The sequence below is a fragment of the Mauremys mutica genome, chromosome 2 (assembly GCF_020497125.1).
Source record: "Mauremys mutica isolate MM-2020 ecotype Southern chromosome 2, ASM2049712v1, whole genome shotgun sequence".
Taxonomy (NCBI): Eukaryota; Metazoa; Chordata; order Testudines; family Geoemydidae; genus Mauremys; species Mauremys mutica.
In genome coordinates, this window is record NC_059073.1 from 213,465,150 (window position 1) to 213,746,637 (window position 281,488).

At 42.9% G+C, this 281,488-nt stretch overlaps 2 protein-coding genes across 4 annotated transcripts; one reads left to right on the forward strand and one right to left on the reverse strand.

The window, feature by feature from the left end:
• Positions 1–25,705: 25,705 nt before the first annotated feature.
• TMEM158 (transmembrane protein 158) lies at positions 25,706–29,481 on the reverse strand. The gene has a single exon (XM_045003128.1). The coding sequence runs from the start codon at positions 29,209–29,211 to the stop codon at positions 28,381–28,383; it is 831 nt and encodes a 276-aa protein (XP_044859063.1). The 5' UTR covers positions 29,212–29,481; the 3' UTR covers positions 25,706–28,380.
• Positions 29,482–128,886: 99,405 nt separating this feature from the next.
• LARS2 (leucyl-tRNA synthetase 2, mitochondrial) lies at positions 128,887–243,011 on the forward strand. 3 transcript variants are annotated; one of them, XM_045002996.1, is made up of 22 exons: positions 130,327–130,608; positions 132,147–132,393; positions 136,944–137,072; positions 153,274–153,365; positions 158,475–158,535; positions 171,404–171,493; positions 175,255–175,398; positions 185,253–185,360; positions 188,992–189,151; positions 192,665–192,769; positions 196,830–196,945; positions 197,862–198,145; positions 201,732–201,830; positions 205,817–205,954; positions 207,871–207,974; positions 209,059–209,241; positions 215,160–215,329; positions 215,952–216,029; positions 218,084–218,195; positions 220,492–220,535; positions 229,655–229,782; positions 240,695–240,831. In XM_045002996.1, exons 2-21 carry the CDS (start codon positions 132,169–132,171, stop codon positions 229,766–229,768), a joined length of 2,556 nt encoding a protein of 851 aa, XP_044858931.1. In that variant the 5' UTR covers positions 130,327–130,608; positions 132,147–132,168; the 3' UTR covers positions 229,769–229,782; positions 240,695–240,831. The 3 variants fall into 3 exon arrangements, with proteins under 3 accessions (XP_044858930.1, XP_044858931.1, XP_044858929.1); XM_045002995.1 differs by lacking the exons at positions 130,327–130,608; positions 220,492–220,535 and adding an exon at positions 128,887–128,976 and having other exon boundaries at positions 240,695–243,011; XM_045002994.1 differs by lacking the exon at positions 220,492–220,535 and having other exon boundaries at positions 240,695–243,011.
• The last annotated feature ends 38,477 nt before the right edge of the window (positions 243,012–281,488 follow it).

The window sequence follows — 281,488 nt, forward strand, 5'->3', positions numbered from 1 at the left end:
CGGTACATCTACACTGCATATATCTTTCATTGGCATGTAGGCAGGGCCAGCTTTAGGCCTATTCCAGGTACTTCGCTCGCTCCGGGTCTTCGGCAGCGGGTCCTTCAGTGCCGCCGAAGACTCGGAGCATCGCCCGGTGAGTACAAGCCCCACGTGTTTTTTTTACATGTGTTTTTTTGTCATCCCTGCCAGGGCCCCATCGAAACTGTTCGAATTGAGCCCCGCACTTCCTAAAGCTGGCCCTGCATGTAGGCTACATACCCATGTAGCTCCCCCAGCACAGGTATAAATAGCAATATAGCTGGTGATACAGCTTAGGCAAGTAGAGGACAGACGCACCTGAAGTACATACCCTACATGGCTCTCTGTTTGCCCAAGCCACAGCTCCCTGGCTATACTGCTATTTCTAGTACTGTAGTGTCCTGCTGCATCCCTGCAGCTGGAGATTTCTCCACCACAAGGAAAGACCCTGGCCGGGGGCGGGGGGGAGAGTTTCCCTGCTGCCTCCCCACTGCCAGAGCATTTCTTGCTGCAGTGAAGGGCTCCGGCAGTGGGGAGTTGCTAAATGTTTTTCCTCCTGCTGGAGTGTTTAACTGACCTATAGCCACACACTGCAGTGTGGGCACAGCTGGCTTTTCACTGTGGCATGTAGCTACATGTACCCTACACAGCACTGCCAGTGGTGTGCAGTGTAGATGTAGCCTAAATGGAAAAAGATATAGGGGCTGATCCTCAGTTCAGGCAAATCAGTACAGCTTCGTTCAAGTGAATGGCCCATAATTCTTCATTGCTGCTTATGTGTGGCTTGGTTCTTAACTATTTTTGGGTCAATCTATTTTCCCCTTTGAGACTAGAGTCCTGATACATTAGAAATGTTTCCTGTAAACCAATGGGCTACCACACTGGCTTATGCACCAAAGAACACTTTCCAGCTTCAGGATTTCAGTACCTTTTCTTCCATTTTATTTCTTCAAAATCAAACAGTTTCACACAAGTTCAACATCCCAGTCGTGTTCTTTCCCCCAAACTTGGGCTCCTGAAAAACCACATTGAATCCCTGCAACTCTTCCTTTTACACTCCTTCCTAGTCTGCTGCCTGCATGATTACACTCTGTAGGCCTCTAAATTCTTTCCCTCAATCCACGGGCTCCTGAAGACTTAATCTAAGGATTTGCTACTCCCTACACCTCTCATTAGCTTGTATGAGGAGCAGATGATCTTCCAGGTATCACCTTATCCCTGGCCTCCAACATGAACTGAGTAGCAACTGATTAGTTACAGCTGAGGTTATGACTCGCTTCCCCTTAAAGGAACAGCCACCATGTGGTATTTCTGAACTTTGATTAAAGGAGAAAAGATACCTATGGTATTGGAGGTGAAAAGGTTAAGAACTGTTGCAGTGGGACTGGGCACACCACCATGTGAGTTTCAGAGTAACAGCCATGTTAGTCTGTATCCGCAAAAACGAACAGGAATACTTGTGGCACCTTAGAGACTAACACATTTATTTTAGCATAAGCTTTCATAGGCTACAGCCCACTTCTTCGGATGCATAGAATGGAACACACAGACAGAAGATATTTATACATACAGAGAACATGAAAAGATGGAAGTATGCATACCAACTGGAAGAGTCATTGTGAGCCTGTTCTAATGCTGAGTGACATTTCTAGCATAGAGCACTTTCCATCTAATGTCCTCAAAGCATGCTTCACCAACTATGGAAATGCTTCTAAAATATTGAAACTGTTCCTGTTTTCCCACACCTATATACTAAAGTTATGCATCATTGCACAGATCTGCAACATTCATAGTATTAAGATTCAGGACCTACAGCTCCAACACACAATTTCCCTTGTCTGAGCAACTAAAACAGCAGCTCCGCTCAGAGAATTAATTCCTATATTGATCTGGCAAAAATTTTCAGACATGGTTATTTTGCCAAAAAAAAAAAATGCAGTTTCAGGGTCACCTGAAGCTATTTGCAAATTCAACACAAATTTGCCCAATAGTTTTGTACAGAAACATTTGTGGGCCTAGATTCACCCATGGAGTTAGGTGCCATTCACAAAACCAGTGGTGGAGTAGTGCTGTCACTGCCCTTCTACTCAGTAGTCCAGTGCTTAGGGCACTTATAAGGGAAGCACACAGGTATTTGATACTTTTTGTGGATACAGGGTCAGCCTTAAGTAGCAGTGCATAATGGTTTAATTGATGAGGCAGATGGTGGCACCTCCAAGCATGATCACCTCTATTGAAACAGGGCACAAAAACAAATAGATATTTGCTTAGAATACCTCAGCTTTGTGGAAACTGGAGCTTGCTGTTGATGTCACAAGTGGTTCAAAGATCAATTCCACAAACAAGACTACGTGTAGATTAGCTGTTGATCACTTACAACTTCCTCCTTTTTTTAAATCTGACAGTTACTCATATCCCCTTTGTTTGAAACATTTCCAAGCACATATTGCAATAACCAGATTTTCCATACGAAAATGCGGTTAGAATGTTTTTGCAGATAAAAACAATTGCTTTGATAAACAGGATATTACATGAAGCAACTAAACTTTCAATTCTTAGTACTAATATTAAAGATCAACATTTTAATTTCATCATGCTGCATTGTTATTACAAATTATTCTCAGAGCTTGCTAGGGCTTGGTTCACTTAACAATAGGCCTTTACTTGGCAACAAGCCCATTAGCCTAATAGTCAACGTGGGAGAGGGGAAGACCTGGATTCAAGTCCCTGCTCCAGAAGGGAAATTCAAACCCGAGTCTCTAATATCCCATGTGAGTGCTGTAACCATTGGGCTAGCGAGCATAAGGGGATCACTTTCTCCTTCTCTGGTTTTATGAATCTCACCCTTTATTTCCTTTGATTTTCTTAAAATGCCCCCAAAATGTAACATTTTATTTTGGGGTCACACAAAATGTTTCATTTGACTTGAAACAAACATTTTCCAACTTTTGCCAAAAATTAAAAAAGTTTTCTATTTGACCTGAACTGAAATCTTTTTTTTGGTGGGGGGGGGGGGGGGGGGGTTGAGCTACAGACCTGAGAAAGCAGTTATTCCTTTAACCTCTGTTCCTGGACCCAAATAGGACTATGATCCTGTAGATATGCAGACTCACCCCTGCGGCACCTCCTGCTGGTCACTTCCAGGAATTAGCTCATTCCAGCTCTGGAGCACCCTCTGCAGGTCAGTGATCTGCCTGTCCTCTGGCACCGCCATGTCCCTCCCTGGACCCCAGTGCCCCATTTACCTCAGGTGCTGCCCCCTGGCAGTAACCCCTCCAATCTGGGTCCCTGGGGAACTCCCAACCCACTATCCCCACCTCGCCTCAGTATCAGGCTACTGCAAGGCATCATCTAGCCCCCACACCTTGGGGCAGACTGCAGTATCAGCCTACTCATCACTGGCAAGGTTGGGTAATAGGTAATAATAGGAGATATACCAATCTCCTAGAACTGGAAAGGACCTTGAAAGGTCATTGAGTCGAGCCCCCTGCCTTCACTAGCAGGACCAATTTTTGCCCCAGATCCCTAAGTGGCCTCCTCAAGGTTTGGACCTGCTGCATTTGCCTATCCCTGGGCTGCCCTCTTCAACCCCCAGTACCTGTTGGCCTTATCCTAGGCCACAGCCTGGGGCTTTCCAGGCTAGAGCTCCCCAGCTCCACTCAGGTACCTGGTCTCTAGCTCACTGCAGCCAGGCCCTTCTCCCTATAGAGGTAAACTGTTGTTTACAGCCTGGCTTTTCTGCCTTTATAGGGCCAGCTGAGTCTATTTGGGGCATGGCCTCAGCTGCAGCCACTTCCGCCAATCAGCCCAGCCTTTTAGAGCTGCTGTCTCCACCACAGCCCCCTCCCAGGGCTGGTTTAAGCCCTTTAGGGCAGGAGCAGGGTAACCACCCTGCTACAGATCCTTTCTTTGAAAATTGCAGCACATTACACAGGTTCATTTATATGAACACTGACATTTGCTTTAGAGAAGATGCAAATTTACAAGGACTCTAATTCCCCATACTTTAGGACAAAAGACATTAACTAATAGGAGTTAGGTAGGAACTTCCTCTGAAGCACCTGATTGCAATAAAGGATTGGATGGACCACTGATGTGATCCAGTTTGGTTAGTCGTATGGTTCATCATAATAATCCTGTGACAATGCTATGGGACAAATGCTCTCCCTACCCCAGATGGATTTTTTAATTAATTGTGCAGATTCATTTAGTTCTTATTAAAGTGGATGCCTAATAGCACTTGCTCAACCAAGCATCAAGTAGTGCGCAAACTTTCCCACATGGAGCTACGCTAAATCATCTCAATCCTGATGCTCTGGGGCCTCTTTGAACAGAGACTGTCAGTGTCAGATTGCATGCTGATGTTTGATGTGCACAAATGGGGAACTTGTGTGTGACTACCAGACCAACCTTCCAAGTCCAAATGTTTAGCTTGGGTTGCCAAATGTCAAAGGCTAATATACTAATCTACTGTAGCATTTACAGTAGCACTTCCTCTGCTCATTATAGACTTCCATGGTGAGGACTATCAACATACATTCCTGCTTTTACCCTTTGTGTAATTCTTCACTTTTGCCCTGTTAATATCAGTGTGAAAGATCTGCAGCAAAATCATCTAGCCTGCAATGAATTTTAGACAGATTATGTTTTTCTTTCTCTTGTGTATCCTCCATAGTCAAAGTAAAAGAACACTTGCTGCGGCTGTTGGCAAACACAGTTTGTACATCATTACTGTTTGGGAAGAAAAAAGGGGAAATGTAATGATAGTACTGCTGGAAAAAAATTCTCTAAGCACAGCAAATAGTAATTACTGTACTGTGCAAATCTTTGCTCTAATTGATGGAACTCAAAGAGACTAACAGTCAGTTTTAACAATCTCTCAGTGAAGTTTAATGAGGGATACTTTGACTGGCTATGGAAGTTCCATTTCTTGTCATTCTTTATTGTATCTGAACTTTGTGGCTTTAGGAACCCACTGTACATATATCAGACACAGTAAATAAATACAAGGAACTGAAAAATAACAAATGGGGAGCAGGCCCTGTACAAAAAAAACCAGTTCAGCACATTGGCACTGGCAAAATACCACAAACCTCTATTACGTTACCAGCCTGGACAATAAATCAATAGCTCACAAGCTAGTCAATTAGATATATTCTGATTTAACTGTATTCACATAGATGTAGATGTCAATAGTGATGAGTATATATGTCATCCCAGAGCTTTAAGTGAAGCAATTCCCTCCAATAATGATAAATTACTTAACATTTAAACAGCACTTTGGAAATGTAAAGTGTTACATAAATGCTATAGTAAGTTATCTCAAAACACTCCTGTGAGGCAAGTAAATATTCTCTGTATCCATCCTACTGGTGATTTACTTATAAACTGGCACTAATACTACATGTAGGCAAGTTACTCTGGCAGAATGCCAGGGGACAATTTACAGCTCAGTTAGGACAAGTGACTGGGTATGATTGTGTCTTGGGTTAATTATATACTGTTACATAAGCTATGGCTACATTAATAGCTAGGGGTGTGACTCCCAGCTTGTGTAGACATACTCCTGCTATTCTCATCAAGCTAGCATCCTAACCAGAGTGTAGCTGCAGTAGCATGGGCAGCAGCAGCACAGGTGAGCTGCCCTGAATACAAACCAGCCTGGACCCTGTGGGTATTGACTCGGGGTGGCTAGTCCATGCCGCCACTCACGGCTGCCCTTGTTACCAGAGCTACTACACGAGTATTTTTAGTGAGCTAGCTTAATAAAAGCTAGTGCAAGTATGTCTACGCAAACTGGGAATCAAACCCCTAGGGCCAAGTACAGATGTAGCCGTAGTCGCTCTTAGGCATGAGGTTGGAAGTCTCAGTTGATCCCATGGTGGGTGGATGATGGACCATTATCAATGGGATCCAGTGGCTCTTCCATTATTTGTGTTTGTTGGGCAGGGCTGGATCCAGCTTGCGCCTGGGGTATTGGCTTCTCAGGTCGAGCACATCAGGAAAGCCTGTTTCCTGGCTTCTCAGGAATTGTGAGAAGATCTTTGTGCTGTTTGGCTGAGATACAAAGAGCCTGGTTCTGATCTCATTTACACCAATGTAATTCAGGAGTAACTCTGTTGAAGTTAACGGAGTTATATACCCCAGGATAAAACTGGTGTGAGAAGAGAATCAAGCCTTTACTAATTATTGGTCACATTTCATATTAAGGTTCCATTTCTAAATGGTCTATGAAGAGTTAATAAATAATTAATACATGTTTTAATAAATGGTTACTCAATTGTTGTGGATTGTTATAGAACCCAACAGATCCAGGGTTGCTCATAACCGTGTATAACACATACTACACATACCTATAACATGCTTAGAACATGTATCATTTATTAACCCATTATAAGCCATTTATAAATAGAACTTTTTTTTAATATAAAGGTGAAATCTATTCATTTTCCACTGGATTGTTAATATCATTGTTCCAGCCTTCATTGGGGACTGATCAGACAAGTAGGTGCATTAGGCCAGGCAATGCAAAGTGACAGTGCAAATGTAAGTGGCATGATGCCAGAAGAAACGTCCAGGAGGTGCATTTACCTGTGAAACAAAAAGCTTTTGGAGGGCCATCACAGGCACAGGCTCCAACTCTAGTGACGGAAAGAGCCACATCTGTGCTTCGATGTTCAGACAAAAGCATGTAGACACTGAGGCAATGAAAGTGATTTTGGTAAGTTCTGTTTAGGTTGTGTGCACACAGCGGTTAGTGACGCATCATGACACTATGAATTATTGATAGTTGGTTGATGTGCATTTTCATTATGGATCTGCTACCTCACTTGCCATGAATCATTCTCTTTCACCTGACAGGCTAGTATTTGATAGCAAATCATTACTTAGGCTGATTACAGCATAAATCATGCCGCTGGTAAAGCAAGTCTGTGTCTCCATAGAACAAATGAGGATGTGCCATATAAATATTTCTGGCTGGCTGGCTGTCTCTTTGCTCCCACTATGTATAGGTTCATTCTTTATAACAACTCTCATACCTCTTAACTGTACCTCATTTTGAGAGAGAAATAATTTATGTCCCTCCTTTATGGTCTTTGATATGTTGCATCACACAGTTGGGTATTGGCAGGTTGAGAGTTCTGGCTAGTTTATATTCATTAGCAGAAGATGTGTGGTAAATCAGTCAGAGTGTTACAAAGTATCTATTATTATAAAGGTAGTAGAGGCCATATCATGCAACCTGCCACAGGCTCTGGCTTCTAATTTTCCCTGAGGGAGCTCAGCCCCTGCCGCCACTCCACCCCTACCCCCAAACCTCCACCCCACCCTGCCTCTTCTGCCCTCACTCTGCTCCCTCCCCACCTCTTCCCCACGTCTTCCCGAGCGTGCCCTGTTCCCACTCTTCCCGCTCCCTCCCAGCGCCTCCTGCATGCCGTGGAACAGCTGATCGGCAGCAAGCAGGAAGAACTGGGAGGGAGGGGAAGGAGTTGATTGGCGGGGCTGCCTGCAAGTGAGAGTGGGTGGAGATTTGGGGGGGAGCTTGGGTGCCAGTGGGTGCTAAGCACCTGCTAATTTTTTTCTGTGTGTGCTCCAGGGCTGGAGTACCCATGGAGTCAGCGCCTGCATGTGCTGGAAAATAGATTCCCACCTCCCCCCCCCACCACCCCGCTTTATAAAATCAGAGGTGAATTCAGTTTCAGGATGATGCACTATGTGGTCCTTAGAATGTGGGCTAATTACTGTTGGTGAAAACATGCACTGTACATGGGAACAACACACTGCACCTGTTATGTGAAACCTGCCAGGGTTAAATAATATAAGAGTTCTCCCTCATTGTCCTCACAGGTGTATTGCTGATCACACAAGTCTTTTTCAATCACTGTTATGTCTGATTAATGTGATTGTTCCACTGTCCATGTCAACAGACGGCCTGTTGGGATATATGGAGCTGCGTGTGTGCTCTCCAATTGTCATGTATTAGTCACTTGTTTTCTGACACATTTAACAGCACTGAGGAAGATGGAGAGAAATGCTCCAAAGGATGTTCCTGAAAAATCATAGAGGAGTGAACAGTGTCTCCAGACATGATCCCTTCGCTGCAGGGAATGCGAAACAATGAGGCCTATCTGTCAAATGATGAAGTGAGCACACACCCCATTAACAACAAAGCAACAAAAAAAGGCCACACAGGAAACATTTAGGAACGGTTTAAGGACATCACTTCCCTCTGCACTGTCTGTTGTTCTAGGACTTGTGATCATCTATTCAATTTTGTCAAGCTACTGGAGCTACTGAAGGGAGTTGTCTGCCCAGCTTTCTGACTAATTTACAATATTTTCCTGATCCATGGAGACGTTACTAGCACAACAAATGACCCCAATCCTAGAAGTTACATGCCAGCAATATTGTTGTGATGGGTGCAAGAGATGCCCAATGCCAGAGAAATGATCACTGTTGTGGAAATAAGGAAACTAACACCTGAGCATTTGTCACCTATATGATTTGTAGAGGTTTTTATAGAAATGTGAGCAATGCAAAACTAGTATTATACATTAGAACTGTTGTACATAATTCCAGGGTCCCTTTTGAAGTTATAACCACCGGACTGTGGGGTGGGCAGGAGTGCCAGAGTTGAATTTGCAGTGCGCTTGACACAGAGCTCAGACCTGTGCAGAGTGCTAGTATTTTTTTCAGACATCCAGGCACTGTGGAGAAACTGAAGTCTCTAATCATGCCACAAAGATGTTACAGGCTCACATGGTGCCAAAACACCGACCATGTGTATGCTCTGTCGTAATATGCCTGCACAGGAAAACATTGTCATGAGGGAGTGCTTTGGAAATCAGTCGATGCCCTTTTCCAAATGTGGAATATTGTTTGACACCCAGTATGTTAGTGATGTGTGGGCTGGCATATTAATTGCTATGGCCTCCACAAACATTTTGATAGCTATTGATTGGCATAGACTACATTTAATATATGAAATCAGCAGAAGGTCTAACTCACCCAAAGAGGGGTGGCGAAAGTAGCATTTGCAAAGTCTATTTGTGGTCTTGATGGGGTTTTTTGCACACAATATCGCTTTCTCAGTAACCTTTTTAGAGTATCAGCAGGGAACAATTCTGTTAGTAAATATTGTTGCCATTTCCAGCTTCTGTATAATTAATCACAGAGATCCAGTTTGTATTAAAATGCCTCAATCAATTATTCATACCTATGCTTTTAATATTTCTCTCTCACCCATTTTTGCATTTGTTCTGAGCAATTGTTGAGATGCAGCTGGTAATCTGATTGCAACTTTGACCTTTAAGACAAATGGTGTGTGGGGTTTGGTGGTATTTTGTAGATGCCATATTCTGTAGATGGTACATGTACAAACTCATTATTGATTATGAATAATGTGAGGTATAAGTATCCCTGTACACAGATTATGACAAAATGTATCTCTGAATTGAAACACCAGGCATGTTAAATGTAATCACTGGGAGCTTTAAGATATAGCTGAGCCTCACACAACAGTGTTGCATCCACTGTTTAGTTGGAGCTCAGTTCTGGCCAAAGATGATTGAGAAAATTGAATCCCTTTTGTGAAAAGAACAGTGGCAGTTTTTGTCTGAGGGCTCAGGAAAGAAAAAGCCGAAATACAATAGAAATAAATGGCATGTGATTTTACACTGATCATTTAAAACCCCAGCATGTAGGGTGTTCTGAAGTGCTGGCTGGTGAGAACAGGAAGCCTTTGGAGTTGTTGTGAAATTTAGAAACCAAACATCCACCAGTGAAAGATAAACTTGAGGATATTTTCCTTAGAAAACTTGAACCCCTGAACAATCAAGAAGACTGGATTACTCAAACTGGCAATGGCAACACAAATGCCCTTCAGCCATCATATCTGGTATCTCTATGAATCATGCAACACTGTAAGGTGCAAACCTTTGCAGAAAGTACTATTCTTTCCAGCACAGTAGATGTTGTTTTGAAATTATAAGGCCTGGTGCAGTAACCTACCATATTGAAGGCAGCACCTTTTTCAGATAACATGGTTTCACACTGTATTGGTTGAAACGGCTAAGGAGGTCCAAAAACAACTGCTTTCAAAATTCAGGAAAGTGATTTCTCAGTAATTCAACTTGCAGTAATTCATCCAAAGTCTTTGGCATGCACGGCTTAGTGTTTATGAGGTTAGTTTCTGAAGGTCTGCAGAAGACCTGGGCTTTTGTGAAGTTGTGCCAATATTCACAACAGGAGAATGATTGAGACACTGCAGGAAGCAGTCACAGATCTCCACATTCACTAGGGAAAGTGAAATGCAGTTTACACAGGTGGTGACAAGGCAATGACTGTTAAGAATAAAGGCCTGGTCACACATATGAAACACATTGTGCTTCATGGTTTAACTCTTTCCTATGCCACCAAGCTGTTGTTCCTTTGACAATGCTAAAGACCTGCTCTTGGTTCCTGAGTAAGCTGTTAAAGTAATTTACTCCATAAAGGCCATCTTACTCACTCTTGGTTCTTTGCATTGCCCTGGGATGACATGGGTTATCTTTGCCAGCAACTCCTCTTTCAAACTGAGAGGTCGCTCTCATGCAACTCTTGGTCCTGGCTCTGGCTCTGCTGCAAAGCTCATCCTCCCCACAGCTGGTAAATCCCAGTGTGGGATGGAAGATCAGGCTAGAGCCATGTTGGTGCAGTGACTCCAGGCCTGTCTCTGTCTCTACAAGCTGGTAAGATGTTCAGACATAGAAAGTCCTCACTCCACAAGAGCACATGCTTATCAGCATAAAGCTATCTGCATCCCCACCCTCATAGAATATCAGGGTTAGAAGGAACCTCAGGAGGTCATCTAGTCCAACCCCCTGCTCAAAGCAGGACTAACCCCTTAACAGATTTTTGCCCCAGATCCCTAAATGTTCACCTCAAGGATTAAACTCACAACCCTGGGTTTAGCAGGCCAATGCTCAAACCAGTGAGCTATCCCTCCCCTCATGTAAACACACCATTCAGGAGTGCCCTAATGATAGCCTATTCTCTGACATATTCCACTTACTTTCCCACAAAGGCAGGAGTATTTCCCTCCCTGCCCTTATGATGGCTGCTGCCCACCAATGACTTAGACCCTGGGTTCACAAAGCACTTAAACATTTGCTTAAGTCACTGCAAAATCCACCTGTGCTGAATCAGTGTCATTGTGAGGAGGATCTGACTTGTGAGCAAGCCTGCCCTTGTCCATCGTCCCTTGGTGCCTACAATATGGCACTGTTTCAGAACAGTCACGTAGTGAGTAAGGTTGTTGGTTATGTGCTGATGGAAGTCTGGAGATGGGTAAGCAGGAGGGTTTCCATGATTAGACTACCTAAGTGTCTGCTGAGAGTCTTAGCTGTCTTATTCAGGGATTTACATTTAATGTAACCTCTGAGCACCTGAGAGAAGTTTAAGGTGCTAATTAAAGTTGGACTTCACTGGATATTTATGGAAAGAGAGTCAGCTTTGTTATCTTACAAGATAGACACACTTCATGCAATGTCCCTCCCTTCAGCTCCATGAAGTAATCCTGTCCTCCAAGCTAATGTAGAAATGTATAGCCTGCTAGCTTTGTGTATTGAATTCACCAAATCTGAACTCTTTTTAAAGGAATGGCAGAAGCATCATTTAAAAACTATGAGGGGTAAACACAGAGGCAAACCCTGATACATCTTCCCCCTTACACATACTCATGACTGGCTGCTCAGTGCCTCATGACTGAATGAATAAAGGTCAGTTTCTTAAAATCATGCCAAAGGGTACTGATTTAATTCTTTGCTGAAGTCATGTGTTCCAAGCTGTGACAATATAGCAGCAAAATGAAATCTCAAACATGCGCAATCCATGTGCTGCCTCTGGGCCCGGAGAAATTGTGTTTAGTAGTAGCCTGTAGCAAGTTCTATCTGACGAGATCAGTATTTCCTAAATAACCACAACTGTGTGGGCAGTTGTTGGGGTGGGGGGCAGAAAATGAAAATGACCCATGGAGAAAACAATAGCTACGTTTTGTGTTCTCTGTGACGCTAATCCTCAAGCTATGCTAACAGAAATGTAAATGATGCTGTTCCAATACTGAACTGGGAACAGTACTTCTAAAGATATTTTGTGTGTGCTGTGATGGGTAATTGGCTTCACTGCAGAGCCCAAGATCAGAGAAATCTGGAAATAGCTGCAGCCCAGCTATGATTTACACCAACTAATGACAGACACACTCTTAAGCTGTGAAGCTGCCATGAAAGCTTGAGGCTTACAGTCGACCTAACCCTTTTGCACTCTGTATTTTGATGTTTTAAAGTTTCTACAGAAATATATTAATATTTTCATGTTTCCCAACTGTAAGTCTGATTTACCCAGGATTTAAAACACTCTCAGTTACTGGGCCAGCAATGTCTTCCTATATTATTTTTGTGAATGATTTGGTATTGCATATTCTTTTTTAAGGCTGAAAACAGAAGGCCATGGAGACACTGTCTGATAGCCCTGTAAATTATGGAAAATCGTACAGGATCAACTGAACACAAGCAAAAGGATAACCTGAGGCACACTAGGATATGTCAAAAGAGTCATGCATAATTGGTTGAGAATAAATAGACTATGCTGAAGGTGCCATCAAATATTCAGTATTTACTACAGGACTCATTTCCACCCTCAGTTAGAGCGGGGCAGTTTCCATTGGAGTCAATGGGAGTTACATATACAGAAATGGGCTCTTTGTTTTCTATGAACTAATTTATCGAGGGTTGCTTAGAGCCCAAGCCTTGCATCCCTTTACTCACCTTTGTAGTGCCATTGAAATCCACTTTGGTTTGCTCCCCTAGACATATGTGGAGAACAGAGTATCCAATGTCCTGTTCTTCCTGTATTTTGTGTGTGGCGGGGGGGAAATCTACGTCTTCAGTTCCAGTCACAGTAACTTTGGCTACCACCGGACTCTGCAGAAAAAGGAAGTGTGTTTGTCATTCCCACTGCCAGAACTGCTGGAGCTGGAACTTGTCACAGGAATGACTTCCTTCTACAGCTAAAATCCTTCAGAGTTATACTTCTCTTGCCTCACTCCATGTAGGCTGATGGCCAGAACTGTTCTGATGACAGTCTGCTGGTGGGAGGCTGCGAGTTCCACTGCCTGGATTGGAAATAGGTAGTGACATTTTGGAGAGAGATGTTTGACATGGGACACAACTGTGGCTCCAGAATCATAGATGCTGGAACTAGGGGTGCAGGGGACGCTGCCGCACACCCTGGCTTGAAGTGGTTTCCATCATATACAGGGTTTACCATTTGGTTCAATGGTTTTCAGCGCCCTCACTACACAAATTATTTCACTAGCACAACTCCCTGCGGTAAGGGCCATCAGCTTCTTCAGAATGAATCCAAGCTTTAATTTAAAACAAAAAATAATTTTCTCTCACCCATATGGCTGCAAATGTGAACGGAGTATAAATTGATGCAGTACTGTCTTCCGAAGTGTGAAGACAGACAGCTCCAGTGCCTCTGCAGCTGTGCAGAGCTTCTCCAAACTGCAACTGACCATGGCTGTTCAGAATCGATCTGATGATAAACACACATCCCAGGGCTGGGGGAAAGGTAGAGGAACAGAATCCCCACCACTCACCCAGGAGGCTGTTGGAAGGGAGGGGGAACAGAGAGTGGGAAAGCCCTTCCTCCATTCCCAAAAACTAGAGGGGATTGGCAGGGAGGGACAGCTTCAAATGTATTAGATTCTCACAAGTCAAAGGATCATACAAAAGTTGGAGGCCCTGAACACTGTCCAGGGACAGTACCCAGATAGGAATCCCAACAGCTTCTCTTTTCCCATTAGCTGATGAGGGAGGAGAATTAGCTTCCCACTGGGGTTTTGCCCCTGGACGATGGGACCTTCTTCTTTCATGTTGGTTTTGGCTAGTAGATGTCTGTTAATCCTCTGGTTATTAGGTGTTGGGTAACATTTCCAAGTCCTGCGCCTGACAAGGTATGGTTGTGTGGAAGGATGGGTGGGGGAATGGGTGGAAAAGCAGGAGACACTGATGGGGTAAGTTATTAAAAATATATATGTTATTGAGAGAGAAATCTGTGGGGAAGATGTGTAAGAAAAATGAAGAGAGAAAATATGGGGGAGGAGATAAAGAAGACAAGGAAAAGAGAGGGGAGATGGAGAGAGAAAGAAAAAACAAACACTTCTAACATTATAGAAAAGGAAAAGAAGAGTTAGGCAAGGGAGGAAATGATATATTAACAAGCAATTGGCATAAAATAAGTAACATTAAAAATATATTAAATAATAGGTTGATTGGCAATATGGTGCAATACATAAAAAACAGAACATACCTGTTCAATCTTTTAAATTGCAGCGGTCTGGCTTGGGAGGCATGGTCCCCTAGATATTTTTTCCTCCAGGCTAGCAGGCTTACTCTTTGGGCTAGTAGGCGTCTAAAATCAATGTTCCAAGCCCAGCACTAGATAATGAGAAAAATGCACATCTGGCATGGAGCAGATCATGTCATGGGGCAGTAGACTGATGGCTGTGGGCCAAGGGCACCAGGGCAAACTCTTACTCTTAGAGAAAGGGCAGTGGGTTCTTCAAGGCCCGCTCAGAGTACTCAGAACTTGGTTAAGAAGGTCTCTTCCAAAGACCTATCTATAGTCAACTATTTGAGAGTAAGAGACAATTCAGACTTTCTGCTATACTAAGCTGAATGCAGAGTGACACAATTGCTATTTTTATAACATTCCATAACAGCAACATCCTTCTTTGATTAACCAAATCTCAGCATTAATTTTAGCACCAATCATCATCAAATCAGTTCTAAGAGCAATAGCAAGAAAATGATATAATTTGTGAAATCTCATTCATCTGTGAAAACTATATTACAGTCTTTGGGTCCAACCTTGATGTTAATAGAAGTCTTGCTGGAGTAAAGGATAGGACTCTTTATCTCTCACTTAGATCTGCAATTGCAGGAACATTCACTAGCAATATTACTTTATATAAAAAAACGGTTGTAGCCTGGTTTCCTTATAACCCTGAAGATGTCAAAAATAGAGTTAGAATGGATAATACAGTGCAGTCCCTTTACCAGTTATATGGGTTATTTTATTTCCAAGAATTTGCAGAATGCTTCTTCTTCATTTGTTACATTGATTAAAAATATATACATTTTTATATTATTAGTCTGCCTTATTCTCTGTCCATCCATTGCTTTTCCAGCTCTTATTTTTCTGTCTGTCTGTCCATGAGTTTCTACCGATAGTTTGTTGGCCTGATCCTGCAGTCCTTCTTTGGGCTAACCTCAATGAAGGCAATGGAAGTTTAGCTTGAGTAAGAAACACAGAATAAGGCCCCTTAATTTTAACCCCTGTCTCTTACCTGTATACTTTTTTTATTTCTCTGTGATCTTAATTTGTCTCTTCCACAGTCTATATTTTTTTCTAAACTGCTTAGTAGACACAAATTGATACATAAACTGTCTTTCTCCTGTTCTTTTTGTTTCTTTGCTTCCTTTTATTCTTCATTTTTCTTCTTTCCTATCTTTCCATTTTAACAGCTTCATGTTGCTTAGCAACACCAGCAGGTACATCAGATAGATAAAAGTCCCAATACTTCCAGGGGATCTCATCTTACAGTGAACAAAAATGCAATTTAACTTACAGAGAGAAATCCTTCCTACAACAAGGTATGATGTATTTATGGTTCACTGAGTACCTAACGAAAGAGGAATTATAGATCAAAGCTGCTTGGAAGTAGTGAATTCATAGGGAGTCTAAGTGCATGTCAAGTATAGAAATACCCAAGGCACTGGATATCCCAAACCAGACGCAGAATTTGGGGGGAAAGTCAGCCATTCCAGCTTTACCCCTTAAATCAATACCCTATTGAGATAATACAAAGACTAAAACTAGAAGTATGGATTTGAATTCAGACTTTCCAAACATTCAATAGTGTTCTAAACTTTATCAGAGTTTGAGGGTATTTGGATCAGTTTTGTTTGGACATAGTTCTAATCAAACTGAATCTGATTATATCTAGTAAACATTTCTGGCATCCTAGATTTTTCCCCAGGCTTCTCCCTTGAGATAGTTTATTCTGCTTATTTTAACTAACGTAACTATGTTAATATTTAAAATTTCAAAACTGACATTGAGCAACTTATCAGCCAGAGCCATCCTTAGCTTTTTCTAAGCAGGCCTGTGAAAAAATGTTCACCCTTCAAAATGTAACTGACTCCAAATCACTGACGAAAACCTTGCATTCAGAATATTGCTAAATGACATACAAGAAATATGAGAAATGGAATTAGTCAAAAATATTTTGCTGAAATATCTTTTTGACAAAAAAAAAATGGCATTTTGACCAAAAAAATTTTTTCAAAGGAAGTTTTTCATCTGGGTCAAAATTTTCCAAACTGATTTTGTTTTACCAAAAATGGTTTCTAAAAACCACAAGGTTTTATTTTTTCTGTTGAAAAACCAAAAAATTATCTTGGGAAATTTTGAAAAAGAAATCAATTTAAAAATTCCATTGCCATTTTTCTACCAGTTTGAGAAACAGAAGAAATCACAGCACAGATTTGTCAGCCCCAACACTGGACTGAGGAATGCTGGCCATTGTGTTATGAGCTACTCGTAGTACATAAAAAATAAAAATGAATAACAGTAAACTTCAGGCAAAACTACTCTGCTAAACTATATGTTATGCAGTGTTGTTGTAGCCTTGTCAATCCCAGGATATTAAGAGAGACAAGGTGGGTGAGGTAATAGCTTTAATTGGACCAACTTCTGTTGGTGAGAGAGACAAGCTTTTGAGCTTCACCTTGAGTGGTTCCTTAGAGTATGTGCTAACTACTTATGCTAAACTATCTCTTTGATCTTGTATTTAGTTGTGACACTCTAAATACCTTCCCCAGACATGAAGAAGAGCTCTATGCAGCTCAAAAGCTTGTCTCTGTCACCAACAAAAGTTGCTATTATAACTAGAAAGAAGTCCATTTACAGAACCAGATTCTGAACCAGAATCACAGAACCAGATTTTGAACCAGAATCATATAACCAGCTTCTGTGGTCTTCAATGGAGCAAAACTCCCATTGACTTCATTGCTTGATTAAGGCTTGATCCAAAGCCCACTGAAATCAATAGAAAGACTCTATCTGACTTCGGCCACATAAGGACCTCTAAGGACCACATAACTTTGCCCATATGGAGGGCTGGATTCTGCAGCCTGTAGTGATGCTGAGTAGTCTAACTGAACTAAGTTCATTCAGCGCCTTGTTCAGCAACCCTTACTCATGCTGAGCAGTATTTACCGTCACAAATAGTCCTATTGAGCTCAGTGGGGCTACTGTAGTTACTAATTAATGTTAGAGTTGCTGAACTGGATTCTGAATAAATAACACCTGTATATTTATCTGAGTACAGCAATTCTGTCCCAACACGTACGTACTTATGCGTGTATTAAAAAAGACTACACTGACTATTGTTGACCTATTCATATATAATAATAATGCTCCAAATAACCCTATACATTCTTGTATAATAATAGTGCCCCAGTTACCCATGTATATTCTTATCATGTTGAAATACTCTGCACTAAGTAACAAAGTCTATAATAATGTCATTTCTAAAAACTGTGTACCTACCTGCTACTATGCTTATAAAGCATAAATATTTTTTTAAATATATATAAAACCAATCCTTTATGCTAGACCTGAACCAACAATTTACTAGTCTAGCACTAAGCATATAACCTAAATAAGTATACTAACCCCTAATGCTAAATCTTTTTAGGGAAAGAATTTGTTTGTTCTTGGAACCAAAAAGCAAAAGATAATAAACTTGCAACAAATATAAAGAAACAAAGATTTGCCTCCATTCCAATGCTCCAACATTAATCTTTGCTTTCCAGCAAACAAATGCTAGAATAAACAAAGTATAATTTATAAGAGAACCAGATTTACAAAATATTTGACAGAGAAAAAATAATTGATTTTTTGGTCTTTTCATCATCCTTCCCTGCCTCATACCTCCCCTCCCACCCCACTTTAATTCTTATTACACAAAACAAGGCCTCATATAGGAACCACTGAGAATAAGAATAATTATATTTGGGCTATTAATCCTCCTCTTGTGCAGTCACTGATAACAACTGGTTTTAAAAACAAATCCAGGTGGGAATATGGCTTAGACTCATCCCTTTAAAATAAATTATAAAAATTACACTGCTAGTGAAAGAGAAAAAAGCATAGACACCAAATCTGTATATAGTTAAAATCCAAAACTAGCTGATGATCCAGATTATCAAAGACATGCATCAGTTTATTTGGGTCTGTTTCTTCCATATTTAGACAGCTGCAGCGGCACAGGAGCCAGCAAATAGAGCTGTAAACCGGAGTTTGAGTGAGAGTTTTGATGGAGGAGAAGGCATTTGTAGAGGCAGGTAGGGGCAGTGTGCTGGGAGAGAAGCTGAGCCCTGATTACGGTGCGGGGCTTCTCTGATTACAGGGCTGGCTCCAGGTTTTCTGCCGCCACAAGTGGCAACAAAAAAAAAAAAAAGGCCATGGCTGAACGATCACGCCGCTCCACTCTTCGGTGGCAATTTGGCAGCAGGTCCTTCGTTCCAACAGGGACTGAGGGACCTGCCGCCAAATTGGCCGAAGACCCGGACATGCCACCCCAGTAGTGGCCAGAGTGCTGCCCCTTGATATTGGCCGCCCCAAGCACCTGCTTCCTTAGCTGGTGCCTGGAGCCAGCCCTGCTGATTAGGGGTCCTGTAAAGGTAGCCAGTCAGACAGGCAGTGGCACAGGAGCCAGCAAACAGAGCGGTAAACAGGAGAGTTTGAGGGGGAGTTTGTAAGGGGAGTTTGTGGGGAAGACTAGGAGAACCAGGCAGAGGAACAGACAGGCTAGTGAAGGGAGTGTGTGGTGTTCTGGCAGTGTTGTGGTGCTTGTTGGGGGTTTGTTTTGCTGTGGGTGGTGGCGTTTTGGTTTGGTTTGTGTTTCCGGGACTAACAGGATTTAGGTGGGAAGGCTATGACAGATACAGAGGCAGCAATGGTAGTGACCCAAGCAGTGGAAGACACAATGAAGATGACTGGATGTGGAAGCTGCGGCATGTACATGATCCTGGACGGGGTACCTGAAAAGAGTTTAATCTGCATGAAGTGCCGCCTGATAGAGCTGATGGAAGAAAAGATCCAAGGATTGGAGATGCAGGTGGAAACTCTGGCTGAGTTTAGACGAGGGTTCGAGCACATGATGGAGCAAAGACATGAGGAGGCGAAGGGAAAAGCTCAGACTTGCAGATGGAAGCAGGACCAGAGAACTCTGAGGGGAGACTGCTGGGTGAGGAAAGTGGACAGTGGAAGCATGTGACTAAGGGCAGGTCTATACTTACCTGCCGGGTCGATGCATAGTGTTCGACTTCTCGGAGTTCGAACTATCGCGTCTAATCTAGACGCAATAGTTCGAACTCCGAACGCGCTCCCGTCGACTCCGGAACTCCACCACCGCGAACGGCGGTGGTGGAGTCGACGGGGGAGCCGCGGACTTCGATCCCGCAGCGTCTGGACGGGTGAGTACTTCGAACTAAGGTAGTTCGACTTCAGCTACGCTATTCGCGTAGCTGAAGTCGCGTACCTTAGTTCGACCTCCCACCCTAGTGTAGACCAGGCCTAAGAGAACCAGACAGAAGAAAAAAAGGGCTAGTGAAGGAGAAATAGAGCTCAGGAACAGATTTGCGGAGTTGGAAAATGAATAAGGGGCAAAGCTGATGGTCACTGAAGGTGGGAGGGCAAGGAAGAAGAGAAGAGCAGCTAGTCCTATAGGAAGAGGGGAAGAGTCAATGGAGATGACACCAAACATGAGCCCCAGGAGGATATGGGATGGGTTGCAGAGGATTGCAAGGGAGAATAGGAATTGAGAGGACTTGCAGCCAGTGGGAGCAGGGGATAGACTGGAGAATCGCACCATCACCAGGAAAAGGCAGGTCTACATGATTGGGGACTTCTTACTGAGAAGAATAGACAGGCCTGTAACCAGAGCTGATCCAGAGAACAGAAGGGTGTGCTATCTGCTGGGTGCTAAAATACAGGATGTGGACCTGAGGCTGAAGAAGATCCTAATGGGAGTGGGAAAGAATCCACTGATTGTCCTTCATGTGGGAACAAATGATACGGCTAGATTCTCACTGGAACATATCAAGGGAGACTATGCCAGGCAGGGGAAGATGCTTAAGGAAATCAAGGCTCAGGTGATCTTCAGTGGGATTCTGCCTGTTCCTAGAGAAGGGCAACAAAGGTGTGACAAGATTATAATGATCAAGAGATGGCTCAGGCAGTGGTGCTATAAGGAGGGCTTTGGGATGTATGTCCACTGGGAGGCATTCATGGACAGAGGATTGTTCTCTTGGGATGGACTTCACCTGAGCAGGGAGGAAAATAGACTTCTAAGATGGAGGCTGGCACAAACGATTAAGAGAGCTTTAAACTAGTAATTTGGGGAAAATGGTTGGGAGTTGTCCAGGTAATCTCCACGCTGGACTTTAACATTGAGAGGAAAGAAAATGAAGTAAGCAATGATACAGTCATGGGTAGGAGAATGGACATAAGGAGGAAGGGTAGTGTAGCTACCAGTCTAATAGGTGATACTGGTGGTAGAATGTCTGGGCCTAATCGGGTAAAGAATGTGAGTGAATCCAAACAGCAAAAATTAAGATGTTTGTACACCAATTAAGATGTTAAGGAGCCTAGGTAACAAAATGGAGGAACTAGAGTTATTGGTGCAGGAAATGAAACCAGATATTATAGGGATAACAGAAGCATGGTGGAATAGTAGTCATGACTGGGGTACAGGTATTGAAGGGTATGTGCTGTTTAAGAAAGACAGAAATAAAGGCAAAGGCGGTGGAGTAGCATTGCATATCCATGATGAGGTAGACTGTAAAGAAATAAGAAGTGATGGAATGGATAAGACAGAGTCTGTCTGAGCAAAAATCACACTGGGGAAGAAAGCTATTAGGGCCTCTCCTGGAATAGTGCTTGGGGTGTGCTATAGACCACCTGGGTCTGATTTCGATATGATAGAGACCTCTTTAATGTTTTTAATTAAGTAAATATTAAGGGGAATTGTGTGATCATGGGAGACTTTAACTTCTCAATAGACTGGAGGATAAGTGCTAATAATAATAATAATAGGGCTCAGATTTTCCTGGATGCGATAGCTGATGGATTCCTTCACCAAGTAGTTGCTGAACCAACAAGAGGGGATGACATTTTAGATTTGGTTTTAGTGAGTAGTGAAGACCTCATAGAAGAAATGGTTGTAGGGGACAACCTTGGTTCAAGTGATCATGAGCTAATTCAGTTCAAACTAAATGGAAGGATAAACAAAAATAGATCTGTGACTAGGGTTTTTTATTTCAAAAGGGCTAACTTAAAAAAATTAAGGAAATTAGTTAAGGAAGTGGTTTGGACTGAAGAACTTGTGGATCTAAACATGGAGGAGGCCTGGAATTACTTCAAGTCAAAGTTGCATAAACTATCAGAAGCCTGCATCCCAAGAAAGGGGAAAAAATCCATAGGCAAGAGTTGTAGACCAAGCTGGATGAGCAAGCATGGGGGATTAATAATAAGAATTTTTGTTATAAGCTGGGGACTCATCAGTTAGAAGTAACAGAGGAGGAGAAGGACTTCGGAGTATTGGTTGATCACAGGATGACTATGAGCCACCAATGTGATATGGCCATTAAAAAAGCTAATGTGGCCTTGGGATGCATCAGGCGAGGTATTTCCAGTAGAGATAAGGAGGTGTTAGTACTGTTATACAAGGCACTGGTGAGACCTCATCTGGAATACTGTGTGCAGTTCTGGTCTCCCATGTTTAAGAAGGATGAATTCAAACGGGAACAGCCACAGAGAAGGGCTACTAGGATGATCTGAGGAATGGAAAACCTGTCTTATGAAAGGAGACTCAAAGAGCTCGGCTTGTTTAGCCTAACCAAAAGAAGGCTGAGGGGAGATATGATTGGTCTCTATAAATATATCAGAGGGATAAATACCAGGGAGGGAGAGGAATTATTTAAGCTCAGTAAGCTTCAAATCTAGAGGTTTCAGGAGGAAGATAAAACGTTTGGAAGAAATAAACAAGAAGTTGGCCCTCGAACTGGAACATGAACGGGGGAAGCTCACTGGTCTTGGTCAGTCTAACATTGCTTTGCGAGAGCACAGCAACATCCCCGAAACAGTACTAGCAGAGAGAGAGGCAGACCTGGTGCAGCTGAATTTCCGGGTTCAAGCAGTCCTAAAGCACAAAGAGGAGGAGGATCAGCAAATGAGGCAACTTATTCAAGCCTTACAGAGAGAAAAGTCAAAAGTTAATGACCTTAAAAAGCAGGTTACGGCAGCCAAAGTAGATGCAGCACATAACCGTCGTCATTATAGAGCTGCTGTTCTTGAGCTGAGTGAAATTAAGAAGGAGCTACAAGCCAAAGAACTGCTTGTCCAAACCCTTCAGGCTGAAGCAGACAAACTACAAGCTATTTCTTAAAACAGAAAGGGGGATTTGCAGTGAGCGGGCAGACGCCTTGGATAAGACGCCTGCCGCTCGGTTGCTGAAAGCTCTTTACGTGCTTAATTGGTTACATCTTGGTAAAAACAGCCAGATGCCCCCGCGATTAAACATGTCAGCGGGATGACTGGAGCAGGGTGCGGCCCCCCGACCCTCGGTCAAATGGTTTGATTATCAGCAGCAAATATGGAAAGGACCAGTTGACTTACTAACGTGGGGCAGGGGTTATGCGTGTGTTGCCACTGATGCGGGTCCCAGGTGGATGCCAGCGAGGTGGGTCCGGCCTTGGTTGCGTCCTCCAGAGTGACGGCAGGCAGATGCGGAGGAGCCTCACGAGACGCGCTCAGATGTCGCGGAACCAGAGCCCCCGGAGGAGAGCTGTTTGTTAGCTCTGCCAGGACTTTTTCTGTCTGATCCTCCGTGAATGAATTACTCGCTTGAGATGATTTTTTGTGTTTGAAAGAAAATCTGTGTGGTACCATGCAATTATTATTTAGAACTAAGATTTATGTTTTATGTTCCTTGTTATGTTTTGTGTTGTCTGTTTTCTGGCCAGAATTGTTGTTGTGTTGTCATGTGGTTTGATGTTTTTTCCTTAAGACCCCCCCCCCACCCTCAGTGTCAGTTTGATCACCTGACAGCTGAGGGATGTTTCAAAAAAAAAAAAAAGGGGGGGGGTCCTGCAGAGGTTACATCATTTGTTTATTGTGTTTTGTTTTGTTCGTTTGATGTTTTTGAAATTATATGTTAAGGATTGAATGGTCATATAGGTTGATCTTATAAAGTTTTAATTTTTGGTTTATGATAGGTTATAATGTTATGCTGTTATGAGTTGCAAATGTTTTATGAATAACATAATATTTGATTAAGATAGATTGTGGTGTTATGCTGTTATAAGTTGAAAATGTTTGGTGAATGTTTTTATCTTGCTTTCCTTTTCCCTTTTCTTTTGATTGTAAATAAAGGGGGGAGATGTGGGATTGAATGTGAGATGCTGAAGGCTTCTGGGTTGGGAATTGTGTGTGAAGGGCTGGCCTTGGGCTTGTTCTCATTGGCCAGCTAATTGTGAATAGGTAGACAGGTGTGTAGAATGATAATTACCCTATGAGTTACAGCTGCGGCTGTGTGGGTTTAATTAACTAATTAGCAATTGTGATTGCTTATCATGTTATATATAAGAGCATGCTGGGAATGAATAAACGGAGATGCATACACACACACACTCTCTCTCTGCTTGGACTTCGTTCCTGCTCTTGCGATGCAACAAGTACCAATATGGACACAAGAACAAATGGATATAAACTGGCCATCAGAAAGTTTAGACTTGAAATTAGACTAAGGTTTCTAATCATCAGAGGAGTGAAGTTCTGGAACAGCCTTCCAAGGGGAGCAGTAGGAGGAAAAGACATATCTGGCTTCAAGACTAAGCTTGATAAGTTTATGGAGGGGATGGTATGATGGGATAGCCTAATTTTGGCAATTAATTGATCTTTGACTATTAGCGGTAAATATGCCCAATGGCCTGTGATGTTATGTTAGATGGGGTGGGATCTGAGTTACTACAGAGAATTATTTCCTGGGTGTCTGGCTGGTGAGTCTTGGCCACATGCTCAGGATTGAGCTGATTGCCATATTTGGGGTTGGGAAGGAATTTTCCTCCAGGGCAGATTGGCAGAGCCCCTGAGGGATTTTCACCTTCCTCTACAGCGTGGGGCATGGGTCACTTGCTGGAGGATTCGCTGCACCTTGAAGTCTTTAAAACATTATTTGACTACTTCAATAGCTCAGATATAGGTTAGGGGGTTATTGCAGGGGTGAGTGGGTGGAATTCTCTGGTCTGCATTGTGCAGGAGGTCAGACTAGACCAGGGGTAGGCAACCTATGGCACGTGTGCCGAAGGCGGCACGCGAGCTGATTTTCAGTGGCACTCATACTGCCTGGGTCCTGGCCACTGGTCTGGGGAGCTCTGCATTTTAATTTAATTTTAAATGAAGCTTCTTAAACATTTTAAAAACCTTATTTACTTTACATACAACAATAGTTTAGTTATATATTATAGACTTATAGAAAGAGACCTTCTAAGAACATTAAAATGTATTACTGGCAGGCAAAACCTTAAATTAGAATGAATAAATGAAGACTCGGCACACCACTTCTGAAAGGTTGCGGATCCCTGGACTAGACAATCATAATGGTCCCTTCTGACCTTAAAGTCTATGAATCTATTTACTTAGACAAAATTCCCATCAACATTGATGAAAGCAATGCCTGAATGAGAACTAAAGGACTGCATCCTTAGTTATTGAGAACCATAGTAGTGTCTTGAACCAAGTTAGAAGAGAGCATTATCATTGCTACTATTGGGATAGATGCATGAATCACTGGGTGAAGTTCTATTGCTGTTATGTAGGAAGCTATCTCATCATAATGATCACTACTGTCTTAAAATCCAAAAATCAATTATTTTACTATTGACTTGGGACCAAAGATGACAGAGAATCTTGGGTATTGCTCGGACCATACCAAGCTTTGAAATTTTATTCTTCAGGGGACAAATCTTGTCTCCATTTCTATGGACATGGAAGGCCCTTTGGGGAAAATTATTCTGGCAGTCTGTACAATAGATATATATCTTCTGTGCCCCATGCAACTTGGCTCTCGAGAAAGTCCCTGCATCCCAGGGGAGTTATAGGGTCCAGAGACAATGCTGATGGATCTCCCACAATGCAGTTCCACTAGCTATTCCCCCTCTGTGAATGGAGTATGCTTAGCCACAGAAGTTACTGCAAGCCAAAGAGAAGCCCACACTGTCTGGGAAGAGCTCTTTGTCTCCTTGATCTGAGGCAGATCTCTCTAGAGCACAACAAATTCATTGGTGCTGAAGATAGGAATTGTCCTTTTCTGATTTTACATGATCCATCCATTCTAACATCTCATACTATAACAAAAGTTATTTTAACAAGTGCCCTACTTACGTTGAGGTGTATAGATAGATTGAAAACAAATTCTTCTCCTTCTCCATTTTCTCACTTGTTTATTGATGCAGCAAAACATACAATAATTAGAGCTGCATTTATATAAAATTTGCATTCAAGTAGATTATGGTATGAGCTAGGGAACTCACCCTTAACTATATAGTCTGTATATCTATTTTGTATTAACTTTTTAGTCATTCTTGATGTTTCTGTAGGCATCAGTTAAAAGAAGAATTGTTAAAAATGGTAATTTTATAAGGCCCAATTTGCCTTTTGCTTAAGTTAGTGAAATTCAGATGAAATCTATGGAGCTTTGCTGGTGAAACTGGTGTGAGAAGAGAATTAGGCCCATAAAGATCATAAATTTAAACATATGCTCAAGCACTTTCCTGGATCAGGAAAAGAATGCTCAGTATTTTGCAGAATCAACCTATTAGTTCCACCCAAAGTTATTATCCCTCTCTGCCTACGTGTGTGCTGTTGTTAACAATAATGCCTTGCTGGCACTGTAAATCGTCACTAGATATTTTATTATATATGTACAGGCTCTATAGCACTTAGACGCATTTGGGAGGATGTTGACATGGCTTCAATTGTAACTGGATGCTATATTCTCCTGGGGCCCCTGTGTTATTATTTTAGGAGGTTTGAGTCACCCAGGGTATCTAAGATACATAAGGCAAATATTTACTTGTGTGTGCATTTCTCATTTCTGAAAAAAATAATCCGTACAAAATGGAAATGTATTTCTCACATCAAGAACAGAAAGGTAGGATTCAGTAAACTAACTACACAGGAGAAAAGGCCACAGATCAATAAGTAACATGAACATTTTTCATGGTGAATGGAGCCTATATTTGTTAAAATAAGGTTCCATTGACCTCAATGGACCTATTATCTGAGTAAGAGCTGCAGGATAAACCCCTAAAATATAAGATTTTATTTGTTATCTATTTCATCCAGAATGCTCAGCACTTTACCTCTGCAGTCTCTTTCATCAAATTTCATATGGTATAAAATATTGCATATATTTATTTTATTAATGTTGTCCTTTACTTGTTTAAAAATAGTAAAATAAATACAAAAACAGAATTCTAACAGGATTTAACCCATTCAAACTTTTCATGCCAATATGAGTTGCCTTATCTCATCTACATAAACCCTAGAAGAATTAAACAAAAATGCTCATGTCGTGTTAAATTAGCCATTAGAGTAAGCTCAGATGTGCCTAGAAATCAAAGATGCTGACACTGGCAAAAAAGTTAGAAATCTTATCACAAGCCTTGTTCTCTTTATTCCCACAACTGGTCTCACTGACTTCAGCTGGACGATTCATTTGGGTAAGGCAAACAGGATATGGTCCCTTATAGCACTAAAAAGTTCAAACAAAATCATTCCTTAATTTACACTGAGCTTTTCAGGCATGTGAAATTTCAGAGACATCAGTTGCGGCTGGCCCCTGTGTAGGGGACACAAGAAAGAAGGTTTTTTACAGCCTCTCTCTCCCTTTACACAGAGGGCCAGTCAAAATCTGATTCTAGGTTTATAATTCCTTCCCTACCCAACCCCTAAATTTGGAGTCTAAACAACCTGACCGTACCCCTTTAAGACTAATAGTCATAAAGAAGTACTATATTACAATTCCTTCTGTAAGTGTATTTGAGCTTGCTTTGAGCCATGCACTTTGTCGGAGTCACAGAGAGTTGTTTTCCAGCTGTTTTGAATACAGTACAAATAGTGGTCCAGATCCTCGGATGGTATGTACTTGTCTAGCTCTGTTGAAGTCAACAGACCCCAAGGAACGCGTAAATGGGCACAGCTCCATACAAGTTAATGGAACTATGCTGATGAACTCCACTTAAGGATCTAGACCCGTGATTCTTATCCTGAAGTGAGTGGAAGTTTTGAAGATTAATTCCAATGGAAGCAGGATCCCATTATTTGTATTCTGAAAGAAGGGCAAACACTGTGTACAAAAAGCTTTTGGGTGACCATCAATTAACTTCCTCTAATAATACATGTAACATACCCTCATTTCTATTGATGGTCTTCATGATCAGCTAGGAGAACTGGGAATTTTGCAGAACCCTTCTTTCCCATCATGGGAGAAACAGAGCAACAGCAGGCTAAGCATGACTTCCAGAAAGAAAATCTCTGTATTAAAAGCCAAGTAACGCAGAACTACAATATTAAATACACATTATCTGAAATGGGAAATACACTGTAAAAGTTTCATTAAAGTTCAGTTTCAGCAATAACAATATATCAGTTTTAAATCCTGCCAGAAAAGATTCTTCTGATGTAAATAAAACTGCTAAGACAAATTTGTTCATATACAAATAGCTACTCTGACTAAAACAACTGCAATTGAACAGGGTTTTTTTTTGTTTGTTTGTTTGTTTTTTTACTAAAACGTCCATTTAAAACGGCTATTAAATATAGAAAACAAATACACAGGATTTGGTCGTTTTCTGCTATGAATCTTGGGCACATGAAAATAAAATACAATCCCTCTGACTACTTGGGAGGGAGCAATGCTCCGCGAAGGATTCATTGCAGAGAAACCGTCAGGTCCCAGACCGTCACACTCGCCTGCACTGGACACCAAGAAACTTGGGCCAGGCTTTAAAGTGCTCCACACACACACACACACACACCACAACAAAGACAATCACCACCACCCAGGGTTAAGCGTTTACAAAGAGCGCGCGGGGAGGGGATGCGATTCCACCAGCGTCCGCCCCAGTGTCGGGAGCCCCGCGGGAGCGGATCGCGCAGCAAACGGAGGAGGTGGGAGGGGGGTTATTTGCCGGCGGCGGCGGTGGCGCCCGCAGCCACCGCGGTGCTTCTCCTCTGCTCCATGCCGTTGGGCAGGAAGCCGGCGATGATGGGCACCGGCCAGATGAGGGCGGCCACGCTCCACACGATGATGACGAGAGTCATGAAACAAGCCACCAGGGTGGACTCGATGGGCTTGCGGTTCAGCCGCCAGCCCGGCTCCCCCTTCAGCTCCTCCAGGCTGAAATCCAGGCAGCAGAAATTCAGCGGCTCCCCCTGCAGCCAGTACTGGCCGGGCTCGGACAGCGAGGAGGAGGAGGCGGCGGCCGCCGCCCGGAGCCGCCCGACCCTGCGCCCCCGCACCCAGCTGCAGCCCACGCAGAGGCGCAGGTCCTGCTGGGCTCCCGCCGCCGCCAGCCCCAGGTGCTCGATGACCAGCGGCGGCCCCACGCGGTGGAAGGCGGCGGAGAAGGCGGCCCGCCCGTGGCCGTTGGTGGAGAAGAGCAGCAGGTCGCACGGGATGCCCAGCGGGCGGCTCCAGCGCACCAGCAGCGAGCTCAGCATCTGCCGCTGCACGCTGATGTTGCAGGGCGCCTCCTCGGGGGGCTGGGGCGGCTGCTGGCCGGCGGCGGCTGCGGCGGGAGGCGGCTCCCGGCTGGGGCTGCCCGCCTCAGCCTGCCCGCCCACCCCACGCAGCTCCCGCTCCAGGCTGGCCAGGGAGCGCGAGGAGGAGTTGATGGGGGGCAGCAAGAGCTCCGGCTCCTCCTGCCCCCCGCCGGCCGCGGCGGGGCTCCAGCCCTGGCAGGGGGGCAGGCAGGCGGCCAGCAGCGCCGGCAGGAGCGGCGGCAGCAGCATGGCATGGACTCAGCGCCAGCGAGGAGGAGGAGGAGGTGGAGGCTGCATGGCGCTGCCGCCCGCCACCCGGCTGGGGAGGGCGTGGGAGCCGGGCTGGGGCCGCCGCTGCTGCTCGGCGAAGGGCTGAGGGAAAAGGCGCGCGTGACGGCAGCAGCTCGGCAGCCCGCCTCCGCCCCCTGCTCAGCCCCGACGGGCGGGAGCCCTGCTCGGCTCAGGCGCTCCGCGGGGCTCCCCCCCGCATCACAGGCACCCCTCGGGCGGGACCGCCCAGGAGCGGGCTCCTCCGAACGGGACCCTGCTCCCTCCCCGCGCCCAGCGCCCGCCCTGCTCTGGGGGCGGGGCGGGGCGCCCTCCCGCCACACCCCCGCCCCAGGACACCTGCCCCCCAGGGCGATTCTCTCGCTCCAGCCCGCACAGCGCCTGCCGGCCGGGCGTGACTTCCACTGTGCGCTCCGGAGGCTGAGATCGCGGGTTGGGGTCCCCCTACCTCCGTAATCCGGATCCCCGCGTTTAAAGCTTCTTGCACAGGTATATTTCTTCTGTCCCTGATTCGGATTCCTATACGTGCACATTTGGGCCGATCTGCTCCCTTAGAAGGGGGCACCTGAATGTCATGCGGTGTCACCCTGGTTTGAAGACTTTCTCAGTACCCCCAACAGCAGCATCTGCACTTCCAGTGACAACTGGGAGCCATTGCGCTCCCTCTTCCTGTGGCCGGAGGAAAGCGGGATCGCACAGAGCAATGTGCGTGAGGCAGAAAAGGGTGTGAATTCTCCACTGGCTCCAGCGACCCTGGACGTTGCCTTTTTCTCCAAATATCCCCACTGATGTTACTACAATGAGAAATACCCATATGGGCAGCAAGACAGAAGTAACGTGTAGGGCACTAGGGGCAGGGGCCACCTCCCACTCCACAGCCCGCTATTCTGTCCGATTTAGTTTCTTCTACTGTAGTCCTCACGGCGGGGAGGGGGGAGGTATTGAGGAGTTGTGTTTTGCCAGCACAAAGGACGTTCATCTGAGAACTGACTTTTACAGATGCTCCTTTCTTATGGGTTTATAGAAGGGAAAGTAAAAAATAAAAAACACTATAGGAAGTGCTGTGAAACTGCCAAGCCTGATCCCCTGGCTATTTTTTTTAATCCATTTCTTTAACTTTGTTCTGAAAGAGGGAAGTCATAGTTTGTTCACAAGAGGGAGTTCCAGCAGCCTGGAAAGAAAAAATCACCCGTCCTAGCCCTTGCCCGGCAGTTCGAGGTTCACAGCTCTGATTTAGAGAGAGAGAGAATGTACTTTCATAAATGATTAATCCACTGTCATATGCTGGAGGACAATTATTTCCTATATAAAAGATTTGAGTAAGAAAACAATTACAAGAAACATAAAACTGCCAATTATATTAAGTTAATGTGAGATTTATATTTTTAAAAGACAGCTTTATAATAATTTCGGTGTCATTTTGTACTTCAGGCTGTTTTATAATTTGACAGTTACCATAGTTTTACTTTTGACACTCTGCCTTAACATTCCCAGGCTAACAGAGCCTTAGAAATGGATAGTGGTATAACAGGAAGAATAATAGGAAGAATAGATCTAAGAAGTGGACAAGGAACATAACAATCGGGACTCAGTTGTGGCATAAATAGGGAGATTTATTTATTTGTATTACAATAGTGCCTGTGATCCTTAGTCATTGACTAGGACCCTACTGTGCTAGGTGCTGTACAAACATAGAACAAAATGATGGATCTCTGCCCTAAAGATCTTACAGTCTAATAGGAGAGGTTGATACTACTCCCATTTTACAGACAAAGGGCATAACAATGACTTCAACCCCTCACTCACATCAAGTAGCTTACTCTGGAAGTAGTCTCAGCTGAGTAAGGTACAATGCAACATGAATAAGGCTAGTGATCCAGGCTAATCATTGCCTAAGCTTATCAAGACAAAAACAATATTTTCTTGATTTTAATTTGAGATGGACCTGAGTGCCAAAGTCAGGGCCGACTCCAGACCCCAGCGCGCCAAGCACGCGCGTGGGGCAGCATTTTAACGGGAGGGCGGCAGGCGGGTCCGGCGGACCTTCCGCAGTCATGCCTGCGGGAAGTCCAACGGAGCCGCGGGACGACCGGACCTCCTGCAGGCATGACTGCGGCGGGTGCGCTGGTCCCGTGGCTCGTGTGCACCTCCCGCAGGTGTGCCTGCAGAAGCTCCACCGTAGGCGTGGGACCAGCAGCACATCTGCGGGAGGTCCCGCGAAGGCGCGGGACCGGTGCCCAGCAGCGCGAGCGGCGCAGTGCGCCGTCCTGCTTGGGGCGGCGGAATTCGTAGAGCCACCCCTGGCCAAAGTGGACTTGTGTCCTGACCTGAATTTGTCCAAAGTAAATGGTGTGTTTAGGTCTAGTGTTTTGGTTTGGCTCATTGTAGAGATCTATGTCAGGCATGAAGTTCAGATCCAGGTCTAGCTCTGAGATGCCACAAAATTCACATCTGGTTTAGATTCTCTAGTTTTAATAAGTTTTTCAATCCATATATATCCATATCTCCTATTTTCAGTATATTTTGATATATTTTAGATACACTTTGTAACAGGTTGGATCACAGAAATCCCCGTGGGAACTGCCAACTGATGTGCCAAGACTACTTCTGCCCCTGTTTTCCCTGCCAGCCTGGGACCCCAGCACCTTATCTTGCTGAGCCAGACATCCAACACAGACCCAGGGTCTGAATTACTTGCCCCAAACAGCTGCAAGCTTAACTGAAGGCAGCTTACAGAAATGTTCCTGCCTTTAACACTCAGATGCCCAACTTCCAATGGGGTCCAAACCCTAAATAAATCTGTTCCCCGCCCCAGGTATTAATACATACTCTGGGTTAATTAATAGGTAAAAAGATTTTATTGAATACAGAAAGTAGGACTTAAGTGGTTCCAAGTAGTAACAGACAGAACAAAGTGAATTGCCAAGTAAAATAAAATAAAACACGCAAGTCTATGTCTAATACAATAAGAAACTGAATACAGATAAGATCTCACTCTCAGAGATGTTTCAATACATTTCTTTCACAGACTGGATGCCTTCCTAGTCTGGGCACAATCCTTTCCTCTGGTATAGCCCTTGTTCCAGCTCAGATGGTAGCTAGGGGATGCCTCATGATGGCTGCCTTCTCTGTTCTGTTCCACCCATTTATATATCTTTTGTATAAGGCGGGAATCCTTTGTCCCTCTGGATCCCCCCCCCCAATGGAAAAGCACCAGGTTAAAGATGGATTCCATTTCATTACTCACTTGCCAGCACACATGTATACAGGGAGACTTACAGGTAAAACAGCCATCTACAGTCAATTGTCCTGGGTAATGGGAGTCATCAAGATTCCAAACCACCATTAATGGCCCACACGTTGCATAATTACAATAGGCCCTCAGAGTTATATTTCATATTTCTAGTTTCCGATACAAGAGTGGTACATTTGTACAAATAGGATGAGCACACTCAGTAGATTCCAAGCTTTGTAATGATACCTTACAAGAGACCTTTTGCATGAAGCATATTCCAGTTACATTAGCATATTTTCATAAAATCATATAGAGTACAACAGCACACACTTATACAGGTTTCTGTGTAAACATTTGCATAGCACATCTTGCACTTCTTGGTCACATCTACAGCCTCGTAGACCTGTATTAATAGGAGTTTCACTGCTGTACTTTATCAGTGAGCAGCAACAAATAGGCAAGGAGAAAGCTGTGATGTAATCAATAATAGACAAAATAACTTAATGCCAAAATGGTTTGACCAGTGATGAGAACAAATTATATTACATCAGGATTTTGGCATAAGGGATTGGGGACAAGGCTGAATTTTTAAGAAAGGTTATCTTCTGAAAAGGGTGGCAGATGTTCTCAGGCAGTGCTCCAGTTTCTTTCTGAGCTACTAGAAACGAGTTTACTAGGTTTAGAGAAATTTGTGTAGGGGGGAAAGGGGAAGCTGAGTGAATTTTTTCGAAGGGAGGATAACTTGACAAAGGAATTTTAAATTATATTTACCTATCACAGTAAAGAACTAAGAGATGACATCTTGTCTGAGGCTGGGAATGCAGGAGGGTATTATATGTGTTGCTGTTTATAGAAAGACAACACGTGAGGACAAAGATGGGAAAAGGTATGGCAAATCACTTATTAACCAATAATGTCCTATGTTGATAGGGGCCATAAGAACCTAGATAGATAGATAGATACAATTAATATCTGTATCCAGTCAATCATACAAAGAGTATCACAGCACACTTAAAAACTACTGTTGTTATTATTACTAATTATTGCATAATACCTAGCTCTTATATAGTGTTTTTCATCCATTGATCTCCAGGCACTCTACAAAAGAGATTTCATGACCCTCATTTTATAAAGGAGAGAGTTGAGACACAGAGAAATGAAGGGACATGCTCAGCTTCTGCATATATTAGACTATACAGATACAAATAAAATTAATATATGCACTATAGATCATTGTATCTCAGATAGGTAGCATCTGTTGATGTGCTAGGGAAGGTATGAAGTGGAATGTAATGGCCAAGTTGTAGGGAAAGTAATGAAGCAGTGGGAAACTAGGAGCCTCATTGAGTAAAAAGAGGGTTTATTAGGATGAAGGTAAAGGGTGACAGACAACAATTAAAATCTTGGAGTGAGATTTGAATAAACTTTTTGTTACTGTAAATGTAGTACTCATGGAAGGTGCTGGATTGTCAGGTGTGAGGAAACAAGTTCTCTCTCTAGCTATGTACCGGGTACAACATGGGCAACAGAAGTGCAGGGTTCCCTCTGCTATCCTGCAACATTTCTCAACTCTGATCTGGATGAGCCTTGCTAGGAGTAAGGTTTTTCAGTCTCTGGGGCTTTGCAGTACTTCGCCTCTGCTGAGACTGATGGTGCCAGTGATATTTTGTGATGTGGACACATGTTCACTAGGAACTGGTTGGACACCACTGAACTCATTCCACCAAATGGTAACAACTTTCTCTTATTACCATTTTGAGCTACATTTGAAATAGTAATTTACAGGTGAAAGGTTCTTTCACCCATTACCAGCACCATGAACCATCTAGGTCTCACTTAAAGGATTTGAAAAGACAAATACAAGGAGGTGTATTTTATATTGGACTCTGAAATGGACTGGCAGTCCGTGAAGATATCTGAGTTGGGGTTTAGGAAAACCTCAGAAGAAGGAAGTTCAAATAAGATGGATCCAGGAATATGGGCTTCAGCAGAGAACCAGTGAAGATTGTTTTTCATGCATTTGCTCTTTTGGTCTCCCATTATGGCTAATGGAGAGACTCCGACTGACCACAGGCAGATTCACATAGGAGATGCTAGAAGCAAATACATAGTTTGGTTCAAGTCAAAATCCTAGGAGTCAATCTGAGGGGATTCACAGGTAGCGTTGTTCAACATAACTCCATTGCCTTCAGTAAAGCTGTGCTGATTTACACCAGCCAACAATCTGACTTGAGATTTGCACCGAGGAGGGAGATGGAGAGGGTTCATCTCCTTGGTTAAGGGTTCCTTTTCTGTAGTAGGATGTCATTTCTGAATATATTGAGTAGAAAGTAGTTGGCAATGGGAAATAAGATAGGAAAGTAGGTCCTGGGCCATATCATAATGGAGAGGTTTAGCTGTGGAAAGTTGTTTATTGTCAATCACAGGAAAAGGATGTAGGAGCAAATCAGGACACCAAATTGTTCCTGATCTCCACTGAACTACCAAATAAACAAGAAAGATGTTACAGTCAACAGTGTCACTTGTTGCTTCGTGGCTAAGAAGGAGGCAGGTTCAGGTGAAAGAAGTGAGTAGTTGACTCTAAGAGCAGGTTCAATACTGTGAAAGGAGTGAGAGCCAGGCAGGAAATAAGCTTTGGTATTGTTTTGAGAGAACTGGTTATTTCTAGTTGAGAAAACATAGTTTTCCAAGATGTTGCTAAGAAAGGTTTGATTGGCTAGTGGGTGAGAAAGCGTCATAGAGAGTTATTTTAGAGATGGATTTAATAAGATGAAATGAATGGACAGTGGTTCATTATCAATATTTTGTTGATTAACCAGAAAACTGCATTATTTTTTACACTGCCCATTGAAATGCCAAACAATAACATTTCTTTAATGCTAATTACATCAAAGCCTTTACTTATTTTTTCATCTGCCACCTCTATGGATTTGACAGAAATTATTCGATTAAAATGCTTTTGACAACTTTTCTTGGAGGAAAAGAGATTAAATATGATGACTATATCAATAATTGTTTAGTGTGGCAGGACTGTTACTGTGAACTACTAGAATTAGAGAACATTTAATTTAATTATCTGTTACATTGTTCTGTAAATATTTGAACATAAACTTGCATTTCCTAATGATTGTTTTATTAGTATGTCATTGGAAAATCTAAGCATTTACTGTAACAATGTACTGGAAAAAAGCTTCTTATAAAGTATTCAGTTTTGCAGATCCATTATGTCTTTCCTAATCTGCTCTGAAACAAAGTCTTAGGGCTTGGCTTTATTATTATTAATATTTATTATCTCTAGTAGAGTGGAAGGATGGCCATGTAGCTAGGCGGCTATCCTGGGACTCAGGAAACCTTCATTGGCTGTTCTCCCTCAGGCTTCCTATGTGACTAAGTTACTTAGTCTTTCTGAGCCTTGGATCTCCATCTTTAATATGTGCATGATTGCATGTCCCTTCCTAAGGCTGCTGTGTGGAAAATACATTAAAGATTGTGAGGTACAATATGGTAACACCCTGTTAAATAGAAAGCTCTGGTGTGCACATTACTGTATAATGTTACTGTAAACTAAAGCTCACTGTTGTAATGGTTATTGATATTTACATGACAGTGATTTGTAACCCAGTTCAAACTCAATAAATACATAGATAAAAAAATTTAAGATTGTGAGATGCTCAGATACTGTGGTAATGGGGGGCCATACAAATACCATAGAGGAATGAACATTTATATTGCAGTAGCACAAGAAAGGCATTACCAGATTGGACCCCACTGTACAAACCATACCAACATATAATAAATGACAGTCCCTGCTCCAAAGAGCTTACAGTCCAAAAGACAAGACATAAGTAGATGAGATGAACAGGAAGTCAGAGTTTGAAGGGGAGAGGTACAGGAGCCAGGGCAATGTGTGCAATTCTTAGGCCAGGGGTAATCAACAGGGAAACCACGGGCCAAATCTGGACTGCGAGATGCTTTTGAACAGACCCTGAAATATTTTTATTTACTTATTATTATCATTATTGTTGTTTTTTATTATTTTCTCTGGAGTCTGGACCTTGACTATACCTTGATGAAGAAATTTGGATCTTGACCAAAATTGATTATCCCTGTCTTAGGTAGATCAGCAGTGGCAATCAAAGCTCTTCACCTGCCTATCTGTTGTATTTTGCTGTATACATTACAGCAGAGGAGAATTTTGAGGAGGAACTTGGAGGATGAAGTAGTGGCTTTACAGATTTGACTGGGAGCTTTCCCCACCCATAAGTTGCAGCATGGGTGAAAGTGCAAAAATTCTTATTAGAGAAGCAAGAGATTGAGGTTGATACCATTGTCACAGCAAAGACCTTGCAATAAGATAAGAGATCAGACAGGTAGAGTGTAGATAAATTGTGAGGACAAGAAGTTTATGTTTGATATGGTGGAAGACGGAATCCAAAGGAGGAACATAAAGAGGGGAGTGACATAGCATGACAAGCCACAATGATCTTAGCAACAGCATGGTGAATGAACTTGAGTGGGGGTAGGTTGCAGACATCAAGGCCAGAGAGAAGATTACAGTAATCAAGGTGCAATATGATTAGGCTTGGACAAGAATTTTGGCAATGTGGACAGAGAGGGAAGGTCACATCAGAAACAGCAAGATTTAGACACCACATGGATATAGGGTCTAAGGATGGGGCAGAGTATTATTACCAAAGAAATTAGCAACAATATACCACAGAGATTAGCTCTGAGCTTCTCAAGCTTGGCTGCTCATTGGGTTCCCCTTCAGGACTGTCCATCCCACAACCTAGACCCTTCCTTTGTAGAGGCACTCCTACCTCCCTTATCCATGTGAGGTGGGAATCCATCTGCCGCCGTAAGACAGCAGAGCCTACTTATCCTTTCCCAGTGGTAACAGCACCTGCTAGCAGGGATGGGTGGTTCACAGAATCATAGAAACAAAGGGCTGGAAGGGAACTCAGATAGGCAAACCTACCACCCTGTTCTACCCACTCATTTGGAACATTAATGAATTAAACAAGGAGGCACATTCTGGTAGGTCAAAGAAAAGGTGACTGCATTTTCCACTCCATTGATTAATCCAGCATCATAAATATTTGCAAAACATCTTTAGTAAACAACATTTTTTTAAAGATACAGAATAAATTAATTGGCAAAAAATTTACTGAAGTCTGGCTTAGATATAGTCCAGGGGTAAGAGAAAGCAAAATGTCCAATCTGTATACACTGTGCATAAAATCCCTTTAGAACTCTATATGTGCTTCCATTGGATAATATAGATCACTGTGAGCTAGGTGGTGCTAACTGCACAGAGCTCCCCCAACACTGAAGGGTGGTGCAGAGCAGCACTGCCCTGGGAGGAGTATGGGAAGCAGCATACCTCAGACAGAAGGTGTCCTGAAGTGCGTGGGGACTTTGCAAAGTGCCACATCCCTTTAAGTGCTACAGTATACTACCCATCCCACCCTGCACAGATGATCAGTTGTGGCCATGTCTCTGCCTACTATCCCTTCCTCCCTTCCCCAGAGTGATTAGGGAGCAGCCCCTCAGTACAGGGATTGCAATTCTGCTCAGCCATTACACAGACCACATGAGATGGGTGATTTTCTGGATCCTCCACACATCGTGCCCCTGCGTAAGACTCTATACTTGGTAGCTTGTGGAAAACTGGAAACTATTCTAGTTATAAAGAGTTCCACTTAATGTATCGTTCTTCCTTGGCTTATATTTCTAGGGGCATCATATGAAAACAGGATCTTCTTTTCTGAGGAACTTATCTGCTCCTGTTGCTAATTTCCCCAGCAACCATCACATCCGTGTGACATCACAACTGGCTCCTGTGCAAAATTTTATGTCACAAACCCAGGAGAAAGGTCACATTCTGCTCTCTGTTACACCAGAGTAAATCTGGAATACCTCCAGTGAAGTCAATGGGGGTCAGATTTCACCTTGAAAGGTGCTGTGCACTCCTGCCCTGATCCAGCAAAGCATTTTATATGTGCTTAAGTTTAAGTGCATGAACAGTCCCATTGACCAGCTTCAGCCTGACTGCTTTCATTCTTCAGTGCTTTGCTTTACACCATTGTAACTGAGAGCAGAATTTGGCCATGTGACCTGAAGTGAGGAATGAGTGGCAGCAGCACAATCTCTTCAGAAACGTACATCATTCTATTTTCATGCAAATATCCCTAGTGATAAAAGCAGACAAAAAGATGTACAGAAAATACATGCTGTACCAATCGATTTCTCTCTAAATACATTGTTTTCCACACGGCATCAGCTGCCCTTTAAATGAATGGGAGGGTAACCTGCAATGCTGTTCATAGTTCATCGTTGAAACTGACCACATTTAAATATGGTTGTTTAGCATTGTGAAGCCAACTTTACTACCACATGGCTTGGTTTTGCCGGTGTGAATGTAATTTATATGCAAGTAAAAGGAAGGCTAGAGCTCAATAATTACAGCCCTCAGTTGTTTATTTTAACCACCAGTCTTTGGGATTTATTTCATTGGTCAGCAAATCAAATGTTAATGTTTCAAATATTACATATTAATTCACTGCCTAGAACCCTAGATTATTACATTGTTCCTGTGGTAATGTGGAGCACACACTGATGGCAATTCCTTTACCTGCCTTTTTACAGCAATACACCTCTCTTCCCCTTCAGCAGTTAGTGACTATCTCATAAACACATTCACACTCAGGTCTTTTCACTTTGCTATGGCTGCAGGCCCTGATTCTCCTCTCACATATGCCATGGTAAATCTAGACTAACTTCACTGCAGTCAATGAGTACACAAGACCCTACTTTCCCAACTCCAACAGACATTCTCCACTCTACATAATATCTCTACAAGGCAAGTCTCAATTATGAGCAGGGGGATATACAACAAGTCTACATTTTTAGGGCACAGTTTATCCATTGTACTTAGGCAAAGCCAGGAGGTAAAAATAGGGCTTAAAAATAATTCCCCGTATTTTTACTGCAAGTCAGAAAAAAATAATTAGTCTCTAAGGGATTCTCACTGCACAATGACATCTGGGGATATTGACAACAATGGCCAGCTAGAATAGCAAAGAGGATAATCTGATAGAAAGATTAGGGTATTTCAGTTGGCCTAATGCTTTACAAAATTATTTCAATTTTTTTTTCTGCATATTAAAATTTTGAATTAGCCATGTTAGCTCTTTCGTCGTAGAGCATATTTCACATCCTGAAGCCAGATCAATAGTTTGCAAGCAACAGTATTGACTAGAATCATGTTTTCTTGACTTTATTAAATATGTAGGGGAACTGATCCTGGGCGGTGCTTAGTACCCTTGTCTATCATTGCACAGTACCTCTCAGAAGGTGCTCAGCACCTCACAGGATTAGCTGCAAGAGCCTAATTTAGTATTTCTTTATTTTCTTTTGTTACTTTTGTTCATTTTTTATTTTCCTCTCTCTCAGCACTAATATCAGCTTACTATATGGAGCTCTTTCTTGTCTAAAATAAGTCAGAGAGAAGTGTGATGGGGTATACAAATCCCACATGCAGCAGGAAAGGGTTAATGGGATGCTGGGGAACCTATCAGCCCTGCCCCATGGGCACAGGCTAAGAGGGGAGAGTCTGGCTCAGCTAGTGGCTGACTGGGAGGGAGAGTAGAACTTCAGTTCTCACTCTGAGAGAGAAGAGAACCAAGAAAGACTGCTACCTCTCAAAGCCTCCTTGAGGGAAGGTAGGCTTGGCCCAGGATCATAGAATCAGAGAAGATTAGGGTTGGGAGAGACCTCAGGAGGTCATCTAGTCCAACCCCCTGCTCAAAGCAGGACCAACCCCAACTAAATCATCCCAGCCAGGGCTTTGTCAAGCCCGGCCTTAAAAACCCCTAAGGATGGAGATTCCATCACCTCCCTAGGTAACCCATTCCACCCACCTAGTGAAATACCTTTTTCTAATATCCAACCTAGACCTCCCTCACTGCAACTTGAGACCATTGCTTCTTGTTCTGTCATCTTTCACCACTGAGAACAGCCTAGCTTCATCCTCTTTGGAACTCCCCTTCAGGGAGTTGAAGGCTGCTATCAAATCCCATCTCACTCTTCTCTTCTGCAGACTAAATAAGCCCAATTCCCTCAACCTCTCCTCATAAGTCATGTGCCACAGCCCCCTAATAATTTTTGTTGCTCTCTGCTGGACTTTCTTCAATTTGTCCACATCCTTTCTGTAGTGGGGGGGCTCAAAACTGGATGCAATACTCCAGATGTGGCCTCACCAGTGCCGAACAGAGGGAGATAATCACTTCCCTCGATCTGCTGGCAATGCTCCTACTAATGCAACCCAATATGCCTTTAACCTTCTTGGCTACAAGGGCACACTGCTGACTCATATACAGCTTCTTGTCCACTGTAATCCCCAGGTCCTTTTCTGCAGAACTGCCGCTTAGCCAGTCAGTCCCCAGCCTGTAGCAGTGCATGGGATTCTTCTGTCCTAAGTGCAGGACTCTGCACTTGTCCTTGCTGAGCCTCATCAGATTTCTTTTGGCCCAGTCCTCCAATTTGTCTAGGTCACTCTGGACCCTATCCCTACCCTCCAGTATATCTCTCTCTCCCCCCAGCTTAGTGGCATCCGCGAACTTGCTGAGGGTGCAATCTATCCCATCATCCAGATCATTATAGAAGATGTTGAACAAAACACTCCGCTTGATACTGGCTGCCAACTAGACATCGAGCTGTTGATCACTACCCATTGAGCTCAACAATCTATCCAGTGTGGAAGTGGAAAAAGGGATAAAGGGAATTTGGATGCAGAAATCTTAGTTTTCAACAGAATAGAGTCAAGCTAACTCTAACTCTAATAACGCGAGACTTTAAGGCAGGGCCTGGGTGAGTGGGAAGTGAGCAGGAAAACTGTAAGAGATGCTGTTTGACCTTATGTTAGATAAGAATGGAATGCAGACAGTAGCAGGAACTATTGAGAAAAGTAAGATATCAGGAAGGAATATGTATAAACAAGATGCGGCTGTTGATCATTATTGTATGCAACAAAAGGTATAAATGCTTGCCCTAATTGTTTACCTGGCAGAGACCTGCCTAGGAACGGGGAATCCATGTCCACGCGCACTTTCCCTCTTGCAATTGCTTGAGAATAAACTGTCTCTGACATGTTGCAAACAACCTAAGAGTGAAGACTGCATTTTCTTCCACACCACCTTATAGTCCATTCATCCAATCCATACTTTTTTAACTTGCTGGCAAGAATACTGTGGGATAGCGTATCAAAGCTTTGCTAAAGTCAAGCTATATCATATTCACTGCTTTCCCCATATCCACAGAGCCAGTTATCATAGAAGGCAATCAGGTTGGTCAGGCATGACTTGTCCCTGGTGAATCCATGTTGACTGTTCCTGATCACCTTCCTCTCCTCCAAGTGCTTCAAAATGGATTCCTTGAGGACCTGCTCCATGATTTTTCCAGGGACTAAGGTGAGGCTGACCAGTCTGTAGTTCCCCGGATTCTCCTTCTTCTATACTTGCCTTTTTCCAATCGTCCAGGACCTCTCCCGATCTCCATGAGTTTTCAAAGATAATGGCCAATGACACTGCAATCACATCAGCCAACCTCCTCAGCACCCTCAATGCATTAGATTCGGACCCATGGACTTGTTCATGTCCAGCTTTTCTAAATAGTCCTTAACCTGTTCTTTCACCACTGAGGGCTACTCATCTCTTCCCCACACTGTGCTGCCCAGTGCAGCAGTCTGGGAGCTAACCGTGTCTGTGAAGACTGAGGCAAAAAAAGCATTGAATACTTCAGCTTTTTCCACATGGTCTGTCACTAGGTTGCCTCCCCCATTCAATAAGGGTCCCACACTTTCCCTGACCTTCTTCTTGTTGCTAACATACCTGTAGAAACACTTCTTGTTACCCTTCACATCCCTTGCTAGCTGCAACTCCAATTGTGCTTTGGCCTTCCTGATTACACCCCTGCATGCTCAAGCAATATTTTTATACTCCTCCCTAGTAATTTGTGCAAGTTTCCACTTCTTGTAAGCTTCCTTTTTGTGTTTAAACTCACCAAAGATTTCTCTGTTAAGCCAAGCTGGTCACCTGCCATATTTGCTATTCTTTCTGCACATAGGGATGGTTTGTTTCAGTCCCCTCAATAAGGCTTCTTTAAAATACAGCCAGCTCTCCTGGACTCCTTTCCCCCTCATATTAGCCTCCCAGGGGATCCTGCCCATCAGTTCCCTGAGGGAGTCAAAGTCTGCTTTTCTGAAATCCAGGGTCCGCATTCTGCTGCTCTCCTTTCCTCCTTTTGCCAGGATCATGAACTCAACCATCTCATGGTCGCTGCAGCTCAGGTTGCCACCCACCTCTACTTCCACTACCAATTCTTCCCTGTTTGTGAGTAGCAGGTCAAGAGAAGCACGGTCCCTAGTTGGTTCCTCCAGCACTTGCACCAGGAAGCTGTTCCCAACACTCTCCAAAAACTTCCTGGATTGCTTTGTTTGGCTGCCAACGGCTGACGTAGGTCTGCATGATCCCAGGAAGGGAGGAAGTGTTTGTTTTCTTGGGACACTGCAGAACCTGAGAAAGGTGAAGAGTCTGTAAAGCACTGAGCCCAGGACGGGTGGAAGAGTTTGTTTCTTTGTGTTTATGTTGGATACTGGGTACCCTGAAAGGGGTGGGCTTTTATGTGACCTAGCTGGAGGGCAAGTCATCTCCTCCTGGGAGGTGCTGGAGGCTGAGGGATCAGTGGAAGATCTGGAGGGAGATAGAGGCAGAGCCACTGTTGAACCATGCCACTCCACAAGGGGGTGTGCAGAGAAGGTGCATGGCCACAGATAGCTTCTAAGGGTATGTCTACACTGCAGCTGGGAGTGTGCTTCCCCGCACAGGAAACATACCTCCTCATTCTGCCTCAGCTATCTTGCTAAAAATAGCAGCATAGCCCAGGGTAGCACAGGCAGCAGCTCGGTCTAGCCTCCTGAGTAAAAACCCACCTGGATTTGGGCAGCTAACCTGAGCTGCCACCTGTGCTGTTCCTGGCTAAACTGCTGATTTTAGCATGCTAGCTCAAGGTGAGCTAGCACACATCTGTCATACCTGCGTTGGGAAGCAAGCTTCCAGCTGCAGTGTAGACATACCCTAAGTGCTAACTAGTGCTAAACCCTAATCCAAGGGTTCCGAAACTGTGGTATGCCTATCCTTGGGGGGTACGCGAGACATCTCTGGGGGGTACCTGGGAGAAATTGTGTAATGGTGGATTTATTTATTTACTTTATTTATTGTAGTTTCATAATATGCTACTCAGACAAAGCTTTAAAACTGTGGGAATTTGTTATATAAAATACAGTACAGTAGTTAATTTTCTTCAAGATGTACCAATGAGAACACAGATACGCAGAGACAGTGACATACGGAGCCCTCACCTCCAATCACCATGGGTTCAGTTGCTCAGCAACTGTCCAGTCTAACTCAGGGTTGTTTTTTTTTCCAGTTGTATATGTCACACTATAACTATATCTGTACGTAACAGTGAAATATGGACCGATGGCTAAAGACAGTCAGTGTTAAGAAGAACACACAAAGTATCAGTGATGAGAAGGGAAGGGGTATATGCAGTGATGAGCTGCCAATTTTTTAACAACGGGTTCCCTCCTCCCTCCAAAATTTTAACAACGGGTTCCCTCCTTCCCCCCCCTCCGTGGGGGGGGGGGTCGTGCCCCATCCAACCCCTCATGTTCCTTAACACACACACTCCGAGACCCCTGACCCATCCCCCCCTTCCCTGTCCCCTGACTGCCCCTTGCCGCCCCATCCAACCCCTCCTCTCATTCTCAATGGCCCCCCAGAACCCCTACCCCATACAACTACCCCTTCTCTCTGTCCCTGAGTGCCCCCACCACCTCATCCAACCCTGCTCTTTCCTGACTGCTCCCCGGGACCCTTGCCCCCATTCAATCCCCCTGTTCCCTGCCCTGACTGCCCTGACCCCTATCCACCCCCCCACAACCCACCCCCTCCCTGCCCCCTTACCACACTGCCTGGGGACCGGGTCCACTCTGCCAGAACCACGACCGGCGCCGCTCGGCCCGACTCCCCGGGCCGGCGCCGGGGCCCGGCCGGTCGGCGGCAGCCGCGGGGCCCGACTCCCCGGGCCGGCGCTGGGCTGGAGGGAGCCGCGGTCTGGGACTGGGAGCTGCTGAGCCAGCCGCACCTCCCCTCCCCCTCCGTGCCCCAGCTTACCTGCTGGCTGCCTCCATGCTGCTTGTTCAGGCTTCCCGCGAACATCTGATTCGCGGGAAGCAGGGGAGGGGGAGGAGAAGGGGGCGGAGCAGGAGAGGAGTGGGCGGGAACTTTTGTTAAATTTAGCAGCCCTTAACAAGCGGTTCTAAAATGGCTGCTAAATTTAACAATGGGTTCCCGCGAACCCGTGCGAACCCGCTGCAGCTCACCCCTGGGTATATGGGTAGCTGGTAGATCTGGAAGGGGGTGTGCAATAGGAAACGTTTGGGAACCTCTGCCCTAATCCATTGATTTTGGTCTGCTGTATGGTACTGTAACAGAGTGCTGGGCAAAAGCAGCTGATCCAGCATTCTGCTTAATTACAGCAGAGCAGACCATGTTAAGAATTGTTGTGCCTAAGTGGTGGGCTGAGGAGAACTAAGAAGCTAGTTAGGCCATTAGGCAGATGGTACAAATAGCAGAGGAAGGGAGGAAGCAGAGAGCGAGAGATGTTCTTCCCAGCTTGCCTCAGGACCTAAGGGCTCCATAAGACTGCAGGTGTAAGGCTGAATAGTGTACAAGGGTTGTGGGAACCAACATTGTAAATAAGCTGCACCGGGTGTTTTAACAGCATAAATGTCTCTGAGCTGCTTGTGGACTTGAGCAGAGGTGTGAGTGGGCCCTGCCACAGGCTCCCTTTTACTTCCATACATTTCTATATGTTACCCTAATAATAGACATTTCCAAGATCCCTTCAGCTTGTTGATTAATCTTGAACTTTTATCATGACATTTCTAATTCCATGTCATTACTTTATCTTTTATTTTCTCTCTTCTCCATTAAACTGAAAGCTGAACCCTTAGTCAGTTGGGCTCAACTCTCACTTGTTTAAACACTCTGATACTTTCTGGAAACATATTGGACATTGTACTTATAGGACCCAATTTATCACTGTGTTATTCCAGCTTTACCCTGGGGTAGCTCCAGTGATTCCAGACAATTAGGGTTAAGATTTTGTCATGGCTATTTTTAGTAAAAGTCACCATAGGCGCTGGCTTCCTCATTTCTCCAGGGGTGTTCGACCCCCACTCCACCTCAGGCCTCACCCTCCCCTCCTCTTCCCCCAAGGCCCCACCCCTGCCCCGCTTCTTCCCACCCCTGTTCTGCACCCTTCCCCGCAGCACCTCGTGCACGCTGCTGAATAGCTGATCTGCAGTGGGCGGGAGGCCCTGGGGGTGGACGGGGAGGAGCTGATTTGTGGGGCTGCTGGGGGGTGCTGAGCACCCACTATTTTTTTTCTGTGGGTACTGCACTCCTGGAGCACCCCCAGAGTCTGTGCCTATGAAAGTCATGGACAATGAACAAAAATTCGCAGAAGCCCGCGACCTGTCCATAACTTTTACTAAAAAGAACTGGGGGTAGGAGGCTGACCACCATGGGGGCTGAAGCCTGAGCCCCACAGGTGGTGGGGGAATGGGGACTGACAGTTGCAGCTGTGGGGGCTGAAACCAAAGGAGTCACAGAGGTTCGTTAAAGTCATGTAATTCATGACTAAATCATATCCTTACAGATAATGTAATGATAACTACAATAACCGTGTAAACAGGCATATTTCTTGTCTTCATTTAATGCCAGCAAATTAGCCAAACCCATTGGAAATACCCCATCAGGTCTGAGAATATAGGTAGTGCAAAAGTAGTTTAAAGTCAACTTTGCCCCCACCTTTAGGTTCTCCATTTCTGTGCTAAGTATAGAAACAGAGAGAAACAGAGAATCAGGGCCTAGCCTGTGACGAGAAGGAAGTGTTATATCTACCCTTGTGAAATGCAATGCTCTTGTGACATGCAGTGCTCTTGTGAAATCTTGTGACATGCAGTGCTTGTTATATTAGTGCTTTCATTAAGAAATGAAAGGCTTAGTGTTGCACATTCACTGATCTAACAATGTACCAAGTTTCTGGGAATATGCTGCATATAGTATAGGGAAAATCATAAGACTAATTTCTAGTGACAAAGTTAAAGGACAGTGTCATATGATACCTACGTACCCTCTTGCTCTTCCAAAAGCTTTGTCTTCCTCTATGATTGGGGAGAAGGTGGATTGAAGAAGCTGCAGCTGTCATTTCTGTTTCTGTTGTTAATTACTCCAATAGCTGATTGTACACTAGGGATTTTACAAATATTAATGCTATTTATGTCTTGTAATATACCCTTTAGCACATACATATGGAACAAATGTGAGTTTAATAAAATGATCAGTGAAGTAAATGGACACTGTTAATTATTTTATTCAAAATGATGTATTAGCACTAAACATTTATATGTTTCAGAGTGGTAACTGTGTTGTTAGTCTGTATCAGCAAAAGAACGAGGAGTACTTGTGGCACTTTAGAGACTAACAAATTTATTTGGGCATAAGTGGGTTTTAGCCCACGAAAGCTTATGCCCAAATAAATGTGTTAGTCTCTAAGGTCCCACAAGTACTCCTCATTCTTTTTGCAAACATTTATATGGTAATTTTGCAAATATTCTAAAAAAAAAAAATCTTATAATCCAGCATAGGCAAAGCCCCACATAGCTCCTGTTAGAGGTTTAAATGGCACAGGAGGCCTTTTGCCAGTCCTCTACACTCAGAATAAACTTGCCCACAAGAGAAGAGTTGTGCTTTTTTGTGAGACTGTTGACAATAAACATAAGAAGAGGGCAGTGTAGCTCAGCAGCTTCTCTCTTTCACAAACAAAATTTGTCCATCAAAATATATGATCTCACCCACATTATCTCTCTACATTTCTGAGGTGTTTTTAGGCATGCTTGAAAAATTGTAGCCCTCCAAAGACTGTCAACACCTGTACTAAAGATCATAATAAAGTTTTTAATTACTATAATTAGAGCTGGTCAGGAACTGGAATTTTTGTTGCATGGGAAATTTTGATGCTTTTTTGGAGGTGGGGCGGGGAGATGGGGAAATGTTCCAAATCAGGACCAAAAAGCTGACATCATAATTTCCCACAAAACAAAAATTCCAAAACATTTTTATTTAGGGTTATCTAAATATTTTGTTAATGTTAATTTATGTGTTCAGATAAAAACATGTAATTTTAATAAGGTAAAATATTTAATTTTGATTTTTGTCATTTAAGTTCATTTTGTTTGAATGTTGATAGTCAATTAAAATATTCATTTTAATATCATACATATATTTAATAGCTAATAATTTAATACAGTCAAAATGAATTGAAACAAAGTTGAAACAAAATATTTGTATTATCAAAACAACATTTTTATTTTATTGAAACAAAACAAACGTTTAAACATATTCCCATTTAAAGTTTCATCAAAATCAACAGTTTTCTACAAAATGTTTCAATTTTGATGAAACTGCTTTTTTCAGGAGAAAACTGCACCTCTGAACATTTTCCAACAAAACTCTAACTATAATATTTAGAGCTTTGGCTCCTTTGCATACACCCTACAGCTCTGATTCAAGGAAGTATTATTAGAACAACCCTCTGAAGAGAACTTGCTCAGTCAGTCAGAAATTTACCAGATATTTCTAGAATGTGCCTGTAGTGAGGTGGAGTGGCCTCTCACTGAGTTAGAGGGGGAGAAACCACTCTCTGAGCCCAGGTGGGCGGAACCAGGCCATGCCCACCTACAGTGACCAGATGTCCCGATTTTGGTTTTTTTTTTCTTATATAGGCTCCTATTATCTTCCATCCCGATTCTGATTTTTCACATTTGCTGTCTGGTAACCCTATGCCCACCCTTCCCATCGGAGACAGGACTGGAGGTGAGACAGGAAGTATAAAGGGCAGGTCCTGGAGCTCAGATGTGCTGCAGCCACTAGAGGAGACAGATACCTTCTGCCCACTCACGAGCCTGGAGACTGAGGGAAGCCCTGCCAAGCTGAGGACTGGCCAGAGCTGCTGGAGCTGCCAGCTGACCCAGACATTGAGGAGTCTCTGGGACTGCTGCTAGCTACCTATCCCAGGGAGAAGGAGGACATCCACAGACCCACGTACACCCCAAGGGAAGGGTAGGAAGTGGCCCAGGGAATCTGACTCCAGTCTGGATGCATTGCTGCCTGAAACCAGGTCAGCATATTGTGGCTGGATTCCCCACTGACCCAATGGCAGAACACTCCCCCACTGTTAGGCCCCTAGGCTGGGACCCGGTGGAATTGGGTGGGCCCGGGTCCCCCTATCTCCCGCCACCCTGCTTGTGGGGTGGCAGCTTCACACTGTAGGCCAGGAGGCCTGTGTTAGCCTACCATCCACCAGAACTAGGTCACTAGACTATCCACTGCTCTGCCCTTCCTGAGGGCTGAGCCTAGACTGCTTACTGCGCTGCACTGCCAGGGGCTGGAATACACACACTGTTTATAGCCTACCTGGCCTGAGAGCCAGAGCCCCTTAAGACCGTGAATCCACTCCACTCTGCCGCTTGGGCCCCATATCCTCACGCCAGACTATGCTAATTCCCTGACAGTGGGTGACACACACTGACGTAGTGAGCCAGGGTGACCTCCCACTGAGTCAGAGCGGGAGGAACCACCACTAACCAACTTCAGTGCCATAAAAGAAAAACTGACCTAGACACTTCTGATGCTGGTTCCAATGTACATGGCATACAAAGGAAATTATATATGAACGCTCAACCATTGATTCAATGGGCTGGATTTTCCTCTTACACCAGTCTTATACCGATGTAATTAATTGACTTTAATAGAGTTGCTTCAGATTTAACTCCCATGTGAGAGGAGAATCAGGCTTCATATGTTGTGACCTTAAGGAATTTCAGTTTTAACATGCTTAGTCACCTGCTTGAAATATAAATGTACTTTGTTCCAGTGATTTCAGTAGCAACTCACTGCTCCAGATTCTCAGTTGGTGTAAATGGATGTAGCTCCTTTTACCCACTAACTACATCCCCAGTGGGTAAATGGAGCTACACTGTTGGAGTTTCACAAAGACAGTAAGCACTTGATGGGCTAACTCAGAAGTTAGCATTGACTGCGACTTTGTGGTCTGAGTCCTGTCAGCCCATCTGCTATAAGTGGTAGCATGCCAGATAAAGACATTGGAGCTAGGGACATATGGACTTTAGATTTCAGACCAGTTCACCTACAAGAAGTCTGTGGAGTCATTTCTTTGGATTATTGTCCATGGAAGTCTTCAATAAAAGCCAAGCTTAGTCAGTGAAGATCTACACATAACTCCATCTCCTTGTTCATAACCATTGTGAAGGTGTAACTGAAAACATGGAGGCAATTACAGGGGCTCCTTATTCAATCCCCAGTATGTTCTAGTGACGAGGGCACTTGAGCGGGAGTCAGGAAACCTGGGTTTTAAGGCAGAATCTGCTGTTAACCTGCCATGTAATCATGAGACAAATCACTTCATCTCTCTGTGCCTTTGTTCCCCCATCCCTAACTTTTGTCTGTCTTGTCTATGTAGACAGTAATATCTTTGGGGATCTCTCTTATTAGGTGTGTACAGCCCCTAGCAAAAGGGGTCCTGATCTCAGTTGGTCTGTAGGTGCTGGTCTGTAATAGCATACAAACGTATAATGGTAATAGCAAGAGTTATTTAGGAACCTCCACCCATCTGGAATTCCCTACAGCTCTCAATTCCCTTTGAAATAGGTGTAACATGCCACTTATCACTGCAGGTAAATAAAAAGGCTGGTGGATGTAAGAGATAATAGAGTCCTGAGATGGGTCTGATGGTGCCCTGCTGCTGTGTGGACGCATGAGGGATGGTGGGGAGAATACTGCCCCTTTTACATCACTCTACCGCAGTAGGGATCAGTGGAGGTCCTTTTGGTCCCTGGAGCAGAGGAACTGCTCCTGCCATGCACCTAGAGGGTGAGGAGGGCAGAGGAAAAGGTGAGGCCATGCACGTGCTGGTGGAGTTAGCCAGGTGTGCAGGGGAGCATGATGCCTTTTGAAGGGGTCTAGCAGCATGTATGCTCTCTTCCTGAGTCAGGGAGGTCCTGCTTGAGTAGAGTGGCTCAACCGTGCCTCCAGAGCTGAGACTGTACCATAACGGTAAAATTGAGTCCTATCTGTCAAGAGTAGGTAAAATGAGCCCTGTCACTAGCAAAGTGCTTTAGGATCCTTTGGGAGGAAAAGTGCTATAGAAATGTAAAATGGGATTCCTACAGTTTATTAATAGACATTTCTATAAGAATAATGTGCAAACTATAAAGGGAAGCTCATTCTGAATTAAATTACCATAATTTTTTAATACTGTCTCTCTTCTGGAGACCTGGATAATGCTGCTAACAGTGATAGGTTGAGTAAGAGACAGTGTTTGTGTGGGTCAGAGGTGGGAGAACAGAGAAAGACTAATTATATCTCTAACCTTTGCATATATCTGTGCAGGATAGAAATGAATTATGCAACCTGCAACTGAGCTATTATCCCACAGGATGCTGTGAAAATGTGTTCAGCTCCCCCAGAAACATATTTAAGCAAATCCCACCTTTCCCAGTTCTGTGTACTCTTCCCATGAGTTAAAATGGATATTTTCTGCACCCTTCACCTTACGTTTATCGGACAAACGAAAACAGGCTCCCTCAGACCTACTCAGGAGATCACATGCATCTTTATACTCCAAAACCACAAAAGAAAGTGTAGCAAGCACTGGTGCTATATCTGAGAGCTAGGAATAGCATTTTTAATGTCTGTTTATAAATGCAGGCTATAAAAATCAGGCAAAACAATGCCAAAGCAGTTCTGGGTGGGCTGGGTGAAAAAATCTGTTTAAAGTGTTTGAGTTTAGTCAGTTAAAGAAGATGGAATTGCTTTTTGCAATCACTTACATTTATGACTAGAACAATTTGACATATGGCATCAGTTTCTCGTTCAATGCCTGTTCTGCCATGCTGCTTTGTTCAAGGGCCTTGGCATGACAGGACAGAGAGAAGAGGCATTCTGTACTGCTAATCAGAGTGGCCAGGATTTGCAGAGGTTCCTTGTCTGAGAAGAGGAAACAGTTTCTTTACAGGAATATCAGTAAGGCTGTGCAATTGAAGTAGAGGTCAGATCTGACCTGGTAAGGTATTTTATCTTTGGCCTGGTGCTGAGTGAGTTTAACCCTAAAAATACTTTCCCTAGTTCATTCAGTACCGCATGTTTTTCTGTATATGAGGAGTGGATGAAACAGTTTGCATCAAACAAGAATTTACTTCCCTCCAGAACCTTTCCCTCAAATTTAAATTACAATTGCTAAGATATGAAAACTAAGGATTCTTTCTTATTTTCACAACACTGCTCTGGCAGTCTTTAGGGGCCATAATGTAAATGAAAATCAGGCCCTGAGAGAAGAACTTGGGCCCTAAATCTGGAACTTCTCCAGACTCTAGTCTATATCCCCAACAACTTGTGTGCTCATTTGAGACCTAAACCAAATCAAAAGCTAGTGGGGGGGGGGGCTGATCCAAAGCCCATTGAATCCAATGTATTTTTGCATCAGGCCCTAAAGTGACTATGTTCTTTAGTCCCCTTTCAAGGGCACAGGATGTTAAACAGAGATGTGTGTTGGACAGAGATGGACTGAAACCAAAAGCTTCCAATTCTGCAGAGGGAATGAGCTGTTCAAATTCCAAAAACCTAGATCCTGATCCAAATGTTCCAGCTGTTCCCTATCTCTCTATAGGGCCAACCCAAAACTCACTAGCAGAACACTGGAAGAGTAACAGGGTGTCTGCCCCTCCAAGGGCTGGGGCAGCCTGTTCTGAAGTAGAGCCCCTTTAAGAACAGGTGTTTGGGCCTCATAGAGGGGAATTATCATACCCAGCTATGAAGGGGTCAGGTGATAGCGTTGTCAGTTGTGGTTAGATTTATTCCTGGAGGTTTCATCACATGACGATCTTTTAATTAAAGAGTAATCTTTAGTTCCTGGAGACTCCAGGACAATCCTGGAGAGTTGGCAACCCTAGGGTGATTGCCTGAGGTGCACTTGATTCATATAAAGGCTGACAGAGCTCAGCTGAGGAGGAGAGCTATAGGAAACATGTTGCAGAGGAAGAAAAGAGACTGCCAGGAAGATGACCTAATGAGGACTGAGGAAGAGCTGTCAGGAGCAGGGAGGCTCTGGCAAGGAAGTTCCTGGGACAGGGAAAAGGTAACTGTTAGTGTTGAACAACAAACCCCAAAATAAGAACAGATGATTGTCAATACAACCAATAAATAAGGCCCCGAGGAAAGGGCCTGGACAGACTGTGGGTGTGGCATTAATCCTCCTTGGGCTGAGGTGACAGGCCAGCAACCTATAAGAAAGTTCAAAATCCAGCTGTGCTTTTCCAGGCTGAACCTAGCTTTAATTTAAACAAGTTCTTCTGTTCTTGCTTAGTTGCCTCAAGGGAATAATGTGAATCATCTCAACATATTGGAAGTCATACAGGAGAGCAGAGAATATGTTGTTTATAGTTGCTGAATTTTTTTGGCAGGGAAAGAAGTGTATTATAGAATAGGAAAGAGCAGCATTTCACTAGAATACCTCTGGCTCGTTGAAGACAAAAAAAATCTCTGAAGTCAGATCACCTTGTGGACAACCTGACATAGTGAAGATGAGACAATGCCATTTCTTTTTTTATTCGGTATTTTATTTTAAAATCAAGGCTAAAATAATCTACTCTTGGCTGTTCATCTTTATTGTATCTTTTCCTCCCTGGATCATTAGATGGCAACTTCTTCTTTTAACACCTACTTAAGATAAGGTTAAATGCTATGTAAGCTGTTAGCACCACAGTGACTGAATCCATCCTCATAATGCCCCAGTTAAGCAGAAGTCTGTACCATTCTCCAGGTCAGGATTAGGTTGAATTGGTTCCCTGGGAGACATCCCAATAAAGCAGCTCTCTGGATAACTGGTGTCTACTGCACTAAAATACTACAACTTGCTTACCTATCATAACATCACCCTTCACTGAGGGTAGCTGCTCTCTGCTTGTTATGATGGGGTTCCTTCTGGACTTTTCACTGCTACTGGAGAGCCAAATACACTTCTACCTCGATATAACGCTGTCCTCGGGAGCCAAAAAATCTTATTGTGTTATAGGTGAAACCACATTATATCAACCTTGATTTGATCCACCAGAGTGCGCAGCCCCCCCTCCCCCCCCGGAGTGCTGCTTTACTGCATTATATCCGAATTCGTGTTATATCTGGTGGCGTTATAATGGGGTAGAGGTGTAGTTACAACCAGGAGCAATGGCCTCTACACCCTGAGTTTGGCCAGAAGATTGTGTCTCATCTTATCAGACTTGTATTTGGCCATAGTGATCTACATATCTGCATCCTCCTGGCTTGATTACCACAGTGCACTATACCTAGAAATGAAATTGCTGAGCTTAGTAAAGCTTCAGTTAATTCAAAATTTAACAGCTCACCTATCATACTCAACAATACAACCTGTACATCACACCGGTACTCACTCAGTGCATTGGCTCCTCAATGAGTACGGAGGCAAGTTCAAGGTTTTAATCCTTATCACAGGACTAGCTCAACTTATCCAAGAGACTGCCTCATTCTCTGAGGCCTTGTCTACACTGCAGGAGAAATTCAGTCTAAGCTACATAATTTGAGTTACGTGAATAGTGTAACTCAAATCAACGTAGCTTAGACCTGCTTACCGCAGAGTCCACACTCCGCGACGTCAATGGGAGATGCTTTCCTGTCCACCCCCCCTACTCTTCTCAATCCAGTAGAGTACAGGAGTCGACAGGAGAGCAATCTACGGTCAATTTAGCGGGTCTTCACTAGACCTGCTAAATCGACCACCGATGCATCGATCGTCACTCTCCTGGTAAGTGTAGACAAGCCCTGAGGTTGTGACCTTCCACAACAGCTGTGATCCACTGGAACAATATAATTGCCATTCTCAAGAGTGAGATTCACAAGTTCAAGAGACAGAATTCTCTAAGGATGGCCACAACAAAAAAAGATTAGAGGAATCAGGAATCTCAGCACCTCCTGACTGAATTGCAAAACACGTTTCTTCAACCTAGCCTTCCCAAATCAATAAAACAATAATTAAAAAACAAAAATAACCTCCAAAGCAGTAGAGAGAGATGGGAGATAATCCTCTCCACCATTACTGCTTGAAAATTGTATAATGCTAAAATGCAGTGTTCGGTTGGGGTGGGTGGGGGTTTTTTTTGCTTTTGGAGTGGGTTTTTTTGTAAAATGATAGGTACCCTAGATTTTCAAATGGCTACAGCTTTCAAAAGTCCCAGGCTCCTTGCTTGGGGGTGCAATTTGTGCACACACTTTGTACCCACAAAAAACTAATTGTGGGCACAAGTCAGAATATTTGCTGCTTCAAATACCTCCCACTATGCACTACTTGGTGCTCAGTTATGATGGTAGGTAGGTAGGTTTGAACCTGTCAGTAGGTAGGGAGAGGCACAATTATTTTGATGTAAACTCCCCATTGAATTGTGAGTGCAAAATGTGTGGTTGCAAATTGCAACCATGCACAGGGAGAATGGGTTTGTGTGTGTGTACATGCACAAATCCATGTAACTAGTCATGTTCAAGCAGGGACTTGCAGACATTCATCCAGTAATTTCACATGCAAAATGGGTAAACACATAAATGCACTTGTATTGAAAACATGTCTGCATAGAGCCTGTAGCATATTTTGTGAGGTACAGTATATGTAATGGGAATTAGGCTGTGAGGTTTTTACATCTTAATTGCTATGGAACATTACAGGCAGCTATGCCGTTAGAATGCCTGGCTGAGCTGTTGAATGTATGGGCTACCTATGATTATGGCAGCATAGCAGGTGCAGTGGGGAAATCACAACAGACTGTTTAAGCAATTGATAAGGTTAAAATACATTAGCCACTGCTAATTTGGAGATATTGCCTCATTCATATACAATATTTCTTTAAATGTCTTTTCTGTAACATTATTTCTCAGCATAGGTTAATGGCAGGGCTCAGAATGAGCAGGGGCCAAATTACAACTCTTTCTTTTCCAGCAGGAATTAAGTACCAGCACTTCGTTTCAGTGTAAAATTTTGTACTGTTTCAATAAAGCTAGAAAACAAAATGATACCAGAATTGGAAAAAATGTAAAGATTAAGAAAATAAATGTTCAGAGTGGGGAGAGAAAAGGAAGCCTCAGTCTTGTATAGATTTGAAGACAAATAGTTAATATGCTGTCTTGTTTAGACTGGCTCTGTATTGCTCACTTTCAATATTCTCTCACAATGGGTGAAGCTCAAAAGGTTTAGATGAGCATCCAGACAGGCAGATGCTTCTCTGAATCTTAATCAAACCTTTTGAGTTACAGCTGATTAAAAAAAACAGCAACATTTGCCAAAGTTTCAGGATGTTTTGACCAACTCTACCTTACCTTCACTGATGTATCTGTTCAACAGATTGATGTGTTAGGGACTGGGGCACAGGCACTCTGGCCTAGCAATCAAAGCTGGGCTAGTGGTCACACATCAAAGACAGCCACAAAATGGTAGTCCATGAGCAGGGGTCAGAGGAATCACTAGAGGCGGGTTCAGTAAGCAAGCATCAGAGACAAGGAGTTGTCAGGTGTCACAGCAAGCCAGCAGGGCCGGCCCACAACATTTTGGCACCTGAGGCAGGGAGCTCAAATGATGCCCCCATGCCCCCTCGCTTGGGCCAAAACTCTGAAAGGTCTCAATTCTGCCTTCTTCCTGTTCTACTCCTCTCATGGTACTGCTCTGCTACCTACCCCAGTAAAGGAGAACTAACAACTTAAAATGCCTTGTTCAAAAATTTTAAGTAACACTTTACTTTCAAATGCCTAAACAGCAAATGTAACTTTTCTTGTCTGCATAGTAAACACTGGCATTTTTATCTGTTTGAATAATCAAAGTGGTGCTTTCCATGCCTTCTTGGTTGCAAAGATTTGAACTGCTTCCTGAAGGGCCACAGTCTGGGCCAGCTCATGCTCTATTGAGATGGTTGCAAGGCCGGCCAGCCTCTCCTGTGTTATTGTGGAGTGTAGATATATTTTTATTAACTTGAGCTTGAAGAAGCTGCATTCTCCACTGGCAACTGTTACAGGAAGTGTTAGAAGTATGTGCAGAGCAACAAAAGCATTTGGAAAGAGGGTGGTCATCTTATTTGCGCACATATATTCCAGAACAGCCTTTGGAGTCGATCCTGCTGAAATGTATCTTGAAAGGGCTTTCAGTTCATCACCTAAATCACTCTCATCAATATTGTGCATGTCATCATGTGTCAACACTGTCTCTAGTGCACTGCATTGCTGGTGTAGGTCTTCTTCAGGTATAGTGAGGAGTTTGGAAATATCATACAACATCCCAAATGTACTGCAGTGTTCCTTGAGCCGCATGAAACATTCTTCAACTGACTGTATTGCACAATCTAGCACCTGGTTAAAGAATTCAACTTTGAATTGTTGTTTGGGGTCTCTTATGGGATTATCCCGTGCCTCATAATCAAAATGTCTTCTTCTTTGGTGGTTCTTGAATTCTTGAATGGGTGGGAAAATAGCTTCAGTGTGAATTTCCTCTGCCAACTTCTGTGCACGCTTCAGAACGTTTTGAAATCCCTTATCTGACCGGTAAGACTGTAGGGATGACTTTGCTTTGTCCAGTTGTTCCATTGCTCCATATATATCAAGGTCAACACCTTGGAGTCTCTTGCTTACAACATTTATTTCAAACAGTATGTCATGCCACAACACTAAGCCACACAGAAATGTGAAGTTATGTATGTTTCTGGTGATTCTATTTCCCTCTGCCACTGTTCTCCCACAAATAGTTCCTTTTATAGCAGTATCCTCCATAATGGCAACTATGGCATGATCTATCTTCCCAATTTGGTGTTTGATAGGCTTTATCGCCTCCACTCGACTTTCCCATCACAGGGCACTCAGGGGTTTCAGTCTCAGAAAGGATGTTCCCAGATATTGCTTCAAAATTTGCCATCGATGAGTTGATGCAGAGAAAAATACATAGATGCTTTGAATTACATTAAAAAATTCAGCAGCCTCACTAGAAGCTGATGCTCCATCACTGACTACCAAGTTCAATGAATGAGAACTGCATGGGACAAAAAAAAATCTCTCCTATTGGTGTTGCTTCAACGTACTATATCATGATGGCACAAGTGAAGTGACAAGTGCACACATGCACTCACAACAAACCAACCTCAGCAACTGCTGGCTGGCTGATAATGAGGAGATGGTTATCAAATTTATCTTCTAGGTAAGGTTTCTTCCAATAATTAAATATATTGCAATACTTACTGATTATGATTAATTTCTTGATCTGTCATTAAATCTCTAAAATTTTGTATTTCGTGCTTGCAGTTGCACAGAGAATGTGGACAAGAGCGTTTGTAATTTGTAACAGCACCTTCCTCCAGGCAAATATTAAATATCTTCGCCTACTGTGTTAGGTAATAATATATAGTATGTTCCCTTCTTTGATTTAAATATAAATTGAAATATACTTTATACTAATTATCGCATTCCATTATTTCAGAGATCTTTCCATTTTTTATCTAATGTAAAAAATGAATAAAGAGACCGATAAGGCTGGTGAGAAGAGGAAGAGGACTGCAGGAGTAGGCAAAGTTCCGTCCATGTCGAAACAAAAACAATGGGATAGCACCCCCGACAAAGTTTTGAAGACTTGGGGTGAACTTCCACCAAAAGAGAAGCCGTCTTCTTTCAAAAAAGCCTTTCAAGACTCGTGGCTTCAAAAAGGTAAATACAAAGACTGGCTGCAGAAAGTAGAAAACAATCGGTTTTTAGCTTATTGCAAATGTTGTGATGTAAAAATCCAGGCAGGTACTAGTGAGTTAGATAAGCATGCGAATGGTAAAAAACATAAACAAAAGGTTGAGACAGTATCTAATACAAAGAAAATTGATGATATGTTTAATAAACAAGATTGTGAAATTTAAAAAGCACAAAAATTTGAAGAGCAAGATAAAAATGCAGAGATTAGAATGGCCTGTTACTTTGCTGAACACAATGTCAGTATTCAATCTGTAGAACACTTGACTGAAGTAGTTAAAAAATGTTTCCCTGATTCCAAAATTGCTGAGGCTGTAACATTAAAGAAAGATAAATGTACTGCTATAATTAGCAATGTTTTGGTGCAAACTGAGACTGAGGAACTTGTAGAAAAATTGAAAGTTAATTAATTTAGATTATTCAGGTCAATTCATGTTTGCAAATATATCTGAACTGGCTAAAAAGTTTTTCACATTACTACATTCAAATGCAGCATGTGAAATAATTTTTATCATGGAAACTGACATAAAAACCAAAATAAAGAAACTGTATGACAACCAAAACATTCAATTCTAGTGTAGTTATAAGGTCAGCTTTGAAAGCAAAGCAAGAGAAATGTTTTAATTTTGTAATTACTATTAAGCACTTGTATTTACATTATAACAATATGTATAGCAAAAACGACAGTGATAAAACCAGTAAAAATATTAATGATGGTAATGATGTTCCTAGTGACGACTCAGACCATGAGTCAGAAAATGGATAAAATTCAGAGATTATAATAAGAAGGAAAATTATGTAAAAGAGTGTTATTTGTTCTGTTTGCTTTTTTATCTTATTTTATAATCATATGTTTACTTTTTATTTTTTCAAAGTAACTTTGATGTACAGTACACTGCAGGGCACATGCTGTACTTATTAATACTTTTGTATTAATACTTGTGTATTGTAATACTTTAGTGAAATTTGTGTAAAATACATTGTTTTCTATAATTTCAACCCTACTCCTCATGTGTTAAATATTTTATTTACTGTGTAAGTAACATAAGTTTAAAATTGAAAAACATGTCTATACGTATAAATATTACAATAAATGTGAAATATCTTGAACGAATAAGAATAATTTTGATATAATATATATTATATAGTTATTAAAACCACACATATTATGTTTCTTTGAGATTTTGAAATAAAAAACTTTATCTGGGAATTTTTCACCAGATTTGGGAAATTTTTAGCGCTAGGTTGGGAAAAGTTGGCATCACGATATAGAAACACTGTCCCATGGGTCCTTACACCCTGATCCCACTTTCCACAAATCAATACTTACCATTCCCTCTCCAGACTCCCACTGCTGCTCCCTGCCCTAGCTTTATAGGTGGAAGTCTGGCAGCCGTTAGAGCTGAAACATGTTTGCTGCTCATTTGCCAGCACTCTGAGTTTTTGCTGTTCCTTACCTGTCCGAGTGCACAGTTTGGTTATAAGAGGAGGCCTCAGGGCATGGATCGCTTTCTCTTCAGGGACTCTTTGTTAGCAGCTCACTGTGCCTTCTGCAGAGTAAGTACACCTCTACCTCGATATAACGCTGTCCTCGGGAGCCAAAAAATCTTACCACGTTATAGGTGAAACCGCGTTATATCGAACTTGCTTTGATCCACCTGAGTGCGCAGCCCCGCCCCCCTGGAGCAGTGCTTTACTGCGTTATATCCGAATTTGTGTTATATCAGGTTGCATTATATCGAGGTAGAAGTGTCTTCCAGGTGCTAATAAATGAGCAATGAACAGTGCACTGCGGCCAAACACACAGATCTGCTAGGCCTCCAGCTAAGGGGGTGAGGAGGAAGGGAGGGTTTGTGGGACTGGCTCTGTGGGGAGTGAGAGCAGAGAATGAATGGAGAGTAAGTGTGACTGGGGAGAAGACAGTGTGTCCAAAGCAACCTGAACACTAACAAGGATTGAGGTTGGACAATGTGTGAAGATTCAAGCCAGTTCTTACTTTGCCTCACCTGATTTGCCCACCATTCCTAGCTAATGCTTGCAATCAGCTCCGTAGTTAAGGTGACCTTTGCTGCAGCTTTGGATGAGTGTCTCCAAATTCATCTCCCTGCTTTGGGCCAAATTCTGTCAAAGGGTTGGAAGGGGAGCAGACACACAGCAGCTGAACAGAGGTTCCTTCAGCCATTCTACCAGACAGAGCAGGGTTCCTGGGGCAGTGTGCTCAGCAGCCATCTTCACAGCTGCTTCAGAAACTAGTATTGTGCCCTTCCTTCACTGTCTACTGCAGGATGCAAGGCAGGCTGGGGCCAGGGTCTGGCCACACCACTTGGGGGCAATAGAAAGCAACTGGAAACATTGACTGGATGTGTTATTCTGCTCGACACCCATGTGTGCTTGGGCAACTGACTCCCTGGGCTCCTTCCTCACTAGCTGGAGCCACCTGCACAAGACAGGGAAGGATTTAACTCTTTGAGCACTGGTCCATGAGGCACATAAAGGGGAAAACTCCTTTGTGTCTGCCTTCCATACATGGTGGACTAGAGTGACCAGACATCGTGATATTATTGGGACCTTCTCGATATTAGGTGCTTTGTCTTATATACACAATGATTCTCTCCCCCGTCCCCTGGAAAAAAAAGTGTCCTGATTTTTCACACTTGTTATTTGGTCCCTGTATGGTGGACAGTCAAGTTACTTCACCACATGGAAGCTTTACCCACCCTGTTAGTAGCATGTCAACTTGTTTGTGCTGTAGTTGAGCATTTCTAAGGTGGAGGGGTGTGTGCTTATGGGGTGGTGACGAGCTTGAAATAGTTCACACTTTAATAGACAAAAGAGATTGTACCAGTCCTGTAATTAATCCCTTGCTATTAGCTGTGCAGAGACCGGCACCAAATCTTGGTCCCATTGAAGCCAAGGGCAAAGCTCACATCTGATCTCAAATGGGACGAGGACTTGGTCCCTGATGAGGCTAACAGAACTAAAGGGAGCCCGTTAGGCTCATTCTTGTTCCTCTGATAATTAATATCAAGACCAAGGAGACTGCCAGGTATTGTTTAGTTTAAAGCAAAGAGTGATTCAGAAGAAATAGCTCGGAATGTGTCTGCAGAGGAGGAGAAGGATCATCCTATAGAGAAATCAAACTGGCAAAAATTGCAGTAACTATAAGAATGGGAATTCTATAGGGAAATTAAGTGATTTGCTGCCAATGCTGCTACATTCTTGTGTGGAGACTTGGGGAAGGTACAATGCAATACAATGTTATTGCTTTTCTACAGTGGCATTTACACATCATATTACTGTGAGAGACAATTTTGTGCAGCAGCTCATACAGAGGCAGTGTGGGGGGAGAAGCTAAAATGAAAGTTTTCTCCATACTACTTAGATTATAAAATATCTCAAATTATGATGTGGTAACTGCTGATAAATATTGGCTTTATAACAGTAACAACTGTATTTTCTCACTCTTTTGTGTGGGTATGTGCATAGATATTATATTTTATATATACTCTGAGTACATATAAATATATATACATTGCACATCATTTGAACAGGGAGTTTCATTTAGAGGGAAACCTTCTGTGTCCTTCATCCAAAATATCAATGTATCTTCCACCTCCTCAATGTATCTTATAGACCCTGAGTTTAATACTTCCTTCCTTGTTCCCTTCAAGCTCTCTCAAGGAAAGGACTTTGTGGATTCTAAAGATGTCAGTGCCATATCTGTAGGACTTACCTCTAGTATTGGACAGTATTCCCTGGGCAGGAGTTGAGAGAGTGCGCTACAGCTAGTCTTTTCTAAGCAGGAGTTACAAACTTGCCTTTCTTCTTCATCTCCTGTAAAACCTCCACACCTGTTCCCGTTATTGCCTTTGTTGTTCCCCGAACCTGGTTGGGTTCTGGGTCCAGTAGCTCCTCCCTAGGCTGGGGAAGGGGCTTTTAGCAGTGGGCGAGCTAGCGCCCGCTCACATCCCGGCACTCAAAAGGACATCTCTTGTAAATGTCCCTGTGATTGGGGTGTCCACCCCACACAAGACAGAGCCGGTTGTTAGGACAATTACCCTGTCCTAGGGAGAGAGCCAGGGACAGAAAGGCTAACTGATGATGAAGGCCAGCTGGCCAGGGGCAGGCTGAGCTTGTATAAAGCCACCAAGCTGAGAAGAGGAGAGGGCTGTAGAGTAAGAAGTCTGCAGTCACTCGATGGGAGAAGGGAGGTGTGTTTAGGGCTAGAGAGGCTAGCAAGTAATGAGTAGTCTGCAGTGACTCCCTAGGAGGAGGGAGTTTGGGCTAGTAAACCAAAACGAGGGGGCTAGAAGATAGAGAAGGGAAGTAGAAAGGAATCCAGGTAAACAGTGACAAAGTCTGGGAGCAGGCAGACTGTAGTTGCTGGATGTTGGGTCCCTGGAGTAGTGGGTGGGCCTGGGTTCCCTTACCAGCCTCTGCGAAGTGGTACAGGACTCAGCCTGGGACTGAAGACTGTCTTGAGTGGCATGCAGACAGTTGATCCAGTGGGATTTTGATACCCCAGAATGGGAGGACTGTACAGTGAGCTGGCCGGAGGGCTGAGTCACAAAACAGGAGCACCATGAGTCCTGAAGAGCAAGGAGAAGTATGGCATGTCAGAAGAGGGAGTGGGTTCTCAGACCTGGATGGAGCTAATCCCCAGATGTGGCCACAAGGAGGTGCCCAATGGTTAGTGAAACCTGTGACCATCCTAACAAAGACAGAAAAGGTCATGTGAAACTATACACACAGAACTCTTCTTCAGGAGATACTGCTATTGATGGGGTACCAACCTCACTGAGCTTAATGATTAACAATTGCGTTCCAGAAGTTGTCTTCAGCAGTATTTTTAATTAAGGTTGTAATTTACCTCAGAGAGGGATCAAATCCACTTTTCCTTTGATCATGCTTCTGCTCTAGACAAGTTGATAACTATGATTAACTACTCATCCAAAGACTGGGGTATCAGGAGACTTTTTACACCCTCGGGTTTAGGGGTTAACATAGACTGGGGATTTGCTCTATGAACAACAGGAAACTGTGAGATGTTAGTACTGGAAAGTTTTACCCAGGCTGTCACCTCTGATTGTTCAGTTCTTAGGAAAAAGAAATTAGCAGTTGTGTGTCACGTAATCAGTGCATCTTAAATATTTCAAGAGCTGGATCAAACATCATCTGAAGGTGTAAAAGTGACATGCGGAGTTAGCATGATTCTTCAAGGCTGCTGCCCCTTTCTTTCTGTAAACAGTAGCATGTTCTCATCACGGCAATATATTTCAGCATGCACGTGTTTTGAATGTGCAGCAAAAAAGGTTTCCCCTTCCAACATCTCAAAGAAGGTATGAGAGTTAGAAACACCCACGCCTTTGCTAGGTTTTCTCTGTCCAGTTTTTCTTACTTGGCTGACACTACTGCTTCCCTGCTGTTCAGAGGATGATGATTACCTATGCAGCACATTGTGAAACAGAGTTTTAAGTCCAATCAAAGTGTTTTCTCCCTCAAACTATTTCTCTCCCCTAAACTTCCTAATCAGCTCTCTCAAACTATATTAGCTCTTGCTGCCTCATTTTCTTTGATTGCTTTATGATTACATGGGTCAGGTGGATCAGAAAAATCTCAGGAAAAGGCAAGGGAGTTGATGATCTTCCTAAGTGTTTAGTCTGTCAGGAAGAAGCTGATAAGGGCTGAGATATCTATATGAACTTGCAGGCTGGAGCAGCTGGCTCACAGTGCTGGCCTTTCTTGCCTTGCGTAGGGAGGGATTGACAAAAAGACAAGGAAAACTGAGCATGGTGAGAGCATGAGAGGTGAATCCGCTCACGTCATCCCCAGGCATTTGGCTGGGAATTGATCAATATTACTCATTCTTGGTTCAATTTGCTTCTCACTCATGCCAGTGTAAATCAGGAAGAACTCCAGTGAAACCAATAGTCACACTGTTGTACAACTACCAACATGAGAGAAGCAAGACCATTGAATATATTTTGAATAAATCCCAGATGAAAACAAAAGTACTGTATGGAGCGGGTGGCTTCCCATCTCCCAAAGCTTATTTATAACTCTGGGTCTGCTGCTGAGTATCTGAAAGCTGCAGCCACTGCCAATCATTGCTGACGCACGCTCAGTTTTCAGCTGGTTGAACCAAGGGCTATCCACTAGAATTCCCATTGACACTGGAGCTGAATGTGTGGATCAAGAGTACCATGATCCTATAGGGCTTTAAGCACGCATGATTCTGCAGTATTGGAAGTTCCAAACAAGCGTGGTCAACAGGTCTGAGATCCGCCTCTTCAGTGACCTTCCATTGCCACGCCAGGCTCTGTTCTGTAATGGTACACGTGCTGGCTACAGTTCTTCCTGTCAGTGTAAACTGGAAGAAAGAGAACCCCCAATTTGGGGGTGCTCATTGGGAAGTGCTAGCATTTTCCTGTTGGAGATTGAGAAGTGAAAGCATTGGGGTTGCCAGGAGGCCTGACTGGAAAACAAGAATTTGCTACAACAACAAAGAAGAGTTGAAGTTCTGAGATCTGTCTTCGGTCCACAGTGGAATGAGACCTTTCAAAAATTTTCACCAAAAAAAAAAAAAAAGCACCCCACCGAGAGTGAGCCCAGAATAGCCAATAGCCCAGTGAATAGGGCACTTCTATGGGCTGTAGGAAACCCAGGTTGAAGTCCCTGTTCTGCATTCACCTAAAAACAGGTGAAATTTGGTTTGTTCGATATTTGGGCACTTTTGAAGCTGAAACTCTCAGCAAAGCTCTGGGTGTGCTGACTTGAACAAGTGAAAAGGCTTAATGAACCTCAGGAAAAAATCTTTCCATTTTTCACAACTCCATAAATTCTCTACTTTTTTTAGTCTAAACACCTGGGGAGAGTATTTGAGTCAAAAAATAAAAATACTGTGAGTGAAATCCTGGGTCCACTGAAACCAATGGCAAAACTCCCCTGGACTTCAGTGGGGTCAAGATTTCACCCTGTGTCTTTAACTTGTTTGGCCCAAACATTCCTAAACCCTACTATATATTTTTATCCAGGGGAATGGTATGTGGGTCAAAAAGAGCCATGCTGTATACCGTTCCTAAGAGCCACACTAGCAGATTCACTGGGCATTTACAGTAACTCTACAGGAAAAGGACAGGGCAAAGATATCTCTTTTGAGTGTGGTTCATTGGGGATCCTATAGGACATGTGCATGCTGTGTGTGTCTCTCTCTCTCTTACACACGCACGCACACACACAATGGCTTTAACCCCTGCCTCCGCCCCACCCCCCCGTGTTATGTTTCCATACACAAACATCAAAACAGACCTCAAGTCTAAAATTGCATTTTTCAGCTTGGATTTGGTGACACAGGTTGAAAAAGCCATTTAAAATGCTCTTGATAAATTGACAGAAACAGAAATAATTTTTTATCTTCATGATCAGAACATCCTTTTGTTTTCTTAAGAGGCTATCAGGCACGAAGGGGAATGAGTCAGAGGCATTTATATCCAGAAAAAGAATGGATTTTCAAATGCTTTTTTCAATCCCCCCCACCAACCTCATCTGACAATGCCATGGTGATGCCCATTTTCACAGTCCTTGAAATTCTAAACCGTTTTTCCCTTTCAGCAGAAAGAACTAAAAAAAAACCCAAAAGCCTCCAGCTAATCCTAGACCCACCAAAAACTTTAAAATGAACGTTGATACAGGTAGACATAAGCTGCACAAGTGATTTCCAAAGCTTATTATATAACGGATAACAGCTGAGTAACTGTGTGGTGCAATGCCCACCTCCCTTTTTTTTTTAATTCAAATTCAAGGGAAAGTGAACATGAGGGCTGAATCTCCATTCGCAGACCAATGCAGGACTTGAATCACCAGATCACCACAGACACTGCTGACCCTAAGAACACTTGTTACAAGAGGACATACAAGGTCATTATTTTCCCATGGATGAACTGCTCTCAAACTATGACTAGAGTGTACAGTACTGGGAGCAAATAAGCTTTTCTTCAGTGTCAGCTATGCTGATCTTTTTCTATGTATTTCTTCAATCTATGAAGAACGCAGTGTAAGGGCTGCAAGATCAGACCCTTATTTTGCCTGTGTCAAAACAAAAACACAGATTCTGTCTGTATGATTTCCCTGATGTCTCTACCAGTAGTTCGGTATTCTTTCTGAGGTAGCAGGTTCAACGAACTGTCTTCATATGGAGAAGTATAAAATATTATATAGTTTCTCAAGACCCCGTAAAGCCCTGTGAGTTGGGTTGCACAAGGTATAAATCAGTGCTGACTTTGGCCTTGCATATGTAATGGTAAGTATACTTGAGTTCCATTACTGTGTTCTCAGAGATGTCTGATAACCAAAGGGCTGTAACTTATAAAGATATAGGTAAGAGGACTTGCTGGCCCTATGATTCATATTCAATTTCACAATCACTTTTTTGAAATCTAGGTGATGCTTTATATAATGGTTTCTGGACCATGGCTTCCTGTAGTTTGTGGTCATCAGTTTCTACCTTGACCAGTTTTCTAAAATTTTATACAGAAATTACTAATTTGCATGGATTTATTATTATCTTTACAGAGACCCAGTCAAGTGGTATCTGAATGCACTCAATAATATCTCATCTTACCAGCTGGTCAAGTTGAGCCTTTATTTTAGCTCTTAGCACTCAGAGGACTCTACTTGGTGAATGTATTTTTTGGCAGCACACAATGTGACACATCCTTAATGCATCTGTCAAACCATAGACCAGTGTTTTTTCAAACCGTGGGTCTCGACCCAGTACTGGGACATGGCATGTCAGGCACCGGGTCACCTTGCTCTGGTCAGCACTGCCAACCGATACATTAAAAGTATGCAAGCTAGCGCCTACCTTTTCCAACATCGCTCTGTGTCTCGGAAGCGACCAGCAACATGTCCGGCTTCTAGGCAGGGGGGCCATGGGGCTCTGCATGCTGCCCCGCCCCAAGCACTGGCTCCGCACTCCCATTGGCCAGAAACTGGCCAATGGGAGCTGGGGGGGAGGTGCCTGTGGGTTGGAGTCATGTGGAGCCGCTTGCACGCCACCGCCTAGGAGCCAGACCTGCTGCTGGCTGCTTCCGGGGTGCAGCGTGGTATGTGGTGCCAGGACAGGTGGGGAGCCTGCCTCTGCCCCCACCAGCTGTGCCACTGACTGGGAGCCACCAGAGGTAAGTCTGTGTCCCAACCTCCTGCTCCAGCCCTGAGCCCCACCAAACCCAGAGCCCCTCCTGAACCCCAAAGCCTTCATCAGGGTCGCCCAGAGGTGGGGGAAAGTGAGGCAATTTGCCCCAGGCCCTGGGCCCCACAGGGGCCCCACGAGCCCTGGCCTGGTGGCAGTCCGGGTCTTCAGCTGGCATTTCAGTGGCGGGTGGCCCTTCTGTACCCCAGGTCCCCTGAATCCTCTGGGCGGCCCTGCCCTTCATCCCCAGACCAGAGCCCTGACTTCACCCAAACCTCCTGCCCCAGCCCTGAGCCCCACAAACCCAGAGCCCCTCCTACACCCCAAACCCTTCATCCCCAGCCCAGAGCCCTGACTCCCTCCTGCACCCCAACCTTCTGCCCCAGCCCTGAGACCCCCAAACCCAGAGCCCCTCCTGCACCCCAAACGCCTCTGCCCCAGCACAGAGCCCCCTCCTGCAGCCCTCACCCCTGCACCCCAATCCTCTGTCCCAGCCCTGAGCCCCTCCCACATCCCAAACCCCTCATCCCCAGCTCCGTTGGGTCGCGGGCATCTTCAATTTTCTTCAACTGGGTCCCCAGGAAAAAGTTTGAAAATCACTGCCATAGACCATCTTTTGCATTCTGTGCAGTAGACACGCTATACATCTGCATTTGCAAACTTCAGCTCAAGCCCATATGGGCATTTCTCATCCACTAGTTCTGCTGGGTGGTATTGCCGCAAGGGGAAATTTTGTGCCCCTCTAAAAAACAAGCTTCATTTTGTTCTTTAACAATGGTGTGGCACTAGGGTGACCAGATAACAAGTATGAAAAATTGGGACGGGTAGGGGGTAATAGGAGCCCATATAAAAAAAAGCCCCAAATATCAGGACTGTCCCTATAAAATCGGGACATCTGGTCACCCTATGTGGCACTCTGTACCTTAAAGCAACACCCTGGAACCACAGAGAGGGCCACAGCTGGGCTCTACGCAGTAGGGGGCTGGTGTCCTGGGGAGGGGATGGGTGTCTGGGCTCAGGGGGGGCACATCTGGGCTCTGGGAGCCCCCCATGGCTGGGAAGGGGGGCACATGGCAGGGTGCTGCTACAGAAGTCCTTAATCTGCTCCTGCCACTCCAGGCCCAATCAGGGAGAATGGATTGGGGCTGGGTGAACCGCCCTGTGTTTGCCTGGTAACTTACCACACCTGCCAGCCTCATTAGCAGGAGCTATAAGGCCGGGAGGAAGTGAAAAAGGGAGGCAGAGACTAAGCTGGGGGAGGTCAGGCTTTGAGGGAGTAGGAGTGGCCTAGTCTGTTGTTGGTCAGGCCTGTGGTAGGCCAAGCAGTTGTAAAGCCTGTATATAGTTGGAAACTGATCACAAATGAAGAACACAGGTGTTGCACCAGACTGAAGTGTCCCTGATTCACAGAGGAGAGGGGCTGAATCCGGAGGGGTGCAGTATGTACCCGGTTACAGGTGGGGGCTTGTCCAGGAGCTCAGCCACAGCCAGGGCATAGCAACCTGAAGATGGAGGGGACCATGCAGTGGCTAGCCAAGCAACAAGAAAAGATGCAGAAAGCACTGCAGGCCTTCCAGCAACCCCACCAGCTGGAGAGACAGGCCTTACTCGCCTGGCAGGCCGAGCAACAGAAGAGCCTCCAAGACTTCATCAGGGAGCAGGCTAAGATACAGCAGCAGCTCCTGCACAGGTTGGTAAGTCCCCAGGGAAGTGAGGGCAGCAGCACACCAGGCTTGGGCTTATGTAAAATGGGCCCCGCCAATGACCCTGACACCTGCCTGTGTACTCTTGAGTGGGTGGCCATGGGCACCAGGTGGGACAAGGCGACCTGGGCCCTGTGACTGGCCGCCTATCTGGCTGGCAAGGCGCAGGCTGCCTATATAGCAGTAAGTGATGAACAGGCCAAGGATTACGATCCAGTGAGGGTGGCCATCCTAGACCAAATGGGGCTCTCGGCAGAAAAGTACTGGCAGAAGTTTCAGGCAGCCCGGTGGACGTGGGCTGTGGCCCTGAGCTTTTGCCCAGAAGATCACGGACTGGGCCACTTGGTGGCTGAGGCTGGACACCCAAACGGTGAGAGAGATTATGGACAGGGTGATCCTTGAACAACTTGTGCAGGGCCTCCTGGAAAACATGTGAGTCTGTGTCCAGTGGCACCAGCCGAGTATGATAGAGGCTGCTGTTAAACTGACAGAGGAATACATGGAGGTGAATTTTCTTCAAAAAGAGGATCGGATACTCTGGGATCAGGGAAAGAAATGCCGGGAGAAGCCCAGAGGAAAGAAAGGAAGAAGCTCAGGGAGCCCCTCATCACCCAGGGCAGTTGGTCTGATGGCAATGTGGACAGCTGGGACACATATGCCAGGACTGCCCAGAAATGGAGGGTAGACTAGCCAAGTTTTGTGGTTGGACAAATAGTGGAGTGGGGGAAGCAGGGGCAAGGACTGGCCACCATCCCCATGCGGGGGGAGGAAGCCCCCAAAGGGCTTGGTGGACACGGCCTTTTCCTCATTCTGAGACGGCTGGCAAAGTCAGTGGTTTATTCCCAGAGCAAAAATGATGCTGGAGTGCATCCATGGGGATCGGAGGCCCTGCCCCTTGACCCAGGTACACCTGAAAGTAGGGGCCAGGTTTGCCTGGCAATGGGTTGGGGTGGCAAAGGGGTTACCTTACCCCATGGTACTGGGGACAGATTGGGGCCCCTTCCTGAAGGGGGAAAGGAGGCTGTGGGAGGGGACCTGCCAGCAGGAAGAAGGGGGAGACCCTGTTGAAAGGTGGGGAAAAGCCCTACGCCCCTCCTCTCCAGTGAGGGAGAGGACCCAGAGGTCAGGAGAGCCAAACCCTAGACAACAAAGCCAAAATGAAGACTGGGGAGAAATAGGGGGTAAGGGGCCAAAGGCATGCCCCAGTATAGGACACCCAGGGAAGGAGGCCCAAGGACTAGAAGGAAGCCCCCAGGGAATGCCCAAAGGTAGAACCTCCAGGCAGGGAGACCCAGACCCCCCTGGGCTGGGTAACTGAACCTGAGGCCCTGGGCAGCTGAGGCAATGTCCAGACACACCCAGCTCTTCTGCTGGACAGAAAGGGGGAGCAGCCAGGAGGACAACCACAAGGCTCTGACTGGTGTGAGGACCTCGGGGTAGCAGCAGACCTCTGAGGCAGTCCACCACCTACCCGGTGTGCCTTCTGTGGGTGAGGGATAGACAAACCCCCCGAGGAGGACCCCGGAGATCACCCAGTGGGAAGAGGTGGGCTTCCCCAGAGCAACCTCCCGGGCAGAGGGAAAAGGGTCCGGACCAGGCTTCTTCCCCCCACCCCGGCCCTTGCTTAAGGAGTGCAATGTGTGGCAGGGTGCTGCTATACAAACCCTTCAATCAGCTCTTGCCACTCCAGTCACAAGCAGGGAGACCGAATCCGGATGGGTGCAGCGTGAACCCTGTTACAGGGCATCCCAGCTGGACTTGGGGGGTGTCTGGCCCAAGGTGGGCTCTGGACGGGGCAGAGAACCAGGAACTGGGTTTTCATAAGTGTTTCTTTAACTCTCTACTCCTCAGGGAATTTTTGTGTCTGTATTGTTAGACATACCTGCTGACAGGTATTTTGAAATAAATTACCAAAATAACTGAAACTGGCTTGATTATGTAATGTTGTTTTGACAAATAAAATTTGCAGAATTTTAAAATAGTGTGCAGAATTCCCTCTAGGAGTAGCTATCATTGTACGTGAAGCTATGAAGTTTTGCTCTGTGTGTTACTGAAATGCATGAGGTTGGGAACACTCCTAACCAACCTTTCAGGTACAACAATGGACTAGCCAGACAGCATTCATGGCTCAACACAATCAAGGAAAGAATCCACTATCTCAGGAAATGAATACAAAAGAGGCTGCTTGACCCAAGTCCTAGCAAAAGATTTTTCCAGCAAGATCTTTCCAGCCTCTCTCCCTCACACAACTCAACATCTGGAGGAAATGTCTGGAAGACAAAGACTTTGAACTGGGGATGGTGGCTCTGGGCTGGAGGAGAGTCCCAGCCTGTGTACGGAGGAACTATACCATCTGTCAGGATGAGACACTGCTTTAATCCTATTTAGTTTGTAGAACTCAGACTGCAAATTTATTTTTGTTTCTTAGGTAACCAACGTTGATCTCTATGCTTACTACTAATAATCACTTAAAATCTATCTTTCCGTAGTTAGTACCTAAGACAGTGTTTTGGCAAGTGCTTGGGGAAATCTCAGCTCAGTTTACAAAGGCTAGTGTGTGTCCAATCCACATGGAGGGAGGGGCAAATTGGGCAATAATTTATATTGGTCAGGCTTCTGACCGGGGCAAGATGGTACAGTTCTGGGGAGCTAGACTGGGAGCTGGAGGGAATTTCTGGAGCCTCTCTATTGTTGGATCATGAGTGGCTGGGGAAAGCATTCATGTAACTCAGTTGGGTATAGCCTGGCCTGTGGATGGCTGTAAGTGCAACAGCTGTCAGAGATTTGTAGCTTGGCAACAGCATCCCAGAGAGAGAGGGATATGTCAGATTGGTGGGACAGGGCTCAGTGGTCCCACAGTCCAGGTTGCACCCCAGGAACCCTGTCACAAATGAGTAAAAAAAAAAAGTGTGAGCTTGCTGTGATTACATTGTGCTCATAAAAGAAAAAAATGAAAGATGTTAAACCCAAGGCATACTCAAAGCAGCAAACTTTGTTTCAAAAACCAAGTTTGCTAAATACCAGGTGGACTTACCTAGCACAATTTACAAACCCTGAACAGCAAGGAATTGAATAGTTTAGGACCTAATTTTTTCGCAGCTCATATAATAAACAAATTATTCCTATGTCTTCATTTCCTTGAAGTGCTTTTGTTTTATAAATATAAAGTAAGAACACAGTTGGCAACAAGTTGCCATAATGTTATTTAAAAAAAATCTGAATCTAAACTCTGACATCTTGCTGGTTCATGTTAATTTTCTTTAACAATGGCATTTACTCTGAAGTGTCCTTAAGGTCAGCCCTGCCTTGCTGCAATCAATGGCAAAGCTCCTACTGTCTTCCATGGACTCAGTCACTGTAGATCAAATTCAGCCATGATCTAACTCCACTGACTTCTGTATTTAGGTGGAACTGTGCTGAAGGGCTGAATCTTGCCAACTTTTGTGACTGCCCCCACCCCCAAAGTGCAGATCTGTGAGTGGGGGAAGCAGCTGGTGTGTGAAGGGACAAGAATGGGGAGAACAGCCAGTTCTGTGTGGGGAAAGAAGAGCAAAGAAACTCTTATGGGGAAGAGATGAGAGGAGATAAGGAAACAATTTTCCTCCTTTGTCACTTGTTTTCTCCCTCCTCTTTATCTTTTTGTCTGTCTTCCTCTATTTCTCATTTCCTCCACATGTACCACTTTCCACCTCCATAGCCTCCGATCGTTGGTAGGATAACTGTTTGGGACCAATCCCCTCAAGAATGGTATGTTCCATTCACTTATCTCTGCTACAGCTAAATTGAGTTCTAGGGTCAAAACCATCCCTTGTGCAGCTCTTCCCGGTAAATGGGATGAACTTAGCTCGTTTTCCTGATTTCTATCTTTTTAGTTTAAAACAGTATATTTTCAGGAAGCATTTGATGTGAAAAATGTCAAATATAGGGCCCTTATGTTCATTCTCTTTAAAGCATGCATTTTTTGACACAGCAGCTGTACAACACAAGTGTGTGATGTCTTGTTTTCCTCCTAGCTCCCAATCGTGTGCTATACCCACAAGCCTATCCTTCATGTCAAGTGAATTCAACTTTATATGATTGCAAACACTTTACATACATCTCCCAGCGAGCCTTGGATGAGGACCATTCCAAGAACGTAAGGCACAAACTTATTACATCAACTTTTTTGACTGAACCACTCTCTAGTTGAACGCTTCAGGTTTTCCAGAGAGTGGATTTTATGTAGGCTTGGCAGAGTTTATATATAATAATTTTGGTACATATTTTTTTTAAGCATTCCCCCCCATTTTTATGGATTTTAAACTTCTTCCATTATGTGGGGGGGTTGGTCAAACAATAGGGGATTCACACAATTATTGTCTGACAGTAGATGTTGTGATTCAAAACTTATTATAACCAAACAGTGTCAACATCATATGTCAAGTTGATATAAGGATATGTAAATTATATATTTTGAGTTCTCAAGCCGTGTTTTTCTTTCTATGCCTATTTGTAAGCTTCAATTATTATCCATGGAGATGTTTTGTTTTTTGTCTGTGTATACAAGGAAATTATTTTACTGACACCAATAAAAATCGAATCCTTCCAAGCTGACTTACGGTATATCAGACAGCTCTGCCTATTACATGATTCTTTACTTTTCTTTACCATTGTTGGGGGTTAGTTGTTCTGGCAGTGAACAGACAGGCACAGATGGTCCCATCATTCTCTGAGCCTCCACACATCTTGCACTGCAGGGATTTTTTTTACACTTGTTGTTGCTGCCGCAGCTCCTCCTCTTTCATAAGTTTGTTTAGAAGAGCAGAGGAGGCTGAAGAACAGTAAGTCCTCTTCCTAAATAGCATCGTGGGTTGTTGGTTTTTTAAAAATATATTAGCAGCCAGACCTCATATTGGGCTGTTCTTGGGAGGAGCCTAATCCTCCCTCAAGGAAAATTCCCACTGCCGTTAATGGTAGCTCTGCTTGACTAAGGAGTGCAGGATTGAGCCTTTGCTGTTCCAGTAATGCTCGGTTTATGGCTCCTGAACTGAATGCAGCCCTTTTCTAGACACTTTTCTCCAGTATTGTGTTCAGTTCTGGTCAAACACACCTCAAAAGAGAGACATGCGCAACAGTGTGATGAGAGGCAGGGAAAGTTTTTGTAAGAAGAGTGGGAAAGGATTAGCAGTAGTTAGAGAGGCGATGAATACAAGGATATGGGGTATATAAAAATGAACAACATAGAGAAGGTAAACTAGATGTCCATACTTACCCTTTCACATAACACAAGAGCAAGGTGATTGTTAAATGTGTTGTCTTTTATTTAAAAACTAATAAAAAGGAAATAATTTTTACATAATGTATAATCAATCTGTGGAACTCACTGCTACCAAGGCCAAAAATTTAGCAGAATTAAAAAAAGGATTAGACATTAATACAGCGAATAAGAATACTCTAACTTTTTTTATAACCTTCCATGCTTCAGGAGATAAGCCAACCGCTAACTACTGGGTTATGTAATTTTTTTTCCCTTTAGGAGCAGTTTATTTTATATTTGTCCACTACTGGATTTCTTACACTTTCATCTTAAGTATGTGATGCTTGGAGCTGTCAGAGACAAGATTCTGGATTGGAACACTAGTGTAATCCCACGGACTTGCATCCGATGAAGTGGGTATTCACCCACGAAAGCTCATGCTGCAAAATGTCTGTTAGTCTATAAGGTGCCACAGGATTCTTTGCTGCTTTTAGTGTAATCCCAGTAGCACAGTTCCTATGCTCTTCTGAACATGGGCTATTAGCCATAAATGCTAGCCACTTCATTTATGAACAGATCAGTTAGCATGCTGATCCTGATTGAGGCATCAGCTTACTAATGTAACAATTCCTAAATGAGCTTTTCTTTTCTATTTCCAAGACTATAACAGGGTTAAAAAAGAACTAGATAAATTGAAGGAGGATAGGTCTATCAATGGCTATTAGCCAGGATGGGCAGGCAGGGATTGTGTCCCTAGCCTCTGTTTGCCAGAAGCTGGGAATGAGCGACAGGGGATGGATCACGTGATGATTACCTGTTCTGTCTATTCCCTCTAAAGCACCTGGCATTGGCCACTGTTGGAAGACAGGATACTGAGCTAGACGGACCTTTGGTCTGATCCAGTATGACTGTTCTTATATTCTTCAGATTTATAACCCAAGGTAGCAGCCCCAGAAAGAGCCTCTCCAACAAAAACAACCATCCTCCTTCCCTGCCTGAAAAAGAACTTTAATATTAATGCAGCTGTGTGTTGGCTTATGAATGTGGTGAAGTGAAATCCAATGGGTCTAGCTGCTCAAAATATTTCCTTACAACTCAACCATCTTCTTTATTTACCTCAGACTCCTCTGTCAAAGCCCATCACCATTAACATATCACCTTTAATGCAAGCACCTCTCCAAATAAAAGAAGTCCTAAAATAAACATAGTGCACCCTCATTTTTTTTAAAATCCTCTAGGGTCCCTCACTGACTTCAGCAGAGCTCTATGTGGCCACCGGGGTCTGCCCAAGGAGTCTGTTGCAGGAAGTGGGCCTAAATTAATTAAATAGGATTGTCTTGCTATTGTTAAAGATCTTGTTTGGGGGTTATTTAAAATCCCCCATAACAGGAGCAGCATAGTTGCATAAACGTCTCTCGGACAGAGAGCAGAGGCAGCATCAGCTCATCATAAATACTAAACACCTACTCCAACATGAGACTCTTATAATAGCAGCAATCCAGCAGGAAAAGCTAAGATCACTTTTAACAGTAAATACGAACTCTTATTGCTGTGTAGCAATCTAAAGAGGAAACAACCCAAAGTGTGAAAAGCCCAATGAGGTTATACATATTATAGATGCGCAGTCAATGTTTCCTCAGAAATTCCATCTGAAGCATCCTGTTCTTCCACCATTTTGCTGCAAACTTTGGGTCTCACGTAGGTCTTCAGTGAAATCTGGGCATTAGTCTCATGTTTCATTGGTTGAGAAAGTTTTCCCTAAGTATCCTGCCAGAAGAGCTGTGTGGGGAAAGTTGTGGTGTAAGCTTAGAACTTCCCTGCTCCATCTTGCTCATGAGGTTTAATGTAGTCTATATTAAGCCATGGGAGTAGCACAATAAAGAGCAGAATCGGTCAGAGCCATGTAAAAAGCATATCATTCAAAAGATGGCATTTCCAGCAATTCACTGCCCCTTATCTGCTTTAGTGGGACACTGGTTCAAGCACTACCTCATCAGAAGGAGTGATACTTACTGACTCAGTAATACCAGTACCTGTATGTAACCCTAAGAGCGTCCCTACACCAGAAGGCAAGGGGCTCCCTGGCAATGAGCTTCAGCTGGCCTGACCAGCTCAGTGTACCCCAGCTGACTTTGTCATAATCTGTACCTAAAAGGTGTCATGTAATGTGTCACTGGCAAACTAATAACTCACTGTTCATTAGTAGGCTGGTGTGATGTATGTACGGTCAACATACAACACACAAAGGCTTATACAGATGTGCTGGAAATATGACTAAATTGTGTTTAAACCACGCATGGCAGGGGGAGGTTTTTTTTCCAGGCAAATGTAAATTTGAGCAAGGTCTGACCAAAGACAAAGACAAGCACATTTGCCTGCCAGGCAAACAAAGCCAGCAGGAGAGCAAGTGGGGAGGAAAGGGTGATCCCTTAATCTCAATGGGAATGGAGGCTGCATCCTCAGGAAGCAGAGCCAATGAGCTTTGGGAGAGATACTTTTAAAAGGTTTATTGGACTATAAAGAGAGAGGCAGAGAGCCCTTTTGTTATCCTTCACCTGTGCTGACAAGGAAAACCAGTGTCTCGGACTCTGTGGCCATTCTGACTAAGGCTTAGTCAGCCATTGCTGGAAAAGGAAGACTGGTGAGGACACTACTTTGAACAAAGACTTGAACAAAGGTTTTAGGCAGTAGAAAGCTTATTTTTACTTTTGTTTGTTTGTAACCCTTCCTATCTTTATCCCTTTTGCTTGAACTCACTTAAAACCTCTCTTGTTTTGATTAAACAAACTTGTTTTACTTTTTATCTAAACTAAGCCCAGGCTTTGACTGAACTGAAGTGATTGATAACTCCAGTCTCTGTTTCTTTAAAGGAGCAGCAAACTGAATATCTTCTGTGAATGTACAGTGACAGGGGTCAAGGGCTAGAGTTTATTGACTGTTCCCTACTAGGCAAGATTTGGACTGAAAAAGCCCTGAGGAATTTGCTGGCAAGGCAGACAAGCTGGTGTGTCAGGGAACTGTCACACAGCAAAGCTCCCACTTGCTGAGGCTGAGAAGGGTGGCACAGTGTCTCAGAGCTCTGGATATCCCCAGCAGCTTGCCACACTGTACCACCTATGTTTTCCTTGAAACTCTCCTATCCAAGCACAGAGCAGCCCCAATCTTGCTTGATTTATTAGATTACACAGCCCAAGATAGCATGGCTAGGTGGGTAGAATATAATTAGAATGTAAAGTTTGAAGCATTGAATACAACTGATCCCCTTCTCTTAATTTTTACTTAGGCTATTTTTTTCCTTCAGATCTGCTCCATCCTCCTGACACACCTGAGACATTCTATCTGAATAAATCAATGTGTTGTACAGAGAACCTTTTGCTGTTGAAGTTGAGAACCATCTCAAAGTGAACAATAAAACTCGGGCTAGAGGATGTTAATTTCTATCTGGAGAGAAAGTCTCCAGGTATGTGTCAGCAGCCGGGAGGTGCAATTCCCAGCTCAGGTAGATGTACACGTTAGCTGTACTTGAGCTAGCACCTAAAACTAGTAGTGAGGCCGCAGCAGCATGGGCAGCGGTTTGGGCTAGCCACCCAAGTCCGTACCCAAGATGTTAGACGGGATTGTAGTCAGGTGGCTAGCCTGTACTGCCACCTGTGCTACCACGGCCACACCGTTATTTTTAGCCAGTGGCGCAAGCAAAGCTAGTGCATGAATGTCTACCCACACTGGGAATCCCACCTCCCAGCTGCTGTGTAGATGTACCCCAAGTGACAGAGTCATGAAGATAAATCAGGTCTGTGAATATTTATATTTGTCCCCTTAACCTTAGCGGTAAAAACTCTGTCATGACAAACAAAATTCCCATTGGGGATTCCTGCCTTAAGCACCTACTGTTGCTACATTGACTGTCAGGACCCTCAACAAACTATGGCTTTAATATTAATCAATACAAAGAAAACATAGGAATTTTCTTCTCACATATTCACTTGAAGAAGAAAGCAAACAGCAAATACAAATGCCATGAGAAACGTGTAGACTGAGCACAGGACTGGGAGCCAGGAATGCCAGAGTTTGGCCCCAGTTCAGCAGGATATTTAAACACTAACTTTAACTACTAACTAGAGTCCAAATACTCACCTGCTTAAAGCCAAGCATATGCTTAACTATCTTGCCAAGTCAGGGCCTTAGTCCCAGTGTTGACAATGAGTCTCCTTGGGCAGGTCAGGTGCCAGGAAATTCTCAAAGGGGATGAATGGAGCAGGAAATGTAAGTGCTCCATTTTTGATAGTTGGGAAACCAGAGGGATTTTCAAATGTGATAGTGGGCAGGACAGGTATCTTGCAAATTCAGCCCTTGTTCTTGGCCATGCAAACAGTCTTTGGTACGTGTGTCCCATCCACCATGCCTAGCACCATTCCATCAGTGCCAACTCACAGAGCTCCTGCATAATTTCCAGTTGCTTGTTTCTGTCCATGGATGGAGGAAATGTAGAGTATTGCCTCCTTACCATGGCACTGAGGAACTCCTTGTGACAGTAGATTGGCTACTGTCCCCTATGGTCCTCAGATATGACTTAGTGGCTATGACTGCTCAGGGCAATTATGACCCTGTGATGGGATCCCAAGGATACAATCTGGAACTGTGAGATCACTGTGCTCCCTTAACTCTCCAATCTGGTCTGTCTCTCACAATGCTTTGCTAGTGAGAAGCGGCAAATCCTCCAGGTGCTGTAATCACTCAGAGGAGTTAAAATCAGCCCTGGAGAGACTGCAGCTGAGAAAAGGGCTAGGCTAATTGGGGAAGCAGCCATAGCTGGGGCCATGCCCAATCAGGCCACAGCTGGCCCTATAAAAGGCTGTGAGCCAGAGGCTGAGGCAGAGTCTCCCTCCAACAGTGGAGAGGGAAGGACCTAGCTTTCTGGGAGCAGGACACTAGAGGTAGAGCAGTGCTGGGAAAGGCAAGAGGGGCTGGAGATCTCCAATCTGGTAATTCCCCAGGCTGCAGGCCTTGCTAAAGGCCTAAAGCAAGTACTAGGGTTGCAGAAGTGCAGCCCAGGGTTAGGAAAGGCAGCAGGTCCAACCCCTCCTTGCCAGTGATGAGTGGTTTACAGACTACAGTCTGTCCCAGTGAGCAGGGGCTAGATGGTGACTGGCCATAGCCACTGAGGCAAGGTGGGGATAGAGGGTTGGGAGACCCAGATTGTGGGTTACTTCTGGGGGCAGAACCCTGATAGAGTGGGGCACTAGAGTCTGGGAGGGCCAGTGGCAGGTGAGACTTTGGCCAGCAGAGGGTGCTCTGGAGCTGAAGAGCTGATGACCAGTAGGGAGTGCTGCCTCAGTGAGTCTTTGCCTCACTACAGGACTCCAGAGGTGATCCTGGCAATTACAGGCCTGTAAGCCTGACCTCAGTACCGGGCAGATTGGTTGAAACTATAATAAAGAACAATATTGTCAGACATAAAGATGAATATAATTTGTTGAGGAAGAGTCAATGTGGTTTTAGTAAAGGGAAGTCAGGCCTCACCAATCTACTAGAATTCTTTGAGGGGGTCAACAAGCATGTGGACCAAGGGGATCCAGTGGATATAGTGTACTTAGGTTTTCAGAAAGCCTTTGACAAGGTCCCTCACCAAAGGCTCTTATGCAAAGTAAGCTACCACGGGATAAGAGGGAAGGTGGTCTCATGGATTGGTAACTGGTTAAAAGATAGGAAACAAAGGGTAGGTATAAATGGTCAGTTTTCAGAATGGAGAGAGATAAATAGTGGTGTCCCCCAGGTGTCTGTTCTGGGACCAGTCCTATTTAACATATTCATAAATGATCTGGAAAAAGGGGTGAACAGTGAGGTGGCAAAATTTGTAGATGATACTACTAAAGATAGTTAAGACCCAGGCAGACCTACAAAGGATCTCTCAAAACTGGGTGACTGCACAACAAAATGACAGATGAAATTTAATGTTGATAAATGCAAAGTAATGCATATTGGAAAGCATAATCCCAACTATATGTATAAAATGATGGGGTCTAAATTAGCTGTTACCACTCAAGAAAAGATCTTGGAGTCATTGTGGATAGTTCTCTGAAGATATCCACTCAATGTGCAGCAGCAGTCAAAAAAGCAAACAGGATGCTGGGAATAATTAAGACAAGGCTAGATAATAGGACAGAAAATATCATGTTGCCTCTATATAAATCCATGATACGCCCACATCTTGAATAGTGTGTGTAGATGTGGTTGTCCCATCTCAAAAAGAGATATATTGGAATTGGAAGAGGTTCAGAAAAGGGCAACAAAAATGATTAGAGATATGGAACAGTTTCAATATGAGGAGAGATTAATAAGACTGGGACTTTTCAGCTTGGAAAAGAGACAGCTAAGGGGAGATACAATTGAAGTCTATAAAATCATGACTGGTGTAGAGAAAGTAGATAAGGAAATGTTTACTATTTCTCATAACATTAGAACTAGGGGTCACCAAATGAAATTAATAGGCAGCAGGTTTAAAACAAATAAAAGGAAGTATTACTTCACACAACGCACAGTCAGCCTGTGGAACTCCTTACCAGAGGATGTTGTGAGGGCCAAGAGGATAACAGGGTTCAAAAAAGAACTAGATAAATTCATGGAGGACAGGTCCATCAATGGCTATGAGCCAGGAATGGTGTCCCTAGCCTCTGTTTGCCAGAAGCTGGGGATGCGCAGCAGGGGATGGATCACTTGATGATTACCTGTGGTATTCAACAGGATAGTAAGGTTCAACAGATCATGACTTCTCAAATGATACCTCACAATGCGCACTTTGTACAAAACATACCACAATCATAACAGTGGCTAATATGTGGGGTCCAGGGTGCTATTTGGAGGTGCAGAGGGTCACGGACCTCCACTGGGACATAGAGGGTGTGGGTCCTTTTTGTCATCTTCTCCAGGTCCCACTTCAGTTAATCATTTAGGTGCATGATGGCTGGATTATCTGGGTCTCCCTGAGGTCAAGGAAAGTCCTCCTTGGCTCACAGACCCTGTTTGGAGGGTATTGGTGTCATCTCCATCTTTGAGCCAGGCAGCCTTGTCGTCCTACTCCTCCTTTCCCTCAGTGACCTCATCACATATCCTCAGTGTCAATCCACAGCCAGTGGCTCATGCAATCCCCATCCAGAAATGCAAAATCCAAGATCCCGCCCTTTACTTCTACTCCTCTGTCCTATATCCTGCAACTTTCCTGCTACCTTTTTGGGTACTATATTCCTGATCCCAAAGCTTGTGCTATTGTTTGCTTTCTTAGGTTCTCTCTGTGTGCCTGTCTGAATCACTCATCAAGTTTTTCTTTCTCCCCCACCATCCTTTGTGTCTGAGATTTTTCTAATCACTTGAGAATGTGGTTCCCAGGTGTGTGGTATGCAGAGTAGCTGGACTGTTGTGGTGATTAGTTAATGGTTGAAGAGAGCTAAGTAGCATTATCTCAAGACACTTAAAGGTAAGATACAAATGCTTGATCATGTATGCAGCTCTACTGGAACAAAAAGAAACTGGGTCAGGAAACACGGCAGGTATTTTCTTTCTTGCCATCAGAGGAACTCTGGTGTTAAATTTGACAATCAGGGCAGGGAAGTTCCAATCTCCCCAGATAAAGAGCATATGAGCACACATTTATACAGGAACAGTCTGGTGTTAAAGGTGATCTGTCCCATTGTCAGCATATCCTTTGAAGTTTACATCTAATTAGTACGATTAGTCAAGAAACCCCACAGAAGTGGCAAGCTTGAACTATAAGAAATCTTGCTGTTCTTCAGCATTTCCACAAAAATACACCAGACTCATTTGTATAAATATGCAAATGCTAAAGAAACTAGTGTATCATCTACTGCATACAAAACAAATCCAAAATCTGCTTTATTTAAACTGTGCAATGTCATTCAGTTCAATGGAGCCCAATGTAATGGAGAGCAAAATTTGATCTGTGGTCTCTTATCATGATACCTGCACAGCTCAACTAAGAAAGTGAACTGTTGTTAAGATTTGTTGTTAGAATGTGTGTCCCTGGAATGTTAACAGCCAATACAGGTGGTGGAGACAGGGTTCTTCTAACTAGGGCCTTGTCTACACTTAAAACACTGTTGCTGCGCAGCTTAGTGCTTCAGTGTTGCCACTACCTATGCTGGCAGGAAGGCTTCTCTCATCAGCATAGGTAATCCACCTCTTGGAGAGGCAGTAGCTAGGTTCAAATAATTCTTCCATCGACATAGTGCTGTCTACACAGGGACTTAGGTCTTAACAATGCTGCTCAGAGGTGTGGATATTTCACATCCCTGACCAATATAGTTAAACTAACCTATTTTCTAGTGTAGCCCAGGCCTAGGAATTTTGTAACTAGTTGAAAGCAATAAGATATCTGAATATTACATACCTATACAGGAGACTTTACTTTCTTCACTTTGCAAGCTAGATTAGTACCAAAATGACTCCAAATCAAGATCTTGTATGTAAGAGTATGTCTACACGACCCGCCGGATCGGCGGGCAGTGATCAATCCAGCAGGGATCGATTTATCACGTCTAGTCTAGACACACTAAATTGATCCCTGAGCGCTCTCCCATCGACTCCTGTACTCCACCGCGGCAAGAGACGCAGGTGGAGTCGACAGGGGAGCGGCAGCAGTTGACTTACCGCAGTGAAGTGAGTAGATCTAGGTACGTTGACTTTAGCTACGTTATTCATGTAACTGAAGTTGCGTAACTTAGACTGATTCTCCCCCCTTCCCCCAGTGTAGACCAGGGCTAAGTGGCCCCTGAGAGACACAATGACATTTGGAGTATATAAACATGACCTATCCTGGGACCTGAGCCATTGATGTCAATGAAAAGATTCTTCCATTGACTTCAGTGGGGTTTGGATCAGGCCCCTGAAGAGAAGGGCTTTGTGTTAGAAGGGAAAGATGCACTATGGTTACGTTCTGTGTCCCAGTATAATCCGCCTTATCTCTTCTCTTTCACCAGCCATGTCTTACACATTCCTTGGTGCTGTATGTAACATGTTTATGACATCATCATACACCTGAGGTCCCTTCCAACCCTGATTTTCTATGATTCTATGTGCTAAATATGACTAAAAGACCATTCTATAAGTATACAACCTTGTAGTCCAGCCTCTGTAATTTACCTTCAGGAAAGGATCTGGGGGAATTAGCTTGAATTATTCTTGATGTATTATTTCTTTTTATGGTTTAGAACAAGATGTAGCAAACATTCAGTGATCCGCAAAAAGGGAATTCCCATAATCTTATAGGGCGTGTCTATCAAAGATCACAAAGCCATCAGAACATTTGCAAAATTATTACCAATTTTATTTAATATACAGGGATCACTTTAGCGACCAGATCACTTCATTTTTACAGAGCCCACAGCACCATCCTCCGACAGCTTAGGATAGGAAGTGAACTAATGAAGACTGGCATAATGAATTGAAACTAAAAGGGGAATTTAAATAGGCAGAATATAATTACCTAGGTTGGAATTACCCTGAATCCGTGACATTATCCTGCTGTGTTTTGTTCACATAAATTATTTGAAAACCCAGCAAAATAAAGACAACGATTTAGAAATCTAGTTATAGTTCACAGAGTTCTCTGAACACCTGCACTTGCCAAGTTGTATAGCTGAAATATTTATAATTTTAGAATTAGAGGTGGTATGAAAAATACACTTTCTCTGTGGCAGATCATCAGACCTTATATAAAATAAATCAAACATTTGTAGGCTAAAAAGTTTCTATTATAAGCTCATAACTTTCTGAAACAATCACATTTTGGGCTGAAATTTTCCATTGCTCTGTCTCTGTCTGAAAAATGAATGATTTTATATACACATGATTGCTTTATCTTAAATACATATATGTATATTAGAGCCCTGACCAGGGTTATTCTATCTACTACCCAAGATCCACAAACCCAGAAATCCTGGACGCCCCATCATCTCGGGCATTGGAACTCTCACTGAAGGACTGTCTGGATATGTAGTCTCTCTACTCAGACCCTATGTTACCAGCACTCCCAGCTATCTCCGTGACACCACTGATTTCCTGAGGAAACTACAATGCATTGGTGACCTTCCAGAAAACAACATCCTAGCCACCATGGATGTAGAGCCTCTCTACACAAACATCCCACACACTGATGGAATACAAGCTGTCAGGAACAGTATCCCTGATGATGCCACAGCACAACTGGTTGCTGAGCTCTGTGCCTTTATCCTCACACACAACTATTTCAAATTTAATGACAATATATATCTCCAGATCAGTGGCACCGCTATGGGCACCCGCATGGCCCCACAATATGCCAATATTTTTATGGCCGACCTGGAACAACGCTTCCTAAGCTCCCGTCCACTCACACCCCTTCTCTACCTATGCTACATTGATGACATCTTCATCATCTGGACCCATGGGAAGGAGACTCTGGAAAAATTCTACCACGATTTCAACAGCTTCCACCCCTCCATCAACATCAGCCTGGACCAATCTACATGGGAGGTCCACTTCCTAGACACCACGGTGCAAATAAGTGATGGTCACATTAACACCACCCTATACCGAAAACCTACCGACCGCTATGCCTACCTTCATGCCTCCAGCTTCCATCCCGGACACACCACAAGATCCATTGTCTACAGCCAAGCACTAAGGTACAACTGTATCTGCTCTAACCCCGCAGACAGAGACCAACACCTAGAAAATCTCCACCAAGCATTCTCAAGACTACAGTACCCACACGAGGAAATAAGGAAACAGATCAGCAGAGCCAGACGTGTACCCAGAAGCCTCCTACTGCAAGACAAACCCAAGAAAGAAACCAACAGGACTCCACTGGCCATCACATACAGTCCCCAGCTAAAACCCCTCCAACGCATCATCAGGGATCTACAACCCATCCTGGACTATGATCCCACACTTTCACAGGCCTTGGGTGGCAGGCCAGTCCTCGCCCACAGACAACCTGCCAACCTGAAGCATATTCTCACCAGCAACTGCACACCGCACCATAGTAACTCTAGCTCAGGAACCAATCCATGCAACAAACCTCGATGCCAACTCTGCCCACATATCTACACCAGCAACACCATCACAGGACCTAACCAGATCAGCCACACCATCACCGGTTCATTCACCTGCACGTCCACCAATGTAATATACGCCATCATATGCCAGCAATGCCCCTCTGCTATGTACATCGGCCAAACTGGACAGTCTCTAAGGAAAAGGATAAATGGACACAAATCAGACATTAGGAATGGCAATATACAAAAGCCTGTAGGAGAACACTTCAACCTCCCTGGCCACACAATAGCAGATCTTAAGGTGGCCATCCTGCAGCAAAAAAACTTTAGGACCAGACTTCAAAGAGAAACTGCTGAGCTCCAGTTCATCTGCAAATTTGACACCATCAGCTCAGGATTAAACAAAGACTGTGAATGGCTTGCCAATTACAGAACCAGTTTCTCCTCCCTTGGTTTTCACACCTCAACTGCTAGAACAGGGCCTCATCCTCCCTGATTGATCTAACCTCGTTATCTCTAGCTTGCTTCTTGCTTGCTTATAAATACCTGCCCCTGGAAATTTCCACTACTTGCATCCGAAGAAGTGGGTATTCACCCATGAAAGCTCATGCTGCAAAACGTCTGTTAGTCTATAAGGTGCCACAGGATTCTTTGCTGCTTCTACAGAACCAGACTAACACGGCTACCCCTCTGATATATGTATCCAGTGTAGTATATTGTTTTATTTGAGAAATAGTATGTGATCTGCTAATCAAGAAAGGTATAGTAATACACAGATGTATTGCAAAGGCATAGAGTTAAGACTGGTTGATTGCACAGAAATTTCACATTTCCTGGTATCACTGTGAATGCTTACCTATGCAAATTTAACTTGGTGTTTTGATATATAGTATTTCTATTGTTAACATATATGTATATTAGTTCTAAGAGCTCCAATAGCACTCAACAAATTTAATATATACAGTATATTTGTATAAATAATGAATACCATGAATATAATCTTTTCTTCTGCAGTAGAATTATATTTTTTTAAGTTTTCTACCGAGTTTTATATTCAGTTCTCATCTATTTATATCCTGACAACAGTACAAGCAATTTCAATTTTATTATACTTTATAACAAATAGCTTATCTTGAATTCAAGCATATTCAGGTCTGATATTTTAATATGTCCATTTTAGAAGTACAGAATGCACTCTGAACACATTGTCAGTTTTCATTTCCATATTGATGGTCACATTTTTACTTTGAAAAAGATGCTTTTGCACCTTTAGGGTTAGGTTTCCAAAGGCACAAATAGGAGTTGCTTCATCACAAGTCCCCTCCCCCAGGCTATGGGCCTGATTGATTCATAGAATCATAGATTATTAGGGTTGGAAGGGACCTCAGAAGATCATCTAGTCTAACCCCCTGCTCAAAGCAAGACCAATCCCCAAAAGGCCCCCTCAAGTACTGAACTCACAACCCTGGGTTTAGCAGGCCAATGCTTAAACCACTGAGCTAGCCCTGAGAAAGAAGTCCCACTCATGTAAATGAGAGTTGTGCAAGGAGATCATCAAAGCTACAGTGTGGCTCAGTGCAGTTATTTTAACTCCCCAAGAAAGCTGTGTTTGCACAAAATGCAAGGTAGTTGGTTTTGGTCAGTGGTGTCCTCCTCAGAAAAATGAGAATGTGAAATCAGAGCAAAACTGTGACCTTCATCCCAGTTCCATAGACTGTTCACAGCTGTCTATTCAACAGAATAGTTCTTCCAAATAAAGGATTTATGTGGGCTCAGCTGTTCCAACCAGTGCTCCAGAATATATAGTGCGCATTCCAGTTGGGAGCTTCAAAGGAGCTGCAGCAGGAAGATTTCATTGAAACACGCCAGCAACAGAAGACAACTGAAGGGCACTATCCAAAGTTCCTTTAACTAATGAGAACACATGTAGCTCCTACATGTTACAATGCCACAATTAACACTTTGAGCAAGAGCTGGCACTGAGTTTGGTTATGGCCTTTGAATGAACGTGATAATCAGTCACATTTATTTTTATATTCTGGACTGATTTGTATCCATGTTTACACTTATAAAGGAACAGCTGCTTTAATATTGGTTTTAAGTTGTAAGGCTGGTCTGGTGCTTCCCACCCAGAAATAGGCTCTGTCATTAACTGGCCAATGAGAATCAAATGCCAGCTATTGTTCGTATGTGAATGATGTGTGGTATGATTCTTGGGTCTTTTTGCTCTACGTTTAAATTTTGCTGTAACATAGGGCACTTTAAAGCCACAGAAAAATTCTGTAATCACTTTTCTTTTTGGAAGTTAGAATCTGTTCTTAAGTGCAGGGGTAGTCAACTATTTTTTGTCAGGATCTAAATTTCTTGATCAAATAGGGTGACCAGATATCCTGATTTTATAGGGACAGTCCCGATATTTGGGAATGTTTCTTATATAGGTGCCTATTACCCCCCACACTCTGTCCCGATTTTTCATACTTGCTGTCTGGTCACCCTATGTCAAGGTATAGTCAAGGTCCAGAGTCCAGAGAAAATGATGTAAAAATAACAATAATGATGATAATAAGTAATTAAAAGATTTAGGTGACTGTTCCTAAAGCGCCTGGCAGTCCGGATTTGGTCCACTGACCGCCTACTGATTACCCCTGGTCCAGTGCTTCAACACTGTTCTGGTGTCGGGCTTTTAATCTACGATAACTACACCTAGAGCATGCTGGCAAAAACTGCCCATTGGAATTTAATGATTTGTGGATAGTAGGGCAAGTCCTGGAGTAGTGAGTCAAGATTCCTTTCACTTTCTTGGCAACTCTGGCTGTAGGGAAGGAGTGATGTCTAATGTGGCATTTAAATATTAAGGGTGAGACACACTAGCCTGCCCCTGGGAGTGGGGAATAATCTTCCTTCCTAAAAAGAGAGATGATGCTACCCTCCCACATACCAACAGATTGAGATACGTGGCGCTTACTATGTATTGCTATATTTTTTCAAACCTGCCCCTCTAGGAGCTGACTTCAAATCCCAGGGCAGTAGAGTGTAACAGGGTGTGGTGAGTCAGATGCTGACTCAGCACCCTGTCACTCAACCAATATAGGTTAATTGGGACCTAACTGGAAGATCAATTAACTGAGCAGAGGTACAGCTGAGGGGCTAATTTGAGGGGGAAACAGCTGGGAGTTTATCAGTTGTGACGGAGGAAGTGCTGGAGGGGAGCTGAGATCCTAAAGGAAGGTAGGACTGGCTAGTGCTGGTTCTGGTCTCTTCCCCAGAAGCAAGTGGGGGAGCTGGCTGGGGGACTGCAAATAGTACTACAGGTGGTGGTACAGCACAACAGGATGCTGATGGAGGAGACCTGAAGTGGTGGGGTCTGTTCTTAAGGCCTGAAAGGACTCTCAGGGCATCACCCCAAGATCTAGGTAATAGGGTGTTACCCAACAGACAGTCAAATACAGTGGTGTCACCTGATCATAGACAAACACCTGTCTGCACAATCATATCCTTTATTTTTATTTCCCATAATGTTCCCAGGAACCCTGCAAACTTCCAGACTGAAAATTGGCATATTACATATCACCCTCAGGTGCTAGCTTGCCATGATTTGGAAGAGAATTTGGGAGACAGACAATAAGATCCACATCAGGTGGCCAGAGCTGGCATCTTGCCAACTTCTGGGTCTAGCCATTTGGTCTTGCTGACTTCTCAGTAACAGTACCAATAATGGCAACGGGTGATCCAAGTTCTATCTCTGTGACAGTCTTGGGAGTTGTTGAACCTTTTCTGCTCCAGTTTTGGTACCTGCTGGTACATGATAGAGAAGTGGGCCTGGTGAGAAAATGCATTATGAGATTGTGGTGCTAAATAAGAAATGATGAAACACTGGTGGAGGACTGGTCAATTCAAGCCAAGTTTTGGGGGTGATAGTATCTGCTTACTTGAGGTGGGCTTGCCTGGAGGCTGCCTTGCATTTCTAGAATACTTTTGTTGAGCTGATTTTCTATCTGTGACATAAATGAAACCTTGTCAGATTTGGAGAACTTTGGATCAGCCATCCACACTGTAAGGGAAGATTAAACAGCTTGTCTTCCCAGGTGTGAATCTGACATCTTTCCCCAGTGATGTCAGTCAGGGAAAGCGTCAATTAAAATACAAAAATAACCTAAAATATGTAAAATTCTAGCGTGAACCAACAAGAGTAGTTCACTAGCATCTGCAAACAAGAACTTTGTGTGTCAACTGCTGTGACGGGTAATATGGAGACAGTGTGGTTCATGGCTAAGCCAGTTACAACATTCTTTCAGCAGTGTGGTTTATAAGTAGTCCTGAATGATACAGTGGCCAAGAACCTATTCCTTTCCCAGATGAGGAGGGCAGGAGACAGAGCAAGTGAGAAAGAGATGTCTTGTCTGAGATTTGATCGAGAGCTATTTCCCAGCCTGCTTTACATTATATTAGAAAAAGAAAAAGTGAAGATCTCAATCCACTGTAGATAGCTCAATGAGTACTAAAGAAGAAGGATGACCTTGCAGTTGAGACAAGAATTTAGAACAGGGGTCAGCAACCTTTCAGAAGTGGTGTGCCAAGTCTTCATTTATTCACTCTAATTTAAGGTTTTGCATGCCAGTAATACATTGTAATGTTTTTAGAAGGTCTCTTTCTATAAGTCTATAATCTATAACTAAACTATGGTTGTATGTAAAGTAAATAAGGTTTTTAAAATGTTTAAGAAGCTTCATTTAAAATTAAATGAAAATGCAGAGCCCCCCCAGAGCAGTGGCCAGGACCCGGGCAATGTGAGTGCCACTGAAAATCAGCTCATGTGCCACCTTCAGCACGCGTGCCATAGGTTGCCTACCCCTGATTTAGAAGATCTGGGTTAATTTCCTGGCTCTACCATACACTTCTGGTGTGATCTTGAACAAGCACTTAATTTCTCTGTGCTATGCTGCTCCATATGTAAAATGGGGATAGTATTGCATCTTTTTGCCCAGCCTTTGTCTTGTCTATAAAAACAGTAAGCTCATAGGGAAAAGTATTGTCTCTTATTATATGTATGTATAACATCTAACACAATGGGCTCCCAATTTCAGCGGGGGCCTAGCGGTGCTATTGGAATACTAACACTGCTAAAAATAATCTGACTGCCCAGAGGGACCTAGTAGAGAAAAAAAAGACCACCACAAGAATGATGCTATTCATATGTTATGTGCGGTTGAAGGGATTTTGGAACAATACATTCCAGCAGTTGGTACTGTTCTATCAAATGAGAATCAATGTGTTATCCCATCTATGAAAGTTCTACTCTTGAGCAAAGTGGGTATGTGTGCAGAAAATTTTAACTTGCACAGTTATCATTTATGTTTCCTTTGCAGGCAGTAGTAAAATGGGTGCCCTCAGCGTCTGGGCCGTTTTCATGCTGGCACAGCACAAGATTCACTTTGATATCTCTGCTACATTTTTTGCTCAACTTCTTTGTACCATACTTATTTTTCTGCCACATATATTTAGCAAACAATAATTACATAAGGTTGAAGCCAACAACCTTTTTCCTTTTCTGACAAGGTTTCCCCATTAGAAACTAGTATTTTCCCCCTTACTGATGGCTTTGAATTGTCCAGCCATGAAAATTCATAGCCAGCCTATGCAATTGAAATGAGGGTAAATCTCACTGAAATCTTTTGCTCTGTCCATCTGCCCCTGTCTCCAGTCTAATTCTGACACCGCTAAATCAAACAGGATTGCATACCTAGCTTCATTTTTGTGATGGTTCAACAGAGCTAAGAAAATCAATGGCTGCCTAGAGATGATAATTAAGTGAAGATCCAAGAAATCTGTCTTTTGTTAGTGAGTAGTTTGTTAATGAATGCCCAGACCAAATAATCACATCAAACACCAGTTGGCTTTTGCAGGAGCAACTAATTTGAAGAGAATAATTATGACTTCCAACTAAATGGAGTTGTTTACCCATAGCTTAGCATGACTGTCCTGGGACATGTCTTTTAATAATTGTTTTCTATTAGTATCAGAGGGTTAGCCGTGTTAGTCTGGATCTGTAAAAGCAGTAAAGAATTCTGTGGCACCTTATAGACTAACAGACGTTTTGGAGCATGAGCTTTCGTGGGTGAATGCCCACTTCGTCGGATGCAAGTAGTGGAAATTTCCATCCGACGAAGTGGGCATTCACCCACGAAAGCTCATGCTCCAAAACGTCTGTTAGTCTATAAGGTGCCACAGGATTCTTTACTACTTTCTATGAGTGTGGATTCCACAAAGCTACTTAGGCACCTACATCCTGTTTTTAGGCATCTAAATTCTGTTTTTAAGTGCTTAAGTCCCCCACTACGATCCGTAAAACTTGCACCAAACCCTGTGGGCACCTAAGCTTACTCAGCACCTAAGTTTTTCAAAGTAAAAATTCCCTAGGTGTCTAAAGTTTCTGTCTCTGGGCATGTGCACTGCCGCTTCATCCTAGTCATCCAGACACCTCTCTCCACCTAAGCCCCAGAGTGATTCATGAACCAGGGAAGGATCATGTTCAGCCATCTGTCTCACCCAAGGGTCCCAGTCCAGTAAGTTCCCTCTGGGTGTGTCTATCGCATTGGGTCACATTCAAAAGCTGGCTGGAGGAAAAGCTGCTACTGCAGCTCATTATATAACTTCTAGCTCTGTGATTCAAGCACTCACTTGGGATGTATAAGACCCAGGTTCAATTGCCTCCTTTCCAATATATGGTAGTGTTGCAAAGCCTACGTCCCTTTATTGATTCTACCTGACTGACTGATTTTTCCAGAGGTACTTAATTGATATTGTGATATTCCCACTTTGTTTTCTGTTCAGTTCCAGGAAATTAGTCTCATGAGGGGTAGAGATGTTGCCAGCTGCAACATAGCCATTTCTATCAGAGGATATGACCAGGAAAAACCTACTGTTTTGTGAATAATTGCTTCTAAAAATAAGCAGTGCTTCTTAAACTGAATAGGAGAGTGACATGCAGTTTGAAAACAATGCTTCTTGTTACAGGCAGAAAATAAAACAGGAACTGTATCTCATTTTGTAAGAAAATACAAATAATGCAATATCTTATATAAGAATGTGCTAATCACCTGCTGCTAAGGCTGCCCATGGTACCATGGCATGAGATTACCCACACTACAGTAGGGAATTGGGAGGCCCTTTTTGGAAACTTTGTGCAGTCCACAGAAGCAATGTAGTCACCTTTTAGTGTTAGTTAACTGGCATTGATCCCACAAGAACACACTATAAATTATTTCCTTGGGACACATCCAACCAAAACCAGGATGCTTATTGACCAAGCCAACTTCCACCTCTCAAGTTATTGTTCCTACCAACATACATCTTTTAGTGCAAAACAAGTGTATATAAAAGAAGAAAAGCAACATTTAAAATATGAAACTTTTTTTTACTAGGAATATTGGCAGATCAGTGAGGTGCCTGCTGTCAGGAGGAAAAGTCAGGGAAATTCTGTTCCCATTCTACTCCGACATTAAACTATCTGTTCCCTTATTCTTAACATTCAGGGCCTGATCTACGACAATTACTTGTATTGAGTAGTTCTATTGAAATCAATGTGTTGAACAATTTATTTCAATTGGATTCCTTGCAGAGTGAGGTACTACTTAGTATGATTAAAGATGGCAGACTCTGACCCTCATTTACTACCAAGATATGGGAATCTATTCATCACTTCAGTGCTTTTTTCTGTGGTTTGCATTATAGACTGGCTAAGAGATAATGACAAAGAGAATAGCCTTTACATACTGAAGAGTGTAAACACAAAGGAGAGTGAGGGTGTCATCATGCAATAGTGCTAGAAATATGGGATGAAATTAAGCAAGGAAAATTTAGATTGAATATCAGAAGAACTTCTTGACAGTGAGAATTTATAACCTGTAGAAAAGTCTCCTAAGGAAAGTGTTAAGAAACCTCAGTCACTTGGGTCATTTAAAATTTTACTAGCTTTGACACTAGAAAACAAAGAGTAGGGGACAATCCTGCAGTGGCTGGGAGATGGGAATAACTATGATTCTATGACTACTGTTTAGTAAATATTTTACAATACAACTTGCTATGTATCTCATCCTGCAGATCTGAGACCCTTAGCCACTTCCGTCTCCCAAAGCCTGATTCACAGCCCAGTGAAGTCAATGGGAGTCTTCCTATTGAAGTCAATGGGTTTTGAATCAGGACCTAGAAAGTCAGCAAATAAAATCACTAGCAGCAGTGGCATTGCAGAGAGGGCAGGGTGAATCATTAAAATTCTGGCAACAAAGACCTACCACCAGCATCCAGAAAGCACAGCAGGGTTTAGTCTTCTGCTCTGCACAAAGGCAGCTGTTCAGAAAAGTTTTACATTATTTTAGGGAAAGCCCACTATTGCAATTATTCCGGGAGTTACTAGAAGATTCTGTTCTAGTAATAGCATTATGCAGTCTGGCTGCCTGCCTAAAGATTCCATTACTGAACCTGAGGACTTTACAGGGCTTTCTTTTGTTAAGCAATAGGAATTTTCAATTAAATGATGTTCTTAAATATGTTTTAAACCTGTCTACATAGACCAATCACATTCCCACTCGTCATTTTTATTACAGCTCTAAGAACAAAAACCTGCCTGCATCATGCCAATTAAAGCAAGGTGAACAAGTTGTAATGAATAATGTTTTCAATTAACATCACCGCTTATGCTGCTCACAAAGTCAATCTGAACAGATTGCAAAATTCTCAGATTTATCTGTTGTTCAAAATGATTTGTGAATTTCTTCAGTGAATAATTCTTGGTCTGTGGATCCTGACCCGCTGAGTGCGGTGCCTCTCTAACTATAGCATACTAATGATCATCTGTTCTGGATTACGTGACTCACGGTGGTGAAAGATAAAAGCGTAGTATAGCCTGTTAAACCCAAAACTGTAGTCAGATATTTTTTTAAAAAGTCTACGTTGACATCTGCTGCAGCCAGAGCTTGTATGAAAATTTAACTACATTTAAAAAAAATAAAAATAAAGAGATTCCATAACAGTTTGCAAATGATTCCCATTTGGCGCTGCATCAGAATTCTAATGAGAACTCTCTACTTGTCCACAATTCCTACAATTCTGTGTCCTGCCAGGATGGTGCTATGTTCACATCTAACAAATGTGCATGTTGAGACCTCAGCCTACAGCAATGCACCATAGACAACAGTTAGTGACACAAGGTGCCCTTCTGACATCACACACACCTATACAGCTCTCTACCACTCTTTCTCTTTTTCATGACTGGTGCTTTATCTCCCACTGCATGGCTCAGTGGTTGTTTTTTCCTATGCAAATGTTCCTGTGAAATTAGTCTTTGGTTGCAAAATTGTAGTTTGGGGCGATGTGCATGAATACAGAAGCCAACAGCATGAATACTGTAGCATTTGTATCCCAGTAGTGCACATCTGGCCGAACAATTTCTGAGTTACAACATGATGTAGAGATGACAGGGATTTCCCATTCCTCTTATTTGTTTCAGGCAAACATTCAGGGCCTTATTCCATCCTCTGCTGCCCCTGTGCAATCTCACTGATTTAGATGGGGTTGAACAGATATATATAATCTGAGTCAAATCTTGCCCTTAGTTACAACAAGAAGCTTTATTTTCATATCTCCGGATACCGCAGCAAAACCGGATTATCCTTTACCAGATTCAATCCTTGATTCAGTATTTCTGATGTCAACAATTAACCCATATAGTGAAAAGAAAGCAGATTTGTGTGGGTAGAGGTAAATTCATGTTTAAAATAAGGGGTATAACTTGTAAAAGGGTACAGCTGGAAGACTTGGTATAGGTCACGATAAGTGCTGTGGTACAACTGATAACATATGGGAACAGAAAGGAGATAATCAAGAGAAAAATAACAGGCCAAGGAATCCACCTGGATCACCTAGTGTAGTGGTTCCCCAGCTATGGATCCTGGAGCACTTGCTGGTAGTCCACAAACAGCTGGTGACAAGGTGCTGGTGGGTCCTCCTTGTTCCCACATGCTTCTAGAGGTTCCTGCTCTTAAGAGTCTGGATGCCTACAAAAGCAGCTTGAAATGAGGACTCAGCCTAGCTGCCTCTGTTTAGTGGCCATTGCTACATAAGAGACAGAGGAAGTAGGAGCCACTTTCAGGCACTGGAGCTATCAATGACACTGTAGAGAGAGGGACGTCTGGGGGAGAAGGGAATGAGATTTTCAGGGAGTAAGCCAAGCAAAGCAGAGGGAGGAGAGGACCAGATGGTTGGGGAACATGTCCAGGGGAGCTGGAGGAAAAGCAGCTGGAAAGCATGTGCATAGGAGAAGCTAAACAGGCTACAGGGAAGCATGTGAATGAGGAAGGAACAAAAAGGGGACCAGGTGGCAAACAAGAATGTGCAGGACACAGACACTGACTTTTATTTTTCCTGGTGGATGCTCCACCTCCACTCCACCCCGATACCCACTCCCACTCCGCCTCTTTCCCTGAGGTCCCGCCCTTGCTCCACCTCTTCCTGCCCTGGCTCCACCCCATTCCCCCAGAGCCCTCACCTGCTCGCTGCTCTCCGCCCTCCCCCAAGCGCCTCCCACCAGCCACCAAACAGCTGATCGGCAGCCCCCACAAACAGTGGATCAGCAGCCCTGTCGAACAGCTGTGGCTGGTGGGTGCTGAGCACCCCCTTTTTTTCCTGAGCCCTGGAGCACTCACAGAGTCAGCACCTTAGAGTGGGAGAGAGAAATGAAAAGAACACAAATACAGTATGGTAAAGAGGACAAAGCACTTAGGGCATTAAAATCCGCTACACAGAAATACCTTGCAAATTTACTTTCCCACATGAGCAATTGCTTTAGGGGTGGGATTGCAGTGCCTATCTTTTAGGCGACTAGAAAATCACAGGAACAACACTGGGATCCACAGAGCTCAGGCAGGTGCCCAGGCTCCCTATACAATGAATGGGGAGAGAGAGGCCCATAAGAATGAGATCCACAAAAGCCAGCAAGTTAGGCCTAAATTAGTCAGTGGGAATACAGGAGACATGGGTGTGTCCCATGCCCCGCCCTTCTCTCAGAGAAAGAGCTGCAGGGATGCTCCTATTTCTGCTTAGTGTCCACAGTCAGGAACGTGCTACCTGAAGTCAGGTGCCTTAGGCACCACAGGCATTTCTTGTGAGCATGAGTTATGGGGGGAGGAGATGGTGGCACCCACCATAAAACTTTTAGCCCAGTGGTTAGAGGACCGGCCTGGGATATGGGAGACAAGGTTCAATTCCTCCCTCTTCACCTGAAAGGATTTGAACAGGGGTCTCCTGCCTTTCAGTGTGTGTGCTCTAACCCAGTGGTTCTCAACCAGGGCTCCGGGACCCCCTGGGGTCTGCGAGCAGGTTTCAGGGAGTCTGCCAAGCATGGCTGGTGTTAGACACTCTAGGGCCCAGGGCAGAAGGCTAAAGTCCTGTCATGCAGGACAGCAGCTCTGGGCTCCGAGCCCCACCACCTGGGTGTGAAGCCGAAGCCTGAGCTACTTGCTTTGCGATGTCCTGTGGGGCCCTGGGCAACTGCCCTGCTTGCTACCCTTTAATGCCAGCCCTGACTTTTACATGCAGAAAAATAGTTGCTGTGGCACAGCTGGGCCATGGAGTTTTTATAGCATGTTGGGGGGTGAGGGTAAGAAAGAAAAAGATTAAGAACCCCTGGTCTAACCACTGAGCTATGGGATATTCTGATGGGGGAGAGTGGTGAATGGTCCCTCAGTCTCTCTTGTTGAAGCTGTTCCACAGTGGATAAATAATGAAAGAGTGATTGGAGCAGAGGTAATGGACACACGGTCTACCAGCTCATAGACAGGTACACTAACCACTGGACGGGAGAGTCATTCACTTTCTCCCTCTCTCTAGTCCCATGACTGATCCACTGTGGATAAATACTTAAATAGTCATTGGGCCAGAGAAAGGTAGGTCTCACTTTCAAATGCCTGGTATTTTTGATTGATTCATTAGCATTTCATCAGGTGACTGTAGACAAGTTTAACAATGGGAACCTAATCCTCAGCCCATATAAACTGGTATAGCTCCACTGAGAATCTGATCCATGGATTTTTGTAACCAAGGAGCAGTGCATTACTACTGTGTATAGCACACTATCAAAGAGATCCTGGAATTTAGCCAGTAAACTTGTTCGATCTCTCACACTCGTAGCAGTTAGTTCATTTTCTTTGACCGTCCTTCATTTCTAGGAACATTCTTAGTTTCTGGGATAGGTGGGGGTTACAGTTGCTTTGGTAATTTAACAATCAGCCATTAGCACAAAAACATTATTTTCAACAAATTTTGGTAACATTCAGTATTGCCTGCATCAATACAACAATTAACTGCTGGCAAGTTTGGGTTTTTTTTGTTGTTGTTTTATTGTACCATATTCTGTAATTATATCTATTAGAGTGGTTGATTAAAACCACAGTATCCCTACGGTTACGTGTGGAGAATCACTCAAAACAGTCTCTCACAACTGACACATTGAAACAGTGGCAAAACACCAAAGAGGCCCAGCCTATGGCTGAACAGTAGAAGCCCTTATGCAATTTTTCTTATACTTCTAGTAAATTAAAAACAGTAGGATTGTTTTAAATTAGTCACAAACCAAACAAGAGAATAGCGCCAACGGGTACATTTTATTTCTTTAGTTTATCATAAAATAGTATTCTAATCACTTTTGTAAAGGTCAAAATAATTTAGTTAAGAAGAAAAATCAAATTGTAGGGTACTTTTCCTGGGTTTCAGTCATTATCATTATTACTTCATATAGTTCCATAGATGTGTTTGGTGTTAGAGACTGGGGCTTTGTCTACACTACCCACCTTTTAGTGTCACAGCCGTGCTACTACTGCCGTGCCACCTCAAGGTGCTCATTGTAGCTGCTGTTTGTCAGCGGGAGAGAGCTCTCCCACTGACAAAAGACTTCCAACCCCAATGACCAGCAGCAGCTTTGTCGGCAGGAGAGCGCTTTTTCATCAATAAAACTTTTGTCATTCGAGAGCACGGGGGGGGCGGGTTTTAACACCCCCGAACGACAAAAGTTTTGCTTATAAAGTTCCAGTGTAGATAAAGCCTGGGAGAGGGCACTGTTAGCAGCCACAGATAGAGCCCTTTGGAGGCCGGCACCCTGGTCAGTTAGATCGCCCAAGGCATGGAGTGTGGTTAGAGTAGAAGAGAATTGCATAGCTTGATTGGGTTTGGATGGGTAGAAGGGGTCACTTTACACCTGTAGGGAGCCTGATGAGCTAATGAGGTAGCTAGCTCATCAACTGCAGAACCCAGGGAAGAAACCAAACAGTACAACATTCTGCCCCAGGGAGCAGGTAGAGGCCTCCATCCACTTGCTGCTGTAGAGTGTTTGTATCTGTAGCTTAAAGAAGAAAAAATAACAAACACAGTTGGTGAAGGTACCCCAATGGATTGTGTGTGCTGTTTAATTCACCCAGGGGGCTTACCAGCAGCTGAAGGGGGGACCCATTCACACAGACAAATGAGAAAAGAAATTCATGGCTGGCATAAGCAGGTAGTAGCCTCCTTTGATATTAATGGAGTAGAACCCACTTATTCCAGAAGTGGACTTGGCCCAAGCTCCATGCCAAGAGAAACACACAACATAGGCACGATCCTGCCAAGTGCTGAGCTCCTTCAATTTCCATTTAGTTCAGTGGGAGTTGAAGAGTTCAACACCTCTTGGAGTCAGGCCCTAAAGTAGACAAGTGATCATACACAAATGATGATGGGCAGGTGACAGGGGGAAAAACATGCTTTTGTTTTTCAATCACTGGATTAGGATTCAGGAGAACAGGGTTCAATTCCCAGCTCTAGCACCGATTTTCCTGTATGACCTTTGCCAAACTACTTAATCTCACTGTGCCTCAAGTTCCATGTCTGTAAAATGGGAACAGTAATGCATTACTAATTTCCCATGCTCTGTCTATCTTCTCTATTTATACCATAAACTCTTTGGGGCAGGGACTAGCTCTGATTGTGTCTATCTGCAGGAGCTAGCACAATGGGGTTCCAGTGCTCTGTATTGATGCAAATATTATATTAATAAAATGGTTATAACTTTTTTTGTTAAGTCATTACAAACTTATTTGCTCTTCAGCTGAATGTTAAGATATGGTTTAAAGTATGTTACAGCCAGGATGCTTGGAAATCTAACAAAAGATAAGTTTAGCTAGTTATGCTCAGGGGCGGTTCTAGGTATTTTGCCGCCCCAAGCACGGCAGGCAGGCTGCCTTCGGCGGCTTGCCTGCGGGAGGTCCCCGGTCCCGCGGATTCGGCAGCACGCCTGCGGGAGGTCCGCTGAAGCCGCAGAACCAGCGGACCCTTCGCAGGCATGCTGCCAAAGGCAACCTGCCTGCTGCCCTCGCAGCGACCGGCAGAGCACCCCCCGCGGCTTTCTGCCCGAGGCACGCGCTTGGCATGCTGGTGCCTGGAGCCGCCGCTGGTTATGCTACAAAATGTTAACGCCAATCAAAGAAACTCCAGAAAGTTTTTGCTTCTGTCTCTCAAGGACAATCAAACATCAGGAACACAAACTGTCGAGGAGTCACCATGCAATGCTCTGGAACTACTCCATATGGAGTCAGTCAGGACTCTGGGTAGCATGCCTCCTCTCTCTGAGAACGATGTCACAAGGGCAAGAAGCTTACACAGCTTCGACCTTCCTGGGTCTGACCCCAGAGCATTCAGCATCCCCTTCCACACTATGTGCTTCCCGCAGCTAGTCTGCCCGGGCAGGGCTCCTGGGAAAGCCAGAAGCTGTGCACCCCATCTCCACAGTCAGAAGTGACTCTCAGCCAGCATAAAATGGGAAGTTTATCAGTCGACAAGAACAGAGTGTAGAATAGAACTTATTAGCACAGAAATCACTGACTTTCAGCTAAGTCCATTTTGAGGAACCCTGGGGCAGACGCCCTGGACTCCCCACTCTCCAGTCCCAAAACACAGACTCCACAGCTTCCAGTGACCTGACCTCCGACCCCTCCCCACCCATTGCTCCTCCTCCTCGCCTTTGTCTCACTTCCCAGGCAAAGAGTCACCTGGTCGCATCCCCGTCCTGGGTCTCAGGTTACGAAGAGTATAGGGTATCGCCTGCGTGTAGAGCTGGGCAGCCTCACCTGCTCAGCAAAAGTCACACACCCAATTCCCATCACCCAAGCATTGGTGCAGCACATAGGGAAACTGAGGTACACACAGTATTAGTATAGGACAGTAAGACTCACATGCAACATAACAAGGTGAATAAAACCCCACTTCATCACACACACCAGGAAAAAAATTCTGTTTCAGGAAGAGGTTTGATTGTGAAAGGAATGTAGGATGTGTAATCAGAGCAGTAAGTGTAGATAAAGTACCAACCTTCACCTGCTTGCCAGAAAACCTGTTTGTGCTCTTAAACTTTAGAGGAAAACATGTGTAGTTGGAAATGTTTTATTTCTTAATGTTGAGATGACAAACATCTTTGTGAAATGCAAACTTGCAAATACGTTAGCCAAATGCAAAGTTCCTACTACAGTTCCTAATGGCCCTGCTATGTAAATCATAATATGCTTTATGTACTACCATGGAATCTAATGATCTTGCTAAACTAATGACAAATGTAAGAAGCTATTTACTTATATAATATTTGTATTAATGGGGAATTAATTAACTCAACTCAGGAAAATAAGAAAAATCATTCTAAAAATTGTCATGCAGAATCAACAACGTAAACAAAAGCCTTTCTAAAAGCCATTTAATTTTAAGACTATTTTGAGAACTAAAAACTTTATATGAAGTAATGTTTGGACTTTCTGAAAACAGAATTTCATTTCCTCTCAAAATAATAAAATTGAAAGAATATTCAGTCCATTCTCTAAGATAAAGAGTTAAAACTAGCCTTCAAAGTTATTTGATGCTTTCCTGCCACAAGAACAAAGACAATTAAAGAAATGTTGCATATTCATTAATAAACTCCATATTCATACATGAAGGCGCTCCTGAGGACAACCCATGAAGACATGGAGCCAGTGAAAGAGTGACAGCAGCCAGCTTGAATCCAAAGGTGTATTTTCCTATAATTTCTGAAAACAGGAAGGGGAGGGGTATAAAAGACTTTGAAGTGAGCCCCTCCCTCACTGCTGCTCTGCTTAGACAGCAAGCACTCCACCACTCATCCTGTCCATCTCTACAAGCAACCTGCAAGGACAGAGAAAAAAAACAGAGAATGCTAAAGAAGAAACCAACCCAAGGAAGACCTCCCTGAGACTTCAGCATGGCTTGGTGAGAGCAAGTTGATGAAGACAACTGCCAAGGGATTAGATTTAAACTCTTTTAACAATTTTATTGGGATATGAAAACACTGTTGTAAGTTAAATTACCAACTGTTTCTCCTGCTGATCACTGGAGGGTTAGACCATGTATTCCTGGAGAGACAACGGGAACTGAACATTTGTAATCAGAGAAATACTGGGTTTTAATTCATTTTAAGATTCTTAATATTGGTTAATTGGCCTGTCTCAAGACAGCTCATTAAATGGCTTCTTCTGAGTAAGTAATATGAATATTTTCTTCAATTCCATAAGTTTAGTTAAGATTGCATACTTTGCCCAATTCTAAACTGGCTGGTTACTTATTAATAACCAACAGGATCCACTTGCCTTTAAACAAATTATTTTGCCTGTACATAAACAGTTGAAGTATCTAATAAGATACTAAAATGAATTCACAATTATTTTGGAAACAATATACTTTGGTCTTCGCTTACCAAATGAAGAATGCACCAGAGGCAGTTCACTCTCCAAGGTGTAACCTCTGATAAAGCTCTCCACGGAGAGGGAGAGATACACAAAAGAGATTGTAACTGAAGTCACATTAGTGATCCTCAGTCATTTGCTTGTACATGGTAGATACACAGTAGTCTAAACTTTCATAGAATACCAGGGTTACCTGTTCTGTCTTTTGTGTTGTTTTGTTTAATGTTTTATTTTCCTTTTTTTAATAATAAAACAGCTCTGGTCAATAACTGATTATTTCGCTTGATTTATTTTGATCACGGTGTCCCATAATCCTTGTAAAAGAACTTCTGTGATTAAGCAGCGGGAGCCATACCCCCTGTGTTGGAAGTTAGACAAACAGTTAGTAAGAGCTGACCCGCCATTTCTTGTTTCTCTGGACTAAATATTTTTTAGGAATTTTTTAAATAAAATTACCTGGCATCCAATAATTTAAAATTAACCCTTTCCACTCCCCAGTTGGCTGGGCCGTATAGGCACTGTTGTATTCCCTGAATATGAAGATGAGGAACAGAGATGTTGTCAAAGCAGCACAAGAAAAAGATGATTTTAGCTGCAACTTTTTAGGTGTACTAAAGGTGTAGGAAGATGGAAAGCCAAAACAGAGAAGGTTTCACTAGGTAAATCAAGGGATGGCCAAGGCATGAACCAGGCTTTTAGCAATGGAGACACTGGGCAGAGGGTAGGTTGTACAAAATAACGTGGACGAAAATCTGATTGGATTTGGCAAGAGTCAAATTCTCATTCAATTTCCATATAAATGAGTAAAGTATTTATATTCAAACCTAGATTTCCACAGGAGACTAGCTGGCATTTTGATTTGTACACTAGTTAACTGCAGATTATAAAATCAAAGATCAAAGCTTAAGGGAAATCCTGTCATGTTTGGAAATCTTTCATTTCCCCCTTGCTGTGAATGCAACATTTGCCCAATAAACTACTTATGATGCATTCTAGCGCTGATAGTAACTGCCTTGCTCTGTCTAGACCTTCCTCTCCAATCCCCAGTGGGCAAAGGCCTTGATGTGCTGCTGCTTACTAAGTAAGAGCTTTGAAATCTTGAGTAGCTCGCTCTCTTTTCCAGTTAATTTAAATGGATTCTAGACTCCCATTCCTGGGCCCCTGGATGTTAGGAACATCATAGAAATGACAATTTGACATCTCAGGAGTAGGAGAGGAACAAGTGCCTAATACTTTATGACTACACACAACTCTTCATAGGGGAAGTGGGAACTCTAATAATACCTAGTTCTTATGTAGGTCTTTTCATCAGTAGATCCCCACGTGCTTTACAAGGAGGTCAGTATCAATATCCTAATTTCACAGATGAGGAAACTGAGGCACAGAGAGGGGAAACAACTTGCCCAAGGCCACCCAACAGTCCCGTGGCAGAGCTAGGAACAGAACACAGATTTCACAAGTCCCAGTCCAATAGTCAATCCAGTAGGCCACGCCAGCTCTCTTGAGTGCAGGGGAGGTGGGGTGGTCTCTAAATAAAAAGGGCCTAGTACACTTGTCTGAGCCCTTTCCAACACCTACCATTTAAAAACACAAAACAACCAGCCAGAGAGAGGTTTCCTCCCTTCCCCAAATGTGCATTTTCGCCTCCCAAAACTATACTTTCCTGAGCCCCAAAACGGGCAATGTTCTGTCCTTAACCAGCAACTGGTTTAAAGTCTGGAATTGCTGAATCATCTGGGCAGGAAAGCATCATCTTACACAACTGAAAGCTAGGAATCTCTGCTTTCCATTGAGACAGAAGGCATTTGTTTCTAGAGCTGGTAGATCATAAGATATCAAATCTCAAAATTGCTACATGATTATGTATGCAAAAGCTAATATATATAATGTTTAGGTTTCTAAATTTTATTGGTTATAAATTAAATACAAAAATAAAAAAATTCTCTCTGTAAGGCTTGTACAGTTTGAGTCATAGGATAAAAGGAACATGGTTTTACAGGTGAAGAGATACATAAAATAAACATTAGAAGTACTAGTTTAAAAACTCCCTAAAACACCTTAACATATTTTGTTCTTTTTTTAACCCAGTCATATTTCGATCATCACAATAATGTTAGCCTTTTTGACCACTGCTGCACATTGAACAGAAGTTTGCAGAGCTAACTGTTTGTAACAGCTAATTTAGAACTCATCATTGTATTTGTATAGTTGGGATTATTTTTTCCAATGTGCATTACTTTGCACTTACCAGTGTTGAATTTCATCTGTCATTTTGTTACCCAGTCATCCAGTTTTATGAGCTCCTTCTGTAAATCCTCACAGTGTGTTTCGGACTTAACTATCTTGAGTAGTTTTGTATTGTTTGCAAACATGGCCACTTCACTGTTCACCTCCCTTTCCAGATCATTACTGAGTATGTTAAACAGCACAGGTACTGCTACAGATCCTTGGGGGACCCCGCTGTTCACCTCTCTCAATTGTGAAATTGACCATTTATTCCTATCTTTTGTTTCCTATCTTACGAGTTACTAATCCATGAGATAACCATTACAACTCACTTATGAGAAATGCTACCTGTAACTCATAAAAGCTTCTAGCCCATGTGATTATGTATTCTTTATATACAAAGCATCTGCACTGACAGTCTGGAGCAATGTTCATGTGTTATGATTTATATTTCATAGAGGTCAGGGTGAAATGAAAAAACAGGATTCAGCTGCTGAATAAAAACTGAATTTCTCATCTAGGGAATGAAGACCAAATGTTTTGACAACCTGCCAGAAAATGACTGTGTGCTTGTCACTGATTTGTAACTATATGACTATAGCCAAGACTCACTCTGAAATTCCAGAGTACAATTTTGCACTTGTTGAGTCTGTTCATTTTAACAGTGCTGAAAGTGGACCTTCTACCCAACAGAAACACCATCAGCAGACCAAGATTGACTTGTACCTACTGTAAAGAAAAGTTACAGCCATTTTAAACAACCTGATATCTTTGAACCTCAACTGCTTAACATTTAAAATAACAGGTGCACACATCATGTAAGCCTTGTGACAGAGTGCTGAGCAACAGCAGCTGAGCCAGCACTCTGGTCACTGTGGCTTTAACTAATTACTCTAGAGCAGACCTTATTAAGAAGAGATGTGCCTAACTGATGGGCTGAGGAGATCTAAGAGGTTAAGTAGGCCATTAGGTGATACAAAAAGCACAGGAAGGAAGTGGGAAAGGGGCAAACAGAAAGAGAGACTGAGATTGCGCTTGCCTCATGAGCTGAGGGCTCCCTAGGACTGTAGGTTGAGGCTATATAGCATATAACTATGGTGGAAACTGACATTGTAAATAAACTGCACCAGATGCTTTACCAGCTAAAAGGTCTCTGAGCTTTTTGAGGGCTTGAGCAGAGGCAGGAGCGAGTGACACATTTTTTTAAAGAATGTATCACCCCCACTTCACCATATTTCATGAATGTCATGATTTCCCTGCCTTTTGAGCTACAAGAAGAACATGGGCTGCAGATTTTATAACATTTAATCCTGAAAATGAGGTGTTAATTGGTATTAAGAGGGAGCATTGAAACAGCAGCAGCCTAGGATGTTTAAGCTTCCCTCTAATTAGCTAACTCTCAGGGATCAGGAAGATTTCTGTCAAATATCAATAGATTTCATATAGCTGTGAGATTTATTCCAACACCTAAAATTGTTAAATTTCTGAGTAATAGGCGTAACAGTATGCCTGTGCATGCAGCTATCATGCAAAGAAAATAGATCAGTTTGATAATAACAGATGCATATTAGAAATAAAATTAGTAAAAATAATGGATAGTAATTAAGTTATATCATCACAGATAATTAAGGGGTCCAAACTGGAACTCCCTGATGATTGTCCTTGCTTCCTTTTATAAAAATAACCAACCAAAAAACCCTCTTTAAGGAGGATTTAATACAGCAAGCAATGTTAACATGGATAAGAGAGCAAGGCAACGGTAACTGCACAGGCAGCTGGAGTTTATTTTAGTATCAGAGGTTTCCAAACGGTAATATATGCAATGTATATAAAATAGTAAAATGTGATATTTTGTTTGACAGTGAGCTGGATCTGGTTATCCTCTACTGATGCCACATCTGAAATAATTTCTGGCTGGTTCCATAAATGTTTCCTTTTCAAGTACTTCCCATGCCCAGTGGGCATGACTTAGACCTCATTCCCGCAATGAACATGGCATAGGCACCATTTACCTCCTGCCAAGCTCTGTGTGGGCACAGAGTTCCTCTCACATGGAGCTTGTCCAGAGTCACTGTAGTCTGAATAACGTAGACATGCAAGAACCATAGGTTCAAAAGAACGCAGCAGGCATGTTCCCCTAGCAAGCCAAGGAGGTCTGGCTTCCCAGTGCCCTCAGTAGGGAACTACCTACCAGACCACACCAAACACCGGACAATAAGGGTGGGATCCACGAAGAGACTCTTGACACTGAGCATTGCAATGCCTAAAAAATCACAGAAAGAAGCTTTGCGGCTTGCAATGCTCAAGGTAATGGCACTGTTTGTGCTAGATGGCTGGCTGATCTGTATATGGCCAGAGGACACATATGCATGCTATTACTTTTAAATCTATTAATGGCCTTAAACAACAAAGATCATAAGATTCTGATGATGATACACAACTCTTCACCTCATTAAACTCAGCCAGTCCATTTGCACTGGTATCTCCAGCACCCTGATGGGTGGATTGCCCGGGGTTCTCTTTTGAATATGACGCTTCAAATGAGAGGCTTCAGAGAAGAAGCAGAGAGGGAATAGCTATGTTTCCAAAACGAACACTCCTAATACATGAAAAATATATGAAGAAATGCCTGGATCACATGGTGATAGCTGCTTTAAAAAATTGGATAGCATCATAATGATATAAAATATAGAACATAACTTTGGTCCATCTGCCTAGCAGACCAGGACTTCAGTCTCCATGACTGGAAATTCAACACTTTAAACAAGTATTAAAAACACCTTGCTTTTTAAAGATTAAAAACAATAAATGCAGAATTTTGTACAACAAAGATGTAATTTGGCTCGCCACTGTGTGTAACTAGCTCTGTACAGCAACTAAGTTGTATCAGTATATGTGATGGGGTCTATCAAGCCTTCTCTGCCCCCTGCTGGACCATGACTCTCCTCATCCAAGAAATATCCACTCAGACCAGACGACTAACAAGACAGCCCTCCGGAGCAGTGGTTCTCAACCAGGGTTACGGGTACCCCTGGGGGTATGCAGAGGTCTTCCAGGGGGTACTCAACTCATCTAGATCAGTGTTTCTCAGCCTGTGGGTTGCAGCCCCCAGGGGAGTCACGGGACGGGTTTAGGGGCTTTCAAGTGCAGGGCCAGCAGTAGGGGGCAGCAAGCAGGGCAACTGCCCAGGGCCACAGGCCACAGGGGCCCCCACAAAGCTAAGTTACCTGCTTCAGCCTTGCCGGCTGGGGCTCAGACTTCAAACAAGGCTCACAAGTGTAAAACAGGCTCAAGTAACACATTGAAATGTAAATACTGTACAATATTTATATTCCGATCCATTTATTTTATGGGGGAAATGAGAAAGGAAGTAATTTTTCAGTAATAGTGGCTGTGACACTTTTATATTTTGTCTGATTTTGTAAGCAAGTTGTTTTTAAGTGAGGTGGAACTTGGGGTACACAAGGCAGACCAGACTCCTGAAAGGGTACAGTAGTCTGGAGAGGTTGAGAGGCCTAGAAGGGCCAAGAGAAAATACTGACCAATCAAGAACCAACAGAGAAGTTTAGAAGGCTTGCCTGCATTTGCTCAGGGGCAGAGCGAGGTGACACTGGGACAGAAGAGGAGCACCTCCGGGTGAGCCCTTGCCTAGCAACTAAGTGCTTGCATTTTGAAAGGTTTTTTTCCCCCCCCCCTCTTTCTTTAAAGGTGCAGACAGCTGAATCCTGAGTTGCTATTTTATTACTTGGTTGTTTAGAGCAGTGATGCTCAGACTGAAGTTTGTGAGCCGCAAGTGGGTCTTTAATGTGCCTCCCGTGGCTCTTTGTTGCACATGATATTAAAACACTGTGTGATTTAATTATTAACCAACCTAAGTTATGAACCAATCTGAATGATTTTACTATGTTGTTAACCAATCATAGTTGATAAAATAATAATTGGTCAGTCATTTTGCTGTGAGAATAATAAATAAATTATATATGTGTGTGTGTGTATGTGTGTGTGTATAAACTAAATATTTCCCATCATACTGTTTAAATATGAATATATAGTAAATGAATTCACACTACTGTGGCTCTTTTACGTAATGCTGATCACTGAGGTCTGAATATCACTGGTTTAGAGACTGACACCAACTTATGGTACAACTCCCCTGCTTCAAGCAGAGGTCCAAACCTTGCAGACTAGGGTGTCCCTGCAGTACCACGTGTGGCCCTGAAGGGGGCTCTACAGAGCAGCAGGGCCTCTCACAGTGCATTAGAAGAAAATGACGGAGATGGAAAATGCAGGGAAGATTGCTTTGCTCTAAAGCTGGATAGTTGAAGAATAATAGAAATGAAAATGTATTGATTTTGCCATCTTTTCCCTGCCACCCCCCCACCTCCTTACAAACTTTACTTTGTTCTGACTCAGGAAGAAGCAGTTCACTGTTATAGATCTTACTTTCATGCTTTTTACGGCTGCTTGAGACATGTTGAATGTTATGGGGGAAATTCACTCCTGTGAAAAGCTCTAGCACAATTTATGGCCCACTTAATCCCCCAGGATAGGGTTCAGATGTGACTTAAGTAGTGCCTAGGCCTCTGCACAGTGTGGAATTTCACCCTCTTTAGGGTTGCCAACCCTCCCGTTTTTTCCGGGAGTCTCCCGGAATCGGGCTCTATCTCCCCGAGGCTACTGAAGCCAAATGGGGAGACTTTAGGCCCCCTAAAAGTCCAGCGGGGCTAAGACAGGCTAAGGCGCATTGCCCCTGTCCCAAGTGCCAACTCCACAGCTTCCAGTGGCTGGGAACTGTGGCCAATGGGGCCTGTAGGGGTGGTGTCTTCAGGCAAGGATAGCGCGCGGAGCCCCCTGGTCCCACCCAGGGGCTGCAGGGACGTGCCGACTGCTTCTGGGAGTGGCGCGGGGCAAGGGCAGGCAAGGAGTCTGCCTCTGCCCCGCTGCAACACCAACCGGGAGCCGACCGAGGTAGGTGCCATCCAGCCAGAGCCCACACCCCAAACTCCCTCCTGCACACCAACCCCCTGCCCCATCCCTGAGCCCCCTCCCACACCCAAACTCCCTCCCAGAGCCTCCACCTCGCAACCCTTCCTGCACTCCAACCCCAGGCCCCAGCCGTGAGCCCCCTCCCACACCCAAACTCCCTCCCAGAGTCTGCTCCCAGCCAAGGGCGGCTCTAGACATTTCGCCGCCCCAAGCAGGGCGGCATGCCGCGGGGGGGCGCTCTGCCAGTCGCCGGGAGGGCGGCAGGCGGCTCCGGTGGACCTCCCGCAGGAGCCGCGGGACCAGTGGACCCTCCGCAGGCACGCCTGCGGGAGGTCCACCGGAGCCGCCTGCCGCCCTCCCGGCGACCGGCAGAGCCCCCCCCCCCCCGGCATGCTGCCCCAAGCATGAGCTTGGCGTGCTGGGGCCTGGAGCTGCCCCTGCACCCAGCACCTCATCCTAAAGATTGTCAGAATTGTACAAGAGGGGGAATGGCATCAGACAGTGGTGATGACATCATGACTCTCTCCTAGAGTCCTAGATCATGTCAAGTTCAAGCTCTTGGGGTAGGAAAGCAACAGTGGACAATACCATCCTCCAAGCATGCAACAATGCTAACAGGGAAATGTCCCATGTGATTTCAGCTGGATAGTGAGGCCTTTTGCAATGTGATTCCTCAGGGTGAATTGCACTTGAACACACTCATTACAAAGAGCAGACACAATCTAATGATGTACAATGAGAACATAATGCAGCCCGTAGGAAAATGTGACTTTTTAGTAACTAACCTGAATAACAACAGATGGAACCAACTGAAGTTGGTGGTGGTGGACAGTAAGCACCATAGACCTCTCTTGGGGAATACAGTGATACAAGCCTGGGATGTGATCAAAGTGCAGCATCAGTAGGGTGACCATATTTCACAAAGGGAAAATGGGACACAGCACGGGGCTAGTCCAAGCCACTTGCCCAAGCCCCCCCTTCCCGCTCCCTGCATGATGGTAGGGTCTCTGGAACCCTGCCTGCTCCCTGCACGAGCACAGCCTCCCCACTACAAGCGGCTGGCACTGCGGCTGGCCCCCATGCACGTTCCTCCGCACTGCACTCCACTTTTTTGACAAACGTGGGCATTTGTCCCGTTAGCTCTTGATCAGTTGGCAAGAGCAAACAGGACAAATGCCCACTTTTGTCAAAAAAGTTGGGAAGGCCAGGACAGAGCTTAAAGAAGGGACTGTCCCGGCCGAAACAGGATGTATGGTCACCCTAAGAATCAGAATTTTATAGCTGCAGTGCAAGAAGCAAAATGGACAATGGAAACAATTTAAAAAGCATATGAGGATGTGACAGGCGAAGATGCCTCGAAGGAAAGCTGAGGCTGGAAGTAGATCTCACGGTGAAACCTGTGTGCTTACCATGAAGAAAAATTCTAGTGGCACTAAATAATCCAGCTTGCAAGGAGCTCAAAAGTCTGCGGAGTAGGGGTATCATAGCACCTGCAGAGGCCAGTGCAGCCTGGGTAAGAAGCCTGGTGAGGTAAAGAAGCCAACAGGCACTTTACACATCTGCATAGACCCAAAGCCACTGATGTGGGCATTGAACAGCTGCCACTATCTACTGCCCACAATTGATGACATCTTGCCTGAACTGTTCAAAGCCAAAGTCTTTACGATCTCTGATGTGACGAATGGATTTGGGCACGTAAGCCTAGATAAAGAGTCCAGCATGCTGACAACCTTTGCAACACCATTTGTTCGCTGCAAACGGCTGCACGTACTGATGGGCATAGGCCCAGCACCAGAGGTGTTCAAGAGAAGACTCGCCCAAGTACTGGAAGGACTGCCTGGGGTGTAAATAATGACAGATGATATTCTCACTCTAGGTGAAGGGAGCAATGATACCGAAGCTGAACGAGACTATGACAGAAAACTGAAAGCTCTGCCACAGCAATGCAGGGACAATAACCCAAAACTCAGCCTGGAAAAAATTGTGATTCAAACAGTGTGAGGTGACACACACTGGATATCTGCTTACAGCACATCCCAACAAGATCAAGACAATCAAAGACATGCCAGCTCCAATGGATGTGAAAGGGGTACAGCACTCAGGAATGAAACATTTTCCATCCCAATTCTGTCCACACCTGGCTGCACTAGTGAAACCCATACATCAGCTCACAAGGCAGGATGTGGCGTGGGTCTGGGCACATCCCCAACAGCCAGCATTTGATAACAAATGATAACAATTGCCCCTGTCCTGAAGTATTACCAGCCAGGACAGCCACTGACACGCCAGTGTGATGCATCGGTAAAAGCACTGGGTGTAGCTCTTTTGCAGGAGCAGCCAGTTGCTTATGCCATAGGAATCCTCTCAGAGACTGAATGGGGTATGTCCAAACAGGAAAAGAGCTTCTGGCTGTAGTATTTGGAGTGGACCGATTCCATCAGTACATCTATGGCCACCCACTAATAGCGCAATCAGACCACAAACTCCCAGAGACAATCATGGCAAAGCCCCTTCTTAGCCTTCCAAAGAGATTGCAGCGCATGGTGATGCATCTCCAGTGTGGAGATCAGATCCAATCCAAGATGATTACTGGTGTTAGCTGACACTGTGAGCAAGCCATACGTACCCAGTATCAGCAAGTTGGGGGAAGGGAATCAGGACATTGAATCCATTAACATGTCGCACTATCTCCTGGTTTCAAGAGCAAAGCTGGTGGAACTCAGAGGCCGCAGAAAAGGGTATCCCACTACAGGCAGTTGAGAGCAATACTAGCTATGTGGCCAGAAGACAAGAGCCAACTACCAGTAGGAGCAAAGCCATATTTTTCAAATCAAAGATTAGACGAATGTGTAGGATGGAATCATATTTTGAGGACAGAGAGATGTTGTCCCCACCTCATTACATAAGGATGTCATGCAAAAATATGTGCTGCAGACTTGGGCATAGACAGCTGACTTAGATGGGCTCCAGTGCATGTTTACTGATCAGGAATGAATACACAGCTCTGCTCCTTGATAGAAGGGTGTGACACCAGCCAGTCATGTGATTACCACCAGCGGAAAGAGACTCTGTTACCACATGAGCTGTCCATCTGACTGTGGGAAAAGGTGAGAGCGGACTTATTTACCTTCAAGGAAAAGCAGTATTTAATTACAGTGAATGACTACTCAAATTTCTGGGAGGTGGGTGCCCTGTCTGATACAAGAAGCAGTCAGTGATTGGAAAATTGAAGGCACATTTTGTGAGGTATGGCATTCCGGACACTGTATTCACCAACAACAGACTCCAATTTGCCTCAGAAAAATTAAAGTAATTTGCTTGCAAATGGGAGTTTGACAACCACACCTCCTCTCCAGTATACCCACAGAGTAATGGTAAGGTGGAATCAGTTGTGTAAATAGCTAAGAGACTGTTACACAATACTGTTTCTTCTGGTTCAGATTCTTTGTTAGCATTCTGCCACCCAGGAATACCCCATTACAGGGATTCCAAAACAGTCTGGTGCAGGTACTGTTGGGACAAAGGGCCAACCCTGCTACCAACGAGGGGAGACCTGTTGCCGCCAGATGGATGAGGACACTGATGAAAGGAGATGGCCAACAGAGAAAGCAGGTGTTGTTAGTGCTGCGGAGTGTTGCTGATGCTACAGCATTGTTACTGCTACTAGTGTTGCTGTTCTTGGAGCTCCAGTGTTAGCTGCACTCAGGTTCACAGCCCTTGGGTCACACTGTTAGTTATACATAGGGCTCCAGCAAGGCCTACAGCAGGTACTAGAATACAACAGGTCAGCCCTGGAGTCAGGCATTCCTGTGAGGATTCAGCCTTTAGAGAGACACCAGAGAGAGTGGACTAAAGGAGTGGTGAGGGGTGCAGTGGCACCCAGGTCATTTGATGTGACTGCAAGAAGGATAAGTGATCCAAAGGAGCAGAAGACACCTATGAGGCAGCGGACACAACACTGAGAGAGAGCCTACAGAGAGAAAACCATCCAGAAACCAACCCCACAGGGAGGGAAAAGACTCCACAGAGAGATAGTTTGCTGGCCTCTGAGTCAGGTGACAGGAAGACACACATAGGCCACTTCCGGTGTGGTCATGGTTGAGGACACCAAACTATCTCAAAGATTATGTAGCCAAACCAGCTGAGTCTGTGGTAAAGATGAGACTCCAACTCAGCTGTGTGCTAGCAACCTCTGGCTGAAGGGACATGGGGTGAGGGTTCTGGGCATCAATTATTTGTTTCTAATATTTATATTTAAGATGTTTGTAAAACAGGTAAGCTGTATCATGATCAGTGAAACTGGAGTGAGGTGGGCCCATGTTCCCTGGAGGACCTATTATTGATGGGTAACCAGAAAAACAGGAAATGTGGAGACTTGGGAGTTAGGCTGGAAGCAACTCAGCCACTTGGACAGAGCAGTGTACCAGGTTTAGTAAAGTTCCTCTTGCTCAACTTTAACCTGCACACAGCATAGATTTCATAATTTTAAAGCCAGAAGGGACCCTTATCATCATGTAGTCTGACCTCCTGCATAACCCAGGTCATGGAATCTTATCCAATAATTCCTGCATCAAGCCCATCTTAATGAAAATAACACCTCATTCAGGGTTTTTGGTTTTTTACATTTATTTTATTAATTCATTTCCTTTTTTTAAAATACTTTTTACATCACTGCTTAATCGATCCTCTGCATTACTTGCTTGACTTTGTGGGGTGAACAGAGGGAGAGATGGCCAATAAATGTTTATCCACATAGGAAACCGCAAAGGTCAGAAGAACGCGCTATCCTAAAAGAGGTGAATGGAAAAGGCAAACTCCTTAAAGTCACCTGAAATAGTTTTCCTGCTATAATTTGAAGTGGTGCTGGGTAGTGAATATTTTTTTTGCATTTCGCATGCTGATTTTGTAAACTTATTCTTCTATGGTAGAGGAAAGCCTAAACATGGTTTTTATATACTGAATCAGCAGAACAATGCTAGGAGAGCAAAATGTAAGTATTTATGGTAACTATCAGCTGGGGCCAAATTATAAGACTGCACGGGTATTTCTGAAGCATGTCTGTTTCTGTGGCAGAATACAGGGGCACTTCAGCAAGATACTTCACAGTGGAAATAATGAATTTTTTACAAGCCTCATGTAGATAAAAAAATGTTAACGAACAAATTAGTGTAAATTCTGTGTAATCCCAAAGAAAAAAGGCTAAAATTAGGCCCTGTGAAATAATTTACTACCAAACTTGTGACTCAGAGTGAAACTGCATTATACCACTGCTTCCCTATAGGGAAAAAAGGGTCAAGCAAACAGAGCTTTGCAGCCTTGCATAACCTGAGAAAAATCATAAAAACGCACTTCCCTTTTTGAGCTACACAGCAGCTGACTAGGAACTCTAACATATTTCTTCTACTCAGTTTCAAAAAATTAAGGAATGGATCAGTAGCATGTTGCCTGTACATTTTTCATCATTTTCCATAACGTCCCAGGCGCTCTACTATTTAAGTGTGTATTTTCCTTTTTTCCTGGTTTATGTGCTTTTGTTATATTATGCAGGAAATGAGGTAGCTTCATTTGTTTCTTGGCTAACTTTCCTTTCCATCAGAATCTGCAGGTAGTATGCAGGAGAAATCTTGCTCTAGGTACTGTTCTTTTTGGATGGGGAAATTGTGGCAGAGAGGTTAGGTGATTAGCTGAAGCCCACAAAGGAAGCTTGTATCACAGATGGGATTAGAACTCAGGAATGCCTAGGCCCCTGTTCTTAGACCCCACAGTGGTAACTGCTGCGGTGGTTATTCATGGGGTTCATTGCTGACAATGGATCTAAGTGGAAGAAATTTTAGTTTTGATGCAAAAGAATTAAAATGTAAAGTGGCTGGGGAATAAGTCCTGTAGCATTAAGTGGTGTTGTGCATGCCCAGCATTAAATAACAGTTAATATCTTGAATTTTCATGGATTAACATGCTACTCAGTAATGTAATTGTCTCTAAGGTTAAAACAGGCTTTCATGAGACGACTGTATTTCCTGTTATCTCTTGAAGTGTTTGTCTCTGAGTTGTTCTTGATTCACCCATAGATTTAATTTGGGTTTTCAGATGATCTTGGTTAACTTCATTTGACCTTGTCTGGCCTTCCCTTTGTTACAATTTGCAGATAGTTAAATGGGCTAAAATAAGAATTGAACTAATGGATAATAAAGAGGTTTATGCTGTGCTTAGGGATTGAGCTTTCTATTAAGTCTCTATTGTTGATGAAAGATGTTCTCTATATTCTTGTATATGATACAATTCCTATGTCATTGTATGCCTATACTGAATGTTATTGGCTTGTTCTCAGTTGCACTTAGTTAGAATCATACTGTCTGCAACGTCCCAAAGATAGATGGTAGGGGGAAATATTCCTTGTTCCTTATTTTTACTGTTTTCTTTAAGGTATACAATAGCGGTTGCCAACTGGAAGTACATGGGCAAGACTTTGCAGACTTGTGTGGTTCTAAAAAGACATCCACCCTGTTCCTCAGCATCTTCCTTCCCACCATAGAGAAGAACTTGGGATCCAGCTGTGTCTGTGTCAGACACTGAAAGAAGCTTCTCCAGATGGCATTGTTGCATAGTCTGGTGAGAAGTGGAATCTTGGATGCTCCAATTGGGGTCCATTCCTCCAAATACTTTGGTCTGGATTAACAAAGAAACCTAGGCATGGTAACATTCAGCATCACCATGCCTAACTCTTAGGTGCCTAGAACATCACTGGGATTCACAAAAGCCTGAGTTCATCACCTACGCTCCCTGTACAATGAATGGAGAGAGATAGGCACCTTCAGCCATGTCTACATCACCGGTGCTCAGCTTCAGTTCTGCAGCTGTGCCACTGTAGTGTAGATGCTTCCCACATCTACAGAAAGTTTTGCTTCCATCAATGTAGTTAATGTACCTCTCCAAGTGGTACATTGATAAAATCCTTTCATCTACCTACCTGGTCTACACTGGGAGTTAGGTTGATTTAAATATGTTGCCCAGGGCGTGAAATTTTGTGCAGCTGTGAGCAATGTAACTAGGTCAATCTAATTTTTAGGTGTAGACCAGACCATCGAATGGATTCACAAAAATCAGCATTGTAGGAAGCACTTCACTGAGGTAGCCAATGAGAGGTGCCAAGCTGAGCAGTGTGTACTAAGCCCCGCCCTTCTCTCAGATATAGATGCCTAAGTCTGGACTACAGGAAGGCACCTCCCTCTGCTTGGGATTCTCAGCTGAAAACCCTCTCTTGGCAGTGGAGGAGGCAGAGGCGCTCCCTCAGATCTCTTAGCCCAGTCTAGCAGTTATCACAACATTTTTTTTTGGTGGCCTCAGAGAGCAACCACCAATTCTTGCTGGTGGCCGCTCTGACAATTTTTCTGCCACTCTGGGGGCCCCACCATCCCTGGGAAGGTGGGTCAGGAATTCACCGGCTGCCTGTGGAGTTCCAGGTTGCTCTGGCGCTGTGCACACCAGCTCCATGTGTGTCCAGAGGTGGAGGCTGATTGGTGCAGGGCACTGATCCCTGCTGGCTGTGCCAGCAAACACCAAGGTGGCACATGCAGGTTTAACAGCTGGGTGCTGCAGGGAGGGCCAATGATTTGACACCCTCCTGCCAATCTCTGCCCAGAACACTGTCGTGGGTGCAAAAAAATCTGCTGGTGGCTGCATTTGAGAAACACTACTCACCTGGGATTTGAGCAACCCTGGTTTAAGTCTCCCTTCTGCCTGATGAAGCAAAAGGATTTGACCGGGGTCTACCACCTCCCAGAAGAATGCTCTAACCACAGGGCTATGGGATAGTCAGATGGGGGTGGGGCCTCAGTCTTTTCTATTGAAGGTTTTCCAACAGTGAACAAATAATGAAAGAATCATTGGGGAAGACAGAGAAAGAGTTTGTAGCCTGGTCATTAGAGCACTCACCAGGGAGAGGGGAGACTCGGGATCCAGTCACCCTGCTCCAAAGACTTTTAAAATTATATATTCAATGTGGGAACAGCTTCCACAGGAGAGACTGAGGGAGCCCCACATCAGAACATCCCATAGCTGAATGGTTAAGGCACTCCCCTGAGAATGGCAGATCCCAGTTCAATTCCCTTCTAGTTGGGGTGAGGGGTGAGTTGACCCAGGGGTCTCCCACATCCCAAGTAAGCACCCTAAACACTTGCCTAAAAGTTATGAGAGATCTTCTCCTCACCCCACACCATTTAGTGTAAACTCAGCTATAGGGGCCTGGCCTGAAAGGCAAACTCTGAGCATGCTTACCAGCTTGGGCCCACACGTGAGTTAGGCAGGGGGATGCCCATCTTTCCCCTGTTCATGATCACTCCAGGGCTTAGGCATCTGGATGCCTGCTGTGGGGCTGCAGCAGGCAGGCTCAGTGGCAGAAACAAAGGTGGCGGGCTCTGTGACTCCCAGTGGGGCCTGATTCTGGGATTTAGATGCCTAAATCTAACAGTTAGGTGCCTAAATCCTTTTGTGAATCTAACCCTTACTACAAAGCAAAGTTCTCATTGTAGTAAGCACCACCCACAGCAGTAAATGTTTGCAGGACTGGGCAATTATATGTGTAAAGTGTTTATCAGACTATCATCTGAAATTTAGATTATAAAGCAACAAATAATACTGCTGTGTTTTATTTTCACATCCTCCCCTAATAAATTAACAGAAGAGTTGTAATATATCTAATGTAAAAGCACATTTGTAGAACCCTCGAAATATCTGCAAACCATTTTTTTGGATCAGATGCGGACACAAATTTTGTATCTGCACAGGGCTCTACATATTTGTTTAGCACGAAGCTCTTCCATAAGCATTTTAAAGGGCAATTCGATTAGTTCAGTGTTATTCCAGATTATCTCTTTCTATAAGCAAATGAAATATATAAGTAGATTTTCAGAAAGAGAAAAATGATTTTCCCTGCAGTGAATGGATTAAAAAAGATAAGACAAAAGTCTGTCTAAGTGATTGGCTGTAATCTTGATGACAAGCTTGGAAAAATATAGGTCAGTATATTTAAGGAAAAATGCTTAAAAAAAAGTTTTAAGAAATTAATGTGTTTAAAAAATGCACCAAAAATTCTGTATAAAAACTGGCTGTGGTTTGACATATTTTTAATGCTTTTTACAGCTTAGTAGCACACAAAACACCCTCTGAGTTAGAGAGAGATTTTGCCACCCTTACTCACTCTGAGTAGTGCCTTCCTCTGCGGGTAATCCTTTTAAAATTAATGAAACTACTCACAGAGTAAGGTTGTACTAAGCGTGAGCAAGGGAGGCAAAATCTGTCTCTCAATTGCTGCCAATTTATTAAGTTGAAAACCAAATAAAGAATCAGGGTTTAATAACTTTATACTGAATAGCACTTTACCTCACAAGTAATCTCATTGACTTTAGTGGAGTAAGGTCAATTAAGAGTATTGGAATCTGGACACAACTTTCATTCAGTTTACCTTCCTATTTAACATCGTCCCTCTTTAAACTAACACATTTGTCCTGCTCTACTCAATGTGATTATTTCTATGTATTTTTGCCCTTCTATAAGAGCCATTGTTTTCTGGTCATTCCCTCATTGGAGGGCTGCTTTTACAAATGAGGAGTCCAGTACTGTATATCTAGTTTGCTACTCCTAATGACTTTGGGCCTCACACTAATAACAGTTACTGAGCTTCAATCTAGATAGCTATCTAGAAGACCATTAACATGAAAGTTCCTTGAAAGCTACACTTCCAAAGCAACTTAAGCAGCAGTGGCCCCTACTGCTGGTGATTTTTCACAAAAAAACCCAAATGTATATCATTTTAAGGTTTGCTCTGATGCTGGATCCCAATAGTGGAATGTGTCAACTGTTCCCAGACAGCTGATTGATACTTGGCAATCTGCAGCTGATTTGAACATTCACGTAGCCACTGTAACTTATTCATGCAAAGATTTGGGATGGAAAAAGTTATTGAGAAACTCCAGACACCATCACTTAAGAAGAGCCAGGAAGAGACAATGGAATCAGTTTGCTTCTCCTTACACTGTGATAAATCGGGCATAATTCCAATGGACTTTAATGTAATTACATTCATGTAAGAAAGGGTAGAATCAGACCTGTGCTTATTTTATTTTCTGTGGCACAGAGGTTATAATTGAAGTATATTTGATAGATGTACACAGCAAAGCTGAAGGCTTATATCTGGTAAAAATTATTTTTAGTGATGTAAGACACCCAGATGTACAAAGAAAAAATATATCACCCAGCTCTAGGCACTGTATTATATAACCAGAAGTTGTTCATTTCCACTCCACTTGAACACAAGGGTAACACATACAGTCAATGGTTGCCAGCAGCAAAAGGGTGCAATCAACAGAAAAAAAGTATTTCATGTTCCCTGTGCAAACTTGTAGTAATTACAAACAATTATTAACTGCATTCTTTAGACAACTGGATAAGATGTTATTTTCCAGCCAGAGGTAGAATTAATTATGCTGTTTGTAGATCATCTTTCTGGACTTGTAGCAGAGCAGTAATTCCCCAGGCTGCAGGGCCTTGTCCAAGGCCCCATAGAGGTACTGGCTTGCACAGAAAGGCAGCAGGTCCAAAACCCCCTTGCCTGTGATGAGTGGCTTATACTCCAGTCTGCCCCAGGGAGGAGGGGCTAGTTGGTGACTGGCAGTAGCCTACAACTGAGGTGAGGTGGGGATAGTGGGTGGGAGTTCCCTGGGAAGGGAGACCCTGAGAGTGAGGAGTTACTGGCAGGGGAAGCACCCCAGATAATGGGGCACTGGAGTCCAGGGAGGGATGTGGGGGCCCAGCAGCAGTGGGACACTGGCCTGCAGAGGGTGCTGGAAAACGAGCTAATTCCCAGGACACCAGCATGAGGCACCGCGGGGGTGAGTTTGCACCGCTACAGGACTTTTGTGTTTTCCTCATTAGTTCAGTTTTTTAATAAAACAATTATTGGCCCTATTTCTGGGCTAATGCCAGGCAAACACAAAGGAGAAGTAGAAATATTATAAAAATCCAGCTGTGTATTGCATAGCTAGATGTATTTTACATATGCTGGGATAGTGCCCATTTGGATTTCTAATAAATATGATTGTAGCTTAGTCACAGCAGTGCTTAAACTGTCCAAGCCCTGGTCCTGCAAATGCTTATGCATGTGCTTATCTTTACTCAGGTAAGTAACTTACTTCCATGACACTACTCAAGTGTGTAAAGTTAAACACTTTCAGAAATGTTTGTAAGAGTGAGACCTAAAGATTTAGCATGGTTTGGGGGCATGGTTAGGGTCCCATTGCCACTACTAAAAGGAAGAATTGTATAACTCTACAGACAAGGTGGTAGTTTAGCTGGGCTCTTAATGCCAGTATGTGTGATGGGTTGTGTACATAATATGTGATTTGTTTTCAAAACTGTATTTAAAGCCACTAGTTACTAGGGTGATTGGTACTAAGCAAGATACTATATTTTTCAGTAATGTTCTGAAGACACTTTTTTGCCCCTCCTCTTCTGTCACTAGTATCACAGTTCAGGGCATCTACCCCCTATATTCCTGCTCAGTGGTCCAGCAAGGGCACCCACTCTAGGCTCCTCACCCATCACCTCTCTTGGGTTTTTCCAGGTTCAACAGTTCCCTGCTGTGAAGTTCTTGGGGCAACCAGGGCTGTAAGTCATCTTGTTGTCAACTGCCTTCAGCATGAGGGAGTCTTGCCTGTGCTAGCTAGCTGTTAGCTCACTAACACAACCAGCCTGTCAGCCACTCAACCACTCTCCTCTGAATGACAACAGATATTGGTTGACAATAGATACACCTGAGGCCTGGTCTACACTACGCGTTTAAACCGGTTTTAGGAGCGTTAAACCGATCTAACGCCACACCCGTCCACACTAAGAGGCCCTTTATATCGATATAAAGGGCTCTTTAAACCGGTTTCTGTACTCCTCCCCAACGAGAGAAGTAGCGCTAATATCGGTATTGCCATATCGGATTAGGGTTAGTGTGGCCGCAAATCAACGGTATTGGCCTCCTGGCGGTATCCCACAGTGCACCACTGTGACCGCTCTGGACAACAATCTGAACTCGGATGCACTGGCCAGGTACACAGGAAAAGCCCCGCGAACTGCTTGCCCAGCGTGGAAAGCTCATCAGCACAGGTAACAATGCAGTCTCCTGAGAATTGAAAAAGAGCTCCAGCATGGACTACACGGGAGGTACTGGATCTGATCGCTATATGGGGAGAGGATTCAGTGCTAACAGAACTGCGTTCCAAAAGATGAAATGAAAAAGTATTTGAAAGAATTTCCAAGGCTATGATGGAAAAAGGCCATAGCAGGGACTCAGTGCAGTGCAGAGTGAAAGTTAAGGAGCTCAGACAAGCCTACCAGAAAACCAAAGAAGCAAACGGAAGGTCTGGTGCAGGGCCAAAAACATGCCGCTTCTACGCTGAGCTGCATGCAATTTTAGGGGGCTGCGCCACAACTACCCCACCCCTGTCCGTGGATTCCGAGGTGGGGGTTGTAATCTCTGCCATGGCTGAGGATTATGCGGACGGGGAAGATGAGGAGGAGGAAGAGGAGGACGAGCTTGCAGAGAGCACACAGCACTCCGTTAGCCCCAACAGCCAGGAGCTTTTTCTGACCCAGACGGAATTACCCTCCCAGCCCTCCCAAGCCACTATCCCAGACAATGAAGCCATGGAAGGGACCTCTGGTGAGTGTGTACCTTTGTAAATATCAAACATTGTGTTTTAAGCAAGCGTTTTTTAATGATTGATTTGCCCTGAGGACTTGGGATGCATTCGCAGCCAGTAAAGTTACTTAGAAAAGTTTGTTAACATGTCTGGGGATTGAGCGGAAATCCTCCAGGGACATCTCGATGAAGCGCTCCTGGAGGTACTCCAGAAGCCTTTGCAGAAGGTTTCTGGGCAAGGCAGCCTTGTTCCATCCACCATGGTAGGACACTTTACCACGCCATGCATGTAGCAAGTAATCAGGTATCATTGCATGGCAAAGCATAGCTGCGTATGGTCCCAGTGATTGCTGGCATTCAAGAAACATCCGTTCTTTATCTCGCTGTGTTATCCTCAGCAGAGTGATATCGTTCAGGGTAACCTGGTTGAAAATCAGGAATTTAATTAAGGGGACAGAGATGGCCATTTTCCTACTGGGTTCGTGGACTGCAGCTTAAAAAAAAATCCTTTCTTGCACGTAGCCAAGCGGGGGGAGGGGAGGAGTGAAATACCAATGAGCTTTTTCGCGTTTGGTTCGCAGGGATCTTCCCAGCCAACAGCCATGCGGTGGGGGGGAAGGGGGGTGATTAGCAGCTTTCATGGTACCAGCCATGCGGTGGGGGGAGGGGTAAAGCATTGCAGAAGCCGAAAGACAGTGGCTTACCATGGCCGCATGCAAGCTGAATTCTGATGCCCGGACCTGTGTCTGTGAGATCTGTAACACCAGAGCCACAGGCACTCAATATTAAGATGCAAAATGCGACCTTGTAGTGAAATCACATGTGCTATGTAAGGTGAATAGTACTGTTCACTGTGAAAGAGTATAACCATTGTTCTGTAAAATGTATCTTTTTAAAATACTTCTCTCCCTTTTTTCCCTCCCTCATGCAGCTGCAAATTTTTCAAGCCTCCCTACTCCATCCTTCAGATAAGGCGGAGGAAAAAGAACACATGAGATGAAATGTTCTCGGATATAATGGAAGTAACCCGCAAGGAAAGAGCTCATCTGAATGAGTGGAAGGAGGTGGTATCAAATTACAGGAAAGATGCCAGTGAACGTGAGGACAGGAGGGACACCCGAGATGAGAGGTGGCGGCAGGAAGATTGGCAGGAAGATCAGAGGTGGCAGCAGGAAGATCAGCGGTGGCGGGATGCAACTCTGGGGCTGCTGCGTGATCAAACTGATATGCTCCGGCATCTGGTGGAGCTTCAGGAACGGCAGCAGGATCACAGATTGCCGCTGCAGCCCCTGTATAACCACCCTCACCCCTCACCATGTTCCACATACTCCTCACCCAGACGTGTAAGAACGCGTGGGGGGAGGCTCCGTGCACCCGCCCACTCCACCCCCGTGGACAGCCCAACCAGAAGGCTGTCATTACTGTGAAATTTTTTTAGTGGGCTTTTCCATCCCTCCTATCCTCCTCCCAAACCACACCCGGGCTACCTTCTCAGTTCTCTCCCTCTTTTTATAATGAATTAATAAAGAATACATGATTTTTAAACTATAATGACTTTATTTCCATAAGCAAGCTGTAATCGAAGGGGGAGGGTGGGTTGCTTACAGGGAATGAGTCAATCAAGGAGGGTCGGGGTTCATCAAGGGGAAACAAACACAGCAGTCACACCCTACCCTGGCCAGTGCTGAAGCTCGTTTTCAAAGCTTCTCTGATGTACACCGCTTCCTGGTGTGCTCTTCTAATCTCCCTGGTGTCTGGCTGCACGTAATCAGTGGCCAGGTGATTTGCCTCAGCCTCCCACCCCGCCATAAAGGTCTCCCCCTTACTCTCACAGAGATTGTGGAGAACACAGCAAGCAGCAATAACAAAGGGGACATTGGTTTGGCTGAGGTCTGAGCGAGTCAGTAATGTGCGCCAGCGCGCCTTTAAACGGCCAAAGGCACATTCTACCACCATTCTGCACTTGCTCAGCCTGTAGTTGAACAGCTCCTGACCACTGTCCAGGCTGCCTGTGTATGGCTTCATGAGCCATGGCATCAAGGGGTAGGCTGGGTCCCCCAGGATAACTACAGGCATTTCAACATCCCCAACTGTTATTTTCTGTTCTGGGAAGTAATTCCGTTGCTGCAGCCGTTTAAACAGAGTAGTGCTTCTGAAGACGCGAGCGTCATGAACCCTCCCTGGCCATCCCACGTGGATGTTGGTGAAATGTCCCTTGTGATCCACCAGTGCTTGTAGCACCATGGAAAAGTACCCCTTGCGGTTTACATACTGGGTGCCCTGGTGCTCCGGTGCCAAGATAGGGATATGGGTTCCATCTATCCCCCCCCCCCCACAGTTAGGGAATCTCATTGCAGCAAAGTCATCCACTATGGCCTGCACGTTTCCCAGAGTCACAACCTTTCGTAGCAGCAGCTTAATGATTACTTTGGCTACTTGCATCACAGCAGCCCCCACAGTAGATTTTCCAGCTCCAAATTGATTCCCGACTGACCGGTAGCTGTCTGGCGTTGCAAGCTTCCAGAGGGCTATTGCCACTCGCTTCTCCACTGTGAGGGCTGCTCTCATCTTGGTATTATGGGGTTTCAGGGCAGGGAAAAGCAAGTCACAAAGTTCCAGGAAAGTGCCCTTACGCATGCGAAAGTTTCGCAGCCACTGCGAATCGTCCCACACCTGCAACACAATGCGGTCCCACCAGTCTGTGCTTGTTTCCCGGGCCCAAAATCGGCGTTCAATGGCTAGAACCTGCCCCATTACCATCAGGATCTCCAAAGCGCAGGGGCCCGCGGTTTGAGAGAATTCTGTGTCCATGTCCTCATCACTCTCATCGCCGCGCTGCCGTAGCCGCCTCCTCCTCGCCTGGCTTTGCAGGTCCTGGTTCAGCATAGACTGCACGAGAATGCGCGAGGTGTTTAAAACATCCACGATTGCGGTATTGAGGTGAGCAGGGTCCATGCTTGCTGTGCTATGGCATCTGCACAGTTCACCCAGGAAAAAAGGCGCAAAACGGTTGTCTGCTGCTTTCACGGAGGGAGGGGTGAGGCTGTACCCAGAACCACCCGCGACAATGATTTTTGCCCCATCAGGCACTGGGATCTCAACCCAGAATTCCAAGGGGCGGGGGAGACTGCAGGAACTATGGGATAGCTTCGGGATAGCTACCCACAGTGCAACGCTCCGGAAATCGAGGCTAGCCTCGGACCATGGACGCACACCGCCTAATTAATGTGCGTTGTGTGGCCGCGTGCAATCGACTTTATACAATCTGTTTTACAAAACCGGTTTATGTAAATTCGGAATAATCCCATAGTGTAGACGTACCCTGAGTCCCTTCAAAATGTCCCCTCTTTGTATCATTAGATACCTGCAGAAATCCCAGATCCTTCGTTCCCAAAGGAACAGTGTACCCGTTTACCAGTTTTACCTTAGACCACCACTCTTGTATCTCTCACATGGCACCTGAGTTTGACTGTAGTAAAAACAAGAGCATTTAAGAAAGTATAAGGTTCAAGAAAGATTCAAATAGAATCAAGTGAGAGCAATGGAAACAAATGGTTACATACAAAACACAATAATAAAATGCAAACTTGGGACTACACTTATTAATAGGTACCTTTCCTATTTCATAAAGTAGATTCTCACCACAAAGTTCAGTCTTTTTGCGGCGTTTGGTAGCCCTAGAAGCCATGACCAAATTTTTTATGAAGCACCTCCCTCTCATCAAGGTACCTACTCTGCTAGTGAATGGATTACTTTTGGGGGAAATCTGCACCAAAAAAATTAAAAATTCTGCACACAATATTCTAAAATTCTGCATATTTTATTTGTTAAAATAGCACAATATAATCATGCCAGTTTCAATTACTTTGATAATTTATTTCAAAATACGTGTCAGCAAATATGTCTGTAACAATACGGACAAAAAAGATTCAGGAAATGTTTTTTGACAAATAGATTCCTTACTAGGCATATTAATATAGAATGTTGAGTAATTAATTTAAACTACAATACAGAAACCTATTTCCCACACCCCTCAGAAGCAGTGCAAAGGTCTGGGGGAGTCGGGGTAACGGAGGAGCTGAGGTAGAGGGAAGTAATTGCTGGGAAGGAGCCTAGGTGTGAACTTGGAGTGTGTAGGTGGGAGAAGTATGGAACAGAGTTTTTTGGCAGGATGGATTGTTAGGGAGCTTCCCTGAGGCAGATCCTACTTGACCCCTAGCCTCTCTTTCAGTCTGGCACATCTGCCCCCATCCCCTGCATTCTTGCTCCTCCTCATGTGTTCCTGCACCCTCCCCAGTCCCCCCCATATCCTGTGCCTCCTGATCTGGCCCCATGGGCAGGGCACTGTGAGGAACACAGCCTTTTCTCTTCCCTATCTGCTTCTGGGGTTGCTCCCGCCTAGGAGCAGCTGCTCTCTTCTGGTACCACAGTAACCCGATGGGTGAAAGGTATAATTGCAGCACCTCTCCAGCAGAATATATTTTCTGCAGAGAAAAAAAATTATACACAAGCGATTAATTCTGCACATGTGCAGTGGTGCAGAATTCCCCCAGGAGTAATGGATGCAGTGTCTTTCTCTATCGTGTGATATACTGAATCAGTCTTTTGTCTTTATTCACAGACAGGGTGACCTCCCTTTTCACTTCCAAGTAGTTTCAATGCTTATGCTTTGTCATTGATGGTTTTCCATTGACTTTTCTGGGTTGATGAAACTGGACAATTGAGTAATACATTATGTAATCAGCTAGCGGGGGGGGATAACTCCCTCCTGTTTGAATACGCCATCACCAAGACATATGATTCCCTGGTGACACTCTTTCACTCCAAGACCATAAGGGCATAATTTTCTACATAGTTACATTATTCTTTAAATATTACCTGTACACACATCTCACAATAAGTTATAAGCTTTCAGCACAGATCTCACATGCTATCCTTTATGGATAAATACCATGAAAGTGGTGTATTGGGTGTAGGAGTTGCTTGTAAGAACAGTAAACCCTTTGCCAGTTGGCACTAATGGGCCTCTGTCACATCTTCCCACACAATGAGTTCCCCAGCAAGCCAGTCTAAGTAGGCCAGCATCTGTACTTTGCTTACAATTCAGCATAATTGTACACAGCTGTAAGTTACCACACAACCCTTTCTAAGCAAGCGCGTTTATTCCTTAGGTAAAAAGTATTATGGCAACAACATATTAAAAACAATAAAAGAACATACACAGATACTAATAAGCTTATTAGAGATCACCCCAGCTCCAATCTTGGGCTCTGGTGGGATTCAGTCCTTCAAACCCTACCAAGGGGTTTTTCTGTGGTCACAAGTTCATAACCGCTTTTGCTCAGAACAAGACGTTCTATGCCTTTCCATTGTACAGCTGGGTGGGGGGAGGGTGGGGGTTGATATCCAGAGACTGAATAGGTAATCAGTCAGACAATGGTTGTCTCCTTCAGAAGGCTGGGTCTAGAAGTGGAAATTTGCATTTACCTCACCACAGCTATTTCACAGGAAACTCACTTCTTTGTTTCAAAAATTCATTCTTGTCTGGCATATTGTTTAAAATAGTCCTTTCATGCTCATAACACTTCCCAGGATTTACTTTGGCCACATATCTGCTTGAGAGAAGTTATGTACAATTCCACATTAATATGCAAACTTTGCAAATGAGACAAGGGACTCCACAGCTATTTAAACTTCATTCAGTAAGAGCTCCCAAAGATAGGGCCATTTCCTGCAGTCTCTCTCTCACAACTAGATTTTGGATTCAAAACCTCTAGCCAACTTTGTGGGGTAAAGTTTTGGGTGAAGGCTGAGGCTGGATCTTATTTTATTTAAGCATTCTGCCGCGGCATGGGTAAAAGAGTGCTGGGAGCATGGCTTTTAAGTGCTGTGCTTTCTCCACGTTCCACCCGGGCACTCTGAGGCCCCAGCGTTTACTTTTAGAAAATATATACAAGTACAAAATAAGGATCAGGGGTTTTTAGTAGTTGGGTTTGACCAGTAAACGCCAAACGCAGTTGGCTGAGGGGCTGCCTTGTAAGATTGTTTTGCTCCAGTCCCACACCCCTCCCCAGTGGCCGCTGCGATGCGAAAGGAGGGGGATTTGCACTGGCGATGAGAACACACGCTCCACGCTCCAGTCGCACGGATGCAGCCCTGGTTTGCAAGAGCTCAGCGTCTCTGGAGTTCACACCTCCGGAGCTGGCTGCGGGCACTGAGCTTCCCGCCCAGGCAAGCCAGGAGCAGCCCGCGGGACGGTGACGCGGGTTAGGCTGCAGGTTCACTAGCTGGGGATGGGGCGCGGCTGCCAGCGAGTGAGGCGCCTGGGGCCCGGCAGCACCTCACTCCCCCGCTCCCGGCAGAGCCTGGGACCCGGCCCGCCAAAGGAATCGGGATCCGGGCACGTGGGGGAGGGAGGCTGCCGGCGAACCGCGGGGGGGGCTCCGAGTGTTCACTCCAGAACGGCCATGCCGGGCTGGAGCGGCCACAGTGACAGGGGAACCCCAGCCGCCCGAGGGACCGCCCCGAACCCCGCCCCTTCGGCCCGCCTCCACCCGGGGGGCGGGGGTATCTGCGTTGGAGGCGGTAAAAACATGGCGGCGCCCAGCGCGAAAGCGGAAGCCGGCCGGAGCGCGTGAGGGGGGGGCGAACGCAGCAGCCGGGGCTCGCGCGCAGGTAACACGATCCTTCCCTCCTCCCTCTCGCCCCCGCGCACAGACGTGGCTCGCGAGGACCCCCTCGTTCAGCATCGGCATAACGGCCCCGAGTCCATACCGCCCCCACGCGACCTTCCCCGTAACGGCCCCAACCGTCCCTGAGCTCCCAGCTCCCCCCATAATGGCTCCCTGCCCAAACCATCCTCCAGCCTGTAGCAACTCCCTACCCAGCACTGTGCAGCGAGTACCCCTCCCCCACCAAGCACCCTCTGCCCAGGGCACCCCCAACCATAACCTAGACCCCTATAAGTACCCGTTCCCCAAAGCATCTAACCCCAGCACTGCCGCTCCAACCTAGAACCCCCATAACTACCTTGCAGTGTCCTCCTCCCAGAACTTCTACCAACCCTAGAACCCCCATAACCAGGGGTGAGCTGCAGCGGGTTCGCACGGGTTCGCGGGAACCCGTTGTTAAATTTTAGCAGCCATTTTAGAACCGCTTGTTAAGGGCTGCTAAATTTAACAAAAGTTCCCGCCCACTCCTCTCCTGCTCCGCCCCCTTCTCCTCCCCCTCCCCTGCTTCCCGCGAATCAGATGTTCGCGGGAAGCCTGAACAAGCAGCATGGAGGCAGCCAGTAGGTAAGCTGGGGCGCAGAGGGGGAGGGGAGGTGCGGCTGGCTCAGCAGCTCCCGGTCCCAGACCGCGGCTCCCTCCAGCCCAGCGCCGGCCCGGGGAGTCGGGCCCCACGGCTGCCGCCGAGCTTTCGGGCCCCGCGGCGCCGGCCCGGGGAGTCGGGCCCCGCGGCGCCGGCCCGGGGAGTCGGGCCCCGCGGCGCCGGCCCGGCCCGGGGAGTCGGGCCCCGCGGCGCCGGCCCGGCCCGGGGAGTCGGGCCCCGCGGCGCCGGTCGTGGTCCTGGCAGAGTGGACCCGGTCCCCAGGCAGTGTGGTAAGGGGGCAGGGAGGGGGTGGGTTGTGGGGGGGTGGATAGGGGTGAGGGCAGTCAGAGGGCAGGGAACAGGGGGATTGAATGGGGGCAAGGGTCCCGGGGAGCAGTCAGGAAAGAGCAGGGTTGGATAAGGTGGTGGGGGCACTCAGGGACAGAGAGAAGGGGTAGTTGTATGGGGTAGGGGTTCTGGGGGGCCATTGAGAATGAGAGGAGGGGTTGGGTGGGGCGGCAAGGGGCAGTCAGGGGACAGGGAAGGGGGGGATGGGTCAGGGGTCTCGGAGTGTGTGTGTCAAGGAACATGAGGGGTTGGATGGGGCACGACCCCCCCCCACGGAGGGAGGGGGAAGGAGGGAACCTGTTGTTAAAATTTTGGAGGGAGGAGGGAACCCGTTGTTAAAAATTTGGCAGCTCATCACTGCCCATAACTACTCCCCAAAGCACCCCCATCCCAGAACCTTCCACCTGTAAGCTAGAACCCCCAAGCCTACCTTAGACCCCCCTTAACTACCACCTAAGGCATGTCCAAGCCTCCATCCTAACGTAGAACCTCCTATAACTACTTCCTCTCTAAAGCATCCCACATCCTCTTCCATCACCACACTGGTGACAAGCACTGGTGTGTAGCTAACTCCTCTCTCCCAAGCTGCTCACTTAGTACAATGTGCTCTCCGACATCAGTGCACCACCCGAGGAGTGGCATCACAAGGTTTTATCCTTTTTTGTTCAGAATGTAATAAAGAGAAAATGACTGTCAATGATTTATTAATCATTATTATTTGTATTACACTGCAATAAAGTTATTCAGTTGGGGGGGGCTTCTGTTTTTAGCCCAATGAAAGATTTACAGACCCCACTGTAAATTAACTCTTTCAGGGTCTTGATTCCATTCATTCCACACAAATGGTTTTGTCTCTTCTGAGAGAAGGATTCATCTGCAATAGGTTCAGTGGGAGGAAGAAACTTGTGAAACAGTAATGCTGAAGAAGACCACCCTTGGGGATGAGAGGAGAAAATAGTTTGCAGTACAACAGAGCAGCAAAAATGGCCAATGTAGTTTTGAGCTGCATAGATAGAGGCATCACATCGTGGAATGAGGTGGTGGTAATATACCACCTGGCATTTATATAGCGCTTTACAAAGGAAGTCAGTATCATTATACCCATTTTATAGATGGGGAAACTGAGGCATAATAAGGTGAAATGATATGTCCAAAGTCATCCAGAAGGTCAGGAAAACCCAGATTTTTTTAGTCCAGTGCTCCCTAGCCATTTTCTATATTAAAAAAATTACACCTCTAACTGAAATGTTATACCACTACAACTTTAAAGGGCAGACTAGGCCTAAGGATGGAGAAGAATTGGCATGGTGCAAGGGATATCAGCAAGAGTAATGAGATGAGATTAAAAAGGGAAATTTAGGATGAATCTCAGGAAAATCTTCCTACCAGTGAGACACTTTATTTATTTATTTTTTTATTTTAAAGGCTGTGTAATATTCTCCTAATAGAAGTAGGAAAAGTTGCTAGCACTAGCAACAATCGTACATTGTCAAAGAGATGGACTAATAGGTCTTTACCATCTCTGACTTCTTTTTGTGATAACTGGATTGAGACCTCCAAAAGTGTGTGAAGAGAAGTTTCCATAACTTGCCCATTATTTGAGCAAATTGGGGCTCATCATTATTATCTTTGTCTTGACTTGTTGAACCACATCTGAAACTGAAGAGTTTAGTAGTGAGTTTTCCATCTAATCCTGTGCAGAGGAATAACCAGAGGCGAATGTCAATCTGAAATCTAGTAACCATAGTCCACCCCCCCTGGCTTTTCAGCAGTTACAAACTAATTGGCTATATTTGAGATTGTTTTGCAGCTCCCACCTTCCTGTGTCCTCATCCAAAATAACTATTAAAAATTTTAATAACCTTTTCCAAATTCTGTCAGTTCAAATATCTGTAATCTCAGGGGGGTTGATACTAATTTTTCTGGGAGATTGTAGAATGATTTCATCCCTTTAGGAAATAATCTAATACTGCCAAACTAGTTTCATGTTGGTGCCCCTCCCAGGGCCAGAGCCAGTTCTTTAAAGTTGACTGATTTAACAACCCACACGAGAAATAGAATGCAAGTACAGTCTGAAATAAACAAATATTGTTTAAACTGTGCTTAAACAAAATAGTCATACAGATTTCTACTGTAGTATTCATTGTTTGACCTTAGATTAAAAATTATGTTTTTGTATTTTTCAGAACAGCCATTGTATCCTAAAACATGCAGTCTGCTTGGCAGAGATTTGGAGTTTGTTCCTCATGTCTGAAAAGTCAGCGAAATGACTTAATTAAATGGCAAAGGAGATTGATTCCAGGATGGATCAGATCTATTTACAGTGAGACGGGGAAGTGGGAAAGAGACTATGGATTGGAAACAAGAAAGAAAGTTGAGAAGTGGTGGCTTCCAAGAATGAAGGAACAGTTTTGCAAAACTTCAGAAACAGATGTAAGCGTTTTGAGAAACTTGAAAAATTCATATTTGATTTTTTTTCTCAAGGTGAAATATTTTTGAGAACATCAGTCTAGAGTACTTAACACTGTTTAAAACATTTGTATTATCCTCTACTTAGCAAAAATATATCCTGTAATAGACTGTTTGAAAAAGTTATAATAAGAAAAGTGAATAAGGACACAATATGGTTAACAGAAAAAATAATTTATAAACGTATGGCTCCCATTTAATAGCTTTCTTCTAAATAAAATATTCATTGGCAGTAAAACCAAAAAATATTTGTTTGTTTTTTTAAAAAATATTACTTTCATGCTAGTAGCAATAAAAACTTACTGTGATGCGGTGTAGTGGAAGCAATAGGATACCAACAGATAAATACAAATCACTCTTGAAAGAAAAATGGATGTCTTAAAATGACCAGCAGTTAGAAGGACATTGAGAACACAGCTTTCCTGGTTATGAACAAGAAAAAGCAATAAATGTGGTGATTCATACAACAAATCTCTTTCCCCAACTTCTTAATAAATAGTTACTCATTTTATAAGTCTAAATATGTGTATTCAGACTATTTATGTTCAGATTTATTTAAATATATACAGATGTCATTCTAGGCTTTATGAAGTTAGTTTTTCATCCCTTCTAGGATTAGTTTTACAGAGGAGGGGTGAGTAATATTTGTAAAGTAGTAAAGCTAATGAGAATAAGAGGTGATTGTGGGCAGAGTCATGTAGCTTGCAATTCACACAATGACAAAAAAGCCCCTTTGGAATTTATTTATTTATTTATTGAGGGGAAACTTCTCAGTACCATAAAGATGCCAATAAATTGGAGGGAAATCTGAGAAAAACAACACAAGTAATTATAGGGCTTGCAGAATTAATATGAGGAAAGATTAAAAACTAAGGCTCGATTCTATATTCCGAGAACATGAGTGCAGGAGTCCTCCTACGCAAAAGGGACTTTCATTGACTTTAGAGGGACTCTACTCAAGAACAGGGGTTCACCCGTGGTGATCGGATTTCTAGGTTAGGACTTAAATGTGTACACGTTGGTAAAATGATGACTAAGGCCCTGATTCTTGTAATTCCTACATGTGCTTAATTTTATATGCACAAGTAATTCTATTAATTTCACTGGGACTACTCACATAGATAAAGGTGGGTGCATGTGTGTATGTAAGTGTTGCTGGATCGGGGCTGAAAGGTGATTTTGGTATAGGGTGACCAGACGTCCCGATAAAATTGGGACTGTCCCAATTTTTAGGCATTTGTCCCACTTCCTGAACGATGTTTTTTTGTTTTTTTTTCTTTTGTTTTGTTCTGCCGGCGAGACTCTGCCTTTTTTTTTTTTTTATTTCCCCCCTCTGCCGGTGGGACTCCGGGTTTTTTTGTTTGTTCGTTTGTTTTTCTCTCTCTCTCTCTCTCTCTCTCTCTGCAAGCGGGACTCCATTTTTGTTTTGTTTTTGTTTTTGTTTGTTTGCTCTGCCGATGGGACTCTTCTCTCCCCCCCCCCACCCCACCCCCCCCGTGTCCCAATATTTTCTTCATCCCATCTGGTCACCCTACTTTGGTAACTGAATGCAACAGAAGATTGCCAACACTGAGGCTATGTCTATGCTTAAAATGCCACAGTAGTGCTTCAGTGTAGACACGCTACAGTGAAGGGAGCAATTCTGTTGTCGCTGTAGTTAATCCACCTCCCTGAGAGGCAGTAGCTAGGTCGACAGAAGAATTGTCGACGTAGCGCTGTCTACACTGGGGGTTAAGTTGGCATAGTTGTGTGTCTCGGGGGGTGGGGATTTTTCTCAACACTGAGAGACGTAGCTATGTCAATGTAAGTTTTCAGTGTAGAACAGCCCTAAACAGAGAAAGGAATTGCTTAGGGTGGTACTAGTACAAGGTAAAATCAAATGAGTTATATTTTAGGCTGACTATGAGAGAGGTTTTCTTAAAAGTGCTATCTGTTCTGCTGTGAAATAATCACCCAAAGGAAAGGGCAGAAACTTCCACTGTTTGAGGTTTTTTTTTAAACTGGCTTGGACAAAGCACTTAAAAAATACTGGTAAGAATCAATCCTAGATTGTGAGCAGAATGGTTTAGGAAGCTAAGACCCTATTTTCCATAGCTTTGTGATTGGAAAATACCTGAGGATCTCACCCATGAGGGAGCCATTTTTAAAGTAAATCATTTTCCCCTGAATACTTTTAAAAAAAATTAACAAAAAATGGAAAAAACCCTTTGATTGCTTACAAATTTTATAATCTCAGTTTTCAAAGAGCAGTTTGGTTTCACTGACCAACTGCTAAATCTGTTGTCCCACTAATGTGGCATGTTAAATTTATATTTAGGGAAGCTTGTTTCTCAGAGTTTTCTATAGTTGAAAGCATCCCAGAAACAATTAATGTCTTAAAAAAAATCCTCCCCACACTGTGAAGATCTTTGAAAAACAATTTTAGTATACTCTGTCTCTAATACAATTCCATGCAGGGGCGGCTTCAGGCACCAGCACACCAAGCACGTGCCTGGGGCGGCAAGCTGCGGGGGGTGGCCTGCCGGTCGCCGTGAGGGAGGCAGAGAGGCTGCCTTCGGCGGCATACCTACAGGAGGTCCGCCGGTCCCGCAGTTTCGGTGGCAATTTGGCGGCGGGTACGCCGAAGGCGCGGGACTGGTGGACCTCCCGCAGGCATGCTGCTGAATCTGTGTTACCAGCGGACCTCCTGCAGGCGCACCGCCGAAAGCCGCCTGACTGCTCTGCTTGGGGTGGCAGAATACATAGAGCTGCCCCTGATTCCATGTTTCTTTTTCACTCTTATCTATGTTCAATCACATGCCTATAAACTCTCATTCTTCCTTCTCATTTGCTTCTCTTCTCCCCCTACCTGTCCTTCCTCAGGCAGAAAATAGAAGTCATTATATTGTCACAAAGATAGAGAGGTGACCTGACTTGCATCAAGAAGGAAAATAAGATGAGAATTGTGTGTGCGTGCCAGGGAAATAATTGGTTTAAACGCATGCCTTTTTAGTATGAGACAACAGTCCAGAAAGCATTCATAAATATGCAAAACTCAGAATTATTTTTAATATTTTTGTTCAATTCCTGGTGTTAATGTGACATTTAATAAAATCCAGTGTTAAGGTCCTAGTTGTCTATACTACCCCAGTAAACCATTTTGATTCTCTTTAGTTTTGCAGTTTGCTGGGGAAACAAAAAGGAAAATCTGTAGGGGAAAATATATTTGGAAGAGAGTGTTTGTTAAATAGGAATACAGAGTAATATTCATAGTACAATAGAACCGCAGAGTTACAAACACCAGAGTTACGAACTGACCAGTTAACTACACACCTCATTTGGAACTGGAAGTATGGAATTAGGCAGCAGCAGAGACAAAAATACTATGATAGCTTTTAAAAAAATACAGTAGAACCTCAGAGTTACAAACACCTCGGGAATGTCAAATATGGTACAATACTGCGTTAAACATAAACTACTAAAAAAAAAAAGGGAAAGCAGCATTTCAAAGTTTCAAAGCTGTATTAAGTCACTGTTTAGTTGTAAACTTTAGAAAGAAGAACCATAACATTTTGTTCAGAGTTGAGAGTATTTCAGACTTATGAACAATTCCATTCCCAAGGTGTTTGTAACGCCGAGGTTCTACTGTATTTTTTTTAGAAGCTATCATAGTATTTTTGTAACACCAGCATCTAAAGAATAGTGGACCAGCATGTAAATTGTTGAACAATGGATATAATCATCTATATAGTGACCAAAATTAGATTGTGAACAATTTATAGGGAAGATTAAAGTTGCAAATAAAAAAACCATAATGTTACAAATATTATGTTATTTAAAAAAATCAGAATTTAAGTATTTTAACTTACTGTTCACTCTTTAGGCTGCCTTTATGTATTTTTAGTTTTTGCAATAGGAATGTAGTGATCAATTTCACTTTAGTTTGTAGTCAGTTTTTAGTCACCTTAACTTTTCACATTCTCATGCAGTAGCTCAGTGCTTTAGTAATTGGGTTGTAGACACTCTAGAGGCATGTTCATTTGCTTTTCAAAACTTTTTTAAAAAAATAATTAAAACACTTCTGTTACTCTGGGTTTGGATTTTTATGAAACCTAAAATCTGGGGCAATTCTGACCTGACTGTTTTAAAATATAGCACAAATTACAGTTTTAAAGGAACAGTCAAATCTTTTTCCTCCCTCTTTTGTTATCTTGTAAAAGAATCTTTTGTAAAAAGAGGTATATGCAAAAACCCCATGAATGTTTGCAGTTAACTTTTGAGATAATACACTAGGTTCCAAATTCTCTGTTAATATAAATTGGTACAACCCAATTGAAGTTTGGAGCTCTGCCAGTTTATACCACCAGCAAACTTAACTTGGATATTTTTGATTCAAACCCTATTTTTGCCCTGCTGTAACATGACTTTGTTTAATAGGCGTTTTAGAGATTATGTAGCCTATAAACTGCTTATTGATTTATTTTTTCAAAATTAAATGCTAACCTACTTGGGTTTATCTTTTTTATTCTTCCTAGAAATCAAGACAAAAGTTTTATGTGCTTTCAATGTTCCCATACCCTTCTGGAAAGCTGCACATGGGCCATGTTCGTGTCTATACCATCAGTGACACAATAGCACGGTTCCAGAAAATGAGAGGGATGCAGGTAAGGAAAGATTTGCAGTACAGTAGAATCTCAGAGATATGAACAGCTTGGGAATGAAGGTTGTTCGTAACTCTGAACAAAACTTTATGGTTGTTCTTTCAAAAGTTTACAACTGAACATTGACTTAATACAGCTTTGAAGCTTTACTATGCAGAAGAGAAATGCTGTTTTTTAACATCTTAATTTGAATGAAACCAGCACAGAAACAGTTTCCTTACCTTGTCAAACCTTTTTTTAAACTTTCCTTTTATTTTTTTTAGTCATTTATGGTTAACACAGTACTGTACTGTAATTGCTGTTTTTGTTGTTGTCTTTGTGGCTGCCTGATTGCATACTTCTGGTTCCAAATGAGGTTTGTAGTTGACCGGTTGATTCGTAACTCTAGTGTTCATAACTCTGAGGTTCTACTGTAATTCATAGGCTCAGGAGCACACCCAGTTATATTAGAAATGTATGGCAAGTGCTGTACTGTTCTTAGCAGCACCCAAAATTTCAGGCCCAGAAAACACAATAGAGAACACTACTGTTGCTGGCTGTTAAAGTGCTGTTTCAAAGCCTCTGTCAACTGGATAGCTCCACACTGGGCTCTAGTAATGACCCTTATGTCTGGCTGTTCAAACTCAGCAGACAGCTTTCCACCTTCGCCCTTCATCCTTGTGGCAGCTTGTACTCCTTTGCCTCTCAGATATTGTGCAGGACGCAACAGGGAGCTATAACCATAACAATATTTTTCTCACCGAGATCCAGTCTAGTGAGTAAACACCACCACCGTCTCTTCAATCTACCAAAAGCACATTCAACAGTCATTCTGCACTTGTTGAGCTGGTAGTTGAATTTCGGAGCTATCTAGTGGCTGATGTATGGCTTCATCAGCCAGGGGAGTAAGGGGTAGGCTCGGTCACTATTGGTATTTCAGTATCACCAATGGTAATCCACCAGTTGGGAAAGAATGTCCCTGCTTGTAGCCTCTGAACAGTCCTGAGTTCTTAAAAATATGAGTGTCATGCATCTTTTCTGACCAGTCCACATTGATAGCAGTGAAGTGTCCTCATTGATCCACCAGTGCTTGCATAACCGTAGAAAAATAGCCTTTTTTTGTACTCTGTGTCAAGGTGGGCTGGTGTCAAAATAGGAATATGCATGCTGTCTAATGCCTCACCGCAGTTTGGGTACCCCATTGCTGCAAAACCATCCACTATGTCCTGCACATTGCCAAGAGTCACAGTCATTTGTAGCAGGAAATGATTCATGGCTCTACACACTTTCTTGACAACAGTCCCCACTGTAGATTTTCCACTGACCAGTAGCAATCTGGAATTGCAGGTTTCCACAGTGTGATCACCAGTCTCTTCTCCATTGTCAATGCAACTCTCATTCTGGTGTCCTTGTGCTGGAGAGCTGGGGCAAGCTCATCACACAGATCCAGGAATGTGGCCTTTCGCATCTGAAAGTTCTGCCGTCACTGCTCATCATCCCAAACCTGCATTATGATGTGATCCCAGCAGTCAGTACTCATTTCTCAGGCCCAGAAGCAGTGTTCCATCACTTGCAGCTGCTCCATGAACACCACCACCAACTTTGAATTATTTTTTGCTATGTCCTTTAACCAACTGTCGTAGAAGAAACCATCAAGTCCCCCATTGTTGTGGTACTTCCTGTGGGTCTGCCAGTACAGAATAATCATGTGTCCTGTATGTGCAGTGTTCATGAGAATAGTGCAGAGCTCTGCAGGCTCCATGTGTCTGTCAGAGATGGTGGACAGCGATAAGTGCCACACAAGTTTGTGGGATTTTTTTTAAAAGCATGAAAATTATGGCATATAGATGGTGTTATAGGATGGAGAAAGTTGCGTGCTGTGCACTTAACCTCCTAGGTCTCAGAAATCCTGAGTCATTTCTACTTCACAAGAGGTGAAAATTTCCCCAAAGGCATTGCACTGGATGGTGGCAGGTGGCACTTGGAATATTTACTTATGGTATACTGCACTTTGCATTGACACAAGCACTCCATGTGATTGTACACAGCACTGATGCAAGCAGCCAAGTATGCATATGCCTGAGTAGTATACAAACGGTGGTGGTAGAAGATGAAGTAACTTGCATAAACCAAAGCTTGTAGTGTAGACATGGCTTGAGGCTATCTCATTTACATTAGAAAAGCCGGTCTTTATTTCTAAGGTTGCTTCACTTTCATTATCTGAGGAGTTGTGAAAGGCTTTCCTCCCAACCAGTTTTTATATGAGATAAAGTTTCAGACCTTGCATTTCAACTTCTTTTTACCTTTTATGTGAGAAAAGACTATGTGAAGTGTATTAGAAGCAGTGGTTCAGAACACTCTGAATTTCCTATGGATCTATAAATAGGCATATCTTTTTCTTTGTGTTAATCTGCTTGAAGATCTATTTATGACTAATGATGGGCAGCCAAAGAATTCAACCTTTACATACCATAACAGACATAAAAGGTCTCTCAAATGATTTTCACTGTGTGTCAAACTCAGAGCTGTTGTGTCATGATGAACGTTTACATGAAAAGAAAAGTTCTGAAGTCTTTTTGAAGTTACCAGCCTTGCTAATTCCTACGATGTAGGAATCAGTGTCTTTACTCTTTAATTTCTCTTTCAGATTAATTTCTTGTCTGTTTTTTCAAGAGGCTGTCTCAGCTTCTAAACTTCTACAGATTTGCTCTGTGTGATGATTACAACAGACAAGGGGTTGGGGGTTTTATTATATGTGGAATTTGAAAAGCACAAGAATAATAGCTTCATTTCATTACCTGACTGGATTTTACTGAATATGCAGTAAATGAATGACAATTTTAAAAAAATAACAAACCAAAATATATCTTTGAATGCATGAATTGGAAAGATTTTTTTTTGTACTTTATACAGTGAAAAAGCAAGTTTGGGTTTTGCAGAGCTATAAATTCTTAAATCTCTCATTTTCCAGATAGAAATTCATAACTTTTAATATTCAAAGCAAGTCTTATTTTGAAATGTTTTTCTTGGTGCAAATTTTAAAGTTAGAGAGCAATGCCATTTATACTTGGTTGCTTTCCTTAAGAAATGGATACAGTAGAAAGGAGAATCTTTGAAACAATGTCACATTTAAGGACTCAGCATAAAGATCATAGAATCATAGAATATCAGGGTTGGAAGGGACCTCAGGAGGTCACCTAGTCCAACCCCCTGCTCAAAGCAGGACCAATCCCCAACTAAATCATCCCAGCCAGGGCTTTGTCAAGCCTGACCTTAAAAACCTTTAAGGAAGGAGATTCCACCACCTCCCTAGGTAACCCATTCCAGTGCTTCACCACCCTCCTAGTATAAAAGTTTTTCCTAATATCCAACCTAAACCTCTCCCACTGCAACTTGAGACCATTACTCCTTGTTCTGTCATCTGCTACCACTGCAAACAGTCTAGATCCATCCTCTTTGGAACCCCCTTTTAGGTAGCTGAAAGCAGCTATCAAATCCCCCTCATTCTTCTCTTCTGCAGACTAAATAATCCCAGTTCCCTCAGCCTCTCCTCATAAGTCATGTGCTCCAGCCCCCTAATCATTTTTGTTGCTCTCCACTGGACTCTTTCCAATTTTTTCACATCCTTCTTGTAGCGTGGGGCCGAAAACTGGACACAATACTCCAGATGAGGCCTCACCAATGCTGAATAGAGAGGAATGATCACGTCCCTCGATCTGTTGGCAGTGCTCCTACTTATACAGCCCAAAATGCCGTTAGCCTTCTTAGCAGCAATGGCACACTTTTGACTCATATCCAGCTTCTTGTCCACTGTAACCCCTAGGTCCTCTTCTGCAGAACTGCTGTCTAGCCACTCGGTCCCTAGTCTGTAGCAGTGCATGGGATTCTTCCATCCTAAGTGCAGGACTCTGCACTTGTCCTTGTTGAACCTCATCAGATTTCTTCTGGCCTAATCCTCTAATTTGTCTAGGTCCCTCTGTATCCTATCCCTACCCTCCAGCCTATCTACCGCTCCTCCTGGTTTAGTGTCATCTGCAAACTTGCTGAGGGTGCAATCCACGCCATCCTCCAGATCATTAATGAAGATATTGAACAAAACTGGCCCCAGGACCGACCCTTGGGGCACTCCGCTTTATACCAACTGCCAACTAGACATGGAGCCATTGATCACTACCCATTGAGCCCGATGATCTAGCCAGCTTTCTCTCCACCTTATAGTCCATTCGTCCAGGCCATACTTCTTTAACTTGCTGGCAAGAATACTGTGGGAGACTGTATCAAAAGCTTTGCTAAAGTCAAGGAATAACACATCCACTGCTTTCCCCTCATCCACAGAGCCAGTTATCTCATCATCGAAGGCAATTAGTTTAGTCAGGCATGACTTGCCCTTGGTGAATCCATGCTGACTGTTCCTGATCACTTTCCTCTCCTCAAAATGCTTAAAAATTGATTCCTTGAGGACCTGCTCCATGATTTTTCCAAGGACTGAGGTGAGGCTGACTGGTCTGTAGTTCCCTGGATCCTCCTCCTTCCCATTTTTAAAGATGGCACTTCATTAGTCTTTTTCCAGTGATCCGGGACCTCTCCTGCTCGCCATGAGTTTTCAAAGATAATGGCCAATGATTCTGCAGTCACATCCGCCAACTCCTTCAGCACCCTCAGATGCCGTGCATCCGGTCCCATGGACTTGTAGAACTATTCTTCTGTCTGATCCTGTCAGACAAGCCAGATAGGTCCCACTAGCTCTAACCCAGAATATAAATGAGATGAGTCTCTTTCTTAGGTAAAAAGGGGACTTAGGGGAGTGCCAGTGTGGTTTACAATGAGAAATCCTAGGCATGGCCATGCTTGGGGGGAAGCTGAGGCTGATATTTATTTTGTTGTTTAACTTCTCAAAAAAGGAAAACTCAAAAAACGACCGTTAGTTTGGACATTATATTGAGTTAGGAGCAGAGTGGGAATGCTGCTTGCTTATATAGGCATTATCTACTGGAGAAAGTTTTACTAATTTAAATAAATTGGTCTTATATTGACTTAGCTTAAATTGGAGAGGAGTTGACTTAAGTTAGCTCAATATAATGCTTAAATAAGAGTGAGTGTCTACACAAGGGAATTACACGTATTTAAATTAGTTTCTAAACCAATTTATGTAAATACATCTGTATAATTTGCTCAGGTAAGTGATGGGCTGGTATCTCTATGGGGACAGAGTTAAGCAGTTTGGGTACTATTTTGGATAAGTCCAACTTTAGTGTTTCATCTTTCCAGATTTCCAAAGTTTGATTTTTTTTTTAATTTAAACACTAATGTAAACCAGTAATATTTGCCTGAAACCTTAATTTCATTTTAACAACTTTTGGGGGGGGGGGAAGGGGTTGGGAGGGGAATGTGTATTTGCTGTTTTCTTTCTTTCTCTGTTGCATTGGGATTTCACTTTATGATAGAGCACCAGGTGATGCAAATGCCGTGTCGCACTTAATATGAACAAGCAGGCAGGAGGGCTTCATTAGCCAGAGTCTTTGTCTAATTGCAGTACAGTAACACCAGCAACTTACGTCCATGTGTTTTTTCCGAGTGTAAGTGTAATGTCATATGAATATATAGTCACATTTGAACATATGGATGAATGATGTAATAACAAGGTTTCATTATATTACTTATCAAAAAGTATTTTTGTAATGTATGGGGAGTCATTTGTGAGACCTGCATAGACAAGTCCTCAGCTCATGTAAACTGGCATAGCCCTATTGAAGTCCATTTTATGTCCCCTGAGCCTCTGGCCCACGATCCTTGAGAATGGCTCCACTTATCCACAGTTCTCTCACTGGACTGTATGTAAACCTAAAGCCCTGTCATGTACCTGGAATAGGTTGTTGAATAAATGACTTCTGGTGTAACATATCTGTTTGTAGGACAAGTTGTTTACTTTTTAATTATTGAAGACAAAATTTGAAGACAAAAATCTTAGCGCAAACACCACAAACTGTGCTGTTGCTAAAAATGTGTGCTTAAAGTAATACGATAATACGGATGTTGCCCAGGTACAAGTACAGTTAAAATAGATCTTCAGACATGTAGTGTTAATTACAAATCTTGTTACAAAACTTAATTTAAAAATATGCTATGGAAAATCAATTTGTAGATTTAAACTTACAAGAAAAGCACTCTCTAAATAAACTAACTTCAAACCAAAATAAATTTAAGTTACTGCTTTATCTTCATTTCTCCCTGAATTTACACATACCGGTACTTTTATGTAAGTTCAAAGAGAGAAGCTTTGCGGCAACCTATGACATTTTCCTTTCTGTATTTTTTAAAATATTGTTTTCTTTATTTTGAGGGTGTTGTGTCCTTTACAAACCTTAGAAATACTCTTGACATTTTTCAAAGTCATCCAACCTGCCTCTATTTGAGGAAAAAAATTCTATTGCACCATGCTATTGTTATCAAGGCAATTTAAATCATGATTTAATTCATCACGTGAATAAATAATTGATTTTAATCCACCTTTCCATATGTACTACTTCTATTTTCTAAAGAAAGGTGCATTCTCATTGGTTGATATAGCCATTAAAACATGTTTATTTACAACTAAATAAAGTCTTTACACTGTAGTTTTTTTGCTACCTAGGGGGGTACACAGTAACTACATACATTTATTTAAGCAATTATAAATCTTAATATTTTCAGATTCTTATTTATTGTACAATTTTAGTATATTAGAAGATGTGAATGATGTATTGCTTATTTAGTAGATAATTAACTTTTTGTTCATAATATGTCTCAAGCTATATTAGGATGATAACTGGACTTTAAATACACAAAACAGCATATAACATTTGTTTTTATTACTCAAAACAACCTTACATGTTTTGGATATATAAACGTCTCGTATCAAAATATGTTTCACATTTGCAACCAAATGATTTATTAAACAGAGGGATTAACTGTAGCAAATGAATTAAATTGATTATTTCTGGTCAATCTGGGAAAATTTTCAAATATGCCTAAGTGAAAGTGACTGGAACTTAAGTTTTTACTTGCCTAAGTCTCTTGAAAATGTTGCATTCTCCTAACTTACATAGGCTTACCTTTTGTGCCATGTTTTAAAGCCCTAGTTTGACCTCAAAAGTAATGTTTTTTTCCTCTGATTCTTTCTTTATATAGAAAAGAGCCGTAACGCTAACTTTTTTTTTTTTTTTTGAGAAAGGCTCATGGATTAAGCATATTTATTTTTACTGAAATGTTTTAAGAGTTTATAAAAAGTTATGGCTTTAACATATTTTGTATAAATTCAGATTTCATTTTAAACAGGTTTATTTTTAAAAAGAATTATTTATAATTTAAATAACAAATTAAAAATTCTGATTTAAATAAAAATGTTTTAAATTTTTTTTTCAAGAAATCAATGATTTCTATCTACAGTGTTTCTAACAAATTCTTACACCGATTGATCATTTTTGTCCTTCGTGGGCCTGAAAATAATTCTCTTAAGAATCGGTAAACAGAGAGAGATCCAGTTTATTTGTTCACATGGTGTTATTTTAATAGAATCGTCGACTGAAATTAATACAAGTGAGATTCAGTCATTTACAGGAAAACTGGAAATCATACTATAGAGATAGTCTGAAAATTATTATAAGATTGTTTAGTTTGGAAGTGACATCTAATCCATTCCTCTGCATTGTGGCTGGATTTATTTTATTTATACTTAAAACAGGTCCTAATAGATGGGATTCAGACTAACTGAACATTTCTAGTATCATTTCCACAACATCCCAAGGGAATTTGAAAAGATTTTTTTCTCTTAACCACATCACAACTTCCTCCTTTTGAAATGACTTGAGTTTCTTGTCTTCCTTATGCTAGTGCTTTTGGAAATGTAGGCAGTTGATGGTATTGAAGAGGGATAAGCATATCTGTCTAAGTCTTATAAAGCACTTGTCACCATGACATGTTATACCAGTGCACTTCAGTTCTGATCTTCATTAGCTTTATTTCTACTAGCTTCTCCTGAGGAAATGTTGCCCATTTTGTTAAATTATTAGATGGTTCCTGTGTTTCAGATTAAGTGAATAGCACTATGTCTAATGTGAACTGAGTCAAATTTGAATCCAGGTTTCCAAAGGCAAATAACTAAGATGTTAATTATCTGACTGACTCTTTCACGTTAAAAAAAGAGAAATCGTTGGGGATGCAATTAAACATGATAAGAATGTAAAAGATTATGGATGTGAGACCTCATTGTGTTGTCTAAGCAATTTTGGTTGTGTGTGGACATAGCATAAGACAAAGAATAATTTTGCATTTTTTATTTCTTTTGAGAACAAGAATAGAAATAAATGAGAGCATTACATAAGCAGAGTTATTATGATGATAGAAGTCTGTGGGTTGATTTTTTTTTTAATTGGGCACTAGATTAGCAGAATGTTAACAGGCAACACTGTTGCAGAGAACTGTTGAAATAGTGCTGCTTGCTATATCATATATAGTAGTCAAATATTCACAATTTTAATGTTACCAGTTGTTCCTTGCCTGCCTGATTTTTAGCTGTTACATATCTGTTTCTGTTAGCTGATAAATTTAAAAGGCAATTTGAAGACTTGCTCAGAAGGAAAGCTTGTTTTTAAAATTTCATTCTCTCCCTAATGTGTAGGCAAATAGAGGAATGTAGGATTTGTCTTAACCTATTAGACCATTGGCCTTTCAAATTCTTTACCACTTAAACAAGACCCTTTGTTTTTGCCTGATGTTGTCTTCTCCTTCCAGCTTTAAAATAAATGAAACCAACATATAAAGTTTATTAAATGGATGAATTTTTTGGCACTTATTGTAGTGTCTGAGCACTTTAAGAAATTTCAATCTTCATAATGGAATGCAGCACACCATGAAAGAGATATTACAGTGCTGTGACACACTATTCCTTATATACCAAAGACTCTAATAATGCAAACAAGCTCTTTGTTTCCTTTTAGCAATTAAGCAAAGGTCTTTCAATAGCTTTTCATACCTTCTCTAATCAGATTGATAGAGACATAAGGTTGAATATTGTCAGAATATTGTTAATCTTGTATCATGAAGCACTTCTTGATCTCACCCAGTAGTCACTCACAAACATGGAATACACTGTCTGACAAGACAGAACATAGAGAGATTGCACAGTTTAAAACCTTCTGAGAGAAGGGGAATGGAGGGAACGATCTTAAATCTTCCTCTTCCAGTTCTGTAGTCATGTTAACAGGGCCTCCTGGTTAACAGTGACAAGTCACTGACAGAACTGGTAGTATGAACCTGAGCATCTGACTTCTGTCCATTGTCCTGAGAACATGGACCACATCATGAGACTAGCACAGTTGCTGTGCCATGACCTAATGTTAAGCTTGATTCTTTGGAATCTAAAATATTTCAAGATATCACTTTCTCTTGGAGTTGGCCCAACTGCACCCTTCTCAGGGATCTTTCCTAGAAAAGAACATGATACGAAGTAACCATTTTATTGTTGTAACTTCATGGGCCTCATATAAAATATCAAATGCAGATTACAAAATACCAGTCTCTGAATAGCTGTTGCTTGCTAATAATATGACAATCTCACCATCAAATTAATAAGTGTTAGGCATCCTGAGACTTAGAGAGAAGAGCCTGAGCTAGGAGAGGGGTCCATTATTTGTTTCCTCTTTACCTTGTGGGTACGGAACAACTATCAGCTGTGCTGAGAAGCCTTGTTAGGAAGGGGCTGTTGCTGTGCTAAGTGATCTCCAAGTGAGCAGAGTTGGTCTGTTGGTTGTATAACCACAAGAAGTAGTGACCTTTGTCTTAAGTCAATGTCAAGTCAAAATATAAGAAAGTGATTGACTTTCTTGCATTTCATTTGTTCATCTGTAATGCTGGGGGAAATAGTGTGTTTTCTGATGGTGCCTGAATCACTGTCCATGACTAAGGAACTGATGTGCATACACATGTGTTATAAACTGTTTTCTTCCTGTCCTAGTTTGTTTGTTTTTCCTTCTTTTTATAAAATGACAGGTCCTTATATTCTTTTCAGTATTATTTGAATTTGATGTATCTTCTGATATACAAGTAATGTGTGTATTTCATGCATTCTTCCCTGATTTCTACCCTGTATTTCACTACTGTAGAAATCATACTCAGCTGAATAGGCAGCTTTCTATTGTGCTTTGTCCATGTTAACTGAGTAGACCTTAAGTATAGTATTGAGAGCTGTGTGGGGACTACTGCATTTTATCTGTAGATTCATATCCCTAAGTATGGTCAGAAGAAACAGACATATTATCATTTAGACAATTGCATTTCTCAAACCTTTCAAATCCATTCTCACTATAGAGGTAAAAGAGAGAGTGAACTTGAAATGATTTTCTCTAATATATTGTCAGGTTTCAGAGTAGCAGCCGTGTTAGTCTGTATCTGCAAAAAGAACAGGAGTACTTGTGTCACCTTAGAGACTAACAAATTTATTTCAGCATGAGCTTTCGTGAGCTACAGCTCACTTCTTCGGATGCATAGAATGGAACACATGTGTTCCATTCTATGCATCCGAAGAAGTGAGCTGTAGCTCACGAAAGCTCATGCTGAAATAAATTTGTTAGTCTCTAAGGTGACACAAGTACTCCTATTCTAATATATTGTGTGTGCTACATTAGTCTCTATGGCAACTACATAGATACATCTATTCTGGAGTTTCACTTGTGGATATTTTTAATGTCTCTTTAAATTAAGGTTCCGGATGGAAACCTCAAATGTAAATATTTCTTCGTTCTTTAATTTTAGGATCACCTTAGATAGCTGTTTGAGCGAAATATCTTTTGTTGGTGAAATTCTTAAATTGATTTCCTAATGAATAGACAGTCCAGAGGTTGATTTAAAAAGAACCTGTGTGAGGAGATAGCAATACTGTACCATCTTCATTAAGGTAAATATTAAACTCCCCCAAAAGTTGATGGACTTAATAGGAAGACACAGAGTACAGTGATTGCATGTTTGTTATTGTAATGAGAGAGACAAGGTGAGTGAGGTAATATCTCTTATTGGACCAACTTCTGTTGGTGAAAAAGACAAGCTTTCAAAGTACACAGAGTTCTTCAGTCTGAAAAAGGTAATTGGAATGTCTCAGCTAAATACGAGGCGAGGCAGATTGTTAAGCATTAGGAGTAAATGCCTGTTGCAAGAGACCATTTAAGGTGCCGTGAGCAATTAGGACAAGCATTGGGCAAGGAAGGGTTAGTTGGTTACAGATTGTTGTAATGAGTCATAACAAGAGTATCTTTGAGTCCATGATTTTTAGTCTAGCTGAGTTGTGAATTCAGGTTCCTAGGCTCATCTTTTGAAGGTGTTGTGCAGATTTCCTTTGAGGATGAGGACTGATAGGTCAGATATAGAATGATTGCTTTGTGAAAAGAGTTCGCCCATGGGTAATAGCATGTTTTTTTCTTTTATCATTCTTCTGTGAGTTCATTCGGAAATGTAGTGATTGTCTAGTTTCATGCACATAGTTGTTGAGGCATTTGATGAGGCATATCACATGTTGTGATAGACATGTATAGGACCCATGGATTTTGAAAAGTGTGTTGTGAGGGGTATTGATCATTGTAGCAGTAGAGATATATCTGGCCATTTTGCATCTGCTGTTATTGCAAGATCTGATGCCTCTTTGAGTTGGTCTCCTGTTGGGAGCTTACTTCTGATGATGAGCTGGCAAGGCTGAGAGTTTGTTTGAAGGCCAAAAAAGGGGGTTCAGGAAAGATTTCTTTCAGGATGTGGTCCCCATCAAGTATGGCTTGTAATTGTTCAATGATACCCTGTGTGGGTTCCAGTGTGGGGTGGTAGATGAGGACTAGGTGTGTGTGGTCAGTGGTTTTGTTTTGTTTTCTGTGTTTTAAGCATGCGAAGTTATATATACACCAGACTTTCTCCTTGGAGCATATTCTGTGGGATCTGAGTGCTGGGCTTTAGATAACAGATTTCTTGGTGTATCTGGGGTGGTTACTTGATCTGTGGAGGTGAGTGTGGTGATCTGTGGGTTTCTTGTATATAGTTGTATGTAGGGTTCCACTGTTTGAAGCTGATCATGCTGTCCAGGAAGTTGATGCTGGTGTGGGGGTATTCTAGAGAGAGTTTGATGTATGGGCGGTGGCTGTTGAAGTTGTAGTAGAAATCTATGAGGGAGTTTAAATTGTCTGCCCAGAGGTTGAAAATGTCATTGATGTATCTCAGGTATATCATTGGTTTCCTGGCACATTTTTCCAGAAATTCTTCCCTTAAGGAGGTTAGCATATTTGGGATCCATCCTATTGCTTGTGGCTGTTCTCATGGTTTGGACAAAGTGTTTATTGTGAAATGTAAAGTTGTTATGGGTGAGGATGAAATGGATGAGTTTGGCAATGTTTGGGATGGATATCTGAGTGCTGTCCATTGTCTTGTTGATATTTGAGACAGACAGTGATGCTGTCCTGGTGAGGGATGTTGGTATATTATTGTAACGGAAATGTAGGGTTATGCTGTGGCTGTTAAGCAAGATATATAAGGAGGAGGCTCCATGCTAGCTTGGGCAAACTGTTTCTGGGACCACTGGGAAAAACACATGAAAGAACAATGGCTGTGACCCCCTTTAATAGAATGTAGTATGTGCTCCCTCTTCCTGCACTGGTCCGGAACATCACCCAGCCGCTCTGGGGAGTCCAGCCAACAGAGGAGATAGATTTTCCTGGTTCTTGCACTTGGGGATCATGAGGACTGAGGCTATGGGCTGCTCAGCTGAGCAAAGAGTGGAAGGTTCATTGTTCCCACTCAGCTGCCCTTCCACACCCTTACAGGGCCAGATACAGATTGGCCCTTAATGTTTACAAAAAGGAACCCAGAGCAGTTATTCAGAAGTGTATTGTAGGCACATTTCTAGTTGTATAGAATGATGGAGATTATAATGGTGGGTGTGGGAAAATTGTAGAATAAAAGGCTATTTCATCAAATGTAACAGCTCTTTCCATTGCAAATCCCTCAACATTTAAACAACAGTCAGGAAGAATTGATGAGAGGATGCTTATCTTTGTGTCCCATTTGAAAAAAGAAACCCCATTAAAAATCATTTACAGAATTTTTAGTTAAGCAAAATTTTCATTTAATCTATTTTATACTAGCCATTTTTATTTTTTGAATGGCCCCAGCATGCTTAAAGGGCTGTTGTCATGTGGTGTCGGCCCAAAATGTGTCTTGACATCAAATGGTTGTAATCTCAGGGAAGTGGAGAATGTATTTTTGTTTCTAGATACACCGCTACCTCGATAGAACGCTGTCCTTGGGAGCCAAAAAATCTTACCGTGTTATAGGTGAAACCGCGTTATATTGAACTTGCTTTGATCCACCGGAGTGCGCAGCCCCGCCCCCGCCCGGAGTGCTGCTTTACCGCGTTATATCTGAATTCGTGTTATATCGGGTGGCGTTATATCGGGGTAGAGGTGTATGTTTAAAAATCTGCTTGGTAACTGGAAAAGGCTACAACAAAAAATACAATATCTCTTGCTTTGTTAGTGCATTGATTTTGTGTAAATCTATGCTCCGGAACTCCCTATGCTGTCTTGAGTCACAGTTAATCAACAAATATTCTGCCCAGAGCTGAGCACATTGCTTCTAATGTCATTGGTGGAGCTGGTGCACCAACAGAGGAATAAAATAGAGTAATATTAGTTTTTAATCAGTGTTTAAAACACAGGATGTTGGGGAGACAATATCCGTTAGATGCTGATGCTTATATACTGAGGTGGTGCTGGAGGCACCATGTAAATATCTAAGGGGGGTGCTTTTTGTTTTTGTTTGTTTGTATTTCAAATGGGAAAGGACCACAGTTGAAGTCAGGGGATCATTTTATGTTCACACGTTTGGTGGATTATGTCAAATTAAGAGTAAAAATAACTCAAAATAATACAAAAAGGAGTGCTTGCACCTAAGAAATTAGTTCATTTTTCCAGATGGAGGTATTAGCATTTGTCTTCATATTCAGCTTCTGATATTACTATTGCTGAGTTCCTAAGTCACTTCACTAGGCATTTACACTACTGGCTTGTTTGTCTACCTGTCCCTCTTTTTTTTTACAGAGTTCTAAAATAACACAGGGAGATTTTTACATAATGATTATTTAGGTGGGAGGTCTTGCAAACCTTTTAAATACTATTCTTATATCACAGGGATCGGCAACCTTTGGCCCGTGGCCCACGAGGGTAAGCACCCTGGCGGGCTGGGCCGGTTTGTTTACCTGCCACGTCTGCAGGTTCGGCTGATCGTGGCTCCCACTGGCCGCGGTTCGCTGCTCCAGGCCAATGGGGTCCGCGGGATGCAGCGCGGGCTAAGGGATGTGCTGGCCGCCGCTTCCCTGGTGAACCGCGGCCAGTAGGGAGCCACAATCGGGCGAACCTGCGGATGCAGCAGGTAAACAAACTGGCCTGGCCCACCAGGGGGCCCACCAGGGGGCTTACCCTCGCGGGCCAAAGGTTGCCGATCCCTGTTATATCACCTGCTGCTGCTAATCTTTTATATGTAATAGGTCAGAATTACTGAATTCGGTAACATATTTAAAATGGTAAGAAACTCTGTCTCTTTTACAAAGCACCTATCACTGTACCATCCAGGCACATTTAACGGCAACATTACTGAAGTGTTAAGTTAAACCATTTTTACACTATTACCATACATTCAGGAAAAGAAAAAAGCGTCTTGAATATACTGTGCTGCTGGCTAACTCATAGACTTTAAGGTCAGAAGGGACCATTATGATCATCTAGTCTGACCTCCTGCACAATGCAGGCCACAGAATCTCACCCACCCACTCCTGTAACAAACTCCTAACCTATGTCTGAGTTACTGAAGTCCTCAGATCGTGGTTTGAAGACCTCAAGCTGCAGAGAATCCTCCAGCAAGTGACCCGTGCCCCACGCTGCAGAGGAAGGCGAAAAACCTCCAGGGCCTCTGCCAATCTGCCTTGGAGGAAAATTCCTTCCTGACCCCAAATATGGCGATCAGTTAAACCCTGAGCATGTGGGCAAGACTCACCAGCCAGCACCCAGGAAAGAATTCTCTGTAGTAACTCAGATCCCGCCCCATCTAACATCCCATCCCAGACCACTGGGCATACTTACCTGCTGATAATCAAAGATCAATTGCCAAATTAATTGCCAAAATTAGGCTATCCCATCATACCATCCCCTCCATAAACTTATCAAGCTTAGTCTTGAAGCCAGATATGTCTTTTGCCCCCACTACTCACCTCCTTTTATCTCCACTAAGCCAGAGGGCCTGCCTTTTATAGTTCCAGTTACTATCATGCCCCTCTGCTTCCAGCGAGGTGGCTGCGGGTATCCCGGTTCCGCCTACCAGGGGCGGTCACAGTTCTCTCCCCACCTGTCAGGGAGGGAGACCATGCCCCCTCACTACACCCCTCCCTCAAGTCAGTAGGAAAGCTATGTACAGGTTGCACCACTTTAAATCAATATTTTTGTTTCTATAGTAAACTTATTTTTTTCAGTTGTCATTTAATTGTCATCTTTCTAAAATAATGTGCATAAAAGTCTTCAGCCAAAATTCCCAAGATTGTTTTCACAAAATTTACTGAAAACTTTTTAGGGTCTCTGTGTATGTTTTGTTTTGCCTGTATTATATGGGGCTATTGGAAACTCTTTTCCTTCCCCCATTTCCCACTTAAACCAAAATAAAAAAAATTGGATAAACAGGCATCCTCCAGTTTGGATCTGACCTAGAGCAATGCAACAGTTTCTCAGATATGGGAATTTGTGTCCAAACACACTTGTTCATCTTTTCACCCTTTTCTAGCACACAGATTTGTAATACAACAGCTTCTGCCGACTCATAATGTCAGTTGCTTTGTGTTTTGGCATAGTTAGAACATTAGACAAATTACAGAGGGTTGATATTTTCATTGTTAACCCATTATTGAAATAGTGACCGTGATTCACTACGAGTAATCTATAGATTAACTACTCCTACTGCATTCATGCTCTGTATGTCACCAAACTACACCAGGCAGACGTAGCTCATATTTCCGTTAAAGCTGAACTATTCCCAGTGGGCACTTTTTGGAGCGACTCAAATCAGGGAAAGCAAATGCTGAAGTGTGAAACAATTCATTATTTTGAGCCCTGAAGGTGTTACTAACTCCATTCCAGAAAGTGACAAAAGATAACATTTTTCATTATTGTTACAGGTGATGAATCCAATGGGATGGGATGCATTTGGGTTACCTGCAGAAAATGCTGCAATTGAACATGGGCTGCACCCAGCAAACTGGACACAAAGGTATTTTTTATCTACTTAGGTACTTATCAAATTCACAGTATAAATAATGAACTGTACAGTTGGTTAAATTTTAAAAGCTAAAGTATATCACTGTGATTTTATAAACTCAAGATGTGAACTACTCCAAATAACAAGTTGTAGAAGACATATTAGCTGCATATTATAAATAGGGCCCAACCAAATTCACAATCCATTTTGGTCAATTTCACAGTCATAGGAGTTTAAAAATCGTAAATTTCATGATTTCACTTATTTAAATCTGAAATTTCATGGTGGTGTAATTGTAGGGGTCCTGACTCAAAAAAGGAGTTGTGTGTGTGTCTGGGGGGGGGGGGGTTGCAAGGTTACAGTAGCGGGGATTGCAGTACTGCTACCCTTACTTCTGCGCTGCTGCCTTCAGAGCTGGACAGCTGGAGAGCAGTGGCTGCTGGCCAGGAGCCCAGCTCTGAAGGCAGAATCATCGCCAGCAGCAGTACAGAAGCAAGGATGGGATGGTATGATATTGAAACCCTTGCTTCTTCATTGCTGTCTACAGGGCTGAGTCCTTAGTAAGCAGCTGCCGCTCTCCAGCCATGCAGCTCTGAAGGCAGTAGCACAGGAGTAAGGGTGTCATGGTATGGTACTGCCACTCTTACTTCTGCGCTGCTGCTGATGGGGCGCTGCCTTCATAGCTGGGTGCCTGGCCAGCAGCCACCGCTCTCCAGTCACCCAGATCTGAAGGCAGCATCAGCACCAGCAGCAGCATAGAAATAAGGGTGGCATGGTATGGTATTGCTACCCTAACTTCTGCAGTGCTGCTGGCAGTGGCGTTGCCTTCAAAGATGGGCACACAACCAGTAGCCGCCGCTCTCCAGCCACCAAGCCTGAAGGCAGTGGAGAAGTAAGGGTGACAAAACCACAACCCCTCTGCAACTCTCTTTTGGGTCAGGACCTCCAATTTGAGAAACGCTGGTCCCCCCACTAAAATCTGTATAGTATAGGGTACAAGCACACAAAAGACCAAATTTCACAGAAGGAGACCAGATTTCACGGTCAGTGACGCCTTTTTCATGGCCGTGAATTTGATAGGGCCCTAACTATAAATATGACATTTCCCAAACTCTGAAATCAGAGATAAGAATAAATACAAACCAGTTTATGCTGGAGAAAACTGTTAGTGTAGAGTACATAACTGAGGGAGATGACTTCTCTGGCTGGATTTGCTGACATTTTCACTATCAAATTGGGGTTGGAAGATGATTGATCCTTCGTTTGGGCCTGACCCTGGGAAGTGACAAGCACCTATATTTCCTACTAAGTTCAATGGGGGTTATGAATGTTCAGAACCTCTCAAAATTGGGCTCTCCTTCTCCTATTACTTATTGTTTGTTTGTTTTAATAATACTGAGTAGAACTTTCTCTGACTTAATAAACATTAATTTTTGTAGATGATATGTCTACAAATTGCCTATCTGCAATTATTTTGTTTACCACCTAGAGCAGGGGTGGGCGAACTTTTTGGCCCGAGGGCCACATCTGGGTGGGGAAATTGTATGCAGGGCCATGAATGTAGGGCTGGGGCAGGGGGTTGGGGTGCAGGAGGGAGTGCAGGGTGTGGGAGGGGATGCAGTGTGCAGGAAGGGGCTCAGGGCAAGGGGTTGGGGCACAAGAGGGGTGCGGGATGTACGAGGAGCTCAGAGCAGGGGGTTGGGGTGCAGGAGGGGTGTGCAGTGTGGCGGGGGCTCAGGGCAGGGGGTTGTGGTGCAGGAGGGGTGCGGAGTGTGGAACAGGGCTCAGGGCAGGGGGTTGGGATGCAGGAGGGATGCAGAGTGTGGGACGGGGCTCAGGGGAGGGGGTTGGGGTGCAGGAGGGATTCAGAGTGCGGGCTCCAGGGTGGCAGCGATGCGCACTGAGGCCAGGGCAGGCTCCCTGCCTGCCTTGGCCCTGCGCCGCTCCCAGAAGCGGCCGGCACCACGTCCCTGAGACCCCGGGGGGAGAGGAGGGCAGAGGGATCCGTGCGCTGCCCTCGCCTGCGGGTATCTCCTCCAAAGCTCCTATTGGCCGCAGTTCCCCGTTCCCGGCCAATGAAAGCTGCAGGGGGCGGTGCTGCAGGCGAGGGCAGTGCACGGAGCCCTCTGCCCCCTTCTCCTGCCCCTCCCCAGGGGCCGCAGGGATGTGGTGCCAGCTGCTTCCGCGAGCAGCGCGGGGCCCACAGCGGCATGGATGTGGCAGTCCCACAGGCTGGATCCAAAGCCCTGACGGGCTGGATTCGGCCCGTGAGCCGTAGTTTGCCCATCCTGACCTAGAGGATGTGGTGGACTTGGCCATGTTTTCATTTTCTACTTTGACCTATTCCCTTCTTTGAAAACATCCTCTGCCCGTACCTTTTCACATTCCTTGGACAGATACTGAGATGGTTTGATTCCTTACCCACTAAAATATTAGAGGAGGCAGTGAAGTCTAATTGATTTTGTTAGAAATAACTAATACTATGCATTGGTAATTTATGCTATTTGCATTATATTTATTGCTTGCATTTTCTTTCTACATTGTCTAGAGGAGAATATAGAAGAAAACAGATTACCATCTAGCAAAACACTAGGAACTGGCTTTTGTTCTTTTTACTCTCCAGAGATGGAACAAAAGAAGGCCTTATACGTAATGCATGGCAGACAGTCAATTATGTACTACATAAAGGTAGTTCAGAGGAAGTTATAGACTGCTGAACTCATAGAACATTGCACATACACTTGGCTTTACGACATCTGCCCAGTGTGTCCCCTCTGGGCAAATGTATATCCATTATTACCGTAGATTACTTATTGTGTTATCTCTGAGGAAGCTGAGCAGTAAATTGGTGATCACCATCTTCTTCCCACCCCCTCCACTAAACCTACTGTAGCCTGAATACAAAACAAGTCTGTCTAAGGTACTTATATGACATCCATCATGGTAGTATCTGAGTACCCACAATCTTTAATGTACTACACCCCTGTTGAGGTAGGGAAGTTATTATTATTCCTATTTTACAGATGGGGGACTGAGGCAGAAAGAGGCTAAGTAATTTGCCCAACATCACACAGGAAGTCTATGATGGATCAGTGAATTGAACCTGGGCCTCTTCTATTTTTGCTGCCCTCTTATTTTTAGATGTCCCTCTTCCCTGATAACTCAGCCTGGGCAGTTTTTGTTTCTCTTTTCCTTTAAGAGTAAACTGCTAATGAAACATTTTATATTTATGTAGTTGAGTCCATACATCTCAGAAAAAAATACAGTTAAGCCTCTCATAATAACATTAATTTGCCCACACTGTGTATACTATCTGTCTATACGTTTAAAATAACTGCACATATTTGCATTTATTAGTTTAATGTGAGAGCCCTGGTATTGTTATGGAAGCCTTATCTTTAGCATTTCCTCGTTTATTTCCCCTTCCCCCTTGATATGCTAATAGTTTCTGTTGACAAAGTAGTCAATACTGTAAATCTCTTTAATACTGAAACGTGTGCTATTAACTTGTTTAATATATTTAAACACTCTAAGACTATTATAACAGAACTGTTTTTAAACAAATTAACAATTCATTGTTGAAACTGCTTACAGTAATACACTGAAACTAAACCCACATTTGCATTTCCTATTATTTTTATTTGTACTACATCATAAATGGGGGAGGGGGTAGCTCAGTGGTTTGAGCATTGGCCTGCTAAACCCAGGGTTGTGAGTTCAATCCTTGAGGGAGCCACTTAGGAATCTGGGGCAAAAATTGGTCCTGCTAGTGAAAGCAGGGGGCTGGACTCAATGACTTTTCAAGGTCCCTTCCAGTTCTAGGAGATTGGTATATCTCCAATTATTACCTTTTTTTTTTTTTAATAAAACTACTAAATGTAAATAATAAATAATGAACCTCAGTTAAGTTGTCTACTGTGTGTCTCTTTTCCTCTTTTAAAAAACACAACAAACTAAGGCCTGGTCTGCACTGGAAACTTTTGTATATAGGTCAGTTGTGGTGTAATTTTTTTTAATGACACTTTTATACCAGCAAATGGCCTGGTATAGATACAATGGATGTCTCCCAAGTCCTAGGTGTGTACCCTAGCCACTGGACCATCCTTTCTCTCTAACTAAACTGGAGTATTTCCTAACCAAAATAAAAAGTTAAACATTTCCAAAATGTTAATTCTTACCTTTAATTTCCATAGAAATGTAAACATTTATGACCATCCTATTACGTTCCACATTGTTATGCCATGTAGGGGGTGCATATTGGGGAATCCTCCTTCAATCCCTCTGCCAGGATTGGTGGAGAGCTGGTGTGCAGGCCTCCATGCATTGGGAGGAGTGTACTGACCACCGACAAAGGGAAGATATTGTGGTGATTCTCTTCAGTGAAGAGACTTGAGAGCAAATAATGCCAATATTAGTTACATTTTTAAAGAAATTCCTTTGCAGTTTCTTGCATGCTGCTCCTAGGAAATGGGAGGAGCTGCCTGTAAATATCCACAATGCCACTGCATTATCCACCTTCAAATCTCTCCTTAAAATGTGACTGCCATGATGCCTACAAATCACTCAGCAGTGGTAAGGCAGTTGTTAAGAAGATGTCACAACACGTTACACTTATCACTGTCGTCTCAGTGTTACCGGGCACTCCCTCTGTTTCTTGTATTCTCCTGATAGGTCTTGTCTTATATTTTGATTAAGCAATTTGGGCTAGGGTAAGGTATGTGTACAGTCTGTAGCACTATGAAGCTGGAGTCTCTAGGTTCTACTGCAATACATATACTAAATAATAATGGGAAAGCATGTTCTCCAAAACTAAAAGTTGTCCTCTTCTCTTCAGTTACACTCAAGGTAATGGCAAAAATCAGTGTGTAGTATAGATGGTCATTGAAGGTTGAACCAAAATGCACAGGAGGCCTTTAAAGTGGTCACATAAGAAGGATTTGCCTAATAGACAACTACTTCAGTTGGACTGCATATGTAGGATAATGATATTTAGCCGTTCTGTAGTGCCTTTGAGGGTCAAAGAGCTTTACAGGCATCTGATAACAAATGTATTACATAATCAACAATAGTTAGGAATATTCTTTAATACTCTTAATTGTTCCATATTTTTCTTTTTTGCAGTAATATTAAACACATGAGGGAACAGCTTGATGCACTAGGTCTGTCTTTTAGCTGGGAACGGGTAAGCTTTTTTCTCTTTAAGTGTCTGTTTTGTTTATGTATGAAAATTATGCAAAATGGAATCTGTATAATTTTAGGTAAAATAGAAACTGTAAGACATAATCTGGGATGGTCACTGCTTCAGACTGTTACACAGCATAATTATACTTGAAACACATTTGGAAAACTTCGTTGCCAAACTTTCCCCATTTTTGAGATACTCACTGACACCACTCTTTTCCACATAATGTGGGGGATGAAGGAAACACTCCTTTTCTTTTAGCATTCATCTCAGTTTTGCATTAGAATAATTTTTCCCTTTGCTTTTTTGCCTATCTACAGTAGAACTTCACAATGCCATAATTAAGGCATTGTATCAATAGTTTTTATAAGCCCTATGTTTGTGTGCCCTAAAATATTACCTGTAAGCAGAAATTTGCCATATTTGCACTCCCTCTGTCCCTCCCCCTTTCCTGTGGTTGTGGTTATCAAAAAGTAAACAAAAAAGTTAAACTTCTTAAAAAGACACTGCTATCTAAATTTTTTAAATGTCTTTGGTTTATAAAGTAAAGAGTGCTAAGTGAAGTCCCTACTATGATATGGCACTGTGGAAGAGAAGGATAAAATAGCTAATACATACATTGGCTACATTGGCTGTAAGTCCATGTATGGTAAGAAATTGTTATAAGGACTTGTACTACATCTATCAGTAAATGTGTTAAAATTAGTCTAAATAATAAACCTAAGTGCTCTTAGGAACTTTTTCTGTTTGTTGGATAAATGGTTTTCCATTTAAATATTTTTCAAATATTGATTTATGTGGTAGTTTGTGGTATGAAATTCCTTATAGGAATTAATGTGTTTTTAATTTTTAAAAGGATGTAAAGACATGATAGATCAGAGATGGAAAGGAAAAATTAGAAAGAATTTTTTGCTTATTAACCCTGCCTCTTCTCTCTTGTCTTAGGTGTGGGTATTTGAAATGTACACTATAGGATGTATGTCTGGCCTTACACAATATATAAAATATATCAGTCCAGTTCACAGAGTTGTGTATGGCCGAATGCACGCTTCATAAAGTGTGCATTGAATGAGACAGGGCTGCTGTGCATTGTAAGATGTATATTTTCAGATGTGCTTTTTTAATATGCACATATTTATCATGTGCAGGGAGTGAAGAAACTGTTCAAAAACAGTTTTTTTAAATGCTGGATTATTCTGTTGTTTAAGTGACTGTAAAGCACTAGCCTGTATTATCGTAGTTGTCTGTATCACCACTGGAGCGAGGTTAGGAGGGAAGCGCATTGGAAGCTGGAAGATCTGTTTAAAACAGAAGTGCTTGAGAAGCAGCTGTTACCAAGGCTTTTAAGGTAAAGAAAATCAGACAAAAGACTGTGCTATTATGGAGATAAGAATGAACATTTATTTATTTCTGAAGCACTGTACATTGCAGGGTTGTTGCATTTACCAATAGATTGAAGTTATTCACTACCTTTGAATTCTCAGTGGTAAACTTTTAATTATTACTTTAGTATGATTCTGCATAGAAAGGCAGAGATGTTAATCTTGGGTTTTTATAGCAGGACTATAGCTCGGAAAAGAGAGAGGATTTGTTTTCAGCATGCCAGTATAAGACCTGCCCTCGATTTTCATTAGCCTTAGAGATAAGAATGCTTAGTTACATGGATAAAGTCTCAGAATCGTGCCACCACATGTTGCAATGAGATCATTGTTGCTGTTTTAGTGAGATTACAGTTCCCCTGCATAGCCAAGAAGTTGCTTTGGGAAGAACAGGCTAGGAGAGGAAAGTTCACCCAACACATGGTTCACATCTAAATTTTTCCATGTATTTGTAAGCTTTTTCATGTTCGAGAGAGATTTTTCTATACATGTAATGAGGAAACTTTTCAAATCATTAAACCTTTGTGTGCCTACTATAGCGTATCCTAAAAAGTTAAGTATACTATTGCAGATAGTTTTTCAGGAGAGGTAAGAATGTCCATCTACTATTTAGATCTTTTACATAACTTTGAGACATTGGCTAATAGATAAAACTGGCTATTTCTGGGATGTTGGAAACTGAAATTGGAAGGGTATACGGCTGTTGTGAGACAGGGTTGTCAGACTGAGTAAAGTGAGTCGCACCGAATGTTCCTGTTGTGGCCAGTTTGTGAGCTTTGCCCTCACCTTCCTAGGACAGCTTATTTAAATATATGCCCCCTTGTTAATTGCTGATGCTTCAGAGGTCTCTAAATATTTGTGGCATGGTCTGTGACACAACCCTTGCATTGATGGGGTGATTTAAAATGTTTTAGGGACATTTTAGTTTATTGGTTTTTATGGAACATTTTCTGTAACAGGCTAAAAAGAGTTAATTGAAATTCATAGAGAAGTTGTTACGTAGAAGAAAGCAAGCTGGTGAGTTCAATATTTTGTTTTACTTAATTTCAGATGGCTGTCCCTTTGCAAATATTTAACTAGGATGTTAATGGCCTGAACAGCTGCTTAGAAATGAAGATACATACTTATTTAATGGAAAAATCAGCTGACATTGCTAGAGACTTATCTCCTGAAAATGATGGGAAAAGAGTCTTTATCATGGGTTGATCAAGCTAACCATGGCTCTTTGACAAAACAGGAGTTTTAATTTTTAGTGGAAATTTATTGATTTTGCTTAAATATGTACCTACTTAATTTCAATAGAGCATGACACATAACGAATACACACTAGAAGAGCATGGTAAAAAAGAAGTTAATAAAAGTGGAATTTTAATACTTAATATGCATGGCTGTGCTTAAAAAGCTGACTAAATATAAAATCATCTTTGGCTTTGCTGCAAACTCCTGTCCAAGACTAGTGGGACCCAGATGTGGTTTTATTACTGAACAGAGCTATGAAGTAGATAAGGAGATTTCCTATTGTGACTAGCTGCCTGAGGTCAGGCTCTTGTATCCTTGTTTTTATTAGTTTCTGTCACAACCTGAAAGATACCTTTTAATGTTTCGGTTTGTATGTTGTAGTCAGCAAAATTGCACAGATAGAATACAGAAGGATCTCATGGCAAGCATTATAACATTATCAAAATTTAGCAACATTATTTCAGAGAGCCAATAACTCAGATCTCTTAGGGTACGAATACACTACAGGATTATTCCGATTTTACATAAACCGGTTTTGTAAAACAGATTGTATAAAATCGAGTGCATGCGGCCACACTAAGCACATTAATTCGGCGGTGTGCATCCATGGTCCGAGGCTAGCGTCGATTTCTGGAGCGTTGCACTGTGGGTAGATATTCCATAGCTATCCCATAGTTCCCACAGTCTCCCCCGCCCCTTGGAATTCTGGGTTGAGATCCCAGTGCCTGATGGGGCAAAAATCATTGTCGCGGGTGGTTCTGGGTAAATGTCGTCACTCATTCCTTCCTCCGGGAAAGCAACGGCAGACAATCATTTTGCGCCCTTTTTCCCTGGATTGGCCTGGCAGACGCCATAGCATGGCAACTGTGGAGCCTGTTTTGCCTTTTGACACTGTCACCGTATGTGTACTGGATGCCGCTGACAGAGGTGATACTGCAGCGCTACACAGCAGCATTCATTTGCTTTTGCATGATAGCAGAGACGGTTATCAGCCGTTCTGTACCGTCTGCTGCCATTGTAAATTGGCAATGAGATGGCGATCATCAGTCGTTCTGTACCGTCTGCTGCTGTCATGGGTGCCCCTGGCTGAGGTCGGCCGGGGGCGCAAAGACAAAAATGGGAATGACTCTCCCAGTAAATCCCTCCTTTATGGTATCTAAAAATAGAGTCAGTCCTGCCTAGAATATGGGGCAAGTGTACTAGAGAACCAGTGTATCAGAGAACCAGAGAGCACAGCTGCTCCGTGTCAGATCCTGCAGAAATGATGAGCTGCATGCCATTCACAGGGGGTGCCCCTGCAACAACCCCACCTGTTGCTTCCCTTCTCCCCCAACCTTCCTGGGCTACCGTGGCAGTGTCCCCCCCATTTGTGTGATGAAGTAATAAAGAATGCAGGAATAAGAAACAGTGACTTGTTAGTGAGATAAAACAAGGGTGAGGCAGCCTCCAGCTGCTATGATAGTCCAGGCAGGACATTAAGCGGTGTAGGGGAGAGGAGCCCAGCATCCCGCTGCTATGATAGTCCAGGCAGTACAGAATCTTTTCTTTAGACATGAAGGGCGGGGGCTGATGGAGCTCAGCCCCCAGTTGCTATGATGAAGACGGTTACCAGCCGTTCTGTACCATCTACTAGGAATGACCGGGAGTTATTCCTATTTTTACCCAGGCGCCCCCGGCCGACCTCACCTGAGGCCAGCCAGGAGCACTCTCGGGCTGATGATGACGATGGATAGCAGTCATATTGTACCATCTGCCACGGGTGGGGGGAAAGAGGATGCTGCTGTTCACTGCCGCAGCATCGCGTCTACCAGCAGCATTCAGTAGACATAGGGTGACATTGAAAAAAAGTCAAGAAACGATTTTTTTCCCTTTTCTTTCCGGGAGTGGGGGGGGGGGGTTAAATTGACGAGGTATACTCTGAACCACCCCAGACAATGTGTTTGACCCTACAGGCATTGGGAGCTGAGCCAAGAATGCAAATGCTTTTCGGAGACTGCGGGGACTGTGGGATAGCTGGAGTCCTCAGTCCCCCCTCCCTCCCTCCCTCCATGAGCGTCCATTTGATTCTTTGGCTTTCCGTTACGCTTGTCATGCAGCACTGTGCTGAGTCCCTGCTGTGGCCTCTGTCTGGAGATTTTTTTCAAATGCTTTGGCATTTCGTCTTCTGTAATGGAGCTGTGATAGAACAGATTTGCCTCCCCATACAGCGATCAGATCCAGTATCTCCCATACTGTCCATGCTGGAGCTCTTTTTGGATTTGGGACTGCATCGCCACCCGTGCTGATCAGAGCTCCACGCTGGGCAAACAGGAAATGAAATTCAAAAGTTCGTGGGGCTTTTCCTGTCTACCTGGCCAGTACATCCGAGTTCAGATTGCTGTCCAGAGCGGTCACAATGGTGCACTGTGGGATAACACCCGGAGGCTAATACCGTGGGCAAATACCGTCGATTTGCGGCCACACTAACCCTAATCCGATATGGTAATACCGATTTCAGCGCTACTCCTCTCATCGGGGAGGAGTACAGAAACCGGTTTAAAGAGCCCTTTATATCGATATAAAGGGCTTCGTTGTGTGGACGGGTGCAGCGTTAAATTGGTTTAACGCTGCTAAAATCGGTTTAAACACATAGTGTAGACCAGGCCTTAGTATATTACCTGTATTTTAAACAAAATAATTAATGGTATGAGTGGAATACTAGTAATGGTCTACATTTTTCAAAAGTTTCTAGTGATTTTTAAATGCCTCAATTATTAGGTGTCCAATTTGAGACACTTAGAGCCCTGATTTTCAGAGATGTTGAGCACCTGCCCTCTGAAAATCAAGCTCCTTTAAGATGTTGCAAGCAGGGCACCCAAAATCGCTAGTCATTTTGAAAATTTAGGTCATTATATAAAGTTGATGGTACTTTAAAGCTCAAAATTTTAGAAGATATTTGGATATTAGAAATTTAGATCTAGAGTGCCTAAAATGCGTTTTTAGAATACAAAATATCCTTTTCATAATAAGTCTGGTGAACCTGTGTTCTTCATTCTAGCCTTGTTCTAATGAATTTAATGGATATGAAACAACAGTTACTAGTTGCATTGTCATAGGTAGGGACCTACCAAATTCAGGAAATTTTGGTCAAATTCATGGCCAGGATTTTAAAAATTCATCAATTTCATTATTTTCAGATGTTTACATCTGAAATTTCATGGTGTTGTAACCATGTAGGTCCCAACTTGGGTGACCAGACAGCAAGTGTGAAAAACTAGGACAGGGGGTGGAGGGTAATAGGCACCTATATAAGACAAAGCCCCAAATATTGGGACTGTCCCTATAAAATCGAACATCTGGTCACCCTAGTCCCAACCCAAAAGGCGGTCAGGGTGGGAGGATCTCAAGGCTGTTCCGGAGGGTGGGGGGGTGTTACTTCTGCCCTGCTGCTGGTAAGGGCACTGCCTTCAAAGTTGGGCAATGACGAGAGAGAATACCCTGAAAACCTATGCAGAGCATTACATTTCTCAATCTGTCAGAGTACTAAGTGTTCAAAAGCTACATGTTTGAAAAACACTCTCTAAGAGACTTTAAAGAGATTTAAAAAGTCAAAAGCATTCTAGTCATGCTTTACCTGTTGTTGTCAAGGTAACCAGAGTTTTGGGATTCCTGGCAATAGGATTCTTCCAAAATACCATTATACTAGACAACTACCTCCCACTGTATAGACAACTTCCTGCCACTGTATAAACTGGCTTTTTAAAAATTTTCTTTTTAAGAACTAGTCAATAAAATTTTCACAGAGAAACACATCACCACCAATAAAAGATACAGACTTTATGGCATAACTCCCTCTCTTTCCATTTTGGGTTCCATCGAAATGAATGCACATTGTCATCAAGCCACCAATTCACAACTAGACAAATTATCGAATTGTAACTCTCTTTATCCTAGAGTACAGTCTCCACGCAAACTTATTTGTGAACCATTTCAACCTGTTCATGATAAATTTTCATATAATTTTCATGTAAAAATAATATTCCTTTCCTCCTCATAGTAATTTTTAAAATATAGTAATTCTTTGATATTTTTCTGTAGTTTGATCATTTTAAAATAACCTCTTGTTTACTGCCTGGTTAAGAGTTTAACAGTATATGCAGTACCTACTAATTTTCTTCTCCATCATGGTCATTACTTGTGTCTTTATATCCATCTTAAAGATTTAGAGTCACATCTTCAGCTAAGTCGGCACAATTCCTTTGATTTCAGCTGAGGATCTGGCCTTTATTACTCAAACTGGGCTACTTACAGCTATTGGGTTTGTAATGTAAATACAATTTTATGAGGTTGTAAATCATTTTGGAAAGTGGATGAAATGCTGCTGTAGAAATGTTGGTTTGATAACAATTATGCTATATATGGTTGAATAGAAAAGGAAACTCTTGACATTGCACAGCTTTTAGTATGGAAATAAAATAGCTCAGAGAGTTACATTCTTCATGAACTTTGCATAGAATGTAAACAACACGTGAAAAAGGAGGTTGCAAGTCCTTCAATAACAAATATTTAATTGCTAGGTAGGAAATGTAGTTTGGTCCATCTCTAAAGATCTATGAAAACCAGGAAATTATTTTACTTCCAGCATCTAGTTTCTACTTGGGTGTCAGAAAACCCATATGATGCCCAAATGGACATGTATTAAAAACTGTTTATTTTTTAAAAACGTTTTAAAGAAATGCATCCAGATTTTTTTTGTTTGTTTCCCCTTAATGAAGAGGAATTGCAAGTTCAGTGCAACTGTCTTGACAGCTGGATGTGCTAGAAAAGAGTGATTACTAATAAATTAAGAAATGAGTTCCCTCTAATTGAGTTATATATTATTCACAAAACCTAGCTGGGCTCACAGCAGAAACAGTTCTCTCTCTCTCTCAGGCTCCATATATTGCTGATATTAAAAAATAATACCCATGGAAATAGCTTAAAGGTAAACTTCAAAAGTGTTCTCTCTCTTTTTTTTTTTTTAAATGCAAACTGGTTACATTCATAGTTCAGTAATAGAAAATGGTATGTGTATAGCAGACTTTAAAATCACAGATGATTACATTTTAAATTAAGGCACTTGAAAATCAGTTCATCCTTTACTTATGAACTGAATCTTGCATCAGAATTCTTTAGATCCTTGCATATTCAGCAACCTTAAATGTGGATTTCCTCATCTTCCCACGATACCTGGAAGCAGGCCAGAATTTTGACCTGGGCTGGACTTTAAGGGTATGTCTACGCAAAGATAAAAGACCCCTGGCAGGCCTAGGTCAACTAGCTAAGCCTGTGGGGATAAAAATTGCTGTGTAGATATTTGGGCTTCAGGATCCCTCGTAGGATTCCAGAGCTTGGGCTCCAGCCAAAATTCGAAGGTCTACACAGCAATTTTGAGCTCTGCCAGACTGAGTAGGCTGACTTGGGCCAGCTGTGGAGATGCCACGGGTCTTTTATTCCTGTGCAGACAAACCCTAAGTCTCCTCTTGGAAATCCTAACCAGAGTCAATAGCTTCCAAAGCTGCACCCCACTCAATTTTAAATTAGCAATGCTGTTTATTCATTTAAATTGAGAATTTGTTTGCAACAGAACCTTTAACTGAACTTCAGACAATAGTGGTAAGTTGCCAATTAACTGATTGTACTAATTCCTCCAGCATAATTCTCCCTGGGTGGGAGAAGATACTGGGCATGAAGGGCCTAAGAAAGGAAATTCCTGGATAAGAATACATTTTTCCTTTCCATGTCCAGCAGTCTTAACAGTGATATATTTCTAGCATTGAGTGTCATCCCTGAGATAGTACAGTAACATTAACTATAAACAATGATAAAGATACTTTTTGGTGAAAGTAACAGATATATTTGTGGCTAGCCAGTGGACAAAAGGAGGAACGGAAAACTGAGAGGGAGGAAGAAAGAAGAGGGGGGCATCTCTCCCCTCAAAAAACTTGTCAAACAACCTGGTGGATATTTGTCTCTAAATCTGTCACAGACACTGAGGAACACATGCAGTAGGCAAATGAAAAGAATATTTCATTTTTGTAAATGTGGTGTTTTTAACATGTATTCTATCTCAGAAGCAAAAATGCTAGTCTTCTAATAGGTCAAAACACATTCACCTGAACTGCTTTGTGTTATGGCATTTTTTTTGCCTTACCCCACCCCCAAACAAATGATTGTGTGTATGTGCTATATACTGGAGGACTGTGCTCGCAAGCAAAGGACCTGATAGACTGCAGGAAGAATCCTGTCCTGTAGTTTTGCAGACTCATTTTATGAAAGTTTTTCTGGCTTTTTGTATCAGAACAGATGAAGACTTTCAAATCTGTGTTGGGATCATTTGAGGCAGCACAGATAAAACCTTTAATACACATCTGTCTTTAATTAAAAATGTTAACAAACTAACAAAAGGATATTTCCAAATATAATTTTAGAGTTTTATAACTGGGGAATATGAGAATTTTATTTTCTCTATAAGTCTTAATGTGCTAAACTAAAGGCAGAAGGATCATATTTTCACATTGTCTTTGGGGGTGGTTCTTGGCTTGTCATCATCTGCAGTGACTCAAATTCTTGCTGATCTCAAACGTTGTTCATTTTTTAGAAAGTCTCTTAATGATTGACTCTGTAATGATGTTGTTGCTCTACCTTTTTTAATCGTGACATATAACTTCAGTCCTTCATGGTTATGATATTAAATAAATTATGGGTTTGACTGATCTCTTTGCTGTTGGTGATTTGAGAGCACATCCTTTTCAGTGATGTATTCTCCTTCATCTCCTCATGAATGGCAAGCCAGGTCACCACCTACAGGAGAGAGTACAAATGAGATTCTGTTTGCACCAGTTGAGTTTGTATTGTGTAGTTCTAAGTATGCTCACTATACCATTTTAAATTGAGAATGTCATCTCCTATAGTTTCAAATGATAACCTGCCCATCAGGATCAGATGGCCTCTGTCCATTTTATTACTTTTATCTTGACCTTTTTTGATAGCTTGTTTCAGTTAGTTTATGGGTATGAGGCTACTATCCTATCCTGATGTACCAAAAAAAAAAAAAAAAGGTTCAATTGGGACTGATTCTCCACTCTCTTGCATCACTGGTATATACATGGACATAAGTACATTGGCTTCACTGGAGCTATGCCAGTATAAAACTGGCATCACAGAGTGGAGAACCAGGCTAAATTAATTGAATATGCAAATAATACCAAATGTGTACTGTATTGTCTGAGACATGGAAGTCAGGCTTTTCATCAAGTGGTCCATTTTCAGCACAGAGTATGGAGTTAATGTGTTGTTAAATCTTCACACACTGCTGAAAACTTACCATTAAATGTCTCTCCTTGGTCTTCAAAGCCTTATTTTTGGTGCTGAGACATATTTGCACAAAATGTATTAATTGTTCGTAGCTGCATGTCTATACTGTAATGTTAAAATTGTAGAAAATCAATAAAATTATTAGGCAGAGGTATTTCAAAGGCCTTTGAATGTCAACTGATGTTACACACGTCATGCCGCAACAACTATAACAGGGAGAAAAAAGGCATTATGTGGTCCATGCTTGTTGACATTTTAAAGAGTTTCTTGATCACATTTGCTCAGTTTAGAAGTGAAAAGTTGCTAGTGTTTTTCTAATTGCCAACCTTGGAATCTGATAAGTCAAAATATGTTCTTTTTGGCTTAGTGACCACTATGAGAGGCTGAATAGAATCCAGCTCACACTTCCATTGTTGTGCTGTTTTTGCAAGGCTAACAGAAAGAAAAGTAGTAGAAATGTATTTGTGTCCCTTAAGCAAGCACCTATGAATCTAAAAGCACCCAGGCAGCGGATCTGTTGAGCAAGAAGATGTCATTTGTATATAGTTACACTTTTCTGACCCTGATTCAGAGTTTGACAGAGTTCTTTTGCTATTTTCATTTTGGTCCAAACTTGAAAAACTGGCCATGCCCATGAAAATGTGCTGGTATCCACTGCACCCATAATCCATTGCACCGAAAACTGGGATTTGCATGCACAGCAAATCTTTTTCCAACAACAATTTGGGCTTTTAGTCCATGTTACTGAAACGCGTTTTTTGTCTTTGAAATTTTTTTAGAACTAGTGTTTTACAAAATATTGGACACTATAAAGCGTTTGGTTCTACTGACTAAAGAGTTCTTGCATAGATATGTTTAAGTTTACATTTTAAACTTTTATTTTCCAACACCGTATTCCAGCAGGAGAAAGATTTATAGCTCTATTAGTCTTGCTTCATAGCACAAACATTGAAGTCTGAGTTGCACACCTATCAAGGTACGTGTTTGTATAACATATATTAAAAGTACAGTGTGCTTTTCCTAACATTTCTGTTAATTTTAAACCATATTTCTTCCAATGTTTCAAAGGCACTAATCCATGAATGAGGCAAATTTGTGGCTAATTAAAAGTAGACTGTTTTTATTCAGTGGAGTGCAAAAAGTTTCTGAAAATTGTCTTAGGTGAAAAAAATGCTGTCCATGATATAGTCATCTATCCTCCTCTTAACTCCTGCCCCTCCCCTATCTTTTTATGACATGTGGCTCTCGATCTCACTTTCCTCACAATCCCCCAGCACTGTGATTTCCTATCTGATCCCTTCATCTCACTTCTCCTTGCTGTCACCTTCTTACACAACTTTCAATCTTAGATCACTTTGCCCACTAACCAAAATGACCACTTATTTGACCTTATCTTCACTAAGCATTGCTCCATCTTTGATTTCTAAATATGAGATCTCCTCAGCAGCTATCCTATCTCCTTCAACCAACGTTGCATGCTCATCTCCTTTTACCACCTCTCCGCCATATTCTTCCAGTCTGTCAACATGCACAACCTCTCAGCCTTTTCCTGTTCTCTTTCCCTCACTTCCGTGGTTCCCGTCAGTCCACTTTCTCCTCTACCCTCAACTTTTACCCTTCTCTTCAAAAGTAAAGTCCACCTGTCACTTTCCAGGGTGCAATCCAGACCAGTGAATGGTTGCCACCACCTGCCATGCAACCTTGGGTGTCTCACATTGCTTTGTTGTTGTAGCTCCCAACTTGGGCTACTCACAAACGGCCAAATAGCACGCAGGTCATCCCCTGAGTGCCTGGTTGTTGTCCTGGTTAGCAAATACAAGCCATCCTCTGGCTTCCAGCAGCCTCGGTTAATACTTACAGGGTGACCCCAACACACTCCCCATCCCCAATTTTCCCCAAAATGTGTGTTCTGCACTGTCCAGCCCTCTCCTGGACAGTTCAGATATTATAGGTCTGTTGCCCCTGTAGGGGGTCAGTATGCAACAGTTTGCTACTCTAACTGGAGTTACCAAACAGTTCAGTTTAACCACAAAACTGCATTAGTTTAGATTTATAAAATAAGTTTATTTAACTATAAAGTGAGAGATTAAGTGAGTACAAGTATAATGTATTAAAGACAGAAATGGTTACAAGAGAAATAAATATAAAACATTTTCTAGTAGCTAAAACTTAACAAACTAGACTTGGTTCAAGGTAAAATCCTTACCACAGGTTCCCAGCACCATTGCTGACCAAATTCTCAGAACAGGAACTCCTCCAAAGTCAGTGGCTGGTTCCTGTGTCATCTTAGGAGAAAGAGAGAGAGAGAACCTGAGATGGTTTTGCTCCTCACTTTTATAGTCCAGTCACTCTTTGAAATGCATTTTCCTGAGGGTTACCCCTAGATAAATTTCCTTCTTGCTGTGAGGATGGAGATATGGAGTCTTGTGATGAAAGAGGTTCCATGTTGTTGTTTGTTAAAATTCAGATTGATCTGTTCCTGCCCACCCAAGAACAGCCATTTGATGGATGATTGGCAATCCACATTGATGACACCTGGCTAGAGGTGTCGGCTTGTCCTTTGTCTTTGAGAAACTGGTTTACCCCCTCTTGCTGCCAACTTCTTCAAGAAAAATCAACCAGATCCTTCCCATCCCACCTTATGGGCTGGAATAGCAGCATTGTATAAACTGTGTTGCAGCTCCCTGGGTTGGCTGTGGCTTGAGTGTACTGAAGGACCTTTCCCCACAAACCATGATTTCTCTGACTTTGCATATGTGTGCTTTTCAATCATGGTGCACATTTTCTAAATTAATTTAATACAGTACATATTTTCCCTACAGGTTGCAATTATTCATATGGTCTATTAAGTAAATCACTTGAGTTATGATGTAGCAGGAAGATAATAGAATGGGTTTTTTTCCTTCTCTTTACAGGAAATAACCACTTGTTTGCCAGAATACTATAAATGGACACAGTACCTCTTTATTAAGTTATTTGAAGCTGGGTTAGTCTATCAAAAGGAGGTAAGTGCAAACATTGACCTATACAATTATGTATATACCTTAAACTTAATGTCCTGAGTCACTCATACTATAGATAACATCTTTCAGGCTCTTCATTTCACATTCATTAAGGGGACAGATATCTGCATTACTGTGTTTGTGCTTTTGTATATCACTGTAAAAGATAACAAAATGTTAATGGGTTAATGTTAATGTTAATCTTCCACTGCTAAGTATAATGGCAAGGCAAATCAATGATCTTTATTATCAAGCTGGTGTACAGTGGCCCTACGTGCAATATTGGTATGCCAGATGAATGATGTAGATTGAATTTGTTTATTTCTTGACTCTTGATGTCATAAAACAACTCCTGCTTACTTAGGGTGCTATGCTCCTCCTAGCAAAGTCCTTGGAAGATATGCCATTGACTTAAAATGGATCAGGATTGACCTTATCAGCAATAAGACTCTTCAATCTGTGCTGACACCAGTTAATGCACATCTTCATCTCTGCCTCCAGCACTCTTGAGATATGCCTTAAACAGTCTGAAGTATCATTTATTGCAGTTATAAATGGAGTATTAGAGGAGTAACTGTGGCTTTGCTAAGGCTATAAGGGTAGCCTTGAGTGAAGATGGATGTAGAGCTCCATTCCATGACTGTGAATGCCAGGCCAGTAATTACCAGTTTACACATTGTTGAATTAGTCTGGGAACTGGAGTCAGTGAAAATTAACAGAGTCTGTCTCTGTCTTTCAGCCTCAGTAAAGAACCCAGTTTATATTCATCACAACAGACTCCTGTCTCTTCTCTAAAGTAAGAGACTGCATGAGTTCTGAACACTAGTGGAAAGGATGCAGTAGTGAGACAGAAGGGACAAAACACAGCTTTAAATCCCTGATTATGACTTTCAACTGCTGACTTACATGTGTTACTGCTCTATATTTTCTTCATTGATTGTGATGGAGTTGTCTATTTGAAAAGTTCTGGATTGTGTAGTAGTGCTAATTAACATAGGGTGACCAGATCACAGGGATGAAATATCGGGACACGGGGGGGGGGAGGGGCGGAGCAAAAAAAATGGCGGCAGAGCAAAAAAAAAAAAAAAAAACAGTTTTGCAGGGGCCGGGGGCATTAGCAGGACCCAGCCGCGCCGCCGGATCGCACACAGCGCCCCAGCCGCGCGCACTGCATTCCCCGCGGAGCCTCCCACCCCGGGCACATGAGATTCGTCCCACCGCAGGCGGGGAGCCCCGCGCCTCTCCCGCTCAGCTGCACTCCAGCAGCTCCTTCCCGGCAGGGCAAGATGCTGGAGCGCAGCCGAGCGGGAGAGGCGCAGGATTCCCCAGCAGCGTCGGGGAAGTTTATCGGTTCGGGGGACCCTGGCCGGCTCCTCGCGCCAGCCGCCCCGCCTGGGACAGATCTCGCCCCCGCAGCCCCTCTCCACCACATGTCTCCGGCGGGCAGCCCACACCCCCGGGCCACGCCGCTCACCCGGGCCCTGCCTGCTCCGCGCTGCCCCTGGACCCACCATGCTGCCCCGTGGACTGCAGGGCTGGAGCAGCCTCCGCGCTGCACTGCAGCGCTCCCGGCCCCAGCCAGCCATGGCCCGTGTGCCCAGGCTGCTGCACAGGGGCGTCTCCTCCCCAGGTTCGGCTTGGGATCCAATGGGGCAGTGAGGGGGCGGGGCTGGGGGCAGGGATTTGGTGAGGGATCCAATGGGGGAAGGAAGGGGCGGAGTCGGGCCGGGGGGCAAGAGCCCCTCCGGGCTCCGCCTGTGCACGGGAGCGGAGGGCAAAATTGTTTGTTTGTCCAGTGTCCCGACCGAACATTGGTCGGGACGCGGGACAAACAAGCAAATATCGGGACAGTCCCGATAAAATCGGGACGTCTGGTCACCCTAAATTAACACCACTGTCTCATGGCTAGTTTAATCATAATCCAAGATTTCAACATATATGCTTCTCCTCAATATCAGCAAACTAAAATCATCCCATTTCTTCCCAGCTTTGGATCGTAGTTATTTAACAAAAGAAAACTAGTTCATAATGATACTGCTTCATTTTGGCTTTTTAGCATGTTGTTATTTTTTTAATATTGTCTGTTTTGTGTTCATCAATGTTTTGTTTTAACTTTGCAGTGGTCTAGTCATCTTGTTAGGGAGTGCTTTATAAATAAAACGGTCACTGTTTTTAGATCCACTTTTACAATGTGCTGTACCATTATTGAAGATATGTATTTTGATTGTCTTTGAAAATGGATTGTAATAAATTAATCTCGCATGGTATGATATTAAGTATCTTTTTAATTTCAAAAAAGTTTGACATTATTAGTAGGTTAGAGATAAAAGGTAGCTGAATCACATTAAGAATGAATTCCCATGGAATACTTGTATTTATGTGAGCTTGATTTGTAGATAGGAATTTACATTTTTCATCAAAAATATCTATATTTAATTAATTCTATCATTTATATTGTATAAATCAATGCAGGCAATCAGATGATGCATAAAAGTCACTGTTAATAACAATTGTATTCCTAAGGGGAAGGGAATCAAGCAGCTACATACTACAGTATTTCCCTTCACACAATTTGTGAAGTGGTTTTTGCTTCTTCCCAAGCACAGGCATTGTGTTTAAGAAGAAGAAAAAAAAAAGTTTGGAAATTGGGATATTTTGAAAGGAGAATGATGATAAATACACACAATGTAGTAACATGACAAAGAAAACCCTTATTTATTTAAATTCTGAGATTTTGAGTCTTCCCCCTACATAATAGGTTTATTTAATTTATTTCAGATAATGTGTTACTGTGTAAAACATTGTGGAGCAGAGCTATTTTTCATTTTGACCGTAAGTCACTCTGAATAGCTCAGCCAAAGTTACTAAATGATGCTCTGTATGGTGGATTGATTTTCACAGTTGCTATTATTCTTTTCTTGATATTTAAATTTCCGTTCATGTTTTTTTAAATAAACACCGGTTAGCATCTATTTCATTTACCATGCCATGAGATTCCTTCAATCTCTTATTATAAACAGCAGAGGTTCTAATCTTTCAAAATTACGCATGTCTTTTTCTGCTGTGTGTAACATGCACTATTTGTGATTTAGGCCAAAACACAAATTGCATACATGTGATTAGGGCTGGACTTGAACACAGATATTTTCTCCACTATACCATTTTGTACTTTCTAGTTTACTTGGATTGATATAAATAGGAGAGAGTGATATCTAAAATAACATATATTGAGTAGTCAAATTCAGTGCAGGAAATGTTAATTCTGTTTAACTTTACAGCTGACCAGTATTACTTGAACATTTTTACATGTGATTCCTCATCCTCTCAGGTTAGAGCTCTTTAGCTATAAATTATCCTCATATTTACCCCCAGAGCTTTTGGATCAGTACCAGCCTATTTAACTTCAGACTATATTCTTGCTCTGTAAAGCCAGTAGTGTTTTTACTTCATTATTGAAGATAACAAATGTCTTTGGGTCAGTATACCCCCCGTTCGTACAATCAATCCAAGTATGCGTGTCTTAACTCCGTAGAAAGGTAGCAGGCTTCATTGTTGGGCTTTGAGTTCTGAAGAGCACAGTGCCCAATAGATCCCTAGTTGAATCTCAATTCATGGAGATGACTCTAATGGACATTTTTATGCAGAGATCACGGGAATCTTGGAAACTATCTTTGTACTGAGTACTATCAATATCTGAAAAGTTAGATCCATTTTTTGTGACACACATACTAAAACTAGTACTTTGTTTTCTGAAACATTTTTAGGCCATGGTTAATTGGGACCCTGTGGATCAGACTGTTCTAGCAAATGAACAGGTGGATGAAAATGGCTGTTCATGGCGTTCAGGAGCAAAAGTGGAACAGAAGTATCTCAGACAGTGGTTTATCAAAACTACTGTTTATGCAAAGGTGTGAGTATGAGGGTTTTGGACATCACTCCATTAAAATATCTCTTCAAGTCTTCATCAGACTAGCAGGAGAATGTGTTATGCATGCGTGCGTGCACACATTATTATTCCTATTTGCCTTTCTCCTCCTCCTCTAAAGTAAGAGATCTAAATACCTGGTTTAGGATTCAGCAGTGGAGAAGTCAAAAATGGGAATGGGTTGTTCTCACCAATAGGTACTATTTGTTTATATCCTGTTCTTATTTTTTTCTCATATATGGCCAATCAGGAAGATTAGGTTTGCCTTTCACACGTGCTTTTTATAGGTAAGGATCAGTGTTTTAAAATATATTTGAGTTGAGTAACCCTGTCAGAGTCTCTTCTCCCTTCACTTGTCATGTGAATCTTCAGCTAACAGGGACTGAATAATCATTAATTATTTTTTTTAAATTCTTTTTCCTCCTTGAAGCTTCTACAAAATGTTTGATCATTACCCATGAATATTAACAACCAAAGCAGATACTGTAGGTAGACCGTCTTTCTGTTTATCTACATTCCTCTTTTATATCCACTTTCCTTCTCTGCCTTACTATGTTTCTCCCTTTTTTCTCCTGGCTACTACTTTTGCTTAACCTCCAAGTATGTGCTTAAGTAACCCACCAAATAGAAGTCATGCACAAAGGGTCAGTAATGTGTTATGCAGTCATCTTGGCTGTTGCATTAATCAAGTGTACCTTGTTTATGCACATAACATTTTTTAGGCTTCCAGGATGTCAGGAGAGATTTTTTGGTTTGTTTTTAGAATTGGTTATTGTTACTGCACCTGTATTAATTCATTTCTTAAAATAAAGAAAACAAAAATTGAACAAAAATGCTGTTTGCTCATATGGCACTTCACCAATGATGACACATTTTAAAGGGTAGAAAGAGTGACAATGCTTTAAATTTGTAGCAGGAACCCTTATTTGTTGACTATGCAGATACTATTTAAAGTAATCATGACCGTATTGTCTCATTTTTCAAAACTGTCGGTAAACTTAAGATACTGTCAAATAACATATAGGTTGTTTTTTTTTAAAGTAAATTTTAATTAGCTTTTTTGTTTTGATAAATTTCTCTGGTAAAGGTATAATGGGCTTAACTGATGGTATTATTATTCAAACTGTTATCTGTGCATTTTAGAATCTTATTCTGAAATATTTAGTTACTATGGTTACTCAGCTAGGACTGTATGCAGATTCATTGAAAGAGCTATCTGTTAGTTATTTCTGTATACAAGTGTAAAATGGTACAGTTATTTTTTATGCACAGCCAGCTAAGTCTTCAAATAATGTTATGTAAGAATGGCCTTTGTTAGCCCTACCCTCTCCTGAAGGGGTGCTATGAAAATTTCAATAACATTTTGATATTTGGTTTTAAAAACTCATCACTAAAGAGCAGAAAATAGATAAATTTCAAACGTTGCAAAACAGAAAACTTTGAAATTTAATTTTTTTTTCATGAATTCATATCCCTGTTTTTTGTCCAACTCTAGGGTGGTATATTTATACTTCATTTTAAAAATGTGGAAATTGGCAGGAACCACAAAATCCTGCCGTAGTTAGTTTATAACCAACTCTGAGAATTGCTCTCTCTGAGTGCATGTTTTTTAAACAGATATTTAGAGGCACATCCTTCCCGTGGTACACAGGTTTAGTAGCTGGATAGTACATTATGAAGTTTTAGGCATAGCTTCCTACCCAACCCATGGATAGAGAAATGGTCAGTGAAGGGACCTACCAGCTCGGTTGCAGCTTTTCCCTTGACTTGCCCTTACACCTAACAGTCACTTTCTCAGCACTGTAGGAAAACCCCTCAAAGAAGGATTCCAGCACACAGCAGTTTGTATCTTCTAAACAGGGGTTAGGCATTCAGCCCTTCCAACATCCACAAACTGTGGAATCATGGGAGTTCCACTGATGTCCCTCCATTTGTCACTTTTTGAGGTAGAGAGCTAAGTGGGTGTCACTGTGAATGTATTCATGGATGCATATGGTTTGTTAAAGTGCATAAATTAAACCTCAGATATGAAGAAAAAGACAACTGAGGAACTGTCTAATTTGAATGAGGCAACAGAAGGAAATATTTCAATGTTATTAAATCCCAGATTGATTTGCCTTTAGAATTAGAAATCTGTGCTCCATGGTAAACCTGTGATTGTGCTGTTAATACCAAGGACAAAATAAATCTTTAAAAATATCACAGATTTTTTTTAAAAAACTGAATGCTTATTTCCTATTGTATGATTTTGTCTGCCAGTATTTAGAACAGCATTTCATGCTGAAAAAAGTGAAATTTGTGTGTGATGAGCACAAGTAGAATTAATAAAATCCTTGCAGGGAGAGAATGCTCAGATTAAAAGCAAATTCTGATTAACTTGTATTAATGGTTTGTTATGCCATAGAAAAGTATTGCAGTAATTTATTTGTCAGCAGAAGGGGTGACATCAAGAATGAAAATATAGGTCCAAATATAACTAGTCTTGTGTGTCCTGATTTCATGTTTCTTGAATATTTTTCTTGTTTTATTTCTGTGGTACTGCGCAGAATGGCTGCCTCCTTACTCCACAATAAAATAAAACCAAATACTGCCTTTTAGCGGAGAAGGGATCTTGACAGTATCTCAGTTAAAGTGCATAATGTAAGGTAAAGGCTTAGTCGTGAGGAGAATAAAAATGTTGCCTTTTAATCTTTAATTTTTCAGACTCTGGGATTTTATGCTTCCCGCACTCAAGGTTCTATGTCAGACTTACCATCCCCCTGGCTGAATGGGGCTGATACAAATCCCTTTGGAGCCCTTACTCTTGAGTCATGTAAAGCACTATCTCCTGCACAGGGGCCCAGAGCACTGTCTCCACAGCTCTCTTGGCACTTGTTAATGCAAGGAGTGAACCCATATCCCCCACATGGCAACACAGGAATTACTTGTAGGCATCCAGGCCAGGCTGTACTTTCAGGCTTAATATAAATAAAGTATAGCATTAAATGCTACAATACTATAGATCTAAATTCCTATTATACAATAGTAACTAAAGCAATGGACTTTAGGGTTAATTTTTTTAAATAGAAACAACTAATCTATTGCAGTGCTTGGAGTCAGATTAGCGGAATGAATATGACTGTTTTTCAGTTTTCTCCAAGTGGTACATTTTAGTATGTTTGTGACTAAAGAACATGGGGAAAAATTCGCTTCAGTGACATAAACAGAGAGAAAGCTGGATATTTTAGGAACTCAATTATCCTGTCTTTTGTAACTCAGTTATTTATCTCAGTTGTATTTGGTTAGGCAGCAGTGTTTATTGACAATGAGTTACAGAATATAGAAAGAGGCAAAAACTGCTGAGAATTGAGGCCCTTGCTAGTGGGAGTTTGAAGCTCACGAAAGCTCATGCTTAAATAAATTTGTTAGTCTTTAAGGTGCCACAAGTACTCCTGTTTTTTTTACAGTACCAATGTTATTGCTCCTTGTGTGTATATATATATTTTCAGGATACTTCACACTTGGGAAATAAGATTTAAATGTGACCTCTTGTAGAGTAGAAAGAGGCAATTGAAGGTAGAGGAATAAAATAATAAGAGATTGGGGCGGGGGGGGGGGAGGAGTGGATTAAAAATCCAGTTCTGTAAGAAAAAAAAATACATGAGTTGGAAATACTTCAGTAGAGCACTAAATAGATGAGATATTTGTAATATTATCTTTGTTTGCCACTATATTGTTATATGTTAAATTTTAGCAAATGTCTTTCTGTAGCATCATAATACTTGGATTATATTTAGTTACTCTATTGGGAGTATGGGTAAATATAGGTAGGAACTTAAATTTGCCAGCTTAAATTTAACAGATCTTGAGTATACCCATGGCTTTCTGCTCATGTGATTTCAAACCCAGCACTTTCCCCCACTATTTTGTGTTTAAGTGTAAGACATTTTTGTTTATTAATAAATTGAATACTTTTGAAGTAAAATCATTTGCCCACTTCTTTGTGTTATCCTCTCTTATATTAGTGGAGCAGTTCAATCAGCCAATTTCATAAGTGTCAGCTGGAAATAAAAAGCTGGGAAGCTATTGGGAAAACCTTAGTTTTAAGTCCTCTATACCCTGAATTTATTTGACTAGATCACTATGTATAGGCTCTATTACCGTATAATTCTTGGCTAGACTACCAAAATTTGACCTGGCTTTACTTTGACTTTGATTTTGTTGAAGATTGTTATTCATGCCCTGCATTTCCGCTGACAATTATTACAATTCCTTCTTTTAGATATGCTTAAAATTGGTACTTTTTTACCTTCAGAAAGTCACAGAATGGTGCTACGCTCTTACTTGAAAGTGGGGCCATCTCAAGTTGATCATATTCTCACTGTCTTTAAATCTGCCCTTCTGATTTCCATAACCTTCCTTGGACTTGCACTATTCTAACTTTTTGATCTCATTTACCTTCCATTTTACTCACATCTCATTTACTGTACTCCTCCTTCCTGGTGTTAGGGAATTATTTTTCTTGTGGTGCAGTAGAGTTTCTATACTCCCAAAGTTTAAAAAAAAAAAATTTTAAAAATCTGAAAGGGGAAAGAAAAGGCACACAAAATCCAGGAGGTCTGAGTCCTCCAACTCCTCCCCTGCGGAAGGCGAGCTGTCTGGCTCTGATGCCAAACAGGCCAGGGGAAAAGGTTAGCAAAGACTTTTTCCCCTGGAGAAATGTCAAGCCATGTACAGCAAGGTTATCTGCACGATTCAAACACAACCTCAGTAGGCTCCTAAGAGTGAGCCTCGCAGTCAATTTCTTCCCTCAAAACCCTCCCCAGTGGCAGTGATACCCCTTCATTCCTCCTTCCAGGGAGTGAGTAGGGTAAGCCAGGTAAGGGCCAGCATGTTAACAAGAGCGATGTCAGGCTCCATAACATTCCAGACCCAAAGGCTCCATTGCTGAGATACCAACGGCTGATGCTGCTGCAGCATCCCTCCCTAGGGATACGGTTAGCTACTCAGAAGGGGAGTTCTATCTCCGGACTTCACAGATAGGAAGATGGAGGCCATTCTCAAACAAGACTTTGAAGCCTCCTCTACCGCCTACCGAGTGTCCCTGGGAGCAGCGGCCTGCTTTGCAAGAGTATCTCTCCTGGCTGGGAGATCACAAACCCCTAAAGGAGAGAGATTACCCTGACTTTGGCTACATTTTAATGACTGTCTCTCTGGCAACAGTTTTGCTAGTGGGGCTGGTTTTGTCCAGTGTCTAAATTAATGATCTGGAGGATGGCGTGGATTGCCCCCTCAGCAAGTTTGCAGATGACACTAAACTGTGAGAAGTGATAGATACACTGGAGGTAGGGATACGATACAGGGGGACCTAGACATATTAGAGGATTGGGCCAAAATAAATCTGATGAGGTTCAACAAGGACAAGTGCAGAGTCCTGCACTTAGGATGGAAGAATCCCATGCACTGCTACACACTAGGGACCGAGTGGCTAGGCAGCAGTTCTGCAGAAAAGGACCTAGGGGTTACAGTGAACGAGAAGCTGGAAATGAGTCAACAGTGTGCCCCTGTTGCCAAGAAGGCTAACAGCATTTTGGGCTGTATAAGTAGGAGCATTGCCAGCAGATCAAGGGACGTGATCATTGCCGGGAGGAATAGCTCAGTGGTTTGAGCATTGGCCTGCTAAACCTAGCGTTGTGAGTTCAATCCTTGAGGGGGCAATTTGGGGCAAAAATCTATCTGGGGATTGGTCCTGCTTTGAGCAGGGGGTTGGACTAGATGACCTCCTGAGGTCCCTTCCAACCCTGATATTCTATGATTCTATCTGTATTGTAAATTTCCTTCCTTCTAGGCCAACCAAAGGGAGGAGAGTTCCATCTAGACAGGGGTGGGCAAACTTTTTGCCCTGAGGGCCACATCGAGTTTCCAAAATTGTATGGAGGACCGGTTGGGGAGGCTGTGCCTCCCCAAACAGCCAGGCGTGGCCCGGCCCCCGCCCCCTATCCGATCCGCCCTGCTTCTCGCCCCCTGATGGCCCCCCACGACTCCCACCCCATCTATCCCTCCCTCCCTGTCCCCCTGACTCCCCCCGGACCCCTCGCCCCTGATTGCCCTCGTCGCCCCATCCAACCCCTCCTCTCATTCCTGACTGCCCCCAGACCCCTGCCCCATCCAACCCTCCCTCCTTCCTGACTGCCCCCTGGGGACCCCTGCCCCCATTCAACCCCCCTATTCCCCACCCTCTGGCTGCCCCGACCCCTATCCACACTCCTGCCCCCAACCACCACCCCGAACATAGGCGCTGACTCTGTGAGTGCTCCGGGGCTGGAGCACCCACGGGGAAAAATTGGTGGATGCTCTGCACCCACCGGCAGCCAAGCTCCCCGCCCCAGCTTACCTCTACCTCTGCCTCCTCCCCTGAGCGCACCCGTCCCTGCTTCTCCTCCCAGCGCTTGCCACCACAAAACAGCTATTTCGCAGTGTAACAAGCTCTGGGAGGGAGTGGGGAGGAGCGTGTTCGTGGCGCGCTCAGGAGAGGAGATGGGGAAGAGTCGGGGCCGGGGTGAGGATTTGGGGAGAGAGTCCAATGAGGCAGGGAGGGGGCGGAGTTGGGGTGGGGACTTTGGGGAAGGAGTTGGAATGGGGGCGGGGCAGGGGTGGAGTGGAGGAGGGGAGGGGATCGAGCACCCACCAGCACCAGGGGAAGTTGGCGCCTGTGACCCCAAACTCCCCTGCCCTTTATCCAACCCCCCCTGTTCCCTGCCCCCTTATGTCACTGCCTGGAGCACCGGCAGCATTTCTAGTGTAGGCATGGCCTGACTTTTGATTTGTATTTCTTTGTTCTTTTTTTTAGTGTGTGTATTGCCTGAGCACAGTGTAAACTTTTGTTCCTCCCTTATTTGTCTTAGGTCACTTAACCTTTCTCCTTGCGTCCATTCTCTTTGTCACTTTATCGCATTTGATTTTATTCAGTTCTTTGTTTCAGACTTTGCTCTGCCAGTGGATGCCTTTTTTTTCCCTGCTATTTCTGGTGTCTAATCTAATTACAGAACTAGCTTTTGGCCACATTTATTTATATTTTCTCTATGGTTCCAAATTGTATCTTCTCTGTTTGAAAACAAAGTGAGGGACCAGAATTTTCAGACTTGGGCGCCTGTAGTTAGACTCCTAAATCCGTATTTCAGGCACCCAAATAAGTGTCTTGATTTTCAGTGGTGCTGAGCACTCCCATTTACTTAATCAGGAGAGTGAAAAAACTAGTATTACACTTGTTACTGACACTTTTTTCAGCGTCCGGTCCATCTTAATTTTATTCGGTGATGAAAATTTCAGAAAACGTTTTTCTTTGAACATTTTACAAAAATGTCTTCATTTACTCAAATGATTTTTAAAAAGTGAGCATATTAAATGAGTGAGAACTGATGAGTATCCAGTTTGAGATTGTTGTACGGTTATCTATTAAGTATCGAGTAACATTTATTAACATGTTAGTAATATATCTCCAATGCACATTTTCCCCTTTGTAATACTGTTTAAAATGTTTTAACTATTATTGGTTTTTACTAAATTTCCCAGTATAGGCCTCTCAAGTTATTAGAGCAATGCCTTAAGTGCAAAGAACTGGGATTGGGGATTATCTGTTCAGAAATGTTGAGGGCATTTATTTTGTCTTTTCACTGTGTACTGTGCAGGCCCACACTTACGTGAAGAAGTTTCTGTGCTTACAAAGTGTATAAGGCTATGTATTCACTGCAGAGTTAACTCTAGTTGTTTAAACTCAAATTAATCTAGGTTGAGTGAGAGGGTATGTCTATACTGCAGTGCAAACCAGAGCTCAGATTTATGCTCAAGCCCTAATCCCCCTTCGGTCTACACACAAATATCTCAGACTCTGGCTCAGACTCAGGGCCCTAGGACCTTGCAAGAGTGGAGGGTCCAAGCCCTCAAGTCAATGCGGGACCCAGGGTTTGAGCCCTAATGCTTTGCAGTGTAGTGGTCTATGTAGGGGGGCATCAGTGGCTATACTGAGTGTCATGAGCAGCATCACCCACTTCAAGTCTGCCATGTCTGTCATTATCCTCCTCCTCCTGCTGCTGCTGCATCATTAGTTCTGTCAGGTGCCTTTGGTGGGTCAGAAAACGCTGCCAAACTGACCAGCAGCATCACTTGGAAGCGCTTCCCACATTCTGAAACAGGAGCAAAAGCCCAAGCAAGAGACGTTTCTGAAATGGCGATACCTCCATATTGCTGGCTCCAGTGGTTGGGAGTACACAGACCAAAATGACAACTCATCAGGAGGCGTTAATCTAATAAGGAATAATAATCCAAAACAGTATGTAGCTATGGGGTGTGGATGACAAAATGTATTATATTGTGAATCATAGAGTGAATCATAGTAAAAACATCAGTAGCCAGCAACTAGCATTTGTAACGTGTTTTAAATATATAATTTTGTATATTTTTAGTATAATTAAACTATAATAATTGAAAAGAGCAAATTGTGTGTTCAGTAATTATATTCTATGAAGAGGAGCCTAATTAGTGACATATAGTATGAATGATCCATGCTCCCTGGCAATTGTAAATTAACAAAATAATAAAAGGCTTTCATGTTTCATGTTGGAGCTGTGCAACTTAAGGACAAGTGATACAGCATATTGATTTCCTCTGCTTAGAAATTAACTACTGAACATTGTATCAACTATCTTTCTGTCTGACTCATGCCTCCAGCTGTATTTCTGCCAAGGTAAAAGGTAAAAGTTTTGGACAGTGCTGGAATATTCCTAGCAAAAATGTCAAATCTTATGAAGTATAGATTGAGATGGAGTTTCCATTAAACTCCCCGCCCCTAAAATTCTTTGTTTAAATTCTTTGTGTTTCTTTAATTAAAAAAACAACAACTTTTCAAATTGTGTAGACAAGGTGAGCGGATTTAAAGCAATGCTTCCAACAGCAATCATAATGCTCCATGCTGTTTGTGTGCCTGAGCGCACACACTAAGAAAGCAATATGTCTATAACTCTCTATATAAATGTACACAAACTGCATACAAGTTACAGTAATGCAAACTGCTACATTATAGATGGGAAGAAAATAATGGATAATGTGGGAACCATCGCTGTGAATTTCTTCTTTGTTGTGTGGGTAGAATCTTATCCATAATATTGTATTAACATAACATTTTACATTTAATATACACCATTATTGTCAATTAATATTATTTGTATTGCAATAGCCACAGAGGTCCCATTCAGAATTGGGCCTGTTGTGCTAGGTAAAATATAAATAAAATTATAAAAATCTCATAAGGTATGTAAAACTGATGGACAGCATCAGTCTCATTGTTATAGTATGACAATTAGTTGAGTTTGAAAAATTTAGGATAAATAAATGTGACCTATCTGTATACAGTTTCCAGGCTATTGGCCAGAGAACTAGTCCAAAAATAGCATTCACTCCTGCAAACACATATGCATATAAACAATCCCTGTTGTGCTCAACAGGGCCAATCACATGCACGTTTTTCAGGATCAGGACTACAATTAACACAGATTTAAAATGATATCTTTCCTTGTTTACTTTTTCTTCCTAGTCTTTCTGTTTTCACTGTTTAAGACTGTGCCCATGAGGAAGCTTTGTCTCAAACAATAGGATGCACCACATTTCTGGCCTTTGCCATGTTCCACTAGTTCTTGAAAGTTATGAAATTGGGGGAGCTATAGTAGAACACCACCTTGTTCATGTTTTTACTCCTGCAGCTCTACTGCTTTGCCCCTTTATGTAACTAAATTTGAAAGTGTTAATGTATGTAGTTTTATATATACGTTAGAGTTGCTGACACTTCCTTTATATTGTGCCCAGGCCATGCGTGATTCTTTGTATGATCTCCCTGAGTGGTATGGTATAAAGGAAATGCAAGCAAACTGGATAGGTGATTGTGTTGGATGTTATCTTGACTTCGTGTTAAAGGTGAGTCAGAAATTTGACCATCCCCTTTCTTTGTGTGGATTATGCAAAATGACTGAAATGCATAATGGGATTTCTCTTAATATCTAGAAGACTTTTGAAAGTTAAGGATACTATTACATATTGTTTTACAAATATATATATATATGTATATATGTATGTGTGTGTGTGTATATGTATATATGTGTGTGTATATATATATGTTTATTAAATGTAACATTTAGCATTATTTTTATTGTTATTGCACTATAACGTTCAAAGTTCATTGAAGATTTCCTGCAGAAAGATTGTGGCAGACCTTAGTATTTTTGTAAGTGAACTTTTACTTAATAACCCAAATCTGTGGCTGATCAGAATTCACAATTCTAACCCAAAGCAAATTAAGATGTGAGATTACTTAAATATATCAGGTTTAGTGGGAAGCTAACGTTATGAGACTACATTTAATCACTGGATGGAGTGAAAAACAGATCTGTAGGGTTAAGATAAAACAAAGAGGACAGGTATGTTGAGCTGTGTTTCTGAGTGTTCTCATAATGATCATATCAGCTTCATGCGTCACATTTAAAAGCTCCAGTTCTTCATTGTACTGGAATTTATTCATGGGAGAAAGGTAGTAAAATTTTAGTAGCTTCTCATTAGTATAAAAAGCAAGAAACTGAAATCCTCCTCCAAAATTTGTTGTGTGAGTTCAGCAGTTTGGAACCCTGTAGCTGTTCAGTTCTGTCTGTGTCCCCTAGGGTCCACAAAGTCCACAGACGAGTGCTGAGAAGTTATACAGATCTGACTTAGTAGTTCTTTCATCTCCAACCATTCCCAAGAAAAACCAGCTGCATCAAGTATAAGTATTTTTGCTAGTGTGGTTATTAGCTCTTGGGACAAAAATCACATGAAACTATTATTAATTCTTAGTAGGACTAAAGAAAAGCCAGTAGTATTTTGCAGTTGAGTCTTTAAAACTATTTTTGGTTAAATGCTTTGGGTACAGAATCTTCCTTTGCTCAATATTTGTTTTCCTTCCTAACATATTGAGTCCTGCCAACCCGCATGACCACAGAAACTTTTTAAAGCAACAGGATTGTTGAGGATGCACACATATACCTCTCAACCCCGTAGATATCAGTGTAGAGCAACAGGGGTAAGAGATTCGTTTGGGTTTTTTTTCTTTTCCTCCACTGGAAATGGAAGAACTCCCCTCTTGGGAAATCTATGCTAAATTGAGCCTCTTTATATTGATAGTACTATTTATTGTAAGTACTACATTTAATGCAAACTAGAAAACTAGATACGGAGGAACCTAAAGAAAAGTACTGGATAAAAGAGGTAGGTAGGTAAGGAGAACTTAAGAAAAGTACAGGTACACTTTGCCCTGTGCTCTGTCCACAGAACAAAGAGAATATTTGACGTCCTTTTGGAAAGATGCAAAAGTGAAATGACTCTTGATGATGATCAAGTGAGAGATTTTCAAAGGTACAAATGGTGTTAGGCACCTAGCTCCCAATCACTTTCAGTGAGAGTTAGGTGCCTAATTGCTTTGGCCTAACATTTCGTAAATGACTAATGACTTTAGGTGTTTTAATTTCTGGGAGCCCAAATTGAAATACCATAAAGGGGCTCTGCACATCTGAAAAACAGGCCACCTTAGTTAGAGGCTTCAGTAAATATATGCCTAGATGTGCACTTGAAAATTTCCTCTGAGGGCTCCATGTGCTAAAGCATTTAACTGAACCAAAATTCTGTAGCAATTCTGCAGTAGCTTAATTTAAATTTTAAAAAATAGATTTTTAATTAATAAAATATTAAAATAAATATCAGTGTACAGTGTCCCCAGTGTTAGTCATATATTACACTTAATTTATTTCATATTGTGCCATCTTTTCCAGTTTTCATTATGTGTTGTAAGTACAAAAATCTGCAGCATTTAACTTCACTGTAGAAATGTCAGTGGGGAGGCTGGAGATGGAAACAGTTTAAAGTTCTGTTTAGATTTCAGATTCAGCACCTCATTTAGATGAATAATGGGACAATTTCTGTCAGAACTATTGTCGCCGGATGCCTGCAGACTCCGAAAAAGAAGATTATTTTCACTACCACTAGGGCCATAGCCATAATTTTTTTTAAATGAAAGTTTAGCTTCTAGATCACAGATCTGTGGCAAGGGATAGATTTTCATGGTAAATTTTGTAGCCACAGAATACACCAGTCCCTGAATAATGCTTACTGTGCATAAAGTCATTTAGTCATTTACTTATAATACATCAAAGTGATTTGCAAACATTAACTGTGATATTCAACCAATGGGTCTGATACAGCGCTTATTGAAGTGAATGGAAAGGCTCCCATTGACTTGTGTAGGCATTGGATAAGGCTAAATACCCAAAGAGGTTCTTAAGTATGATTATCTCTATTTTATAGATGGGGAAACAGAGGCAAGAAGATTCTCTTTTCCAGAGCCACAGAGAGAGATGGTGTCTTAGTCAGGATTAGAGCTCTGGAGAGTTAACTTCTAAGGCTGCCCTCAAATACACAGCTGGCTGTGATATTGGGAGTTATCCTTGTGTATCTGATGGATTAATTGGGCCTTTAATGTGAATAGAAAGGAAGGTGTGGTATTGTATTAAGTTAGATAGACTATATAGGCCAAAGGTGTTCAGTCCCTGTCCAACAATAAACAGTGTTAAACAAGGTCCTGGGTTTGGTACACGGAGACCTCAGCCAACTTAGTACCACAGCAACCATTAAAAATCCTTGTAACATTTTATTAAAGATACAGAAAAGAAGGAAAAATAGCTAAAGCATTTGAAATCTGAAGTATTATGTAAGGCTTTCATTTTAACAATATCCCTTATTTCCTTTAGCTAGAGAGAGTTTTTAGACGGAAAAAAACCCTTGTTTGACAATGTCCTAGATGGTGTTAATAACTATCCTTTTGGGTAAAAGAGAAGTTAGTTGTGATGGGCTGGAGTTGTTGCTTCTGCTGCTACTACTGTTAAAGTCCAATCCCTTTCATTCCAAGTGGTGTTTGGGAGTCAGCTGGAGCCAGTAGAGGTGGCGATGTTATCTGGGTCCCTTTCTCTAGCCCAGTCTGGTCAGGACATCTCAGGATTAGGGTAATGAAGGCCTGGGGTCCCAAGAGATTGTGGGGGTGGAAGCCATGAAGATGAAGTTTGCTTCAGTAGCCACCATTTCTGTTATTTCATATTGTCAGTTCTTTCTCTATTCCCCCCCCCCCCCCGCAAGTCTGTTTCTTTTAGCAAGGAGTGATTGATGGAATAGCCCAACCCCACATGATTTTGTACACCATTAGGCCTAATATCTGATGCAGCAGTTTTGGTGCACTAACTTCCAGCTCCATGTCATATGCTTTTAACAAACATAATTTGAACAGTCCTTGGATTATATCAATATGTGTGTGACTTTCTGTTTGGACTAATTTAGTCCGTTTGTCTGTTTCTCTTGCACCTGTTTATAACATTCTTTATTGAAAACAATTTGACCTACTTTCCATGATATATTCCTAAACAGGCAAAAGTTATAGACCAATTGTCACAGCAGAAGGAAATATAAAAAATGGCATTTTAATGGAGAAAATTAGCAATAAAACTGCTCTGGAATACTTTCTGCTCTTTGTCAGGTTAATGGCAAAGAAACAGGAGAGAAGCTAGCTGCCTATACCTATACACCTGAAGCCATTTATGGAGCTTCCCACTTATACGTTTTACCTGATCATAGACTACTGCATGCAAATAGTAGTCTGAAGGAAGTGTTGCAGAGTGAGTTTATCCCAGGCAAAGGTGAGTTTTTGGTCAGTTTTTATTTTATTCTGGAACTGTGATCGTTTTAGAGACTAATGTTAAAAAAAAAAAAAAAAGGGAAGCATGAACATGAAAATTCCTGTTGAGGAGAAACAATTCCTTTGATTAGACTCATAGACTTTAAGGTCAGAAGGGACCATTATGATCATCTAGTCTGACCTCCTGGTACATGTCAAATAGTATCACTTTACCTCGCCCTGACTTCAAGGACGGTGGGATGACAATATCTGGAATATTAGTCTTAGTATTATAATAGTTGATAAACCTTTAAAGAATACAATTGGTTGCATGAAAATAGTGGGCCAGATTCCTGTTTCTGTTCTGGGCTCTTTCTACCATGAATGGTAGAAAGGTCCAGATTCTGGTTGTAGTTGCCAAGTGGAAAATTGTCCTGGTGGATTGTTGCCTCCTCATTGGAATAAAGCTGGCAGAGTTAGCCACACATACCTCCCCATTCTGCCCTACCCCATCCCTGGGCTGTAGGGGGCATGTGGGAAAAGATGGGAGTGTGGCGGGAGCATGGCTAAGATATGCTTTGTCACACTGATCCTCAGCTGGCATAACGACCCAGTGGAGTAAGTTAGAGCAGCCCCATGGCTGGCCTTGACTTACTCTGGAGCTGGCACAGACTGTTCTCCAGGGTAAGAGCGTTGTAACTGACTTCTTAACAGACACCGCACTCGCCTGGGCTAAGTAGAGGTATGGCCTGTTATTTTGTTACATTTGGAAACTCACAATGAGGATGCCTTACAGCAGATTAAGTACAAAATATACGTATTTTATTTCTACTTCATTCTGCTAATACTTGTATTTTTATTAAGTTGAAAAAATATTATCTTGTGCACATGTGTTTATAATATAAGGTCAAATCCTCTGCTTTGCTCCTCTCATGCTCAATGGAACAGATAAGGGAGAACCAGTTGTATCTCCTTGACTCTCTTCCCAATGTCTGGCCTGGGCATAGATTTAGGGCTACTCTAAGTTCCCACAGCTCACAATAGTCCCTAAGGGGCCATCTGCCTGCTGTGGGTAGTTGGAGCACAGTGCATTTCAGCTACTCTTCCCCACCTGTGACATGCTCGCTGCACTGAGTGCTGTAGTGAGGGTGATATAGGAACTGGCTATGCCAGGTTTAGAGCTGTTGGAGACTTGCCCACATGAGAGAGATCCCCAACAGAAAAGATAAGCCTGATTCCATCCCCTTTGCACCACTGTGCACAGGGACAGAGCTGGCCAGAGAATCTTGCTCTGTGCCTTTAATATCATAACTGCATACTACTTTTTCCACCTCATTCAGTGACAGAATACCTGGCTCAGAGAATGAGGTAGCTGTTCAAGAATTATTTTTATCTTTGCTGCTCAATGTGTGGCCCACTGCCTCATTAACTTCATACTCTCCAACTTCTGCAGGGAATGAGGAAGGAATCCTACAGGGGAAAAAAATAAGTGAACATGTAATTAAAGACAGTGCCATAATGTAAATGCGCAGGGAGCAGAGTTAAAGTACTTCCTGACTTGAATAGTTCATTTTTACAACCTTGATATTTTTCATATGGAATCAGAAGAAACTGGGGCTGAAAGGTATTGGTTATCCCGAGCCTCCTCCATGGGAGCCAGGAGAAACTGGAGCTGGGATATCAGAGGGATGCTATTGTATGATTAAAAACCACTATGCCTGTGAGAAATGCATGTTAAGCTCTTATAACTCAGCTAAATCAAAACAGATTTTCATTGGCCCAGAGAAAGGCACAGCTGCATCCTAGGGATTACATCCTTACCAACTTTTATATTCCTATGCCAGACGACTGGAGCGCAAAAGCTGTGCAGTAAAGCTCATGTGTTATTTTTTTATAATGGCAAAAGTGTATTTTTTACACATTTCCTACACAAAAATAGTTGCTTCAAGTTGCCTAAAGGAATTCACTCTCCTGTGAGACCAGATCCAGAAAATACCTCCCCATTCTGCCCTACCCCACCAGAATGATGAAAGTTTGAGAAAGTTATAAGCAATTGAAAAGAACCTTTAAAATGGAAATAGTTACACACCTTGTGATGCACCCTCGGGGTACAATCTGGACTGTGGGACCACTGTGTCCCATTAATTCTCCTCCCTGGGCTGTATCTTACAATGTGCTAGTGACAAGCAGCAAAACCCCTCCAGGTGCTGTGCTCACTCAGTCAACAACATGCAGGGACACACCCAGCTAAGTTGCATGAATGCTCTGTAAGACACTCATGAATTATACAGTGAGAGGCCCCAGCCAATTTCCCCAGACTTGCACCCCAGAAATGTACTGTTTTATACAGCTCAAGACCTCCTCTTGAACAGCGCAAGCTCATCAATTAGTTCACCACTTTGTCAAAGGAAAGTGGACATGCACCAGCCTTTGTGACATGGGGCTAGGTAACCCCCATTTGGCACATGCCCTCTCTGAGGAGTCTCTGGGACAGTGGATTCTTATTGATGGGTCATCAACACATGTCTGGTTGGTCCTGATGTAAATCTGTCATGTCAGTTGTTCTTTATTGTCACTGAAAAGCTAATTGTGGGTGTTTCCCACTTACCACATATTTCAGTAACAAACACATAGCAATACTTCATAGAATATCAGGGTTGGAAGGGACCTCAGTAGGTCATCTAGTCCAACCCCCTGCTCCAAGCAGGACCAATCCCCAGACAGATTTTTTGCCCCAGATCCCAAAATGGCCCCCTCAAGGATTGAGCTCACAAGCCTGGGTTTAGCAGGCCAATGCTCAAACCACTGAGCTATCCCTCTCCCCCATTATCAAAAATAATAATATAAAGTGAACACTGTGCACTTTGTATTCTGTGTTGTAATTGAAATCAATATTGAAAATGTAGAAAAACATCCAAAATATTTAATAAATTTCAATTGGTATTCTATTGTTATAAATACAACTAATCACAATTTTTTTTTAGTTAATAGCGTGAGTTAACTGAGATTAATTGACAGCCCTAGAATTTACTATTTTAAAGGGGCATTGTCAGCCAAAATAATGCTTTGGTCTGAAATTGTTGTACTAGCTGTTGTTTCAAGTAATTTCTAAGATGAGTAACCCTGAAAGAAATTGGAGAACAATAATGTATTTCACTTGATACTTGATTTACTTTGTACATTTATCAGTTCTTTGCACATTGTCTGTTCCTCTGTTTCTACTATATAGTGAGTTAGTTTCTTTTATTTGTGGGGATCTTTCACATGCCATCAGGGAACAGAAAAACAGCTTTTTAAATCACAAAATTTGGCAGTGGGACTTATAGAAGCTTTTAACAGCTTTAAATTCATATTTTGAAATTGACTAGATTCTAAATTGAGCCTCTCCCTTTAATCAAAGAAAGTACTTTGATTCAGTGGGTTACTTCATAAGAAATTAGGATGCAATGCACAGAACTTTTCATATTAATAAGTGAGATTCTTAGCACTGTTGGTGTCATATTTTAATTATTGTGATCTTTACATGTATTTGCAGACTGCCTTACGTCAGTGACTGCAGTGAACTTACTTACCAAACAGGAGGTTCCTATAGTCATCTCTGCAAAATCAGCTTTTGAGAACTATATTGATACTAAAATAGGTAAGTGACATTTAAAAATACAAGAGCAACATTGAAGTTTTTCAGTTACCATTTTGGAACACCAGAACTGCTGCTGTAAACCTTTGAAGATAATGGCTGTCTTAGGGCCTTTAGAGGCAATATTCTTCCTAATTAAGGGAAAGGAAAGGTAGCTACGCAGAATTTGTTACAGGTCTGAATACAAAGAGACAGGGTAATATATTGTAATGAAAGAGAAAAATATTATAAAAAATTAATAAAATTAAAAGCTGACTGTAGTGAGACCCCCAAGCTTGAAGACCTCCACATTTTCTCTTAAGAATTATAATACAAGACATGTGAATATGAGTGTCTCTTTCTCACACATACCAGAACAGAACTGCATCAATGCTTGATGTAAAAAATACTTGCCAAAGATCAAACTCATAGCAGTATAGTTTTGCTATGCCTGCCATACAATAGAACTCCCCAAACAAGATAACTTAAAAATTGCCTTACTTCAATAAATGTATCAAACTATCAATCCAAATTTGGCTTTATCTAGTTGTGTTCATTTTGATATCAATAAAATAATACAGAATGTACAATAATTGTGTTTGATCATGGTCAGTGATCTCAAAGCTGGGAACCTGAATGTACCATCCCCAGGGCTCTTAGCTCTGTCTTGCCTTGCTACCTCTCCTAGACTCTCTTCTGCTTCCTTTTTTGCACCTTGCTGCTTTTACGTCCTGGGGAGGATTAGCCTATGTATGCTACCCTACAGGGCAGGACCAGGCTGGGTGGCAAATGTGGAATATTAGCCCAAATGTGCAGCTTTCTGGAAAACGGGCCACTTCAGAGTTCTGATTGAACAAAAAATCAATAATAAAATACAGAGTTCCTCTTGGTGGGTTCTTGTTAAATCAGTTTTAAAGTTCATTATGTTCTTATAAGTTGCTGAATTTTCTTAGAAATTCTTTATTAACAGTTATTAGAAAAAATGGATTGAATAAATCAAGTGATGTGACTAGCCTACTAGCTGTGATATTATGAGTTTCACAGCATGGGTTGGAACTCGTTAGCCCAGTCATATAATAGACTGTATAATTATGCCCAGTTTAGAATCAGTAAAATGTAGGTGAGTGATGTGAATTGTTGAAGTGAGAGATTTTTTTAGGTTGTTTTTACCTTCATCTTATTCATCTTATTTTCCTTCACAAACATTTTTTTTAGATGGTCTTAAAAAGTGTAAAAGCTTCATACATGTTAGGAAGATGCATCTGAACAAGTGTGGGGGAGGACATTGAGGAGGGAAGACAGAAGGGAACAAAACAAAGTGTGTTTTAAATCTTTTCAATTTCTTTTAGAGTTTTAAAAAACAAACAAAAAAACCTAACTCAGCATAGTCCAAAAAAGTGTTTTTTAAAATTTTAAAGATTCCATGTATTGTCTTTCTCCTGTGTTTTCGCTGTCTTTCTCACTGAGTCAATCAATGCCTTCCTTTTTGGCATCCCCCTCTTAGCCTTTGCAAAGCCAGCCAGAGTTACAAAGCCTTGTAACTTTTTAAAGGTATTCATCTTCTTCAAGATGTTAAACAAACTTGGCTGTTTTATTAGGAGGAGTCCAGATTTTCAAGAGTCTCCAAATTTGCATCTTCAGAATTTTAGCACATGCTTGTTTGTGTATGTATTGAGTTGCTTTGTATACACAAATTGCTTCAAACAGACATTTTTAAATGAATAGGTTATCTTGAAATTTACTTTAGATAAAGAAAGTCAAGCTCCAGGCTGTTCATCTGGAACTTTTGATAAGAACTAAATTCAATCAAAAATATTTTTAAAATATTGTATGAGTATTGATAGGATATTTTACTGCATCTTTATTAGTTTGGGGGTGGTATACCATCAGTATTAATATGACTTCCATGTGTCATATTCTTTATTGACTCCTAGTGAAGATTTGATATAACACAGTTCCGTTCAACATTTTTGTCACGTACTTCCGCTTTAATCTCCAAGGAGTAAATAACTAATACGCCATTGTCTTTTTGGGAGCCAAAGAATATCAAAACAATTTCTGGAATAGGAGAGGCCAAATAATTGAGTTTCCCTAATATTACTTTTCATGACAACCCTTTATTTTGTTCACTGGCATGTACTTTGGTCTTATGTATGCTGGATACCTCCCAGATCTTCCCAGGAAATGCTGGATGCCAACTGTTGAGTTTTAATAGAGGACAGTGGCATCATCATTTTCTCTAAAGAAAAAATAGACTAAAATGTGGGAGCTGCTTTCCTCTATTTGTACAGCATATGGTAAAACCACCTGTGGTGGATTGCAGGGGGTTCTTTGACTTAGTAAGATACCGATATATCATGCTTTAATAGGGGTTTAAGAATGGCAATAGGGAGCTTCTGCTGTGGAGTTTCATAGTGATTCCACATTTTGGTTTCTTTTTGGTTTGTTCTTTTGTTTTGCATTAGCTATCTGCTTATGTATTTCCATATATCGACACAGTTGAAATATTTAACATAATGGGTAGCAGGGGTGGCTCTAGGAATTGCGCCGCCCCAAGCAGGGCGGCACACCGCGGGGGGTGCTCTGGCGGTCGCCGGTCCCGCGGCTCCGGTGGACCTCCTGCAGACGTGCCTGCGGAGGGTCCGCTGGTCCTGCGGCTCCAGTGGATCTCCCGCAGGCATGCCTGCGGATGCTCCACCGGAGCCGCGGGACCAGCGGACCCTCCGCAGGCGCGCCTGCGGGAGGTCCACCGGAGCCACAGGACCAGCGGACCCTCCGCAGGCATGCCTGCGGGAGGTCCACCGGAGCCGCCTGCCGCCCTCCCACGGCACGCCGCCCCAAGCACGCGCTTGGCGTGCTGGGGTCTGGAGCCGGCCCTGATGGGTAGTTCCGTGGCTGAGTAAGGGTGTATGTGATTTTTTAATTCAAGTTTGTATTGCGATAATTCTAAGGTGGATGGGTTTTTTAAATCATTTTTTTGAGAGCCTCTAGATCTGTAATATCAACAGTTGTTTCCAAGAATAGGAAGGAAAAAAGTTAACCTGACATATCTGCTGTTCTGGCTGATGGAGGCCAACCTAGTAATGCAGACTTATTTAAAAAATAGAACAAATGACCCCCCAAAATGAAAACAAACTAACGTAGAAGGATATACATCACCATGTTATATAGTATGTCAAACAACATATAATTAATATTTGAATATAAATATGTATAATAAAAATGGGGATTTCTTAGCTAACCACCAGAATGCAGTCCTTGTAGGTGAAACACAGCAGCTGCTGAATAGATTGCAGCTGTCAGGCGGTAACATTGTGAACAAGGGTTATTTTAAAATAATACATCACTTTTTGATATTGGTAAGTTGCAGCAATAAAAAGAATTCTGTGTGGGTTAGAAAAGACTTGTAATTCAAAATGTGTGAATGTCCCAGGTAATAAGGCATAGTGGGAAAAGGTGTCATCGGTCGCCTTAAATATTCTGATGGAATGGCTTATTCTGGCAGCAGTAAGAAATGCTTTCTCTAGCTTTATTCTGAATGGAAGGTTGATATTACTTTGAATTAGAATTACTGGAGATGACTTTGTGATAGCAAAGGATGAAATTTTAAAAAGAAGGGGTAGCAGTGTTGAAGGACATTGTCAAGTTAAGTCATTTTCTTTTTTTTAAAACCTTACCTTTGTTTTTAATAACACCTTCAGTTATTTTAAAACAACTTACTATGTATTTATGCTATTTGCTTAGCTTTTGCATTTCTCTCAATTTGGTAAATGAAAACAGATTAGTCAATTTCAGACCCAATCACTTTCAGGTTCTCCTGAGCTAGCACAGTAATAATGATTTTTGGGTTGTAAACACTATAAGAGAATGTTTTGTTTATAACGGTTGTCACTGAAATTTCACAAGCTTGTTTTTATCAATTTTGTGAAATTTTGGCAACATTTTACTTGCCAATGTCTTTTTAAAGCCATTGGAAAGAAGTAAGTAAGTACCAATAGATGAAAATATTTTCCTCAAAAAAAATTATGAGGAGCAGCCATGTTAGCCAATTATGGAACTGACTTTTTTCCCCTTCCATGGCTAGGAATTCCTAGTACTAATCCAGAAGATGCTGCTGTTGCTCAGAATCTGGGTCTCTCTTTCTCTGAAGTCATTGAAACACTACCAGATGGTTTAGAGACCCTCGTCAACTCTGGAGAGGTTGGTGCACTTGTACTGCATTTCTTTCTAAAGTACAGGGATAGTGCATACTAAAACCCACTATCTGGAAAATGCCAAATATTTTGTTTTCAAGGCTTAGTCGTCAAAATTTTACATACCTTAAAGAACAAAAATGCTATAAAAGTGTAAATTTTACAATATAGAAGGAATAATAAATTCCATCATGAAAATGGCTTGATGTTTTTCCCGTTTTTCATTTACACATTTGTTCTTCTTTCAGGTGAAATGTTAATATATTAGTCGCCTTGGTTGTATTCACTGGAAATGTTATTACAGGCCATTTGATAGCTTCATGGCTGTGTAAGGATGTAACCCTAAACTAATACTGAAGAGCTCTTGAGAGTCTGCATGTATTAATCTGAGGAAGGGGGGATTGTTGTTCAGTAGGAGACAGGTTTTGTGTCTGTCTAACCTGGGAGGGATATTGAATGTTTAAAATATATGAAGAAGTGAAGTATAAAACCACCAAGAATGAATATGTGAGGGAAGGTCTGATTTACCACCCATACTCTTGCAATGTCTGTCTTGAAGTTCTAATATACTGGATGCATTGCAGTAAGGAGAAGCCACCTTAACTGCAGATATCTGGCCAACAGAGGCCAGGAGTGCTGAACAGGCCCTTCCTCAGCAATGACCCATTCAGCCCATCAAGGGAGTGACCTTGATAGGCTTTCAAGGGTGACCAGAAGGTTCGTGATTGACATGTGGAAGACTGGAAGGTGGATGGCTGTAAACCAGAAAAAAAATGGGGAACCTCAAAAATGCTTGGAACCTCTGTCCCATCTGAGTTTGAGTGTTGGGTTTCTGTACTATGCATATGAAAAACAACATAATGGGGCTACTACAACATTGTCAATAGTAGCATATATTAATTGTCTGTCTTTCTTTTTATCAGTTCACAGGCATGACTAGGCAGGAAGCTTTAAAAGCCCTAACTCAGCAGGCCAAAAATAAAGGAGTAGGTGGAGACCTAACAAGTGACAAGTTAAGAGATTGGTTAATATCTCGGCAGCGGTACTGGGGAACACCTATTCCCATAATCCACTGCCAGACCTGTGGCACAGTCCCTGTGCCTTATGAGGACTTACCTGTGAAGTTGCCCAATATAACCACATTTACAGGAAAGGGAGCCTCCCCTCTAGAAACTGTCCCAGAGTGGATGAACTGTTCATGTCCAAGGTGAGCAAATAATATATACTGTCCACTTGCTATAATTCTTCTTGCCATAATTTGGCCTCTTACTGTTTCTTAATACAAGCTCTTTTTCTTAATAAATACCTAGTGGAGGAAAAGCTCAGTGTTTTTAAGTTAGAGGAAATAAAATGAGAAAAATAAAATAGTTTTTTCTCCTTCTTTCTTCACTGCTTTATAGTACTGCTTACGTCATCTGTTGCAAGATTTGTTTTCTCTTTCAGCAGCAGAGTTAAAGCAAAGGTTGTAGGGTATATTGAGTTGTTTCATTTGCTTTTGTTAAGGAAACTAACATATTGATCAATTAATTAATAAGTCCGACAACAGAGATAAGATGGTGCTACTGCAGTAGAATCTTTTGTTAAGGTTTACATGCCTGCTGCATTTTACATGGCAGCAAATAATTCAGGTTGAAGGAGTTAATAGGTGTATGATTCAGATTTTGATCATACAGTTTGTTTCCCAGCTCTTTAAGAAGAAGCATGTAGTTCAGATTTAGAAAGATATGCATTCATTAGAGAAAACAAGATGTCTCCAGAGCTGGTTGAGTGTTGGGTACATTGGAGTTTGTGCTCACCTTCTGCAGGTGGAGGGAAGAGAACCCGAGGAATCCCTGATAGAAACCCTTTCCTTTCCAGGCATATAGTAAAACCCCGCTGTCAGCAGTGCTGGCCCAGCGAGCAGGGCATTGTCAGGCTGCCATGCAGGAGAACCAGGGACATAAAGTGACCTTAAGGCTCTCACGCTTCATAACACAGAAACTGTAAATCTGTTACTTTGGAAGGTTAGAGTATTAGCGTGATTCTCATTTGTAATTAGGTGGCTTATACAGGGCAGTTCTGTGACTCACTGGAAACATGTTTGACTTGTTGATAATATACATTTTAAGTAAAGGAAAGACATACATCTGCATATTTCTGCAAAGAAAATGTCATTTCAGGTAGTCTTTTTTAAACACTGCACAGTAACTTGTTAAGGAATATGGATATTTCAAGGCAGTCTGACTAAATGAATTGTAATATTGAAGTAATGCTCTCAGCAATGTCTTTGTTGCCTGCACTCCAGGCTTCCCACTGATATAAATGTTGAAATGCCTTTGTTGTGAAGAGGGAACACTAGTTCTGATCTCCTCTAGACTATATACTCCATCTACATGCAGTATTTAATAGCTGGGATTAGATGGATTAACAGGGTGAATAGAGATGGGAAGCTGAGGTGACTCTGATTGTGGACATACAGATGTGGAGTTTTGAAGCTGTAACCAGTCATGTGTGGAATGATGCGCATAATGACTTCACAGTAGTTAAGAATTATTCAGTGAATAGGCAAATGTCTGCCGTCTGCATGGCTAGCTGTAGGCTATCAGTAGCTGGAGTATAGTGGCTTGCATGCTGTCACTATGTTAAGAACATAAGAAGGCCTAACTGGGTCAGACCAATGGTCCATCTAGCCCAATATCCTGTCTTCTGATAGCCAACTGCTTCAGAGGAATGAATAGAACAGGTATCAGAGGGGTAGCCATGTTAGTCTGGATCTGTAAAAGCAGCAAAGAGTCCAGTGGCACCTTATAGACTAACAGACGTATTGGAGCATGAGCTTTCGTGGGATCCGACGAAGTGGGTATTCTATAAGGTGCCACAGGACTCTTTGCTGAATAGAACAGGGTAACTTACCAAATGATCCATCTCCTGTCATCCAGTCCCAGCTTCTGGCCATCAGAGGTTTAGGGACACCCAGAGCATGGGGTTGTGTCCCTGACCATCTTGGCCAATAACCATTGGGTGACCTGTCATGCATGAATTTACCTAGTTAATGAGCCATAGCCAACTAGGGTGCAGGGAATTGCATAACTGCTATGTAAAGTATCCCAGAAGTTGATAGGCTGAGACAATTCTGTTATAGTATAATACAATATTTATTTATTTTGTAATAAACATATTATTCTAGTCTCTGGGCACATGTACAGTATTTAATATAATTGACTCTTTAAACTAAAAGTCAACTAGAAACAAGATGCCGCCACTGCAGTTATCAAGCTACAAGTAAAAGCTTGTTAAAAGAGATGGGCCTTGCACAGAGATCAGACTGGAGAGAAAATAAGTGGTGGTACTTCCCTAAGCTATGCCTGCAATCCAAGCTCACCTACTCATGTTGCCAGAATGAGGCACCATTCAGGGTGAATTATGCAGATATTAATGTAATTGCCTCTCTCCTGTCTTATTTGTTTTGCTCAGTTAAAAAAGTGTTGACACTGAATTATCATTGGTTTCAGAATTAGCATCCTATTGAGATGAATGTTTCAGACTGTTTGCAAACTCAGGCAGATGTGACTGTATCAACTCACATTTGGTTCACATTTTGAAGGTTAACTCCACAATTGTAAAGGCTAGAGACTTTTTTTAATGGAAGTTTAGATTCTGGAGCATGAGATAGCAGTTATCAAGTAAAAATTCTGGGCTGCTAACGTGACATCACCACAGCAGTCCAACCCCCTGCCTTGCATCATGCATTTCAGGGTAGCAAACTTGGTTTAAGTCATCTGAGAAAGGAAAGGAAAGGCTTTCTACTAATCACACTCAGACATAAGTCCTCTGATACTTACCACTAAATACATGTATCTCACATGCCTCAGATGACCGGAAATTCTATAGCAAATACGCAGAGAGAGGGGTGGTGTCTTAGGTAATCAGGACCCAAGTCACATAAAGGTCTTATAGACCAAAGACTCACCACACCCAGCAGTGACTAGGAAGCCAATGTTGCTGTTGAAGAGCTTGTTTAATATTCTCTCTGTGGTTTACACTATCAAGCAGGCAGTCTCGTGCTGTGCTAGCTGAAGCTTCCAAGCACAGTAACAGGTTAGCGTTACAATTTTGTAAGTGTTAAACAGCCAGTTGACATTCTTTGTGTTATATATAGTGCACACAGGTTTGCAGCAGGTTGCAAAATTTCATTTGTATTATAAATTTATCCTTATTTTAGCAGATACATACTTAAATACTGAGCAGTTGCAATAAATGCAAACCTAGTTTTAAAAAAGTTTCCTCCTGCTGTTTGTTTCCATGACCAAATTATTTCTGTTCATGGGGGAAGAAAAAACTATTCCAGCTTTTAACTTCTCATTTTGAATCTGTTTTAGTCTGTACCTTCAGTATAATACCTAGCAAATATTGATTTGTTCTAGCAGTAATCATGAATTAAAATATTACTATGACTGGGAAAGATTTGATCCTTCTCAATGAAAACTGGAATTAAACTAAATTTGTTTTTCCTGCAAATAAGTGGAATCCCAACTAATCAGGAAAAACAAACCATTTTATAAAACCAGAACCAGTGAAATGCAACCTACCATACTCTTTCTACTGGAAGTGGTCATAAATGATTTATCTGATAGTACCAGAAGAATGTACTGGTTTTTGAGTCTCTTTCTATCCTTCTATTTAATGGCAAAATACTTTTTCCTTTCTCTTGGACTTTCATAGCATTTGTTTTATATCTTCAAGCTGTGAAAAAAATCAGCATGTGATGTATTTTTTTTTCATATTGGAGTGCTGAAAATGTTTCTATTCCCCAGGTGCAAAGGAACAGCAAAGAGGGAAACAGACACCATGGATACATTTGTTGATTCATCTTGGTATTACCTGAGATACACTGATCCTCATAACTCTGATAGGTAAGGCATCCAGGCAGCTTTCAGGCAGGACCATGGTCATATGGGTGTTCATGTAACCTGGACCTGTTTTACATAGCAGAAGTAGAAAGAAAAGAAAAAACAAGCAGCCAGATACTCTGGTAGTTCTACTGTCTGCTGGGTGCAGCAGGATGGGAGGCTGTCTGGGAACCCCTTTATGAGTTCCTGATTCTCTGCATGCTGACTGGCCGTACTCAAGTTAGAGTTGCCTTGGGAACTGTTTTGAACTATGGAATAAGGCTATCAGCCCCTAATGGGACATGAAAGGGCTGAGACTACACACGCAGCTGGTGATCCACAGGTTTTACTCCTTAAGTTGATTACTTCCTCTCCAGCAGTAGACTGTGGGCTTGGCTACACTGGAGTGTTGCAGCGCTGGTGGTGGCTTTACAGCGCTGCAACTCACTCACCGTCCACACTTGCAAGGCACATACAGCACTGTATCGCCCTGGCTACAGCGCTGGCTGTACTCCACGTCTGCCTGGGGAATAACGACTGCAGCGCTGGTGCTGCAGCGCTGGAGTGCCAGTGTAAACAGTGATTAATCTTACTACGCTGTAACTGACCTCCGGAATTTTCCCATAATGCTTTTAACTAAATAACTCTCTTTGTTTTGTTGTGAACTCCGGGCTCCCGGAGCTGCTTATCTAAAAAACAAACACAGCTACTGTTTGCTGTGAATGAGGCAGGCAGGGGGATGAATGTCCACAGCCTAGTGTTTGCTTGAGGAGAGAAAGCACGGCGGGGGGCGGAGTCTGTCAGAGCAGCTGCTTCTGGTCTGCAGGCTATTTGCATTTGAGTGAATGAGGGGTCGGGGAAGTGGTCGGAATTTGCAAGTCAGGGAGCATGAACGAGGAGGTGAGAGGAGCCGAGGGTTGCACTGATATCGCCTTGGGCAAACTTAAAAGAAAGGAAGGGATGTGAACTTGCAAGGCAGGGAGCTGACACACAGTGTCAGCTCCAAAAATCCACTCTCTCTCTCCCCCACGCTCCCTGTCACACTCCACCCCACCCCACCCCCCTCTTTTGAAAAGCACTTTGCAGCCACTTGAATGCTGGGATAGCTGCCCATAATGCACCACTCCCAACACCACTGCAAATGCTGCAAATGTGGCCACACTGCAGCGCTGGTAGCTGTCAGTGTGGCCACACTCCAGCGCTTTCCCTACACAGCTGTACGAAGACAGCTGTAACTCCCAGCGCTGCACACCTGCAAGTGTAACCAGACCCCAAGTCTCTTATGTATGTGGCCGTCAGGTGCTTTTCCATCAACTAAGGCAGAAACAGCCGGTGTAACTTCTGTAATGTGGACAAAGCCTTTAATTTTCTTTTTGTTGTTACTGGTGTGCTTACATTCTGCCACTATCTAAGAATATAGCTAACCGGCTTCTTCTGGGATTTATAGCAACGCATTCAGCTGGCAAGAGCTGATGGAGAAGGAAAGAAGTGAGAAATCAATCAATTTCCCCCAGAGACCGAAATTAAGAAAACCTCCAGTCTAGGTAGCCAGAGTCATGCTAATTTAGGTCCAAAGCTAAAATAAAGCATCATCATAGTGGCCTATTGCCATGTTACTACTTCAGTTAAATACAGTATTACAAAAGGAAACTCTAGATATGCTGTGCATTAGTGACTATAAAATAGGGCAGTGTGAGAGATAGACAAAGTTATTTATCTGTTTACTTACTCCATCTTCTATCATACTAGCAAAGCTGATTGTGTCCTGGAGGTTCTGTCAAACCCAGCATTAAAGCAGGCTGCGCAAAGACTGACTCAACAGTCCAAAATGTGTTTTCTATACACTGTCCAGATTAGATTGCTGTCTGCAGTTGCTGGACAGCCAGCCTGTGATTACTGCCTCTTGAATATTTTATGAGCTGTTCTGTAGGCAAAAGGCTAGCCATAAACTAGATAAGAAGTATCACTGTTTGGGTTACTAAGTCTTCACACAGATATATATAGGAAGTGTCTGATAGAATGGCTTCAGTGTGTCCAGCGAATTGTAGTATGTGATGATCCTATGATAGGTAAACCCTGCTGTTGGGATCTGTCTTGTTTTACATGTCAAGGTTTCTGATTTAGAATCTGACCTCCATGGGGTGGGGGAGAGAGACATTTTGTTGAAAATTGTTGCCTACTTTAACAAAAATAAAAAGGATCCTGGTCAGTGGGTCTTTTTTTAAGACAAACTCAATCATTAAAACTATTTACATGTTTGTTTTGGTTATATGCTTTTTATCTGACATGAGATACTAAGACAGCCACTTGCTTCTCTTGGTGGGGGAGGAAAAGGAGTTGACAAAGAGTTTTGATTATAAAGACTTGGGGATATGGAGAGGATTCCATTTATTGGTCCTAGTTGTCTTTCTGCTACAGCTGGTGCTTGTGCCCTGAGCACAGTCTCAGTGTGCATTGATATACCATTAAGTAACATCTTTGAAATAAATTAAATTATAGAAATAATATATTTTAAATAGAACTGGACCCAGAACAACATTCTGAACAGGATTCATAGCTCAAACTAAGGCCTTGACTACACAGGAACTTTTACTGGTTTAGTTAAACCAGTGCAAACCCCTGTGTAGACACACTAATTTCTCTTCAGCTTAAACGTGTTCTTAATGGACGTGAATTAAATCGAAATAAGCCTGATTGATACTGAAATAAGAGTGCCCACATAGCATTTTGCACAGGTTTAACTAAATCAGTTAAAATCATACCTTTAGGCCAGGTCTGTGCTATACAAAGTTTTATCAGCATAGCTGTGTCAGTCAGAGGTGTGAAAAAAACATATCACCCTAGCCAATGTAGCTATGATGTGACAAAAAAACCCAGTGTAGATGCAGCTGTGCCAAAAGTAGAGTGTTTCTGTCAGCAGAGCTAGTATCATTCCTGGAGGTGGTGTTACTATGCCAACAGAAAACTTCCTTCTGTCGGCATCTGCTGCATCTACACCAGGGGGCTAGGCTGATATAACTGTACACCCAACACATTTGTAGTTTAGATAAGACCTTAGTTAAACAACATATAGAGAAGCCCTTATTTTTATGGGTCATACACCAAATCTGGACACAATGAACTTAAGAAAAGCTCACATCTGCATTTTAAAACTTTGGGTTTGTGACTAGTTACATTATAGACATGTGCAGTCCTGATCCAGGGTTTTATTCCAGGCTCATCTCTAATTAAGGAAGCATAACTAATGTATAACAAATTAAAATCACAGTTCTGATACAAGCTGAGGTAGTCCAAGAGGTACATTTGCTAAAGAGTGGGGCTATAAAACATGCCTTGAAGATGCATAGTTACTTGAAGTGGTGTAAAGCAAAACAGTATCCTTAAAGTTTCAGTTTACGATGCCCCAAATGAATATTCGGAATATGCTTTTTAAACACTATAATAAATGTCATGCTGCCCTCTAATGGTGGCAACACAAACCTTCAATTTTAAATAAATAAATGAAATCATTCCAGTATTTTTAAAATTAGTTTATTGTTATATATTTTGGAGAATAATATATAGCCGTATATATACATTTTATATATTTTCCCCACAGAATATCAATTTGTAACCACAAAAGGCTAGAACAGATAACCACAACCCAGTTATGAAAGGTCCATAGAAATCGAGCACATATTTCCATAGCATTTTTTTAGTTTTTAGGTGGTACATGTGAACTGATAGTCATACATCTAAGATATTATATGCAAATTATATTCTAGTGGATCTTTCTCTATAGCTTTTAAAAATTCTCACACGGATTTTTGTAATTTAACCAAGTCAAATACTGTTTTTTAAAAATAAGAAATTAAGCCATTAGCAAAATTAATAGAATGTAGTTTAAGATGCACATGCAGCTCACTGTGAACATTTATTTCCAGTCAAGTCTTATTGGAGATGTTCCAGTAAAGCTGTTTTTTCCTTTTGCTTTATACTTAACGTATGCTTTCTGTTACTTTGTGTTTTAGGCCTTTTAATAAAGCCTTGGCCGACTACTGGATGCCTGTGGATTTGTACATTGGGGGAAAGGAGCATGCAGTTATGCATTTATACTATGCTAGATTCTTGAGCCATTTTTGCTATGATCAAAAGATGACCAAACACAAGTAAGTATTATTAGATTTCTATGAAAAAGAATTCAAGCATCAGTCTCAGACTGCATCTGACATCCACAGGCATCAATGAAATTTTATAAAGGTAGAAGAAGCAGAGGTACCAATATTATTTTCAATAGTATATTTTACATTTCATTCTCTGAGCCTGAATTTTCTTCCTCTTCAAGTTTAGCTAAGTGATCAGTTTCTTACAGTCTGTATTGCATTTGTTGTTTGTGTACATATATGTCTCATGAATATTTACTGGCTCAGGGCACTAGTAGTAAAATTTTGCCTTAGGCCCTCATCCTGCAGAGAATTACACTCGTTTAACTTTATGCACTGTGAGTAGAGCTATTAATTTGACCATGCTTAACTTTATGCACTGTGAGTAGTCTCATTAATTTAAATGTAACTATTCATTGTGGAGAGTTAAGCACTTGCATAAGTCTTTGCAAGATTGGGGCTAAAGGTATAAATAATTCCTGATAACGTAGTATTCTGCCTAAATCCTTTGGAAATGTTTTTTAAAAAAATCAAAGCAACTATTTTTACATGATAGCAATTTTAAATTGTATTTCCTTTAACCAGCAGATGGAGTCATCCCAACATTGTTCCTAGGGTGAAACCCTTTTGAGCAACGGGAGAAATTCAGTACTGATTTGCATTTGTTTCTAAGCACTGCCTTCTCCCCCAGATCCTTTCACAGGCTGAGCATTTCTGATTTTGGGCATTTCTCCATCCTTCTGTAGTCTCCCACTTAAATCAAATATGTTTCCTTTTTTTCTTTTTCCCCGTATATGGTAAAGTATTTTGTACTGCATCTTTGAGCCTCTCTCCATGTAAACAGAAATTGGAAATGCACATTCCTACATTTAACTTTTATCAACATGGCATCTGACCTGAACTAACTCTCTGTTATGAAAAGACAAGCGTTCCTTGAAAAATTACCTGCAGTTGGGACAGTTACCCAGGTTTTGTTGTTCTGATTATTTAGTTAACGTTCCCATATTTGGTAAAATATGGTAGTTATTTAAATGTCTGTTTTAAATTCAAGAGAAAGGCATAAGTATTGGGGAAGAAAATTAATTGTTTTATTTTTCACCTTTTTGTAATTTTTTTTAACTGTTTTAATTAATGGTCGGGAAGGGCTTGCTCTCCTGAAATAAGGAGCAAACACTCAGTTTATGAACTCTCATCTTATGATTACCTTGGAAAACAATTATTTTAGGATTGGATCACTTCTTTTTTAAGATGTTCTCTTGTTCTTATGATGGCAGAATCCAGTTGCAGCTTTTGCATCTTTAAGTGCCTTTAATTTATTGTAGGCAATTAAGCAATTGAGTTTGTCAGGTAGGTTATGAAATACCATTTGGAAAGTGCTCATAAAGACACTCAAAGTGTTACTCTGTTAAATTAGGTAGTTGTCAACACCATGGTTAATAGTAAGGGTTATGTAACTAACATTTAGAAGTTTCTAAGTTTACCCTTATCCCACATCTGCCTACTGTGGGATTCTTGTACCTTCCTCTGAGTTGACGAGTGCTGGCGACTGCCAGAAATAGGACACTGGACTCTGATCCACTATTGCAGCTCCTGTGTTCCTGTGCTGTGGGAACACTCAGAAGGAGGCCCTAGGTTTGTAAAAGAGAAGGCATTTGTTCAAACATGAATATTTGAGTGACAGAAAGACGGATGCAGAAAGTGACTGGTCAGATTGCTTTTTTCATAAATATTTTTCTCCCCCATTAAAGTTTCTCTTTAAAATATCCTTTGATTTTGCAGGTGACAGCTATTTCAGTTGTCAGTGTGACATTCTTCTTTCATTAAATAATTGTCTAATTGAGTTCAGCCTCTAAAGCTTACTGTAAAATGTGCTTTTGACAGCTATTTTCAACAGACAGGTTTCCTTTTCCTTTCATCCTCAGGGAGCCTTTTTATAAACTCTTGGTTCAAGGTCTTATCAAGAGTCAGACATATAAACTAACAACAACAAGCCAATATCTGAAGAGAGAGGAAATTGATCTCACTGGTAAGAGACCATATGGGACAACCAGCACAGGTGCATCCAGAAAAGTCAAGGGCTAGTTCAGTGAAAAAGGATATACAAGTCATAGTGCATGGAAAATTCATCAGTGAGGAGTGAATTCTTGTAAAAATTAAACCGGAGATTGACTTTTGTGTGTGTTCTGGACTCATATGCTTAATGCTGAATCCACATACAGAGAAAATACTACTCCAATTGCCTGTAACCATTACCAAACACAGTATTTCAGCTATATTTGTTTTTACTTAAGCCTGGTCTATGTCCAAAAATGACTAAAAGTGAGTATCTTAGGGAGGCCATTCATTAGCCCATGTGAAAGGCGTTGGTGGTCTCAATTCCATTCCTAGTAGACTGATGTCCACATTACAAAACCATTAGCACAGTCAACACCATTGTTGGCAATCTGAACAGATAGGATCTAGATAGAATGGGCATAGAATGAACTTCTCTCCAATGCTTACATGCGATCCTTGCAGAGCAGTTTAACATATGTTTGCTACTGGCTGTGCTATACTTGTACCTTGTATAAAAAACAGAGTTTGTGTGCAGTAGGGAAATCTGCACTGGTGTAGCTCTACACCAGTACAAACTCCCCATGTAGATGGATCCATTGTAAAGCAGTGCTTGCACTGATGTGATTTACCCTAGTGGAAACCTGCAGACTTGTTGTCTATAAACATCCAAAGATGGAATCGAGGTAAAATTTGCTCCAGTGCAAGTGGCATATTACACCAGTACAGCACATCTACACAGGAGGTTTGCATTGAGATAGCTACACTAATGCAAAAATCCTAATGCAATAGATTTAGCTTCCACAAGCGCTGGATTTAGCTTTACAAAACGGAAGAAAGACATTTTCTCCCCTGTGTGATGGAAACATTATAATGTTACTTCAGTAAAGTTATGAAAGTAAAAATGTTTTTTGTCTTACTCTCATAATTGTTTTTTTCTCTTTCAGTTATATGAGGCTATCAGAGAAGGGATTAGAAATAACCTAGCATTAAGTTCTGCTGCTCCAGATGTTTGTAGAACCAAATTAGTTATTATTGTATATGTTCTATATATTTAGGGACTGAACCAGTTCACATAAAAACCAAAGAGAAGCTGCAGGTTACATGGGAAAAAATGAGTAAATCCAAGCATAACGGGATAGATCCTGAGGAATTAGTAGAGCAGTATGGCATAGACACTATGCGACTGTACATCCTGTTTGCCGCCCCTCCAGAACAAGACATCTTGTGGGATGCAAAAAGTAAGTCAAGTTGTTTTGATTCTTTCCTTCTCTTGGTTTATTTCTGTTTGAAATACAGTTTGTTGTTTAGGATTTGGAGACTTGAATGTGAACAGCTGATGTAATGAGAAGATTACACTGGCTGTCTTTCTAAAACGGGACCTTTGTTGGGATAAAATATACTTTTGTTAGTTATGTATGTATTTAACATTAATAATAGGAACATAGGTGGACCTCTGGTCTCATATGGTGGGTCACATTCCTCTCTCTGAGAGTGACCAGTACCAGATGCTTCAGAGGACATTGCAGTCTTCCCTTGGTTAGTGGTTGGCTTAAGTCCTAAAGCATGAGGGTTTATATTACTTCTCAAAAATATTATCCTACCTCATATAATTATAGATGTTCTCAATATCTATAGAGATAGCTAATCCTTTTCTGAATCCTGGTAAGCTATTGGCTTCAATATCTGGTAGTAGTAAGTTCCACAAGTTAATCATGCCATGTTTTGAAAAAGTATTTCTTTTAATCATCTTTACATATGTTGCCTTCAGTTTCACTAATTGTTCTTCTGTTATGGGAACAGGTAAATAGGACCATCTGATTGACCTTTCTAGGAGTCATTAATTTCTGTTAATGGGTTCTTCAGAGTTTCACATATAATCAAAAATTAGATTAGGTCATTCTGTTCCAGGCTTCATATTGAAAAGAATATTTTACGTTGGGAAGGTTTCTACAGAACTGAAGAATCTTTTGTGTAAAGGGTGTTCCAACATGAGGCTACTGCAGGATCTGAAGCAATATTAAGGATGATGTTCCTATGTTAAAAGAATTTTGGAGTGGTTCTGTAATTTCTTCAGTAGTAATGATAGCCTCTGCCTCAGGCTTTTTATCAGAGGCTAGAAATAAGTGTTTAGATGTATGAACTTGCTGTAGTGCCATCTTGGCTGAGAAGAATCTTAAGTTTTTGCTCCTTGATAGTCTACTCAGGAAGATATAGGAAACTTTACATACAACTCTCTAAGACCTTGCATGGTCCCTTAGAATATATGCTAACAGTTTATGCTAAACTATCTGTTCAACCTTGTATTTAGCTGTGTCACTCTGAGTACCTTTCCTAGACCTGAGGAAGAGCTCTGTGTAGCTCAAAAGCTTGTCTCTCACTAGCAGAAGTTGGTCTAATAAAAGATATTACCTCACCCATTTTGTGTCTCTGATATCCTCTGACAGACACGGCTGCAACACCACTGCATACTACATCTCTGTAAGGCTGTTGAAAGCAAGGGTCTACAACAATATGGCCTCTTCACTGCATACTAGAATATTAGTCTTAGGCAGAAAAAAGCCTGCAGACATTTTCCATTATTATGAAGACATCCTGTACACTGTGGGAAATGGAAGCAGAGAGAAAAAAAAACTAAGCAACCTTTTATAAGTCTTTTCCTTCTGTTTTAGCTTATTTGAACTATGATCTTTGTAGTTCATGAAAATAGTGATGCCACAGAACTAGGCTAATGTCCAGTTTGTAAATTGAGAAAATTATCTTTAAGAAGCTAATTTTGCAAGACAGTGTTAATTAGGCTACAGACTTGTTTAGGAAGCACCTCTCTCCCTCTTTCCCTTACAAATCTCTTAAAAGCTAAGATCAGGTGTGTATAAAAAATAGCTCCTTTGATAATAATTTCTTTATAAATGGTGAGAGGGTGCAGAGCCCCAGTCTCTGAATCTCTCTTCTTACCAATGACTTAGAAAGCAGCTATTTTAAGATTAGATCACCTCCTCCTTTTTAATACAGTCTCTCTTGTTTTCATGATGGGAGAATCATAGAATCATAGAATTCAAGATCAGAAGGGACCATTATGATCATCTAGTCTGACCTCCTGCAAGATGCAAGCCACATAAGCTGATCCCCCCACTCCTTTAGCAAGCGACCCCTGCCCCATGCTTCGGAGGAAGGCGAAAAACCTCCAGGGCCACAGCCAATCTACCCTGGAGGAAAATTCCTTCCCGACCCCAAATATGGCGGTCAGCTGAACCCCGAGCATGCGGGCAAGACTCTCCAGCCATACCCTCTGGAAAAAGGTTAAGAATATCATATCATTGACCCATTGTACTATTTACCAGTGTGGCACTTAATTAACCTATTGACTAAGCCCGGTATCCTATCATACCATCTCCTCCATAAACTTATCTAGCTTAATCTTAAAGTCATGGAGGTCCTTCGCCCCCACTGTTTCCCTCGGTAGGCTGTTCCAGTATTGCACTCCCCTGATAGTTAGAAACCTTCGTCTAATTTCAAGCCTAAATTTCCTGACTGACAATTTATATCCGTTTGTCCTCGTGTCCACATTAGCACTGAGCTGAAATAATTCCTCTCCTTCCCTGGTATTTATCCCTCTGATATATTTAAAGAGTGCAATCATATCTCCTCTTATCCTTCTTTTGGTTAGGGAAAACAAACCTAGCTCCTCAAGTCTCCTTTCATACGACAGGCCTTCCATTCCTCGGATCATTCTAGTGGCCCTTCTTTGTACCTGTTCCAGTTTGAATTCATCCTTCTTAAACATGGGAGACCAAAACTGCACACAATACTCCAGATGAGGTCTCACCAACGCCTTATATAACGGGACTAGCACCTCCTTATCCCTACTAGAAATACCTCGCCTAATGCATCCCAAGACCGCATTAGCTTTTTTAACGGCCACATCACATTGCCTGCTCAAAGTCATCCTACGATCAACCAGGACTCCTAGGTCCTTCTCCTCCTCCGTTACTTGCAACTGGTGCGTCCCTAGCTTATAACTAAAATTCTTGTTAGTCATCCCTAAATGCATAACCTTACACTTCTCACTATTGAATTTCATCCTGTTACTAATACTCCAGTTTACAAGGTCATCCAAATCTCCCTGGAGTATATCCCGATCCTTTTCCGAATTGGCAATACCTCCCAACTTGGTGTCGTCCGCAAACTTTATCAGCCCACTCCTACTCTTGGTTCCCAGATCAGCAATAAATAGATTGAATAAAATCGGACCCAAAACCGAACCTTGAGGAACTCCACTGGTAACCCCCCTCCAACTCGACAGTTCCCCCTTCAATACTACCCTCTGCAGTCTCCCCTTTAACCAGCTCCTTATCCACCTCTGGATTTTCATTTCAATCCCCATCTTTTCCAATTTAACCAGTAATTCCTTATGCGGTACCATATCAAACGCCTTACTGAAATCCAGATATATTAGATCCACTGCATTTCCCTTGTCTAAAAAATCTGTTACTTTCTCAAAGAAGGAGATCAGGTTGGTTTGGCACGATCTACCTTTCGTAAATCCATGCTGTAAACTATCCCAGTTGCCATCGGCCTCCTGCTCCGTAACCACTCTCTCTTTTAAAATTTTTTCCATGACTTTGCATACTACAGATGTTAAACTAACAGGCCTGTAGTTACCCGGGTCACTTTTTTTCCCCTTCTTGAATATAGGAACTACATTAGCTAATCTCCAGTCAAACGGTACAATCCCCGAATTTAGAGATTTATTAAAAATCATCGCTAACGGGCTAGCAATATCACTCGCTAATTCCCTTAATATTCTAGGATGAAGATTATCCGGGCCCCCCGATTTACTTCCGTTAAGCTGTTCAAGTTTGGCTTCCACCTCCGATACCGTAATGTCTACCCCCATATCCTCATTCCTATCGGTCCCTCTATCACTATTCCTTAGCCCTTCATTAGCCTCATTAAAGACCGAGGCAAAATATTCATTCAGATATTGTGCCATTCCAAGATTATCCCTAATCTCCACTCCGTTCAAAGTTTTGGAGCTTTAAGCTGCTTTAATTTATCGTAGATAGTTATGGAACACAGCTTGTCAAACAGACTCTGAATGCCATTTGAAAGATACTGATAAAGACACTTACATTGTATGCTGTTGAGTTACATAATTGATGAAACTAGGGTAAATAATGGATCCTACAAACACACAAAACATGTACAAGTGTCTGTCTAGTTTCACCCCTTAAATGTGACTTGCTTATGCCTTTTCTAAATGAACGCGCAGCCCCAATCCCATCTTAATTTTAATTTCTGTTTTATGTCTGTCTTGCTTCATAATAGTTGGTGTGCAAAGGAAAATGCATGCATTTTAAAGCAACTTTCTTGTCACACAGGACTTCAGTAAAACATCTAACTACATTGTTTTGAAAAATAAATGTTTTAAAATGATTTCTTCTACCTCTTCGTTCTTTGTTTGATCGACATCATCTTATAGTGCAGCTATACCAACTACAGTTCAGGTTGGTCTGTATCATTACCATTTTTATTCACCATGTACCAATCTACCACATTTCTAACAACAAACATTTGGGGGTGGAGTTGATAACATTTTTTATGTTAGATTCCTATTACGATCCTTTCCTGAAAGCATAAGACTGAGAGTCAGTAGGTTCTATTCCTGCCTCTCGTGGATTCTCCTGCCCTTGCTAACATTTAGTAGTGCCTTACTCTGTGAGTAATCTTATTGAAATCAGGCTCTAAGTGAGTCATCCAGTTGTTGTTGGGTTTTTTTGTTGTTGTTGTTTTTTTGAAAATGAGAATAATGAAACTTTATCCCCTTTTTGTAAGTGCTATGCAATCCTTGGATAAAAGGTGTTATTTTGCAAAGTATTATTACAGTTTGGTGGTTATATTATACACACATTCTTTCATAAGTACAAGCACAGATATCTTATACAATGCTAGGAGCAAAGCATTTTGCCACTCAGACAAATCTCTCGTCAAATACAGAGTAGTGTAAAGAAAGATGTTTTTTGAGAATCACCTCTTGTTGAGGTAATATTGGGAAAACAGTAAAGAAACAGTTAACAAATTTTCAAAAAGAAAATGGGAAGGAAAGATAATGAAAACAGTTTAATAAGCCTTCTGTAAACACTGGCTAAGGCCTGTCTTCTCCTTACAGTAACAAAATGTACATTCATCCTGATGGAGCCACACTGGTAAACATAGCATTGGCTTATTTTTGGCAAAAAACTGTGCAATATTATGTAATAACACTGGGTCAGATACTTGGCCTCATTAAAGCTGCTTTACACTTTTCCAATGATGTAAAACAGCCTTAAATCTATTGTAACCAGCCACTTGGGGATCACCTCAGGATAGGGAATCCCCAGGTGGTGTAGCAGCTCTTATGCCACCCTCTCATCCCTCACCACTTCCCTCCTCCTTCCCTCCCCTCCACTGCTCTCAAGTATAGATGTGTGGCCTGAGCACTGTTGTACTCAAACAGTCCCCAGTTAGAGGAGCAGCCTCAGAGGCTGAGACAATTTAAGAGTCTGGACTGGTGACCTCAAGGATTAGAGAGGACATAAAGGTGGCTTATAGCCACCCTTTGCATTCCCTGCTCCCCAAGCTGAGCTGGGTGCTAAATAGATGATCCCAAGTAATCAGGCCCTTCGTCTTTCATTACCATGGCAGCCACTATATATTGATATGTCAGTATATATACATGTGTATATATGTAATTTCTGTCATCAATATAGAGCAAAGTTTTTAAAAGGAAAATCTCCATTTAGGAGTTTGTCCCATCTTTCTTGCAGATGAAAGCATATAAAAAAAGACTATTTTCCTGAGTAGTTGACAGGTCATCTGTGGTTATTCTTACATTAGCTTGATAGTGGATTGTATTATACAGTTAGGAAAATACACTGAAATGCTACTTAGAAAATATTCTTGATTTCCAATAGTGTTCATTTGTCTTCATTAAAGCAACCTAACAATTTTTAAAATGTATTTTCAATTACACTGAGGTTTTTCTTGCAACATGTAATTTCCCCTTCAATGTTCAGTGGTATGGAACTCTGTGGTACAATTTTCTGTTTCTTTTTGATGTGTTGGCTTCATTCATTACAACTCAAGTCTTCCTCTTTCTGAAATCTGTCATTAAACTCAGCTGATGCTGTCCCTGGTGTACGAAGATGGCAGTCACGCCTTTGGTCCCTAGTAACCAAACTTATAGAAGCCAGGACTTCCAGCACTGTGCCCAATCCTCAGCTGTTGAACAAGAAGGAGAAGGTTGAAGCCAAAAAGATCTGGGAGCAGAAGAACCTTGTGGTCTCTGAGGTTAAAAGGAACTCTTAACTATTTTGAAAATGACTAGATAGATAGCAAGTGTTGTTATATCATGCACCAGCAGTATGCCTTACTTCTGAAGTTTGTCTTCAGATTATTCCATCATAAACTATTTTAATTGGGAAACTTTCTCTGCGTAAGCTGGGGGAGAGTGGGAGTCCATAATTACAAGTGACTTCACTTACCTGAAACCACATGGGGCATTATTCTTCTGTAGATAATTGAGGTCTGGATAAGCACGGTTTTTCATAATTTAATTTATTACAGGAATATCACCTCCGCAGATTGCATATGGTGTGCGTCTGTGTGTGTGTGTGTGTGTGTATATATCACAATATACAATATCACACACACACACACACACACATATATATATATGTATGTGTGTGTGTGTGTGAAATTGTTTTGAGAGAAAGGTAATACTTAGTCCTGTCACAAGTGCAGGGGACTGGACTAGATGACATTTCGAGGTCCCTTCCAGTTCTATGATTCTATGTGTATGTACATTGCAATTTGCAGCTGATTGTTAATGTTTTTTTTTCTAAAAAGCAAAATGCTCAGTATATGGAAATTGTAAGTAACTAATGAAAGTGAACATTTTTTGTATAACTAGGTAACAAGTTACTTCACAAAAGATTACTTGTTTAATGCTGCAATCTCTCGGCTGATGGGCCTCACTAATGTACTCTCTGTAAGTATGACATCTAAAAGAGTTTATGCAACAACCTCTTTTTCAATCTCTGAACATACAACTGTACAGCCAAAATAGAAGCATCTTGAGCCTTTGTCTATCTTATACCATATTTTAAATATTTACTACCATTATTACAACTATTGCTTTTATGGCCCCATAAACTTGCATCATACATCAATTCAAATGAAGTGCACACTAGTATCAGGTGTATTATATATTGCCATGAATAGCGTAAAGAGGAATCTGACTAACATTAAAGCTTTTTAACTAAGTGGGTTATTTAATTTTAATATCTTCCATTCCATTTGTGGACCTATGCAGAGATACATACATAGAAAGGATCCAAACCACCTGATAGTTTTGTTGTTTACATCTGTGTCCAGTAATTTCAAAGGAAGCCCCTTTAAGTTCTTTATTCAGTTTTGTTTTAAATTAGAAGTTAGTCTTTTTAAAGAAATTAGTTACTATAATCATTCCAATAAAAAAAAAAAGAAATATTGTTACTACTGACGGGCAAAATCACAAATCCCTTGCATTCCTCTGAGATCACTTTCAGCACTAGAGCTTTTTGACATTAAGAAAGCCTGGAAATTCTCTTTTTTTATAAAATAACTTTAATTTGGCACTCCTAGTTTGGACCATCATACTGCAGATCAGCCAAGTGGTGATAGGTCAAATATAATAACTGTTTCCTTTATTATTGTGCTATACTTGATTGAGGAATTAATTCTGTTTAATTTTACAGTGACCTAAATTAGAGGTCAAATTAAACATTGATATTTTTCATCTTTGATTGCAATTAATTGTAATTAGACTTTAACTTGTGATTCTAAGGCAGTTGTTGGTTAAATTACAACACTTAACACAAGTCCCCCTAAGACATATGCAAATACTGTATTGAAATAGCAAAAATCCTAGAGACTACAGAGTTCATGGGGTTGAAAATGTGAGGTTTTTTCTCCAGATCAGAGATTCATATCACTTCAGACAAACATCCAAATACTTGAACGCAGCTCTAAATTCTGTGGTCAAGAAATAAGGGTGGGTATCTTTCAAGCACAAGTTTCCTTGTAACATTTTAGTACTTCCTCTTTCAATCCCAGCTGAAACCAGGAAGTGTGGAGATGTGTGAAAATTAAAATTTGAGAAAAAAACGAAGTACTAAACTTAGTCAAGCCTTAGACAAAGATGAAGAATTAAATATACATAGAAACTGAACTATCCTCATCTTTGGAGATGGTTCCTCCAGCTCAGAGTGGAAGCATTCTGGCAGGGCAGAATAGGGGAAAGCTTGCATAGCTTCCACCTACGTTCTACCTTTTCTAGAGATAAATTATAAACAGGGGAATTCAGTTTCATATGCTGTTGGTCTGGCACCTTTCACAAGAACTTATAAAGAACTGTTACAAAAACAACAAAGACTTGAACCACAAAATATTTTCCTATGTTTTTCACTCTCATGTTTTTTTAGATCTCTTTAACTCTACACCAACTTTATCTAGATCAGACCAGGATCCTATTCTAATGAGCCCTATCTCAGTAAACCACATGCCATGCTTACATTCCTGGTCTGGCTTAATATTCTGACATGGGTTTTTTTTAAATGAATTGTGAACGTATTGGGCACTGCACTTCTGGAGGTGTGTGGGAAAAACACCTTCCAGTACCCAGAATACTCTTCAAGGCCCCAATCCTACAAAGGCTTCCATATGAGCAGACCCCCTACGCCCACAGGGTCCAGTCACACTGATCTTTCTTCAGGGCCAAGTTTGTAGCCTTTTTATAAGAGTGCTGGTGCCTGAGCTCTGTGTAAGGGTCCTCTGTGCACAGCTCTTTCCAGTGGTGCACTTTGGAAGCAAGAATTTGGAATGGTTTCCATTTTCATCCTCCATGCCTTTTTTAAGCTTCTCATTCATTGTAAAATGGGACTTTTTCTGGACTTAGGCATTGATTTATGTTTTTATTATTTCATTCTCTCCATTACAAACTGCGTTTTTATAGGAATATTTATACTTACAATTCCTGTTTCTTTTTCTTCCCCTTTTCCATAGCATGCCTCTCAACCTCTCATTCTCCACAGTGCAGAATTTGAAGATGCTTTGGCTGCTCTTTGTATTATGGTTGCACCTATGGCCCCACACATAGCCTCAGAGCTATGGAAAGGTATTTACATAAAATGCTTTTTATTACTCCTGCAGAAAAAATAAGGTTGGGGAAATAATTTCCAAGGAAGTTACATAATAATAACAAGATAAGTTTGCAAGAAGCATCTTAAAAACAATGCACCTCCTAGGCACTTAATAGCCCACAGATCAAGACCTGTCCTCTCCTCAGTCAGTCACCATAACCCCCAAACATACAACTTTCCCATCCCAGGGAGTCAGGTTTAGTAATGTCCTCATGACTGTCATTCCCCCTCATCCATATAATTCCTACACTAACCTGAGTCTTACAGATTGATCACTCTGCACTTTCAGCTTTCATGATTTATATATATGGTCACATTGTAGTTTTTCTGTGGGGGTGATGTGATGGGTGAGGAAAAGGTTACGTTTCTTTGGGTGAGAGGAAAAAGGATCTGCCACACCCAGAAGGGCTTGTACAGGCTGTCATGGAGGGAAAAGCTGACAGCTGGGCCTGGGGAAGGAAACAGACCTTTTAAAAGAAGGCTTTGTACCATAGGAGTGGTCCCTACTCTCTGTGATGAGTTTGAGCTAAGAGGACTCCTGTCTACAGGGCTATGTGTCAAGCAGCATGAAGGGTTGTGGATTCATAGTACTACTGTTGTAGCATTCCCTGGACAACTAGGGACATGCTGATGTGAGTTAACTCCTTTAGGGGACTTGAGATAAAACCTTGCTTAAGACTTACATCAGCTGCGTAGGGTACGTCTACACTATCCGCCGGATTGGCAGGTAGCGATCAATCTATCGGGGATCAATTTATTGCGTGTAGTGTAGATGCGATAAATCGATCCCCAATCGCTCTCCCGTTGACTGCTGAACTCCAGCTCGGCAAGAGGCGGAAGCAAAGTCAACAGGGGAGCGGCAGCTGTTGATCCCGCGCTGTGAGGACATGAAGTAAGTGATTCTAAGTCAATCTAAGATGCGTCGACTTCAGCTACACTATTATAGCTGAAGATGCGTATCTTAGATCAATCCTCCCACCCACCAGTGTAGACCAGGCCCTAATATCTAAACCCCTAAGTTGGCCAAACTTTACAACCCTGCTAGGGTTGCCATCAGTAGGGTGAGGAATGTACATACCAGAATTCAGAAGTCAGCAGCAATCATGTTAATGATTTGTTGATAGAAATGCCAAGATATATGTGAGAAAATGGGAATATATTCCCTTTTAAAGTTGGCCATGATGGACTGTGTTACCTTGGGCATTGCATTTTATGAAGCAACATTCAGAAGCAAAGATCTTCATGCTGTAGTTGTTTGACTCAGCAGAGCAACTACAATAGATCCTCAAGAGTTAAGAACTCAGGAATGGAGGTTGCTCATAACTCTGAAATGTTCGTAACTCTGAACAAAACGTTAGGGTTGTTCTTTCAAAAGTTTACAACTGAACATTGACTTAATACAGTTTTGAAACTTTGCTATGCAGAAAAAAAATGCTGCTTTTAACCATCTTAATTTAAATGAAACAAGAACAGAAACTATTTCCTTACCTTGTCAAACCTTTTTTTAAACTCTCTCTCTATATTTTTAGTAGTTTACATTTAACACAGTATTGTGCTGTATTCGCTTTTTTTTTTGTTTTTTTTTGGTCTCTGTTGCTGCTTGATTATGTACTTCCGGTTTCAAATGAGGTGTGTGGTTGACTGGTCAGTCTGTAACTCTGGTGTTCACAGCTCGGAGGTGCTACTGTAAATAGCTTATTTTTCAGAGCCACGTATAGCATTGGAATACTAACGGCTAGAGAAAAGGATTCTTGAGGAGAAATATTAATTTTAGTTGATGGTTTACAGGTAACAGATATTGGGAATATTTGTTTATGTGGAAGTTTTTTCTTGCCTGTAAACCATCAACCAAAATTCGTTTTTCTCTTTGTTTGCACAGAAATTACTATAATTGCCACAATCTGATCTTCCAACTGCTTGGAGTTTTTATTACATCTGCATACAGTGCCCCTAGCATAATGGGGGCGGGAACACTAACTGAGGCCTTTAGGCACTGCTGAAATACAAATAATATTAATGAATAGAGAATTATGAAATATGTTTGGTAAAATGACAAAAACTACCAACATGTCTTGGCTCAGATCTCTCTCTGGTCTAACATAGGACCTGAGCCTGCAAAATACGGAATGCCCTTAGTTCTCATTTAAAGTCTTTGGGAGTTGTGGATACTCAGCATTTTTCAGGATCTGGCCTATATGTGATATGAGAATACAGAGCAAGAACACTAATTAATGGACTTGTGCTCTCTTCTCTTGCTACATGTATTTGAAGATGCAGTTGTGTTGTCCAGAGACTCCACCTCGTGCACAAATGAGGTTAGCCTACAACTACAAAAACAGTTTGTTTAGATTGCTAAAGTTAGAAGCGTATGGATTGAACATGAGAAGCTTTCTGTATCATCCTGATCATCATTACATTCTATAGTTAAGCTATTTTATCACAAGAGAGATCAAGTGTGTGTTACTGTTGTCTGCTTTATATAGTATAAAAATTTTGTTGCTTGGAGAGGATCCAACATTTGTCATTACTCAGTCAAGACATCTGTGAAAAGTATCCACCTAGAGCCAAGTTATTCAATAACAGGGAAGCAGGTTAATGTTCTCAAACATATGAGTCTGCATTCCTGATCTTCTAACCCTTGGTAATCAGGAATTTAGGCATGTTCTTCAATCCCATTGTATACAGAGGTACATTCTTGGATTATTTCAAGAACTATAGCTTTAAGATTTTAAAGACAGTCACACTGTGTCACTTGTATATGAGCATAATTTGTAAAGTTATAAGTGATTTGTGTCGACTGTACCTTTTACCTGATATTTGTACACCTTATCATTACAGTTATAATCAGACCTACTGGAAAATATGTGTTTAATATGATTTTGGACTTGACAGTTAAACAATCTTGTCTCTGTTTTTAAAAAGATAAAAAACATTAAAATTAAGATTTTTAAATCCTCCACTTAATTTCTGTCTGTGCTTGAGTTCTCCATCTGTAAAATAGAGGTAATTCTCTCTGTGCCTTGGTTTCACATCTGTAAAATAGGGATGTTAGTATTTCCTTTCTCCACTCTTTCTGTCTCCTGTATTTTGCTTGTATTCTCTTCAAGGCATGGTCTGTGTCTCTTACTTTGTGTTTGTACAGTACCTACCACAGCTGAGCCCCAATCTTAGTTGGAAGTGCTACAGTACTAGAAATAATAATAAAGCTATATATTTGCTATCTAAATTTTGGCCCTAAAATATCTGATACAGTCCCATTAATTTACTTTTTGTTTCTTTCAGTAATGAATTTAAGTAGAATTTTCTTTCTAAAGATGGAATCAGACAAGTCTTACTAATTAAATAGATATTTTTCCTGTAGGCTAAGAACAACATTGAACAGGAAAACGGATTCTTCTGTTTACCCTGCATCATGTTATACCCCTTCTTTATTTGAACTATCCATGAGAAGAAAGGATTTTGCTGTGTTAATAGTATTTTGTAACTGGGGAGTGTTTATTGGGTAATTAAATATACCTAGCATTTAATGCATTACAGCCTTTAAAAAAGAGAGAGAGAGCACAGTTTGAGTGTTTTGCATATTACTTTGCAGTTTAAATAAGCCACCTTCTAGACTGTATTACATTTTAGTAGCATAATCTCATTAATCTTTTCAGCTGCTTCTCATCACTGACTATGGGTAAGCTTGGCAAAATCACTTTTTATATATAATTTTAACAGATATTGATTATTTTTAAGCATTTTTTTCTATTTTTGTCTATTTAAATTTTCACAGTTGCAGGAAGTTATGGGGGTCAGACAATAATTATTTAATGACAGTAGACATAGAGTTTCCAAACATTAAAGCCTTATAAAGTTATAACTTTGTCAATATCAGACATCAAAATATACAAAGTAAATATGCTTAAATCAATAATCCACTAATAATTTCTCTAGCAGCATTTTTCTTTCTTTACCTATCTGTAAATTTCTATCATTGATGCAAATTATTTTTTGTCTGGGTATACCAGGGTTAGGCAACCTATGGCACGTGTGCCGAAGGCGGCACGCAAGCTGATTTTCAGTGGCACTCACACTGCCTGGGTCCTGGGCCCTGGCCACTGGTCCGGGGGCTCTGCATTTTAATTTAATTTTAAATTAAGCTTCTTAAATATTTTAAAAACCTTATTTGCTTTACATACAACAATAGTTTAGTTATATATTATAAACTTATGGAAAGAGACCTTCTAAAAATGTTTAAATGTATTACCGGCACGCAAAACCTTAAATTCGAGTGAATAAATGAAGACTTGGCACAACACTTCTGAAAGGTTGCCAACACCTGGGGTATACAGTGGAATTGATGTTTTCCAACATTTACCAATAAAAAAATTAATTCTTCCAAGCCTATGGGCAAGAATGAAGTGTGTAAGAAGATATTGCAACAGACAAATTCTGCTTTAAACTAACATCACTTTTGTATTTCATTAGCACCAAGACTCCCCAATCAGGGCCCCATTGTGTTTGGCACTGTATACACACATCATGAAAAGACAGTCCCTGCCCCCAAAGCTCTTACAATCTAAAGTACATGACAAAAGACAACAGGAAAAAACAACAAACGGGCAGGGAGAGCACAAGCTAACATGGAAACAGTTGTGAATAGTGTGATGAGACCATCAGCTGCCTAGCTGTTATCAAGGGTTTTTTGGCATCACAATAGAGATGATTTATAATTTAGCTTTTAGTCCACCACCTTCCAGTTCTTATGGTCCAATGACAAAGCACTCAAAATCAGCACTCTGGATTTAATGCCACAGAATCCCTCTGGTGTAATATTTAGCCTTGTATTATAACCCTTCTTTTTTATAGATTATAATGCACAAGAAAGGAACATTTTTGTAAAATAGAATCAAAACCCAATCATTTCTGCACATCAGTGATTGAAAACTGCTTCATTTGTTTGGTTTATATGTGACCATTTTGTTTATATATTTCAAGCAGAACTTTGGATAAGCAGAGAAATCTACTTAGGCCTGAGCAGTACATTTTTCCAGTTTGAGTATAGGGAAAGGCTGTTTGAATGCTATCTGATAAATGTAGTACCTTTCAGCAGTTGAACAATAATAACTGAGTAGTTACGGTACTTTGATATTTTTGTATCTTACTTTTTTGGGAAGTGGCCCTTTCTCCAGCTTAGGGCAGGAACTGTTTCCAGTGTCTTTGTGTCAGCTTAATTCTATTACGCAGTATACACTACGCTATAGTTTAACCAAAAAAAACCCCAAACCAACAACAGTTAATATAGCCTCTCAGAGTGGGAAGAGTTCATCAGGCTGACATACATTTTGGCAGTCTGTGAACACTAACAGGATGAGGAAATCTATTTCCTTCCTGAAACCTTGTATCTGAGGAATATACGTGCACCACTGCTAAATTTGAGACTCTTTGTGTGTGTTTGTGCTTACCCAGTATTTTCTCATCCAGGCAAGGATGTGTAGCTGCTCGTTTTGAGAAGTTTCATTTGTGCTAGACCTACTTCTGTCATGAAAAGGTGAAAGTGCCATGTGATATGTGTTAAACAAGCATGGTCACTTCATCCATTTTTCATGATTTATTGAAATTTAGCATAATTACTGGTATTTATGATGCTATAATTGTCTTGGCAACAAATTAACAGTCATTACAATAGTCTCATTCCTGAAATCCTGATTCAGTTTTAACTCAGTCCTTGCTCAGGGAAAACCTCCACTGGCTGCTGTCTGAGTTTTATCTGAAGAATAAGGGCTAAATAAAAATTCTGTTAAAGTTACTAAAAGGACAGGTAATTTTGCTTTGTCCTTGCACAAACCGCATATTTACCATTGATATATTTGGTCTTCATCTGAACTATGCTCCTTTTAGAGCTTTCTCACCAGATTTTGACCCTTTATTAACGCCCTGGAAGAGTCTCAGAGTACAGGACACCGTTCCACCCCACACAGAGAGAGTAGACTGGAGTAGAGTTGTAGTGCTGGAGCAGAGGATTCCTGAGTCATTTATCCTGTGCAGGAAAGAATGACTCAGGATGGCCTAGGACAATGTACCTTACAAGCTAGGTCAATAATAGTAACTGTGCAAAGCTAGTTTAAGTGCCATGTGTGAAATGTGTTTTGTTTAGCGATACACTTGTATTTTCATGGCTCACAAAACCCAAAGGCCTTTGAGTGCATTATCAAAGTCCCCACAAAAATCTAAAAGCAGAAATTTCAATAAGCAACATGACCAAATATCAAAAGAACCCTTATCCAGTATAAAAACTTGCCACCAGTTTCTTGTCAAATAAAGAATAATTCTTCTGTATGAATTGAGAAGGAAAAACCATGGTCAGCCTTGTTCAGAAGGATGCAGTTGGAGTAAACTAAATGGGAGAACATTCCAAAACTCTGGCTCTAGAAATCTAGGCCTGCATCCCATAAAGTTGTTTGATGTTAATGGATTCCTGCTGTGAGACATACAAAATGATCCCCCATGGGATTGTATTCAGCTAAGTGTAAGTTTAGCCTTGGATACCCACTTGTGTGATACTAGTAACATTGCACAACTTTCCTCCCAGCTGTTTGGAAACAGCTATGGTAGTATTGACTTAATTGCTCTGCTGTTGCAAAGCATAGCACATGTACTCTGCAGACATATACCTCCTGTACTGCCAAACGTGCATCCTGATATTCCTCTGTTTTGATTTTATTTAATGGGAAGGTCCATTTAAAACCCCAGTACAGAAATATACCAAGAGCATAGTAGAGTGATGACAGTATACTTGGAATTGATTGCAGAGGCAAATAGAATACTAATCAAACATGAAAATCTCCTAACTATTGTAAATGTCTGTATAGAGCTGCTTGAGAACACTTCATTTGTCTGTGTGATGGTATTTTTACTCAGTGCAGACTCTCATTGTTTTGTCTCTGCCAAACCCAGAGATTGCTAAAATACCCCTTGAATAACAAATACTTGCACCACATTCATATAGGATCATTCTGCACTGCCCCTTTCTAATATTTCCGTATCTCTGCCTAAAACCCTTGCCTTAAACTCTGGTCTCAGCCACTTCAAATCCCTCCACTGGCTTCCTCTCACCTCCCTCGTCACATTCAGTCACCCCTCTTCCTTGCCTTCACAGCGCTACCATCTGCCTACCTGTGCAAACGTCTTTTGACTTTTCCTTCTCCCCCATCCCAGGCTACATGCCTCGTTGCCCTCTTTGCCCTATGTACACTAGAAACATTTGTACTCATATTCCAGCACCAGTGCAGCTGTAGTACTGCTGGAAAAGTACAGGTACAATTTTTTTCTAGCGTAGTAGCAGCAAAGAATCCTGTGGCACCTTATAGACTAACAGAAGTTTTGCAGCATGAGCTTTCGTGGGTGAATACCCACTTCTTCGGATGCTTGCATCCGAAGAAGTGGGTATTCACCCACGAAAGCTCATGCTGCAAAACTTCTGTTAGTCTATAAGGTGCCACAGGATTCTTTGCTGCTTCTACAGAACCAGACTAACACGGCTACCCCTCTGATACTTTCTAGCGTAGTTGCATCCATTGTTTCATTCTACCATGCTTGTCTCTGTACCTTCTTTCATGTGACCTTGTAAGCTTGGGAGCACCGTGCTAATGTGATCTGTGAGCTGCCTTGCTTCCCCCTCCCTTTTTAGCCCTTCCTCAAAACAAATTTTCCATGTGGCCAATAATCTGTATTTTTCTCCACCAAAACCAGTATTTTATGGGAAGTATTATTCTTATGAAATTCTCATGACTCTCACACTACTAATCAAAGCATTCACATGATTTTGCTGCTTTAAACCATGTCCTCCCTTCCCCATCACCCACTCTTTCACGCTCACCAGTGTTTGTTTCCGCCTTTTACAATGTTGTGTTTTAACTTGAACCCTGATCCTGTAATTAGAGCTGCAGGGCTGGACCCTGGTGCCTGCGTGGCTCTGTATGAGGTAAGAGCGCATACCACCCAGGCGGATCCAGAGGCAGGATCTGGGCCTTGGGCATCCCTTAGGCAGGGATGTTGCCTTTTATCAGCCTAGAAAGATCTGTGCACATTTATGGCCCAACATAAATAATTACTAAATAGGTCAGTTGGGATTTAGGAACTACTCCTGCAGTAGACTGCATAGCCAACACAAGAAGACAGGCTATGAAAATATGAGCAAAATATGTTTCTTTGTAATGTGTATTTCATCAGGTAATTTCTCCCCCTATGAGAACCCAACATAAGCAAGACCAAAGATAAGTGTTAAAATTAATAATTTCAAAAGATAAGTCTGTTTGAAATGCCAAATGATTGGTTGAAATCATATTTTTTAATATAGTACAGCAGACTGAGTTATTTCAAAAGGAGGCTGGATAGTCATCTGCCTTTGGTGGTTTAGACACAACAAATCCTGCATCATGGCAAGGGGTTACACTAGATAACTCTTGCGGTCCCTCCTAAACCTATGATTCTGTATTTCAATTTTTGATGGCTAGTTTTTAAAAATGTACAAGCAATTCCAGATTGTGACGATGAAAGCTCCATTCTTATTTGTTTTATTAAGAAATTATGTAACAAAATATGATTCTTGCATTTTCTGTCTTCTGGAGCTTATAGAATGTGAATTAAGACAGGAAACCAACCAGGCAAGGTAAGTGAAACCTTCATGTTGGTTTCCTGTCTAACTGCATTTTCGGACACCAGCCCTGTTGATTTTTTTCACATTTTTTTAAATATAGACAAGCTCAATCTTTCTAAATGGTGACATGTCTTGTGAAAGGATCTATTTAAAAAGAGTGATGTTTCTTTTGCGGTATTAATATTCTGTATCTGCTGAAGAATCTTTTCCTTTTGCTTATTTTATGAGGACTAACAGCCTCCGCAGGGATTATGGGTGACCCAGTTTCTGCCTCTTTAGGTCTTGTCTCAGATCTTTTGAAGATATTTTTGCAATAATATGAAGAAGCCATTTAAACAGGAAAATAAGGAGTGGCCTGGCCTGAATGCATGTTTTTCTGCAAGGCATGTGATCATTTGGAAAGAAGAGAGATCATCTGTACATGCAAAAGCCAAAAAGAGATGAATCTGTAGCAGCTATCTTCTTTAAAGTCAATGAGAAAATGAATCATCACCATGATTTCTTTCATTTTGTTTTCTTGGTTTCAGTACTCCTGTTACAGAAAAATCCATTCTTATTTTGCCCCCAATGAATTATTTTGTCAGATATTTACTTAACAAGATTGGAGCCTCCATTGTCACACTTAGGAAATACTTGTATGTTCTTATTGCAATCAAAAATAACTCCCACCAATCCACCCCCCTTCTGAGTCATTAAGGAAATAGCTAGAGTATTTCTGTCACTTAAAGAAGTGGCTTGTCCGCAACTTTTTTCTGATAGACTTTAATTTTGGGAGAGTTAAACTCTCGCTCTCCTTTCATTTGCTCTTATTCAGTACATTTGCCTTACCTAACCACTATGATAAATGTGTCTGATATGCATGGAATACCATGGATTCTGTCTTTGTCTCTGTGAAGTATTTTTTTAATTACTTCATAAACAACAACAAATCTCATGGGGCAATGCATCACTATTGTTTTCCCTTACTCTATTGTTTGAGTCACTGAAGACACACATGTGTCTTTGATCTCTTTTTCACCTTGAGTTTGTAACTGTGTGTTGACAAGATATGTGCATTTTCAACTACATGTCTGATCAGTTGCTATGGATTTGCAATTCTGATTGGAGTTTTAGTTTAAGAAAACATTCAGAATTATGTTATCTCGTTGAAATACATGATGTATATTTAATCTGAAAATTCCTTGATTTTATGAGAAACACAAATAATTACAATGGCAGCTGGAAGCATCAGTTTCATGTTCAAATATTTTTGTAGATATTCAAGTTCACTGAAATTGGTGTTTTTATTTCATCCTGCAACAGGAGTAAATTAAATCATTTTATTTCCATATTAAATGTTCATTCCATGAAAGAGTGATTTCAGTACTGTTTCCTTCTATCTACTGATGATTTACACTGAAGAGCTGGAATTGGTTGTCTTGTATTTTGTGAGAGAGTGAAGTCTGTCTGATAAAAAGGGAAGCATTTGTAGAAAGCTAGCCTGTAGCAGTAGACAAAATCAAAATGTAACACATTTCAGGGAGTGTGAAAGAGTGCAATAATGTTTATACTTACATTTTGTAGAGCCTTTCATTTGAGAGTCTCAAACCACTTTACAGAAATTTGTTACGTAGCCTTGCAAATAATGGTATACAGCATTTTACAGATGGGGAAACAGAGCCACAGTGAGGGTTAGTGACTTATATGTGAAAAGTATCATATTGAATATGTTGTGAGATTGAGATTAAGCAATGATTTAAACAAGAAGTATTTGCAGTTGTGAAGAGTTCAGAGAGTTGACTGGCTATAAATAGGGCCCTGCCAAATTCACAGTCCATTATGGTCAATTTCACAGCCACAGGATTTGTAAATAGGTAGATTTCACATTTTCAGATGTTTAAATCTGAAGATAATAAAGGTAATAATTGGAGATATACCAATCTCCTAGAACTGGAAGGGACCTTGAAAGGTCATTGAGTCCAGCCCCCTGCCTTCACTAGCAGGACCAATTTTTGCCCCAGATCCCTAGGTGGCCCCCTCAAGGATTGAACTTACAACCCTGGGTTTAGCAGGCCAATGCTCAAACCACTGAGCTATCCCTCCCCCCGAAATGTCACGTTGTTGTAACCCTGGGGGTCCCGACCCAAAAAGGGATTGTGTGGGGGTCGCAAACCTGTTGTCGGTGGGTCACAGGATTGCCACCCTCATTTCTGTGCTGCCTGCAAAGCTGGACTCTGAAAGCAGCAACCGCGGAGCTTCCTGAAGGTGCAGGAAGTTTCCAGAGGTGGAGGTGGGTCTGATCTTCCCCCGAGAGCGGCTGTGCAGGGGATGGACAGAACTAGGAGCCCCCTGGCTCAGGCGCTCAGAGCAGCAGGGGAAGATCGGTTTTCACGGGGAAGGGCTTATTTCATGATCCATGATGCACTTTTCATGGCTGTGAAATTGGTAGAGCCCTAGCTATAAGATTAAAGATTAAAGTTTTTTGTGTGTAACAAAACAGAGTAAGTTTTGGCCTTCTATAGCTGTGCTTTATGGCAAAGTAACAGAGGTTTTGGAGCTCTAACCATAATCTGAAAAGCAGTCACATTTGAATCCCTGTACATTATATAAGAAAATCCCCTTCAAAGCACTGAATGCTGTGTATCTTTTTGTTTATAATATGCTGTATGCTAAACTAAACCATATTATTTCCTCCCAGTGCATTTGCTTTAGACAAGATTTAAATTAAGCAGTCTTTTGACATATTTATGAAACTCAAAAGATTTAATGTTCTAGTTAAAGTATGATCAGCAATTTATCAATTTTATGTTGTAGGTTTGGCACATGTGCAGAATAAACTTTCTACGTATCATAAATGGGATGATGATGTGCTGCATCAGTCCTGGCCCAGAGTGGACCCAGAATACCTCCAGCAACCAGATATCATAGAGATGTCTGTTCTGGTAAGAGTTTACAAGCTGAGTTTCAGCAGTGGTCAATGAATGCATTATTAGCTGCTAGTTTTGTTCTTGAGGACGACAGATGAGGTTTTACATTGCTGATTGACTCAATGCTAGGATAGAAAGAATGAAAGCTAAAGTTAGAATTGTGCTGGTTAATTTGGAAGACTGCTCAGATGAATAAGTGAAGTGGTCTTGCAAGAGAAACCAAGAATAAAAAAGTATAGAGATAACTGTATGATTGTGGATAGCACTACTCTAAGAGATTTGACTTATGCACAGTTGAGGACAGGGACTCCAGAGCAAAGCTGAGTGAGTCCGAAGCAGAAATTATGAACATATCAGCTAAGGGGCCCCTACATATTTTTAATCTATTAATCCCTTGATGATGATGTATCTATACAAAAGTGTATATTTATAGGCAAAACTGGCTGCTCTGCCTATCGTTAAGGTTACCTAACACTTACCATTGTAAGACCCTGTTTTGAGTTGCTTGTAACTTAGCCAGACTTTGTCTGGGCTATAATTTTCCATGTTTGGTCTCTACCTCAGGCTGACATATTTTGGCAGATCTCAGCAAAACATGATTAACTGTTTTCAGGAATGAGGAAATAAAGTAGTTCTGCCAATGTTCAGGTTTTTTTTCCAGTTGTGTTTTGCAGACCTATAGCACCTTCATGCTTTGCAGCAAGACCTTGGAATTTGGTAAGGAAGAAGGCCCAGGGCCAGAGAGAGAGAGAGAGAGAGATGCCTTTTGCTGTCCCCATGAAAGTCCATCCAGAGTTGTCCAAGTTATGAGCCTCTGGAAGTTGCCATTTGCATGTGATCAATATAGCTTGTTACTAAAATCTCTGGAACCTCCTGACTGCACTCAGCGTGCTCCCAGACCCAACAAAGCTTTAACTCCGGCTTGTGACACAGCAGCAGCAACTGCCTCTTTAGCCTTTAGGGGAACAGTTGCAGATCTTGGAGCCTGGAGGAGGGGATGCCATGAGTCCCGGGCTTAGCTCTTCTGGTGCCTGTGTAACTATAATTAGAACCATTTGTCCACATGCATTATGATAACTGTTAATTATATAGTCACAGATTATTTGGTCTACAGGTCCCCTGCCTCCCTCAGTGCACAAAAGAGAGCATCTTTTTACATGATCTACATACCCATACACACACACACACTCTACATGTAAAGATGTTCTCTTGTGTTTCTGTCCATCCTGTGCACTGAAGAAGACAGGATCTGTAAAATAAATAGTATGTGATCAGGTAATTAAAGATTTTATTTGGGTGTGTGTATGTAAAATAGAAAAACATGATGAAGGTGACATTAAGGTTCTACAACTATTTTCACAAAAAAGTCAGGAAATGCACGGGTTAAAATTCTAACAAGAAGATTAACTTGGTCACATGGCACATCTTTCAGATTTTATGATATACATTTTGCAACCTGAACAATAATTTGTTCCTCTACACATTTAACCTGGACAACAGAATGAGAAAGTACTAGATATATTTACAGTGCAGCTAAGTTAATGTTACGGTTGGAATCTTAACTCCTGTAAAACGCCTGTCTGTTGTTAACTGTACAGCCTTACGCTGGTATTAATTTGAGGGCTGGATTAAAAATCCTTGTTTATTTTCAAAAAAGGAGGAGGAGGAAAACTGCCAGAGTAGTGGTAGCATGTGAGTGAACATAAATATACTTAAGTCCTCACCTCATATGGGTGAACAGGGTTCAGGATGCATGAGTTTCTCAGTTTTTGCCATTATAGTTTAGCAGTGGACAGTTTTATTATCATTTTGCATTGTGACAACTGTCTCTTCACATTGAAAAAGACAATGAAGACTTTGGTTATAGTCTTCCTCATGCAAATTGTTCTATTAACAGACTGAGACCAAAATCTCTTGTCCTTGCCTGAGCCCCTGGTTGATCCAGGTGGGCAGAATGTGATATGATGCCTTTAGTTCTGCTAAAATCCTTAGCAAATGCTTAGAACGGAGGTGGGCAAACTACAGCCTGCAGGCCACATCCAGCCTACAGGACCCTCCTGCCCAGTCCCTGAGCTCCTGCCCTGGGAGGCTAGCCCCCCAGACCCTCACCTGCAGCCCCAGCTCGCTCCCCCGCCGGTGCAATGCTCTGGGCAGCGGGGCTGCGAGTTCCTGGGGCAGTGCAGCTGCAGAGCCCGGCCTGACCCAGTGATCTGTGCTGCGTGGTGGCATGGCTGGCTCCAGCCAGGCGGCGCGGCTGCCCGTCCTGATGCTCTGAGCAGTGCGGCTGTAGCTCCGCCAGCCACCGGTGCTCCAGGCAGCATGGTAAGGGGGCAGGGAGTGGGGAGGTTGGATAGAGGGCAGGGAAGTTTGGGGTGGTGGTCAGGGGGCACGGGTGTGGAGAAGGGTTTGGGGTGGTCAAAGGGCAGGGAACGGGGGGGTTGAATGGGGGCAGGGGTCCCGAGGAGGCAGTCAGGAATGAGAGGAGGGTTGGATGGGGTGGCGGGGGGCAGTCAGGGGACAGAGAAAAGGGGTGGTTGGATGGGGCAGGGATTCCAGGGGGGCCGTCAGGGGGCGAGAAGCAGAAGGGATCAGATAGGGGGCGGGGCCAGGCCACACCTGGCTTAGCAAAATCTTTCAGTTGCTTATGGTTTCTCATTTTGTTCTTCAAACAAAGGAAAGTCCATAATGCCAAGTTGGCAAAAACTTCAGACTACAATTTTTGCTGTAGTCCTATTTTAAAAAGAAATAATTAAAATGGTTTACAATGGCAAAAGTATGGCTCTTTCATTCATCCGTAACTCAAAAACAGTCAAAAAGACTTTGCTGAAAATTACAAAAAAGAGAAACAAATACACACCTCACCTTCAAGATCAGTACAAAGTACTTGATTTAGGATGAAAAAATGAAATGCACAACTACAAAATGGGGAATAACTGGTTAGGTGATGGTACTGCTGAAAATGATCTTGGGGTGATAGTGGATCACAAATTGAATATGAGTCAATGATGATGCAGCTGTGAAAAAGGCTAATATTCTGGGTGTATTAAGAGGAGAGATGTATCTAAGACACGGGAGGTAATTGTCCTGCTGTATTTGGCACTGGTGAGACCCACAGCTGGAGTACTGTGTCCAGTTCTGGGCACCATACTTTAAGAAAGATGTGGACAAATTGGAGAGAGTCCAAAGGAGAGCAACAAAGACGCTAAACGATTTAGAAAACCTGACCTATGAGGAAAAGTTAAAAAAAAAAAAAAAGTCCATGTTTGGTTTAGAAAAGAAGCCTAAGGGGGGGACCTAGGGGACCATTACAACCTTTGTTTACCTTTCTCATTCTGTTGTTTATGCCATCCCGCAAAATGCCAGGCTAGTCTTTGTTTTCCAGGATGTTGTATGGTGAGTCCTTTTGTCAATGGTCAGCATTATTGAACCCTCTATATTCCATTTAAAAACAAATGAGGGTGTAAAAAATTCCCAGAGTGGGCCCAGTAAACTGTGCCCTCAGCCTAACCTGAATTCAGGTCTTTTAGAGAGACGGAACAGTCTGTGTGCCTGAAGCAGCACACGTTGATTTACTGTCTCTTATGTTAAAGCCTTCTCTGAGCCAATGGGAGTAGGTGAATTAGAAAACAGAGAGCAGTTCCTTTTAAGAGCCTGGCAAAAAGAAACAGTTGCTACACCTTAGATTACCTGCAGGAGAAAGGCTTAGATGCACTGTACAGTATGTGTGCATTTCTGCTGGCCCAGGCATTATTGTAGAGCTGCACTTTGCCCACCCTTACATTACATCATACCATTTGGCATTGTAAAAAAATATCTGGAACTACCCACTGTGGTGTGTGTCCGCTCAATGAATTAGAAAGGAACAACAGAATGATTTATTTCTTTAGACACTTAGGCTCTGATCCTGCAAACACACACAAGTAGAGTTCCTCACATATCAATGCCTGCAGAATTGTTCAGTATTCTAGTCCTGCAAAGGATTTTTTTTTAAAGCTCGTTTATGACTTTTTTTTTTTTTTTTTTTTTGCTGCTTATTGTACTGCTTTATTGCAGGTGTTAATGGATTGGAGTCAGATAGGTGTTAAAAAAAAAAAAGTAGGGAAGTCTGACTTAAAGGTCTTCTTCCTCTAATTGCTCAGTTCAATCTTTTGCAGAATCATTGTTTCACTAGGCTTCAATCCCTGAAGAATCTTCCCAAGTAGATGACATCCAGTATTTCTAATGTAAAAAAGTAACAGAAAGGAAATTGACAGCTTCAAAGAAGCAAAAAGGGACACAAGCACAGTTTTTGTCCCCTCTTGAAGGTCACACTGAAGTAGATTTTTCAGTAACACAGGATGTACTTGGTGCACAAACAAAATATTTTCACCCTGGCTTTCTGGTCCCGACACTTCTACGTGGAGCAGATATGAGCTATATTAGCCCACTGAAGGCTAGAGAAAAGTGACTAATCATAGTAGTTGACAAGGGTACGGCTGACAATCTGATGTTTTGTTTTGTTTTTAAATATGACTAGAGTGCTTGTTGAAGGTGGTGGATGTTCTGAAGATTGTATTTTAATAACAGAGTTAATACACAAGCCTTTCACATCAGGTGGTGAAGAAAACCATTTTGTAAATATTTGGTGACATCACAAAACCACACTGCAGTTTGGCATAATTTGCAAGCTCTGCCCCAGCCACAAATAGCAAGGATATGGTAGGTCAGGACTGAAAACCTTGGCAGCTGCAGTGCAAGTTTGCCTATGTTTCTCTGCCCTGACTGGAGGGACCACTTGTGGGAGTGAAAAGATAATCCATTTGTCATATTCATTCAGTCCTGTGGCTTCTCTGCCAAGACTGGCACCAAATATGAGGGTTTTGATAATTTTTGCACTGTGGACATCTGCCCACTGGAAATAATACTGAGACTTGTTAACCCATTTCGCATAGGACAGTGAACAGCATCAGATGTTACCATCTCATCAGCCACTGCTAACCTGGGATAGATTTGAACTGTTGACCTAATAGTAAAAGGCTTTATATCCTATTAGGAATCTCATGAGCCAGCCAGTCTCCCTGTGTATTTTTCAGCACTCTACTAATTTTGACATTATACTTTTTCTTTGGAATGTTTCATCAATGGAGCATCTTCTGCAGCCCCCTGCCAAAAAGAAATAGTCTGATGAACAGCTTTTGCAGATTTTTTCATAAAAGCTACAATAAAATGTAGCGTATGGCTGAAATCTAATGGGGTGCTTCATATAAGGAGTTAGAGTAAGGTCTAATGTATAGACGGAGTTGGGTTGTGTTTTTTTTAACTTTGTCTTTATTTAGAAAGTGTCAACAGGTTTATAAATCTTAGTCATGTAAATAAGAGACAGTACAATAATCATTACAACAGTGAGGTTTTGTTTAGAGCGCATTATACAATAATATAGTCATTGGATCTCTCTATTTAAAAGGATATTATGTTACAGAATGAGCATCTTTACACTACCCGTGGTATGTCGTTTCTAGTAACTTTGTTAATGGGAGTGAATTCTCTGATTACGCATTTATCAAAGTAGGTATGTGTAGACAGGTTTTTATGACCCGTAAAATCTGAAATAGAGATATGAATGTGTGGTGGTGGTGTTCTTCGGGTGCTGGTCCCTATGTGTATGTCACAGGTGGGTAAGTATGTGCACCATGCACCTGAGTTTGAAAATTCTTCCAAGCGCAGTGTTCATTGGCTCAGTCGCACATGTGAAGTAATTCTCCTCATGCTCCTGACCAAAGGTATACAAAGCAATGCGGGTCGACGCCTCTCCAGTTCCTTCATACCACTACATGGCCCGAGGCATAATCTTGTCCTCCTTCAGTAGGTCATATGCAAAGAAAGACAATATTTGTAAATAGTTATATATTTTAGCTTAGTAGTTAGTAGTTAAAGTTATAGTTAGTCTAGGATATATCTTTTCCCCAGCTGGGCAACCCCTCCCCAGCTCTGGGACTGTGCCCAAAGTCCCAGGATTCAAAAATTGTTTCTCCTGCCCTCACTCTGTCTCCATCAGTGATGAACATCAACAGTGCCTATACTGTCTAGGTGAGGCACGTGGGCAGTGAGTGGAGCCCCCCTTCAGGGTGGCTAGCATCGGCTCTGCCCCTTTTGCCCACGTGTCCCCTGCCCCATGGCCAGACCCCCCAACCTGCCCCCCATGCCCGCCTGGAGGAGCCCCAAGCGCCCCCTCGGCCAGAGGAGCCCCAGGTCAGCTGGAGGCCTGAGCGCCCCTCTCCCTCCTCGGCCGAAGATGTTCACACAATGGGGTACTCCCCTATGGGACCTCTTTGCTTCCCATGTGCACTGAAAGTCCCTGCTATATTGTTCCAGAGGAGCCATGGGACGTGGCTCCCCAGGTGAGGCTCTTGTACTGTCTTGGACGAATGGCCTCAGATATGCCTTTCCTCCCATTTTCCTGCTTTCACAAATCATGGGGAAGATATGTCGAGACAGAGCCAACATCTTTTTCCTAGCATTCTACTGGCCCAGACAGTTCTGCTTTCACAGAACTTCTAACAATGTCTGTCCACCCACCAAACAGGATCCACCCCATTCCCAGATCTCCCAACACAGGACGGGGGCTGGAAATCAAGCATCCCAATCCAGACTCACTCCACCTCACAGCCTGGTGTTTGGATGGGCATTGAAAATAGAACACTCATGCTCGTTCCCCATTCAGAAGTTCCTTAACCAAAGCACAAAGAACTTTACTAGAACCTACTATGTGGCCAAATGGAGATGCTTTTCAACCTGGGCACAACTCCACCAACACTCTACAGACACCTTAAACATCCTGATTGTCCTAGACTATCTCCTGTCCCTGAAGACTTCAGGTCTCACTCACTGCGAGTACACCTACCAGCAATAAGTGCCTTCCTCCTCTGGTGGAAAGATGCTCCATCTTTACTCACCCTGCTACAGTCTGACTTATGAAAGATCTGCTCTTTTGCACCAGGCCTTAGACTTACACCTCAACGGGACCTTAACCTTGTCCTCTTGACACTCACAGATCCATCCTATGGTGTCATGCCATGACCCGCTTATCCATGAAGGTGGCATTGTTAGTGGCTATCACTTCGGCCAGGAGAGTCAGCGAGTTCAGAGCCATCATGGCAGATCCTCCTTATACAGGTTTCAGAGTAGCAGCCGTGTTAGTCTGTATCCGCAAAAAAAACAGGAGTACTTGTGGCACCTTAAAGACTAACAAATTTATTTAAGCATGAGCTTTCTCCGAAGAAGTGAGCTGTAGCTCACGAAAGCTCATGCTTAAATAAATTTGTTAGTCTTTAAGGTGCCACAAGTACTCCTGTTTTTTTCCTCCTTATACAGTGTTTCACAAAGAAAAGGTTTTTCTCCATCTATACCCCATATTTCTTCCCAATGTTGTTTGAGTTCTATATCAATTAATTAATACACTTAACTATATTTTTTCCAAAACCCCATGCTTCCTCTGAAGACAAGAGACTTCACTCCCTGGATGTTCAACATGCCCTGGTGTTCTACCTGCAAAGAACCAAACCCTTTAGGAAATCACTGAGACTGTTTATCGCCATAGCAGAGGGATTGCGTGGGCAAGCCATATCCTCCCAGAGGGTTTCTAAGTGGGTTTCGGGATACATCTTAGAGCAGGGGTGGGCAAACTTTTTGGGCCGAGGGCCACATCTGGGTGGGGAAATTGTATGCAGGGCGGGGGTTGGGGTGCAGGAGGGAGTATGGGATGTGGGAGGGGGTGTGCTGGAAGGGGTTCAGGGCAAGGGATTGGGGCACAGGAGGGGTGCAGGGCATATGAGGAAGCTCGGAAGGGGGTTGGCGTGCAGGAGGGGTGCCGAGTGCGAGAGGGGGCTCAGGGCAGGGGGTAGGGGTGCAGGAGGGGTGGGAGGTGCAGGCAGAGGGCTTAAGGCAGGGAGTTGGGGGGCGGGGTGCAGGAGGGGTTCGGGCTCCGGCCCGTGCCACTTACCTAAAGCGGCTCTGGGGTGGCAGCGGTGCGAACCGGGGCCAGGGTAGGCTCCCTGCACGCCTGCCCTGGCCCCACGCTGCGCCGTTCTGGAAAGCGCTGTGGCCCCTGGGGGAAGGGGGGGTGGAGGGCTCCGCATGCGCTGCCCTTGCCGCACCTCCAGGTACCTCCCCCAAAGCTCCCATTGGCCATGGTTCCCCGTTCCCAACCAATGGGAGCTGCGGGAGGCAGTGCCTGGCGGCAAGAGCAACACATGGAGCCCTCTGCCCCCCCGCCCCTGGGGGGCTGCAGAGAAGTGGTGCCGGCCGCTTCTGAGACCGGTGTGGGGCCTGCAGCGCCACGGGGGGCAATCCCACGGGCCGGATCCAAAGCCCTGAGGGGCCGGATCCGGCCCGTGGGCCGTGGTTTGCCCACCCCTGTCTTAGAGCATTACAAGATGGCAAAACTTCTTCCTCCTGGGGTGGCACAGCTCACGCCGCACAAGCTGTCTCCACAGCATCCTTATCTGATGTCCTGCTGCAGGACCTCTGCAGGATGGCCACCTGGAGTTTTGTCAACATGTTCACAACACGCTACGCTGTAGTTCATGTTTCAGTTGGGGATGCAGCTGTATGATCAGTATTGTGAGCAGCTTTGATACCGGCTTCCTCACACCCACCTTCAATCTGAACACTGCTTGCAAATCACCCACATGTGGAATACACATAGGGACCAGCACTCAAAGAAATAGTGGAGGTTACTTACTGTAACTTTGAGATTCTTTGAGATTTGTGGTCCCTATCTGTATTCGACTACCTGCCCTCCATCCCCTAGATCTTGTTGGATTTGCGGTGAGAAGAGGAACTAGAGAGGTGTCGGCCCACACTACCTCCTACGTCCTCAGTCAGGAGCACAAGAACTACTGTACTGGGGAGAGGGATAGCTCAGTGGTTTGAGCATTGGCCTGCTAAACCCAGGGTTGTGAGTTCAATCCTTGAGGGGGCCCCTTAGGGATCTGGGGCAAAATCAGTATTTGGTCCTGCTAGTGAAGGCAGGGGACTGGACTTAATGACCTTTCAGAGTCCCTTCCAGTTCTATGTGATAGGTATATCTCTATATATTATTATACATGTGTGGGCCAATGGATACTACTTTGAAGAATTTCTGGACTCAGGCATATGGTGCGCATGCGTACCCATGGGTGGAATACAGATAGAGACCACACATTTCGAAGAACCTCCAGTTACAGTACGTATCCCCCACTTCTGTCATTAAGAATTGCACGAATCATTTCCTTTTACAAAACCTGGGATCCACCTCTCCCCCTCCTCCTGGTTTGCAGTAGCTGTACTGTATACTAATATCCTTGATAAAATGCAGTGGCCAGAAAAGTTTTCACACAAGCTCCAGTCCAAATTCCATGGAAAATGTTACTTTTTGATCCAAAGGACAAAGATCTGCACCACCTACACTGGCCTTCCCCATTCCTACAGGGAAGTAATTTGGTTAAACTAAATAAAAATATCTAAAAACCTTACTTGATATAATTTAGGATTGGGGTTGATTTCATTAATTACATTAAAATGTTACATACAAATCTGACAGCTTTGGTCATGAATCTCCTGGTTTTAAATTGGGAGGAGGAGCTCAGTAGGGATCTCCGCTCTCCTTCCTTTATCTATTTTATTGGCTGCAATGATCTGCAGTGATGAAAGGGTGAAAGGCATCCCCAGAGGTGCCTTTTATAATTTTAAATAAATCTCTAGGTAGATGTTATTCTACAGTAATGTGTGATTTTTGCCATGCTGCTAGGGAGTCAGTACGGAGGTTGCTTTGTAAAGCAGCCAAACAAACGAAAGCATTACCTTCTTAGGGGATGTGTTCCTAGCAGTTGCTGTTAGCTTTATGGATACTCATCTTGTTAATAAACGGATGTCGTTTTTTAAAAATAGTTTGTGATTAATCTCTTTCGGAGGTATCTCCTCTGTCACAAGTTTTGTTTTAAACTAATGTGGTTTAATCTCTGTGGTTTATCATTCAAGTACTTTAAAAGACAAAGCAAAAGTCTAAAGCAGACTGTCAAAAATTTCCATCTGCCAAACAGTTAGATTTGCTGTCTCCTTGTTCAGCTTGTGCAATTCTCAAACATTTAATATATCACCTAGTTGTATATTCTGCTGATACTAGAAGCCTTCAAAAAGGAGAACTTCACATTGCCATTCTTTCAAGTTTCATAGAGCATATACTGTGACTGAGAGTCACTCTCCTTCTATATGGTACCTAGGGAACAGGAGTACTTGTGGCACTTTAGAGACTAACAAATTTGTTTGAGCATAAGCTTTTGTGAGCTAAAACCCACTTCATTGGATGCATGCAGTGGAAAATACAGTAGGAAGATAGATAGATAGATAGATACACAGAGAACATGAAACAATGGGTGTTACCATACACACAGTAACGAGAGTGATCAGTTAAGGTGAGCTATTACCAGCGGGTGGGGGGGGGAAGACATTTTGTAGTGGTAATCAAAATGCCCATTTCCAGCAGTTGACAAGAAGGTGTGAGGAACAGTGTGTGGGGGTGGGAATAAACATGGGGAAATAGTTTAACTTTGTGTAATGACCATTGTTTCATGTTCTCTGTGTATATATATCTTCCTACTGTATTTTCCACTGCATGCATCCAATGAAGTGGGTTCTAGCCCATGAAAGCTTATGCTCAAATAAATTTGTTAGTCTCTAAGGTGCCACAAGTACTCCTGCTCTTTTTGTGGATACAGACTAACACGGCTGCTACTCTGGTACCTAGGGAGTTATTTGTTTTTTTCTTTCTAGTCAATAAAGAAAAAGAGAGAAGGTTTGATATCATTGTTTCCTACAAGTGTAACTGGGTGGATTGGAGTGTAGATACGAAGTCCTTTGGGTCAATTTAGTAACTTCAGTCCTTTCTTGCTGTCATGTCTCTGTTTTCCAGATCAATAACAAAGCTTGTGGCAAAGTCAGTATGCCTCGCCAAGTAGCCCGGAATGCTGAGGAAGTCCATGAACTAATTCTTCAAAGTGAGCTCGGAATCAAACACCTCCAGGGACGTCCTATCAAAAAGGCCTTTCTGTCTCCAAGAACTGCCCTCATCAACTTCCTAGTGCAAGAATAATGGGAATATGTGTTGTCTAAGGCTGCTAGCCTGTGAGTGGCTGATGGAATGCTTCAAAATGAAGCCTATTAAAAATACCAATTATGCTTATTTAAATCTATTTCACAATGGAGAAAAGGAAAAATCTTTATTGGCTAAAACTGTATTGCTGCTGATCCTTGTCAAGTCAGTCTTCATTTAAACATAAAGAAAAGCCAAGGTATTGGGGTTTCCTATTTGATCAGTGAAGGAAGCTACTTCACCATATTGTCAGGCTGAGCAAGGATGCTACAGGAGGCAGCAGTGTAAGGAAAAGTGGGCAAAAGAAAAAAAGATTTGGGAGAAATCTGAAACTGCAGTTAAGAGGGCATTAGAGATGTCTGCATCAGTATTCAGGTGTCCTAAAGTTCATGGGTATCTGGGCCAATCTATAGAATGTATCTTACTAGGAAATTGACTTTGTTTCTATCAGTGTTTTTGGTAAATATAATTAAAGAGCCAAACTACTGTAGTGAATACTTGCTCCACAACACGTTCAAAAAACCATAATGTGTCACCAGTCACCTCTGCTTCCTAGATAGAGATCACATTTGGGTTCGCTAATATGAAATAGCGTTATTCCTTATTCACTGTTGTGGTGCAATTGAGTGCTTATAGGAACCAATTAGCACTGGATTGTGGCTAGGATAGTGTAGGCCAGTGGTTCTCAACCAGGGTCCGGAGCCCCCTGGGGGGGGGGCCTCAAAGAGGTTTCAGGGTGTCCACCAAGTAGGGCCAGTGCTAGACTCAATGAGGCCCAGTGCAGAAAGCTGAAGTCCCACTGCATGGGGCTGAAGCCCAGGGCCCTGAGCCCCGCCACTGGGGGTGGAGCCAAAGCCTGAGCAACTTAGCTTTGTGGGGGCCCCTCTGGCATGGGGCTGCAGGCAAATGCCCTGCTTGGTCCCCTCTACCGCAGGCCCTGTTTTTATAAGCAGAAAACCAGTGGAGTTTTTATAGCATGGTTGGTTTTGGTTTTGGCGGGGGGGAAGGGGGGAAGCAGGCAAAAATAAAAAGGATGAGAACCCCTGGTGAAGGCCATCAGGATGGATGTTTCCTTACACAGCTCTGACAGTGCACTTCAGACATGTTTGACAGACAAATTAAGAATATAAAAAAATACTTTTCATACATTCTGGTTTAATCTATGTCCTTTTTTGCTTGCTTTCCATCACCTTACATTTATCTTCTTCAGATTTTACAAACTACAGAAAGTTTCTTCTGAATAGAATAGAATTTGTTTTCACCAGATAGCACATCTCCGAGCACATCAGACGCATTGTACAAAAGAATTACTTAAATACTAATAATGCAGGGCTGGTGAAGTCAAACATAGCATCCTTTCTTGGTTCAAGATGAGCTCTCACGTGAGAACCCAAATGGCAACTCTTGTTTTTTCAGTGGATTTCATTATGTGCAAACAATTGTGTTCCTAAGGGAATCTGAAATCAATGAGATTGTTTCATAAAATACAGAGTAATTCTCATGCACCAGTGCAGCCATTTGTGTGTACAATACGTCACTGTTATATGCACAAGGAAATGTTTACACTGTTTAACAAAAGGAAGAGAGGGAATTTGAATTCTCAAGTCTGCACTGCAGTCATTTGGAATGGTTTTCTTAAAAAAGAAAATTACAGGGTTTACTGTACGATGACCTTTGTTCTTTACAGGCAGTGAATCAAGTGGCCTTTTAAACCAGCCAAGCAGGGGGTATCTTTGCAGCTAGGAAGCCAGCCAAAAAAATCAGCTAGCCATCTAAAAAGGTCTGTTAAGCCTGGAGCCAACTCATCAACCAGACAGTCTGTCTACTAAATTGAAAAGAAACCAGAAAAATCATCTTGTTTAATAGTCCATAAACAAGTTAATTACCTAGTCAGTCACCCAAGCAGCTAGAATCCAGTTAGAATCCCACACTAGTTCCAACCTTAGCAAACAGGATTTGGGTCTCTGATTTTTTAATTCCAGAAACTAACTCTCCTAGTTCCCAGCCGCTTGCCCTGCCCACTGGACCATACTGATGTATGCTTTCTCTTGCAACAGTCCTTCTCAACAGAGAAACACTAAGGGTATGTCTACACTACAAGACTATTTCGAATCAACTTAAGTCGAATTTGTGGAATCGACCTTACGAAGTCGAATTTATGTATCCACACTAAGGACACTAATTCGACTTTGTGAGTCCACATTAATGGGGCAAGCGTCGACTTTGGAAGCGGTGCACTGTGGGAAGCTATCCCACAGTCCCCGCACTCCCCGCTGCCCATTGGAATTCTGGGTATAGCCCCCAATGCCTGCTGGGGGGAAAACTGTGTCGAGGGTGGTCCTTGGTAACTGTCAGCATTCAACCGTCACTCCCGCCGGCAAGAAATCAGTTAGCGCACTTTTCCTGTTATAAGTGACAGCGCGGACGCCACAGCACTCCACTGCGATCATGGAGCCCGCTGCGATCATCGCTGCACTTATGGCCGTTGTCAACTCCTCGCACCTTATCGTACACCTCTTCAACAGTCAGATGCTGAGAAATCGGGCGAGGAGGCAACGGCAGCGCGGTGAGGACATGAAGTCTCAGACTGGCACAGACCTCTCAGAAAGCATGGTACGCCGCGCCGTGGAGATCATGGTGGCACTGGGTCATGTTCATGCTATGGGATGGCGATTCTGGGCCCGGGAAACAAGCACGGACTGGTGGGACCGCATAGTGCTGCAGGTCTGGGATGAATCACAGTGGCTGCTAAACTTCAGGATGCGTAAGGGCACTTTCCTTGAACTGTGTGACTTGCTGTCCCCTGCCCTGAAGCGCCAGGACACCCGGATGCGAGCAGCCCTGACTGTGCAGAAGCGAGTGGCCATAGCCCTCTGGAAACTTGCCACGCCAGGCAGCTACCGGTCAGTAGCGAACCACTTTGGCGTGGGCAAATCTACCGTGGGGGTTGCTCTGATGCAAGTAGCCAACGCAATCGTTGAACTCCTGCTCTCGAAGGTAGTGACCCTGGGAAACGTCCAGGTCGTCATAGCTGGCTTCGCCGCGATGGGATTCCCAAACTCCAGTGGGGCTATAGATGGGACTCACATCCCTATCCTGGGACCGGACTACCAGGCCAGCCAGTACATTAACCGAAAGGGCTACTTTTCAATGGTGCTGCAAGCACTGGTGGACCATAGGGGACGCTTTACCAACATCAACGTCGGGTGGCCGGGCAAGGTTCATGACGTGCGTGTGTTCAGGAACTCTGGTCTGTTTAAATGCCTCCAGGCAGGTATTTTCTTCCCGGACCACAAAATAACTGTTGGGGATGTGCAGATGCCTACAGTGATCCTCGGGGACCCAGCCTACCCGCTAATGCCCTGGCTCATGAAGCCCTATACAGGCGCCTTGGACAGTGAGAAGGAACTCTTCAACTACCGGTTGAGCAAGTGCAGAATGGTGGTGGAGTGTGCTTTCGGACGTCTCAAGGGGAGATGGCGGAGCTTACTGACTCGCTCGGATCTCAGCGAAAACAATATCCCCATTGTTATTGCAGCTTGCTGTGTGCTCCACAATCTCTGTGAGAGCAAGGGGGAGACCTTTATGGCGGGATGGGAGGTTGAGGCAAATCGCCTGGCTGCTGATTACGCTCAGCCAGACACCCGTGCCATTAGAAGATCCCAGCGGGAAGTGCTGTGCATCCGGGAGGCTTTGAAAGCTAGGTTCCTCAGAGAGCAGGGTAACCTATGACTGTCCAGTTGCTTTACAGAGAAGCTGAACCTGCCCCTGTTTCTTTACCCAGTTACTGTTGACTCTCCTCTGCAGTTTCATACCCGTTCACCCCGTTTGCCCCCTTCCAACACACGTGTAAAAATAAAGTTAATGGAGCATTGTTATTTAAAAACCTTTTCTTTAATAATGATTTCGCGTTAAAGGGTTGAAACAGGGACGCGGACTGTGGTGGGTAGGGTGTGCAGTGATGTAGAGACCGCTTCTAGACTCTAGGAATGATAGGCTACTGCTCCTACAGCGGTCTCTGGGGGGAGGACGGTTACAGGTGGGTGTGCAGGAAGGGTTGAGGGGTGTAGGCTTTGGGACGGAGTTTGGGTGCAGCCTCTGGGCTGGGGGTGGGGGCGTAGGAAGGGGTGAGGGGTGTGTGGGAAGGGGGAGGAGGCATAGGGGGTTGCGTGCTGGGGCTGAGGGTTTGGGGCATTGTAGAGGCTCAGGGCTACGGTAGAAGGGCAGGGTGAGGGCAACCTGCCTTGCCATTTGTGGATGGCAGGTGCTAGGGCCCTGGGGCAGCAGACAGCATTTCTGCCGGTAGCCGCTCTACTGTCAGGTAGGGACGCAGCGCGGGGGGGGGGGCGGGAAACGACATGCCAGGGGAGGGGTGGCAGGTGGGTGCTGGGACCTGCTCCAGGCAGGGAATTGACGGGGCGGGGGGAGACCCGCGTGGGCCAGGGCCCGATCCAGGCAGGGCCGGGGGAGAGACCCACCTCCAAGTATACCTGGAGCAGGGCACCTGCCGCCTATGAACAGAACATTAAAAACACCTCACAGACTGACCAGGGTGCCTAGTGACTGCACTCAGTGAGTAACCTGCTGTTGATCCTGCCCCCATGTCTGTACCCTGTTCATGGTGAATGTCCTATGCAATTACCAAACCCCTCTCCCCCCTTCACAGAAAGTCTTCAGCAAACAAACATGACAGAAACAGTAATTAACAGCAAACTACTTTTAATACTTGACAACACAGTAAAGGTAAGAACTTTTCAAAATCTAGGGACTGTGAACTTTTGGGTAATTTAGCAGTCCGCTGTGGTGCAGTGACAGTTTTCACGGCCCTTGGTGCCCCTCCTTCTTGTTATTCTGGGTGAGGTGGGTATTGGAGTGTGTGGCGGGGGAGGGCGGTTGCAGACACAGTGCAGGGGGGCTCTGTCCTCCTGCCTGCGGTCCTGCAGAACATCGACAAGGCGCCTGAGCATGTCCGTTTGCTCCCTCAGTAGTCCAAGCAGCGTTTGAGTCTCCTGCTGGTCCTCCTGACGCCATCTGTCCTCCCGTTCGCTGTGTGAGCGCTGCTGCTGTGTGAGGTTCTCCCTCCACTGGCTCTGCTGGTCCGCCTCTGCTCTGGAGCAGCCCATAAGTTCAGCAAACATCTCGTCCCGTGTCCTTTTCTTACGCCGCCTAATCTGCGCCAGCCTCTGTGAGGGGCATGGTGGAGCAGGTCGGGATACTGTTGCAGCTGTGTGATGGGGAAAAGGGAGTGAATTGCTTACAAAGATACATTTTCTCAAAAATGAAACATAGTCTACTCATTGTCTGTGAACCAGACCATGGACGGCACCTATCTCATGCGCACTCACTCAGGGAAAGTTCGATTTCTCTGCATTCGCTTTCATTTCCTGGGGTATTGCACTGCAGACCAGACAAGCGGGGCAGGAAAGCTGAATCCGTGGAGCAGCCAGGCATGGTAAGCCAAAGGCTTTTGGCTGCTTAAAAGTCAATGTCCAGCTCTGTCCTCTTGCTGCAGGCAATCCTGAAAGCATAAACTCTGCCCCTGTTCCACCCCCTCGTGGTTTTCCCTTGGAAAAGATCCCTGTATGCTGCCATTCTGTAGCCTCCAGTACGTGGCTCTAAAGTGACGCTTCTTGTTGTTCTAAGGAACAGTGAAGCACTACCAATACTAATAGTACACAAATTACTCTACTTACATGCAGGAGTCTGCGCACGAGATCACCCTGAGGCGGGTGTCACAGAGAGAGAGAGAGAGAGAGCGCATGCTGTATGAAAGCCAGCACAAGCCAGGGCCCTATGCTGCGATGCTCGTCAAGGCACTGGTCCCGGAGTACCAGCTGAGAGTGTGGCACGGAAAAGTGTGCTACCTCGGAGCACCCAATAAGCCAGCTCTTCCCAGGAACCTCCTCCATAGGCTTTTCGACTACTTCCAGGAGAGCTTCCTGGAGATCTCCACGGAAGATGCCTGTTCCATTCCCCTGTATATAGACCTTCTGTTCGCCTAGTCTATTTTCCTGTTCTTTTAAGAAATAAATGTTAACATGTTTAAAGCACTTACCCACTGATCCTTCTCCTGATTCAGGGTCCGTGGTAACGGCTGCGGAGGGTTGGTAGGGGATCTCAGTGAGGGTGATGAAGAGATCCTGGCTGTCGGGGAAATCAGCGTTGGAAGCGCTGTCGACTGCCTCCCCCTCCTCATCTCCTTCCTCATCTTCCCCATCTGCGAACATCGACGAGGAACTGGCCGTCGACACTATCCCTTTGTCAGAGTCCACGGACACTGGTGGGGCGGTTGTGGCAGACCCACCGAGAATGGCATGCAGTGCCTCGTAGAAGCGGCATGTCTGGGATTGGGCTCCGGAGCGTCCGTTTGCCGCTTTGATTTTATGGTAGCCTTGTCTCAGCTCCTTGACTTTCACGTGGCACTGCATTGCATCCCGGCTGTATCCTCTGTCTGTCATGGCTTTGGAGACCTTCTCGTAGGTCTTCGCATTCCGTTTGTTGGAGCGCAGCTCCGACAGCACAGACTCATCATCCCACACACCGAGGGGGGAGGGATAGCTCAGTGGTTTGAGCATTGGCCTGCTAAACCCAGGGTTGTGAGTTCAATCCTTGAGGGGGCTACTTAGGGATCTGGGGAAAAAAAATTGGTCCTGCTAGTGAAGGCAGGGGACTGGACTCAATGACCTTTCAAGGTCCCTTCCAGTTCTAGGAGATTGGTATATCTCCAATTATTATATTACCTAGATCCAAGACTTCCCGGTCAGTCCATGCTGGGGACCTCTTTCTATTCTGGGATTGCCTGGACTCCTCTGCTGGAGAACTCTGCATCGTTGCCGGTGCTGCTGAGCTCGCCCCGATGTCCAACCAGGACATGAGATTCAAAGTGCCCAGACAGGAAAAGGAATTCAAATTTTCCCGGGTCGTTTCCTGTGTGGCTGGTCAGAGCATCCAAGCTCGGACTGCTGTCCAGAGCGTCAACAGAGTGGTGCACTGTGGGATAGCTCCCGGAGCTACTAAGTTCGATTTGCATCCACACCTAGCCTAATTCGACATAGCCATGTCGAATTTAGCGCTACTCCCCTCGTCGGGGAGGAGTACAGAATTCGAACTAAAGAGCCCTCTATGTCGAATTAAATGGCTTCATGGTGTGGACGGGTGCGCGGTTAATTCGAATTAATGCTGCTAAATTCGAATTAAAGTCCTAGTGTAGTCCAGGCCTTTGGGAATTTGGCACAGTTGGCATATTTACAATGAAGATCTGCTCTTTGTAATGTAATTCTTTAAAAATCCTAGTCATAAAGAAATGTATCTAGCCAGGCAGTCAAACATAGGCATCAGCTGAAAATTAAAACCAGTTTAATTCCAATGTCTGTCTGATATACATGTTGTTATAAATTCTTAAAACTCAGATGCCCCTATAAGGACTAATAAAGAAGCCTTTTAAACTATCATTTGGAACTCACAGCAGTCTTGCTTTTTCTGTGTAAACATTTACAAAATCCTTAGGCAACAGTTTTGAAGAGTTTTTCATAGATGTGGGAGGTGTTATGCTTCTGTAAATAGAAACCCTCCTCATTTACTAGGAGGAAGAAAAATGCAATAAGATCAACAAATCTGTGTGCCTTTTAAGAAGGGCTGCAGTAACTGCCAGTTTCAGCAGCAGACAACAGTATTTATTACTGTTAGTACAGGAGTGTATTTGCTCTTCCAGGATGATAAGTGAATTGTATATTTCACGTTGCAATGCATACACATATAATAAGGAACAATTTTTTCCTCTGTCTTAAAAAAAAAAAGTCATTCTAGCCAATTGTGCAAGAAATACGGCAAGTCACGGCTGCATTTTGACAATGAGTCACAACTTGGTTTCTACTGTGGTCTCGATGATGGAATAAAGTTCTGAAAAAGTAAGCGGGGGAGAGATGAAGATGTGGAAAGCCTGACATAGCCTAATCCCATATTGGATTGTGTATTTGAAAGCTGTGCGGCTGTCAGCTGAAGTGCTTTGGGTTTAGCCTATGGCAGCTGTTGAAACTTTTCATAAAGTTAACATGCTTCTAACCAGCACCATTTTATTTGTCTTACGACAGTTGTGTGTCACAAGTTTGTTTCTATATTAATATGCCTAGACTGGACTGATATTGACAACACAGACTGCCAAGTGGTATCTTACTTGTCTAAAGTAACTCTGTGTGGTATTTATTTATTTATTAGCCTTTCCTAATCCACCTCTTCTACATTTCTTTAGAAATTATTTGTTTTACAGTAGCAAATAGATACCCCAACTGAGCCCCACTGGTCTAGGCCCTCTACAAAACAGGCAGTCCTTGCCCCAAAGTTACAATCTTAAATAGTATGAGATTTTGAAATCTATTCTTCTCAGTGGTGGATCATGTGAATGGCATTATGCTAGTCATACATACTTAAATGGATATGGTATCCCTATCATTCCATGCAAGTGATGATCAAGAGAAAGCTTGGTCATTGGGAGACTAGCTATACCCAGTGAGAGATACACCCAGTACAGTCCATAACAATCAAATAGAAAAGTGACACTGCAAGGAAAATTTTCAGTATCCTATTGCTTAATGAGAAACCTGTACAAGAACAAATGGACATTCGGTGACATTAGAAGACAGCATATTTTAAAACTGTTTTATGCAATGTTTTTATTAATGGAAAATTAGTGGAACTTATTGCCCCAAAATATCACTGAGGTCAAGAATTCAGTGGAATTAAAAAATTCTGGACATTTATATGGATAAAGAGTTAGTTTAGTAAAGTTTGAAAGTGATACGATCATAGAAATGTAGGGCTGGAAGGGTCCTCAAGAAGTCATCTAGTCCATTCACCTGCACTGAGGCAGGATTATGTATACCTACACCTAATCCCTGATGATTAAAGGTATAAGACAACTTCTAACTGAGGGGGTAGGAAGAAATTTCCCCGATGGGTAAATTATCCATAACAATGTTTCTTGCACCTTCCTCTGAAGTATCTGTAGCTGGTCACTGTCAGACGATACAGGTCAAGATGGAACATGGTCTGATCCCATGGGGCAGTTCCTATGTTTCTAAAGTTAACTTTTGAGTTTTAAAAAAGTTAAACATTGACACCTCCTTATACCTAAAATCCCAACATGGCCCCCCTAACCCCTACCCCAAGCTGAGTTTTTACCCCAAAAAGGGAGAAGTGTCAGAGATTCCATGAAGTCCACCAGGGCCTTTGCTGTTGATTTCACATGGAAGGTGCTCAGATACTGCAGTTATGGGCGGCTGTATAAAATCCATAGATGGATTAAAGAATGTTTAAGCATAGTTATTGAACATGGCTGTCTGGCTAGCATGATCAAGGGATTTGAATACTTGGTTTTAATATGTGGATGAGGCAACATGGTTTCAAAACCAGGTTAGAGAAGGCTGTTACAGCCTAGGTCATGCGCTAACACCATTCTATAAACATGTCTCAGACATACTTCAAACAAAAATATATGCTAGAACACACTTGATAAAGCGCTTATTTTTCCAGGCCCCTCAGCTGACTCCAAAAAGGAGATCTGATTGAAAAGCAAATGCAGTTAACTCTTGTTTATTAGCTTTTTAAACAATGCCTCAGAGCCAAAACACCTGGCTAACACCATTTTTTATTTGCCTTTATAAAGAACTTGGGAAGGGGGGGTTCCTCCCCATAGAAGGAATTCTGCCCATAATGAAGCTCATAAAGTGTAAGCCTTTGTGTCTTCTCTTTTCAGTGTAAAGCCTCCCAGAAGGCCATGGTCTTTCTCTAAACCTTTTACAATCAACATGAACTGGAAAGAATGTTAAGTAGCACTTTGCCAATTGTTCATTCCTAGAGAGATTTGCAGTGTATAGTGCTTTAGTGAAAGCTTCATTGTATCTTACACTAGGGTTGTTTCTGGTTGGTTAGAGACTGTGAAAAAAATCACATGTCATTTTATATGTCTGTTTTAGGGTAACCTATAGAAGGGAGTCAACATCCTTCATTTTATTTTTACCTATTTTGAGTTTTACGCACAGGTTTTCAGGATAGATGCTTTTTCTCCCACTCTCTTTGGTGCCTCCCACTAATGGCCATACCTAATTTTATATCAAAGGTCTGTACTGTAGCAGAAGTGTTGGCCAATGATAGTATTGAAACAAAATGAGAACCCATAGAAGGCAGATGCACCCTCCCATTAGCTCATAGACCCTTTGTTAGCTCAGGGTCTGATCATCCCTCTTCACAGAAATACCCGTGACCTACCACCACATTTTTTGGTCAGGCAGCCAGGTTTGGCAGGGCCCCTCAGAAGAAACAAGGGGACCAGCCCCTGATCCCAGTTGATCCAGCAAATGCAGAGGAACTCAAAAAACATGTTCTGCTGTGTACAGCAGTGAGAGCAGAACTGGAATTACACACGTGTAAGGAGAGCAGAATATCAGTTACGATCCACAGTGCAGACCAGAGAAGAGAATTTTGCCTGCCGTGTGTCAAATGTGAAAGAGAGAGTTGGACTCATCCTCTGACCTTCATGGTGATGATTTTCCTTTTAGAATGTTTTGGAAAGTGACTTTCTAGTATTGTATAACACGGCACTTCACTAGCCTCTCTGTCCAAGGAGTCCCAAAGGAATGCAAAAATTTTATCTTGCAATTCTCCTCTGAGGTGAGCTAACATTTCACAGATGTGGAATCTAAGACGCAGAGAAATTAAGGCCGATATTTTCTAGTGTCTACTGATTTTTGGTGCCTCAATTTTGGATACCCAGCACCCAGAGGACCCATTCACTCGCTCTGGAATTGAGTTTCTTCAGGGATTCTGAAAATCTGACCTTGGATATCTCAAGTTCAGGACCATTTAGTTGATGCTTTTGACAGTGTGGGCATAAGTGACTTGTGGAAAAAGACACAGCAAGTCGGTGATAGAATTGTTCTTCCACGTCCTTAGCATTGGCATAGCAGTTAAGTACTGGATGGAGTGAAAAGCTGAAGTTTTTGAAAATCTCTTGGATTTTTGTATTTGTTTTAAATTGAATATAACCTAAATCTGCCATAGAGACGTTCATAATGACCTCATCAAAAGTAGCCTGTAGTAATGGGCAGCTATGAGAATCCTTTGCATGTTCTACTGATCTGCAGGCCATTGTAGGCAACTTGATCTCTCATTCATCACAACAGCACATGAATGGAAAATGCTTAGCTGTAATCAATTTAATCAGTATGTTCTTTCCAGCTGTGATCACCCAAACTCATTCTCAGCCTTTCTTGGTGCAAAGAATTCTACACTTTTTACTTTAAAGGCCTGCTCTTCAGTACAATTGCAGGTAGGCATTTACATACATCCAAACGCCTACCTCTATTGTGCATGCACTATTAGATGTGTGTGTGCAAGTCCCTGTTTTGCACACACGGCGAGTTGGACACTTTGCCATGTACAAATCTTCCATTTGCATGCATGCAGCTAATAGTGTGTATCCAAAGCAAGGGCATGTGCTAAATTGTGCAGCTACACATTTACTCGAAATCAGGCCTTGCATGCTATTAATTATTAGAAATAGACTCCAACCAAGCCACTGGATCCAAACAACCCTGAGCTTTGGTGCAGGAGGATGGTCAAATCCAGATCTAAGGACCTGAATCTCCATTTCGCTGTATCTGGTGTAGTCATTTACACCAGTCCAAAATGGGTGTAAAATGCTTCCATTCTGAGTTAGGCTGAGGCTACACTTGCACTTCAAAGTGCTACCGCGGCAGCGCTGCCGCGGCAGCGCTTTGAAGCGTTAAGTGTAGTCAAAGCGCCAGCGCTGGGAAAGAGCTCTCCCAGCGCTGTCCGTACTCCACCTCCCTGTGGGGAATAACGTACAGCGCTGGGAGCCGCGCTCCCAGCGCTGGGGCTTTGACCACACTGGCGCTTTGCAGCGCCGCAATTTGCAGCGCTGGAGAGGGTGTGTTTTCACACCCTGCTGCAGCGCTGCAAATTTGCAAGTGTAGCCATGGCCTCTGTATTAGTAGAGTTCTACACCTACTTTTCACTGATGTAAATGACTGCACGAGGTTCAGAGCAATGGGGAATCAGACCCCGCAGTTGCAGCTCATCTCTGCTAATTATGCTTCATGCCAACAGTACCCAAAGTTACATGTTGTATAATCATGACAACTATAAACAATACAGTGCCGGAATCTGCAACTATAAACACACGGCACAAAGAATGAGGCCAGAAAAAAAGAGCAACGCAATAAAGCAATATGACACATTACTGGCATTGGGCATTCTGGGTTTGTTTTGAGGGTAAGGCTAAAAGAACAGGCCTTCAACAGGAAATTAAATTTTCTGTGACAAAAAAAAAGATTAGCTTAAAATGTCCAGCAGCAGCGTTAGAGAATCTTACCGATTGCTGCAAGATGTGCTTTTCAGAAACTGTAGTTATATTCCCGGTGTTGAGCAGCCAACAAGTATTGTCAAAAGTTAGAAAGCTCTTTAGAAATATTTTTCTTGAGTATGTGTCATCCCTGGAGATCCATGTGGTGATATAAAATATCAAGGGTGCAATCAAAATGTTTGCTTTGCAACTTTCCCACGTGAAAGAGCATTTAAAAAACATCTGTTGGTCAGCAAGAGCCTTCTAGAACATACAGTGAAAGGACGGGTGGATGTGTTAGCCACATCTGTTATGTCCGCTATAAGTCCACTATGTTGAATTAGTCCATTGATCAATGACAGAATGTCACATGACCTACAGAGTTATTTCAAACTAGGAATACGAAGAGGCACGTACAGTGTTTAAGCAGATCATAACACTGTATTTATTAATGCAAGGGGAGCGGGGGGGTTGGCATATTTTCCAGATTTATTCTCCTGAAAAACAGAAAAGAGAAAATATTGAGCCTGATTCTCTATTCATTCACGTTGGTGTAAATCAAGAAAAATGCAACTGTCACCAACTGAGTTACACTCGTGGAAATCTGGAGTAACCGAGAGCAAGAGTTTAGACTTCCATGGATGTGAGATCAGAACCACGCCAAATGCCACAGATGGTATGTACATAGATCAGAAAGAGAAACTCCAACAATGTGTCTGCTGAGTAAAGGCAGGAAAGCTAGAGAAGCTTCTTGCTTGGCACTTATCACCCGGCCTCCCACGGGGAAGCACACAGCACCAGGCTCTACAGTTTACTGAACACAATAGAATTTGCCCCGTATCACAATTAAGCAGCTATGTGATCTAGTGGCTGGGATCCCTGAGATTGTTCCCTTGCCCTGTCTCCCCAGTGATTTGCTGCAGGGCCTGAGGCAAGCCACTTACCCGATCTGTGCCTCACTTTACCTCTCTGTAACAGAGAGATATGATACTTGAATGGTGCTGTGAGATTTATTTACATAGCACAGTATGAGCCACAGCACCACTGTTGTGGTGCCTTATAACCATAAAGGGCGAGGAAATTAGAAAAACAAACAAACCTTTACCACTGACTGTGTGTGAAGCTTTTCATTGGGCTGTATGATTTGTATTCCAGAGCAGGGATGTATCTCCAGCTGTGATGGTTTTAGCTGGACTTTGGTGGAACATTTTCTGTCTCTAAGTTATACTCAGTGAACTTTACTAGAAAAACAGAGGGAAAAGACAAAGCCGCATTTGGTAGGACCCATTTCTGTCCCGAGTTTGTGGGGGGAGGGGAAGGAATAATCCCCACAAGTGCTATGTGCAGATTTCTCCTCTCTTCTCAGGAAGGGGGGTCAGCCCCCTCCATGGCACTGCCCCACTGTCATGGAGGGCTGACTATAGGCTGCATTACCTGTTGTGCGCCCCTTACAAGCTGTGGTACAGGTGAGTTCCAGGGCAGCTGTAGCTGAAGGTGGGGAGAGGCCTCCAAAGCCAAGGCAGGGGTGAAGCGTCGGTGCCTCTGGTGCATCCGCAAGGACCTGTGGGGTTTGCAGGCCAAAGCCCTGTTCCCCAGATGGAAGTGTTCAGATAGGCAGCTGATGGAAGCCTAAGCCCTGTCTGCTGTGAGGATTTTAACTATTGCTGAAAGCTCTCCTGGTGTAGCTGCCCCAGTGCAAGTCACAGTTGCACCAGTGCAGTGCATTAACTCTAGAGGTTTGCACTGGTGCAGCTACACTGGTGGCTAAAATCCCCAGTTGTAGACGAGGCCTAGGATAAAGAATAGCCCTAAGCAGCCTCTGCTGTAGTGTCTCAGTGGGTTAAAGGGTTAAACGAGTAAACGTGGGAGGAAGTGTCAGGCCTCCCAGAGGAATGCAGAGGCCTGAGGGGGATGGGGATGGCATCTCGAAACATTTCAATGCATTCTTGGAACCTATTTAAGGGAGGTCTAATGTGTGGCCTCCCAACCTTGGCAGAGTCTTTTTAAATGGCCCAGCGCCCAGCAGAATCTCCGAATGTGCCTGGTTTGAATCTCCCTTTCTTTCCTGCCATCCATCCCCTTGCTCATCTCCTGCTCCTCTGCAAAGGCATCGAGAACTGCTGCTTTCAAAGGCTCTTTCCCTCCGTCCTCCGCTTGCTTTGCCCTGTAAACAAAGAAGTAGCTGCTCCAGCCCCTTGAGGAGTCAGAGGAAAAGAGAGGGAAGGCATCCCTCCCCTCCTCCTCTTCAGAACAGGGGCAGGCTTGTTTCTTTAAGGAAATGTAATGCTTCAAACACTTTGAGGGCATCCTTAAAGTTAGCATAAATTACACACCCATTTAAGGCCCCTTTACAAAGCCAGGGGGTCCTAGATATTCTCCTTGCATAGGGCTATGGTTTTTTTTCTCTCCCCAATTTCTTTCTCAGCGACAGTGTCTATTATCTCTAGATTGGAGGGATCTGTTCACTTCTGCAACCTACATACCCAGCTTTGATCCTGGAAATATATTTTAAAGTGTTATTTTTCATTTATTATTAGATTTAAAGTAGTTTATTGTTTCCCCACTAAAACATAGTGTCTAGGTATTTCAGAGCACTGGCGGCATATGGCCCTTGGTGCAAGGCTGATATGTAAGTGTAAAGTATTCTCGTGGCTTTTATTTATTACAAGGATTGACTTTGGGGGACTGATTTTCTGTGAAGGCCTGGTTTGGTGGGGTGTTTTTTGCAGGCCCAGACAATTGTGGCCATAGCTAATTACCAAAAATCCTTGCAGCTGTAGTGAATTGTGGGACATAAGCAATTAGACCTGCTTGTGTGCACAAACCAAATAAAGGGAGATTTGCAAAAGCATCTAAGTCGACTGGAATTGTGCTCCTAAATTCCTCAGGCATTTTGGAAAAGCTCCTTCATTCACAGCTAGATGTCTCGCTGTTATTCGCACCTGCAGTTCTGTGTAACGCAGTTATTTGCAGGTGCAAAACTGTGCCTGCAGCACTTAAAGCTGTACTGAGGTCAAAGCTACAAATGCGCCCTTGTGTCCATCCAGAGAGTTTAATTCTTAACGTTTAAGACCAGAAAGGACCATTGGCTCATCTAGTCTGTCCTGTATATCACAGGCCATTAAAATTCAACTAGTTACCCCTGTATTGAGCTCAATAACTTCCCTGGCTATACCATAACTTCCAGAGAGACATCCAGTCTTGATATCAAGACATTAAGAGATGGAGACTCCACCACCGTCCTTGATAGTGTGATCCAGTAATCAGGGGCGGCTTTAGGAATCCAGCTGCCCCAAGCACGGCGGCATGCCGCAGGGGGCGCGCTGCCGGTCGCCGGTCCCGCGGCTCCAGTGGACCTCCCGCAGGCATGACTGCGTAAGGTCCGCCAGAGCCGCCTGCCGCCCTGCCGGCAAAATGCCACCCCAAGCGCGCGCTTGGCGTGCTGGGGTCTGGAGCCGGCCCTGCCAGTAATTAATCATGCTCGGTGTTAAACACGTGTGCCTAATTTGAACTTGACTGGCTTCAGCTTCTAGCCATTGGTTCTTGTTATGCCTCTTTCCGCTAGATTAAAGAGTCCTTTAGTACTCAGTATTTTCTCCCCTTTAAGTTACTCTCACACTGTAATTGTCACCTCTCAATCTTTTTGATACGCTAAATAGATTGAGCTCTTTAAGGCTCTCCAGGGAAGACATTTTTTCCCGCCGTAAATCATTTTTGTGGCTATTTTTGCACCATCTCCAGTTTTTCACCCTCCTTTTTAAAACGTGGACACCAGAATTGTATGCAGCATTTCGGTAGCGGTCTCCCCAATGCCGCATAAAGAGAGAAAATCACCTCCCTGCTCCCCTGTTTATGCAGCCAAGGGTCACCGTAGCCCTCTTTGCCACCCCACCACACTGGGAGCGCCACCTCGTTGTGTCTTATCCACGTTGCTGTTTTCTAAGAACTAGTGGTAATAGTGTGAAAGACTAGTGAGGGTAATGTAGTTTGCTTGTATCTGTTGTAGTTATTAGGGTTATTTTCTAGTTACAAATACATGACTGAGTTTGTCAGATTACGTTTGGAAAGGGTGTGTACGCATATGTGGTTTTTTCCTATGAGTGGAGCATGCACACTCACTTGCTGATCCTTTTTTCTTTTTAAGAGAAAGGGGAACATGTTATGCTGAGGTACTCCCTTGCTGGCAGCTGCTGCTGCTGCTATGAAAGAAGGCTCAGATGTCCTTGAGGAAACCAGGGAAATTCCTCAGATTCCTTATTAGGAAAGGGTCACATTTGTTCACTGAGGGTTGAAATGTAACATTTCCCCTAACTCTCTAAAGCCATCTCTGTTTTGCTGTACTATTTTTTTCCCTGTGTAGATTTCCACTGCACTTTACGAGATAGTGGTTTAATTCTTTGTAGTGAGGAAATGATTTCAAGTTGCAGGCTGTTGCTGTGGTAATGGGGAAACATTTCTTGCTCTTTTGATGCAATAAGCATGAAGGGAAGAGGGGCCTTATTAAAAGTGTTTTTAATGATGTCATCTTGGGCTATGCTCTCTACAGATCTCACAAGAAATGTGGGAGCCACTGGTCCGTACCTAGATGGGAGATCCAGGATGCTGTAGTCATTATTGCTGGTGATTCAGAAGGTGGCACTCTTCCCTCTGAGTCAGTAGTGAAACTAAGCTTCCAGTACCATACTAGGCAGTGTTATACAAGTAGAACAGGGGTAGTCAATAGATGGACCGCGGGCCAAATCTGGCCCACCAGACGCTTTTGAACGGCCCCAAAAATCTTTATTTACTTCTTTTCATTATTGTTGGTTTTTGTTTTCTCTGGAGTCTCAACCTTGACTCTACCTTCACCAAGAAATGTGGACCTTCACAAAAAATAATTGACTACTCCGGTGTAGAGCCAGTGGGTAAAACTTTCAGTCACTTAAGTGACTTAGGAGCCTTTCTCCCTTTTTTTGAAAGTGCCTTAGCTCCTAAGTGACTTGGCCACTTTTGAAGAAGGGTCTTTGAAAATTTTACCTGCCATCTATAAACTAACATCCTGACCTTGTGTGAGAAACCCTAGGACATTTCTTGCAAGAGTAAAGGCATCCTAACAAAATTCCAATTCGGGCAATAACTTTTTTCCCACCTAAAATTCTTTCTGCAGCTTCAATTGAATTCACAATTCTTGTTTATTTCTAGTCCCATTATTTTGGATAGTGTTGTTGTGTTCTCTTAAAGACCTACCTCACTCTACCCCACAGACAGCTGCATTTTGGCTGTGAATGAAATGATCCCTGTATTATTAAACGTTTGTCTATAGCTCCATAGTTGAACATAATGCTTTCCAGTATATGAAGCTGGTGAACAGTGTCCACCGAAATAAACACAAATTAAGTCAGCAAAAAATTTCTTCAAAAGATAATATTTATAGAGAGAAATCAAGACAAAATAACACGAGGAGTAAGAGAAAATGTCCCCCATCTTGATTTCTATACAATGGCTGTGGGGCCTTTCATTCCTATATTCAGTATCCCTTGTCATGATATACAGAAAGCAAATACAAACTAAAAACACAAAGGCTTCCATGCAGCTTGAGTTCCAGCTTTGTCTCCCTTGTTTATCAGTACCACACTCTATCTGCAAATCTCTACAACCCAGAGAGGTATCTAATGACTGAATAATATATGGCAAATAAAAATAATTATATCCCTTCCCAATTGAAAGTGAAGGAGATGCTGGGTTGAGGTTAAGGATTTGTTCAGTAGGGGCAAGGTAGTAGTGACCCAGGACCAAATCTCAGAGAGAGAATAAGCTCTCTGTCCCTGCTCCAAGGAGCTTACAGTTAAGGCATATGTTTGTGCTTATTTAGTATAAACACAGTCCTTGCAGCTTTACAGCTAAGAGACTTGGGTTCTTTTAAGATGTCTTCCATGTTGTCTAAGCCTGTATTGTTCTTCACACAGCTGATTGTGTCCTTTGGAATAGGAAGGAAATGTGTCTAACATAGCTGGATAACGGTCAGCAGTGGCAGAGAAGGACATACAATAAGATGGCTGCTTCCTTGGAGGTGGGGAGTTCTCACAGGCCCAGTTATAAATCAACCTCCAGATGTAAGATCCTTGCTTAAAAGAAATTTCCCAAAGTTTCTGGGGAAGTAAATGCTATATCACTCCAATTCTTTGAAAACCAAAGGAAAGCGGAAGAGCAATGATTTGTGCTAAGTGACAGATTCTATCTTTTGTTTGTCAAAAAGCTGAAAGTAACTATTTCTATACCATCATATTTCTGCCCCACTGAGGGACGGATCTAAGAGATCTAAAGATTCTCGTGTAGCAATGTCTCAGAAAAACAACAGGAATTCATTCTTGAAGGTGCCTGGTCACTGATTTTCTGGGAAGGAGCTTGCATTTGCTCATTTAATTTTAGATCCTTTTGTGAGGAAAAGGGGAAGAAACTAAGTGAGGGATGTATAGTTTCATTTCTGAGCACTATTTGTTCCACAGTTTTACACTATGGGCTGCATTTAAGTCACAAGGATACTCACTTAAGTCAGACAAGCAAGATTTAGCCCTATATTCTTACCTTGTATTTACTTTTCCTTTCAAATTTTTAATTTTTTTGTATTTACCTTTTCACTGTGTACTGCTTTCCAGTAGTTTTCAAGAACATACATAAATTGATCCCAATTTACAAGATGTAACTAATTTGTTTAATGTTCACTCATCTACGTATTTCCTCATAATCTATTTGGCTCTCAATCTTAAATCCAAAAAGTAAAACTTTCACTCCCCAAAAGACACTGATCTTGCTGCTGATTGTTTTGAGTACATGCCATCTTAAGATCTGTGCCAAATTAATTTCCAAATAAACTTGAAGTCAATGGGAAGAGGAATGTGATAAGGCAAATAGTATTTACTTCTTAGCTATTCTCTTCTATACTGCTGCTCATTCTATATTCATCACTATGGTAGCTTTGAAACAAGGGAATGTTGAATCACATGGTGAAAAATGTGTGATGGTTTTAGCTTACTCCTACATCTGTCCTCATCCCCAAATATCCTAGCACAATTAGAAAGTTCCATTCTGGAGCTGAATGAAAGCAGTGCTGCAATCTGTAGAGAACTGACTTTGCAAAGCTGTGTAGGGATAGCTGCTGTGAAAATCTGCAAACAATATTCCCTGCAACAGTTTCTACTTTGTTTAAATACACTCTCCCAGACCTGTCCTGTGGGTTAGTAGAATTCACTATCACAGAGGAATTCTGGGTTCAGTTCTCAGCCCGATAGGGGTTGCCTGAGGGGAGTGAACGTTGTACGGCAGTTCAAGAGTAGTGTTAATATGATCCAGTTTGAGCAGCCTCCTGGCTTGCTTGGCCAAGATGGTCACCACAACAAAAGGCGAGGGGAATAGAGATGAAAAATCCTCAAAGCTCAGAAAGGGCTAGGAGGGCCTGAGAGAAGGGAACAGAGTCTTGCAACAGTTTTTGAACCAAGGGTTTCACTAATTTCATCATGTTAATAGGCTTAAGAAACCTTCCCCCTAAATAGACTAGGTGGGTAGAGCAGAAGTAGCAGGACCATTCAAGAATTTGATAAATCTCTTCAATGAGAACACCTTAAGCAGAACACCAGTCCCAAGAGAGAACTGTCCACTCCAAAATGGCCCCTTAGAATTTTCTTTTGCTCCCAGTTTTCCTGAGATCCCACACGTTGTGAAAGAGGCTTTGGTATTACCATGCCTGGAGATATTCAAAGCTAGACTAGACACACAGCTCTGGATATGTCTACACATCAATTCAACACCTGTGGCTGGCCAAGGCCAGCTCACAGGCTGGGGCTGCAAGCTGCAGTGTAGATGTTCAGGCACAGTCTGGAGTCTGGGCTCTGGGACCCTCCCCCTTAGGCAAAACAAAATCAGTGGTGATCCTATCCAGGCAGTGAATTAAATGACATAGCAGAGGTGAAAAGTTCCAAACCACATGATTCTCTCTTCGTGCTGCAAGTGCTGTTCGGTCTCTTCTTTCCACAGGCACAAGCACTGGCCTGCTAGAAAGGAGCCTTTCAATTTGGTTTTAGATCTTTCACAAGTTTAAGTTTAAAGAAAGGAAACACAATGTACACCGCTATCTGGGCCAGATGCTTGAGTCTACTCTGCTAATCCCCTCAGAGAAACCACTGCCTCCACCTCCGCCCTGTGGAAACTCTGAGTGGCCCCATGTGGTCAAATCATAGAGTAACTCAGCTTCCAGCTGCATATGTTAATACCCATTTTCTTCTAACAGCAATAACCCTTCTCTAGTTTAAAAATATAACCAGCAGCCTTTTAAAATCTACCTACATTTACTTACACAAGCAGTCCTGTTGAACTGAAGCACAGCCTGATACCTGACGCAATGACATTATGCAAAAGACTACAATCACTCATGTATTTCAGTGTTTGCAAGATCAGGCCCTTAGCCTAAAGTGAAAGATCTAAGTCCGTGGATAAGAGTCAACTCAGGTGCCTAAATTTAAGCACCTAAATTTGTCCCAGACACTTTTGTAAAAAGTGTTTAATAGGAGGACTTGTGCACTAGCACAAATCTGGATGAAAAGAACAGGGAAATAAATATCCTTGTATTTGTCTGAGTTACCCTTAGTTTTGGGAGCACCCATATTTGAATAAAGGCTTTCATCCTACCTCAGGGTGGGGGCATGATCTAGATGACCTCGTGGGCTCCCTAAGTTCTAACCCTCCATTTCTATGATCCTCACAGCCTGGCTACTCCTCCTTGGCCTTGCACTGAAGTCATATCGCAGTTTGTTTCCATGCAAATGTTTCTCTGTCACAAAGTACTATGACTATGACTTCATCACAGGATGAAATAACAAGAGCGGAGCTGGGAGGAGTAAATCATATTTTAAATGCAAATAACTTCAGGCTACATTCCTGACTTTAGGCACAACCCAGAGTGAGGGATTGTGCATAAATTGCACCACCCAACAAAGCCTCACAAGGCATCGTAAACCAGAGATCAAATTCCATTCCTGCTCCTTCCTTGACCCTGGGGGGATGGGTGGGAGGCTAGTGATTTACCCTTGGCCAGTAGCAGCATGTACTCTAGTACCCACCCTGCTGCTCGGTGTCACCATCAGGCTCCCTTCTTATGACCCTTTGACCGCACTCCTGTCCCTGTTCTTTTATTAGTTGTCCCCCGCAATTAGTGGGTTTCTGAGGCTCTGTGGCACCTCCCCTTAGGCTGGGGGGGGTTCCGTTAGCATGGGGCGGGCTCGCCCGCCCCATTTCCTGGAAACCCAATAGATACACTGACTCTGTGCACTGGCCACTGAGTGGGGGAGGAGGGTGGAACCAAGGTTCAGCCCACCCCCACGCTTCCTGCTGCCTGCTCCAGTGAGGAGGTAAGGTGAATGTACAGGCCTGTTCATGCCCATATAAGGTGCAGGGAAACCAAGCTGGACTATAATGGCAGTTTTACTCCCTTGGCTGGGTGAGTTTGTTCAAATCACAATCTAGCCCTTAGCAGAATTGATGAGGATTAGAGACGGGGCCAGACCAGAACTTTTTATCTGACACACACGGCCCAACCTTAGCATTTTTGGATAGGCCTTCAAAGCAAATTTTTACCTCTCCTCACCAACTAATGCATGCACCACGGTCACACCACCATGCAGAGCACTGGCTCTAGGACTGGAGAGAGTTTGACCAAGGCCCAGGGTACTTTGGGAGACCCACTAAACCGACAAAGTCTGGGTGTGCGGGGTGTGTACATGTGTATTTTTAGTTTCTCCCAAGCCGCCTGCTTCAGAAGTGGATCCCAGCTCTTTGTTCCTTTGAACCTTAGTGATGTGTTAATATTGGTTTACAGTTGTGCTGCTATTTTTGCCAAGAAAAGAGTTGTAAACTTTTAACTAGTATGATTTGTTTTCAAGAAAGATGTGATTAGGGTCGCCACCTGTCCCTATTTTCCCAGGTGATAGCTGTCCTGGGAAATCAGTCAGGGTGCTCACTACACGGCGTGCGCCGTCCAGTTTTATGGCTCAGGATCATCCCAGAGGTCCCTTTTTTTTGTACCTCAGAGATGGCAGCCCTAGGTGAGATCCTCCTTCAAGTTTCCACTTCTACCACATCAGGTAGGGCCTGGACCTCTGAGGTTTGCAGAGCCCAAAGGCTAGAACCTGCTCCTTCTGAATTCTAGGGGCTTGGATCAAATGGAAGGAAGATCTGAGGAAAAGTAAATCTTGGCCTGCTCAACCCAACATTGGTGAGAACGACAATAAACCCCTAAAGGGAGACTAAGATTTATATAATGAGATATAGTGGAATATTTTTCCATACTGTAGATGAACATTCCAGCTTTATGTGTCATTTTTAAACACAGCACTTCACAAAGTGCCTATTTCTAATAATTTACGGTACATATTTGCTTAAGGGCTGCTGGCAACAAACTCAGGGAACCAAATAAATCCTGGCTGTAATACCATTGATTTCAGTGGAGTTACATTAAGGATGAATTCGGCCCCATATCCCCACCTGTGTACAGTACCTTTCTCAGGAAATAACAAAACCTCTTCCTTATTATCAGTTTATACTCGAACTGACTTTTACAAGTCTGAAGCATCTAGAGCCCATATGCAAACATAAGGCAATCATACTGGAATCCGGCAGTGCCAGTCTTGCTAAGAGTCTTTGGAATTTACATTTTAAAGCCAATATATTTTCCGGGGATTTTTAACTGCTGTTTTAAATCATAACAGGCTCAGATCTGGCAAAATAGTCACAATTGGGTAAGCAATGTTTTTGTAATTGAACTGTTAAAAATGGGAGGAGATTCTTAGTTTCTGTAGCTTTTTTGGTCATTCTCCAGTTTTAAAAATCTGCTTGGTGATTAATAAAGGGAATGAACATTTTCACACTCCCCAGCATCTGGCTACAGCTCATAAATCTGAAACAGGCAGAATCTGTAATCCTTGGCAAAATGTCAAAAGTCCTACAGAGCTCTCACAAATTGCATTGCAGAAATCTGGCAGTTTTCATCTGACAGCACTGCTGTGACACCCCATACCTCAGAGTAGTACCCTGTAACCCCTTTATTCATCCTTCATAGATGGCTGTGATATTTCATACAGAGCATGCTGTGCAAGATATCATAGGAAAAGTCATGGTCTGCTGAAACCCATTGTTCTGTTAAATTATGTATATCATCAGTGTATATAAAGTTATGAGATTTTGCTGTATGTTGTTGTTGAAATATGTTGTAAATTTGGGAGTTGTCCATTGCTAGTTCTCCAGTGACAACAAAGGAGGTGATCCCTACCCAGCAGGTGTTGAATGACCATTAATTAGCAGGGGAGTTTTAAACAAGGGATTTACAATTTTGTAAGGGCATGTCTACACTGGCAGAGTTTCAGCGCCGGCAGTTACAGCACCGATCAGAGAGCGCTGAAGGGAAACCGCTGTTGTGTGTTCACACTGTCAGCTATCTGTTGTGATAGACCCAGGCCAGTTGCGAACAGCAGAGTAGTAGAAGGGAGATATACTGGTATTATATCCTTGGGGCAGCCGGTGTAGGAAGCAGTCACTTGAGGCCAGAGAGCAGGCAGCTAACCAAAACCTCCATTTTATTTACAGATATACAGAGAGCTCACTCAGCCGGTTGAAACCGGTTGAGCTAACCCATAATAATCTAACTCAGTTGCCATAGCAACAAAAACCATGACAACCAAATACACAACATATTCCTCCCCCCCTAATAAGAACATCCCCTAAATAAAACACACACTAGACTAGAGAAGGAGGGTAGACTGCCTCCATTCCCGGCTAAACCCTGGGGATTATTTTGCCCCATAACCGTGGGTTCGCCCTAGCTAAAGATCCAGCCGATGAGGAGGCCTTCTGTCTCTAGGTGGATTACGGCGAACTTCTGGTGTTATTGCACCCGAAAGCACTAGGGGCTCAGGGTCCGCAGCACGAACAGGTGAGGAGGTGGTATCAGCTCGTGCTGGGCAAAGGGGTATCTCAGCCGCCGGCAGTAATGGAGGAGAACAGTCAGAAACAGGTGACTCGTGATTCGGTCCCTCACTAGAAAGGCCGGAGATGCGTGGGTTGTAGCATGAGGTGTGTTTCTGTAGGAAAGTAAGAAGGTATCCAGACGCTTTTGAATGGAGTGTTGTCCCCTTGCTGATTTCAAAGCGTTTTTCATTGTCTGCACAAATCTTTCAGCTAATCCGTTGGTGGACGGATGATATGGTGCTGACGTGATGTGGTGTATCCCATTTGCCTTCATAAAATTTTGAAACTCCTGAGAAACGAACTGCGGTCCGTTGTCGCTCACAAGTTGTTCTGGCAGACCAAAACGACTAAAGAGTCCTCGTAATTTTTGGATAGTACTCTCTGCAGAAGTGGACTGCATTATAGAGACTTCTGGCCATTCAGAATGGGCATCTATTGCCACCAAGAACATGCTTCCTTCAAGGGGGCCAGCAAAGTCAACGTGAATACGTTGCCACGGGTTTTCAGGCCAGTCCCATGGGTGTAGGGGTGCCCACTGGGGTGCATTCCTCACACCCTGACATGACATACAAGCTTTTGCCTTCTCTTCAATAGCACTGTCCAGTCCAGGCCACCAAAAATAGCTTCGTGCAATTTCCTTCATGCACACTATTCCACAGTGACCGGAATGTAGCTGTTCTAACATCTGTGATCTCAGTGGTGGTGGAATAATGACACGACTCCCCCACAACAAACAACCAGATTGGACCGATAACTCCATCCGCTTGGACATGTAGGGAACAAGGTCGGATGAGACCGGAGAGGTTTGTCGAGATTTTCCATGCATCACCAGGTCCATAACGTGGGACAATACTGGGTCAACGCGAGTTGCCTTCTTTATCTGAGTAGCAGTGATGGGTGTATTCTCTACCTGTTCAAAGTAGAAGATTTCCTTTTGGGCACTATCTTGGTGTTTGACCAGCAAAGGCAACCTTGAGAGGCCATCTGCATTGCCGTGCAGAGTGGATTTCCGATATTTGATTTCATATGTGTGTGCTGAAAGTAACAATGCCCAACGTTGCATACGACTAGCAGCTAATGGGGGAATGCCTGTGTAGGGTCCAAAAATTGATGTCAGAGGTCGATGGTCTGTGAGAAGAGTAAATTTTCGCCCAAACAGGTACTGATGAAACTTCCGAATTCCAAAAACAATTCCTAATGCCTCACGTTCGATTTGGGCGTAGTTAGTTTCTGCTTTGCTTAGAGTGCGTGAAGCAAAAGCAATAGGTCTCTCTTCTCCTGAAGGCATAATATGTGACACGACTGCTCCCACTCCATAAGGGGAGGCATCGCAGGCCAATTGCAGTGGTAAGGATGGATCAAAGTGCGTTAGAACTTCAGAATTTAGCAATGCATCCTTAGCTTTGTTAAACGCAACATCACAGGCTTCAGTCCACTTCCAGGCCTTGTTCTGCCCAAGGAGCTCATGAAGTGGTTTTAGCAGTGTGGCTAACTGTGAGATGAACTTTCCATAATAGTTCAGGAGTCCTAGAAATGAGCGCAGCTGGCTTACATTTCGAGGTGGGGGAGCCTCCACAATAGCTTTAACTTTTGCAGGGGCCTTATGAAGACCTGCAGAATCAATGATGTGTCCCAAATATTCAACAGAGGGCTTGAAGAATTCACACTTGTCTTTGCGAACTCGTAGGCCATACTCTTCCAGTCTTTGTAGGGTAGCCTCTAAATTCTTTAAGTGATCCTCTTCATTTCTTCCAGTGACCAGGATATCATCCAGATAGCACTGAACTCCTGACAAGCCACACAAGATCTGGTCCATAGCCCTCTGGAACAGGGCGGGAGCCGATGTGATTCCGAAGGGTAGGCGACAGTATCGATAAAGCCCCTTATGAGTCACAATAGTCAACAGCTCTTGGGACTTTTCATCGATGTGCATCTGTAAATATGCTTGACTCAGATCAATCTTACTGAACTTTTGTCCCCCAGCCAGGCCTGCGAAGAGGTCATCGATGCGGGGAAGCGGGTATTGCTCTGCACACAACACTGGGTTGACAGTGACTTTAAAATCACCGCAAATCCGGAGAGAGCCATCTTTCTTCACGATTGGAACGATAGGAGTGGCCCATGAGCTATGGGTAACTGGTATTAGGACTCCATTGGTGACCAGGCGCTCCAGGTCTGCTTCAACTTTTGGCCTGATGGCATATGGCACAGTTCGGGCTTTCAGATATTTTGGTGGACTGTCAGGTTTAATGTTCAATGTCACAGTGATTCCCTTCATACTTCCCAAATCATCTCCAAAAACAGCAGCATGTTTCCTTAGAATAGGGGTTAGACTGGTTTCTTCTTTAGTCATCCGGTGCACTTCTGCCCAGTTCAGTTGAATCTTCCCAAGCCAAGACCTACCCATTAAGGCTGGGTAGTCACCTCTCACCACAAACAGTGGCAATTTAGCTGCCTGTCCATTGAGCTCCACCTTAACATCAATAGTGCCCAACATGGGCACAGCTTCACCTGTATACGTCTTCAGAACAGTTTTTGTTGCCTTAAGCGGAAGATGTTGTAGCTTTTCCTTATACACAGTCTCAGGAACCAGCGAGACAGCTGCACCGGTGTCTAGTTCCATGCGTATAGGTTTGCCCTCCAATAAAGGGGTTACCCAGTATTCATGTGAGCCCGCTGCCAAAGACAAAACATGCAGTGGCACTTCCTCTTGTGAGGAGGTGTCACCTTGATCATCCTGGGTCTGCTCTAGGGTATGCAAGGTTCCTCTTTTTGTCGGCCAGACCACAGGCCTCTTTTTCTTTTGTTTACAGGCATACTCAATGTGTCCCTTTTTGCCACAGTGTCGACACACCAGGTCCTTACACCAGCATTCTGATGCCTGGTGACCCAGCTTACCACAGCGGTAACATTCTTGACTCTGCACTGTTTTGTGGGTCAGTTCTTGTGACACTTTTTGCACCCTAGGGGATGCACCGATGTATTGTGCCTCCCTTGTAGCCAGTTCCATGGAGACAGCAATATCAACAGCCTTCTGTAATGTAAGCTGAGCCTCTGTCAGTAGGCGCTTCCGTATAGCTTCACTGCAGAGGCCACACACTAACCTGTCACGCAGGGCATCATTTAACATCTCTTTAAATTCACAGTGTTCTGCTAGCTTTTTTAAAATGGCTACAAATTGTACAACTGTTTCATCTTCCTTTTGGTCTCTTTTGTGGAACCTATATCTTTCAGCAATTACCAGTGGTTTTGGGGAGAAATGAGACCCCAGGATTTCCACAATGTTACTGTAAGATTTAGTCTCAGGCTTAACAGGGTGCAGTAAGCTGCGTAGCAGAGAGTAGGTTTTAGCCCCTACAACAGTTAAGAATATTGGCACCTTCTTCGCTTCTGTAATGTCATTTGCAATACCAAAAAGCTCAAAACGCTCAGTATACACATGCCACTGCTCTGTATTCTCATCAAAAGGCTCCAGGGGCCTGGTCAGAGTAGCCATGATTTTTAGTTTCACTTTCACAGTCAGTGCAAACAAGCAGCTTTTTTTGTTTGTTTGTTCTTTACCTTGACTTCTACTTCCTTCTGTTACTGGAGCAGCACCAGGATCCCACCCTCGTCGCCAGTATTATATCCTTGGGGCAGCCGGTGTAGGAAGCAATCACTTGAGGCCAGAGAGCAGGCAGCTAACCAAAACCTCCATTTTATTTACAGATATACAGAGAGCTCACTCAGCCGGTTGAAACCGGTTGAGCTAACCCATAATAATCTAACTCAGTTGCCATAGCAACAAAAACCATGACAACCAAATACACAACAACTGGCCACTGGATAAGCAGTTTTCTGTTCCCTGAGTGACCAGAGCAGGAGCTGCTCCAGGCTAATGAGAAAACCTGACTCCAATTAACCTGCTAAGAGTCAGGTGAGGCTGTTAAGCACCTGACTCTAATTAAGGCCCCTCTGATGCTATAAAAGGGCTCACTCCAGTCAGGCCAGGGAGAGCCAGAGGAGAGGAAGAGCGTGTGAGGAGCTGGGAACAAGAGGCGCAAGGAGCTGAGAGTGAGAAGGTGTGCTGCTGGAGGACTGAGGAATACAAGCATTATCAGACACCAGGAGGAAGGTCCGGTGGTGAGGATAAAGAAGGTGTTTGGAGGAGGCCATAGGGAAGTAGCCCAGGGAGTTGTAGCTGTCATGCAGCTGTTCCAGGAGGCACTATAGACAGCTGCAGTCCACAGGGCCCTGGGCTGGAACCCGGAGTAGAGGGCGGGCCCTGGTTCCTCCCAACCTCCCAACTCCAGATCAGACACAGGAGGAGTTGACCCGGACTGTGAGTTCCACCAGAGGGGAAGATCTCTGAGGCGAGCAAATCCGCCAATAAGCACAGGACCCACCAAGATAAAGGAGGAATTTTGTCACACTGTGGCATTTGCAGCGGTATTCAGAGTGGTACACTTTGGGCAGCTATCGCACAGAGCATCTCTTCCTCTTCTGCTGCTAAGACTTGTGGGAAGGCGGAGGGGGTTGTGGGACATCCTGGGTCCTGTCCCAATGACCTGTGATGTATTGCTTCGCATCCCAGTAATCCCTGTGCTTCCATCTGCATTTGGCACCATCTTTCAACGGTTTGCGTACTGCGCGCCCTGCCTCTTCAGGCTGCCTCAGTATGCTGCTCGCTCTGATCAACATGTCACGAGTGGCAGTGGAGTTATTCCTTAAACTACAAAGGCAAGAGGAGTGCGACATTGATCTCGCCACGCATACTAGCTGCTTGTGGCATTCAAGGAGGTGTTGACCACAGTTGAACGCCATGTTTGGGCTCGGGAAACAAGCACTGAGTGGTGGGATCACATCATCATGCATGTCTGGGATGATGAGCAGTGGCTGCAGAACTTTCAGATAAGGAAAGCCACATTCATGGGACTGTGTGATGAGCTCACCCCAGCCCTGCGGTGCAAGGACACAAGAATGAGAGCTTCCCTGCCATTGGAGAAGTGCATGGCTACTCCAGACTGCTACCGACCGGTCACTAATCAGTTTAGAGTTGGAAAGTCGACTGTTGGACTCGTGTTGACAGAAGTGTGCAGGGCCATTAATTGCATCCTGCTCTGAAAGACCGTGACTGTGGGCAACGTGTGTGACATTGTAGATGGCTTTGCACAAGTGGGCTTCCCTAACTGCGGAGGGGTGATAGATGGCACACACATTCCAATTCTGGCACCAGATCACTTAGCCACTGAGTACATTAATCAGAAGGGGTATTTCTCAGTGGTTCTCCAGGTGCTTGTGGATCACCGTGGGCATTTCACAGACATGAGTGGAGCTGCACAGTTTAAAGAGCTAGTATCGCCTGGAGCGTGTCTGCTTGGCACTCCATAACCTTTAAAGAGCCACTCTATGTCTTCATTCTGGTGCGCCGCATTTTCCTTTCGGTCCCTCTTCTCGCTGTCCTGACACTCCTTCAATTCCTGTTTCTTGGCAGCAGAGTGCATCGTAACCTCATGGAGAAAGTCCTCCTTAGTTCTTCTTGGCCGCTTTCTAATTCTGCGCAGCTGTTCAGCTGCCGATAACAAAGAGGGAGGCTGGGCTCCCAAGGTCATCTCTGTGAAGTTTAAACGCAACATTTTACAGAAGCAGTATTGTTTGCAACACAGACAACACTGTTTCTTTGCTTTAAAACACAGCCAGTACTAACACACCTGTCACTAACTGGCTGACCCCAGATAAGCACACATGAGCTACAAGACACACAGAATGGTGAGTAGCCACTGGGACAAGGTAAATCACTCTTCCCAGACCCTGCTGTACACTGGGACGTGGCTCTCTGGGAGAGCCAGCACTGTAGAGGGGGCCTGATGATCATTCTTGTCCCCACACTTTCCACAGGATGTGATCATTATGGAAGATATCTCGCTGCTGAGGGTGAGCAGGGAATTAAGGAGGGTCTTCTCAAAGCCTGCAGCTTCCGTCCTGGCCCCTGTGCGGCTTGCTTGTGTGCAGCAATGGTTCCACCCCCACCCCGTGACGACACAGTGGTGAGGGAAAGTTACAGTTAATGGGGCAAGAAACAAAGCAGCTCTGCTGAGGAACCTGCGGCAGCGGATTGCCCCGTATCTCCATGAGAGTTTCCTGGAGATCTCTGAGGCAGATTTCCATGAAGTGAGGGAGTCTATCAACAGCCTGTTCCGCCACTCAACCAGGCATGCAGTGGGAGACAAGCCTGCTTTCTGCAACCCTCCTGGCCTCAACAACTCGCTTCAGCAATTCCCAAAATCAGATCCACTTACCAGGGGCCTCCTCTCCTGTTTGCACTTTGCCAAGGGCCGATTGCTGTGACCTGCTTAGACTCCTCTGGAGTAGAAAAGAGCTCCTGGCTGCATGCATCTCTGACCTCCAAGTCATCCTCTGCCTCTGGGTCCCCCACCCACTCCACAGCCTCATCCAAGATTTCCTGCTCCTGGTCTTCACAGTGGATGTGGGTTCACCACCGACTATCGCGTCCAGCTCTTTGTAGAACCGGCAGCTCGTGGGTGCAGCACTGGAGTGGGGGTTTGCCTCCCATGCCTTGTGGTAGGCATTCCGCAGCTCCTTCAATTTGACCCTGCACTGCAGTGTGTCCCGGTCATGGCCCCTTTCCGTCATGCATCATGAATCTGTCCATAGGTATCATAATTCCTATGGCTGGGCCTGCACTGCCTCCTTTCCCCAAATGCTGATGAGGTCCAGCAGCTCAGCATTGCTCCAAGCGGGGGATTGCCTGGTGCGTGGAGCAGGCATGGTCACCTGGAAAGATGCGCTGAGACCATTGAATGCATCACTGAGCAAACAGGAAGGGGACTTTCAATATTCCAAAGGAATTTACGGGGTCAGGCTGATAGTTGGTCACCTGAGGGCAGGGCAGTAGATTTCAAACCAATGATCAGAGAGGTGAGAGGCATTGTGGGACACCTCCCGGAGGGCAATCGCAGTGCTATAATCGACCAGGGTGTCTACACTGGCACCACGGCGCTGTAGCTCCGGTGGAGAAAGCTGTACACCTCTCGTCGGAGTGTTTTTTTACAGCGCTACAACTGCACAGTTTCTGTGCACTAAGTGGCTTGGCAGTGTGTATACCTCGGGAGTTACAGCGCAGAAAGCTGCTTTACTGCTCAGAAACTTGCCAGTGTAGACAGGGCTAAGAGAAGCACCACCAATGGTGATTGCTCAACCCTGTGACTCAGCAAGTCCCACCAGGTATGCTTGGGCTAATGTCTTTCCAGGGACATGGCCTAAGAGTATAAAATAAGGGACAATGACATCATGAGGGCACCTTTCTCTTCCCCCACCTACACTGGAAGCCACAAGAACTCTGGGAAGACAAAGATCTGAACTGAGGAGACTGGTCCCAGGCTTAACGGGAAATCCTGCATATTAAGGACTGTAGCCTACCTGCAACATCCAGTGAGGTGAGGAAAAACTGCTTGATCCAAATATTGCTCAGTTGAATAAGGTCTAGGATTTAGACTGCGTGCTTACCCTTTATTTTCTTGGTAACTGTTTCTGATCGTTTGTGCCTACCACTTCTAATCACTTAAAATCTAGCTTTCTGTGGTTAATAAACTTGTTTTATATTTGATCTAAAACAGTGTGTTTTGGTTGAAGCACTTGGGAAATCTCAGCTCAGGTTACAAAGGCTAGTGTCTGTCCTCTCCACATGGAGGGTGGGGTAGACTGGGTAATAAACTTACACTGGTCAGGCTTCTCACCAGGGCAAGATGGTATAGTTCTGGGGTGCAAGGCTGGGGGCTTGAGAGATTTGCTAGTGCCTTTCTCTGTCTGATTTGTGAGTGGCTCAGGGAGCATTCATGCAATTTAGCTGGGTGTGAGGTGGGTTCCTCATGCCGTTGTACTGAGTGATAACAGAGCCCATAGGGGTTTGCTGCTTGTCACTAGCAAAGCATTATGAGAGACAGCCCAGGCTGGAGAGTTAAGGGGGCACAGTGGTACCCTAGTTCCAGGTCATACCCTGGGGATCCAGTCACAACTGCACAACCAAATACACCAGACCCTCGCTAGAACACGGGATTTGGGATCCATGCCAAGTACCGTGTGTTAGAGGGGACCGCGTTTAAATGAAATTATATTTTTGTGATCGAAATTTCAGTACAGGTATATGTAGTTGTGTGTTTGCAGGTTATAGCAGGCTAATGATAGCATCAAAACTCAGAACTGTCACAAAAAACGAGTCTACCAGATACAGTACTCACCACGGGCGTGAGTGGAAATTGCTTTTTAAAGCGATTTTAATGAATTCGGTTAAATGCTTTGTGTGCTTTGTTTTGATTGTCCACTTTCAGGCGCCATGAACTTCCATCTTCGCGTATGGAATGCCATAGAGAAACTTCCATCTTCGTGTATGGAATGCCATAGAGAAATTTATATACACTGTATATATAAATATGTATAGAAATTTTTGTAGCGCTAATTACCTTCACATCCATAAAGTATAGAAAACAAACTCCTACTTGAAGGAAACAGTAAACGAGAAAAAAAGTGTTGCTTTATTAGAGATTTAAAGTAGACATTACAATAAACTAGTCTAGTTTTTCTTTAAAAAGTCGGCGAGTTGCTTTTGCTTCTTGCTGTTGTGCTGCTTCCGCTTAGCAAACTGCAAAAGACTACGTAGCTGCATAATTTTTATAGGCTCAACGTCTTGCATCTGAAACCATCTCAAAGCAGTCTCTAAGCCAGCTACGGTTGCAGTTGATATTGGAACAACGTCCACTTCATCTTCCTCGTCTTCTTCCACGGTGAAGGCCCATTCTTCAGCTTCTGAAATGTTGTTTGGTCGTACTGCCTGAAGAATTTGGTCATCTGTTAGACTTTCAGCAACGGGACAAAATTCTTCTGCTTCATCGTCGCCTCTTATCCAGGACTCGATATTTTGTGGCAGAACAGTTACCCAGAGCCTAGACAGTTGCTGGGACAGCTCCTGCAACCACTCCATGTCCGTTCTTCCAACTTCCTTCTCTGTAAATCCCTCGAAGTTGAATTCCTCCTTAGACTGTGATACAGTATATGTGTCTTTCCTCCAACGATCTTGCATGAATGATAAGGTAATGAACACCAAGGTCACTTCAAACTCAAAAAAAATTGTATTGTACTTAAATTTGGGATCCATGGCCATGACCACATTATATCCAAATTCGTGTTATATAGACGCACGTTCTAGCGAGAGTCCAGTGTACTCTCAAAACTGTCAAGGCTTAGCTGAGACTGATTACCTTTGTTTTTCACAGGTGTGTTCATTTTACACCACAGGATTGGTATATATTTCAGTACCCTCCTTGCATTAAAAAATGGGGGTGGCACAGACAGTATTTGTGCTTATGCAACTTCAAACCAGAAATATATAACATTTTCCTACCAGATCAGACCATTAGTTGATCACATCTGATGTAGAGCCATAGCCAGTGGCCAACTCTTGATGTACTAGAGAAATGTGAAAATTAATAATGATGATAATGCACCTGAACAATTGTACAGTGTTGTCCAGAGAGGAGGGATGCAGAAGGAAACGCCTTCCGTAATCCTTCATTATGTCCGGAAGCATCAGAGTTGATTCATCCTATTTTAGCAAGTTATAACAATAGATATTCTTACTGGTCATAAAATTATCCAGTCCCTCCCCTTTTAAATTCAGTTACAGTGTTTAACTCTGTGAGCACCTTCTCCCAGGGAAGTTAACACCATAGGCTGATTATATAGTGTGTGTATTTATTTCTATTATATTTAAACGTACCTGTTACGAATTTTAATCAAGTATCCTTTGTGCTTATATTATGGGACTCTGTAAAAAGGACCGATCCCTTTTCACTCTCTCATAATCATAAATACCTCACTTACCCACCCCTCCCTGCCTTTTAAAAATGCCTATTATTTGCAGCCTTTTATGGAATTCCTGCCATACATCCAATTATCTGCATCAACATTCTTTGTGTTGGGGGTGGGGGGAGGTTTGCCCAGCTGAGAAGTTGGAATTGTGTCTGTGTGACAGTATGTTGGAGAGGATGTGATAAAGATCATGAGGACATTAATACTGAAGTTATATTTTAAGGTATGTCCAATTTTGGGTCTGTCAGTCTTTAACTCAACATAGGACTTTTTGGTATTTCATACTGTACAGTCCAATAAAAATACCATGGGACAGGTTTTAAATTATTGGGGCCAGATTATTATGCTCTCAGTTACAGCAGCATTATCCCATTGAGTTTGCTAGGGCAGACTGGCCGTGCCTGAGGGCAGAATTTGCTGCCCTGTTGAATTGGGAGCCAGACCTCCACAAGGATTTCTTCGCTACACTACCAAGTTTGTAGTGGTGCAGCTTCACCGATACAGCTGCACCACTGTAGCGCTGCTAGTGGAGAGGCTCTAAGCCAATGGGAAATAGCTCTCCCATTGACTTAATTACTCCAGGCCCCGCAAGCGATGGCCACTGTGTTGACGGGAGAAGTTCTCAGTCATAGCACTGTCCACACTGATGGTTAGGTTGGTGTAACTTAGATTGCTCAGGCGAGTGACTTATTCACACCCGTGAGCGACATGACTGGGGGCTTGGCTACACTGGAGAGTTGCAGTGCTGGTGGTGGCTTTAAAGCGCTGCAACTCACTCCCCGTCCACACTTGCAAGGCACATACAGCGCTGTATCTCCCTGGCTACAGCGCTGGCTGTACTCCACCTCGGCCTGGGGAATAACGACTGCAGCGCTGGTGATGCAGCGCTGCTCCACCAGTGTGACCACCAAAAGCGCTGTTATTGGCCTCCAGAGGTATCCCAGAATGCCTGTTCAGCCACTCTGCTCATCAGTTCAAACTCTACTGCCCTGGCCTCAGGTGACCCACCCTTTAAATGCCCCGGGAATTTTAAAAATCTCCTTCCTGTTTGCTCAGCCAGGTGTGGAGTGCAATCTTTCCAGGTGACCATGCCTCCACGTGCCAAACGAGCCCCAGCATGGAGCAATGGCAAGTTGCTGGACCTCATCAGTGTTTGGGGGGAGGAAGCTGTGCAGTCCCAGCTGCGCTCCAACCGTAGGAATTACGATACCTTTGGCCAGGTATCAAAGGCCATGCTGGAAAGGGGCCATGACCGGGATGCTCTGCAGTGCAGGGTTAAAGTGAAGGAGCTGCGGAGTGCCTATTGCAAAGCCCGCGAGGGAAACCACCGCTCCGGTGCTGCCCCCACGACCTGCCGTTTTTACAAAGAGCTGGACGCGATACTTTGGGGTGACCCCCACCGCCAATCCGAGGACCACGATGGACACTTCAGAGTGGGTGGGGGGGAGAAGGAGGAGAGGGGGAGGAGGAAACCGAGAGTGAGGGTACTGGGGTGGGGGGAGACACCCCGGAGTCCCTGGAGGCATGCAGCCAGGAGCTCTTCTCAAGCCAGGAGGAAGGTAGCCAGTCGCAGCAGCCGGTACTTGGTGGAGGACAAACAGAGGAGCGGGTTCCCGGTAAGCGGCTTTTATTTTCAGGATGGAAATTTTTCGGGAGAGGAGGGAGGGTTCTGCATGCATGCATGCCTAGATGCGGAATAGCGCATTGATGTGGTCTATGACGTCGCGGTAATCGGCCTCGGTAATCTCTTCAAAAGTTTCAGCCAGAGCGTGGGCAATGCGCTTGCGCAAGTTTATTGGGAGAGCCACTGTTGTCCTTGTCCCAGTCAGGCTAATGCGTTCACGCCACTGTGCTGCGAGGGGTGGGGGAGCTGCATAGGGGCCAGAGCGGAATCCGCATTGCTGTAGAAGACCCTCCCGCTCTTCCCAGGTGACCCACAGCAGCGAGATATCTTCCAGGATCAACTCCTGTGGAAAATGTTGGGAGAGTGTTCAGTGTAGGTGCCCCCTGCAGCTGTTTGCTTTCCCCAACGCACAGAAACCCCTGCACAGCCCTGAAGCAATCAGTCCCCGTTACTCACCATTTCGGGGCTCCTGTGGGTTATGTGCGCTCTCTTTGGTATGGGAAAATTATGCTATTGTGAAGACTGTAAACTCCTTCACTGTGTGGGAATAACTGTCTGATATAAACAATGCTGCCTCTGTTAAGTGTTGCCTTTTTTGCCTTTCCACAAGCAACCTTGAGATCTCGGCTGCCCGTGTTATCAACAGCTCAAAGACTCCAAAACCTCTGGAAGAAGCTGCAAAAAAGCAAAGACCACCTGCTGCAAGCAGTTATGGATCACTCTGCCACAGAGAATCAAAAAGTGCAGGACTGGAGGGAAAGGGATAGCAGGATCCGCCAGAAAAACACAGCGGCCAGGAAGAAAAGCACAAAGCATCTGATAAGCATCCTGGCGCGCCAAGCGGACTCTATCCAGGCGCTCGTAGCCATGCAGGCAGAGCACTACCACACCCCGCCCCCCGTCCCAAAGCTCTTTCCCTTGTGCCCCAATGTCAGCTCAAAACCCCCTTCCCCAGCATCCAGGTTCTTACCACCACCAGCTGCCTCCAACACCTGTACGTTCACCAACCAGCCCTGAGAACTACGACCCTTACCCTCTACACTCAACCCCCATCACCATGCAGTATAGGCACCCTGAAGTGCAGCAGTCATAGCACAGCACTCCAGACAGGACATATTCAAACCTGTGACTGTACAGTTCCCCACCCCACCCCCCTGCACTTTTAGGTTCCCAAAATGTTGTGTGTCTGTCAATAAAGTTATTTTCTTTTCAATAAATGAATTCTTGGCTTTGAAAACAGTCTTTATTATTGCAGAAAGTCAAAGATACCTTAGCCCAGGAAAGAAACAGGCACTGCAAATCAGCTTAGCATACACAGATTCCTACTAACAGTGTAACCACTGCACTTCACTCCCGTGCAAGGCATCAAACATTACTGTTGGTTTTCAGCCTCAAATTCCTCCCTCAAGGCATCCCTAATCCTTGAAGCCCTGTGCTGGGCCTCTCTAGTAGCCCTGCTCTCTGGCAATGCAAATTCAGCCTTCAGGCGTTGAACCTCGGAGGTCCATGCCAGACTGAATCTTTCACCCTTCCCTTCACAAATATTATGGAGGGTACAGCACGCGGATATAACCACGGGGATGCTGCTTTCCCCCAGGTCTAGCTTCCCATACAGAGATCGCCAGCGCCCCTTTAAACGGCCAAAAGCACACTCCACGGTCATTCGGCACCGGCTCAGCCTGTAGTTGAACCGGTCCTTGCTCCTGTCAAGCTTCCCTGTATACGGTTTCGTGAGCCAAGGCATTAACAGGTGAGCGGGGTCTCCAAGGATCACAATGGGCATTTCAACATCCCCTACTGTGATCTTCCAGACTGGGAAAAAAGTCCCTGCCTGCAGCTTCCTGAACAGGCCAGTGTTCTGAAAGATGCGTGCATCATGCACCTTTCCAGGCCAGCCTGTGTTAATGTCAATGAAACGTCCACGGTGATCCACAAGCGCCTGGAGAACCATAGAGAAATACCTCTTCCGATTAACGTACTCGGATGCTAGGTGGGGTGGTGCCAGAATAGGAATATGCGTCCCATCTATCGCCCCTCCACAGTTAGGGAAACCCATTTGTGCAAAGCCATCCACAATGTCCTGCACGTTCCCCAGAGTCACGGTTCTTCTTAGCAGGATGCGATTAATGGCCCTGCAAACTTGCATCAACACAATTCCAACGGTTGACTTTCCCACTCCAAACTGGTTCCCGACTGATAGGTAGCTGTCTGGAGTTGCCAGCTTCCATATTGCAATAGCCAGCCGCTTCTCCACCGTCAGGGCAGCTCTCAATCGCGTGTCCTTGAGCCGCAGGGTGGGGGTGAGCTCAGCACACAGTCCCATGAAAGTGGCTTTTCTCATCCGAAAGTTCTGCAGCCACTGCTCATCATCCCAGACTTCCATGACGATGTGATTCCACCACTCAGTGCTTGTTTCCCGAGCCCAAAAGTGGCGTTCCACGGTGCTGAGCATTTCTGTGAATGCCAGAAGCAATTTAGTGTCATACGTGTGAGGCGACTCGCTATCATCGTCAGACTCCTCATCACTTTGGATCTTAAGGAATAGCTCAACTGCCAAACGTGATGTGCTGGCGAGACTTGTCAGCATACTCCTCAGCAGTTCGGGCTCCATTTTCCACAGAAATCGCGCAGCACAGAAACCGTTGACAGAGTCAAGATGGCGCCAAACGTGGACGGAAAAACAGGGATTGCTGGGATGTGAAGCGATGCGTCACGGGGCGTTGGGACAGGAAGCAGAATGACCCGCACCCTCCGCCCCCTTCCCACAACCCACGGCACCAAAATGGGACGAGGTGCTGTGTGGGACAGCTGCCCATAATGCACCACTTCCAACACCACTGCAAATGCTGCAAATGTGGCCACACTGCAGTGCTGGTAGCTGTCAGTGTGGCCACACTCCAGCGCTTTCCCTACACAGCTGTACGAAGACAGCTGTAACTCCCAGCGCTGCACACCTGCAAGTGTAGCCAAACCCTTATACCAATATAAACTGTAGTGTGTACATAGCCTAATTCTACCTTTAGACATGCACAGCTCACATTGACTTTTATGGGCTATTAAACATATCTGAGGACAGAATTTAGTGCTAAAAGGAGTCGTTTTCCCCAATGAAGAAAACATTTATATGGGCATAGCATAGTATGAGAAGGGTAAACTTGTGTTTAAGGTGCTGGAGTAGGATTCAGGTGCTCCGAGTTCAGTTTCCCCCAGTCACTAATTTACTTCCACAGCCCTGAGTTGCTTAAGCCCTCATCCTGCAAGTAGCTCTGTGCAGGTAGAGCCCTGACCAATGGGAGCCTTAATCTCACTTGTCTCAGCTTTCCAGCTGTATCTTGGGGATAATTCTTCCTTTGTCTGCCCTTTCTATGTAGACTATGAGCTAGACAGTCTCTCACTATGTGTTTGCACAGCATCTTTCACACAGGGGCCCTGATCTCAGCTGGGGCATTAGTATAATACAAATAATAATTGTCTCAGAATATTATTAGAAAGGTGTCAGTATATAACATTAATAATCCTGGTAAATTAACAGAACTTTTTAATGCAATTCTCTTTCTCTTTTTTGGCTGGGGGGATGGAGGAGGAAGAGCAGTGGTAGGGGCAGGGTTGGCCCCATCATGTTGTGGACCCAGCAATTTATTTTAAAGTGAAGCAATCAGGTTGCAATCTGCCTCTCTGTCTCTCAAGTACAGTCTTGCAAAAAGTCCTGCACAGCTACTTTCTTGCTAGACAAATACCACCAGGAGGAAAACAGGTGTTTGAGTTTTTTTCCTTTTCCTTCAATGGTTCAGTAGGAATTCCCCTCTTCAAGGCTTCTGAATGATTAATCATAGACTAAGTCATGTGCGTTTGGCTTGAGTGCAATAATTATGCTGTGAAAGGAAAGCAAGTGTATGTGTGAAATATAAAATACACAAGAAAGCAAAAATAAACAGAGATTTTGTCTCTCCTCCCACTCATTTTGCAGAGAAGGAAATGATTTGACCACATCCCTAAGGGCTGTTTCACTATTACTAGCATGAACAGTGCACATTGTGGAATATTCCTCGGTGTGTTTCATTATTTGCTGTATCTTGTAGTTTTGCAAACATTTTGTGGCCAGGTTTCCTGAAACATTCAAGGTTAATAAACAACCAAAACAAAAAAACACCAACCAACCCAAGTAAGTAAAGTTCTCATCCCACAATTCCTAGATTCCAAGGCCAGATGGGACCATTGCAACCGTCTCGTCTGGTCTCCTGCATAACACAGGCCACAGAACTCCCCCAAAACAATTCCTGTTGGAACTAGAGCAGATCTTTTAGAAAAACATCCAAGCTTGATTCAAAATTGCCAGTGATGGAGAATCTGCCACAACCCTTAGTAAATTGTGCCAATGGTTAATTACCCTCACTGTTAAAAATGTACACCTTATTTCCAGTCTGAATTTATTTAGCTTCAACTTCCAGCCATTGGACCATGTTATACCTTTCTCTACTAGACTGAAGGATCCAATATCAAATATTTGTTTCCAATGTAGGTACTTATAAACTATGATCAAGTCTTTGTTAAGCTAAATATATTGAGCTCCTTAAGTGGATCACTATAAGAATGCTTTGTAATCCCTTATTTGTTCTCAGGGCTCTTCCCTGAACCCTCAACAATTTATCAACTTTCTTCTTGACTTGTGGACACCAGAACTGGACACAATATTCCAGTGGTGTCTGCCAAAAACGGAGATAAAATAACCTCTCTACTCCTACTCGAGATTCCTCTGTTCTTCCATCCAGGATCACAT

Coding starts and splice junctions, on each gene's coding strand:
- TMEM158 (XM_045003128.1), bottom strand. CDS start 29,211: ATGCTGCTGCCGCCGCTCCTGCCGGCGCTGCTGGCCGCCTGCCTGCCC.
- LARS2 (XM_045002995.1), top strand. CDS start 132,169: ATGCAGTCTGCTTGGCAGAGATTTGGAGTTTGTTCCTCATGTCTGAAA. Junction 137,073..153,273: donor AGAAAATGAGAGGGATGCAG/GTAAGGAAAGAT, acceptor TTATTGTTACAG/GTGATGAATCCAATGGGATG. Junction 205,955..207,870: donor CAAAAGATGACCAAACACAA/GTAAGTATTATT, acceptor TTTCATCCTCAG/GGAGCCTTTTTATAAACTCT.